The sequence below is a fragment of the Heptranchias perlo genome, chromosome 5 (genome assembly GCF_035084215.1).
Source record: "Heptranchias perlo isolate sHepPer1 chromosome 5, sHepPer1.hap1, whole genome shotgun sequence".
In the NCBI taxonomy this organism is placed as follows: Eukaryota; Metazoa; Chordata; class Chondrichthyes; order Hexanchiformes; family Hexanchidae; genus Heptranchias; species Heptranchias perlo.
The window spans coordinates 62,215,790-62,459,582 of record NC_090329.1 but is presented as its reverse complement, the minus strand read 5'-3'; the positions used below and the strand labels follow the sequence as shown (position 1 = coordinate 62,459,582).

General features: G+C 41.8%; 4 protein-coding genes across 4 annotated transcripts; 1 reads left to right on the top strand and 3 right to left on the bottom strand.

The window, feature by feature from the left end:
• Positions 1-211: 211 nt before the first annotated feature.
• On the bottom strand, positions 212-66,499 carry cdc5l (CDC5 cell division cycle 5-like (S. pombe)). The gene is made up of 16 exons (XM_067984476.1): positions 66,293-66,499; positions 59,368-59,471; positions 56,365-56,526; positions 53,840-53,967; positions 40,191-40,290; positions 38,263-38,481; positions 33,936-34,080; positions 28,261-28,449; positions 25,489-25,637; positions 24,675-24,837; positions 20,344-20,508; positions 19,937-20,017; positions 19,423-19,665; positions 13,282-13,479; positions 5,037-5,249; positions 212-693 (listed from the first exon to the last, which is right to left on the bottom strand). Exons 1-16 carry the CDS (start codon positions 66,335-66,337, stop codon positions 586-588), a joined length of 2,412 nt encoding a protein of 803 aa, XP_067840577.1. The 5' UTR covers positions 66,338-66,499; the 3' UTR covers positions 212-585.
• A 9,767-nt stretch (positions 66,500-76,266) lies between these two features.
• On the top strand, positions 76,267-116,210 carry LOC137321801 (protein downstream neighbor of Son-like). The gene is made up of 9 exons (XM_067984475.1): positions 76,267-76,615; positions 86,663-87,135; positions 92,066-92,257; positions 102,199-102,377; positions 103,329-103,507; positions 106,322-106,427; positions 109,379-109,498; positions 111,934-112,120; positions 115,044-116,210. The coding sequence occupies exons 1-9, from the start codon at positions 76,300-76,302 to the stop codon at positions 115,239-115,241; spliced, it is 1,950 nt and encodes a 649-aa protein (XP_067840576.1). The 5' UTR covers positions 76,267-76,299; the 3' UTR covers positions 115,242-116,210.
• Positions 116,211-124,950: 8,740 nt separating this feature from the next.
• On the bottom strand, positions 124,951-164,913 carry mmut (methylmalonyl CoA mutase). The gene is made up of 12 exons (XM_067984473.1): positions 164,497-164,913; positions 149,824-150,191; positions 148,371-148,528; positions 146,064-146,235; positions 144,016-144,264; positions 139,673-139,784; positions 136,136-136,251; positions 135,127-135,242; positions 132,734-132,865; positions 130,873-131,020; positions 129,262-129,429; positions 124,951-125,471 (listed from the first exon to the last, which is right to left on the bottom strand). The coding sequence occupies exons 1-12, from the start codon at positions 164,858-164,860 to the stop codon at positions 125,343-125,345; spliced, it is 2,232 nt and encodes a 743-aa protein (XP_067840574.1). The 5' UTR covers positions 164,861-164,913; the 3' UTR covers positions 124,951-125,342.
• Positions 164,914-168,498: 3,585 nt separating this feature from the next.
• Positions 168,499-223,288, bottom strand: LOC137321799 (ammonium transporter Rh type A-like). The gene is made up of 10 exons (XM_067984474.1): positions 223,047-223,288; positions 211,375-211,564; positions 209,141-209,291; positions 208,014-208,161; positions 199,897-200,063; positions 191,239-191,376; positions 183,196-183,329; positions 176,481-176,596; positions 175,153-175,226; positions 168,499-171,145 (listed from the first exon to the last, which is right to left on the bottom strand). The coding sequence occupies exons 1-10, from the start codon at positions 223,219-223,221 to the stop codon at positions 171,068-171,070; spliced, it is 1,371 nt and encodes a 456-aa protein (XP_067840575.1). The 5' UTR covers positions 223,222-223,288; the 3' UTR covers positions 168,499-171,067.
• Positions 223,289-243,793: the final 20,505 nt, after the last annotated feature.

Genomic DNA, 243,793 nt, shown 5'->3' with positions numbered 1-243,793 from the left:
CCAGAAGAGGCATGATGGGCCGAATGGCCACCTCCTGTGCTGTACCTACCATATGATACCATTATTGGAGTTTCTGCAGTGCATCCCTTCAAAGCTCAAATCCTAAACCTAAAATTTTAAGAGTGAATACTTCAATAACTTAACACTCAGATCTTATGTGCACAGATTTAATTATTTTCTCAATAAAAAGGAAGTAAAACTATACAAAGAATAAACAAATTTCACATTTTATTAGAATGTTACTCAAATCACAGTACAAATCACCCTTTTTCATAAGTTTAACATAGTTAAGAGGCTCACAAAATATTTATTTGACTGCTGAAGCTTTGACAGTAGATCAGCTTAACATTCTTTACTTGCAGAACTGACAAAACATGAACATTACTCCATATATTACTTATGTTCACCATGTGGAATATACAAAGGATCCATATACACTACAGCAAAATGCTAAGCACAATTTGCATGGGGTGACATTTCTGAAGTTTCCTTTATATCCATTACTGTAACACAAAATACTCTTGAAATGGAGTTCACTGTACAAAGCAATGTGAAATGCATGCAGAGCAGAGGTTGTTCCACTTTTCAATACTTGGCTGCCACAAGCCCTTCTTTTTCCAGAAGCAGGTCTGCATACCTCTGCTGGAGCTCCTTCTCTCTCTCCTGTTGCCGCGCAACATCTTCTCTCAAAGACTAAGTTTGGAGTTAGAAAAGGATATGGCAAATAAAATAAATCAAATGATTGTTTATGAACCGGCAATATTAGAGACTCAATCAATATTTGTTCAGTCTGTGGAACTTGCCTTTTAAAGTCGGACAAAATTTATAGAATAAACTTCACTATATCTTTTTTAATTGTATAGTGAAAGGTCACATACTAAAGATGTGCTCCAGAACCTTCCTATAGACACTTGGCAGCAACATAACATATTACTCACACACCATTAGATAAATTCTTTTATTTATGGAAAAAAATAAATGTATCCTGTCAAAGATAGAGAGAAAGGTACTAATAGAACTACTGGTCTAATTGACTAAAGCTAGTTGACTCAGAAAATACAAGTAGTTGTGAACTTTTATCAATGGTAGTCCCACAATGCGTAATTCTCCAGTAGTACCTAAGTAGTTTCTTTAATTCAGATTTCATTCACCACTGAAGTCTTTCATATGACTAGTGAGGAAGGTGCAACGGGCATTGTTCTTGGGATGAAGGAGTATTCTACTTAATATTGGTAAAGCTACCAACTTCATACTTGTTCAATATAAAAAAGGGCAGGTCAGAGCCGGTAACCTGTTTCCTGCGGTACACAAGACATCCATGCTTCCTTCCCCCCACCCGACCCTTCCAAAGATAGTCTAATCTGCATAGAATTTAGGACTGAATGCTTCAGAGTGAAAGCAGGATGGATGTAAGGTACATAAGGACTGATTTTGCAACTGGGCCAGAATATGTCCATCATTCTGGACACCCTGCAATGATTGTGGGGTTGGCTGATACCCCCTCCAAGCTTCTGCATGATTGGCTAACTTAATGTGCCGACACTCCCTGTACATTTTTTTTATTCGTTCATGGGATGTGGACGTCGCTGGCAAGGCCAGCATTTATTGCCTGTCCTTAAATGCCCTTGAAGGTGGTGGTGAGCCGCCTTCTTGAACCGCTACAGTCCATGCGGTGAAGGTTCTCCCACAGTGCTATTAGGAAGGGAGTTCCAGGATTTTGGCCCAGCGATGATGAAGGAACGGCGATATATTTCCAAGTGTGTGACTTGGATGGGAACGTGACGGTGGTGTTGTTCCCTTGTGCCTGCTGCCCTTGTCCTTCAAGGTGGTAGAGGTCGTGGGTTTGGGAGGGGCTGTCGAAGAAGCCTTGGCGAGTTGCTTCAGTGCATCCAGTGGATGGTACACACTGCAGCCACGGTGTGCCGGTGGTGAAGGGAGTGAATGTTTAGGGTGGTGGATGGGGTGCCAATCAAGCGGAATGATTTGTCCTGGATGGTGTCGAGCTTCTTGAGTGTTGTTGGAGCTGCACTCATCTAGGCAAGTGGAGAGTATTCCATCACGCTCCTGACTTGTGCCTTGCAGATGGTGGAAAGGCTTTGGGGAGTCAGGAGGTGAGTCACTCACCACAGAATACCCAGCCTCTGACCTGCTCTTGTAGCCACAGTATTTATGTGGCTGGTCCAGTTAAGTTTCTGGTCAATGGTGACCCCCAGGATGTTGATGGTGGGGGATTTGGCGATGGTAATGCCATTGAATGTCAAGGGGAGGTGGTTAGACACTCATTTGTTGGAGATGGTCATTGCCTGGCACTTGTCTGGCACAAATGTTACTCTCCACTTATCAGCCCAAGCTTGGATGTTGTCCAGGTCTTGCTGCATGCGGGCACCGACTGCTTCGTTATCTGAGGGGTTGTGAACGTGCAATCATCAGTGAACATCCCCATTTCTGACCTTATGACGGAGGGAAGGTCATTCATGAAGCAGCTGAAGATGGTTGGGCTTAGGACACTGCCTTGAGGAACTACTGCAGCAATGCCCTGGGGCTGAGATGATTAGCCTCTAACAACCACCACCATCTTCCTTTGTGCTAGGTATGACTCCAGTCACTGGAGAGTTTTCCCCGATTCCCACTGACTACAGTTTTACTAGGGCTCCTTGGTGCCACACTCGATCAGATGCTGCCTTCATGTCAAGGGCAGTCCCTCCCACCTCACCTATGGAATTCAGCTCTTTTGTCCATGTTTGGACCAAGGCTGTAATGAGGTCTGGAGCCGAGTGGTCCTGGCAGAACCCAAACTGAGCATCAGTAAGCAGGTTATTGGTGAGTCAGTGCCACTTGATAGCACTGTTGACGACACCTTCCATCACTTTGCTGATGATTGAGAGTAGACTGATGGGACGGTAATTGGCCAGATTGGATTTGTCCTGCTTTTTGTGGACAGGACATACCTGGGCAATTTTCCATATTGTCGGGTAGATGCCAGTGTTGTAGCTGCACTGGAACAGTTTGGCTAGAGGCACAGCTAGTTCTGGAGCACAAATCTTCAGCACTACAGCCGGGATGTTGTCGGGGCCCATAGCCTTTGCTGTATCCAGTGCACTCAGCCATTTCTTGATATCACGTGGAGTGAATCGAATTGGCTGAAGACTGGCTTCTGTGATGGTGGGGATATCGGGAGGAGGCAGAGATGGATCATCCACTCGGCATTTCTGGCTGAAGATGGTTGCTTCAGCCTTGTCTTTTGCACTCACGTGCTGGACTCCGCCATCATTGAGGATGGGGATGTATACAGAGCCTCCTCCTCCCATTAGTTGTTTAATTGTCCACCATCATTCACTACTGGATGTGGCAGGGCTGCACAGCTTTGATCTGATCCGTTGGTTGTGGAATCGCTTAGCTCTGTCTATAGCATGATGCTTCCGCTGTTTAGCATGCATGTAGTCCTGTGTTGTAGCTTCACCAGGTTGGCACCTCATTTTTAGGTATGCCTGGTGCTGCTCCTGGCATGCTCTTCTACACTCCTCGTTGAACCAGGGTTGATCCCCTGGCTTGTTGGTAACGGTAGAGTGAGGAATATGTCGGGCCATGAGGTTACAGATTGTGCTGGAATACAATTCTGCTGCTGCTGATGGCCCACAGCGCCTCACGGATGCCCAGTTTTGAACTGCTAGATCTGTTCTGAATCTATCCCATTTAACACGGTGATAGTGCCACACAACACGTTGGATGGTTTCCTCAGTGCGAAGACGGGACTTCGTCTCCATGAGGACTGTGCGGTGGTCACTCCTACATGCATCTGCGACAGGTAGATTGGTGAGAACAAGGTCAAGTAGGTTTTTCCCTCTTGTTGATTCGCTCACCACCTGCCACAGGCCCAGTCTGGCAGCTATGTCCTTCAGGACTCGGTCAGTAGTGGTGCTATCGAGCCACTCTTGGTGATGGACACTGAAGTCCCCCACCCAGAGTACATTCTGTGCCCTTGTTATCCTCAGTGCTTCCTCCAAGTGGTGCTCAACATGGAGGAGGACTGATTCATCAGCTGAGGGAGGGCGGAAGGTGGTAATCAGCAGGAGGTTTCCTTGCCCATGTTTGACCTGATGCCATGACATTTCATGGGGTCCAGAGTCAACGTTGAGGACTCCCTCCTGACTGTATATCACTGTACCGCCACCTCTGGTGGGTCTGTCTTGCCGGCGGGACAGGACATACCCAGGGATGGTGATGGAAGAGTCTGGGATGTTGGCTGAAAGGTATGATTCTGTGAGTTTGGCTATGTCAGGCTGTTCTTTGACTAGTCTGTGGAACAGCTCTCCCAATTTTGGCACAAGTCCCCAGATGTTAGTGAGGAGGACTTGTACTGCCGTGGCGGGATTTGAACTCATGACTCCAGATCATTAGTCCAGGCCTCTAGATTACTAGTCCAGTAACATAATCCCCATGCTACCGTACCCAGTGTGTGCAAGGGAATGCTGAGTCACCAGGGGCACGGGGAATCCAAATTAAGAGTTGCTGCACGTAAATGGAGAAGGATCCTGCTTCATGGAAGCTAACTGCTGTGTAAAGAAGGTGGCTGCAGGAGCTGCAAAAACTGTTCCCTTTACTGAAGAGAGACTAACATTCCCTCAATAGCTCTCATCGTCCAACTGAGCCACTTGAATAGATTAACTTCAAGTAAAAGCTAAGTTTTCAAAGGTGAAGTTGTATTTTGTTCACTATGATGCTTAAGATTATATTGATGCTTGTACCTTAAAGTGGGACTGCTGTTCTACTGAAAAGAGATGGGCATGTTGAGCCCTAATGGGTTTTTCCTGTTGGTAAAATTCTTAGGCTTTTTCAAAAAATTCTACAGATTATGTTTTGCCCTCAACCCCAGTTTTACAAGCCAATATTTCAACTTACTATATTTAAATAATTTAGCATTATATTAATAATGTATTATAAAATATCCCACTGTGACTTCTACCAGATACTTGCTTAGAAAACAAAAATTAATCTGATTCCATAAAAGTCAAATAAGCAAAGATTGTCAGAATTACCTCTTGCCGCCTTGGAATAGCAATGTCTTCATGTTTCTTTAATTCCTCAAAGGTGCATAATTCCAGGTGTGCCTGCTCAATCTGATCCCACAGATCGCTCAACTGTTTCATAAGCCCTGTAGCACGTGACTGATATCCACCAAGCAGTATCTTGAGCTTTTTCTCCATTTTGGCTGCCTGTTTTGCTTCTGCGGTCATATGATTTCTGTTGGTCTATAACAAGAAAAATTGCTTTGTATAACTTCAAAAAAGTACTTCCAGCATTTTCTTGAATTAAATAAAACTAGTTATCAGAGAATATCAACTATGGCATTACCCTTGAAAATGTGCTAATTTTATTTGTGCGATTCCAGCCCTGTGATATTCCAAACATACCTGTTAAGTTCAAGTTTGGTTTAATAATCACATTTTTAAAGTTAGACTTTTTATCCTTAGTCTTTTTCAGAAGGCATTTGATAAAGTTACAGCACCGAGGATTACAAAGATGGAGTATCTGGTATAAAATTATGAATAAGGGCAGCCCAAATGACAAATTTATTCCGTCTGGCATCTACAACTTGTCTTAAATCAATGTAAAAGCAGGGACAAAATCATGCTCAAGGAGTCAGAATATAAATTGTGGCAAAATTATTTTAGGGAATGCTCTTGAGAAGCTTCAAAATTGCTTAAACTGTCTTTTAGCAGACTACATCCTATATTGAACTTATATACCACATTCAATGTTACAGACGGCACAGTGGCCTAGTGTTTATGATACTGGACTAGCAACACTGAAGTCATGAGTTTAAATCCCACCACGGAAAGTTTTGAAATTGACTTCAATAAACCTGCATAATAAAAAGGCTATCACTAGAAAATGACCATTAAAGCAGCTATACTGTCGTAAAAACTTAGTGAAGGGAACCTGCCACTCCCACTGGTTTGGCCTACGTGATTCCAGTTACACACTATGTGGTTGACTCTTAATGCCCTCAGGGAAACTTGGGACCAGCAGTAAATACCATCTTAGCAGTATCACCAACATTCTACAAATAATTTTTAATAAAATGTCTGAAAGCACTTCATAAAGGTGCGAAAATAACTGGAGACCAAAAATTGAGGAGAGGGGATTAGGGCTGATAACCAAAAGCAAGATTAAATAGGACAACTCTGAAGTTGGGGAGAGGTAAGAGGGCAAAGGTGCTTCGGCAGAATATTTCAGAGAGGCCAAAATAGCTGACAGCTCTGCAATCAAAAGTGGCGCAGAGATGGGGGATATGAAGACGGCTAGAATCAGAAAAGCTGAGGGTGCATATAGGAATGTGCAGCTGAATCTGGTTCCAGAGGTAGGGAAGAATTTCTAGATAAGGACAAGGATTTTAAAATTTATCAGCAGGTGGATAAGGTGACAGTGAAGGTTCACGAACAGAGAAGTAATAGGGGGAATGGGATTTAGTGCAGGATAGATGCAGGTGGCAGAGTTTGGACGAGTTGTAATTTGTAGAGAGGGAGGCTGGCAAGGAGAGCTTTGGAGTAATCGAGTTTGAAGGCGATGAAGCATGGATAAGCATTTCAGTGGCAGTGGGGAGATGGGGGTGAGGCTGGCATGGAGGCTAGCAATATTGTAGAGGTGGATGATGGCAATCTTGGTGGTGACAAGAATATGGGGTTTAAAGTTCAGTTCAGAGTCAAACACGATACCAAGGAATGCGTACCTCTGGGCTTAGTTTGAGATGGAGAGGGAGTCGGATGCTAAAGTTTAAAGGTTTAGGAGAACCAAATGTGATGGCTTCAGTATTGCTGATGTTGGATTGAAGGAAATTCTAACTCATCCAGGACTTGATATCATCTAAACAGTTGGATAGCACAGTGATACTTGAGGAGAATGATGGCAATGAGGTAAAGCTTGGTGTTCTCAGCATATAAGTGAAAGTTCCATACCTATGAATAATGTCATCAAGGGGGCAACACGTGGACAAGGAAAAGAAAGGGACCGAAGATAGCGCCATGGGGCACAGCAGGTGTGATTATAAAAAGCCATCACAGGTGGTGTGATGACCGCATTGGAATAGGCAGCAACGGAACAAGAGCGAACTGGTTAAAATACTATTTAACCCTCAATTATAAAAGTCTTCACATTTATACCTGAAATGATGAACTATATGAAGATTTCTAATGAACTCATTTCACTGGATTCCTGAATAGAACTGATACTGATTACATTAAAATAAACTAATGAAAGGGCCCTATGTTACAGTGTAAATATCTGCCCTGATAGTTCAGCAGCAACAGATGCAGTGAGCTCTGTGAATAAGTAACATTATACTACACATTTGTGCAGGCCAGTGATTTATTATTTGACTAAATTTTAAAAACATGATTTTAATTGGTTTAATTTTAAAAAAATACAGGCATTCCTTTGTATGTCCCCTTTAAATATGCTTATTGTATATATTTTAAAGGAAAATGTTTTATTCAACCCTGATTTTGGGCCATTTCATACGGAATAACAGCAGTGTAGGAGAAAGTCTCTAAGCAACACCAAGTTGTTCCAATCCCTTTTGTGTTTTGAATATTATTTGAGTCATACAATGCTACAATATGTATAGCTGTGCACACACTATGTTTAAGTAGCACTATAGACCATAAGAAAGGCACCAGAAAAGGCCATTCAGCAGATCAATCTCTCCTTGCCATGCAGGTCCCTTTCTGGAATACTGAGGCTTTAAATAAAAATAATTTTCCTACCACTGTGCATAACCAGGAATTGATCCATTTGCCATTTCAAATAGTTCAAAATGTAATTTCTAGTTTTGCTTGGTGAAAAGGAGTATGAGGGTGGTGGTAAAACTGCCTCAAAACCATCATTAATTCTGCTGGTTTTTCAGACCTCATTCCAGTTCATTTCACTGGCTATAATTCTTAATCACTGTTTTGATTCAAAATGGCAGCCAAAGCTTTGAAGTTTCACAGTAATATAGTTAGAGAGACTGGAATGAGAGGGCAGAAAAAAAAACAATTGCTTGAATTAAATTATATATAAAGATGGGCCATTAAACAATATCGACTGGGAACGTGCTCATTCAGTAGTTGTCCTTGCAAAGGGTCACAACTGCCACGACTATTTCAAGACACCAATTCAAAAAAGGATTAAGTAGAGTATGCACACCTTCGAGCTGTAGTGTACTGACAAACTTACAAACATTTACTGCAATATGGTCTGCAGCTGTTTTCAATACCAAAAGAAGCAGCATAAATTCTCTGAATGGAACTGCTACTGCCTGATTCTCAGAACTACCCGTGTGAATGATTTCCAACCTACTTCCCACTTTTCCCTGCCAAGATATTTTAAACAAATCCACCCTTTGTGAATAACTTCCTTGATTAACTGAAACTTATCCATACGGGTATAAATAAAACATGCTATGCTTGCAATCCTGTTGTGCTTATTTTTTCAACCAAAAATGGAGTTTAAAAAAAGAAACATTACTTCTATATGCTTATTCTATATGAAGATTCTTGCTGATCATTTTTTTTTGTAGAAATAATAACTGAGTAAACTATGAAACAGCAAGATTATCCTAAAATAGAAAAGCAGGCTTTTAAAACAGTAGATTATAGAATATAATACTTTTTGCCAGGGATGCAAGGCAAAATGTCTTGATGCACATTAATGCATTCTTATTGTATCTTGGCCTGCACTATCAGTTCAGTGATGGGTTTTAAAATGTAGTTCTTTGCAGGTTCAATACTAAAAGCCAAATCATTTCAAACAACTAATATTTAACCACTGAAGCCAAAAGAACTAACACAATTTCTGAAGTGTGGAGGTAGTTTCACAAATTAAACACTTAAAAGTAGGCCATAGAATTGTGCAGGTTGGTAGGGCAAGAGATTTATCATTTCGATTCACTTTTAGTTTTGTACATTTTTAAAAGTTTTTAATCAAGAAACAAACCACCACTATCAATGAAAAAAAAATTCCACAGACTTGCATCTGCATAGTCAAATCATTATTTGCAACTAACTTATTTATTCTGCACTGACAAAGTTCTGGTTTAAAAATATGGCTTCAACAGAAGTGGACTAATGCTGCACCCTGCTGGATAGCTAAGTGTAATTCTCGCAAATATCCACATCACCTCATATTCCCAAATAGTGAAATTTATTTTAAAGTAATTATATCTAAATGCAACATACTGTTTAAACATTAATAAGTTAGAATGTATACATCCATGGCAAAATCATCAGCACTTTCCTAATTAGGTGAAATGGAAGAAACAAAATTGCTTTTACAAGTTTTAAAATCATATTTAGAAAGAACAAACTTGCATTTACATTGTGCCTGTCATTATCTCAAAACATCCCAAACACTGCACAGCCAATGAACTACTTTCAAAATGCAGTCACCGTTGTTTTGTAGGCAAATACAGAAGACAATTTGTACACAGCAAGATCCCACAAACAGAAATGAAATAAATGACCAGATAATCTGTTCTGGTGATGTTGATGAAGGGATAAATATTGACCAGGACACTGGAAGAACTCCCTTGCTCTTCTTCAAATAGGATCTTTTACAGCAACCTAAGAGGGCAGACATGCTTTAGTTTAATGTCTCACCCAAAAGACATCAATCTCAACAATGCAGAATCCCTCAGTACTGCATTGTTTGGGTCATGTCTCTTGGATAAGACATTAAACTAAAGCCATGTCTGCCCTCTTAGGGTGGGAGGGGGGGGCGTGAAAGGTCCCATAGTATTATTCAAAGATTATCCGATCAAGTTCTGGAACAGGACTTGAACTCGTGATCTTCAAAGTAGAGAATGCTGTCTGAGTCAAGATGACAGTTAGGTCATCTTTATGATCAGGTCTCTGCTGTCTCTAAAATTCGGTAGTTTACAATACCCCTATATTTTAGGTGGAACTGTTTCTCAGAGTCCAAAAATGCTGGCATGTTTTAATGTAGTTAAAGAAAAATGGAGCCAGTATTAAATATTGCCAACATCGCTAGACTAAGAGTGGTTTCCCCTTTTCATTTTGCTTCTATTTTAAATTTAGTCAACAGAAGGTTTTTTGTAGCAAATTGTAGTCTCAAAAGCTGGGTATTACAGAGCTTAGAATTTTTCTAAAAAGCATTACACTGCACCACGTCTGGATGGTGTGGGCTTGATGGACCAGATGGTCTGATCCTGTCTTTTGTTCTGTAGATTGTCAGACATCACAATAGCAGGTTTCTCCTGAAAGGTTCAATTTTTGGTGCTGTTACAGTGGACACTACCATCTAATATTTCAGAATGTGCACCAGAAGGTGAAACAATTAGTAAAGGCATCTCCAGATCTTATAAAATTGCTTTTATATTGGGTTTAGTAGGGTGTTAGGGATGCTAGATGTGATGCATGGGTCCAGATACAGTCTTAGTGATTCTAGTAACTTTACTTTGGATTTGCATATTGGAAGCCAGCAGTCCCACCAAATCCAAGGTAAAAGCAGCTTTAAACTTTATGAATAACACCATTTATATTGCTATACTCTTACCAAATACACTGAGGAGCATCAAGGTTGAAATGGTTGATGTTATGGCATCTGTGCTTCACACAATGCGTATGGTCACATGGACTGCATGCACAATGGGAATACACTAAAGTATTATGAGCAATTATGCAATTTCGCAATCCTTAAATTAATGGTAGTTCAAAAATCAAGTAAAAATGTTGATTAATGAACTGACAAGATGTGAATTTTTACCACACTTAGTACAACACACAGCATAAACTAAGACATAACAAAACATGTTGACGACCTGACCGCATTTTAATTTTGAGTTTCAAACGGTGCTGATCATTTGCATTCCATCCACATTTTATTATTCCAAAGTTGATATGATCAGCAGGTGTTCACTAGAATTTGAGAGCATTCATAAATACTAAAGCTATATTTCACTCTTTGGAGGACTACCCCATCCAAAAATAATACAAGCTTAGACTTTCCATTTTCTTCAGTGTACAGTATATCCAAAAGCTTTTTCTACTCCAATGCCCATAGGATCTCAGGGGGTTAAAATGCAGTTTATATCTGCAGTAAGACTCACAAATCATACTTAACCCTTTAATTTGCAATTTTCAAAATAGGAGATTTTTGTTTTAAAAGAAAACCTAATAGGTCTTTCTGCAACTTTCATAAATAGATTTATAAAGCTGTTCAGCAAATCTAATGAACCATACAACTCTAGAATTATTTTTTTAACAATGAATGCAATGAAGGGTACACCCCCAAAATATTAAACATTTTTTTCCAAACCCTGACTAACCTTCATTTTTCCAGCACTTTTTTTTAAAAATTACTATATTCATAATATTTGCTCGACCAAAATGCAACTTTTTACATTTATCATTGTGATGCAGAGAAGTTACTCCAATCCCTAGTTAAATATTTGCTGCCACAGCACTAACTCTATAATAGCTTAATTTTAAAAGAAAATTTGTAGTTGAGCTGAAAAAGGTTTCTCTAACCAATAGTGAGGCAGTCCCAAAAATGTGAACAGTTAAACACATAGCTACGCCAAGTTTCTGGAGTTTTAGCACAAAAGAACTCCAGCAACCGATATAAATACAATGTTACAGGATCCTACAAGTAACATTGTAGGATCCTGTATTCCAAGTTGAAGTCTTTACATTACCTATATGAAGGCAAATTGTACCATCTTTTTAATCAGAAATTACATAAATGTAAATATTGCAAAGACCCAAGTTAGACAGATTTTGATTTACAAATGTACATGATATTTAATTTAAACTTCGTCCTTGGGAAATAAAGAAATCTGGTGACAGATGGACATAATGGCAGCACTCCACTCTTACAACCAATGGTCATCTCACTGTTTGGAAATTTTACTAAAATAAGAAATACACAAGATTTATACAATGTTCAAAATGACCACGGCTTTAGAAACCTGTGTGTATTTGTGTGTCAAATGAGTTCAGAATAAAACTGAACAGCACCTACTCTATTGACAACATTTCTGGCGTGATTCCTTTGCCAGCAGCACACGTTCCAACTTGCTGACCACCTACATTTCAGCCAGGAGCTATCCCACTGAATAACAGCATTATTTTCAAGACTAACTCCCTCTGATGGATACATATGCAATTACATGATACAACTTTAAACATTACACTGCCATTCCAATTTGAAATGCATGAGGATAAAAGACCTCTTTTGGATTAAGGAGAAAATGGAAGCTTAAGAAACAAAAAACTTATATATTCCCTAATCAAAGATTTATAACAATTTATGGCTTATAGAATAACACTTTAAAAAAATTACATTGTCCTTTCATCTCTGCTATTCAACAGCTCAGTCTGAGGGAAGAAAAATCTCTGCTGGCTTTAAGACTATATTATGAAATGATTCTGAAGTCTTTGGCCCAGTTCCCAGTGGGTATGGGCCCACAGCACAAACTGTCTATAATTTGGCACTCATTCAGAGAGGCCACAAAAATGATGAATCTAGGAAATGGAAAATGTCATACTGCTGTGTTAGGGGTTCTCTTCTGATGTTGGGGTATGCCACACTGGTGAGCCATAACGGAGGAATCTCTGTTCTTTACCTATCCTACGTCATACCTAACCTGGGTAATAAAAATGAAGTATTCCATTCTCTAGCACCGACATCCCACTCATCTTAATATGTACATAAATTTACCACTACAACCCCAAAAAATAAAAATTGTAGGTACTTTTTCTTAGTAGTAAATTTTATTGTTGCTGAATTAAACATTTTTCCACTTTAGGTTTAATGACATCACATACTCCCTAGTTAAGTACAGCATGTCAGCCCCTACTATCTTACCCCGACCTGTCAACTCTCACTAATTTAAATACACATCCTGTTATGGCAATCTCACTTCAAAATAAACGCAGCCCTGTTTGTTTAAATTGGTCTACAATCTGTCTTGCACAAATCTTACTTCTAGCATTTTCATGTCAACAATGTGCCTCATTCCTGCCTCATAACAACTTTGCCTACAACATCCAATTTTGCCAGTTCCCAAACTGCCCTTAAACATCTGCAGGCAATATCACTATATCAGTTAATTGTGCTCAGCTTGAAGGGTTTAATTGTATCTTGTGTCCTCTAAGAAACTGGTTATAGACAAGGCTAACTCATGTTACTTTGGACCATGGCAGAAAAAGTCTTTCCATCTTCTTCGGCTGCAAATAGCTTTCTATTTATAGCATCACCGAGATCCTCGTCAGGTAGACTAACCTCCAGTTTCTTTTCCAGTGATTCTATTCGGTCCTTCTTGCTTGCCAGGTTGGCGCGAGTGTACCTATTCTGTCCTGGCAGATACAGCACCTGACTGTAACATTCTTCCCACACCTGGTTATATGCGTCAAGAGGAAGGTCTCCATGGCCCATACCATGTTTTACAACCTCCATCTCTTGAGTCAGCAAATCACTTGCCTGAAAAAAATATGTATACATTAAATGTGTTGGAAACTCTTATAATTAAAGGTATTATTGGACATTGTAAATATATTATGATTTTTTAAAAATAAAAAACCTTACCAGCTGTTTTAGAAAATTAAAAAGCAACCGTAATTATTTTATGGTCACAAAAGCAGACTATTTTGTGAGCATCTGGTTCTGAGTGTATGGGTCCATTCATTCATCACACTAGTCTTGCCAAACTCTGCAGCACACTATTGCAAACACATTACTGACATCCAGTGGCACAGAGTTTTGTAACAGTACCATGCAACATTTGCAGTGATCTCAAGTTTGCATTTTGTTCCCACTAAGTGGTTCTTGAAACTGATGCCATAAACCATACAAAAGGTGCTTTCCATTATGGGTAGCAATAAAGCGGATTAACAATTTTACTTAGAGCCCAAAATGTACACTCAGTGCATTATGCCTTACACCTCCTTTCACGAACAAAATTCATATTATCTGGAGCCACCTGGGAAAACAATACATGAAATACTTGAATCTGACATTTTACATTTATTTTAAATGCAAAAACTTCATAACAGAGAACTTCAAACATTGTGGCTAAGAAACACAAAATGATACATTTTTGTAATTATAGTTTATTTATTCATTCAGATGACAAGGCCTCTGAAGGATTTTCTAAATATTATTCCTGGCACTTGCTTTACTGGCACATCACTACCAGTTTAAATAATGCAGAGATTAAAGGACCTAATAGCTAAGATTAATGAGTAGCCATAGTTGTCCAAAAGAACAGTATTAATTTTTCAGACACAGGCATGCTTTAAACTGGCTACGTACAACGTCCCCATGCCATTCAACAGTACAAATCCTTTTGATCCAATTTGATACTACCCAATTAAATCAATGACCTACCATTTCTTTGTCCAACCCAAAGTGCTTCACATACAATCATACTAATCCAAACTTTTCATTAATTCTCCATTACTTCTTATAACCTGTCATAGTCTCAAGATAAGGAGTCAGCCATTTATAAGAACATAAGAAATAGGAGCAGGAGTAGGCCATAAGGCCCCTTGAGCCTGCTCCACCATTCAATAAGATCATGGCTGATCTTCTACCTCAACTCCACTTTCCCGCCCTATCCCCATATCCCTGAATTCCTTTAGTGTCCAAAAATCTATCGATCTCAGTCTTGAATATACTCAACGACTGAGCATCCACAGCCCTCTCGGGTAGAGAATTCCAAAGATTCACAACCCTCTGCGTGAAGAAATTTCTCATCCTAAATGGCTGACCTCTTATCTTGAGATTATGACCCCTAGTTCTAGACTCTCCAGCCAGGGGAAACAGCCTCTCAACATCTAACCTGTCAAGCTCTCTAAGAATTTTATACGTTTCGATTAGATCACCTCTCATTCTTCTAAACTCCAGAGAATATAGGCCCATTCTACTCAATCTGTCCTCATAGGACAACCCTCTCATCCCAGGAATCAATCTAGTGAACCTTCGTTACACCCCCTCTAAATGCAAGTATATCCTTCCTTAGGTAAGGAGACCAAAACTGTACACAGTACTCCAGGTGCGGTCTCAGAGCCCTATATAATTGGAGCAAGACCTCCTTACTCTTATACTCCAACCTCCTTGCAATAAAGACTAACATACCATTTGCCTTCCTAATTGCTTGCTGTACCTGCATGTTAACTTTCTGTGATTCGTGTACAAGGACACCCAAATTCCTCTGAATATCAACATTTCTTAGTCTCTCACCTTTTAAAAAATATTGTGCTTTTCTGTTCTTCCTACCAAAGTGGATAACCTCACATTTCCCCACATTATACTCCATCTGCCACCTTCTCGTCTACTCACTTAACCTATTTATATCCCTTTGCAGCCTCTTTGCGTACTCCTCAAAGCTTATTTTCCCACCTAGCTTTGTATAGTCAGCAAACTTGGATACATTACATTCGGTCCCCTCATCTAATCACTGATATATATTGTAAACAGGTGAGGCCCAAGCACTGATCCTCGAGGCACTCCACTAGATACAACCTGCCAACCCGAAAATAACCTGTTTATTCCTACTCTCTGTTTTCTGTCCATTAACCAATCCTCAATCCATGCTAATATATTACCCCTAATCCCACGAGCCCTAATCTTGTGTAACAACCTCTTGTGTGGCACCTTATCGAATGCCTTTTGAAAATCCAAATATACTATATCCACTGGTTCCCCCTTAACTACCCTGCTAATTACATCCTCCCCAAAAAACTCTAATAGATTTATCAAACACGATTTCCCTTTCATAAAACCGTGTTGACTCTGCCTAATCTTATAAAAATTTGTAAGTGCCCTGTTACTATCTCCTTACTAATAGAGTCTAGCATTTTCCCTACTACTGATGTCAGGCTAACTGGCCTATAAGTTCCCTGTTTTCTCTCTCCCTCCTTTCTTGAATAGCGGGGTTACATTTGCCACCTTCCAGTCAACAGGGACCGTTCTTGAATCTAGGGAATTCTGGAAGATCAAAAGCAACGCATCCACTATCTCTGCCGTCAACTCTTTTAGAACCCTAGGATGTAGGCCATCAGGTCAGGGGATTTGTCGGCTTTTAGTTCCATTAATTATATCAGTACTTTTTCTTTACTAATCTGAATTAATTTAAGTTCATCACTCTCATTAGACCCTTGGTCCCCCACTATGTTTTTTGTGTCTTCTACTGTGAAAACAGATATAAAATATTTGTTTAATGTCTCTGCCATTTCCTTATTCCCCATTATAATTTCTCCTGTCTCTGCCTCTAAGGGCTAATTTCGCTAATCTCTTCCTTTTTACACACTTGTAGAAGCTCTTACAATCTGTTTTTATATTTCTTGCTAGTTTACTCTCATATTCAATTTTCTCTATCAATTTATTGGTCATCCTTTGCTGATTTCTAAAACGCCCCAATCCTCAGGCTTACTACTCTTTTTGACAACACTGTAAGCATCTTCTTTTAATCTAATACTATCCTTAACTTCTCTAGTTACCCATGGTTCGATCGCTTTTCCCTTGGACCTTTTATTCCCCAAGGAAATGTATATGCGTTGAGAATTATGAATTATTTCTTTAAATGTTCCGCATTGCTTATCTACCGTTACATCTTTCAATCTAATTTCCCAATCTACCTTAGCCAACTCGTCCCTCATACCTACGTAATTGGCTTTGTTTAAAATTAAGACCCTAGTTTTGGACTTAATTATATCACTCTCAAACTCAATATGCAATTTTATCACATTATGATCACTCTGACCCAGAGGATCCTTAACGATAAGATTACTAATTAACCCTGTCTCATTACACAATACCAGATCCAAAATTGCCTGTACCTTAGTTGGTTCCTCAACATATTGTTCTAGAAAACTGCCTCGAATGCATTCCATGAACTCGTCCTCCAAACTACTTTTGTCAATTTGATTTGCCCAGTCGATATGAAGATTAAAGTCCCCCACGATTATTGCATTACCCTTGTTACATGCTCCTCTACTTTCCTGATTTATACTCTGTCCAACATGATAACTACTGTTCGGGGAGCTATAAACTACTCCCCACCAGTGTTTTCTGCTCCTTGTTATTTCTTAGTTCCACACATACTGATGCTACATCCTGATTTTCTGAGCTAAGATCCTTTCTCACTACTGCCTTTATCTCATCCTTTATTATCAAGGTTATCCCCCACACCTTTTCCATTTTGTCTGTCTTTTCTAAAAGTCAAGTACCCTGGAATATTTAGTTCCCAACCTTGGTCACCCTACAACCACGGCTCAGTAATGGCTACTAGATCAAACCCATTTATCTCTATTTGGGCCATTAAGTCATCTATCTTGTTATGAATGCTTCGTGCATTCAGATACAGCGCTTTTAATTTTAAGATTTTACTATTTTTCCCTGATGTGATCTCAGTCACTAATGCTCTGTTACCTTTGTTAAACACTCTGTCACTTCCTGACACACTCTGCGTGAATCAGAAATTTATGGCACAGAAGGCAGCAATTCAGCCCACCATGTCTGTGCCGGCTGAAAGAGAGCTATCCAGCCTAATCCCACTTTCTAGCTCTTGGTCCGTAGCCTTGTAAGTTATGGCACCTCAAGCGCACATCCAAGTACCCTTTAAATGCAATGAATGTTTCTGCCTCTACCACCCTTTCAAGCAGTGAGTTCCAGACCCCCACGATTTTGTTTTTAACCAAAATCACTAATCTGCTCTACAGCCTTGACTCTTCTCTTTATGCTTATAAATTTACCCTTACCTAAACCCCCCCCCCACCCACCACCTTATTAGTTTAAAGCCCTATCTCCCGCCTGAGTGGACAGAGGTGAGTAAAAATTTCTTCACTCAGAGGGTTGTGAATCTTTGGAACTCTCTACCCCAGAGGGCTGGGGATGCTCAGTCGTTGAGTATATTCAAGACGGAGATCGATAGATTTTTGGACACTAAGGAAATCAAGGGATATGGGGATAAGAAGGGAAAGTGGAGTTGAGGTAGAAGATCAGCTATGATCTTATTGAATGGTGGAGCAAGCTCGAGGGGCCATATCGCCTACTCCTGCTCCTATTTCTTATGATCTTATTATGGAATTTTGTGTTCTGTCTTTCAGCCAGTTAAATTATTCAACTTTTATTGTTCATTTTATACATTTTTAAAATGCATAGCATGCATCTATGTACTAATTTCAAAATTCAAAATTCTACAGTGATGGCAATGCAGGTAATTATTAGTAAAGGGAGAGGTTTATCGATACAAGAGATTTTTAGAGCTTCATTTCAATGTCAGGTTAGAAAACAAGTATAGGAAAGGAAATACATAAGAAAATTCATGAACATGTAAAATTTGCAAGGAATATTTCAGCAAACAGTCCAAGGAATAAAAGACTAGCTTTCATTCAGAAGGTTCATATTTTATCATGGTGCTTGCGGTGCATAACATTCATTTCCATTAACTTCTCTTTTTGCCACAAAATCTTCAGTATCTCTGGCGTTATAATTCAGTATTTCCTTTTGAAGCAATGACTTGGGTGTGGAAATTGCGCATTTGTTCTCTATGCCAAACGCATCAATATGGTGTGAAATAAACAACTCTTACTTCAAAAAGCACCGCAATGCACAGAACCTCCCTCCACCCAAAAAAAACATGAAAAATCAAACTTAGTTACAGAGCTACATTTTTTTATATACTTTTGAGTACTTAAAACAGATTTTAAACTCATAATGATCAGCTTATGAGCACATTTTTATGCTATTTATGAGATTTAAACTTCCTCTCCTACATTATTGTTATAGGTTGCCTGTTGCATTCTGATGGCCAAGAGAGTCACAGAGGAAACAGTGACTGTTGGCTCCACAACTTATGAAATAGGAAATATAAAACTGAACAAGCAAAAAAACATTTGGTTCATCAAACCTAATCCTTCCAAATACCATGTGCAATCTACCCAACCCTGGATTCAACCCCATTCATTTAATCTCCAACCAGATATTCATCCAGTTCCTTTCTAAAGAAGTTTATTGACTGAGCCTTAGCTGCCTTTTCCGGCATATCCACTACTCAATAGAAAAGGTTCTTCTAACCGCGTCTCACCTGAAGAGTGTTAATTTTAAGCCTGTATCTGTTATTCTGAACGCAGTAAGACAAATAATCTACTGACATTTCTACTTCCCAGCATTTTAAAGTCCTGGATCATGTCTCCACTCATTCATTTTTCCAATTTAAAAAAGTGCAAGCTCTAAGTATCTCACTCATAATTAAGAGCCCCAAGTTCTGGAATTATTCCTTCTTAGATGGAAACTTTAGAAAATTAAGTTTTCTTTTGTTCCATATCTCTTCAGATTTTATTCACTCAATAGAATGTTCCATCATCCAAGTTCTATCATTGGTTGCAAGTTCTATTTGAAACATTACAACAGTCAACAAACCTTTTTCATGTCTTCTTTACTGATTTTTTCATATCCATTGTGTTCCAGGAAAGCAATATGCTCAGCATTGTTAGAGCTTAGTCCTACTCCTTTTCCTCTTTTACCAAACTGGTCTACATATGGATGATGAAGTGTATCATAGTGAAGCATAATAATCATTTCTTTCTTCACTATTTCTTCAGCTTTCTGCATCTCAGTCAGAGGTGGTTCAACATTCAGAGGCCGTAAGATGGTTTCATTTACCTAAAATTAAAAGAAAATGTGACTTATACACTACAATTTCATATTTTGAAAGAACACTTCTGTACTTATCTACAGGATGACTAATCTTACAAATTCTAAAAATGTTATTCATAGGTCTTCCACTATGTTACTTTTGCCAGCTTTTAATAATGCAATTCTTCCATTGCTATAGCAGTCCTTTTCACTTTCTGTAGGATGTGATTTACTAGTTTTCAATTCCATGTGTATTTTCTGCCTATACTTAATATAAAATTGCAAGTTTTATACTCACATCTGAAGGCCTTGGAAAATTTCGTTGTACTGATTGGTGTCTCTTTTTTAATTCCCTCTCTCGTTCAGCATCTTTCATTGCCTGAAAAGGAAATAATGAAACTTCTGAAAATTACAAACACTCATTCCGCTTTAAAATACAAATACGTTGCAAATTAATGCTGTTGAACATATACACAGGATCTGCTTGTTCATCTCATGCTAAACATACTGTACTATTCCAATGACCTATCAGCAGGTCATTAGTTAAAGAACAGATCAGTTTCTAGAATTCAAATACTGGCCATGTGATTCAATGAAATCCCTACTAGTAAAATGTGATTCAGTAAATTCAAAGTACTATGCATTAAAGTACACAAGAAAGAATTTCAAAAAGACCACTTTAGTAGAGCTCGTGAAGAAGCTTACTTGTCTACGAGCTTCCACATCAGCAGCATCTTCTATGAAATTATCTTCAGTCTCCTGCTCCTCAAGCTCTCGCTCTGCGTTCTCTGGTAGCACAATTTCAAAGTCATTCTTTGGAGTAGGAAGGTTCAGCAGACCCATTCGCAGCTGCTCACGATGCTCTCTTTCCTACAAGCAAAATTAAGTATAAGTGTTGGGGCAACGTTAGCAAAATCCAGAGTGAAAACACAAGTAGTTGTAGGTTTGATAAAATATGGATGTTGGATTTCAATATTGTATCTTTAATATCAAAGCTGTGTAAAAAAAAATCTTGAAAATTTGACGGTACAATTACAAGGAATTCTGAACCAAATCTTTTTTTCAATTACATAACCCAAATATTATTCATTTTTCAAACATTCCTCTTTTGTGATATTGTTTTTTTTATTTTGGTGGAAAGACTATAGCAGAATGAGGTTGTTATTAGTTTTTGCCAGCTTTTGAGGTTGGCAGGTATAGGGTTACTTAGTTTTCTGCATAATCACCAGAGCAGATCGTTCCAAAGAGAAAATGGAGGAAAACAATTGCACCTTTTAAATCTATCTATCAAAAGCAGACAGATCTCACTTTAAGCTGGTGAGTTTTCAGCATTGGAAGGAAAACTGCAACAGGGTCCTGATGGCTTGGTAAATTTACCCAGTGATTAGCATGAGCCAAGCACACTAGAAGGTCCCAAGTTCATTTCCCGATCTGCACTGTGTTAGCAGATCTCAGCTGTAGTTATGGTACAGGACTCACAACTGGCATCAGCATTCTTGAATTGGGGTTAAGAGGAGAAAGGACAGAAGGAAGAAAGTTAGGCAAGGTCTTCACTCCTAACTGCTATCCAGCAACCTGTGCTACAAGTGTCAGCTTTGGTGTTATACTGCCCACACTCATTTTCAAAGCTCATATACAAGCTGATAAATCTGGGAGTGCCAGGCAGCATTGAATCTATACCCCAGCAAGTAATCAACAAATTCAGGAGAGGAACAGAAAATGTTGGTAAGAGGGGGGGAAAAAAAGTATGAATAGATTGAATGCATTAACACTGCACCTCAGATTAATAGCTGCAGTTAGAGTTCCAGCTGAGTTTACACTGTGTGGTTCCTGCCTGGCTGGAATAGTAACAGTCTTGCTCAGACGAGAGTTGTGTGCATGCCTGGATACAGACATAGGCAGAGTTCTCTTCCCACCATTAAAATTTTAATGTTTAGAAAGAGGTTAGGAGGGAATAGCTCTTTGTCGACCACGTTTGAGAATGTGTTGGATTTACATGCCATGAGGTTGTCAAACTGAACTTGTGTGAAACTGCCCCCCTCCAGTAAGTCACACTCCTTTGCTCTCTGGAGTCAGGTCGGGCCCCAACTAGATTAATACAACCAGTTTAGCATCAATTCAAAGCCAGAATTGCTTTACACTGCTGCTAAACTTGCAGTATAAATGCATCCATTGCCAATCAGAAAAATCAAAGAACTGCATAAAAAAGATCCGATCAATATACTGCACATATGTAATGAAACGAGCATCTCACATTCTGTATTTCTTTATCACTATATTTGAGCTAGAAATAAGCTGTCTGAATATTCACAGCTTCTTCATGCCACCTCTTATAGTCCTGTGTTATCACTAATGATTGGCTGAGTGATGTACTGAAATCGACATTGTAGACACTGAGGTAGTTGTGACCGTGATATCTCCTGTCTTTTCGACATCCAGAACACAACTCTAGAACACCAGCTTCGTTCGTTTGATTCCTTTTGAATCTTAAAATATAGCTTACCCTTACTGGCCACAGTCTTATACAGTTCACTATCTTCTTTTCAAGGTCCCAATTTGAGCAATTTTTTCTTCCAGAATGTATTTCATAATAAATAATGCAGAATTGGATTTCAGCCACTACATTCAAGTTGGTCTAAGATTTTAAAAACCTGAGGAAGGAGCAACTGTTCATTTAAAAGGGCACAATAATAACTAGAATGATAAACTTAAAGAGGTGGCAAACTTTTCTCTGTTGCAACTTTTGATATTTCAACAAGTTTAGAACAGCACATGTGAAAATTAAAAACCATAATGAAGGCCATCTCAGTGATAGCAATGTAACATAAAGCTCAGGATAAGGCTGCCAGATAATTAACTGTCAAAATCAGATAAATAAATTAGTATGTAGAGATTTATTCTATTGGATAGGGCTTGTTGATAATTTCAAAACCATTATGACTGTGACCAACCAAAACACTTAGTTTAATAAAATCTGATCCTTAAGAGAGGCCCAACTCCAACCTGCGGAAGGGTATCAAAAAAGCTAACACACAAAATGGCAACACCCTCCCCACCCCAGATAGCCAGAGGCTAAGTGACAGAAACCAGTAAAACAGAATGATGCATGGAGAGGAACCCCTAGCCATAGAGAAAGGCACATCTCATCTAGAAAGATGAATCAACCTACAAAGATGACTGAGCCAGTGATCTAAAAGTAACTACCCCACTGCAGTATTCCAAGAGGGAGTAGAACTCTTTCAAGAACTTCTCAAAATTCCAATCTCTACTGTATGAAGATTTTCAGATGTATATCAGACTGAGAATTGTCTAGATAGTGGGTGGTCAAATTCTCATGTTCATTCTTTGATTGGGTGTTTTTTACAGTAGAAACGGTGAACCAATCAGGCAGATACTAGGAAATGCATTTTAAGCTCCCCTTTGGCGATCATTTGTTTACTACTTAGCTCTGAACAGCCACACAAAATATTGAAAACTTGAGGCAAGCTGTGACTTTTCTATAATCACTGGAATGTTCCCAATCCCAGAACAGAAGTATCGCCCACTGCTCCCTTCCTGTGCCTCTCACTATACGGCCATCTGTGAAGCACCTTAAGACAATTTTCAACGTTAAAGGAGCAATGTAAATGCAAGTAGTTGCTGTTAAGGAGAGGAAAATCAGTCAGGGTTCCTACTGTTAATTTTTAAAAAAATTAATCACTCTCAGGATATGGGCATTGCTGGCAAGGCTGGCATTTATTGCCCATCCCTAGTTGCCCAGGTTTCCATACAACGGAGTGGCTTGGTAGACCATGTCAGAGGGCAGTTAAGAGTTAACCACGTTGGTGTGGGATTGGAGTCACACATAGGCCAGTCCAGGTAAAGATGGCACTTTTTCTCCCCTAAAAGGACATTAGGTTTTTAAGACAATCTGACAGCATCATGGTCACTTTCACTGATACCAATTTTTTATTTTCACACTCTCTGGATTACTAGTCCAGTTTAACAAGAAGGCTCAACACCACATTCTTAAGAGCAACTAGGGCTGGGCAATTAACACTAACCTTGCCAGCAACACACACATCTCGAGAATGAAAACAAAAACATAACCACTATGCTACCATACACGCCATTACTGGTGACTCCTGCCAGAAAGTAGATCAGGGTGGGCTGTGGTGCCTTCCCTCTGGTCAAAAAGCCTGGCCATGCTCACCATCAAGAGTTACATACAAAGAAAGGACACTTGGGTGAGATATCAAGGGATGAACAATAACCATGGATCCTTACCCAAACAGCAGCAGACATCTTCACAAGAGAAGGGGAGAAAAAGGAGAGAAAATTGACAAAACAAAAAAAAGGCTCTTCAGATGATCTACAATACTGTACCTACACATTGGCTGGATTATCTGCTAGTGACGACAATGAATGACATTTTTTTTAAAAACCTGCTAAATCAACAGACTAAATAACGGTGAAAATAGTTCAGTACAAAATCTCTGCAAAGATTTCTCTTACTGTTTATATGTCCTTTTTGTAACAGTGTAACAGAAGGCAGTGAAATTTTGGACCAATAGATTAAATGTACTTTACATAATATAAATCAAGTCAGGCTTTCTCTTTCATTTTGGATAAGTTAATTACCTCAGGACTAAAAAGGCAAGCAGAAATAACCAAACTATTTAGCAATGCAGGTGATAAAAGTTTCACTGGTTAGAAGTAATTAATTAATTAGACAAATATTCTACATCTCTCCTGCTTTAATACATTTAATACACTGCAAAGCATTAGCATTCAATCTGTACTGAAAGCTTTTAAAGTAAAGGTATTTGACCTCAAATTAAAATCAACTCAAAACTACAAGCCTTATCTAAATAAAAACAAATTGAAGGGAAAAATTGCTTAGAATATTGCTATCTATACAGCATAATGCAAGTGCAGCATATGTGGAGGAATTTTAGTTAGGGCAAGTACTTAAGCTCAGATGAGTCATTGTGTGTACATCAATGTACTAATATAAAAGCATAGGGACGAACTCTAGAAATAAACACTTGTCCTACCAGTTGTTTGGTGTATGAAGGATCATTATAATCCACCATTTCCTCTCCTGGATTGATATTCAATTTGTCTCGTAAAGGAGTCCTTCCTGGGGTCACTGCAACGCCGGGTTTAGGTGTCATTCCACTACGTGGAGTCAAACCATCACTACCATGTGTTGGAGTCCTAAACATTTTAAAATAAAATATTTTTTCTCTTATTAAATGTCATTCACTTTGCAAAAACTCCTCTCTTTCAAATAATCGAATAAAAGCTGAAAAGGTGATGGGTTTCCAATGCAGATGCTACTTAAAAACCCAATTAATGTACTGACTACTGGTTATTATAGTGAGGGTATCATTCCCCTCCAGCTTTCCATTTGAAATGCTGTTTTGCTTTATTCTTACATGGTGTTTCTCTGCCCCCTCCACCATGGCAGGAAGGAGATAAAGGATATGTTTTACTGGAAACAATGCTATCCAGATCTACACTTCTTATGATCTGGTTTATCATTCTCCACTCAATTTTCAAGACCTGAACATAAATAATGATGCAAGGAGATGGATTGTAATTTCTCTTTTCAAGAGTCAACGCAGATGCTCTGTGGTCTGTGTTGCACATAATCTAGAAGTTATTAATATCACTGTGCAATATGAAAATAAAAACGAAGTTCAAAAATAGAGCAAACTTTACACAAGTCAAATTTGGCAAATAAGTCAGATATCAATCTTTTATCAGTTCCTCCCCCAAAAAAAACAAAAATTCTGACTTTTTAATCCAAAGCTGGTTGAAAATATATTAAATTGTTGTATTAAGAAAACACATATAAACATTTACCTGAAAGGTGTAGCAAGCACAGTGTTCGGTGTCTGAACCACCTGTCGTTGTGGGGTTACTCCAGAGAAATCACTTTCATGGAGAGGGGTGTTCAATCCACCTTTTAGAGGTGTATCAACATTCGTCAGTGCCATCAAGTTCTGAGCTTCCTATACAATGAAGTGCAAAATAGAAAAAGGCACTTTAACAACCATCTAATTTTTCTGCTCACGCTCCCCATCTTTCTCCGGAGATCACTCAACTATGGCTGAAGTCAGCCAAGGAACCCATTTTTAGCATTCCACCAATCCTGCTCTGAGCCAGCAGTACACCAGTGGTGTACAAGAATAGACCCCTGTCAAATCCTCTCAAATTCGTACCCTTGAAAGAGCTTAGTACCTCCCTACATTAGTACAACATTGAATTACATCCAAATTACAGCACAGAAACAGGCCATTCAGCCCAACTAGCCTATGCTGGCGTTTATACTCCACACGAGCCTCCTCCCTCCCTACTTCATCTAACCCTATCAGGATACCTTTCTATTCCTTTCTCCCTCATGTGCTTATCTAGCTTCTCCTTAAATGCATCTATGCTATTTGCCTCAACTATTCCTTGTGGTAGTACTTTCCACATCCTTACCACTCTCTGGGTAAAGAAGTTTCTTCTGAATTCCCTACTTGGTTTATTAGCGACTGTTTTATATTTATAACCTCTAGTTTTGGATTCCCCGACAAGTGGGGACATTTTCTCCATATCGACTCTATCAAACCCTATAATTAGCGTAAAGACCTCTATCAGGTCACCCCTCAGCCTTCTCTTTTCTGGAGAAAAGAGCCTGTTCAGCTTTCCTGATGAGGATATCATCTCAGTTTTGGTATCGTCCTTGTGAATCTTTTTCGCATGCTCTTCAATACCTCTATATCCTTTCTATAATATGGAGACCAGAACTGTGTACAATACTACAAGCGTGGTCTAACCAGGATTCTATATAAGTTTAACATAACTTCTTTGCTTTTCAATTCTATCCCTTTAGAAATAAACCCTAGTGCTTGATTCGCCTTTTTTTTATGGCCTTACTAACCTGCATCGCTACTTTTAGTGATTTGTGCATCTGTACCCCTAGATCCCTTTGCTCCTCTATCCCATTTAGATTCTTACTATCCAAGCAGTATATGGCCTCCTTATTCTTCCCACCAAAATGCACCACCTCACATTTATCTATATTGAAATTCATTTGCCAAATACACGCCCATTCTGTAAGTTTATTATTGTCCTCTTGCATTTTGACGCATTCTTGCTTTGTATTAACTATACCCCCCCAATTTGGTGTCATCTGCAAATTTTGAAATTGTACTTCAGATTCCCAAATCGTTAATGAAAATTGTGAACAACAGTGGTCCCAGCACCGATCCCTGTAGAACACCACTTCCCAGCTTTTGCCAGCCTGAGTAGCTATCCTTAACCCCTACTCGCTGTTTTATGTTTTGTAGCCAACTTGCTATCCATTCTGCTACCTATCCCGACTCCACATGCTCTGACCTTAGCCATGAGTCTACAATGCGGTACCTTATCGAAGGCCTTTTGAAAATCCAAATATATTGCATCTACTGCATTACCCTCGTCTACTCTTTCTGTTACTTCTTCAAAGAATTCAATAAGGTTGGTCAAGCATGACAGTCCCTTCCAAAATCCATGCTGACCATTCTTTATTTTATTTTCGTTCTCTAGATGTCTTTTTATTACATCTTTGAGCAAAAATTCTGTTATCTTTCCTACCATCGACATTAAGCTAACTGGTCGATAGTTCCCTAGACTTGTTCTATCTCTCTTTTTAAATATAGGAATAACACTAGCTGACTGCCAGCCCTCTGGCACTATTCCCTTTTCTAGTGAAAAAGAACAAGAGCAAAGCAGAGCTCTAATCTGTGTTTTGCTACCTTGTAGTCTTCCAATAAGCCTCGCTACATTCCAGTCAAAATGCAAAATTTGATTTTTTTTTATTTGGCTCATTGAGCTTATTAGGGAGAAGCTGAACCATGAATACCAGGAAAGTCCGAGATTCGATCCCGGAGATGTGCTGAGTTAGGTCATTTCAGCCAGCACAGCATTAGCGATGCTACCACTGGCCTCATTGCCACTGGGTTAGAGAAAGGAAAATAAGCTACAGTTCCCAGTCCTGAACTGGTTCAATGATCCCTGCTGGAAGTGCTCATGTGTGGACAAAGGATCTGACTCAGCTGTGATGCCTTGTGTAGACCAGTAGCCCGTGACACCTGCCGTCAAGGCTCTCATGTGAATAATGAGTATTTAGGCAAGGTACCAAGGTTGCTGGTGGCCTTGGAACAGCTTCAGAAGACAGAATAAAAGTTGGTGGAAAAAAATCTTAAATACAAAAGGTTTCTTAGCCTCCAGAACTAATCAATTTAAAAGGGCCGGTACTACTCTTCTACAATTACTTGTTTGTATTTTAAAAAAATGAATTATCCACGGAAACTTTAGGCTGCAATAGTGTAACTTCAGGTCAGAAAACACAATATAATGAGTTTTGTGAACGTCATAACGACTCAGATGAGGGAATGAAAGAACTCCACACTTCATCCAAGACAAGGATCTCGCCCAAAAAATAGAAAAAGTTACAGACAGCATTTATCCATCCATAAGAATTCAGGAGCATTACAGTGATAATTGTACTGTGGGTAAAGTATATGCATAAAGACTCCATACAATGACAATGCACAATGTGTTCCAATACAAAATCTGCACCAGTTCAGCTTAATATGGTTTGATTACCTGGAGAATACGATCCTGGGCTGCAGGAGTGCGTGCGGTTCGCAAACTCAAACCAGCATTGGCAATGTTATATTCAGAAAGGAGTGCATTGGAGGCAGAGTTTGGAATTCCAGATTCTTCGACAGTCTGACAGGCCATCTCACTAGCCTGACCAATTTTGACTACTTCTTCCAGCTCAGCATCAGAGATCTTTTAAAAAGAAACACAAATAATTCTTTATTGGATAACAGAGCTTCAATTCCATTAGTATTATGACATTTACAGGTCCTATTAAAAAATATACAACTATTATGTGTACATCTGAAACCTGTTGGATGATATTTATCCAACCTGAAACTTAGCAAAGAATGGTAAAGTGACAAAGTCACAAATGCATTATGATGTCAGGTAATTCATATGCAATAGCTCTCTGACTATTTGCTGCTTATATCAAAGATACAAGACAGATAATTATACTGAAAGTGAGATAGTCCCACTTCAGATTGAGATGATGTGATATGTAGTGCTATATAGTGAGAAGAAAGTAAAAAAGATTACACCTCAAAGCAGTGGGGGGGGGAAATCAGCTATGTAGCTATTATGCACAAAACTGCAGGGACCACTTCAAGTGGGTAGTTCAGAACTTCTGTTGAATGGTAACTATAGTCGCTATGAGATTTATTAAGCACGGGATTTCCTGTATTGAGTGGGATGAAGAAGAAACAGCTGCCGACATTTAAACTCTCAGTACATTCTAATAACATACAAGGAACAAAAAATGGATGGCTATGGGTATCTTATCATAGAATCACAGAAAAGTTACAGCATGGAAGGAGGCCATTTGGCCCATTGAGTCCATGCCTGCTCTATTCAAGAGCAATCCAGCTAGTCTCACTCACCCGTCCTATCCCTGTAGCCCTGCAAATTATTTCCTTTCAAGTACTTATCCAGTTCCTTTTTGAAGGCCATGATTGATTCTGCCTCCACCACCCCTCTGGCAGTGCATTCCAGATCCTAACCACTCGCTGTGGAAAAAAGTTTTTCCTCATGTCTCCTTTGGTTCTTTTGCCAATCAACTTAAATCTATGTCCTCTCGTTCTTGACTCTTCCGCCAATGGGAACAGTTTCTCTCTAACTAATCTGTCTAGACCCTTCATAATTTTGAATATCTCTATCAAATCTCCTCTCAACCTTCTCTGTTCCAAGGAGAACAATCCCAGCTTCTCCAGTCAATCCACGTAACTAAAGTCCCTCATCCCTGGAATCATTCTAGTAAATCTCTTCTGCACCCTTTCTAAGGCCTTCACATCCTTCCTAAAGTGCGGTGCCCAGAACTGGACACAATACTCCAGTTGTGACCGAACCAGTGTTTTATAAAGGTTCATCATGACTCTGTGTGTGTGTGTGTGTGTGTGTGTGTGTGTGTGTGTGTATATAAAAAATACATGCACAATTTTTAGAATTTTATTTAGTGTGTAACGTTACTTTTGCAGACTGTGAAATATCCATTATTCTTACAGAATGATAGATTGAGGTAGAGTTCTTTCAGTGTTGTCATTGTTTCGATGTGAGGCCCTACATAATGTACACATTGTCTGCAGAATTTCTTACATCTTCAATTTGTCTGCTGGAAAAGATGAACCTGTGTGATGCATTGAAAAGAGGAGCACATCCTTGCTATGTCTGTCAGGGCAGGTCTTAGCTGACTGAGTCTACTCCTTATGAGTGATGTATGGGCACCATATTTGTAAGGAACACCACCTTTTGAGTGCATTGTCTGGAAGTTTCTAAAATCTAACATACTATACACGAAAAGTTTAGTTTTTAAAATTAAGTCTATTTTTCCACTTATTTCCATGCCTTATGCTATGGAGGTATTAGTTATCAAGGTTTTCAATTGATTTTCATCAGCACCAGACAAAACATTAGAAACCAAGTAATGATTCTGCCATTTGCTTTTGGGTTTGGTGAAAGATAGAAAGATACGTGTTTTTAGATAACAAGATATACCAAAGTCAAAAATAGTTTTACAAGATTGTCATACGTATAAGTACAAATGAAAAGGGAAGCACCCAATGAAATTAAAAGAGAAGTATAATCAGCATTAAACTTTGGTGGGGGGGGTGCAACAACAAGGAGATTTTGTAGAGGAAGTTGGTGAGATAACTAACTGTTTAAAACTCCATGAGTGCCAACTCAAGGTTTCTTTAGCTGGAAGGAGGAATTTACTTTCTGACTTAACAATATAGAGAACCTTCTAAACATCTTGAGTCACCTTTAGAACAAAGTCTGTAGGTAGGGTGGACGCCACGAAGTGTGTTTGCAGTGGGATCTTTGGACAGGTAAGTAGACAGGGGAAAAGATGCAAATAATGCAAGTAATGCAAATATAACAGCTCAAGTAATAATTATTGCTAATTCTTATTACTAACACAAGCTATGGAGACCAATGAATTGGTGCTTATAAGGAGTTCACCTTCTCAGGCTTGATTTATTTCCTGGTCTTCACAGACCTTAACAGTTTGTTAGAATGAGAAGGTTGAAATTTTTTTTTGTACAAAGACTGTGGCCTCATCTGTTCAGCACATGGTGTTACTTAAGGGGGACAGAGGAAGGAAGAGTAGTCACACAGGACAGATAAAAGTCACCATTACATATCCTTCAAGGTTCGCTATGCAAAAGTTATCAAATTATATCTGCAAGTGTGCAATTCACACAATCAGATGTATGAATTTTGAAGAAGGAAAACTATTTAAGTTGTGCAGCCTCAGGGAAAATGGGAATTTCATGTGAGGGACCGTAAAAGATAGTAATAGCTTCAAAATCTCTAGTTAGGGTGATTGTCTCCAGTCTAATCACAAAGTGAAGACTAGAGAATGCAAACCAGGTTTTAAAAATTATTTTTTGACCTTTTGACAACCAAAGGCCATCCAGACTGTCTAGGGTCAGCATTTTACTTGCCACATACAATTTGAAATGTAGCAACAGATGCAATTAGAAAGGAAATAGCCGAAGTTAATTTTACAAAAGAGCAGCTGCCAAGTCAGGTTGTACACTTGTGCACAACAGTGTTCTTCTGAGTCGGCATTTATCTGTGTGTATATTACTAGGGATAAACACTTGCCCCAACTAAATTCTCTGTTCCAGATGGAACTGAAGTTTAATTAAAAATACAGTTAGAGCAATTTTACAATTGGACAAATTGCTGCCACCTCATATCACATAATCAATGTTATTTTTTTTAAAAAAAGGATATTAGAGACATCCAAGCCTGTTGTGCACATAACAGGTGGCTAATGTCAAATTCACTTCTTTATCCATATCTTCAAATGTTTAAAATACTTGGAAAAGAAATCAGAGTATAATCACAGATTGACATGTTCTTTGGGCTCAATCTCGTTCCGTTCTTATTTTACAAAAGGAGGGTTTCTGATACCATTGGACAATGTCCATTAGATAATTTGAGAGTTATTTGTGAAGAGAAAGTAAAACTGCACAGCAAAAGACCAACGAAATACATTACTCCTCAAAACTGGATATGCCACTTTAATGCAATTTCCAGGTTAAGAAATATCAAACTTTTTAAGAATCAAGATAATAAATGGATTCTTAGGTTCATTCTAACCTATGGATCCCATCAAATGTGTTCTTCTATTTTCAATTGAATTGTTGTTAAACTGATTGTTGTGAAAAGTACTGAAGGGTTTAGTGCCAATGACTCAGGATGCACAGACATACAACAGCAAGCAGTGAAGTCAACATTTAAACCCGAACAGCCACACTGATGCACAGACATTTAATTTAAAGACACAGAGCTGATGATATGTGCAGCTATGGTGTACCAAGCTGTGTCTTTAGATTAAATGTATGTGAATAATCTGGATCATGATGAGCAAATGGCTGTTTTGTACTATTATAGTGTTAACATGAGCAGCTATGGTGCACCAAGCTATCACAGTGCAAAACAGCCATGTGCTCATCATGATCCAGTTTATTCAAATTACTGACAGCTATAGCAGCAGTTCATCATTGGGGTATATATTTCAGCAATATATGTCAAAGTTACTGAATATAGTAACTGCAATAAACCAGTCCCCATGAGCTGAACAATGAGACCACTGATGGTCATTATATGCGCATGGGGAAACAGTTTGCAGTGAACACACACACATACACAGATACAAATACACTGGTCGATCGACCATGATGTTGCACATGGGAAGTCAAGACCAGGTGTAGTATTCAAGTGAAGCAGGGATAGAGGCTGGAGAGAATTGGACCAGAGCACACAGATGTAAGTCAGCCCCTTTATAAAGTCAGACATTCTGTCTTCAATTTTTATATCCATTATAACTTCCTATTTCCATATTGATAATGGAAACTGCCTATGTACACTTGCTCACGCTATAATAACACTCCTATAACTACAGGGCGACAAGTTTATATTAGGCAGTTTCCATTTTAAATGTGAACAGAGGAAGTTAAATTAGAAAAAGTTGACAGGCAGTGTGTACAGACACAAGATTTTTAAAAATATATTCCTAGTCAATCTCCCGTGACATTGCACATAGGAAGTCAAATGGTATGTTGTTTCAGAAGGGTAGAAGTATTAGACGGAGAATGCGTCATTTTAAATAAAAATAGATGTTATATAAAAAAAATTAAATGAATGTAAGCTATTGGGATAAAATAACATATTAGAAGGTTTTCATACAGAGGTATGGGAAAAAAAGTGAAATATGTAAATCGTATAGTGTGTATCCATATGTAAAAATCTTGCATTTTTTTTTAATAATGTGTAAAGTAACATGGAATTTGTATGTAGTATTATGCATTTAAATTGTATACTAGAAGTATTAATACAATTTTACATTTTTGTGTTAGTTTCCCTGTTATTTTGAAGGCAAATGTGAAGTTAGAAATATGATGGCTGGGGAGTAACACTTAAATGATGGAGGGATCGGAAACATTAGGGGAGGAACCAGTTGGACTCTGGACTGGTTGGTGGTACTGAATACCAAAATGGTTGCAGAGGTGAGCGGGTAGTAAAAATCGAATACTGGGTACATTTTGAGGGGCAACAGTCGAAAAGTTTCAGAAAGAAATTTAGATGATGCCACAAAATTTGCTGCTGGTGAGTGCAGTGCGCAGAATATGGTGTTGGAATAAGAGAGTAAGAAAGAGGGAGTTAGGACAATTATGATGAAAAGAACACCAAGTGAAAACATAGTGAGGGAAGGTAAAAATCATATTTTTATATAAAAGTTCAGGATGAGAAACTTGGGAGGTTTTACAGTGTGTGGTACTTAAACAAAAAAGAGTAGGACTAAAAAAGAACAGAAAAAGTAGCCATTTAAAAGAAAAGGCCCAACTGATCTACTGTGAGGTACATTGCAGTAGTGTTCACGGCTGTAAGAAAAATAGTGTTCCTCCCCAGGTAAGTCATTCTAAAAATGACATTTTTAATTCATGTGGTGTCAAAACTTAAGTAACAAGGTCAGATTTTGAGTCCTTTAATTTGCCAGACCAATTTCATGCACATGTTTGTGTGTCTCTACCTGAGTGCACCCTAAGGAACAGTGCAGTGGCAGCTTTCCTCTACTCATATGTTTGGAAGACTGTAGCGTCAAGCAGATGACACCACAGAAAACACAACTAATACCTTTGCGGTGCTTAGAAAGGATGTGCACTATTTACCTGTGGCGCAGGAAGAACTAATTTACTTCTTTTTTTGGTAAACTCAGAGACACCACTGATCTGTAATATAGCAGAAGGCAAATCAGATTCCTTCTTCTTTTTCAGACGCTGCTTATCTTTCTTCTGTTCCGATTCTTCTTTTTCACTAAATAAAAATGAACAGCTTATATTACAATCAATTTGTAAACAGGAAAGGATTTTAGAAAGCTAACCACAGGCTCTAACATCCCATTAAATTTGTGAAATGGCTATGGCATGTTTTTCTCTGACCTACTACAAAGTATTTTAAAAACACAGTATTTTGATATGGCTAAGAAACTGAAAACTAACATAATTGAACTCAAAAATATTTACTGAAGCCTGTTCTCATGAAACAGATGGGCTTGCTTGTAAATCTTAAAACTAAGCAGTAAGAAAAATTTTGGGCAGTCAGGCCTACTTTGAATTCTAAATTGTTTTTATTATCATGGATTACATTGATCAATATTATACAAAAGGGAGTAAAGGCTGCAGCGAAAACTACTGCTTCAATCCACCTGTACATTCAGAATGCTACCAATTATATATTCACAAACATTTAGTGCCACTAATTTTTAAATGGAATATTGTTATCAATAGTTACCCCCTTCTCAGTGAAAAAGTGAAAGCCCACACTCCATCTCACTAATCTTCTTGACGGAGTCAGACAAACATTAGGAGTTGGGAATAATTTTAGGTTTGAGACCTGGCACAAGTGCATGGTCCCTAGTGCTTTTTTAGTGCACTGCATCAATATAGAGCAATAATAATATATTTTGAGTGTAGGCAGACAGATAAGTGTGATTTCAAAGTTGGCTTCAACTAACTGTATGTCTAGGGAAAGCCCATTTGTTCTCTTCAATGGTAACCAATAACTGGCTGCATAATCAGACCATAGTTTTGGGAGAAGTCTATCCTGAACGGATTGTTTTTGTTTACGTCAACACCTCTGTTCAGCAATTAATAGTCTCTCTCACTGTCTTTGATGGGGAGACCTCTCAACTGCTCAGATCAATGCTCCCTGCTTCTATTAGCCCAACTCCCATACTGCTGCTGTTTCTGCTTCTTTGTTGGTGTTGAGGTTTCCCTGCTACCTTGGCCTGCCGGTACACTAACATCTAGGCCAACTCTGTTCTACTCTTTAATCACCACACAGACCTCCTTGCTGACCTTGGTCTACTCTCTGACCGCCTTGATGACTTTGGATTTCAGGGTCTTCATGCAGACTTGGACTCTCTGCATGCAGACCCCAGAAGTTCTGACCTCGTCGATCATGACTCTTCTGGTCTGAAGCATTTCCTGCTTGATCATTGCTCATACTTGAACTCATACCATTCCTGCTTCAATATTGATGTACAACTGAAATCCTAAATTAATTCCTCGTTCCTGATGCTTTTCAGGTCTGATAACTTACCCTGGAGTTTAATCTCTTTTGCCTCCTTTCCATCTCCTTCTCCTCTGGCTCCTTATCCACCTAGGGATATTTCCCTCCTTTGCATCCCTCCTTCAAGATCCTCCTTGTCTACTATCCCCAGCCCCTGCATCTTCCTCGCCAAATTCTCCTTTCTGTCTGCCCTCTGTTGCTGCACCAAGCAGCTCCTTATCCTCAGCAATTTCAACCTCCATCTTAGTTCAACCTTGCTCTCAGCAGACTTCTGTGCCTTTCTTATTTCCCAAGCATTCATCCCCTGGACCCTGACAACATATGTGGACACTAAACCTCAAGTCTTCATCAACAATAGGGCTCTCTCCTATCACTTCATCTTCCTCCTCCTACCTATTTTATTGCCTGCCTCAAACCCTTTCATGATCAACTTCTGACCCTGGAAACAATCACACCCCTAACTCCTCACAAGTGCAGTGTCATATTCAAACATCCCAGGACATCGGCCTTCCAGTCATGATGTAATTAGCATTGCTGTCAACCTTGCTGTTGGGCTGTCTCCTTTCACACTCTTGTCTTCACTAAATCTTAGACAGTCTCCCATTCCCACTATTCCTCCTGGTAAACAGCCACCTCCACTGACAGCAATAGCCAAATACACCTCAAGTCATCTGCATCCAGGCATACTTCAATGTTGCCTCTAAACAGGGTTCCCTGACTGGCAAGCAGGGCCAACCGCCTAGCAACCACTTCATTTTGTAACAACTCCATTTTGTAGTCATCAAACAGAGCTTTCCGCCACTCCATCCCTTGGTCATAAACTTGGTATTGTGTCTCCACTTTTATTGTGCCACTCACTGGGTTTTGCTGGGCATTTATACTACCCAAACCGCATTTGCAAAGGCTGAAATGTACATTATAAATACTAGAAGGCTTCGTAAAAATCACCAACGCTCTAATCCCCCAAATGCTTGTTTAACTTTAAGTGGCCTCATCCCTTTAAAATTATTCAACACCCCTTCTAAGCAGACTTTTATGAGCTGCATCACGATTTTTTTAAACCTATTTTCACCCCTGTCCCAATGCTAAACTCACAATTTCAGGACCAGTGGCTGGAGAGCTTAATCACATTATGTAAATGAAGCTGAGCGTGCAAAATTAGATGGGAGCAGCGCACTAATAATGCATCACATGATTAACGCTAATCCTAAAATTACTTTTGTGTTCAAAACCAAGGGGCAGTTGCCACCGGCTCCTCGGACTATCCCTCAATCCCCCTCTTGTCCTCCACCCAAAGGAGCCTCTCCAGTCCTGTTCTCTGCTGTTTCTTCCCAATCTCCTCCTCAGCACACCCATATTGTCCAAGAAGCCTTCAAGCTGTTCCTTTGATCTCTGATCCCAGATCCTGACCTCCCAACTTTACCTCTTCAGCCCCATACTTGCCAACATCATTCCAATCGGGAAAAATTCATGATAATGAGACTCGGAAAGGGAAATAAACAGTGAGAATATATATTAAATGGTTTTAGACTATAGGACGCAACACAGGAGAGGGATCTTTGAGATCTGGTGAATAGTTCATTGAAGCCTACAGCGCAGTGCATAGCAACAGTAAGGAAAGCTCACCGAATCTTGAAAATTGGGCCGTTTCTAAAACAAGGGGCTGATCAGCATCGCTGGTTTTACATTCAGGCTGCAAGTTCAAAGCCTTTACCGATAAGTCTGTACAGAGCACTGGTACAACCACTCCTGGAGTACTGTGTACTACAGCAAGATACAGGAAAGGGCAATCAAATAGATACTTAGCTGAAGTCATCTGAGCTAAGAGGAGAAGTTAAAGAGAATGGGCTGTTTACCCAAAGAGGAGAAAGCTACGGTAAGATATTATTCAAGTAGTTAAAATCCTTAAGGGAATAGATAAATAATATGTTTATGATCGTCACAAACTCTACGACCAAGGAACATGGGCTCAAACTTAGAAGAGGAACGGTCAGTTTGGACTTAATGACTTTACACAGGGATGGTGAACATATGAAACAGACAGCTCAGGGAGGCAGATAGTGTGGAAAAAATTAAGGGCGAATTAGATAAATATTTGAGGGAGTGCACGGGTTGCAGAGTCTTTAACGATCCTATACTTTCTTATGCAACCTGTATCCACCCTTCTGTACAATCCTCACCCCTCAAAAGTGCCGTTATCACATCCCTCATCCAGAACCCACCCTTGACTCTTCCATCCTTTCCAACTACTTACCGCCCTACATCTAACCATCTGCTTACCCAGCTATAGTTCTGTCCAGAAATCTGAAACTTACATCATCCATGAGCAACTCCACAACGTGACGGTCTATGGAAGACAATTTCTTTCAATGATCCTATTGCTCATCAAGCTGTGTAATATGTTCTGAAAGGGCATATTAACCCCTTGTGGACTGATTCTCTCCACTGTTTTAAGTATTACTTTGAGTAGCTTTCCATGTTTTACTGGTTTGATTTACTGTTCTACCTGTAAATATGTTTATTAGTTTTAACCTGTGCATATTGATCTGAGTGGCTTGTACTTTCTATCTTTCAAAGGAGTAATGAGAATGTCATGGGCAATCTCTAGTGTCCAATATCACAAGTGCAGCGCGAGTCCTGTGCACACTACCTTATTCACGCACATATATGAAAACACCTTTATTCCAACTCAAAAGAGACTGCTTATGGGAACTGCCATTTTACTGTGTGAAGAACTTTAAAGTGTTGGGAGAAGGTCCAAACTGTAACATCTTGATATATACACAAATAAAAAGCACTACGTAGTGAAGAAAGAGATGCACAGTATGTACATTTTCATGCAGTAAGCAATTGGCTTCATAACAGAAATACAGCAAAAGTAGACATTAAGAATAATTATGATTTAGTATTTTTGCCGTGACTTACGATCTTAGCTCTCCATCCAGATGTTGCTGACGAAGTCTTTTGAAGTCTGGTTCAAGCGTTTGATAGTTTTCCTCAGCAGTATCATAAAAACCTGGAGCAGGTTTCTTTTCAAAGGGGATTTCAGCATTATAGTCCACTCCTCTCTTCTTTTTTCTTTTCTTCTGTATCTCAATGCCAGCAGCTCGGAGTTCTCTGCGCTTCTGAAGTGCTGCAAGTCGTCTACATAACAGATGTTAATAGACACGTAGATTATCAATTTACCATTAAGGTTGCCACTCCCAGTCCCATTTGATTAGAAATTACATTTGATATACAGTCCGATGGATGCCAAAGTTAGAAAAATTAAGGCAAATTAGTGTGCAAGTCAGGAAACTGAGGTTGATCAGACTAATCCTGAAGCCTGCCGATACATAAAGGTTAGCAAATGTTTGTTGTTCTTTAAAATTACATAAAAGGAAGCACCAGAATAATGCCAATCTTAACCTACTCTGGAGTGGGTTTGTGATACTTACTTTTTATTTCATTAAATAATATATTTTGTTAAAATGTATTTTTATCCATTTTAAATGTAACCCTGTGATGTAAGTTTGTTTCAGCACAGAAGAAAAAAATGGATGAAAAAAGTACTTTAAAATATCTCTCATGGGTGAATACCCCTCTTACAGGCAATGTTTAGGCTATTGTAGGCAGAAAAATGATTACAAGTTATTTTATATTTATATAGTTTGCATTTTTAAAAAAAATATTTCATTTCTTTTTAAGAAAAATTGTCCATAGATGCGAGGACGTGCATTTGCAACCTGTTTGAAACCATACTTAAAGAGGAAGTATCACAGTAGGTCCAACACAGGAGAAGGCCATTCGGCCCATCGTGCCAGTGCTGCCTCGTTGAAAGAGCTATCCAATTAGCCCCATTCCCTTGCTCTTTCCCAATAGCCCTGTAATTTTTTTCCCTTCAGTATTTATCCAATTCCCTTTTGAAAGTTACTATTGAATCTGCTTCCACCACCTTTTTAGGCAGTGCATTCCAGATCATTACAACTCGCTGCGTTAAAAAATGTTTCCTCATGTCGCCTCTGGCTCTTTTGCCAATCACCTTAAATCTGTGTCCTCTGGTTACCGGTCCTTCTGCCACTGCCATCCTTATTTACTCTTCAAAACCGTTCATGATTTTGAACACCTCTATCAAATCTTCCCTTAACCTTCTCTGTTCTAAGAACAACCCCAGCTTCTCCAGTCTCTCCACATAATTGAAGTCTAAAGGACAGCATATTTTATTCAAACTACAGTACTCCCACTATGATTATTGAAAGAAGGCTGAGTCATGCTTCCATGATCTATGGATTAACTAGTGCATTTGTAATAAGTCATTTAAACGACAATCATTTTCACAGCTGTCAGTTCATGTTGCTTAATACTCCAAGTACAACAGTAGCTGTGGGTGAAGCAAGCTAATTTTTAAAAATGTTTTTCCCCTCGTATTCAGACATCATCCTGCAGCCACAACTATCCTCAGATGCTGCAAGGCAATGAGCACAATGAGAGGAAGTCCAGAATTTGTGAAAATTTATCCATACTACAAAAAAACTATGGTCATCTGCATTAAGAAAATAATGCAATGTGCTCCAGAAAACTGTTTAATTTTCTTCCACAAGTAATACAATGAACTAGTCCTCATAAATAAAGGCAGAAGAATAACCCCAGAAACTAAAATGATATAATATAAGGCACTCATATCAGCCACAGTCCAGCTATATAGCATAAAGTACAAATGAAGTGAACTTTATTCTAAAATAAGTCTAATACTAAGCTTAATAATATCTATGCACATGTCCCTCACAGTGGGATTCTGCCCAAAGAAAGCAGGGACATTTGCTCACAAAACATGCTACGTATTGTGCTGTTCAAATTTGGTCATAAAGACTAACCTGGCTTCTTCAAGCTGCTTCTCTCGTGCTTTTCTCTTAGCTTTCTTGCCTTGAGTATTAGCCAAACGAGCTCTAGCCTCAGAGAGCATCTCAAGCTCATCTAAGAATAAAAAGCAGAAAATTGTTACAAATCCTTTGTTTACAGCAGTAGTCATTTTACTCAACATCTTAAAATTTACAAAAGATTTTCAAGGGGAGAAAAAGAAAAAATGGTTTTCTCAATCACTATATTTTAGGTGCCAAAATTATTCTAGAAGATTAGGTCAAAAACATTCAGGGAGCACGTGAATGAAAGAAACCAGTGTAACTGAAACCAGATCTTTGAAGATCTTCAAAACCAGAATCAAAACAATTGCACGAGGGGAATGCAAGGAGAGATACTGGTTACAATATCTTTGAGTTTTTAAAAGAATGTAATCTGGGACAATCTAAAATCAGTATTTCTGGGATATGCAAGGGGAAGAAGAGTATTCAGTATAAAAAAACTGCAGTTAAAGTCCCAAACACCATATCAAACGAACCAATAATAAACACTGAAAAATAAGTCAGTCCTTATGAATCTGTGTGCTGTGTCAAATCTCAGACCGAGAACATTTAGTAAATCCATTTACACTAACATTAACATCTGGGATTAACAGAATTAAGTATATTACTGTTATAATACCAACTGGAAATGGTAGGAAACTGAGTCTCTCCCTCCCCAATGTAAATACCAATTTTATTACAAAGATTTCATGGACCATGGAATTCATCCGCTCAGTAGAACAGTAATGAAATTTGATATGCAGTTAATATTTTGCTTGACGTTTAGAAAATACAACAAAGGGCATGTCACTCTTCCAGGATTCGGATACAATGCAGACATTTTGGCTTTGCAAACTATGTTCCAGACAAATAAAAGTGGATACAGGACCACATTTATTTTAGCACATAAAATGTATATTCTAATTCTTAGCTGACTAAACATATTTTTAATCATATACTGTCAGTAATAAAAAAAACACTAAGCAACAACCTAAAACAGGTATCTTTAAAATAGTGCCAGCTAATAACACAATCTTGTATTCAGAAGAAAGTTTTGGTACGGGTGGGACAAACAGTAGAGGTACCTTAAACAGTATCTTAAACTAATGACTCTGAGGGGGGAAAAAAATTGATAGGGGCCGTTTTTGGGCGCAGGTAGCATGATGTGCTATTACCCTGCGCCCAATGACCCCATGCGCAGGCAGGACGCAAGTATCAGCCCACCCGAGAACTCACCTGCAATCTGCGTTCCATTCCAGACCCTGCACATGGAATCAATGCAATTCGAACTTTCCACCACCACGGGGAGTTCAATTTCTTAGAATCATAGAAAATTTACAGCATAGGAGGCCATTCAGCCCATCGTGTCCGCGCCATCCGAGAACCCAGCCTAATCCCACTTTCCCGCATTTGATCCGTAGCCCTGCAGGTCATGGCTCTTCAGGTGCACATCCAGGTATTTTTTAAATGAGTTGAGGGTTCCTGCCTCCACCACCCTCTCAGGCATTGAGTTCCGGACCCCCACCACTCTCTGGGCGAAAAATTCTTTCCTCATTTCCACTCTAATCCTTCTACCAATCATTTTAAATTTATGCCCCCTGGTTATTGACTCCTCTGCTAAGGGAAATAGGTCCTTCCTATCCACTCTATCTCGGCCCCTCATAATTTTGTACACCTTAATCAAATCACCCCTCTGCCTCCTCTGTTCCAAGGAAAACAACCCCAGCCTATCCAATCTGTCATCATAGCTAAAATTCTCCAGTCCTGGCAACATCCTCGTAAATCTCCTCTGTACCCTCTCTAGTGCAATTATATCCTTCCTGTAATGTGGTGACCAGAACTGTGTGCAGTACTCAAGCTGTGGCCTAACTAGTGTTTTATACAGTTCCAGCATAACATCTCTGCTTTTATATTCTATGCCTCGGCTAATAAAGGAAAGTATTCCATATGCCTGCTTACCTACCTGTCCTGCTACCTTCAGGGATCTGTGGACATGCACTCCAAGGTCCCTCACTTCCTCCCATTTATTGTGTGTTCCCTTGCCTTGTTTGCTCTCCCCAAATGCATTACCGCACATTTCTTCGGATTGAAATCCATTTGTCACATTTCTGCCCATCTGACCAGTCCATTGATATCTTCCTGCAGTCTACAGCTTTCCTCCTCACTATCAACCACACGGACTATCTTTGTGACATCTGCAAATTTCTTAATCATGCCCCCTACGTTTAAGTCCAAATCATTGGCGTATATCACAAAAAGCAAAGGACCTAGTACTGAGCCCTGCGGCACCCCACTGGAAACAGCCTTCCAGTCGCAAAAACACCCGTCGACCATTACCCTTTGCTTCCTGCCACTGAGCCAATTTTGGACCCAATTTGCCACATTCCTTTGGATTCCGTGGGCCTTTACTTTTTTGACCAATCTGCCATGTGGGACCTTGTCAAAAGCATCTCTCTTAAAGGAAGGATGTTTTTTTAGAAATCTCTTAAAGGTCGCTGGTACCTGTTTTTTGCTGAAAATAACAGTCTACTGTCTGCACGGAGTCTGAACAGAGCTCAGGCATCGCACACGTAAAACACAGATGCCGGTCCCATCCCTATGTTTACAAACTGATGAGTTATGTTAAAATATTGAATAAAAGTTGCACATTACTAAATCCCACGTCCTCCAATCTGCACGCCAGGCCTCCCGAACTGCCGATCTGAGTTGGTGCCAGGCCTGTGAGAGTGCATGCACCAAGGTTCTCTGCTGATGCACGAGAGACCTTGGTGCAAGAGGTGGATAGCAGGGGGGACATCCTATATCCGCGGGGGAAGGGGGGGGCAAGAGGCCTGGTAGACATATATCCAAAAGGCAGTGGGAGGCAACGGGGAACGAAGTCAATGCCAGGCGCACAGCATCATGAACATGGATGCAGTGCAAGAAGAAGTTGAATGCTTTGACATGAATGGTCAAGGTGAGTGAGGCCAACGGTCAAGTGACGTCTCCTACCAACTGCACCATGCACTACACCCTCCATCACCCACATACCAACAAACTCTTTCCATCAGTGCTCAACTCTTCCAACCAGATGCTTCCTCTCACCCTTACACATTACCACTGTTGCAAGCCGCCCACTCACAACTCACAGGCCAAACACACTGGCAGCTATTCAACCATGACAGGTACATCACCCAGACACACGTCCCACTTTCTTGCAGGAGAAGGTGGCGCATATCAGGAGGCAGCAAGTGGCAGTGGCATTTAGCCCCTCGAGCCTGTTCCACCATTCAATGAGATCATGGTGGACCTGTGACCTAAATCCATATACCCGTCTTAGATCCATATCCCTTAATACCCTTGGTTCACAGAAATCTATCAATCTCAGATTTAACATTCACAAGTGAGCTAGCATCAACTGCCGTTTGCAGAAGAGCGTTCCAAACGTCTTTGCGTGTAGAAGCATTTTCTAACACTCCTGCACGTCCTGGCTCTAAATGTTAGGCTATGTCCCCGCGTCCTAGTATTGAAGTCTAGGAGACCTCCAAAAACAGTTACAAATGTCTCGGCAGCTGGAAGCAATAATCCAGCCACTAACCTGTAAATCCTGCACGGTCCCTTTAAATAGCGCTGGTGGGGGGTCCTCCAGGCACACTAAGACACGTTCAGGTGGTTGGGGTTAAGACTGTGCATTGAGTTGAGCGTTAAGTCCCAAAATGGTGTCTATCACTTTTAATCAGCGTTGCACACTGATTGAAGCCATTTTCACCCTACTTTACACGATTCCAGCGTTCGTTATTTGCACCTGCACTAACTCCTATACCAAGATGGCGTCCAGCACATGTCACGCTGGAAACGTCAGTGCGCATCCAAGATGCATTTTGGATGTCGGAGAGGCCGGGTAGCGCCGAAACAACGGGCGCTACACAGCCCAATTTAGCGCCCAGCATAACTTAACCGATAATAAACTTGAGATTATCTTAGTCTAGAAAACTGATATTTAATTCTAAATTAAATTGTGACCATCCACATAATGTTCGACTACTAGGGTCCTCAAACAAGGAATTGTGGGTCATGTTCAATTATGACTATACCCCACTCCTAACCCACATTTTCTTCTCTTACCCATCTTCTGAAAATGGTAAATCATGCCATGTTGTCTGGTACCTTGCAGAAGTGGTCCTTTTTGTGTGTGTTGTCGACAACAACTTGCATTTATATAGTGCCATTAATGTATGAATAGGCACACGGCATTTCACATTAGAAATAGCGAAATGGGCGCTGAGCTATGGAGGGAGAGATTAGTAGATGTGGCCAAAAGCTTGGTTGAAAACATAGGTATTGAGATGGTTTTTAAAAAAAAGAGAAGTGGAGAGGCAAAGGGGTTTAAGGAGGGAGTTCGAGAATAAGGGCCAAGGCAAATGAAGACTTTGCCATTATAAGGGTGGGCCAAAGGAAGGGGGGGTGGGGAACGGGAATGCACAAAAACCGAGGACGGAAGGATGTGGGAGAATATTTACATCTAGAGGATGTTGTACAAACAGGGTGAGACGAGATTGTGGCAAGATTTGAGGGTGAGGGATAGGATTTTAATTTAACGCATCGGGAGACAGAATGATGGGAAGCAGGACAGAATACGGGCAGCCAGGTTTTAGGCAATTTGGAGTTTCTGGATAGTGGACAATGGGATACCAGCAAAGGCAGCATTGGGGTAATTGAATGTAGAGGTGACAAAAGTATTAATAAGGATTTCACTGGTATAGGTAGGGGTAGAAATGGATAACGTTGCAGAGGTGGAAGTATGTGATCTTGGCGATGGATACAATGTGTGGTTTGAAGCTCAGATGTGGGTCAAACAGGATGCCACGGTTTTCCATGGCCTGATTTAGTCTGAGTATCAAGTCAACTGATCCTTTTTTCAACAAACTTCCACAGTCAGAAAATTTCAGTAGGTGACACTGGACAGGGATCAGGAACTAGAACCCTGGGCAAGTTTTTTCCTTCAGCTGGGGATGCTGAGATCAATTGTTACATTACTTTTCTAATTACCATTGATGTCTCCACCCTCAGTTCTTCATCTATTAATATTTTTGATCCGATCTCCTACGACATCAAATGGAACCCCCACGTCACTCCATCGCTAAAGCTGCATCCAAGAAACTTGGTTTCCCTTTTCATGCCAAACACTTCTTTTCCTCAATCAGTTTTACAAAGTTCTAGTCCATCAGGCTCAAACACTGCTCCCACATTTTCAGAGTCTTTCCACACACCATTCCCACACTCCCAGACAGGATACAAGCAAATGCCTGGCAACTGATTGGCAATCTTTCTCTCACATCTAGCCTCTGACTTTTCTCACAATTGTAACCTTTCTTGCCTTTATTTTATTGATACTATTATCACTGTTCTTCTGAACTTTGCTCTTTATTTCTCCTTATTTCTAAATATATTGTTCTATACCCTTTCTCCTCCCTGATGTTCTAATGTCATTGAAGTCAAGACTCATCATTTCCTACTTTAACTCATTCTTTCCCAAGACCACAAAACTGTGCAGCACTACCACCCTGTCTTCCCTTCCTCCTACAATCTATAAGCATTTTATTCTCGCATGAATAATAATCCTCCTGCAACCTAACTTCTAAAATTCAAGAATTATATGACACGTCCATGATTGCTCTTGAATTACATCTTTTTTTTTCTACTCCTTTCACCACTGTTGATGTCCTGCAAACTGGAACCTGGCCCTTCACCTAATTCTCTGAAAGATAAAAACATATCCCAGCTGAAATTGGCTAATCCAGCTCATACTGGGAATCAAACCTGGGACCTTTCCAACTGTATGCTCAGTGTCCCACATCTCCCTGTTCGGTCAGCAGAGCAGTTTATGACATTTTTCTGTGCTATTTTAATGTCAGACACTCAATGCATGTACAAGCCAACATCATAAACTCTGCTGCAAAACACCAAAATGCTCCCTGGGGCGTGTTCGCGTAAAAATAGCAGTTCAATAACCTTCCAGGTGAGAAAGGCTATTCAGATAATTCAACAATTTGGCAAACTACTGGCTTAGTGCACTGGAGTTACAACCATAAAACATTTTTCCACAGCTCCTAGCAGTTTGTTATAGAGATGCTTTAATAGAAACTTGGAAGCAGGTCCTCCACCAACCACAGTCAATCTAACAGGTCTGAGGTACTAAGTCAAAGGACTGTCCACGAAGAATAAATCTTAAGGATATGTATACCCTTTGAAAAAAAATCAAAACTCAAGGGCAAAATGCCTGCTGTTAAATAGTGCTGGAGCTCACAAGATCTTAAATCAGCCAAATAAAAACTGCAAACAGAGGCTTTTAAATAGTATAAGCATAAAAATAAAATGGAGTTACTATGTTTGAGGGTTTTATTATTAGCTAGTTAAACTGGGTCATTCAATGGTTGTGAAGGAGCATCAACGATGTCAGCATGGTTAGACACAAGTATGATCAAATGGCATTTTCCATTTAAACTTTCATTAAACAAGATCCATTAATCATTTTAATCTTAACAGCAAGGTCACAGAAATCTAGTTGCCAAAGTACCATTGGAAAATTTATAAATTGAGTTTGGCATATCTTTCAGAACACCAACAGTGACCGATAAATCAACATGACCCTGATGCATGCATGGAACACTTTTATTGCAACTTTGAACAGCATGATATACTCATGTTATTTTTAACCTACATTCCTAAATATCATTTATGCAATACCACATCCTCAAAGTCCTTTTACAAACACCATCATTTCCAATTATATGCATTAGCATTGACTGCTCCAAGAAACATCCAAGAGTGTGTTTATATTGTAGCTACTGTTCTGAGATACTAAAGTTGCAACATATTAAAGGAACAGTGGCGGTGTGGATACAAAATTGGCTAGGGGATGGAAAGCAGAGAGTAGTTGTGAACGGCTGTTTTTCAGACTGGAGGGAAGTATAGAGTGGTGTTCCCCAGGGGTCAGTATTAGGACCACTGATCTTTTTGATATATATTAATGACCGAGACTTGGGGATAGAGGATATAATTTCAAAGTTTGCAGATGACATGAAACTCGGAAAGGTAGTAACCAGTGTGGAGGATAGTAACAGACTTCAGGAGGACAGGCAGACTAGTGAAATGGGCAGACACATGGCAGATGAAATTTAACGCAGAGAAGTGAGAAGTGATGCATTTTGGTAGGAAGAATGAGGAGAGCCAATATAAACTGAATGGTATAATTTTAATGGGGGTGCAGGAACAGAGAAACCTGGGGGTGCACATACATAAATCTTTGAAGATGGCAGGACAAGTTAAGAAGGCTGTTAAAAAACCATATGGGATTCTGGGCTTTATTAATACAGGCATAGAGTTCAAAAGCAAGGAAGTTATGCTAAACCTTTATAAAACACTGGTTAGGCCTCAGCTGGAGTATTGTGTTCAATTCTGGGCACCACACTTTAGGAAGGATGTCAAGGTCTTAGAGAGGGTGTAGAAGAGATTTACTAGAATGGTGCCAGGGATGAGAGGCTTCAGTTATGTGGAGAGCTGGGCTTGTTCTCCTTCGAATAGAGAAGGTTAAAGGGAGATTTGCTAGAGGTGTTCAAAATCATGAATGGTTTTGATAGAGTAAATAGGGAGAAACTGTTTCCAGTGGCAAAAAGATCAGTAACCAGAGGACACAGATTTAAGGTGATCAACAAAAGAGCCAGAGGCGACATGAGGAAACATTTTTTTACGCAGCGAGTTGTAATGATCTGGAATGCATTGCATGAAAGGGTGGCGGAAGCAGATTCAATAGTAACTTTCAAAAGGGAATTGGATAAATACTTGAAGAGAAAATATTTACAAGGCTATGGGGAAAGAGCAGGGGAATGGGGCTAATTGGATAGCGGAGAGAGAGCAGCCCAGAGAAAGCGGGGGAATCCCCCCCAGTAGCCTGGTAAGTCTGAAACAGACAGAAAAAAAAAATCAAAAAGTGACGTCACAATACAAGGCAGAGTGGCGAAAGTAAGTTACAAAAAAGTATTTCGTTTTTTGGTTAAGTGTTGGTTAGTGTAAGCGGCTGCAAGGGAGTGGTTTAAACTAGGAACCTATAACTTATTAATTAATAATTTAAACTACATAAGAACATAAGAAATAGAAGCAGGAGTAGGCCAATCGGCCCCTCGAGCCTGCTCCGCCATTCAATAAGATCATGGCTGATCTGTGTAGATTAATTAATTCTAAAACTAGATTAATTAATTAATTTTAAAAAATAACTAAAAATAAACCAAGTGAAGTAATTACATAAATACTTTAAGTAAATAAATAAAACAAGGTTAGATAGAGATGACAGTGCAGGTGGTGTGCCATAACTGTAGCATGTGGGAGCTTGTGAAGAGCAGCGTGATCCCAGGCAACCACATCTGCAGTAAGTGTTTGCAACTCAAGGAACTTCGGCTCAGAGCTGTTGAGCTGGAGTCCGAGATGCAGATATTGCGATGCATCAGGGAGGGGAAGAGTTACCTGGACACTTTGACCCAGGAGGCTGTCACACCCCTTAGGTTAGGTAGTGGTTTAGATTTGGTTAGTGGTCAGGGACAAGAGGATGTGACTGAGTCAGGCAGGTAAGGGGACCTCAGATGCAGTGGTAGAGGAGCCTCAGCCTTTGCCCTTGTCCAACAGGTACAAAGTACTTGTTTACCTGTGTGGATGAGAACAAAGACTGCAGGGAGAATGGGCAAATTGACCACAGCACCGTGGTAAAGGAGGCCATTCAAGTGGGGGGAGCGAAAAGGAATGTGGTAGTGTTAGGGGATAGTACAGTCAGAGGGATAGATACTGTTCTCTGCAGCAGTGTCCAGAAATCTCGAAGGCTGTGTTGCCAGCCCGGTGCCATGGTTAAGGACATCGCCTCACAGCTGGAAAAGAACTTGAAGCACGAGGGAGAGGATCAAGTTGTCGTGGTCCACATAGGAACCAACAACACAGGTAGCCGTCGGAATGAGGTTCTGCAGAGGGAGTTTGAGGAGCTAGGGTCCAAATTAAAAAGCAGAACCTCAAAGGTAATAATCTTTGGATTACTACCTGAGCCACGCACAAATTGGCATAGGGACAAACAGATTAGATGGTTAAATGCGTGGCTTTCAATTCATGGGACACTGGCATCAGTAGTGGAGAAAGAGGGAGCTGTTCCATTAGGACGGGCTCCACTTAAACCAGGCTGGAACCAGTGTCCTGGCGAATCGAACAACTAGGGCAGTAGATAGGGCTTTAAACTAATAAGGGGAGGGGAAGGGGGTTTCAGGTAAGGGTAAATTTATAAGTCTAAAGAGAAAAGTCAAGACTGTAGAGTAGAGTAGCGATTTGGGTAAAGACAAGCAGAGTGTGTCAGGAAGGGACAGGGAGTTTAACAAAGGTAACTGGGCATTAGTGATTACGGTCACATCAGGGAAATATAATAAAAAGTTGAATGCACGAAGCATTCGTAACAAGAAAATGAATTAATGGCACAAATAGAGATAAATGGGTTTGATCTAGTAGCCATTACTGAGGTTGCAGGATGACCAAGGTTGGGAACTAAATATCCCAGGGTACTTGACTTTTAGAAAAGATAGGCAAAATGGAAAAAGGAGAGGTGGGGTGGCCGGGGGGGGGTGGCCCTGATAATAAAGGATAGAGAGAAAGGATCTTAGCTCAGAAAATCAGGATGTAGAATCACTTTGGGTGGTGCTAAGAAATAACAAGGTGCAGAAAACATTGGTGGGAGTAGTTTATAGGCCCCCTAACAGTAGTTGTAGTGTTGGGACAGCGTATAAATCAGGAAATTAGAGGAGCATGTAACAAAGGTAATGCAATAATCGTGAGGGTCTTTAATCTTCATATAGACTGGGTAAACCAAATTGGCAAAAGTAGTTGGGAGGACGAGTTCATGGAATGCATTTGAGACACAGTTTTCTAGAATAATATGTCGTGGAACCAACTAAGGAACAGGCTATTTCAGATCTAGTATTGTGTAATGAGACAGGTTTAATTAGTAATCTTACGGTTAAGGATCCTATGGGGAGAGTGATCATAATATGATGGAACTTCATAGAGTTTGAGAGTGATGTAGTTAAGTCCGAAACCAAGGTCTTAAATTTAAACAAAGCCAATTACGTAGGTATGAGGGGCAAGTTGGCTAAGGTAGATTGGGAAATTAGATTAAAAGATATGACAGCAGATAAGCAATAGCGAACATTTAAAGAAATAATTCATAATTCTCAACGAATACACATTCTCTTGAGGAATAAAAGCTCCATGAGAAAAGTGATCCAACCGTGGCTAAGGAGAGAAGTTAAGGATAGTATTAAATTAAAAGATGTTTGCAATGTTACCCAAAAGAATAGTAAGCCTGAGGATTGGGAGGGTTTTAGAAATCAGCAAAGGATGACCAAGAAATTGATAAAGAGGGAGAAAATTGAATATGAGAGTAACGAGCGAGAAATATAAAAAGATTGTAAGAGCTTCTACAAGTATGTAAAAAGGAAGAGATTAGTGAAAGTAAACATAGGTCCCTTAGAGGCAGAGACAGGAGAAATTATAATGGGGAATAAGGAAATGGCAGAGACGTTAAACAAATATTTTATATCTGTCTTAACAGTAGAAGACGCAAAAAACGCAACGGAAATAGTGGGGAACCAAGAGTCTAATGAGAGGGAGGAACTTAAAGTAATTCAGATTAGTAAAGAAAAAGTACTGGAGAAATTACTGGGACTTAAAGCCGACAAATACCCTGGGCCTAATGGCCTACATCCTAGGGTTATAAAAGAGGTGGCTGCAGAGATAGTGGATGCATTAGTTTTGATCTTCCAGAATTCCCTAGATTTTACAACAGTCCCCATGGACTGGAAAGTAGCAAATGTAACCCCGCTATTCAAGAAAGGAAGGTTAGAGAAAACTGGGAACTGTAGACCAGTCAGCCCGACATCAGTAGTAGGGAAAATGCTAGAATCTATTATTAAGGACGCAGTAACAGGGCACTTAGAAAATCATAATATGATTAGGCAGAGTCAACACAGTTTTAAGAAAGAGAAATCGCGTTTGACAAATCTATTAGTTTTTTGAGGATTTAATTAACAGGGTCGATAAGAGGGTACCGGTCGACGTAGTATATTTGGATTTTCAAAAGGCATTTGATAAGGTGCCACCCAAGAGGTTGTTACACAAGATTAGGGCTCAGGGATTGAGGATGATTAACGGACAGAAAACAGAGAGTAGGAATAAACGGGTAATTTTCGGGGGGGCAGGTCGTAACTAGTGGGGGTGTTGCAAGGTTCAGTGCTTGGGCCTCAGCTGTTTACAATATATATCAATGATTTAGATGAGGGGCCCGAGTATAATGCATCCAAGTTTGCTGACGACACAAAGCTAGGTGGGAAAGTAAGCTGTGAGGAGGACGCAGAAGCTGCAAAGGGCTATAGGCAGGTTAAGTGAGTGGGCAAGAAGGTGGCAGATGGAATATAACTTTGGGAAATGTGAAATTATCCACATTGGTAGGAATAGAAAAGCAGAATATTTTTTAAAAGGTGAGAGACTAAGAACTGTTGGTATTGAGGGATTTGGGTGTCCTTGTAAACAAATCACAGAAAGTTAGCATGCAGGTACAGCAAGCAATTAGGAAGGCAAATGGTATGTTAGCCTTTATTGCAAGGGGGTTGGAGCATAAGAGTAAGGAGACCTTGTTGCAATTATATAGAGCTCTGATGAGACCACACCTGGAGTACTGTGTACAGTTTTGGTGTTCTTACCTAAGGAAGGATATAGTTGCCTTAGAGGGGGAGCAAAGAAGGTTTACTAGATTGATTCCTGGGATGAGAAGGTTGTCCTTTGAAGAGAGATTGAATGAATGGGCCTATATTCTCTGGAGTTTAGAAGAATGAGTGGTGATCTCATTGAAACTTATGAAATTCTTATCATTTACCCTGGTCAAGCCCTCTAAGAGGCTGTTTCCCCTAGTTGCAGAGTCCAGAACTAGGGGTCATAGTCTCAAGGTAAGAGGTCGGCCATTTAGGACCGAGATGAGGAAAAATGTCTTCACGCAGAGGGTTGTGAATTTTTGGAATTCTCTACCCCAGAGGGATGTGGATGCTCAGTTGTTGAGTATATTCACGATTGAGATTGTTAGATTTTTGGACGCTAAGGGAATCAAGGAATATGGGGATGGGGCAGGAAAATGGTGCGACTTAGATGATCAGCCATTATCTTATTGAATGGCGGAGCAGGCTCAAGGGGTCACATGGCCTTCTCCTGCTCTTTTTTCTTATGTTCTTTCAAAGAGCCGGCACAGGCACGATGGGCCGAATGACCTCCTCCTGTGCTGTACCTACTATGATACTATGAACTACACTCAAAGACTGTCTAAGAAATGCTGTCCCAATTATGTTGTCTCTCACCTCCCCTCTGAGTCTAAAAAATGTTCCACATCAAGAGCTCAGGTAGACTTCTAGTTGGCCCTGAATCTATACTATTAGGTTTTTCTAAATAATCTGTAACTTCCCTCAGGAGTCCCATAAATCTACTAAGCCCTTTATCCCAAACACATGGTCTATTTTGTTCAGGTGCAAAACTCACTCAGAAATTCTGTGGGTTTTTACACCAATTGTATACATCTATCTATAATTAGGTGGTGTTGCATGTAAGTGTCAATCAGGATGCAAGATATATCCAGCTTCACTGACATGGGATTGAAGCCCAGGATTCTTCTTGCGCTTACCACAGACTCCATGGGCGAAGACTAAGTATTTTCCGAAGTGCAGCAAAGTAATAAGAATGTAAATGTTTAATACTATATTCTTTTTCCTCTCTGTATAGGAAAATTAAAATTAGATTTCTAATCTTTCAATCAAGTGTCTGTGACAGCCAACACGTCCACATGAAGAGGCCTGCCACACCAAAGTCTGCTACTTGCCGATAATAAGTCCCGTCCTTAACCCATTGCCCTCAGACCCTGCTTTGCAATGTTAAATAGCCACCAGACCAACTACCCCCCCCACCCCGCTGCTGAGTAATGGTGGAGAGCTACTTGTTCCCACAACCTCCTTACAACTTTCCAGCTGCAAAGAGCTTAAAACAACATGGGAATGAATTAACCTGCGTCCCTCAGAAACCTTCCCCTCACGTGATGATATTGATACTGGCACAATGAAAAGATTTAAAGGAAGCTGCCCCCTCAGCCAGCCGCTGAAAGCAAAGCCAAAGCTATGAAGGAGTGAAGAGCAGCTCACTGGACTGGGGAGGAAATGGCAGCTCATGCACTACCCCACTTCCCCGATGAGATAATGTACCTGAATTACCCCCGCTGTACTCCTCTTCCCCCTATCCTCCACTCCTCTCCCACTTCCCTTTCCCCCACCTGCATCCAAATATCCCCCATCCTCTAATCTAGTTTGACCTGAATACTGCACTTGCTCATGACTCCCCACATGCAACACCACATAATTATAGATAGGTCTGTACACATTTTTAAAAGTGTGATGCAGTACATTGTCATATATAATTAGGATGTTGAAATATCAGTTACAAGAAATTTTTTTAGAGTGACAATTTTGTACCTCGAAATTAAGCTCTACAGAGCCACCCTTGTAACATTACTAATTTTAGCCGAGATGTACCTTCATCCATATCAACTGGATCAGGCCTGGCTGGTTTAGTTTCTGGATTTGGATCAATTTCACCAGGTTTAAGCTTTCGAGGATCATCAGCAGATTCTTCTTCTTGATCTCTCTGTGCAGCCTTGTCTCTGAAACATGTCCAAGTCCATTAAGTCAGTTGCATAACAGATCTTATAAAGAGAGATTTTCTAAATATTTTTCTAGATCAAAGTTGGTATGTGTAAAATCAAATTACACACTAAAGACATTTTTAAAAATATATTCGTTCATGGGATGTGGGTGTCGCTGGCGAGGCCGGCATTTATTGCCCATCCCTAATTGTCCTTGAGAAGGTGGTGAGCCGCCTTCTTGAATCGCTGCAGTCTGTGTGGTGAAGGTTCTCCCACAGTGCTGTTAGGAAGGGAGTTCCAGGATTTTGACCCAGCGACAATGAAGGAACGGCGATATATTTCCAAGTCGGGATGGTGTGTGACTTGGAGGGGAACGTGCAGGTGGTGTTGTTCCCATGTGCCTGCTGTCTTGTCCTTCTAGGTGGTAGAGGTCGTGGGTTTGGGAGGTGCTGTCGAAGAAGCCTTGGCGAGTTGCTGCAGTGCATCCTGTGGATGGTACACACTGCAGCCACAGTGCGCCGGTGGTGAAGGGAGTGAATGTTTAGGGTGGTGAATGGGGTGCCAATCAAGCGGGCTGCTTTGTCCTGGATGGTGTCGAGCTTCTTAAGTGTTGTTGGAGCTGCACCCATCCAGGCAAGTGGAGAGTATTCCATCACACTCCTGACTTGTGCCTTGTCGATGGTGGAAAGGCTTTGGTGAGTCAGGAGGTGAGTCACTCGCCGCAGAATACCCAGCCTCTGACCTGCCCTTGTAGCCACAGTTTTTATATGGCTGGTCCAGTTAAGTTCCTGATCAATGGTGACCCCCAGGATGTTGATGGTGGGAGAAAAAAGAAATATTTGAGCTACGATTTGTGTACAAATCAAAAAACTTGATTCAGCCAAAGGAATGGATTACTTAGAGTGACAATTTTGTACCTCGAAATTAAGCTCTACAGAGCCACCCTTATAACATTACTAATTTTAACCGAGATGTACCTTCATCCATATCAACTGGATCAGGCCTGGCTGGTTTAGTTTCTGGATGGAGGTTTTAAATGTTACAATGGCAATATGATGGTAACTGGCTCAAGCTTTTGTGCATAGGAAATGTACAAATGATTCAGTTTCCTTCATGATAGCTTCTCGCTAAAACAAAAATGTTTAAAACCAGTTTAAATTGGTGCAAAAACAAATGTAAATGTAAAAACTAATCATCTCTGGCATAAATGCAGAATACAAAGACCTATGATTTACAACGAATGAACCATGCATGCCCACACCCTCATGTCGCTCCTCCAAGCGTATCCTCAATATTTAAATTGTGATTTGAAAATTGAAGCACCTCTCATTTCCAGCAACAAGCGACCATATTAATGCTTTTGGACTCTGTACAATGATTTCTAGCAGACCTGCTGGAATTCAGATTTGTCCAGATCACTTACACCAAGTTTATACCATTTCTGAGTATCAAAGCAACTTAGCTACAAGTCAGATCAGGAAACTATGACTGCAAAATATTAAAACAAGGAGGAAATCCCAACCGAAGGGAGCTGTTAGAGTAGGTTATTGAAAAACGGAGCAGATTTCTTTAATAAAAAGTGCCTTTCTGCCTTGAAGAGCCACTTGTGTGCAAAAAATCCTCTTTCTCCTCTACATCGCAGGAAGAGAATATTTGGTATCTGCAGCTTTTTATACAATTAGATAACGGCAATCGTAAAATTAAAAGAGCAACTGCCTGTCAACTTACACACTAACACGCAGCACTGGATTTGAACAAGCAAGGTGAAGAACGCAGACAGATTAAATGATCCTGTCTACCACTTGTAAGTGGAATTAACTACTGAATTCCTGACATCTACAGGCAACACAACAAAACTAGGCACACCATCCCAAATCATAAGTAAATTGCACACCAGTGTAAAAAAATACACTCTTTTCCCCAAATCTATCATCTAGATTCAGTGTCTAACCAGTTTAAAAAACAGAATTTCTGGTTTAAATAAATGATTTACATCTGTGTCAAATAGGATCTTTCTTCAATAAAGAGAGTTTTTCCACTTAAATAAAAACTTGTAACATATTGCATTATCTACAGTACTGTACTTGGTCAGCTGTTAGGTATTTCTATTCGATTACAAGTCACCCCCAATGGCAATATAAGTTTTCCCCAGGATTGCAGCAGATGTTTTTTTCTCTTCTCACTTCCTCTATAATATTTTTACTCAATGGAAACATGGGGAGATTGTTTTTACATTGAACAATAACTAATTGAAGAATAACTGGGAATAACTAATCAGCAATGTCACAAGTAATTGCAATCTTGTGCATTCTTGATAATGCAACATCTGTCTCTCAATTCCAAACTAAAATTTAACTAAAGAAAACAATCAGGTTGCAGATTTTAAATTTCAAGCCACATTATCTGTCAACTTACAGAAGGTACTCATAATGTTCCAAGCACTGGGCAGCAGTTCTGCCAATAATTGGAGCAATAGTCCTCCACTGGGTTGGCATGAGTTTTGCCAAGTGAAGTAGCTTCTCTTCCTCCTCCCTTGACCATTCTGTCTTTTTGATACTTGGATCCAGCCACTCATACCTTGATTGCAAAAAATAGGGAAAACATGATTTAATTAGATATAACAACGAAAAGAAGCCTGCAGTTCCACTGGCTTATATTTAGATATTTTTACTGTAATTAGCAAGAGAAGCACATACAACTTAAAAAGCTTGACGCAGTATTAAAAAACTATTTTAATCGAATAACACTTTACTACAACAAATTAAAACTATACATGAATACACAATAAGACAATTCATTATAATCCCCATTTTATGAAGCATTGTGACTAAAATCACAACGAAATATAATCTATACTTAATCTATGCTGTGAAGCTGTATGACATTCTGTATCAGATAAATCTAAATCTGATACACCAGTTGCACCTTAAACACAAGTTCTTAACAGTCTATGGGATGTTTACTGGCACAAATACAAGTGATTATATGATTTCCAATGTGCATCTTGTACATCAGTTTTTATGGTATTAATTTAGAGAGTCAGTAAACTGGAAATCTTGATAGAACATAAGAAATAGGAGCAGGAGTAGGCCATACAGCCCCTCGAGCCTGCTCCGTCATTCAATAAAATCATGGCTGATCTTCGACCTCATCTCCACTTTCCCCCCGCCCCCCCCCCCCCCCCCCCCCGATTCCCATATCCCTTGATTCCCCTAGAGTCCAAAAATTTATCCATCTCAGCCTTGAATATACACAATGACTGAGCACCCACAGCCCTCTGGGGTAGAGAATTCCAAAGATTCACAACCCTCTGAGTGAAGAAATCCCTACTCATCTCAGTCTCAAATGGCCAACCCCTTATCCTGAGACTATGCCCCCTAGTTCTAGACTCTCCAGCCCAGGGGAAACATCCTCTCAGCACCTACCCTGTCAAGCCCCCTCAGAATCTTATATATTTCAATAAGATCACCTCTCATTCTTCTAAACTCCAGACAGTATTGTTAATACTGAAAGCTCATTGAAGGGCTATAATTGAAAAAAATAACTGTACAATTTTACTGGCCATGGAATGTCTTGATAAACTCCAAATTAAGCTTGCAGTAGATGACATCAATGCAGTTAATCATACCCAAGATAAATGCAAATGAGGAAGGTCATTTAATTCAACTTTGCTCACCCATCACAGCACCCAGGGGACTCTTAAAGGACTCAAAGATTTTACTAGCACTACTCTGACCAGAAATCCATTCCATGTGTCCATCGTTCTTTATGTGAAAATCTCAACATTAGTACAAGGGAGGAGAGAAAGGCGAGCCAGAGAGAAAGGCGAGCCAGAGATTTTGATGGTAGCTGTTACATCTGCAAAAGACATGAAGAAACTGTGTTTCTGAAGAACTGCAACACTTTTTGTTGCCCCATTGAAGGACATGGGGAGGGGGAATTAGGATATAGTTATTCAGCAACTGCACTGAAAAAAGGATTGGACATTAGGTGCACCGAGGGCGTAGATCTGAAGGAAAGTGACAAATATAGAGTGGAATCATCAGCAAAAGTGGATAGGTGTTGTTTGATGAGTGGAAACTGTTGCTAATATGAAAGAGGAACAAAATGAGAATGAGAGCCCTATACGATTGGCAAAATTAATGGGAAAAAAAACAATGAAGCACATCCCAGTGCAATTCTTTACATTTGTCAGCATTAAATTTCATTTACCCTATTGTACAGCTTGTCCAAGTCCCCTGCAAATCTTAAACTATATCTTCTGCGTCTACTGCTCTCCCTATTTTAGTGTCATCTGTAAATTTAATAAACTTTCAACTAGTTTTAACATTCAGGTTAATTACACTGATTAATAATTACAGCTGTCCAAGCACTGAGTATTGCGGACTCCACACTTCTCCCTTCAGTCTGACACAAGGAAAATTTTCCTGCGCCTGTGACCTGAATTGCCTGGAATGCAGCAAATATTGGAAAATCAGGCAGATTGGAGCACACACCTATAAAGAACCCCGCCCAATTATCCTTCCATTAGTTTAAATGGAAGAAAAATCAGGTGGGTTCCTTTACAGGCATGCTCTCCAATTTTTCCATATTCGCTGTGGCTAGGCAATCCAGTGAACCTGGTACTGATCCAAGAAAATCTCTTCTTACATCTCATTGGTATTCTCTGCTTCCTGTTTTTTAGACCAACTTCTCATCTAGTTCCATGTTCTATCATGGATTCTCATGGAATTTAGTTTAATCAAAAAGTCTTTCATGTGGAACTTCATTAAAAGCTTCCAAAAAGTCCAAATAAACATTAAAGCATGTGGAAAACTCTTTTTAATCCCTCCCAATCTGTGAAAGCCCCCTGGCCTCTGCTCTGTGGTTCCAAAGAAATCAAAGTGGAGATCAGGAACTTAGTGTGGTGAACTGCAAACATACGGTCACATTCCACCACTCAGTGGGAACATACCACCTTCCTGTGAAGGATGTCTATTTTTGCTTCAAATAATAGTGAACAAGAGCAAGAAACTTTTACCAACTTACTAAGATTTCTTTTAGCTGTGATATGCAAATACTTTTCATCTGTTTGGAACATAGGAACAAGAGTAGACCATTTAGTCCCTCAAGCCTGTTCCACCGTTCTAGTAAATCATGGCTGATCTGTTCCTCAGCACCATTTATCCACCTTTTCTCCTTATTCCTTGATACCCTTACCTAAAAAAAAATCTATCTTTCTCAGTCTTGGAAATTTCAATTGACCCAGTATTCACAGCCTTTTTTTGGGGGGCGGGGGGAATGAGAACTCCAGATTCTCATTACCCTTTGCGTGATGTAGTCACACTTTTGGATTCTGTTGCACAACAGCTATTTTGTCCTCACTAGCAGGCTTACACAACAATTTTTGATACAATGGAAAGAAAATGTCAAACTTACCATCTGGCTTTGCATTGTTTGGCTGACTTCCTGTGCAGCAGAGATGCAATACGAGACCACTGGTTTTTGCCATATTTCATAACCGCTGCTTTAAGAATTTCATCCTAAATAAATAGATAAAATGTTCTGAATTACTTATGACAGAATTAATGAGAGACTTTTTAAAGCAAATAAATATGTTTAGCACATGAGGCATTAAGGTTGCAGAACCAGACAAATCCTGACAGGAGTCTTGGTTAGTCTGAATACTTCCATCTATAATTTTATTTTTACATTTACTAAAATATTTTAAAATATTGTTTGTTCTTCTCCGTTGTTAATTGGAAGGCCATGGAAACTTTGTCATGACTCTCCAGTCTAACTAGCTCCCAATCTTGACTGCGCGATCGGGTGGACACAATGAACAGAGGGCAGGAATTTCACACAAACAAATGGACAGTAATCCGAGGTCACTTGTCTCAGGGGAAATAGAATGTGGAACAGAAGATTTTTTTTTAAAAAGTGGGGGACCAGAGGGCGGTAGGGTAAAATAAATGAAACAGAAACAAGTCAGAAACTTTTTTTCTAAAATATGTCTAGCCTTGTGCCACTGATGCATGCTAGATTAAGATAGGGCAATGCATTGAGCTCTTTGTAGTCTCCTAAATGAATGGAGATTAAATTCATTCTGAAAATATGAAAACTTGGATTAAAATGGATTTATTGGAAGATTCATTTAAGACTGGTGGAAAAGACAAATTCACGAGATCAATCAAATTCTCACAATTGCTGCCACCCTGGAATTGATAATCTTGCAATTCTACAAAGACTCATGAATTAAAAACCCCAAACTGTCAGTGTTTTCATCAAGGCAAGAGATGTCAGTGCGAGGAAATGGAACATCTTTTTTGCACCCATTGTCAAGTATCCCCAGGTCACACTTAGGGGAAGAGCAAACTCCACGGAAATTTCTCAACTCAAATCTCTGACCTTCGCCACTATGAATTTGTTTCACGCCAGCTATCTTTACAAACCACAAAATGAGATTGCTAATTTGTACAAATTGTAGAAATGTTGTCAGGTATACATGATCAAATGAAGCAGATTGAGACTGCCCAATCTCGTGTCATTTAGAGCCACGCCAGCGAACAAAGACCTGAGACTTTCAATTCATCAGTTTAGACTGGGTTCAAACCTAGATCCCAAGTGTGCTATCCCCAATCCACTATTTTAAGTGTTTGCTATTAGATGGTTCAGGAGCACACTGACAAGGATCTTTACCAAGGTTAATAACAGTGCGTTGCAAGGCACAACACAGATTCTGGGCACAGCCTCAGAAAAACTGGAAGCCATGTGCCAGCCTGCATCAAGAAAAACTTACACTGCACCTTTAGTCCTCATTAACAGCACAGAGTTGACCACCATGACTCGTGTCCAATTACCTGAGAAATGTCTCAAAGATGCCTCGTTGATTACTAAGAATGGCAGGATAAGATCTCTAACAAAAAGCATTGGAATGTGTTGACGGTACCAGCATTGAAGCTATGATAATCAATACTCAGCTCCACTGGCCTGAACATGTTAGGATAGATGACGTACGGTTGCCGAAGCAGGTGCTTTATGGAGAACTGGTGTATGGCAGATGAAAGCATGGCACACAAAGGCACACCGAAGATTCACTTGAAGCAATGCGACCTGGTCATTGCCTCTTGGGTAACCCTGGCCATGCATAGACGGCAATGGCATGCTGAAGTGACAGAAGGGATGAAGGCTTTGGAGCTACAACACCATGCCAGTGTGGAGATAAGATGCAAGAGACAAATGGATCAGCAACAACAGAGGGATCAGCAGGAGAGCTCGCCAGGAATGAGGTTATGTAAAATTTGTGGTAGACAAAATCTATCACGTATCCGCCAGCAGTCATCAACATACCTATCTACGATGAACTCATTGTTGGCGCTGTCATCCTTAAGTACAATGGACACACTACCACTACGAATACATGATGTAGACAAGTTCATAATACAAGTATCTACATCTATCAAAGGTAGTGGTCTCAGGATTACTACCAGTGCCACATGCTAGTGAGTATAGGAACAGGAGAATAGACCGGATCATTGCGTGGCTGCAGGGATGGTGTCCGAGGGAGGGATTTAGATTTCTGGAACATTGGGACCAGTTCTGGGGAAGGTGGGACCTGTACAAGCGAGACGGGTTACACCCGAGCAGGACCGGGACCACTGTCCTCGCGGGGGTGTTTGCTAGTGCTGTTGGGGAAGGTTTAAACTAGAGTGGCAGGGGGATGGGAACCTGAGCAGGGAGTCAGAAGGGAGTAAAGTTGAGAGCAGCAAGAGAGGGGAAGACACAGGGGAACTTTACAATACAAATACTACAAACAGTTGTTCAAGAACAAGTGAAAGGGAAAAGCATAGAGCAGCAGAAAGAAAGTGTACTTTAGACACTACAGATGAAGTGAAAACTAGAAGGCGTAATGCGATTACCCCAGCATCAAAGCTGAAGGTCAGGCTAGGGTGTGTGGCCCAACTAAGAGTTCTATATATAAATGCACGGAGTATAAGGAATAAATTAAATGAACTACAGGTTCAAATTCAAATTGGAGGGTATGACATGATAGCTATTACTGAGACATGGTTGCAGGATGGTCAGGATTGGGAACTAAATATACTGGGTTATAAGGTCTACAGGAGAGATAGGGAAAATGGAACGGGGGGAGGAGTAGCCTTAGTGATTAGAGATGAGATCATTTCAATGATAAAGGAGGATATAACGAGAGGTAAGCAGCCAACAGAGACCTTATGGGTTGAATTGAGAAATAGGAAAGGATCTAAGACTATAGTGGGAGTTGTGTATAATACCCCTGGCAGCAGCTCTGAAGTGCTAGATTATATAAATGCAGAGATTAGACAAGCGTGTAAGAAAGGCATAGTGGTCTTAATGGGGGACTTTAACCTTCACATAGATCGGGAAAAGCTGACTAGCAACTGTCAGAAAGGTAGTGAATTTCCTGAGTGTGTCCAGGATAGTTTTCTACAGCAGTATGTCCTGGAGGCAACAAGGGGGCAAGCCATACTAGATTTAGTAATAAGTAATGAACCAGATTTAGTTAACAGCTTAACTGTATGCGAACATCTATTCAATAGCAATCATAACATGATAGAGTTCAATGTAGTGTATGAAAGGGAAAAAAGTGAATCAGCTGCTAAGATTCTAGACTTGGGTGAGGCCAACTTCAATGGGATGAGACACTGTCCACAATAAACTGGACAAATCTGTTAATGGGTAAAACGACTGATGATCAGTGGGAAATGTTTAAAGAAACATTGAACGTGATACAGAATCGGTTTATACCCCTGAGGGGCAAGAACTCTACTTGCCAAAAAAAACAGCCATGGACAACTAAAGAGGTAAGGGACAGTATAAGACATAAGGAAAGGGCATACAAAAAGGCAAAAAATGGCACAGATCCTGGCAAATGGGAAAGATACAAAGATCAACAAAGGGTCACAAAACAGATAGTAAGAGCTACAAAAAAAAAGAGTATGAAAAGAAACTTGCAAGGGATATCAAAACCAATACGAAGAACTGTTATAGTTACATTAGGAAAAAGAGGGTGGTCAGGATCAGTGTTGGCCCCTTAAAAACTGAAAGTGGGGATATTGTAATTGACAATGGGGAAATGGCGGACATGTTGAACAATTACTTTGCGTCAGTATTTACAGTAGAAAAAGAGGATAGCATGCTGGAAATCCCAAGAAAACTAATATTGAATCAGGGACAGGGACTCGACAAAATTAACATAAGTAAAGCAACAGTAATGAAGAAAATAATAGCACTAAAGAGTGACAAATCCCCAGGACCAGATGGTTTCCATCCCAGGGTTTTAAAGGAAGTAGGTGAGCACATTGCAGATGCCCTAACTATAATCTTTCAAAGTTCTCTAGATTCAGGAACTGTCCCTCTAGAATGGAAAATTGCACGTCACTCCGCTTTTTAAGAAAGGAGAGAGGGGGAAACCAGGGAATTATAAACCAGTTAGCCTAACATCTGTTGTGGGGAAAATGCTGGAGTCTATAATTAAGGATAGGGTGACTGAACACCTCGAGAATTTTCAGTTAATCAGAGAGAGCCAGCATGGATTTGTGAAATGTTAGTCGTGCCTGACAAACTTGACTGAATTTTTTGAAGAGGTGACTAAAGTAGTGGACAGGGGAATGTCAATGGATGTTATTTACATGGACTTCCAGAAGGCATTTGATAAGGTCCCACATAAGAGACCGTTAGCTAAGATAGAAGCCCATGGAATCAAGGGAAAAGTACGGACTTGGTTAGGAAGTTGGCTGAGCGAAAGGCGACAGAGTAGGGATAATGGGTAGGTACTCACATTGGCAGGATGTGACTAGTGGAGTCTGTCTTGGGGCTTCAATTATTCACAATATTTATTAACGACTTAGATGAAGGCATAGAAAGTCTCATATCTAAGTTTGCCGATGACACAAAGATTGGTGGCATTGTAAGCAGTGTAGATGAAAACATAAAATTACAAAGCGATATTGATAGATTAGGTGAATGGACAAAACTGTGGCAAATGGAATTCAATGTAGACAAATGTGACGTCATCCACTTTGGATCAAAAAAGGATAGAACAGGGTACTTTCTAAATGGTAAAAAGTTAAAAACAGTGGATGTCCAAAGGGACCAAGGGGTACAGGTACATAGATCATTGAAGTGTCATGAACAGGTGCAGAAAATAATAAGGCTAATGGAACACTGGCCTTTATATCTAGAGGACGAGAGTACAAGGGGGCAGAAGTTATGCTGCAGCTATACACAACCCTAGTTAGACCGCACCTGGAGTTATGTGAGCAGTTCTGGGCACCGCACCTTCGGAAGGACATATTGGCCTTGGAGGGAGTGCAGCGTAGGTTTACTAGAATGATACCCGGACTTCAAGGGTTAAGTTACGAGGAGAGATTACTCAAATTGGGGTTGTATTCTCTAGAGTTTAGAAGGTTAAGGGGTGATTTGATCAAAGTTTATAAGATATTAAGGGGAACAGATAGGGTGGATAGAGAGAAACTATTTCCGCTGGTTGGGGATTCTAGGTGTAAGGGGCACAGTCTAAAAATTAGAGCCAGACCTTTCAGGAGTGAGATTAGAAAACATTTCTACACACAAAGGGTGGTAGAAGTTTGGAACTCTCTTCCCCAAACGGCAATTGATACTAGCTCAATTGCTAAATTTAAATCTGAGATAGCTTTTTGGCAACCAAAGGTATTTAGGGATATGGGCCAAAGGCGGGTATATGGAGATCAGCCATGATCTTATCAAATGGCGGAGCAGGCACGAGGGGCTGAATGGCCTACTCCTGGTCCTATATACATGAACACATATGGAGTCAGCATGGCATCATCTTGAAGACCAAACTTAAAGTCTACAACACAGCAATTCTCCCAACTCTCCACTGCTGTGGGGTATGGCTGTGCAACAATGTCAGGTGAAGAAACTGAACAAACTTCACATGCATCAACCATGACGTGGTGCATCGGAAGTCCTTTCTGAAACCAATACAACTGGCATCAAAACAATGCTCAACAGCATTAAGTCAACCACGTCGTTTACATGATGGACAACCGACTCACTTCTAAGGAAGTGAGTTACTTTGAGGTCAAAAACGGCAGGTGTCTCTCTCTAGATAGGAAACAGAGATAAAGACACCTTGAGAAAGCTCGGACTGGGCGGGCATTGGGCTCTGAACAGATTGGAATAGCATCACCTGCATACTGGGGTGGTGCACTTAAAAAGACCAGTCCAAGCTGAGCAGGTAGAGAAACTCAGTGAGCCACACATTAGGTGAAGCAACTGATTCCCAGCAGAACATCTCTCGCGGTTCCCAGACTTGACTCGTCAGTCAGTAGATAGAACTGAAAGAACATCTCATGATCCTGATTTCCACATCGTTCACCTGAGGAAGGAGGTAGCCTCCGAAAGCTTGTGAATTTAAAATAAAATTGCTGGACTATAACTTGGTGTTGTAAAATTGTTTACAAATCTCATGATCCGGTCACCCTCTTCCTTAAAGACAGGAAGCCCTTAAAAATACCACTCGATAGTTAAACACAGCCCCATGGCAGGGACAGCGGCCCGGGTCCCCGGCCCCAGGACAAAGGACAGCGGACAGCGGCCCGGGTCCCCGGCCCCAGGACAAAGGACAGCGGACAGCGGCCCGGGTCCCCGGCCCCAGGACAAAGGACAGCGGACAGCGGCCCGGGTCCCCGGCCCCAGGACAAAGGACAGCGGACAGCGGCCCGGGTCCCCGGCCCCAGGACAAAGGACAGCGGACAGCGGCCCGGGTCCCCGGCCCCAGGACAGGGGACAGCGGACAGCGGCCCGGGTCCCCGGCCCCAGGACAGGGGACAGCGGACAGCGGCCCGGGTCCCCGGCCCCAGGACAGGGGACAGCGGCCCGGGTCCCCGGCCCCAGGACAGCGGACAGCGGCCCGGGTCCCCGGCCCCAGGACAGCGGACAGCGGCCCGGGTCCCCGGCCCCAGGACAGCGGACAGCGGCCCGGGTCCCCGGCCCCAGGACAGCGGACAGCGGCCCGGGTCCCCGGCCCCAGGACAGCGGACAGCGGCCCGGGTCCCCGGCCCCAGGACAGGGGACAGCGGCCCGGGTCCCCGGCCCCAGGACAGGGGACAGCGGCCCGGGTCCCCGGCCCCAGGACAGGGGACAGCGGCCCGGGTCCCCGGCCCCAGGACAGGGGACAGCGGCCCGGGTCCCCGGCCCCAGGACAGCGGACAGCGGCCCGGGTCCCCGGCCCCAGGACAGGGTCAGTGGCCCGGGTCCCCGGCCCGAGGACAGGGTCAGTGGCCCGGGTCCCCGGCCCCGCCCCGGCCCGTGTGGCGCAGGCCCGCCAGCGGCCGCTCACCTCCGTGTTCCTCCAGACTCCTCCCTTGATCATTATCCGCGGCATCCTGGCGCTTGGCGACGGGCCGGAGGAGATCCTCCGACAGCAGAGCGAGAAGAAAAGGGGGAACCCGTTGGGTTTCTCAGCAGCTGGATCCCGGCCCAGGGGGGACGCAGGCTTCGGCCCTGCGCACACACCAACAACCGAGGCCCAACAAAGAGCGACCTCCGCTTCCCCTGCAGCAAGACGGCCACATGCCGCCGCCGCCGCCCTCACTCCCAGGGCGTGTGCTCCCTCTAGGCAGGCTGACTGTCACTGCACCCAGGTACATCCATCACCCCCACCCTAACCTGCACCGGTGGATTTTCCTCTAGGAACAGGAGTAGACCTTTCAGTCTCTCGAGCCTGTTCCGCCATTCAATTAGATCATGGCTGATCTGTATCTTAACTCCATCTATTCCCCCTTAGTTCAGTAACCCGTCATACCCTTGCCTAAAAAAAATCTATCAATCTCAGTTTTGAAATTTTCCATTGGCCGAGCCTCAACAGGTCTTTGGGGCAGGGAGTTCCAGATTTCCACAACTCTTTGTGTGAAGAAGTGCTTCCAGACATCACCCCTTAATGGCCTAGCTCTAATGAATAAAATGAAAAAATGTTTTTCCTGAACTGTATGAAGGAATTACAATTTTATCCTTTAACTTTACACACAGAAGAAAATATGCTTCCAGGAATATTGTTGAATGCCAGATTGAATGATTTGCATTAGCATTAGGATTTCAGCAAAGCCTAATAGTGGGTGTGTGAAATTTTCATTAAAAGTCTAAAAAAAAAATCCCCTTCTCAACTTAAGCCTGGGCAGAGTACTTTGAATTATATAGCCGTAAAATTCTTTGGTTGTGGTAAGGCGCAAGCCAAAATTAGCATCTCTGGGGGATGGGAGTAGAAATTTCTGGTGGGGCCGATTTATTAAGGGATTCCACTAGAAATTCTGTCCAGTTTCAGGGCAGCCTGAAGAAGCGCCTAACCTCACAGTCACAGCCACATGCAACCGACGGACTTAGGACAGGATGACATCATCCTAAATCCCAGGATTCATGTTTTCCCATCTGCCCGTGACAATGTGCACCAGTGTTTAAAAGGCACAGCTTACTAGGACTTCATAAGATGGAAGTACTTCATTAAAGGGACACTGTTCACTGAGATACCTAATGGAGACTTTTGGCCATATCTTGGGACTCACTGCAGGTAGGGTTGCCATCCCTCTCTGATTGTCCAGAAGTCTCTAGGAATGGGGCATGAATCTCCCGGGTACTGCTGCTAGCAGGCCAGTTGAACGTCATCTTTTATATTTCTTGCCGGACCTGCTGTTTCCCCTCCCCCACCCTGATGCACACATAAAGACCAGGTTAAGAATTCAGCAAACCGTTTGGATGCTCAATGGAAGGTTCCAGTATTTGGATAATTCCGGGGTTGCCTTGCAGAATATGTCCAGCACTGTCTAACAAATTGTGGTAGCATGTTGTGTATTTCACAATTTTGCAATCATAGAATCATAGAAAGGTTACAGCAGGAAGGAGGCCATTCTGCCCATCGAGTCCGTGCCGTATTGTGCCGTGCTGTACTGTGCCTCCGCCAATCAGGAATGGACTGATGGTAGATGTCCCGGAGGATGCCAGAGAACCTGATGATGACATTGCTGATGCTGTAGACCCAGCCCATGAAGAACAGGAAACAGATGCAGTGGCATTGGCTGCTGGACAGGTGAGAGACAGACTCATTTTGCACACCATCATAGATGAATAGAGTACTATTATTTGGAAGTCTTAGCACATCAATGGTTGGCCTCCTCTATCCAAACTCCCTATGATCAATATAAAATCCGTGCTTCTCACTGTCAACCATCACATCCTAATCCAGAACTTAAACATCAGCATATTACCTGTTCCCCATTATCATACAAGAGAACCAAACATCAAGCAACGTCAGGTTCCACATGTACACTGACGACACCCAGCTCTACCTCACCACCACCTCTCTTGGACCCCTCCACTGTCTCTCATTTGTCATACTGCAGGTCCGACATCCAGTACTGGATGAGCAAAAATTTCCTCCAACTAAATATTGGGAAGATCAGAGCCAATGTCTTTGGTCCCTGCCGCAAACTCTGTTCCCTAGCCACTGACAGCATCCCACTCCCTGGCCACTCTGTGAGGCTGAACCAGATCATTCACAATCTTGGGGTCCCATTTGAGCATGAGATTAGCTTCTGACCACATATCCGCTCCATCACCAAGACCACCTACTCCCACCTCCATAACATCGTCCGTCTCCGCCCCTGCCTCAGCTCATCTGCTGCTGAAACTCACATCCATGCCTTTGTTACCTCTAGACTTGACTATTCCAAAGCTGTCCTAGCTGGCCTCCCATCTTCCACCATCTATAAACATCCAGATTATTACCTGAGCCATGAACAAATTGGCACAGGGTAAATCAGATCAGAGAGATGAATGCGTGGCTCAAAGATTGGTGTGGGAGAAGTGGGTTTTGATTCATGGGGCACTGGCATCGGTACTGGGGAAAGAGGGAGCTGTTCCGTTGGTACAGGCTTCATCTGAACCAAGCTGGGACCAGAGTTCTGGCAAACTGAATAACTAGGGCGGTAGAGAAGGCTTTAAACTAAATAGAGTGGGGGAGGGCTCAGGTGGGGCAAAGTTTAGATTGATAAAGAGAAAAGGCAAGGAAGTAGTACAGGAAAGTGATGGGGGTAATGATAAACAGAGTGTGTCAGGAAGGGACAGAGTGTACAAACATACGAGTGCGCTAGCAAATGGGGCCGGGGTAGGAAAGAATGGTAAAAAGTCAAAATTAAAGATTCTTTATCTGAATGTGCGCAGCATTCATAATAAGATAGATGAATTGACAGCATAAATAGAAACAAATGGGTATGATCTCGTGGCCATTACAGACGTGGTTGCAAGGTGACCAAGGTTGGGAGCTAAATATTCAAGGTTATTTAACATTTCAGAAGGATAGGAGAAAAGGTAAAGGTGGTGGGGTAGCTCTGTTAATAAAGGATGAAATTGATATAATAGTGAGAAATGATCTTGGCTCAGAAGATCAAGATGTCGAATCAATTTGGGTGGAGGTAAGAAATAGCAAGGGAAAGAAATCACTGGTGGGAGTAGTATATAGGCCCCCTAAAAGTAGCTACACTGTAGGGCAAAATATAAATTAGGAAATTAGGGGGGCTTGTAAAAAAGGTAATGCAATAATCATGGGCGATTTTAACTTTCACATAGATTGGACAAATCAAATTGGCAAAAATAGCCCTGAGGAGGAGTTCATAGAGTGTATTAGGGACTGTTTCTTAGACCAATGCGTCGGGGAACCAACCAGGGAACAGGTCATTTTTGGATCTGGTAATGGTTAACGAAACAGGATTAATTAATGATCTCAAAGTAAAGGATCCCTTGGGAAGCAGTGATCATAACATGATAGAATTTCACATCCAGTTTGAGAGCGAGGATCTTGGGTCTGAAACTACTGTATTAAACTTAAATAAGGGCAATTATAAAGGAATGAGGGTGGAATTGGCTAAAGTGGACTGTGTAAACAGATTAGATGTGTTGGTGGTGCAGGTGACCTCCTGTGCCACCTCGAGCCAGGCCTTCTTGGTGGCAGAGGCAGGCCGCTCCCTCCCGCCCGCCGGGGGCAAGGTCTCTGTCCTACCCCTCCTCCTCACCACATCCAATGATACCTGGAGTGAGGCATCATTAAACCTGGGAGCAGCCTTCCCCCTGGGCTGCTCCATGCTGTAACTTTTCCTATTTCTTGCAGCATCAGTCAGTGGAGGACTGCCCCTTTAAATAGAGCTCCTCCAGCTGACAGACCTTACTGCGCATGTGCAGTTCACCCGGCGCGCAGCTCAGCAGCGGGGAACCCAGAAGATCAGGTAAGTGGATCCAATTAGGCTGTGATCGTGCGCAGGGCAGACTGATTTCACCGGGCGCGTTACCCACGCGCCCAATCGCCCCCCCCTGCCGCGAACCAGCCGCCCTGGTAATATCGAGCCCAACGTGTCTGCAAAGGGATATTGACAGGTTAAGCAAATGGGCAAAAATTTGGCAGATGGAATATAATGTGGGAAAATGTGATGTCATCCACTTTGGGAGGAAAAGTAAAAAAGCAAAATATTATTTGAATGGAGAAATACTACAAAATGCTGCGGTACAGAGGGATCTGGGTGTCCTCGTACATGAAACACAAAAAGTCAACATACAGGTGCAGCAGGTAATCCGGAAGGCAAACGGAATATTGGCCTTTATATCTAGGGGGATGGAGTATAAAAGCAGGGAAGTCATGCTACAACTGTACAGGGTGCTGGTGAGACCACACCTGGAGTACTGCATACAGTTCTGGTGCCCTTATTTAAGGAAGGACATACTTGCATTGGAGGCAGATCAGAGAAGGTTCACTAGGTTGATTCCGGGTATGGAAGGGTTGTCTTATGAGGAAAGACTGAACAGATTGGGTCTGTACTCATTGGAGTTTAGAAGAATCAGAGGTGATCTTATTGAAACATACAAAATTATGAGGGGACTTGATAGGGTAGATGCCGAGAGGATGTTACCCCTCATGGGGGAATCTTAAACTAGGGGGCATAGTCTCAGAATAAGGGGTCACCTGTTTAAGTCGGAAATGAGGAGGAATTTCTTCTCCCAGAGGGTTGTGAATCTTTGGAATTCTTTACCCCAAAAAAGCTGTGGAGGCTGAGTCATTGAATAAATTCAAGGCTGAGTTAGACAAATTTTTGATCAGCAAGGGAGTCAAAGGATATGGGGAAAGGGCAGGAAAGTGGAATTGAGGTAAAAATCAGATCAGCCATTATCTCATTGAATGGCGGAGCAGGCTTGAGGGGCCGAATGGCCTACTCCTGCTCCTATCTTTTATGGTCTTATGATCTTAACTTGGGCTCATCCAAAATTCTGCTGCCTGTATCCTAACTTGCACTGAGTCCCGTTCTCCTATCACCCCTGTGCTCACTGACCTTCATTAGTTCTCGGTCCGGGAACGGCTCGATTTTAAAATTCTCATCCTTGTTTTCAAATCTCTCCATGGCCTCACCTCTCCCTATCTTAAAAACCTCCTCCAGCCCTACAACCGTCCGAGATCTCTGCATTTCTCCAATTCTTGCCTCTTGCGCTTCAGCTGCCTAGGCCCTGAGCTCTGGAATTCCCTCCCTAAATCTATCTGCCTAACTACCTCTCTCTCCTCCTTTAAGATGCTCCTTAACACCTACCTCTCTGATCAAGCTTTTGGTCACCTGCCCTAATATCTCCTTATGTGGCTCGGTATCAAATTTTGGACGTGTTACTACGTTAAAGGTGCTATGTAAATGCAACTTGTTGCTGTTATTGTTGTTGCTTACATCAAATATTCTTGTAATTTATTACGAATATTTACAAACACATCATTTAGTTCTGTCACCATGCACATTCCTTGTGACCACACAAGTTTTTTGGTGCACTGCTCTGAAACTTCTATGTGTCACCAGAGGGCCTGGGGTCTGAAATGTAGATGGCTGCCACAAAATATTATGAACCTCTTGGGATGAAGGTGGACCTTCTGTCAGAGCCCCCAAATCCTGAGATGGCCACAGGCAGTTTGACTCCTTATCATGGGCTCCTTGACAGCCTAATTGTGCAAACTAGTAGGCTTCTGCAGGAAGCTGATGGAGTGCTCCTCTGGGTAGAACATTAGTCATTAACCAACTGGTGGTCCAGCCCCACAGACATACCTATAAGCTGAGAATCCTTCACTGCGGTGTGCGCTGGTGATTTTTTTCTTCCACCAGTTTCTTGGCCTGATTGCAGGGATTGACTGCATCTTTGCAGAAACTGCCTGTCTTCTACTGGGACATACTAAAGGTTTGGAATTTGGTTGCTTCCTGCAGGGCTCGCTCCCAAACAAGGAGGCGGCGATCCTGGTGGAGCCGCTCCTCAGAGCTGCCCGTGTTCGGATTTAGTAACATGAGGCTGGTGGAGTGAATAGCCTTGTTGCAAAAGTAATCAGAGTTAGGGTCCTACTGGATGGTAATGGGGTAGGGTGGATATTGCCAGATGCATTAGCTGCCCAGATGTCTTCGTGTTACATCAACCTTGTGGCCAGAGCTATCCAGGAAACAAAGTCTTCTTTCGGCCCTGACTCAGTGCAGTGTATTGAGGAAGGTTAAAGTTTGTGGAGCGGTTCCGTCCGATCTCACCCCCGTTTGGATGGAGTGCTCATCGACACAAAGCTCCAAAACCTCCCTCAGGAACCTCCGCCTCACAACTTGAGCCTTCTCTTGGAAATTCCCTCCGTGCCATTCCACTCTGCATGGTGGGATTTCCTGTACAATTGGATGCTGCACACTCAGAGTGTTGCACGGCACTGTGGCTTTGAATAAAATATTGAGCCAGTTTACGAACACTCTCTTGTTCTGCAGCCTTGTGAAATCCACCCGTCCCCAACACTTTTTATTCTTAATCATCTGGTGTGCAGAGGTGGCAGGCTGGTTGGAGAAAGCATCTGCACCTGAAACGTTAACTTGACTGTTCTCTCCACCGATGCTGCCTGAGTGTTTCCAGCATTTTCTGTTTTTGTTTCAGGTTTCCAGCAGTTTTTTGTTTCTTGTTCATTAGCTGGGTTAAACTTGAAATTGCATAACAGTTTCAAGGATTACAACACATGTTTGCCAAAGTTTATTATTTTCAGTTTATATATCAAACTAACAGGCAGCACTTCTGTGTTACATTTAAGTCTATAACTTGGATGATATTAATATAAAAAATATTGCCTTTGGTTAGCGAACAGTTCTGTCTTTCTCTGCGGTGCAGTGCTTCTGGCCTTTGAGGTACTTTCTCAGCAAGTTGCATATTGTTTTCTTCCTGATTTTTTGGCAATCATTTTTGTCTCCCTTCTAGCCAATACCATAGATGCATTTACACTGTTTTACTGCACTAAACTTTTTATACTCCTCCTAACTTATATTACTGAATTAACTGTTGGATTACACTGTTCCACATATACGATAAACGTCAGAACTGTTGGACTATGCTCTGGTTCAAAGGGTAGTCCAATAGTTTGACAGTTTTCGGATATCCACTGATTACAGATGTCTTCTTTCTTGGTAAATACACCTTTCAGTGTGAGTTTTAAGTCTTTAATCATAAGATCACAAGATAATTAATTTCAGATGAGAAAAGTCATTTGGCCCATTCGATTCATCCATCCATAGAGATCCTAACATACCTCCATTGTAGCATACAGTTGTTTCATAAATGATTTCAGGGTTTTTCCACATGTTGATCACTCTTTGTCTGAAGAAGAATTTTCTTATATAAGTCCTAAAATGAGCTTTTACTACTTTAAACCTGTATCCCCTAGTGATATTCTGGGTTAAGTTTATCCATACCAAGTTGAGGTACACCACATCATAGGGCTTCCCACCATTCATTGGGTTGTCACTTCCTCAAAGAAGAGGATGGTCAGACAGGATCTGCCCTGTCTAGATCCATACTCACTGCTGTTAACTAGGTTATTGTTGTGCAGATGATTCTCAAGTTTACTTCTAATAATCAATTCCATTATTTTACAAGGAATTAAAGTAAGTTTTTTGAGGGTGTAACTAGCAGGGTAGATAAGGGGGAATCAGTGGATGTAGTATATTTGAATTTTCAAAAGGCATTTGATAAGGTGCCACACAAGAGATTGTTACACAAGATTAGGGCTCATGGGATTGGGGATAATATATTTGCATGGATTGAGGAATGTTTAACGGACAGAAAACAGAGAGTAGGATTAAACGAGTCATTTTCGGGGTGGAAGGCTGTAACTAGTGGGGTGCCGCAAGGATCAGAGCTTGGGCCTCAGATATTTACAATCTATATTAATGATTAATGAAGGACCAAGTGTAATGTATTCAAGTTTGCTGATGATACAAAGCTAGGTGGGAAAGTAAGCTGTGAGGAGGACACAAAGAGGCTGCAAAGGGATATAAACAGGTTAAGTGAGTGGGCGAGAAGGTGGCAGATGGAGTATAATGTGGGGAAATGTGAGGTTATTCACTTTGGTAGGAAGAATAGAAAATAGGAAGATTTTTTAAAAGGTGAGAGACCAAGCAATGTTGGTATTCAGAGGGATTTGGGTGTCTTTGTATGCGAATCACAGAAAGTTAACATGCAGGTACAGTAAGGAAGGCAAATGGTATGTTCGCCTTTATTGCAAGGGGGTTGGAGTATAAGAGTAAGGAGGTCTTGCAATTATATAGGGCTCTGATGAGACCACACCTGGAGAACTGTGTACGGTTTTGGTCTCCTTGCCTAAAGAAGGTTATACTTGCCTTAGAGGGGGTGCAATGAAGGTTCACTAGATTGATTTCTGGGATGAGAAGGTTGTCCTATGAGGACAGATTGAGAAGAATGGGCCTATATTCTCTGGATTTTAGAAGAATGAGAGGTGATCTCATTGAAACCTATAAAATTCTTAGAGGTCTTGATAGCGTCGATGCTGAGAGGCTGTTTCTCCTGGCTGGAGAGTCTAGAACTAGGGGACATAGTCTCAAGATAAGAGGTTGGCCATTTAGGACCGAACTGTTGGAACATTTCTTCACTCAGAGGGTTGTGATTCTTTGGAATTCTCTACTCCAGAGGGCTGTGGATGCTCAGTCATTGAGTATATTCAAGACTGAGTCGATAGATTATTGGACTCAGGGAATCAAGGGATATGGGGATATGGTGAGAAAGTGGAGTTGAGGTAGAAGATCAGCCATGATCTTATTGAATGGCCTACTACTCCTGCTCCTATTTCTTATGTACTTATGTTCTTATGACAATTGGGTTTTCATTTGCCTGTGTTTGTTTTGTCCCACTTTTTGAATGTGGGCACCACATTAGTTTTCAATCTAATGATACCTCCCCAGTGTCCATAATAATGATTGCCAATGCCGTACAAATCTCTCCCCTAGTCTCTCTGGTATAAATACCATCTAAATCTGGGTATTTGTTTTGATCCCATATGGCCTCCCTAGCAATTCCATCTCATATACAATGAAGTCATTGATTATCTTTGTTTGGGGTGGGATGTTGCTTATTTCTTCCCTTGTGAATACTTGGAGGAAATATTCATTCAGAATATTCCCTATTTTGTGCTTATCCTCAGCTTCTAGTCCATTTGCATATTTTATTCTTTCCACCTGTTCAGTATACTGTTGTCTTTGTCCTCAACAATATATAAGCTAATTACAGCAATCTAAAACATCAAGCTTTGTGATCATTTTCATATTATGTTTTATATTTTGATTTCCTAAGTGGAGCAACAGTTTAAAATAGAGGATATTTTATAACCAAACAAAATAAATATGATAAAGATTCACAATTTAAGTTTACCAATGTGTGATAGAATGGTTAATGATAAGCACTGCCTGGGTATATACATTTATGCTTACGCTTGACTCATGGCAGCACATTCTATTCATAAAACTTGAACCAAAAATTGTAAATGAATAGTTTTGTGATCCAGGCAAACATGGAGATTAACAGAAAATGGTGGAAATGCACAGCAGTTGGTCAACATCTGAGAGTTAAATTGTGAAGAAGGGTCTCAGCCATTCCTCTGTCCCTATAAATTCCTGACTGCTTTGCTGTCATTTCCATCATCTTTTGTTTGTAATTTCCAACAGTTTTTCTTTTTATCTGTGGATGTCAGCAGATCACTTAAAGACGATGACCTCATTACCAGATGAAATTATGTATGATTTTTTAAATATTTTTTTTTAAAAAAGGAAACATTTGGACTAATTGAAGTTTCACTTCTGGCCTGTCAGCGAGGAACAAAAAACTACAGCTCCCATGATGCCCGAGCCCGCCCCCCGGCGCTCAGTGCGCATGCCCGGCTGTGTGGGCGCGGTGCAGGCCGGGATGTGAGTTCCCCCCCCCCCCTCCCCCTCCCTCCAGCTCCTCCTCCTCTCCTCCTCCAGCTCCTTGGTGATCATGGTGGGAACCTACTGCTGCGTCCCGGGCTGTTTCAACAACACGCTCAAGAACAAGGAGCTCTCCTTTCACGTCTTCCCCAAAGACGAGAAGCTCCGAGGCGTTTGGATCAGAAACCTGTCGCGTTTGGACGAGAGGAAATTCAGCGTGTGGCGGCCCAAAGCCCATCACAAAGTCTGCGACGCTCACTTCCCCGGTGGGAAGAAGACCTACATGAACAATGTGCCCATCGTCTTCCCCGTGAAGGTCGAGGGATTCCGCAGGAAGGAGCAGCCCAGGCTGCTGCTGCCCGGTGCGAGGGATCCAACACACCCAGGTACAGGCACAGGCACAGGCACTTCACTCCAGCCTTGCAGTAAATGGACGCCAGAGGTCAAGACAAAAGTTTAATCCGTGCTGAATTGAGCAACACAATATCACCAAGTGGAAAGTTCAGTTTTTTTTTAAAAAAGTGATTCATTTTGTCTTGAGGTGCAGTCTCCCACTGTCAGGCATGTTTGTTGCATCTGGTAAATTAATTGCACAGATCTGGAGATTTCAATCATATCAGCTGCAATATTTTTTGTTCACAGTGTAATCTGAACTCTTCAGTTGTGTAACTGTGTTCTATAATTCACTAGTTTTTATTGAGTATTTTGTGATGACGTTGTGGTTTGATAGTCTGTTTTTAAATGAGGTTAGGATACAGCTGATTTAATTTTAGCTTCCTGCATCATGTCATTCCCTCACTGAGAGGACAAGAAAGCAATATGTTCCATTGCCAATTGAATAGGTGACTATAGTTGACCAGCGGCCTGGGATACTTTGCTCTCTGTCTTTTTCCTCTCTGTGTGCACATGTCAGGCAAGAAATCACAAGAACAAGAGGTATTAAGAAAAGATTTAGAAATATCCACCACCACCATCCCCCCCTCACACCACCCTCCCAGCACATCCTTGACAGGAATTCTCCTGAGGCCACTTAAGCTCAGTTGCACATTCTGCCACTAGTGGCACAGCACATTGAATCACACTGCCCTAGTTATTTAATGAAACTTGTGAGGTGGAGTTTAAAATGAACAAAAATTATTACTGCAGTGGCAGCATATACTGTACCGTGTCAGGTCTATTTTTAGTGAGTGCTAATAGTCCTGTGCTTTGTTATACAAAGCTTTCTGAGTACAGCAGAGCTCAAGGATATTGGCATGAGTTGCAAACTGATCAGTTTTATACTACTATTGATGGCAATATTTTATTGACATCTGATTCATTGTGTCTTTTTAGTAAATTCTGCCACCTTAATTCTGGTATCCAGCTTGCCCTGTAAGTTTTTATGTCTCTCTGTCAGATGCCAGCCAGAAATGTTCACACTGGTTTAATTGTTAGATCATTTTCTAGCATTATTCCCCCTGCTTTCATTGCTCCATATTGCTTGACCAGAATTATTTTGTCAGCAATCAGGGATGTCACTTCAGAATTACTGGAAAACCTTGATGAATTGCCTCCAGTTAGGATTTATCAGAAGGTAGAGATTCAATCTAAATGTCTATGAGCCAAATGGAGCAAATTCAACTCCACATATTGACTATACATAGGGTATTAGCATCTGACGCAGTTGAACAGAACATCTCTTAGGCTGTGTACTGAATGCCTGGCAGCTGAGTGGAGTAGCTCCTATTATAAAATTCAGTTAGGATTGAAAATTATAATAGTAAATAAATATCTTGGAATTAGGCTTGAGGGCCCAGGGAAAATGAAATCAGTGTTTTATCTTCTTTGAAACTAAAGTTCAGAGTTCACTTCCCTCCAGATATTTTGTAAATTGGGAAAATTCCACCATTGTCCAGATTGCGCTTGATCTTTTGGAAAAAGACTCTGTGTTCAATTGCATATTTTAGCTTTGTATGCTGAAATACCATATTAATAGATATCCAAGATAATGAAAACTAGGCAGAAATCAATTTTTAAAAATATATTACTGTCAAAAGAATTCCAGCAATCTATTGGTTACATATTGCAGCTGTTCAGGGACAGGTTGTGGGTAAGAGGATCTGACAGATCGAGGTAGAAATCTAGAGATGCCTAAAAATATTTTAATTAGAAGACACACATGAATTGGGGAGAAGAGAGAAAATAGAATCTTATACCACAGAAGAAGGCCATTTGACCCACTGTGGCTGTGCTGGCAATTTTTCCCTTTTCAAGTATATACCCAATTCCCTTTGGAAAGTTCCTATTGAATTGGTGACCGTGGAGGGAACACCAGCGACAGGAGGCCGCAGCCACGGACTCTTGGAGATGGTCCACGGCAATCGGGAGGGGGATGGAGAGAGAGAGGCCGCGATCGGGAGGGGGAGGGAGAGAGAGAGGCCGCGATCGGGAGGGGGAGGGAGAGAGAGAGGCCGCGATCGGGAGGGGGAGGGAGAGAGAGAGGCCGCGATCGGGAGGGGGAGGGAGAGAGAGAGGCCGCGATCGGGAGGGGGAGGAAGAGAGAAGCCGCGATCGGGAGGGGGAGGGAGAGAGGGAGGCCGCGATCGAGATCGGGAGGGAGAGAGGGAGGCCGCGATCGAGATCGGGAGGGAGAGAGGGAGATCGAGATCGGGAGGGAGAGAGGGAGGCCGCGATCGGGAGAGGGAGGGAGGGAGAGAGGCCGCGATCGGGAGAGGGAGGGAGGGAGGGAGAGAGGCCGCGATCGGGAGAGGGAGGCCGCGATCGGGATCGGGAGGGAGAGAGGGAGGCCGCGATCGGGAGGGCTGTGAGTGATAGGTTGGCGACTGGGGCTGGGGAGGCCGAAGGCTTCCTTGAGGGGTCGGGGGGTTCACGCCTGCTCGTCCTAGCCCACAAGGAGTGCTGAAAAAGGCACTTCCTTGCGGAGCCGGCAGCTCCCGCCTCTCTCCCTTCCACTGCCGGGTTTCCCGACCCCTGGGAAACCTGCGCAGCAGCAGTAAATTTTAAATTGGGCTTCCAATTGCACTGTGGGAGCCCGATTTAAATGTTAATTAAGCGTCTTGCCTCTAAACGCGGGATGCCACGAAACCCGCCATCGTAAAAAAGACAGCAGGCGTGTGCATGTGTGTTGGAGACGGGTTCCACGTATTTAACTCTTTAAACGCCCCCCCCCCCCCCGACCCTTGCCCATCTTGGGGGGCTGGGCGGGGGTGGGGGTGCTGGTTAATACCGAGGCCTTCATGTCTAAACCTGAGTTGTGAGCTATTCAACTATGAGGGTCATAGAAACTGAGTCAAATTTGATAGAATACGTTAAAAATCTATAAATGCATTAAAAATCTTACATTTGTATGCATTTCCTATCTGCTTTACTTGATTTCCTGTTATTTTTTGTCACATTTCCTGTGTCAACTTTTATCTATTATTAGTTCCTATGTCCACATTTATAGTCGAAAATAGCAGCTTAAGCTTGTTACGCAGATTGCGGGTATCTCACTTGAACCATCTTAACCGCCTGATAGGGTACATGTAATCTACTGAGTGAATGAGGTGTCAGCCCTGGCTCAGTGGTAGCACTTGCACCTCTGGGTCTGAAGGTTGTGATTTAAAGTCCTACACCAGAGATTGAGCACATAATCTAGGCTGACACTTCAGTGCAGGACTGAGGGAATGCTGCATTGCTGGAGGTGCCGTCTTTTGGATAAGATGTTAAACTGAGACCCTGTTTGCCCTCTCGGGTGGATGTAAAAGATCCCACGGCACTATTCAAAGAGCAGGGGCATTCTGGCAGTGTCCTGGCCAACATTTATCCCTCAACCAACATTACTAAAGCAGATCATCTGGTCATTTATCTTATTGCTGTTTGCAAATTGGCTGGTCGGCTTGCCTACATTATAACAGTAACATCACTTCAAAAATACTTCATTGGCTGTGATGCGTCTTGGAACTTTCTAAGGTCTTGAAAAGCATTATATAAATGTAAGTTCTTTTTTAAGCTAACCTCTCCTTGCCAGCCATCAGATAGGAAGTCAGATCATGAAATCATGAACTAACATTTCTTTATTAACGTACTTATAATACAATTATCAGAATCTTGATCAGTAAGAGTATTTAAGGTACTTAGCTAGACATTATTAACTGATATAATTAACATCTGAGGTTCATTCGTATCACAGTAACTCAGTGCCAGCTGGGCTCGAACTATACAAAACCCTGGTTAGACCGCACCTGGAGTACTGTGAGCAGTTCTGGGCACCGCACCTTCGGAAGGACATATTGGCCTTGGAGGGAGTGCAGAGTAGGTTTGCTAGAATGATACCCAGACTTCAAGGGTTAAGTTACGAGGAGAGATTACACAAATTGAGGTTGTATTCTCTAGAGTTTAGAAGGTTAAAGGGTGATCTGATCGAAGTTTATAGGATGTTAAGGGGAACAGATAGGGTGGATAGAGAGAAACTATTTCCGCTGGTTGGGGATTCTAGGAGTAGGGGGCACAGTCTAAAAGTTAGAGCCAGACCTTTCAGGAGCGAGATTAGAAAACATTTCTACACACAAAGGGTGGTAGAAGTTTGGAACTCTCTTCCCCAAATGGCAATTGATACTAGCTCAATTGCTAAATTTAAATGTGAGATAGATAGCTTTTTGGCAACCAAAGGTATTAAGGGATATGGGCCAAAGGCAGGTATATGGAGTTAGATCACAGATCAGCCATGATCTTATCAAATGGCGGAGCAGGCATGAGGGGCTGAATGGCCTACTCCTGTTCCTATGTTCCTAATTGTACTCAATGTCCAAGATTGATATAAAGTCAATAAGGTTATTTTAGATTAGGCTCTGTATATATCTGAAAGTTAACAGTCTATTAGATACATTAAAAGTCCAGTTAGTTCATCTTATTGGCGATGAGCTTGCAGCTTTAGCAAAGATTCCTAATCTTACACCTCATCCCTTCCAAGTTGGTGTAGTAGGTTTGGTGCTCTCCCCTCCTTCTAGGATACTCAGGTCTGTCTCGGGATGTCAGCGCGATGCATCATCCATCTGATGTCCTAATAGTTTGGCCGCCTTCTGATGTCTGTTCAATCTTGGTACCACAAACCTTGCTTCTGTTCTCAGAAACTTAACTCTTGCATACAAGTGACAGACTGACTTATTCATTAGTGGAGTTCTTAAACTTAAAGTTTCTCTGTACTCTTGCAACCTCTGCATTTTCACTCATCTTTCATCGACTTCTCTGATTACACTATCTTCTCAAAATAAGTGCCTTCGACAGCATTTTAACCAATCTGTGTGACAGCTTGTTGTAAGGATTCTGTTATTTGGTGATTCAATACTTGAGACAGGTACATATCAAACAGTGAATTGACACAGGTTGAGAAAAAGGGCACAGGCTTCAGGCATTGAACCTGTGTATTAAAGTTAGACGAGCCAGTTTGTGGACTGTCATGGATCACTCTCCACTTCGGATAGAGACAGTGAAGGTCAGTTGTCTCATCCCAGGCCCATTAAGCTGGACTGGCCCTTATTCATTTTGAGAATAGCAAATGAGAGAGGAGAGGTAGCTGGTTTTATTGCCAGGTCTACTTGCGAATCATTGAACGGGGAAGAAGTCATATGGACTGCCTTCTCACAGGCTGGGAACAGATGGGCAGTGGGTCAGCCAGCTAGGTCTGGGGAGGAAGCCTGGTCTAGCAAGGGGAAACTTGCTGTTCCCGGAACCGGACAGGATCAGAAGGATGACCAGGGAAAAGTTAAGCAAACTTGCTAATTGGGATGGTGTGGTGTAATTTTATTATTTGTCTTGAAGGTTCTGTAATTAATTGAAACAAGATGAGATTTGATTACATCTGTTACTCTGTACATTCACTTACTGTCTAAAATAAAGCAGCTTAACCATTCATATCTGGTCTTGTCTCACTAAAGTTTCTCAATCCACCTTCAGAAAGATTGGAGAAGTGCATGAGGGTGCATGCAAAAGACAGATCAGATTACTACACTCCAGAGTTACGCTATAGTATAATTAGATATTGGGCCGTATGATTACACTGCTGCTCATATGATGCACAGACTGCCTATGGAGAGAGAATATCTAAGGCAGATCCAAAACTTGTAACAGTATGTTTAATATTAAAGTGTCCCTACCATGTGAATGTAAATTCCTGGTTTGAATTCAGCTTAAAGAGGAGAGGATGGGAAAGTAAAGGATAAACAGCTTGTGATTAGTGAACTAGATGTTTCAGTGGTGAACATTGTCCTTTCACCTCAGATCTTGGTTTGAATGTGATGAGATGACATTATCTCTGTAGTCGTGACGTTGTTAACTAAAGTGAATTTGGGGTGTATCAACCCAGTTTCATAGCATATATTGTGGAACTAAATTCACAGTTATTCGGAAGCTTGAAGGATGGCCAGTATGTGAAATGAAAATGTCACAGTGCAATAGAAGTGTTGCTATGAGCACCTTGGTGCTGAGATACATTATTGGGCATTGTTGGAGGAACTTACCTTGAACCTGGTCCAAATTATGCCTGACCTGGAAAAGCACTCACCTGTACAAATACAAATATTTGTTCTTCCAAACTTAGGTTGTGTTGGAAGAGAACATTTTGAGCCATGTAAGTCTGTTATTTGCCAATAGATATCTTCTAGGGTTTAGTGGCCTCAGTTGCTCCCTTCAGCAGTCATGACTAGAGAGCTAATGTCATCACATGACTATTCAAGTCCACATCTCGGAGGTGAAAGGACAATGTTCACCACTGAAACACCTAGTTCACCCATCACAAGCTGTTTATCCTTTACTTTCCTATCCTTTCCTTCTCTTCAAGCTGAATTCAGACCAGAAATTTCCATTCACATGGTAGGTACACATTAATTGGAGTTGACTTACACTGCCCTATATTTACTTGTTTGATAACATAACCTGGGATGTAATAATAGCATTCTCTGGATTGGATACTCATATATTTCGCATGTGAACTTTTTCAATCTCTCCAAACTGAGCCAATACAATATGAATAATTAATCTGCTTTATTACACAATAAGGTGAACACAGAGAGCAACAATAATGATGGAATTTACTTAGTTCAATCGGTAAAACATATCTTGGTGCTGATGAACACACTATAATCTCCAACTTCAATGGGTCATCTTATTTAACTCAAACAGAGTAACTCGTCTGCATTCCGTACTACAGCTCACAGAAGAATGTCCTCTTCCTGCCATCTCCTTCCTTTTCCTGAGCCTGATTTTTTCAGTCTGATTGCCTCCGCAGCAAGCTGTTTCCAAAAGCCAGGCTGTCTTATGTTAGTGCCAGTCTCTCTCTCTATTTCTGGCAGTTCTCACCCAGAAAGTGATCAGAAAGCTTCTGACACAGTGGGAGTAGGACGTTTATCGATTACTGAGACGAGCTAATAAATTGCTTATTATTTGCAGTCCATGAGGAATCAACATCAAAGCTAGCTCATTAGCATCTTAACTACCTGCCATCTCGGATCCCCTTTTTCCTTTATTTTCACGAAAATAGTGGGCTTTACAACACAACATTTTTTCAAATCTTTTTTAATGGAAAAATAGCCAAAAGATCCTGAAATGTGACAAAGACCATGATGAAGTCTGATGGTTATAAGTCTGTCACTGGTGTTCATGACAGCAAGTAGAGATGATAGATTAAGAGTATTGTACAAGAAGTATATAAACACAGTATCAAAAGTAGAATTCTTCCTCTGGCATATTGGTGCCAATAGCCTAAATGTGTTCAATGACTGCAGTGGGAGTAGTCACTAATAATAATTATACTGTCCTTTTATGGTTAGTGTTTCCATAATTTTAAGTAAGACATCATTTAGAGCTGTCTTATTTCTAGTCATTCTAAAAATACAATATCTTGCGTATTACAGAGTGAAAGCATACCCATCCCGCTGCTACTCTGTTTCGCACGCATGACTGAAGCTGAAGCTAGTCACCTCTGAATGAATGCTTTCAGTCACCAGCCAATCTCAACGCCATCAAGCTATAAATAGGATTAACACTGCATGTGTAAAGATAATTGTAAACAATTTTACAACACCAAGTTATAGTCCAACTTGGTGTTTACAATTGTCAACCCCAGTCCATCACCAGCATCTCCACATCATGTGTAAAGATAGGTTTTATGTGTAAGTTCTTGCCTCATATTAGGCTATTTTTCTGTCTTACCACAAGTGGCACCAAAGACATGTTTGACATGTAGAGGGTAGTAATTTTGTATGATGACCCACTTGTGATCAGCCTATCGTACATGCTCATGTATAAAGAAATTTAGGTCCCTGTATGGGAGTTCAAATGGTGTGGAGGGGGGGGGGGGGAGGGGGTGGAGTGGGAGGGAAGGAGCGGTGAACATCTTACACCTGTACCATTTGAGTGGATGTTTCTGAAACTCACTGTTGGGGAGTGCACCCACTTGCTTCTGACCTAGTCCTGCTTGCCTGTCTGCTTTGGAGTCATCAGTGCCACTCTTTCAGCACCTGTACTGCTCCCTGCTTAACACTTGTGTGCAGAGGCAGTAGTGCATGATGGAACAGTCAGCATACATTAAAATCAAATTTAGTATTCTATGGGAGCTGTGGTGATTGATGAGGTAATTTTGCAGAGAGCAGGAAATTTTAATGCATGCTGACTGCTCCATGTGCTGCTGATTTGTACAAGCACAATTCAGAAGCAGAAAACTGTGGAGGAAAGAGAGATGTGCGAGAATGAGGCAGGAAGACCAGGTACTGGAGAGTGAAGAGAGGAGGACTTGGAGAGAAAGTGAATGCTCTATTTTGTTGGGCCAATTTTGGTTTTAATTTTCATGACCATAATGCTGTTATGCTTGAGCAAAGATGAGCTGAGACCTGCCTAAAATGGATCCCAAATGCACATTCTCTGAATCCTAAATTATAGCACAAGGATGAATTTGGAAGCGTCCAAGTAGATCTGGAAAGGACTTCAGAACTCCTCCATACCCATATTCCACTACTTGACTACTTGTCCTTTTCATTCATATAAAGGTATATGTTTCACCAAATATATATTTATAGACATTGGACCCATTATCTAAAAATTATTATGTGCAGATCAAAAAATTAACCTTGGATCCTCCTGGTCTACATGGCTCAGTATGACACTGGGCAGTGTGTTTACAACTGAGCCTTCAGTGCTGCCTCTCAGTATTTTCAGCTTTTGACATTATTCATAAATTTAACCCAAAAAGCAGTGAAAACATTTTGATGTGTGTCATTACACTGTTAAATAAGCAGATATGCCCGTTACAGTAATCAGAGCTAGGGTGGTGTCATTTGCCCAGTAATGACTTAGATTGTGGAGCAACAGTTGGTCTTCTGTGTGAACAAAAAGTAGTTCTTTATTTAAAAAAATAATTTTTCTGTTGTATTATTTTAAAATATCTTTTTTGATTGCAGTGTTCCATAATCATTTAAATTTAATTTCTGCTGCAAAAATTCAATATATTTATATAGCTACTAATCCACATATGCAATTGTATTCATATAAGTTTCAGGTTCTGTGTGCACATATACTTTCTCAGACAGTTATCACTCTTGAGTGGCCAAGAATAAGTTAACATTTTTTTTTTGCTCTATCCTGCTACTTCACAGAGTCAGGCTTGTGTTATTTCCACTGAGGGAAGGACTCTTGATCTTTGAGGTATCATATTGTAGACAGAGTAATATAAGTAACTGGATTCATTTGAATGTGACTCAAAATATCTGTTACAAATTAATTGTTTTCTCCCAGAACTAATTCAGATTATAGAGAATTATGAGACTTTCAATGTACTTACATTCTTGGAGCAGTTCTACAACCTGCAGTTGAGAGTAGTCACATTAGACCATTTACAGTATATTATCAATAATCTTTAATTATAATTAAATACAATACCATGCATTGTGCCATTAATATAACGATACTTCACATTGTTATCCATTTATCAGACATAAATAACTTTTTCCCTATTAAAATTCTAAAGCCCTGGCGTTTACTGAGACCCAGGTTCGAATTACAGTCTTAATTGCTATTTGAATCTGGGTGTAAAATCCGTGTTGGCTGAGCTCCTGGGAAGAAGGAAAATGTTAATCTGTGGAAATCAATCCTACCTCACAGGAGCATAACTCATGTTGCTCTGTATCAACCAGTGTTGGTGGCAACTGTGAAGAAGTGCTTGGACCATCTGGTTGAAGAGGAAAGTACACTGCCTCAAAATAAGGGTATAAGAAAGAAACGTTAAAATTACTTTCAGATAGATAATGAAAAGACTGTCACTGTATAGTAAGGACGTTAATTGCATCCTGGTTATTTTACCATTTTTTTCTGTTAACTATAGTTTTTCTTCATATTAAATGGTTTCATACCTTTGCTGACAGGTATGAAGTGTAAAATCAGCAAGTTTTCTTATTTCTCTTCAGGCCAGCCTTCACATGGTGGAAACCAGTTTAACTATCCCCAGAATGTCTTGGCATTTCACAAGCGGGCAAAACAAAAGTATGGCCAGAGACAACAGAAGGATCTTCCAAAAAGAACCAAAGTACCTTTTGCTGGTCCTACAATTCAAAAGGAAGGATCAGTTGTAGCATCTTTCTCACTGAATCATCAAGAGGGTGATGATGAAAAAGCACGGTTTGAGGCTGCGCAGACTTTGCTCGATATCTTCAAAGTTAATTCAGGCTGTGAAGGTGTTCAGATGACCGCTGTGTGTGAGGCACTGCAGCAAATCAATGAAAAACTGAAAACAGAGATTTCTGATTTGAAAGATGAACATCGATATCTAAAAGCAGAATATAATAAAATCAGTGGGGAGCTGAAGAGATTTAAAGATTGTGAACCCAAATGTTACAATCAATTTCCAATTTATTCAACGTCTCCATGGCTGCAAACCAAAGTAAGTTCTGAACTTACAAATGCAGTTTTCAATGTCAAGTAAATTTTATTTCTGTTTACTATATGCAGTAAAGCTTTTTCTGTTTCAATCACTTTATTAAGAAATGAATTTACTTTACTGTTCATTAAATGTAGCTTTGGCTGATGCTAATGATTTAATGTAGTCTCTGTATGAAAAGAACTAATGAACAGCTATGGCTATGTTGGAATTATTAATAGCATGTATAAGCTAATATATTGTATTGTGAATACCTATTAAGAAAGCATTCTGGGTATGAGAACTGATTACCAACTGGTAGTTACTGATCCCATTTTTGCCCCACGGTTTCTTGCTAATAGTACCACACTGTTTTCTCTAATGCTTGATTTCTTGTGCATGCTTATTCATTTTTATGTTGGTCCTGAAGGTTTGAGAGGATTGGGTGAGTTACTATTAACAAGAAACCATAAAACAAATAGTCAGGAAGTCACCAAGACAGTGAGAAACTGGAACAAGAGTGATCGGTATAAGACTGCTAACGAGCAAACACGGGACAAGAGTAATGAGCAGATGGGGAGAAATCACAGGACAAGTAATAAAGTAGGACTATTTAGTGAGGAGCAATAGTGAAACTGTTAAGTCAGACCATAGTATGGAGGTGATAAGCATCGGACTTGTGGCACAAAATGAAACGAGGTACAGCTGGCAAACTCCAAAATAAATTACTGAAGAAATGGATGAAATAAAAAGCAATAAAATGATCTGAACTTTATGTACTAGGTTTTACTGTAAAGCTCAGCAGAGGACAAGTTTATAAATAAAGTATAGGTCCTGTTCTACTTTAATAAACCAACGTGCTGTAAGGCTCAGTGCTGTCTAGTTTAAGTACTCCATTGGGATCTCTCTGCCTTATGTGATTGGAGCACAATCACAGTGAAAGTGCTGGTTACAATGAATGACTTGTAGGCTTGAAGAGGAGTGCTTCAATTGTCATGCTGCCTTTGCTGGTACAGTACCATGACCATTTATCTAGTGGTGTAAGTGGAGAACACATTGTTAAACCGCTCTGGCTGCATTATAATACAGGATGAAGCATCTCTGTGCGTACCTGCTCAAACACATACTGGGTGCAGTTTGCTGGAACCTGCAGTGCTTGTGTCTTTTTTTTCTGAATTGAAAAGAGATGTGAGCTGCCAGGACAATTGGCTGTTTACAGTCAATAGAAAACAGAAGGCCTCCTGTATCATCAATCTGAGTTTCTTAAAAAAAAATGGTTTTGTGCTGGCTGGTACAAGACCAAACATGGGCAAAACTTTCTCTTGGAAGTTGTTTTGTTTTTGTCCATACTTTAAAAATTAGGATGGTACTTGATAGTACAGTTTAGAGCCGATAATATGATGGCAGTCACCCGATTAATTGGAGCGTGTCGACGCCAGCATACTAGCCCCATGAGGTTCCTGAATTTAATTTAAATCAAACACCTGCTCCCTAACGTGGCTGGAGTGTGGAACAATACTGGCACTGCATGGGGGCTCATTATCAACCCCTATATATTTTGTAGAATTGATCATTTTATTTTCAAGGTGGTTATCCCTGGACTAGTCATTCTTGTGCCAAGAGAGAAAGTAACCTGCTGACAGACCTCCACTAATGCTGGCTGTTTGGAATTATGAATTGCTACTCGGGTTGCCCTACTTTGCCGTTTTTTTTCTCAGTCTTCCTGTTGGGAGATACTGCAGGCTCTGTTTATTGTTCCCCACCTTGGTGCGGCTCAGATCAGGAGCCAAATGGAACGCTGAACTTGAACCTTTGTCCTCCCACGCTGGATGTTCAGTTTCACAAGCTTTTAACTATTCTTGGATGTTTTCCAAGAATGCAAGTTAGTCCTGAGAGGATTTCTTTTACTTTCCCCTTTGAAACCAAAATAACTCAAGCTGTTCCTATGTGTCACTGTCATAGTTTTATTTTCAGTTTTATCCCATGCTCTGCTGGAGGCGCTGATTCTTCCTGTTTTCATAGTTTTAAACAACTTGGATTTCAAGTAATGATTATGTGGTGTTGCCTAAATAACAACATTGACTGTGCTTCAAAAAAAAATTGGTTGTATAGGATTTTGGGACTTCCTAAGGATGTGATACAAGACTATATAAATGCAAGTTAATTCTTTTTCATAGAATCAAAGAATAATACAGCACAGAAGGAGGCCATTCGGCTATCTATGAAAGAGCTATCCAATTAGTTCCACTCTCCTACTCTTTCCCCATAGCCCTGCAAACTTTTCCTTTTCAAGTATATAACCAATTCTCTTTTGTAAGTTACTATTGAATCTGCTTCCACCATCCTTTTAGGCAGTGCATTCAAGATCATATCAACTTGCTGCATAAAAAAAATTCACCTCTTCTCCCCTCTGGTTCTTTGCCAATTATCTTAAAGCTGTGTCCTCTGGTTACTGACCCTCTTGCCAGTGTAAACAGTTTCTCATTATTTACTCTTTGAAAACCTCTCATAATTTTAAACACCTCTATTAAATCTCCCCATAATTTTCTCTGCTCTAAGGAGAACAACACCAGCTTCTCTGGTTTCTCCACAAAACTGAAGTCCCTCATCACTGGTATTATTCTGGTAAATCTCCTCTGCACCTTCTGCAATGCCTTGACATCCTATCTAAAGTGTGGTGCCCAGAATGGGACACAATACTCCAGCTGAGGCCTAACCAGTGATTCATAAAGGTTTAGCATAATTTCATTGCTTTTATACTCTATGCCTCTATTTATAAAGTCAAGGATCCCATATACATTTTTTTTATTAGGCCTCTGTGAAGCATCTTGGGACTTTTTTCTATGTTAAAGGTGCTATATAAATGCAAGTTATTGTTGATGATAATGGAACTGGAGGTGAGTGAAGCACTTCTTCACTTTGGGCACTCAAGCCTGACACTATTGCATGTGGAGGTGTGAGGGCCACTCACACCTGCCTGCAATCGGGAAGTATGTGGAGCATGTACACAGTGTGTGCATAAGCCTTGTTATTTGACAGTACTTAATACTAATGAGGGGATTTCTGTAATGCAGTTCCAAGGCCTGACCAGTGTCCATCTGAAACGGACTTTGCAAGGTGGGGTGGGGGGGTGGGTATTGTTTCCTTTGGTTGGGTTCTTGTTGTTAAAGTACATTGCTGTTCAGCATCTCATCTGTTCAGGAGAAAAATCCAACCTTGGTTCTCAGTAGCTGAAGGAGCCCTTGAGCAGACCCTCTGGCCAGCAAGTTGCGATTTCTCATTCGCTCTTAGACTTCCACTTTCTCCTTTAAACCCACTAACTGACCTCCCCAGAGTGAGGGCTGATTATTACAACATTTTTCTCCTGGCAGGGACAGAAAATGATTGGAATCGTCCTATGATCTCCCTATATAATCCCTGCTGGTAGCACAATTTTTGTAAAATGGTCTCCAGTGCAGGTGCTTGCCACAGTAAGAGGGTGTTGAAGGATGCTGTGGGGTGCTCATTTTGGTCTTGTTGGTAGCATGTGAGGTCTCCTCATGGTGGCCACCTAGAGGAAAGGAGGATATTTCACATCGTTAGCAGTAATATGCACTTTGAAACATTGCAATACTTTGCAGTGTATAAGAAATTGCAGTGTGTTGGGCAGCTGTGATACACATTTATGATTGCATATGAGGAAGCTTATGGCAGGTTATGCTCCAGAAGCAGCATCAAAATATGTAAATGAGCTGATTCTACATCATCGTTACCCCCCACAGTGGCACCAGGAGTCTGTTATCTGCCCTTATGTTTATAGTCTGTTTGACTTGCCTTCCAAGATGATAACATTTTGAATGTCTAGATATTTTTATGGTAAACTATTGGCACTGAAAATCCACGGGCTTTTGATTCTGGCATATGAACTGCAATTGATTGGCCTGCTGGGAACCACCATTGCTGACTCAGCTGGAGTGACAGAGGGAAGTTCTCTCATCACCATATTTGTAGTGGGTGTCTGCACAATTATGGGGGCATCTTGGGGGAAGGGGTGGGCTGGCTAGTCGCTCTTGCCTTTGCTACCCAGCCCCTGTGGTAGGATTCAAAGCAGCTACTGGCCACCTTATAAAAGAGGCTGAAATGGCCACAGGCTTGACACATTTTCTTTGGGGGTCCAAGTGTAGACCTAAGTCTGGAACTCCTGGTGGACCCCACATCCATCTCCCAGGAGGCCAGAATGCCTCCTTTCTCCTGGCATACTGGCCGACTGGTCGAACCCAGGAAACTCATGGTCTAGGAGTTCCTTTTCTCAGCCTCTGATGCAAGGGACTGAAGTTCCGCCCCAAACTAGGCTCCACATACCCCTACCCCTACATCCCCAGGGAAGTGACAGTAGAGGCCCGGACCTGGCAATACAGGTCCCTGCCAAATTGATGTCTTCTGCCATACTCCTGGTTGACTTGTGCTGGGAGTGTATTGAAAGGCCTGTGGATTTTTGGGACAGACATAAAGCTTTCTCAAGTCCATGAGGCCAAAAAGATAGGAAATGAGGATCTCATGGTAGTTCTCTCTTTAGAATCTTTAAACCTAGATTCTCTGATATTTCTTATTTTAATACTGGTGTTAACCCATTTAAAATGGAGACACTTTCCCACCAGTCTAGCTGAATTCAAATCCAGGTTTCAGAATAAATAGAACTATGTTGGAAACCACTTCACCAACCTAGCCACTCTTTTTAAAATTCTATTTTACTTGTCATTACAAATGTACAGGATATCATTTTCAGAATTATTGAATGGATATGAATAAATAATTTTCATTCAAAATATAAACTGGTTCATGCCTGCATGAAAATAGCTCACACAGGAATGTATTATGAGTGTGGGAAGTGTCTATACACGACCTTTGCTGATTGTAATTTCTATCCTTTAAAGTCTTGCATCACAACTTTTTTTTTTGATTTTGAATTTCTTAGGCATCTGCTGAAAGTAGCCCAGTTCAGCCTAGTGTTTACTCAGACTGCTATACTGACTGGAGCATAAAGACAAGGGTCCTGATTACCTCACCTACTCCATTCTCCTGGGCACAATCAAGTCCCAAATTGTTATCGGGGACAGGATGCATTCATAAAACTACATTAAAATCTGATGAAGTTCACATTAAACAGGTGAGTGTTTTAAAAAAAAATACTCAATTTATTCTTTATGGGTGGCTCCCAGTCACTATTCTCCAAGGTAACCTGCTCATTTGTTTCTGACTATTTTGTTACTAAGAATCACAATATGAACATATTGTGAGAAGGAAGTAAAGAGAACAGCTTCCCCCTCCCCCCCCCCCCCCCCCACTTTTGAATTGGCTTCTACTTCAAGTATAAAGCAATCCTTCCATGTAAGCCTTCTGGAAAATAAAGTCTTCATTACTATTATCGGCATGTTAGTTTCCAGCCAATAGAGACCTATTTCAAACTTTCCTTCTCTCTGTTAGTGTTATTTATGAGGCAGTTGGTGAGCATGTTTCCCTAGAATCTCAAGGATTGTTATCCATGCTAGTGCTGGATACTGATTGGGAGCAGATACTGACTTTGCCAGTTTGGTGGCTTCCAGAACTGGCCTGGATGCTGATTTGGAGGATTCTAATGAAAATAAAGTCTTCATTACTATTATCGGCATGTTAGTTTCCAGCCAATAGAGACCTTCACTGTGCTTTACTTATGAGTTTCATTTAGCTCAAGGTTTCCTTAGCTTATAATCATTTCCCTTATTGTGCCCTCTTGTTTCAGCACAAAGGACTTTCCAATTTTTCTTCACCCGTGAAAGTTTTTTTTCATTGTTCTATCATAGTTTTTATTATATAAGAACATATTTGGTTTATTTAGCATCTCTATATGGTGTACGTCTCGGTATCTCTGTATTGTTGCATGTCTTTGGATCTTTTTTAATGCCTTGGTCTTTTTGTAAGTATGTTGAACAAATTGTATAAATACATGAGTAATATTTTTCCATTATAGAAACCAAACATTGTTAAGATAATTATTAAATATTAAAATATTTGCAATCTATTGGTCTTTTGCACTAATAAAAGAGGAACATGGTTGGTATTCTTGTCCTGTGAGGGCTAATGGGACCGTTGCATTTTTTTAAGTGTACAAATTCCCAGTGCTGTGGTCCCTTTTACTCCCTGTACAGCTTGCTGGGTTGTGGTTTCCCTGTGGTTGAGAAGTCAGGCAGGTAATCTGCTTCAAGGGCTCTGCTACTCTTCAGTCTGCCTTAGAGGAATGCAAGAGCATTTTGATGAGTTTCCTTTTACTCCCCTTCCCCCTTTCCATCCCATGGGAGGTACTGAGGATTTAATCTTTAACCCTTCATGCCATTGCACTGCTTTTAACATACTCATTTCTTTGCAAATGTTTTTTTCATTTTGTGATTGGCTAGGCATTTTAAAATTAGATGCAAAACTACAGTATAATGTTCTTGATTTTATACCTCCCTTGACTATTTCAAGTGTTCTCATGAATTCTTCTTAATTTGCTACAATTGTTTACAACCTGAGTTTTTCAAGATTTTTTTCCTTTTCTGTACATACTGTTTAAGGAATGTACTTAGAATAATATGATTACAATTCAATGCAGCCTTTCTTCTATTTATGTTGGCGTTTTCACTTCTTATGTTGTACTATGGCATTTGTCATTATTCTGAACATTTATACAGTTGTACCCAATAGATTGAAAGAAAAGCTAGAAATCCATAGCTGTAGATAGAAAGAAAGAACTTGCATTTATATAACTCCTTTCTTGTCTTCAAGATGCCCCAAAGCGTTTCACAACCCATAAATTACAAAGGAGAATGATCGTTAAAATATTTCTTGTAGAAAAGGCTTTAAAATCAACATTTTTGTTTGTATGAGTGCTATTTAATAAGCGCAGAGGATTTAATAAAAAAATTTCAACTTTTGTGAAAGCATTAAAATATCTCCAAAAAGAAGTCAGCTATCTTGGATAATCTATCATCTAACCCACAAATTCATATCAACGCGATAAATTAACTACATACATTAAAATACTCCGCTGAACCAAAGATGAAGAAAGAACACTTTGTTTTTGATCTCATGAATAATGTGAAATATTTGATGATACACAAGGCAGCCACTAAACCATTTTAAAATGTCTAGACTACCAGGACCATATTTTTAAAAATGTGACTAAATGGGGAAAAGCTGACTCTGTTTTGGTTTCCGAGCAGTAAATTGAGGAATAACTGTTCTGAAAAATTGTTCTGTTTGATTTAGCATGATTAATATACATTTTACCTTTCATTTTATGAAGAGAAAATACCTGGAGGTGTTATTGAATATTGAAGTGCTGTCTGTCACTAGGCCTGTTTAGCATGTTGGTACAGAACATTTTTAAAAATTGCACTTAAGCCAGTACTCTTTAATGCTCTACCAATTCGCTTCCTCATGATACTTTTAATTTATCACATCAAATTAACTTCCATTGAGTGGCAGACCCTTGACCAGCAGTACTTCACTTAATATTGTATAGCTCAAAATACTTTCCAAATATAGCTCAAGTTCAGAAAAGCAGAATCTATAATTGCACTACTGTATGCTTTTCACAGTTCAAGTGAACACAGTGTGAAAGTTTCTCACATCCGCCATATGCTTTACTGAAATCCTGGTGACAACACTATTGCACTTGCATGTATATCCATGCGTATCATGGGGGCCAAATTAGGCCGTGTAGCACCTGTTTTGTAGGCGATACACGGATACCTAAGCCCCGAAAGTGGCGTCCGAGATGCACGCGCACACTTCCGGCGTGATGTCTGCAGGACGCTATATTGGTAAAGGTGGTTGCGCACCTGCACCTAACAAACGCCGGAAGCATGTGAAGTAGGGAGACTATGACCCTAATCAGTGTGTGACGCTGATTTGAAGCAGCCGGCGGTATTTTCAAACTCCCCGCTCCAGCCAATGCACTGTCCTAATCTTGCACAACTGATCAGGAGTTAAAGGGCATCATGGACTGACCCCCCTCCCCCCCCACCCTCCCGGTTCTATTTAAAGGAGTTACAGGTTAGTTGCTGGATTAGTTGTTCTGGCTGCTGGTACAATTGGGTGTTTGTGGAAGTTTCCCATACTAGGAGAAAGTTGCAATATTGTATAGAGACCTGGGCTAGCTGGTCTTGCAGTACTGTTAGTGGCATTTAAAATAGTGTGTTGACCAAAATTGTTTCCAGACATGGGTGGCCTGCTAGGGCTTTCTCTGGGAATTGAACAAGAGCATGCAGAGAGGCCACGCAGAGCAGGACAGCTGCCGGAGGAGAAAGAGGAGGAAGTGGATGAAGAGGCAGGGAGGCTACAAGGCAGACAGGCCCTGTCTGCCAGGACTCTGTGTGATCAGATTATTAATGAGTGATACCAGTAACCTCAATGACACCTCCCCATTCACCAACAGTCCCACACTCCTTACCTTTCCTCTCCCCCTTGACCATTAAATCATCCCCTTATGATTCTACATTGCTTCCTCCCTCAGCTCATTGCAGAAATAAAAACCACCACCAAATACAAATTCAAAACCACATTTATAGATTTACACATCAAATGATTCGAACAAACTGATTCTATTCACCCTTGTGCATTCCCTTAGTGCCTGTTGTTCGTGTACCTTTACTTTTCCTAGTGCTCCTACGAGGTGCAGCCCTAGTAGTTGGAGCATGAGTGGTGGAAAGCTGCTGACCTTCAAATGTGGAGCGTGCAGATGGCCTTGGAGGATGACCTCGAGCAGCTCTGGGCCAGGAGGGCCTGGCTTCGGACTGCACCATCTTGGCCTGGGCTGCAGCACTCTGACATGGCTACCTGACAGGCAACAGCAAGAGCACTGGCAGAGTGGCAGAGATGAGAACAGGAATGCTGTCATCCTGAGAGAGACAACAGGTTCGTCTTCCATGGCGCCACTGCCACTCTCCCAGGGCGGTGCCTCAGCAATCCTGGTGATCTGCTGGAGAACAGATTGCTGGACTGCTGTGATGCCCGGGAAGCCCCATTCCACAGAGGTACCCAGAGCCATGATAGCAGCAGTCTGAGCTTCCAATGTTTGTGCTGCATTGGAAACTGTGACATCAGTCATCAGATGCTGTATCATGGTGGGTTCCACAGATGTGCTGGTGGAGGTGACCACCCATTCCATGTGGGAAAGGATGGGCTCCAAGCTCTGCGTAAAGCCCTGTGCCAAGTTGGAGCTGGATTCCTCCATGCCCCTTGACATTGTGCGCAGGCTTTCTGGCAGGCCTTCCAATGCACCAACCATTTGGTAGTGTACGCTCATCAGCCTTCTGTAGCCTGGCCCATCAAAATCATCATCTGACTGCTCTGCAGGAGAACTAGTGTGCGACCTCGCCCTCCGGCAAGCTGGCACATGTGGTATCTGTTCCCTCCCCAGCCCTGGCTCATGTGCACTTGTGCCCGGTGTTTCACCACATGCAGATCCCTCCTCTATCCTAGCCTCTAAACTACGCACATTGTCAATATCTGAGCTGGTGGCTGCGAGTGTAAGATCGAGTGACAGTGTGTCTGCATCATCACTGTCATCTGCCTCTGCCTCCTCTGTGCAGGTTCTAGTTCTTGGGTATCTGAATTGACAAAGGGACATGGGTTGAGTTGTGGTGCGGGGAGAGGAGAAAGTAAGACGTGCGTGCTTACACCATCTGCAGCACGTGAGTCATAAAAGATTGTGGGATGAGAGATAAGTGAGAAGCGAGAAGGAGGATTAGGAATGCAGAGACCCTCATCATCGATACCTCCAGCACCGCCAGTGATTACGGCCGCAGCGATGGCCCTTCCAATGATTGACAGCACTGTCTCCTCCATGGGGGTGAGGATGTGTAGGCGAGCCTGTCCTCCATCCGCTCTTTCCTGCTGCCTCCTGTTATGCGCCACCTTCTCCTGCAAGAAAGAGGGAAGTGTGTCAGTGAGTGTCCTGCAGGAAGTATGGGTGATGTGGCTGTCATGGTTGAATAATTGCCAGTGTGTGTGACCTGTGAGTTGTGGGTGTGCGGCCTGCAACAGTTGGAACGTGTGAGGGTGAGATGCAGCATCTGATTTGATGGGTTGAGTACTGATGGAAAGAGTTTGTTGGTAGGTGGGTGATGGGGGGTGTAGTGTGTGGAGCAGTGGATGAGGCTATTGGTGCAGTTGATAGGATATGCCACTTGAAACTTGAACTCACTCACCTTGACCACTCGAGTCAAATTGTTGAAATTCTTCCTGCGTTTCATCCATGTGCGTGGTGCGACGTTCCTGGCATTGACCTCATCCACCATAGCCTCCCACTGCCTCTTCAGCATATGTCTGGAGGGCTTCCTGCCCACTCCCATCCCCCCGCCCCCCCCGGCGGATATAGGATGGCCCTCCGTCTGTCCACCTCTTCCACCAAGGCCTCTAGTGCACCGTCCGAGAACCTTGGTGCACGCTGTCTTCCCAGGCGAAGCCATTCGTCCGTATATTCCACCACAAATTCACTGCCCAAAGCACTTCCTGTAGCCACAGTGCACCTCCGCTTTAAGAGATGCCAGCTAACGCTTCCCGCCAGGTTCAAGCGAGAGACTGACAGGGACTATGCGATGAGGCCTAGGACTTAAAATCTGCCTTTAAGTGGTTCTAGCCACTCCTGATATCGGGGCCCCGCTGCTGGTGTGTGCAGCCAATCAATGGCGCAGGTAGCATTGGCTGCACGCAGCAATCGTGTACATCGTCAGGCAGCACGAACTTTACGTACTGCCTGTATTGCTACCGATGGGTTAATCGCGCACCGGGATCCCAGCGCCCATTTTCAGGGGATAACCAATTTATTCCCCCATGTTTCTAAATTTTTGATCATTTTTCCACAGGAAGGATTTTGGTATGATTTATATTAAAAACTGTTTCCTTTAAGATAAATCCAGCTCTCAAGGAATGTGTATTAAAGCTGGACAGACCAGTTTGCAGAATGTTGCTGCTCACTATTAGAATGAGTCAATAATAGTTAACTGACTCATCCCAAACTCACTGTGTCAAGATGGTCTCATTCACGTTGAGACTAGCAGGAGATAGTTTCTAAGAACTCACATGCAAGGGGAAAGGGCAGTAGCCAACTAAATTGACAGCCCTACTGGCCAATCCCCAGAGAGCAAGAGTCAGCTACTAATTTTCTGTCCAGGAGGAAGGGAAGACAAAAGACCCACGTGAAGTTTAGTCAGTTAGTATGGTCTGCCGAGAGAAAGACAAGAAAGGTCTCGGCAGTTTATCGTAAGGCTAGTGCCGACCAAGCTCCTGTAAGCTGTGGTCTAATTCAGTGCTAAGATAGACTAAAAGAAAAGGGCCGATTTCAACTCCAGGTGGGAGTCGTGCAGGCGGGGTCTTCCATAGTGTGAGACCTGGGAGATTTTAAGTCCTAGGCCTCATCGCATAGGCCCTGTCAGTCTCTCGCTTGAACCTGGCGGGGAGCGTTAGCTGGCTGGCGAGGAGGAGTGGGATTTCAGGTGGCAGGAAGCCGCTGCCACGGACTCAAAGGAATGGTCCCCGGCACTTGGGTAAGAGATAGGGAGGGAGGTTGGGAGGACAGGGGAGGCTCAAGGTTTCCTTGTGGGGCTGGGAGGAGCGCCTCTGCTCCTTTTAGCCTACAAGGAAACAGAAAAAATATAAAATTAACTTACCTCTCTGGAAGTCTTTTGGCTCTGTCTCCTTTTGCCACCAGGTTGGCCTGGTGTAGAAGCCTCAACGGCTTCCTTGCACAGGCCTTGGGTTAAAATTGAAATCGGGCCCCGATGACGTCATTGGCGCCTGATCTACATATTTAAAGTAGGATTGTGCTGCTTTCCCATGGGTGTCCCTCTCGCCTCCACATAGAGCAGGTTAAGATTGCAACTCGCAGGTAGGCAGTGGGACCAATGCGGGTAAGTCGCTGTGGCCATTTTAACAGCCCTTCCGCTGGGTGGGTAGGGTTAAAATCGGCCCTAAATTGTATTTAGCTCACTAACTCAGTTAAGGCTGTGTGGTTTATTGTTTCCCTTATTCACGAGGAGTGGTTTGAAGTTAAGTGAAGTGAGATCTGATTATAACTGTTACTTAGCACATACACTTTGTCTGTAAAATAAAACCGCTTAACAACTCATATTTGGCTTCGTCTCACTAAATTGTTTTCAGTTCGCTGACTGAATTATTAGAAAAATGCATATGCTGACCCAGGTATGAAAGATACAGTATCCAGTTCAGATCACAAGGGGGTCCTATTGTTACAACTTTGAGTTTCATTATTACATGATTAGATATTGAGCAGTATAGGCACACTCCTGAACAAATGATACAAGGGCCACTTATGGGACTGACCAGCATCACTGAACCTGAGAAAATATCTACGGCAGTCCTGAAATCTGTAGCAGTGAGTATTATTTTAATTGAATATTCCTTTATATTAGGCTCACAGGTACCAAGTAATGTTATATTGATATGGAAACAAATCTGGAGTCTAATTCAGTAGTGCCTTTACTGGGGCATTCACTGCATTTGTGACAAAATGTAGACATGGCCCAGATATTTATGTTGCGAAAAGTTTGTGTAGATAATCCTATTTACTGTTCTTCTCGCTGGAGTCTTCTAGTATAGCCTACGGGTTATTTGAGCTCTTGCACGAGCAATTGTAAGGCCCAGTGAAGCTCTTGTTGAAATAAATCAGTTTAGAACAGATTTAGACTAAAATTTGATGGTAAGTTCTGGGTACTGATTGAAAATGGAATATGTTTTTTCATTTTTAAAGCTCGTGACCATGTCGTGCTCTCCTCAGTAAGTTACCAGTTAATTTTTGAGCTAAGTTTCCCTTTTATTAACCTAACCGTGCATCTCAGTGATTCCTCTGAACCATCCTGTAGTAACTGCAAAATTTATTTCATAAACCAATTTCTCTGAGGCGAGGACGACCTGGTAGCTGCAATGCTAGAGTGGAGCTCTAGGATAGCATGCCAAATTAAAACCACAGTTATGAACCTGCATATTCCCACTCCACTTTGTACTAGAGGGTGTTTACTGTTATTAGCTAAATTTCATGGGCTAGAGTTTCTGCTTTGGGTGCAATTAGGCTACAGTTCAAGTTTCCGATAAAAATTATTTGCATAATCACAAACGTAAAATCTTTCATGAACCAGTGCAATTGGGCAGCGCAGTCGAACGTTAATCGTTTATTTTTTTCTTTCCATTAAAAAGTATTCATTGATTTGTTTAAGAGTGGTAACCTGGTCCAGTTTTATCAATACAGTTGACAGTGAGTTTATCACAAAAAATAAGCATTTTTGATCAGAGTGTCCAGTCCTCCACCTGTGAGTAACCTGATTTAAATCACTGAAAATGACTTAAAAAAAATACTGAACCATTTATTACTTTCATTGGTGTACACTGGTCAGTTTCTTAGTAATTTAAATATTTTTTGATAATGAAAAAGCTTTTAAAACGTGAGGTCTAAAAGGCCTCATTTTCTTAGGCCTGTGCAGCTTTAAAAAATGAGCCCAATTTGAAGAGCCTTCCCGAACCAGCGGAAATTTGTAATGTCGACGTGGGCAGTTTTATGGGTGGAGCCTGATCTGGCGAATTGAATCTTAAACCAGCGTAAAAGATCACAGAAAACATGAATGTAAGTGGTTTTGGGCGTAACTCACTTGCGTTTAAAATTTCTCAATGTCTTGCGCTGGTTCGGCCAATTCTGCCCGGATGGCGTTGATATTACTGGCATAAACAAGCGGAATCTCTACCCCCGTGTGTGCAATTTCCACCATCTCCCTAGGGAGCCTGTTCCATAGATTGACCGCTTGATCACTGAAATAATGGGATCAATTTTAACTTAACTGGCCGGGTGGGAAACCCACGGGGCGGGTTAGGTTAAAATTGACCTTAGTGTTTCTGCAGATTAGTTTTAAATTTACTCCTCTTCAAGCGCAGGCCGTGTCCTCTGGTTCTACTGTTCTGGACAAGATGAAACAGCTTATCATGGTCTTCATATTTAGTCCCTTTAGAATCATAAAAGCAGCAACCAAATCATCTCTCAACCTCTCTTTTCCAGTGAGAATATGCCCAATTTACATAATTACTCCTCCTAATCCGATCCCTCCATCCCTATTCAAGTTGCTCTTTTCTGTATCCTTTCAATAGCTACAATATCCTTTTCGTGCTGCGGCAACCAAAACTGTACCCAGTATTTTAAGTGCACGATTACCTCACTGTTTTGTCTCAATATTGACCTTTTAATACATTCCCACACCTGATTTGCTTTACTCACTGCTACTGAACATTGTTGGAATAGTTTAAATTTATTGTCAATCAGTACCCCTAGATCTCTCATTTTCCATGCATGTTATTTTCTTTCCATTTAAGTAATAGTCGATTCCTGGATTTTTTGTCCACGTGTGAAGTACTGCAATTTCTCTACATTGAATTGGATTAAGTATCAGCTGATGATGGCTTGCAGTGGAATAGAAGTAACCCTTGGGAGGGGCTGATTAAAGAGCACAATTGATTTGAGATTTCTATAGGTTGGACCCTTTCCTAACCAAAGAGGATGTGTGGACTGGGGGGAGAAAGTACGGTAGCCTACAACTTGTAACTCGATGGGGAACTTGGCACATCTCCCTGGCAGGGAGACCAGCTTAAAGTTAATCAGTAATGTTTACTCAAAATGAAAATTGCTGCATTAAACTGAATTTTTTTTAAAAAACCTGGACATAATTTTTATTCTATCTTTCTCTCTCTGTTTCTGTAGATACAAATATTAATTACAATTAGATTCACAGAAAAGAGGGAAATACTGGCTTCCTGCATTTGCACAAAATGTTTAAACTGAAAGAATGTAAATTGCCTTGCTTGCTCATTGCATTGCACATGTCACTGCAAAGTTTACACTGCAAATTATGTTTTCTCTTGTTACAAATTTAGCATGATGAATGGAGATTGTCCTGGCATATTTGGCCTAGTCTGGTCTAATTTACTGTTCACTTTTACTAATTACAGAAAACCATTAGTTTCTTTTGAACAGATTAAAAGATGCCTCTTTGTTTTATTTTTGATTTAATTTTATATTTACTTATTCAGGAACCTGATGACAGCCCTACTTTAAAATGTGCCTTTCAGCAGAGTATGGGATACTGGATGTATCCCAGGCTGCCCTGGCTGCAGCTTTTTCCAAGAATTGGAGTTAACAGTGTATCAGCTGATGATGGTTTGCAGTGGTCCCCGGATTACAAGATACAGAATAGTTTAATGAAAGACTGGTAAGTCAGTAATAACCAGCTGAGAAACAAAATGAAGGGAAAAACACATCAAATAAGTCAAGCCCTAATATTTAATTTTAAAAAATGTGTCCAGGACATTAATTATATTTTTCTTCTTACTGCTGTCTTCAGTTTATTATTGTTTCACAAATGTGTGCTCTTCTGTGAATGAAATGCATGTGGAACAGTATCAAATATTTTTTTGAGTGAAGATTAGAATTGCTACTGAGCTTGTGCCATACAGATTATTTACTTAGCACAACATTCACCATATCTTGAGTGCTTCTAGATGCTCATAATATATATTTTAGTAATAATTTTCTGTTCCAAAATTTCCTGAATTCTTTTACTTTTAGAAGAAGACTACTGAAAACATAAGTGTTCAATGCCATCGTTATTCTTTTTATCATTTGTTAGATTATTACTGAACTTAGAACTGATGTCAAGTAATTCTTTGCATGTAATGAATGTGGAATGGACTGCAGGGTAGGGTAGTAGCGGCTAAAACCTTGGAATCATTTAAGAAACAGCTGGATGTTGTGATTTGACTAGCTTTTCTGGATGGATGGAGTAGGATGGGCCCGTGGCCTCCCTCGTCTGTATACAAACAAACAACAGTGGTGGACGGGAAAAGACCCCCTGGTCCATCCAGCCTGTCCCACACTGGGGCATCACAGCATTTACATTCCCCACCCCACCTAGATCATCTATCTAGTGAACTTGGAATAAAAATCATGCTCTTAGTGATTTGCAGAACTTGGGCTGTGAACATGGTAAATTTATAATATTTACAAGGAAATGTTTTCTTCATGGGAAAGAAATAGACATTTCATTCAAAACTGTTAAGAGTGTCAGTGTTTCTGGCCAAAGGAATCCAAAATCTTCTTTTAACCTTTTTTAAACTTGTTTTAGTTTTTCACATCTTGAAATCTGTAATAAATTCTATTCTAGGTTGTCGACCTTAAGCGCACTCTTCGACCTTCTTCAGGCTGGTCACTGCCCTTTCTTTTACATCTGTACATACCAATTCACAGTGCTCTTCAGGGCTGCTTGGGAATCCAGGAGAGAATCAATTACTGTCTTGCTCTACCCAGCAAGTGTGGAAGTCTTGGAAGCAATGAGATTGTCAGGTAAATGATTTTTATTGCATAATCCATTTTGAATTGAGCACGGTACCACTGAAATAAATAACACTCTCGGGAGTCGAGCAGTACTAATAATGAAATTCTAAATGCCAAGTTTTGAAAAAAGTTCTTTGCTCTTGTGAATATTGATAATGCATGTTTACCAACAATTGCACTGATTTTCTCGACAATTTTGATGTTTCACATCACTATCAGCAGTGACTGAAACAATTGCATAAAAATTACAGAAAATTTGCGAAAGCTAATAATCCAGAACTGATGCATAAATAACCCTTGGAACAAGCATCTTTGTAAATGGGGAGTAAATATTTAGTTTCAATGTTACTTTCAAAATTCCGTAAATTTAGGGAAGATGGATGGATCAAAGGACTAGTTAATAGATTTAATTTGTACAAATAATCTTTTCAATACAATTTGCCCATTAATGTAGTTCATATTCTGGCTGTATTCCGGCCCAATGAGGAAGGAGGCATTGCTGGACTTGGTTCTAGGGAATGAGGTGGGCCAAATGGAGCAAGTGTCAGTGGGGAAGCATTTAGGGAGCAGTGATCATAGTATCATTAGGTTTAGAATAGCTATGGAAAAGGACACGAACCACTTTTTAAAGTAAAAATACTCAATTGGAGGAGGGCCAATTTCAATGGGATGAGAACAGATCTGGCCCGAGTAAATTGGAATCAAAGATTGGCAGGCAAAACTGTAATTGAACAGTGGGCGGCCATTAAAGAGGAGATGGTTTGGTTACAGTCGGTACGTTCCCATGAGGGAAAAAGGTAGGGCAACTAAGGCCATAGCTCCCTGGATGACAAAAGAGATAGAGAGTAAGATGAAGTGGAAAAAAGGGGCGTATGACAGATGTCAGGTCAAGTGAGAACCAGGCAGAATGTAGAAAGTTCAGAGGGGAAGTGAAAAATGAAATAAGAGGGGCAAAGACTGAGTGTGAGAATAGACTTGCAGCGAACATAAAAGGGAATCCAAAAGTTTTCTACAGGCATATAAATAGTAAACAGGTAGTAGGAGGAGGGGTTGGGCCAATTAGGGACCATAAAGGAAATCTACTCATGGAGGCAGAGGGGATGGCCGAGGTACTAAATGAGTACTTTGCATCTGTCTTCACCAAGGAAGAAGATACTGCCAGAGTCTCAGTAAAGGAAGATATAATTGAGATACTGGATGGGCTAAAAATTGATAAAGAAAGGTTAGCTGTACTTAAAGTGGATAAGTCATCCAGTCCGAATGGGATGCATCCTAGGTTGTTGAGGGAAGTAAGGGTGGAAATTGCGGAGGTACTGGCCATAATCTTCCAAACATCCGTAGATACGGGGGTGGTCCCAGAGGACTGGAGAGTTGAAGATGTTACACCCTTGTTCAAAAAAAGGTGCAAGGATAAACCCAGCAACTACAGGCCAGTCAGTTTAACCTCAATGGTGGGGAAACTTTTAGAAACGATAATCCGGGACAGAATTAACAGTCACTTGGACGAGTGTGGATTGATTAGGGAAAGCCAGCATGGATTTGTTAAAGGCAAATCGTGTTTAATTAACCTGATAGAGTTTTTTGATGAGGTAACAGAGCAGATGGATGTGGGAAATGCAGTTGATGTGGTGTATATGGACTTTCAAAAGGTGTTTGATAAAGTACCGCATGGTAGGCTCGTCATCAAGATTACGGCCCATGGAATAAAGGGGGCAGTAGCAACATGGATACAGAATTGGCTAAGTGACAGGAAACAGAGAGTAGTGGTGAACAGTTGTTTTTCGGACTGGAGGGAGGTGTACAGTGGTGTTCCCCAGGGGTCGGTGCTGGGGCCACTGCTTTTCTTGATATACATTAATTACTTGGACTTGGGTGTACAGGGCACAATTTCAAAATTTGCAGATGACACAAAACTTGGAAGGGTAGTAAACATTGAGGAGGATAGTGATAGACTTCAAGAGGATATAGACAGGCTGGTGGCATGGGCGGACACATGGCAGATGAAATTTAATGCAGAAAAATGCGAAGTGATACATTTCGGTAGGAAGAAGGAGGAGAGGCAATATAAACTAGACGGCATAATTCTAAAGGGGTACAGGAACAGAGAGATCTGAGGGTATATGTGCACAAATTGTTGAAGGTGGCAGGGCAGGTTAAGAAAGCAGTTAAAAAAGCATATGGGATCCTGGGCTTTATAAATAGAGGCATAGAGTACAAAAGTAAGGAAGTCATGATGAACCTTTATAAAACACTGGTTCGGCCACAACTGGAGTATTGTGTCCAATTCTGGGCACCACACTTCAGGAAAGATGTGAAGGCCTTAGAGAGAGTGCAGAAGAGATTTACTAGATTAATTCCAGGGATGAGGGACTTTAGCTACGTGGATAGACTGGAGAAGCAGTGTTGTTCTTCTTGGAACAGAGAAGGTTAAGAGGAGATTTGATAGAGGTTTTCAAAATCATGAAGGGTCTTGACAGACTAGATGGAGAGAAACTGTTCCCATTGGCAGAAGGGTCAAGAACCAGAGGGCATAGATTTAAGGTGATTGGCAAAAGAACCAAAGGTGACATAAGGAAAACTTTTTTACACAATGAGTGGTTAGGATCTGGAATGGACTGCCCGAGGGGGTGGTGGAAGCAGTTTCAATCATGGCCTTCAAAAAGGAACTGGATAAGTACTTGAAAGTAAAAAAGTTTGCAGGGCTACGGGGATAGGGCGGGGGAGTTGTACTAGCTGGATTGTTCTTGTGCGGAGCTAGCGTGGACTTGATGGGCCGAATGGCCTCCTTCCTATGTAACCTTTCTATAATTCTATATTTTGCAGAAGTTGTGTTTTCAACATATTTAGTGGAACACTCTCAGGAAAATGGTCACATGAGCCTTTCTTCATCAGGGGGACGTGGGTTAGTGCATCTTAAACCAGCTTTCTCGTAAGTAGCACAGTACACAATTAACAGCTTTGTTTTTTGCTGTGTCAGAAATTGCTTTGACATTTTCCTATTGCCATTTAAATTTACTGCGTACATTGTATTTTTGTTCCCCTGGCATAGCTGCCCTATATTGTCAGATAGCAATATGGTGAGGCCACACAAAAAGTATGCCAGTTATCCCCTTTTTCCTGAGGTAGCATGTGAATAGTATCTCTTTTCTCAAAAGCAAAATACTGTGGATGCTGGAAATCTGAAATAAAAACAGAAAATGCTAGAGAAGCTCAGCAATTCAGGCAGCATCTGTGGAGAAAGAAACAGAGTTAACGTTTCAAGTTGAAGACCTTTCCTTTCAGTATCTCTTTTCTCTTCGCCCCTCCATGAAAACAAAACAAGAATAGAGAATCCTATCTAGTGACTAAATCAAGCAATGAAGATGGTAGAACAGTGGTTGCAAACAGGATTCCAAAATGGGCATCTTGTTTACTATTGCTACTGAGCAACATAGTTTTATGATATTTTAATATTTTTATAAGTAGTGGATTCCCTTCATGTTCTTCATGTTAAATTAGAAGATATGCTGTTTTATAATTGGGCCCAATAAGCCCCAACAAGAACCATCACATAATAATGGACAAAATAAATGCATCGCATCTGATTTGAACATTGTGTTGAGTTTTAGTTTGTCATTGGTTACAATAAAGCACAGAAGAAGATGTCAATTTATGGTATTTGAATAACTGTACATGTACAAGAGAGTGATTCATGTATAGCTACTTTATGGATATATTTGCAGCTTTAAGAAATGGTGTAGCTCTGGCACTCGTTGGAAGGCACCTTGCTGTATAGCTTGTTCCGCTTTTAATTCATTGTTATCATTTTCACCCTCTTGCTCTGCTGTGCTGGTCATTGACCTGCATCCCAAGGCCCCTTTGGAGGATAAAGTTATGTGGCAGATGACAGTTGAAACCCTGGGAGATTTGTTTGGTTGAGATACCTGAAGGATGATTCTGTGCTGGTAGTCACAGACCAGGTAGACATTCAGAGAATAAAACAGAATATTTTTTAAATGGTGAGAAACTATTAAATGTTGGTGTTCAGAGAGACTTGGGTGTCCTCGTACAAGAAACACAAAAAGTTAGTATGCAGGTACAGCAAGCAATTAGGAAGGCAAATAACATGTTGGTCTTTATTGCAAGGGGGTTGAATACAAGAGTAAGGAAGTCTTACTACAGTTGTACAGGGCATTGGTGAGACCTCACCTGGAGTACTGCGTACGGATGTGGTCTCCTTTTCTAAGGAAAGGTATACTTGCCTTAGAGGTGGTACAACGAAGGTTCACTGGATTAATTCCTGGGATGAGAGGGTTGTCCTATGAAGAGAGGTTGAGTAGAATGGGCCTATACTCTCTGGAGTTTAGAAGAATGAGAGGTGATCTCATTGAAACATATAAGATTCTGAGGGGGCTTGACAGGGTAGATGCTGAGAGATTGTTTCCCCTGGCTGGAGAGTCTAGAACTAGGGGGCATAATCACAAGATACAGGGTCGGCCATTCAAGACTGAGATGAGGAGGAATTTCTTCACTCAGGGTTGTGAATCTTTGGAATTCTCTACCTCAGAGGGCTGTGGATGCTCAGTCATTGAGTATATTCAAGGCTGAGATGGATAGTTTTTTGGACTGTAGGGGAATCAAGGGATTATGGGGATCGGGCAGGAAAGTGGAGTTGAGGTCGAAGATCAGCCATGATCTGATTGAATGGCGGAGCAGGCTTGAGGGGCCTTATGGCCTACTCCTGTTCCTATTTCTTATGTTCTTATTAAAATCCCTTTCAGTTCATACAGGGGAAAGCATTGTTCTCAGGTGCATTGATGACCCTAGGACTCTGGGTAAGCTAGAAAACTTGTAGAATTGTGTTTCCCTATCATGTCACTGTACTCGTCATAGGTGAAATTGAGGAAGACCATGACCTTGATACATCTGTGGGCAGCAAGCTGACGAACACTACAGATGCTCTCAGTTGCTAAGCTGGAAGGAACTGGAAACTTAGAAATTGAGGACCAAAGTGACTGGGCAACTGTCAGTGCTATGCAGATGTTAGCTGTAGTCTGAAGGTCTTCCAGAAGGAAATAGCATAGCTCTGTTGCAGTCTCCCTGTTAACTTTAGCCTCCTTAGGCACATCTCTTGTGTCAATCCCAAGTAACTGTGCCAGGTATGATAGATCTATTGTATTGTGCGGGTAGCGGGGGAGCCTGAGAGTATACATTGTGTGCCACCTGATGTCTCAAGCAGCCTGTTCCTACTCCTGGTGGCCTTCCTGTACCAAGTCTGGTGCTGGTGGAACACTAAATGCAACCACATGGAGTACCAAAAATTTGAATGGATTAGTTCTCCAATTTAACACTCCCAACCCAGAACTTCATGTGATGAGAGCACATATCAGGACTACGGGCACGGAGGCCAGTGTGCTTAATTCACAGCTTACACAATTTTCGGTCCATTCAAAATTAATATTTGTGAAATGGGCAGTGTAAGAGGGCTAACCAGCAGTCACCAAATTGTTGTTTCGTAATACTACAATACCACTGGTGTTAAGCTTAACACCAACTGCAATTTCCAGGTTATAATCTATTTAATAGCCATGCATGTTTAGGTGTAGCACTGATCCACATTTCCATTGCCAAGCAGCCAGAAGCGGCAAAAGACAGATACTGCAACTGTGGCAAGCACTGTATACAGTCTTGTTTCTATATTTCTATATGGCACTCATTTTATCCAGCTCCAAATGGTGAAAGGCTGAGTTTCACAGTGTTGGAATCTGAATGTGGAACTTCCAGGACCTAAGACCAAAACTCAGCTGACTGGTCTAATTGGCAGCTGTGTAAGTAATTGAACTGGTAATTTTATTTATTGGTATGTTACATGTAATATTTTTATTTTGCTCTTTTTAATAGAAATATTATAAGAAATGTTAACAAAGCAGTGACTGATTCACATTCGCAGAAGTCTTTTCAACCCATAAAGACAGAACCTCAAGAAGGCATTCCTCCGTCAGACTCATCAGAATGCTATCTGTATCCTTTTCAACATATTGCTGGAAGCTTACTTTCCAGCCAGGTGTCAACATGAGGCAAAAGCAATAGGTATCCAGCTCATTAATATTCATCTTCAAGGAGATTCATGCAATGGAGTAATATTGATGTCAGGTTCTGGAAGAGCCCATAATTTAGTTCAGATATTGCTCAATCTCCAGAACATTAGGGAATTGGAGATGAAACAGAATAAAATATTTATTGGAGGCTAAGATAGATGTACAGAACATAAGTTCTATCAATACTCATTGAGCTTATCCAGTAAGTAGCTGAGCTATGTAGGTCATTAAGGTCCTAGGTTTGATTCCTGGGTTGTGCTGAGTTAGTTGATTTAGTTGTGATGGTGGTAGTGGTGTGACAACTGGCCCCAGTGCTCTGAGTTATGGAAGGAAGAATCAACCCATGGGCCTGTACTGTAGCAAGGAGTCAATACAAAAACGTTTTATGTTTTATTCTGCCACATCACTCAAGCAACTTATACAAACATTCATGGATATAATTAGAACATAGGAACCGCCCCTTGAGCCTGTTCCACCATTCTGTAGATCATGGCTGATCTGTATCTTAACTCCATCTACCTGCCTTGGTTCCATAACCCTTAATACCCTTGCCTGACAAAAATCTATCAATTTCCATTGTGAAATTTTCAACTGACCTAGCCTCAACAGCTTTTTGGGGGAGAGTGTTCCAGATTTCCACTACCCTTTGCATGAAGAAGTGCTTCCTGACATCACTCCTGAATGGCCCAGCTCTAATTTTAAGGTTATGCCCCTTTGTACTGGATTCTCCCACCAGAGGAAATAGTTTATCTCTATCTACCCTACTAAATCTAATCATCTTAAACACGTCAATTAGATCACCCCTTAATATTCTATATTCAAGGGAATACAAGCCTAGTCTATGCAACCTGTCCTCATAATTTAATCCTTTTAGCCCCGGTATCATTCTGGTGAATCTGCGCTGCCCCCCCTTGAAGGCCAGTATATCCTTCATGTGGTGGGGTTCCCAGAACTGAATGCAGTACTCCAGATGGGGTCTAACCAGTGTTCTGTTCAGCAGTAACATAACTTCCGCCCCTTTGTATTCCAGCCCTTTTGAGATAAAGGCCAACAGTCCACTAGCTTTTAATGATTTCTGTACTTGGACCCCTAAATCTCTCTGATCATCCACAGTTCCTAGCTTCTCGCCATTTAGAAAATACTCTGATCTATCTTTCTTAGGTCCAAAGTGAATGACTGGTATCATGAGTTATTTTAGGTTCATATTTTAAGACTGAGTGAGGAATACATCCAGTGTTTTTTATGGCATCAAGCTTTGAATAAAAGAAATAAGTGTTAGAAAAATATATTTAGAAGTGCAAAATGTTTTTATTTTTAGTGCTACGATAACTAAAAGCATTTATTGAACAAAGAACCATGGGTTTGTATACCAGAGTTAACAAGCCAGCTAATGAAACAGGAGGTTTTTTTATAAGAAGTGTTGTTGGACTAATTCATTAAAACAGTCTTTAAAACATATGCTTATAATTTAGTTCAGACCACTACACAACTTAGTCCTTTTTAATAGGCTTTATTGGTAAGTCAAAGATTGAACAGTGAAACAGACCATAAAGTAAAGTCCTGTAAACAAGCTAACTTCAATGGACCAAAAAGAACAGATCATACATTACCGAGGTCTGCTAAGCAGCAACAATTCTATCTTGCTTGAATGCTCCTGGGTATGTACACGCAGAGCTACCCAAAATCTCTCCTTTTAAACTCTCAAGTCCGAGGTGCACTTGACCACTGCCACATCTACCCATTATGATTACACCAAAAAGAAGAGTTAAACACAAGTCCATGTAAAGTAAATTAATAAGTAGACATACATCTATCTATAGCTTAGCTAATGAGGATGAATACCATTCTTTGTACCGGTGAGTACCAGTTAACTTACCACACAGCATATTTTTTCTGCATTTGGTTAATGTTCATCCTTGGGAACCTATTGATTCCCAAGTCTGTTTTTAATTCTGCTTCTCTCGAGTTCAAGTCTGTCTCATGTTGTATCTTTCCAGCACATTATTCCCACATTCCAGTGTTAACTTTACTTTAATAGTACAACAGTTTTATGTTCTAGTGCTATTTCTACATTCTAATGCATGTTTCATTAGTACATTAACTCTATATGTTCTACATTCTAATGCATTAACTCTATATTCTTCAGTGTGCGACTAACTATGATAATATGTCCTTTCATTATTTCTTGTCACATACATTGCTTCTTCCCTGTGCTGCAAACAAGAACATTACATAACCAAATGATTTATGAAGCCAAGTATACAAGATAAGCTATTCCAATATTTTCCCAGTAGTAGCACTATAATGAAGATTTCAGTGTGATTGTGTAAAGTATTTTCCTTACATTATTTTGATCAGGCATCAGAAGTATCAGGATAGGCAACTGAAATTCCTGGTTGTAGTTGAAGGACCCCATACAGCATCCTTAATAACCTTTCTAATGAACTCGCCACACATAGTTGCTCAAGAGGGTGTGCAAAGAGGACTGCCACCCACGCTGCTTTGCCCTGTGGCCTTCCCTGGAGCATCTTTACAGTTGCTTCAGGTATGTTTCTATTGTATCAACTGAAAAACAGTTTTAAGAGTCCGAATCAAACAAAGAAAGGTAACTGAAAAGTTATTTGTAGGAGCAATTTTTGAAAAAGATTTTTTTTACTTTTTAATTTAAAAAAAAAACAATTTTAAAAAAAATTGGATTTACTTTGAGAAGAAATCTGAGGTAAACTGTGTGTGAATGCGTGTTTGTGTGTGGGAGACTGGGTATTATCATCTTGCTGATTCAAGATACAAAAATTGGCCGTGTGGTTGATAGTGAGGAGGAAAGCTGTAGACTGCAGGAAGATATCAATGGACTGGTCAGGTGGGCAGAAAAGTGGCAAATGGAATTCAATCCGGAGAAGTGTGAGATAATGCATTTGGGGAGGTCAAACACGGCAAGGGAGTACACAATAAATGGGAGGATACTGAGAGGTGTAGAGGAACAGAGGGACCTTGGAGTGCATGTCCACAGATCCCTGAAGGTAGCAGGACAGGTAGATAAGGTGGTTAAAAAAGTATATGGGATACTTCCCTTTATTAGCCGAGGCATAGAATATAAGAGCAGGGAGGTTATGCTAAAATTGTATAAAACATTGGTTAGGCCACAGCTTGAGTACTGCGCACAGTTCTGGTCACCACATTACAGGAAAGATGTGATTGCACTAGAGAGGTACAGAGGAGATTTACAAGGATGTTGCTAGGGCTGAAGAATTTTAGCTATGATGATAGATTGGATAGACAGGGGTTATTTTGTTTGGAACAAAGGAGGCTGAGGGGAGATTTAATTGAGGTATATAAAATTATGACAGTACTAGATAGATTGGATAGGGAGGATCTATTTCCCTTAGCAGTGTGGTCAGTGACCAGGGGGCATAGATTTAAAGGAATTGGTAGAAGGATTAGAGGGGAGCTGAGGAGAAATTTTTTCACCCAGAGGGTGGTGGGGGTCTGGAACTCACTGCCTGGAAGGGTGCCACAGGCAGAAACCCTCAACTCATTTAAAAAGTACTTGGATGTGCACTTGAAGTGTCGCAACCTACAGGACTACAGACCAAGTGCTGGAAAATTAATGTAACACCCTTATTTAAAAAGGGTAGTTAGCCTAACATCTGTGGTGGGTAAAATTTTGGAGTCTATTATTAAGGAGACAGTAGCAGAACATTTGGATAAACATAATTTAATAGGACAAAGTCAGCATGGCTTTACAAAGGGGAAGTCATGTCTGACAAATTTGCTTGAGTTCTTTGAGGACCTAACGTACAGGGTGGATAAAGTGGAACCAGTGGACGTAGTGTATTTAGACTTCCAGAAGGTATTCGACAAGATGCCACATAAAAGATTATTGCCCAAGATAAAGAATCACTGGATTGGGGGTAATATTCTGGCATGGGTGGAGGATTGGTTATCTAACAGGAAGCAGAGAGTTGGGATAAATGGTTCATTCTCGGACTGGCAACCAGTAGCCAGTGGTGTTCCGCAGGGGTCGGTGCTGGGTCCCCAACTCTTTACGATCTATATTAACGATTTGGAGGAGGGGACCGAGTGTAACATATCAAAGTTTGCAGATGATACAAAGATGGGAGGGAAAGTAGAGAGTGAGGAGGACATAAAAAACCTACAGGGGGATATAGACAGGCTGGGTGAGTGGGCGGAGATTTGACAGATGCAATACAATATTGGAAAATGTGAGGTTATGCACTTTGGCAGGAAAAATCAAAGAGCAAGTTATTATCTTAATGGCGTGAAACTGGAAAGTACTGCAGTACAAAGGGATCTGGGGGTCCTAGTGCAAGAAAATCAAAAAGTTAGTATGCAGGTGCAGCAGGTGATCAAGAAGGCCAACGGAATGTTGGCTTTTATTGCTAGAGGGATAGAATATAAAAACAGGGAGGTATTGCTGCAGTTATATAAGGTATTGGTGAGACCGCACCTGGAATACTGCATACAGTTTTGGTGTCCATACTTAAGAAAAGACATACTTGCTCTCGAAGCAGTACAAAGAAGGTTCACTCGGTTAATCCCGGGGATGAGGGGGCGGACATATGAGGAGAGGTTGAGTAGATTGGGACTCTACTCATTGGAGTTCAGAAGAATGAGAGGCGATCTTATTGAAACATATAAGATTGTGAAGGGGCTTGATCGTGCGGATGCGGTAAGGATGTTCCCAAGGATGGGTGAAACTAGAACTAGGGGGCATAATCTTAGAATAAGGGGCTGCTCTTTCAAAACTGAGATGAGGAGAAACTTCTTCACTCAGAGGGTAGTAGGTCTGTGGAATTTGCTGCCCCAGGAAGCTGTGGAAGCTACATCATTAAATAAATTTAAAACAGAAATAGACAGTTTCCTAGAAGTAAAGGGAATTAGGGGTTACGGGGAGCGGGCAGGAAATTGGACATGAATTTAGATTTGAGGTTAGGATCAGATCAGCCATGATCTTATTGAATGGCGGAGCAGGCTCGAGGGGCCGATTGGCCTACTCCTGCTCCTATTTCTTATGTTCTTATTAAGTGGGATTAAGATGGATAGCTCTTTTTCGGCCGGCACCGTCACGATGGGCTGAATGGCCTCCTTCTGTGCCGTAACTTTCTATGATTCTATGCTTTAATTTCAGTGGGGTATGAACCTGAAAAGTTGTTTTCTGTCAGCTGTTGCCTTGAAACTGGGGTGGGGGGGGGGTGAAATAAAGGATGATTTTGAGCGAACCTATTTAACGTGAGGTCAGAGACTGAGTGGGGAGGACAGCAAGTGCCGAGAAACCGAGTGCTCACAGTTATTTCCTTACTTCCTCCACTGCTATATTCTTGTGATTTAACATCATGTGAACTCCTATGTGTTGATGCTTTTGAATACACTCCAGCATCTGTATATAGTATATAATATATAACATAATTATAAATCATAGATTTTTTTTTTGTTTCATCCTCTTCTAGGTTGCTAATACTTGTGGAAAAGTCCAAGGTTGCCTTGGTCCTATGGACTCTTACAGTTTAGAGATCACAGGTCCCATTCTTCCTCACTCTATGGACAGTATCAATCGTATTCTACAGTGTGATGATTATGGTGGAACAGTGACTGTTGTTAATGTTCATGAGTGCACCTCTGTCTTCAATACACATTTATCTAGTTAGACAAAATCCAGACACTGTATGTTTGTTGTCACTATTAGACCATAGGTAGTTATATTTTAAAAATCTTTTGGCCATGAACTGCTGTAACCCTCCAGCAAACAAAGTTTTACATCTCTTCAGAACTCGTCCTTGCTCCGAGGCCAAGCTGCTCTTGTGAAACCAAGGGAATCGTAATGGAAAAGAAATACATCAAAAAAATTAACAAAATACACATACCTATAATTTAAGGGCAGTTATGATCTTACAGGTGTAGATTTGCCATGAGTTTTAAAGCATTTTTCAAGAACCTATCAGTTTTAGCATTTTCATTTCAGGCCAAAATTGTTCCTTGTGTGCTGACTACCAAGCACACATCTCATTCACTGTTACCTAATTATTTTGTGAGGACTAACTACACTATTATTGTGAAAGTACTTTTTTCAGTATCTGGCACAATATAGATCAATATTGTGAATATATGTATATTCCTTTTATAATCTAGTTTGATTATGTCAATAGAATGCACTAAGTTATATTTATATTGTGTATTAACCACTGACTAATTAACAGGAATAAATAAGTGGTATTAGCAAAGCCTGAGGGAATCTCTTGTTACTGCTATCAATTATTTTGCATCAAATTAACTGTTGAATATTTGGGGTAATAAATGTTACCTATATTTGGTACACGATAATCTATTAAACGATATTCAGCTGTAATAAATATTAATTGTGTATCTTTAATGGTGTAATGCACAATCATTTTGGGTCACTTTGTAATTGGTAATGCTTTCCCACGTAGACTACCTATTTGATCCAAGTCGTACATTGCAACATGCAAGTTATTTAATTGTCTATTTTGCTGTCAATTAAATGTATGTATGTAAGATGCATTATTTAATGGACTAATTATTTCACACTGCCACAATTTGTTGTTATACATTAATGTCACAAAACCTTTTTCAAAAGTTAATAAAACTAATACACAATAGCAATTTGTACTTGTTGTTTTCATGGGTCTTGAAATTATTAATGTGGTCAATGTATTTTTGATATTTTCAGTTATTGTAATTTTTGTATTATTGAGAAACTAAGGTCCTTAGTGCATTACGCGACCAAGGTTCAAAAGGTAGAAGAGAAGGTGTGATAAATCAAATGGAATAGATCGGCTAGCAGGATAGGCAGATAGGTGGCTGCTGCAATTCAACAGAGAAAAATGTGAACTAACATATTTTGGAAGTAAGAATCGGTAAGATTTTAAATTGGAGTTACCAAACCTAGTTAGGGTTCTTAATACTATCACATAATTCATCAAGATCAAACATTCCTCTGCACTTGAACCTCCTCCTGAGTCCTTGAATGAATGCTTGACAGTTGACAGCTTACGTTTGACAAGGCATCTCACGCCCCTACATCTGCCTGCACTGATTTTAGTGCTGATTCACTTCAAAGGTTTCACTTAAAACATGCGATCATCTCACAGAACACATACCTCTTTGGTCTATGGCTTGCTTGAATTTGGTGTTGAACACTTTTTTTTAGTTTTACTAATAGCAACCTTTTTTAACCAATTCTTGGGATGTGGACGACACCTGCAAAGGTAGCATTTATTGCTCATTTCTAGTTGCCGTGAGAGCATTAAGAGTCAACCACACTGTGTGAAACTGGAGCCACATGTTGGCCAGACTGGGTAGGAGCGGCAGACTCCCTTCCCTAAAGGATATTAGTGAACCAGTGAGTTTCTACAACAATCAGCTTTCGTGGTCATTTTTTCTAGCCTACAAATTACCAGATGTATTGAATTTAACCTCATATCTTGCCTCTTTATCAGAGAACTAAGCCTTTGCTTACCATTTTAACCTTTGCACAGCATACTGTATACATGTATATCAAACATTAATTGACATGTATGCCATTAATAGCAACAATTATGCTTTTTAGAGAGTATCATTTTGTGAGACAGGAGTTTTCTGCTGTCAAGTCGCTTTCCTGTCCATTACAATGAATGAGTGGAGGGAATAATGAGCTGGCACACATACAAGCAGAAAACCACGGTCCCATGTCCAACCTCATATGTTTCCTTGATACGGACAACAAGGTGGTAGATAAAGGATGATAAATAGGTACTTTTTCTCGAACTACAGCCTCAATAGAGGAAAAAAAGGATTCTGCTTTGAAGTTTCAGGTGTGTATCCATTAATTACAATTTCTTGTAATCAGCAAACCATGACTAATATTCCACAAGTTGTTAATTACTTGTTTCATCTATTCCTTGCTCATTTTTTCATATTTCCTCCACTTATCTTTCAGGACAGGTGACATTGGATTTTTGGACAGCTGCCTAATGATAGATCTGAATCTCTTAGGATTCTGGTAATGCATTTGATGTATGTAACGTAATGAAAAACTGCACTTGCTCTTGATATAATCTGGGCAGTTCATTATGTATCTTAAACTAATATTATCTCTTTAAATCTTTTCATTAAAATCAACATGTTTGAATGGTAGATTTAATACAAATATTTTGTAGTAACTTTGTAACAAGACATTTATTATTTATAGGCTGTAATGATTTAAATGTCATACTGTGTACATATCAAATTCTTTGAAATAATTCCAGGAAGGGTGGCAAAATCGAGCCTCCCTAGGGCTTTGTGGAGGGTCCTTATACTGATAGCTCCTCTGACGTTAAGAAAGAATGAACTTGCATTTAAATTGTGTCTTTCATGACCTTAGTATGCCTCAAAGTGCTTTATAGCCAAGGAAATAGTTTTAAAGTGTAGTTGCTGATATATTGGCTGCCATGTTTCCCTACATCACGTGTACAACGAGGTTCCACAAAACAGCAAATGAGCAGATAATCTGCTTTTAGTGGTGTTGGTTGAGGGATGAATATTGGGCAGTAGACTAAGCGAACTCCTTTGCTTGTCTTTAAATAATGTCATGGGATCTTTTACATCCACCCGAGAGGGGGAAGACAGGGCCTTGGTTTAACATCTCATCCAAAAAACGAAGGTCACACTTCAAATAGTATCCATGATGTGGAGATGCCGGTGATGGACTGGGGTGGACAAATGTAAGGAATCTTACAACACCAGGTTATAGTCCAACAATTTTATTTTAAAATCACAAGCTTTCGGAGATTATCTCCTTCGTCAGGTGAGTAGTGAATGAGAGGTTCTCAAATCGCATATCTTATATTAGGCTGGGACACCATCACACCAATCAAAGGTGTCGTTGGTGTTCAGACAGGTTAGCCACGGAAAACAGTAGGTCCCAGTATACTGAATACACAATGTGTCAAATTATACAGACAGAGAGAAAGAGACCTGAAAGGCAGAGAGAGAGAGAATTTCCAGTTGTATTAAAAACAGATAACCCATGAGGACGGCCTCAACCGGGATCTTGGATTCATGTCACGCTACACGTAACCCCACCAGCAGGGGAAAAAAAATTATCTGTTTTTAATACAACTGGAAATTCTCTCTCTCTCTGCCTTTCGGGTCTCTTTCTCTCTGTCTGTATAATTTGACACATTGTGTATTCAGTATACTGGGACCTACTGTTTTCCGTGGCTAACCTGTCTGAACACCAACGACACCTTTGATTGGTGTGATGGTGTCCCAGCCTAATATAAGATATGCGATTTGAGAACCTCTCATTCACTACTCAACTGACGAAGGAGATAATCTCCGAAAGCTTGTGATTTTAAAATAAAATTGTTGGACTATAACCTGGTGTTGTAAGATTCCTTACATTCAAATAGTATAGGTGCATAGTGCTTAGGTTAATCTCTCCAGGAGTAATAAATCTAGTAGAATATTAAAAGTTTGCTTTACTTTAGCAGGATTAGGAGATTTTCAATTTAAAAAGATTTTTTTGGCTTAATATAATTTCAATGAATTTCTGGAGGTCCCTGCTATTGAGAGATCATGTCCCAGTTCATATGACTACTGTCCAAATTAGTGAGTAATCCCTACAATAAGAGCTTTCTAGAAGATACCCGTGAGTTCATGAATAGTCCTATTTTGAATCACAAAAGACTACAGGACCAATAACTTGCTGCTCGCAGTGTAGTGCTGGGACTACTGTGTGTTGGGCACTGGCTGCCCCTTTAGGGTAACCACTATAATTTTGGCTTGGTCACACTCTTGCCTCTGAGTTAGCAGGTTGTGATTTCAAGTCTCACAACCGAGCATGAGAGCATAATCTTGGCTGATACTTCAGTGCAGTACCGAGGGAGGGGCTGCCTTGTTAGAAATGAATTGCTGTAATTTAGATGAGATGTTAAATTAAAGCCCTATCTACCTGGTCAGGTGGATGCAAAAGATCAAGGCACTATCTAAAGAAGAGCTCTCTTGGTGTCTTGCCCAACATTTATCCCTCAACTAACACCACCAAAAACAGATCAACTCATTTATCTTATTACTGCTTTGGGACCTTGCTGCATGCAAATTGGCTGCTGTATTCACCTACAGAGTAACAGTAACTACACTTCAAAAGTAATACATTGGCTATGAAATGCGTTGGGTCATCCTAAAGACATGAACAATGCTATATTAATGCAAGTTCTTTATTTCTTTAGAAATACAAGGCCAGCTAATTTAAATACATTCTAGGCCCAATTCCCCGATGCTGTGCTTTGGGGTGTTGTGATCTGGAATGCAATGCCTAAAAGGATGGTGGAAGCAGATTCAATAGTAACTTTAAAAAGAGAATTGGATATATACTTGAAAAGGAAAAATTTGCAGGGCTATGGGAAAAGAGCGGGAGCTAATTGGATAGTTCTTTCAAAAAGCCGGCACAGGCACAATGGCCCGAATGGCCTTCTTCTGTGCTGTAGGATTTTATGATTGAATCTAGCTATTGTAAATGAGTCTTCACATAAAAAACTACATCCTTTCCGGTTTACCTTTTCTATTCCTGTGGAGCAATTTACATCTCTTTAAATGCAACCTTCATACACATTATTTAGCCAAGTATGCATAATACTTATAACATTGTAGTTTCCCTCATTAGTGTAAACCTCCATTTTATTTTTTTAAGATTCCTGGTATTCGTGTACAGAATTTTGAGGCGTCTTTACTATCCCCATTCCTTAGCCAGACCGTTTCATTCTGTCACATCCTTATAATCTGTCCACTTTCTTGCATTACTATCTGCACTCAAACTGCCATTCGTCATCCCTTCCTCAGCTCACTTAGTTTTGCCTCGGAGTGAAGTCGTGGGTTTAAGTTCAACTACAGGACTGGAACATATGAAACTAGGCAGACACTTCAGTGCAATTCTGAGGAAGCGCTGCGTTGTCAGAGGTACTGTCCTTCGGATTAGACGTTAAACTGAGCCTCCTGTGCCACCCTACTGTGGTTCAGCTGGACATTGAAGATTCCTTGACACTATTTAAACAGCAAGATGTTCTCCTATTGTCCTGACCAACTTTCTTCCCTAATCCTACATCACCAAAAACAGACATCATTGCTGTTTGTAGGACAGTGCTGTGCACAAAATGACTGCATATTTGTCGACACAACAGTGACCTCATTTCAAAGCAATTCATTGCTTTTGGAGCACTTTAGGATTTCCTCAAAGTGCACGTTCTTTCTTCGTTTGTAACGTCTGGCCTCTATCTTTTCTAGTTTCAGCACTTATTTCCCTTTTCAGTCTGTTCGTCCTCCCCTTACTAGGTAAAATCTTCCCCATTTCACCAACACAAGTCCAGTGAAGTCCGTCCTATTCGAACAGTTTCCCTTTGCCTCAGAATTTGAGCCAACATTAATCTCCAATTTATGCCATACCATTTTTTATGCTAGGTTGCTGGTGATATATGCCATTGAATCATAGAATGGCTACAGCACAGAAGGAGGCCATTCGGCCCATCGAGCCTCTGCTGGCTCTATGTAAGAGCCATCCAGTTAGTCCCATTCCCCAGCTCTTGTAGCCCTGCAATTTTTTTCTCCAAGTATTTACCCAATTCCTTTTTGAATCTGCTTCCACCACTCTTTTTCAGGCAGCACAATCCAGATCATAATTATATGCTGCCTAAAAAGGTTTTTCCTCATGTCGTCTTTGCTTCTTTTGCCATTCACCTTAAATCTGTCTCCTCTGGTTCTTGACCCTTCCACCAATGGGAACAGTTTCTCTTTATTTACTTTATCTAAACCCTTCATGATTTTGAACACATATCAAATCTCCTCTTGACCTTCTCTGCTCTAAGGAGAACAACCCCAGCTTCTCCAGTCTATCCACATGACTGAAGTCCCTCGTCTCTAGAACCATTCTAGTAAATCTTTTCTGCACCTTCTCTAAGGCCTTCACATCCTTCCTAAAGTGAGGTGCCCAGAATTGAACACAATACTCCAGTTGTGGCCACACTAGTGTTTTATAAAGGTTCAACATAACTTCCTTGTTTTTGTACTCTATGCCTCTATTTATAAAGCCCAGGATCCCGTATGCTTTTTCAACCTGTCCTGCCACCTTCAAAGATTTGTACACATACACCCCCCCTTAGAATTATACCATTTAGTTTGTATTGCCTCTCCTCATTCTTCTTGCCAAAATGTTTCACATCGCACTTCTCTGCATTAAATTTCATCTACCACGTGTCTGCCCATTCCACCAGCCTGTCTATATCCTCTTGAAGTCTATTACTATCCTTCTCAAGTTTTGTGTCATCTGCAAATTTTGAAATTGTGCCCTGTACACCCAAGTCTCAATAATTTATATCAAAAAAAGCAGTAGTCCTGGTACCGACTCCTGGGGAACACCACTGCATATCTTCCTCCAGTTTGAAAAACAACCGTTCACCAGTACTCTGTTTCCTGTCACTTAGCCAATTTCGTATCCATGCTGTCTCTGCCCCTTTTATTCCATGGGCTTCAATTTTGCTGACAAAGCTATTATGTGGCACTTTATCAAACGCCTTTTGAAAGTTCATATACACTACATCAGCTGCATTACCCTCATCAACCCACTCTGTTACCTCATCAAAAAACAATCAAGTTAGCTAAACACAATTTGTTTTTAACAAATCAGTGCTGACTTTCTAAAAGCTTCCCCACCACCGAGGTTAAACTAACTGGCCTGTAGTTGCTGGGTTTATCCTTACACCCTTTTTTGAACAAAGTTGTAACATTTACAGGTCTCCAGTCCCCTGGCACCACCCCCCATATCTAAGGAGGATTGGAAGATTATGGCCAGCGCCTCTGCAATTTCCACCCGTACTTCCCTCAGCAACCTAGGATGCATCCCATCCGGTCCGGGTGACATATCTACTTTAAGTAGAGCCAACCTTTCTAGTACCTCCTCTATCAATTTTTAGCCCATCCAGTATCTCAATTACCTCCTCTTTTACTGTGATTTTGGCAGCATTTAGTATCTCAGCCATGCCCTCTGCCTCCATGCGTAGATCTCATTTTTGGTCCATAATCGGCCCCACTCCTCCTCTTACTACCCGTTTACATGCCTATAGAAGACTTTTGGATTCCCTTTTATGTTAGCTGCCGGTCTATTCTCATACTCACTCTTTGCCCCATTTATTTCCTTTTTCACTTCTCTATACTTTCTATATTCAGCCTGGTTCTCACTTGTATTATCAACCTGACATCGGTCATAAGTTTTTCTGCTTTATCTTACCCGCTATCTCTTTCGTCATCCAGGGTGCACTGGCTTTGGTTGCCTTACCCTTCCCCCTCGTGGGAATGTACCTAGACTGTACCTGAACCATCTCTTTAAAGGCCGCCCACTGTTCAATTACAGTTTTGCCTGTCAATCTTTGATTCCAATTTACCCGGGCCAGATTCGTTCTCAACCCACTGAAATTGGCCCTCCTCCAATTAAGTATTTTTACTCTAGAATGCTTCTTATCCTTTTCCATAACTAATCTAAACCTTATGATACTATGATCACTGTTCCCCCACTGATACTTGCTCCACTTAACCTACCTCATTCCCCCAGAACCAGATCCAGCAATGCCCCTTTTCTTATTGGGTCAGAAACATACTGATCAAGAAAGTTCTGCTGAATTTACTTCAGAAATTCCTCCCCCTCTTTGCCCTTTACACTATTACTATCTCAGTCTCTATTAGGATAGTTGAAGTCCCCCATTCACTACTGTATAGTTCTTGCACCTCTCTGTAATTTCCCTGCAAATTTGCTCCTCTATATCCTTCCCACCAGTTGGCCCATAGAATACACCCAGTAGTGTAATGGCACCTCTATTGTTTCTTAACTCTAACCAAATAGATTCTGTCCTTGACCCAAGGGCATTCTCTCTCTAGCACTGCAATATTCTCCTTAATCAATACTGCCACCCTCCCCCTCTTTTTTCCTTCCCTATCTTTCCTGAATACCTTGTAGCCAGAAATATGCCCTTTTTTGAGCCAGCTCTCCGCTATCGCCACTACATCATATTCCCACGTGGCTATTTGCGCCTGCAGCTCACTAACTTTATTTACCACGCTTCGTGCATTTACACACGTGCACGCTAAACCTCTCAGACCTTCTTGTATTCTCTCAGTCTGATCCCACCTAATACTGTACTATTTCTTACTCTAATGCTCTTTGACTCTCCCAATCCTTCGTGCACCATGTTTCTCCTTTCTAATGCTACGTCCTGGTGCCGACCCCCCCCTGCCAAATTAGTTTAAACCCCACCCCCACCCGTGAGGACATTGGTCCCAGCTCTGTTGAGGTGCAACCAGTCATGTTGAACAGGTCCCTCCTGCCCCAGAACTGGTCCCAATGCCCCAAGAATCTGAAGCCTTCCCTCTTGCACCATGTTTCTAGCCACACATAAACCTGTCTTAGCTTCCTATTTCTGTAGTCACTAGCGTATGGCACTGGGAGTAATCCAGAGCTTACTACCTTTGAAGTCCTGCTTTTTAACTTCCTTCCTAGCTCCTGAAACTTTATCCGCAGGACCTCTTCCCTTTTCTTTCCTATGTCGTTGGTATCCACATGGACCACGACTTCTGGCTGTCTCTTTCCCCCGCAGAACGTTCATAAAGACCAGTTTTTTCTTTCATTTTTTAAATACTTGCCCCGAAAGGATTATGTAGTAATTTCAACTTTCGATCCTGATGCTGAAACCGAAGGTTCTTGGAGAAACTTGAAAATGAAATACAGAAGCCCAGACAGGTTAGACTAATAGTAGATTGTTTAATGCTCTAATCTTCTGTGGAGTAGTTGGAGACTTTATCCCAAACTTTTAGCAATGAGAGATCTGATATAAGAAGCAAAGATACTAACTGGGAAAAAAATAAAGTGGGACAATGATGCAGGTCCCAGGACTTTATACAAACTGACAGGAGATCATGTGCAGTATTACTTGTCTACAACTCAAGATGCCAATGGCATGTGCTTGCTCAGCATGTAGTTTCTCAGACCTATTAAGCTAGTCTATATTCCAGTGGTGTATGGAGGATGCAGAAAAAAATGTTCATAACTTGTGAAGCACTGTTAAAGTTCAGACTATAACAAACCTGTTCGTCTAACACTGGTCTCTTGTGCATGCCCTTACTCCTCACCAATCATGGGCAGCCATGTCTTCTGTCAAGTCCTACCCTGTGGAATTCCCTCTCCTTCTTTAAGATCCTCCTTGAAACCTAATTCTTTGACCAAGCTTTTGGTCACTTCTCTTAATCTCTCCTCATGCCTCTGAAGTACCTTAGAAAGTCATTCCATGTTACAGGTGCTATAAAACACACAAAGTAGAAATAGAAACTTAGCCCAAAAATAATTAAATATTTTCTTTAATTTTATTTATCTGTCTGGACATGAAGCTGCAACTGTTCATAATTGTTAAACATGAACATTTGACTGAATTCCAAAAATGTATCAATATAAAGCATTTAGCTTAAATTACTTGTGTTTAAGTATCAGCATGCCATTTACACAATAGCTGTTATACAATCTTCATAAAAGCTTACAATGCGTGATCATAGTTTACCCCAAAAGGTGAATTATTGAGATACAAATAGTTACAGTATATGGATAAACTTCAAACTTTCTCAGAAAGTACAGAAGGCAAATGTATTTCAAGTCATTTTTGATTGACATCACTGAAAACAAGCTTCATAGCATATCTGTAAAATATATAAGTATTCATTAGCAGCCACAATGACATTCACATCGATTGTTGCCTCTTGACTAAATTTCTCTCAATGTCAGCAAGCACCTGCATAGCTGCAACTGGAATTCTGGTACCTGGGCCAAAGATGCTGCAAACACCAGATTTGTACAAGATATCATAATCCTGGAGGAGTTAAAGAATTAAATGTTAGCATTATCTTTTTCTGTTTGAGACATAATTCAATCACCCAACACCAATTGACTACCCTGATTTTGAGCATTTTCTTACAAGAAGCCTTTTCTTTTGTGGGTGTGCAGCATTGTTCTACTTTTATCTATATACATAGGACTATAACTGGAAACTTTATTAAATATGGAAAAAGTGGAATTTTTAGGTTTTTTTTAAAAACTACATTTGCCGAGCAGGACAACCAATTTCTTTGCATTCCTAACCAAATGTCAGTGTGGGGAAAAATTGGATGATCGCAAGGTCCACCCTCAAAGTTGTACTCGACTTCTATTTTCAGGTATCCAACACAACTCGGAAGAGAAATTCTTCTTTCTCCCTGGTAGGATAAGGCTATACCAAGTATCGAAAGAGCTTATGTCCCTGTCATTGAGTTGACGATCATCAGAGTTCTTTCTCCAAGTTGGTTAAACTTGCTAAGGCTCTAGCCCAGTGGTTTTCAAACTTATGTATGCCCCACAAAGCAGCACTACTCTGATCAGGAGGATTTTGTTTCTTTTTCTAGTTTCTTGCCTGTCTTCCCCCCCTGCCCTCACCATGTTCATCTTGTGCATGTTTCCTTGATCCTCTCCTCATTCAATAACCTGACAAGTTAACTTCTTTTCTTGGCCCCTCATGCTAGCTGACATCATCAATAGTTTCCTTTCCTCAGATGCCATACCTCTCCTCTTCAAAACTTCCATGATCACCTCCCTCAAAAAAAAAACCCACCAGTCCAATCCAACTCCATCCCATCTCTCAAACTGTTCAAATCCCTCCACTCCAGCTTTCGTTGTCCTCAGTATTAAAACAACCCATGTCAAAAATCACAAATTACATCCTTTGTGACCATTATCTATCCTCGAGCTTTCTTCAGCTTTCAATACAGTCTACCATGCCATTATCCCCCAGTGCTTCTCCTCTATCATCCAGCTCCATGGGACTGCTTGTGCATTGTTCTCTTACCTATCTGAACACAACTAGTGCTTCTCCAGTAATGGCTTCTTTCTCCTCCCTCCCCCACATGGGCACTTATAGGATCCCCAAAAGTTTATCCTAAGCCTCCTCCCTCTTCCTTATCTACATGCTGCCCCTTGGTGACATCATTCACAGGCATAGGGTCCACTTTTACATGTACCTGGACTATCCACCGCTCCTTTTGAGCCCTCAACTGCCACTGTGCTGTCAGACTTCTTGCCTAACATCAATAGCTGAAGTGTCACAATTTCCTCCAACTCCACAATAGAACACCTAAGCAAATGTCTTCAAGTCCCATCACAAACTGTGTTCCCTTACCAGTGACTCCATACCCCTTCCTGGGCCACTCTCTCCGGCTGAACCAGACAGTTTGCAATCTTAATGTCCTGTTCAATCCTGAGCTGAGTGTCAAGCCCCACATCTTATCCATCCCAAGACTGCTTAATTCAATGTCTGGAACACTGCCCGCCCTTACCCCAGATCTTCTGCCGCTAAAACCCTTGGACATGTCTCTGCCACTCCAGACTTGACTATTCTAACACTCTCCTGTTGATCTCACTTCCTCCATAAACCTCAAATTGTCCAAAACTCTGCTGCACATATCTGGTCCCACACTAAGTCCTGCTTATTTATCTCCCCATGCTTCCTGACCTCTATTGGCTTCCTGTTCCCAAACATCAGAAATTCAAAATGCTTGTCCTTTTCTAAATATATCCATGGCTTTGCTCCAATTTAGCTCTGTAATCTCCTCCAACTCTATATTCCCTCCTAAACGCTCAGTTCCTCTTATTCCTGTATTTTGTACCCCCCACATCCCCGCAGATGGTGGAGCCTTCAGCTGATTTGGTCATACTCAATGGAACTCTCGCTGAGACTTTCCCTGGGTGCTCTCCCAATCAGCGGGAACCCTGTAAACAGGATTTTCACCAATATTGCGCTGAACCTGAGGTAATGTCTCTCTCCTTAAATCTCTCCTCTATTGCCTCTCCACCTCACGATCTACCTCTTTGACCAAATGTTCAATCACCCCTCCTAACTTTTGCTTCCTGACTCATTGTCCTTAGATCTATTTGTAAAATGCCATGGGAAGTATTTTTAACAACATTAAAGACACTATATAAATCCAAGTTGTTGTTTCAGATTAGTATCCATGCTTTTTCTCCAACTTAAGCAACATGAAAAAGGAATAATAAAACAGCACTGTTCATATTTTCTAACATTGCTACTAGTTTTCTGACTGCTACACTATTCAACATGAAAGCCAATTGAATAAACCTGTCACAGGGCACTAAAACAGGTGATGTTAATCAATCAGCGATAATTGTTAACATCTACTTTGTTTTCTTCAAATACAAAGAAACTCAATCCTTTAATATTGGAGAAAAGTTCCCCCACACAAGGTGATGGCTGAGCTTGCTGGATGGCTCAGGAAATTGATCCAGCAAACAGTTCAACTATGCAAACCAAGAAGGTCCCAGATTCAATCCATGGTCTACAATGAGTTAGCTGATTTTGACAATCAGTCAAAACAGCAATAAGGCTGCTGCAAATGAAATTAGTGGCTCAGGGAGTGGAAAACTGAGTAGGGTTCCCACCTGACCGGAGGACAACTGTGGTGTCTATGAATTTGAACCCCAACAAGTCAACTCCTTGGTGAGGAGAGAAAATTGGGAGGAAAAAAAAGGGAATGGAGTGCTGCTAATGGATACAAAGACACTGACGTTAAACTCCAATCAAATAATTGTTACAGAATCAGGTTGCTGAAATGTCATGATTTCTGACTGTAAAACAAATTATTCTTCATCACTATAACCTTAATTCCTGGTAGCATTCAAATAAAATCATCATTGCATTTTCCATGGCTTTAATATTCTTCCTATAATGGGATGCCCAGAACTGCACACACAAGTCCAACTGTGGCCTAATCAATGTCTTGTACAAGGGTAACGTCAATTACTTGTTTTTATATTCAATATCCCTGTTTAAAACCCAGAAACCTATTTGCATTTTATGGTCCTTTCTTCCCACATCCCCACCTTTATAGACTAACGTATTTGCATCCATAGATCTCTGTTCTTCCACTCTTAATAATCTTACCATTTAGTGTATGTTTTCACCGTTCTTTTTCCCAAAATGTATTACTTCAGGTTTCTTGCATTGAATTGCATCTGCCATCTATCTGCCCACTCCAATAACCTGTCTACGTCCTCCTGCCCATTAATTTGGTTTGATCAAGCTTCACTGACATTCATCTAGTGCACATATGGAAATGGTAAGCAACAGGTTCTAGCACAGGTCCCTGAGCATACACCTATCCACATCCTACCTAACTGAAATATATTTATTAATTCTACTCTGCTTTCTGTCCCTGCATTAAAGCTGTGCATAAGATCTTCTCAGGAAGTGTTGAGGTGCAAATACTAGAAGTTGATGCACATTTATTCTCCTCCCCCCCTACCCCAAGTTAGAACACCTCAAAGCATTTTCGAAGTTGGCCAGATCCTCAATTTCTCTACGCATGTCAGCTAAAGCAGACTAAATCAGGAAAAAATAGTCTTCTATGTAGTGATAACATTAAAAGGGAAAACCAAATGAGAATGAGTAAGACTGTTCTTCCTGTTACAGGACACATTAATTCAGTTGCCACTGTCTAACACAATTCTGATAGAAGAACACAAGTGTGACTAAGGAAGCACTCACTCAACATCAGCACATGTACCATTATTCACAATACAAGAGAGATCCTGCAATGACATCTTAAATGCAGTACCTGAGGAGGAATCACACCACCACAGATGACCAAAATATCAGGGCGCCGAAGATCACAGAGCTCTTTAATCAGTTCTGGCACAAGAGTTTTGTGCCCAGCAGCCAACGAGCTGACACCCACACAGTGAACATCTGCATCTACTGCTTGCTGAGCCACCTCCCGAGGCGTCTAGAAGTAAAATATTGGTAGTTTGATAGAGTTCTTATGAGACAATATAATTATCCTTTGATTAACATTTGAAATGCCTATATTTCACTCTGATAATATTTCATTTTCTATTTTAAAACAGACGCAGATTCTTAGACAACCTTATAAATTAATATCTGTCTGATTACTTTCTGATCTGTAATGTCATAATACTTGTGGCGGAATCCTAGAGAGCCTGTTAGTATGGCATCTGATCTCACTGAAAAGCCAGTCCCTTTTAACATGCCTATTGAGTGGTTAAAATGGACATGCGCATGTATATGAGACAAATAGTCTTGATAAATGGATAATCTGTCTTGTCATACCATTTAGGCAGAGGCCATAAGGAATCATGCTTGGTCCTATTTAGTTTCTTATCTTTATCAACATCTCTGTAGTCTTCTACTTAGTTAATTAATCTTTTTAAAAATGTTGAAGAATAAAATCTCTACAGGAGTACTTTTAGTACAAAGTACTCTTCTATCTGTACAATTTTCTAAAAATATGAATCGCTGAGAATTTTTAGTTGAAAAGGGCTGCCATTTCGATCTCTATCAGCAGTCAGTGTTGCTGTAATATAATAGTTTCTTGTCCCACAGTTACCCTCTGAAAATGAAATAAAGTGCTAATCTATCCCGTTTTTCATTTGACTCAGAAAACTCTTCCACATTGCAACATGCAACCCCAAGTTTTAAAATCAACAGTCAAGGATTGTGATACCCTTATACAGCATTCTCAGCCAATACACGAGGGTGGAATCGGACGCTAATCAAATGCAACCCTCTGCGCTCATTCAGGTTTGGCAATTAATTTCTCTAGGCAATCATGTGGAATTGTGGCTTCAATATTTATCTCCACCTGAAAATAGTAAGAATTGAATCTTCGAGGATAATAAAGAATTAATAGTGAGATTGCAACTTTCCTTTCACAGTGGGACACTATTTAGAACATTCCATTTTTTTTGTTTATACACATTAGGCAGGCAGTCAATGTGGGCAGATCGGGGAAATTACAACAGACCTAAACTCTACTTTAGGATTTTAAGAAAACAAACGGAGATAGGTGCCTGCTGTGCTATCATTTAGTACTAAGAAGGAAATGTCACAGCTTCAGCCAGTTGGAACCACATGACATTTTTTTTTGCATAATCTAAGGAACTTTTTATTAAATGTGATGCACTTTACTAGCTTATCTATCCCAAAACAGTTTATGCCCTTCTCTAAGCATTGTATGAAATGCATGATGTACTTCAAAGTTTAATTTCAAACCTGCATGACAATATGTAATCATCAGATCAAGTCCTCTGCCCTCAAAAGGAAAAGAAAATATATATTTTTTTCTTTATAATCATCAAATCTGAATTTATTTAAATGAATTTCTACCTCAATTTACTTGGTGAGATTAGGATAGTATCCGTCAAACTACCTGAAACAATGGTCCTATATCCACATCAAAGCCAAGATCAGCAAAACCTGTCGCAATAACTTTCGCTCCTCGGTCATGCCCATCTTGACCCATTTTAGCAACAAGCAGACGAGGTCGACGGCCTTCATTTTTAGCAAATTTCTCAATCCTAAGCATAAAAGGATTAAAAGTCAGAATAGTTTATCGGCGAACTTTGCACGGATTTCAGTTGACACTTTAAACTTCTTGTGAACATCTTTAAAACTCTTTAATATGTAATACTTTGCACATTTATGTTAGTCAGCCGACTGGATCATTCTTCTATGGAATATAAAGTAATATTTTCAAGTTGCTTCAAGAACTTCCTTCCTTCCTAAACTTCAGAGAAGCCAAACCATATCAATAATCAGTTGAGCTCCTTAGGAGGAATGCCTATAATTATTTTGGAGTTCAACTTACTCCCCAAATGTAAATTTTCTTTCATAGAGGATCTGTCAGCTTTACTTGGAAGTATCCGATAGCCCTGAAATTCTTAAATCAGATGAGCTTTAGAGCAATGCATTATCCTGTGCTACAAAACATACCCCTCAGTGAGGGAGGTTTGTTGGCAATTGCAGATTGTTGTAAGCTGGGTAGTCTCCATTATTCACATAAATGTATACGATGTCTCTGACTATAGGACTGTGATTGCAACATTAAAGTGGATCACTTGTAGTTGGGTAGACTGCCTAGTGGGCTTAAGCTGCAATTTTCTGGACTCTCGTCCTGGATAGGAGACATGTTGAAACTTATCCGCAAGTGCAAAGGGCTCCCTCTGCTTGTCGCAGGAACTTTGTTGACAATTTATCAGATCTGGGGGCGGAGCAGAAGAAAACAAAGCTAAACTTTCCTACAACATTTTGGCAGAATTCCACAGGGGATAATTGGAGGAAGAGAATAAGTCCTGGGTAAAGCCAAGTCTTGTTGCCAGAAAACAATGAATTCAAAATCTTTATGCCCTGAATCAGACAGGTTAAGAGCTTAAATGTCCTTCAATCTTCTCCTCAAACATCAGTCGGGAATTTCCTCAATCACATTGTGATTAGTATTGCATGCTTGCCTCAACAAAACAGGTCTTGAGGTACATAAAACAACATACCTTGTTACACAAATCACAGTAAAAGCTGCAACTAATATTTTTTTTTGAGAAACTTAAGTGAAAGATTCCTCATAACTACAGGGAGTCAGTCTTCTTTCAAGGCAGCTTTGAAAGAAGCAGACTCTTTTGGAGAGTGGAGATACTTCCAGTACAAAGTATTTTCCCATTCTAATTTTTTTAAAATAAAGATGCTGTCTCCTACTCATTTGGAAGTTAGAAGATGCTTTCAGTTCAATAAGCTATTTGCCCTCTCAAGAAAACCTACAATTTTGAGTCTCTACTTGCATCCTTTGCTGTTCCTATGGCACAACTGACATTTCTATGGGAGTATGTGCTTTGGACTGGCAGACAAACTGATCAGGAAACACCCAAAATGGGAAATGATAGTACCAGCTGAATATTACTGTGGGCTCAGTATGGAGACATCATAAACAAAAAATCTATTTGTTGGAGGGAGTGTGTAAAGAAAATACTCTCATGTAACCCTAATTCTAATCCTTCTCCCCGCACTTCCAAGATGGAGATGAAAAATAAAATGGCAGTCCTAATAAACTTATACAGTTAAACAAATAGTCCAAAATGACTGAAGTACAGATCTTAATTATAGATTTGTTGAGTAACTGTCCATTAAATTACTGATGTTTTAGTGACTTTAATTAAAGCATATCATTCCTTTTAGATATCTCAACAGCAAACTCAAGAAAACTATAAATGTTACTCTAATTAACTTCATTTCTAGCTCACCGGTTTATTGCAATAGAAATTTCTTCATTATCACCAAACTCATGTCGGTATGCACCGCTCACCATGCGGTCACTAGGGCGGTGTTCGCCGAACACTTTTTTCATTGCATCTGTAATTTCTCCAACTGTACATCTAAATAAATAAGTTAATATATTTAGTACATAGTAAGGCCCAAAATATTTAGTCAGCTTACCAGCGCTTTCTATTACATTAAACAGACGAGGAAAGTTGGAGATGGGGTAAAAGCTATGTATAACCAAAGCTAGTGCCTTGAACTCCAAATCCTTGGTTTTACTTTCTAAATGTACCATCAAGATTGATATTTATATTGCCAATCCTTTCCTCTGGTGATGTAATAAAATGGCTCTTTTGATGCCATACCATTGCACTAGTGGCTTGACCTAACTTACTACTACTTGCACAAAGGGAAGACAATGATTTGGTTTGCCCCCTACCCGTACAATAACAAATACTGGTAAAGTCTAACAGCCACCTAACATTTTGCTCTCTTTGTACTTGAATCCAGAATTCCCAATATCTAGGTCACCTTTAATCTTATGAGCAAGCTCCAAACTCTTGATTTTATCTTCTAAAGATTTATTGGAGAGTCCGTGCCTCTGATTTCCTCCCAATGGTATGAGAGATTATTGCCACTTTAATCACTGATTTAGCACTCTCCTAGAGAAAAATCGGAGAGCTGTACAATTGTCCAAAAAACCCTTAAACTTAAGTTGGTATCTCATGTTAAATACGAGTTTCTGTTAACCCAAGAAACACACACTGGGACGCCAAAGACTCAACCTCTATCATTTGGTCAACAGGAGTAAATATAACTGATTCGATAACGTAAAATCATCCTAATACTGCAAATGCAGACTGCAAAAAGAGATTAAATAAAGAAAACCTCCTTAGGCAGAAACTATAAAGGTAAGCATTCAAGATGAAATCCAATGCTGTTGCATTACACTTCCTTCATACATCCATCAGACCAAAATCCCTACAAATGTGGGAATGCCTTAATCCATTCATGAAGGAAGTGCTCTGCTACTTGGTTGCTTATCCATTGTGATTCAGGACAAAAATGGAATTACCATCTACCCCATTAATACACATCTGAACGGCAATAGGAAAACAATGAGCCACAACAGGGTCCATCTAAGGTCTGTGGAGTTTACCATGTTTACACCATCCCAACAAGTTTTTTTTAAAATTCGATCATGGGATGTGGGCATCACTGGCAAGGCCAGCATTTATTGCCCATCCCTAATTGCCCATGAGAAGGTGGTGGTGAGCCGCCTTCTTGAACCGCTGCAGTCCGTGTGGTGAAGGTTCTCCCACGGTGCTGTTAGGTAGGGAGTTCCAGGATTTTGACCCAGCGACGATGAAGGAACGGCGATATATTTCCAAGTCGTGATGGTGTGTGACTTGGAGGGGAACGTGCAGGTGGTGTTGATCCCATATGCCTGCTGCCCTTGTCCTTCTAGGTGGTAGAGGTCATGGGTTTGGGAGATGCTGTTGAAGAAGCCATGGCTTCTAGTCACTCTGTTCCGAATGTGGTCACAAATAATAACCTGTGACCTCATATGACCAAGCTAAAGAGAGATTTTTTAAACAAAATGTACCAGTCAGGTTAGATTATTCCATTACAGTGGAAAATCACCCAAAAAACCAAAAATGTATAACATATTTTGAGCAGGAGATCTTTGGTCTATTATCTCCTTTCTTGGAGTTGTCAGCTTGGCTCAGTTGTTGGCACTCAGAGTCAGAAGGTCGTTGGTTCAAGCCTGGGTTTTTTTTCCAAGGTTGGGGGCGATTATCATTCGCATGAAAAACAGGTGTCTGGCAGTTAAAAATTGGGATTGAGGGGAGGAGGGGCATCTCGGCCACCCCAACGATGCCCAACGTGCACTTGATGCAATTTTCAAGTGAACCTGTAAATGGGCAAGCAGCAAACCCTGTTTCTGGAGGGAGGTTGCTTAAATATGCAAATCAGAATCCAGTTTGCGATTTACAAGTACAAATGAGCAAAACGTGTGCACTCTGGCCATTTGTTAGGTGTTGAGTAGTCTGTGCCAGCGGTCCTTAAAGGGACCATTGGTGGCTGCTCTAAAAATGGGACAAACAATTTCCTGGGAGAATGTGAGTGCTCCTGCTAGCTCCACAAAAATACTGTGGACCACTGCAAGCCCGTACTCTTATACCCACCACCACCATGTAGAATTTTGCACAATGGAAAATTTATAAATAGGTTACAAGGAACAAGGGATACATTTAAATTCTACATATGAGCTGAACTGACCTAACCTGCAAGGCAGATATAGTCAGTTTCATGAGGTGCTTTTACATCAGATCTCATAAATATTCATTTTTGGTATAAGGGAGCCTTGCTTTACCTTTCACGAGCAGCTTCCACTGCAAGAGCCAGCAGATTTTCCTCTCCTGAGCGTGAACATTCTGAGATGGCATTAAGACATTGTTCTACTGCTGCTTGATTTCTGGATGCTTTTATCTGAGTTGAAGAAGGGTGAACTTTCAATCGAACATAGTGCTTACTGAACCATAGCATTAACCCAGTTAACAGCAATTTAAAAAAATTAACATTCTTTACTTCCTTCTGTCAGTTTTCTACTCAGTCTAAGGGTGCATTTACACTACAACTTTAGCATTGTTACAAAGCCAACTACGAAGTAATAGAGGTAAAATTTTCTCAGGAGTTGCCCAATCTCCTGCCATAACTTCCATGGAAACCCCAAAAAAACTGTGCAAACCTCTGTTTACGCTGTTTTGCTCGGGTTTCTGCTGATCTTCAGTCAAGATCATGGTGAGAGATTGGAAGAACCCCCGTGGAAATTCCAGGCACTGGTGTCAATTATGAGTTAGGGCCTAATTTGAGCGGTGCCAAAGCAGGCGCATAAGTTCCTTGGAGGTTTGGACCACTTACACAATTTTTAAACCTACCTGCAATTAATTTAACAGCTTAGACAATGTAGACTTTATTGCCCACATTGCCTAACCATTTAGGCCTAGTAATTTCACTCTTTTCAGAAGGGGAAATCCAGCTTATTGGGTGAAAAATGTGAAGCAGACATACTTGCCATACATGGTGCCCACAATGCTATATTCAATTTAGGGATGGGCAATAAATGCTGGCCTTGCCAGCGACGCCCACATCCCATGAACGAATAAAAAAAATGACAATTAATTCAATAGCAATCAATAATTGTTTGTATGTGGGGCCAGTGAGGGAGCAACAGCTAATGAGATTGGAAGCTTCAACATCTGCAGCCAGTCCGGCTTGTGGCTGCCACCTGCCACCCCGCAACTGCAACACCATAAAGAGTGTCAGTACCGTATTATGTCATAGCTCTACTAGACGTAACAATTTTGGAAATGCCTTCTTACCTTCTTCAGCTTTGCGATCTGTTGGTTGCGCACTGCAGTGTTGTCAATAACTAACACTTCAACAGTTTCCTCTTTCTCCAGACGATATTTGTTTACTCCGACGATTACCTCAGCACCTATGAAATGTTGAAAAAAAGCACTATATTCAAGTTATTGATCAAAAGAACCACTGAATATTTGATGTGAAGCCTACAGTTTGCAATTTGTCCTTACTGTAAATCTCAAAGCCTTAAATTTACTTCCATCACAGCAGGTTTTGAAGCTAAAAGTTCAGGTTCAGAATACTTTCCAAGCAAATTTATTTTCACAGGCCATCATTTTGGCCCTTAGCAGCATTTTAATCTAAAAAGGCAATCAAAGCTTCAAGACTTCAGACTCGAGACCGATGAAGTACCAAACAGAAGTCTTTAAATTCAAAGGCTTTATTGACCTCACTAGCTAAATGAACGAGTATTGTATCAACAGTAACAACCATCCCCACTTCTGTAGGCCTCTTTTGCATTGACTTTAGACTTGTTGGCACATAATTAGTAGGAGTCACAGCACACGTAAACAAAAAAACTTGAGGGATAAAACATTTTACAATAACAGAGAAATGGAGACAAACAAATGCATTAGACTGGGTCCAGAGAAGAGCTCAAGTCTGACCCCAACTGCAAATAGGATGAGTTATAAGGAAAACTAGAGAAGTTTAGGTTCTATAATCTAGAAGGTAGAGAACTTCATTGAGTACAATATATTAAGTGTATAAAGTAAATTTAAAATCTACTTTATCTATCCTTTATCTATTTAAAATTAGTGAAAAGTAAATTTAGAACAAAATTTTAAGAACAACATCTTTGTTTAGGGAATGATAATGTTTGGAATAATCTGCCAAGCAGGGTATTAGAGTAAAAACATTTAGGATACTGAAAAGAGAGCTGGATATTACAGTGGGAGAGTAGTGACTAGGTGGCAGTGACCAGGGGACATAGATTTAAAGTAATTGATAGAAGGATCAGAGGGTAGAGGGAAGTGGAGGAGAAATTTTTTTCACCCAGAGGGTGGTGAGGGTCAGGAACTCACTACCTGAAAGGGTGGTAGAGGCAGACACCCTCAACATATTTAAAAAGTACTTGGATGTGCACTTGAAGTGCTGTAACCTACAGGGCTACGGACCAAGTGCTGGAAGGTGGGATTAAACTGGATAGCTCTTTATCGGCCGGCACGGACGCGATGGGCCGAATGGCTTCCTTCTGTGCCGTAACTTTCTGTAATTCTAGTGTACAAGAGGGATATGTTTTGACAGACAAATAGCCTTTTTGCATCCTTGACTTTTCTTGGAATCTGAGACACACAGAATCCCATTGTACTTCTGCTGGTTCTGAAAGAGCTTTCCATTTAGTCCTATTCTCACTTCATTCCATTCTCTCTTTTAGTCTCATTCTCTCATCTGTGCATACACAGACTTTTAAAAAAAAAATCAATTGGGGAAAGCAAACAAGACAAAAACACTACTGTCCACACTCAAGATACTAAGTGGAATCAAAATGGTAAATCTAGAACACTATTTTAAGATAGGCCACCACTGTTACACCATACAAACTCTAACTTGTCCAAACCTCTGCCGCCCTCATCCTGTCCCGCTTGCCCATCACCCCAGTGCTCAATGACCTATACCAGATCCCTGTCCCCCAACGTAGCAAAATTAAGATCTCAGTCCTCATTTACAAATCTCTCCACGGCCTCAGTGCCACTCTAACCTCTGGAACTTTCTCCATCTATTGTCCCCTTCCATACTGACTTTCGTCTTCTGTGCATCCCCTACTCCCTTAACTCCATCATCGGTCGCAGAGTCTTCAGCTACTTCAGCCCTACTCTTATATTCTTCCCTCAACCCCTCTGCCTTTCAAAGCCTCCTGAAAACCCAGTTCTGACCAAAAGGGGCGAACACACACACTTTAAAAAAGGCCTGGACACCCTCCCAAAAAAACGAATCTATATGTACGCAAAAAACCTATGGAAGATCAAGACTATTGCAACATTTTGGTTACTACACTAATTATTGTTGAACTGGTCAGTAAGCTGCTGTTTTAATTCTACAAAGCTGATACACCCCAATAGACCCAGTAATTATGCCAATAATATTACTGATTAATTTAGAATTACACTAAAAAGTTATAACAGAACTCAGCTGATTGGTGTTAGGTCATCTGAAAGCTTGACAGATTTTGACAATTCACTCTGGTGACTTAGGTTCTGAGGATGATCCTCGTTTCATCATGGTCGGCTAAAATTATTTTAATTGATGCACTTTGCACTGGTCTTGGAGTATTGCTTCATGCTGTCCACTACTGCCTCTTAAGTTGCTAGATGGTAGAATGATTTTTGTTGGTAACTCCAAGGATATCTTGCTCAGGTTATTCAGAATCACAGACAAATCAGTGATCAGAGACCTTAATCTTGCCAACGATGACAGCGTGGTTGCCAGTGAAATGGTCATCCAAATGGGTGAAATCAGCCTTGGTGAGACACCTAACTTCTGACAAACCTGCACAAATAGCTAAATTAAAGCACTCTCCAATATCTGTGTGCTTAGGCACAGTAAGAGTAGAATGTAATCCATGTTTGCTAAACTTAGCACAGATTGCAATCTCCAATAATTAAAAGCTGAAGGAATGAGATTCCACACTTGTAAAAGTTAATTTTCAGTGTCAGGGAGGTTGTTTGGTAGTAATTAAGACTTGTCACACCATTAAAAGGGTGCTTAGACTTTAATGGACAAGCCCTAACTTTTTGTGGCGAGTTTGGTCTGTATCTACGACGTCAGTACAGGAACATCACGCCGTTCAATACATTTGAATGGGGAGCCAGACGGTGAGATACCATTTTTGCACAGCTTATGGAGGAGCGGCGCAACTTGGGCACAACTTCCAGATTTTCATGTTTAACTGCGCAACTCTGCTCGCTGGAAGTTGCTGTACGATTCACGCATAAATAACCATGAGCATGTTCGCCTCACCGTTATTTTCACTGCAAAATTTGGGCCAAAGTAATGATGCTTGATCACTCCTCATGCGAAGTTATACATGGAAGTTCAGTTAACTTTGTTAAAATTTGTATTTAATTAATACAGGGTCTATTAAGGCAGTGGTTTAATGTGTCAGAGTACTGTCCTGTCATCTCTGGGAAATACGTTTGAATATAGCAGAAATTGGTGGGACGAAAAGTAATTCCTATTAAAACACTGGAACTTAATGCTTTCTTCCCCCCCACAGATTCTAATCAAAAATAGCATTTATTGTATTAGATCATTTCCTATTTTTACCATTAATTTCTTTCTATTGAGCCAATTTTATAAAAATTAGGTTGGTATGGTATAATTTAAAAATCAATCCCTTTGAATTTAAGTTCTTAAAAAAATTGCATTTGTTAGTTTTAGAATTTTTATTAACACCACAATATCCGGCCAATTGTAATAAGACTTGTTTTCCTCCTTTCATCCACCATTTCCCTTTCAGCAACAATTAATGGATAAATGGTTTTTGTTTTATTTACCAGAGTCAATCCTTGCTTGGCTTCTGGCTGCACACTCTTCAATGCGAAGTTTTGGAATACCATCTGCTACCGCTTTAGCCATACCACCCATTTCTTCAATCTCATTAATAAGCTAAAATTAAACACAATTATATTCTTAGTCTTGGTGCCTGTAAACAATATTATCATTTGACTGTAGTGCAGCATGGATTGGATTATGGGTAGAAAGTAGGATAAGTAAGCAAGCTGAAGGGAGGAGAACATTTGGAAAATGGTGATGTAATCTAGTTAGGTTTATATTGAAAAATAGATGAAAAAAAGATAAAAGGTGTTAAGACTGGAAATTAGCCATTTTCGGTGGGATGAAAGGGAACCTAATCCAGACTAACTGGATAAGAAAAAAGGGCAGATCACATAGTGGACCAACGAGGAGATATTTAAATCAGAGATGAATAAGGCACAGTTAAATATATTCCAACTAGAAGGCCAGGGTTTCATGAATAAAGAAATTAGAACAAATTTTATTTTTAAAAAAAGAGACACATACATGATAATTGTATGTTGTAAGATTCCTATGATAATTGTAGGGAGACAATACAGAAGGAGGCTGCAGAGGAGATAACAGAGGCATTAACCATAATTTTTCTAAAAAACTTTGGAAGGTAATTGTGCCAAAGGACTAGAGCAAACATTGTACCTATTGTTCAAGGAAGTAATAAGCCAGGAAATTATTGGCCTGTAAGTATAATCTTGTTGTGGGTAAACTTTTAGTCATAATATTGGATGAAATTAGTGAACATTTAGAAAGGTATGGATTAATCAGGGACATTCAGCATACATTTGTATAAAGCAGGTTGAGATTGATTAATATGGGGTCATCTTCAAGTACACTGACAACACCCAGCTCTATCTCTCCAACACTGCTGTCGACCCCTCCGATGTCTCTGTGTTGTCAGACTGCTTGTTTGACATCCAGTCTCGGATGAGCTTTAACTTCCTCCAGATAAACATTGGGAAGATCAAAGTCATCGCATCTTGATTGGGCTGAGCTTCCAACACCATAGCCTCTCCATTACAAAGACCGCCTACTTCCACTTCCATTTCTGTAACGTCACCTTCCTCCGCCTCTACCTCAGCCCATCTGCCACTGAGGTGCTTATTTACACAATAATGACTCCAATGCTCTCCTGGACAGCCTCACATCCTCCGCCCTTCATAAACTTCACTTATCCAAACCTCTGCTGCCTGTATCCTATTCTGCACCAAGTGACGGAACAGGCTTGAGGGGATGAATGGCCTACTCCTGTTCCTAAGTCATGCTCGCCCATCACACCTGTCCTCGCTGACCTACACTGGCTTCTGGTTCCCCCAATGCCTCAAATTTAAAATTCTCAGCTTTGTGTTTAAATTGCTCCATGGCCTTGTCTCTCCCAGTCTCTAACCTCCTCCAGCCTTACAAACCCCATCTCCTACAGAACTCTATTCCTGACTCCAGTTTCTTGTGCATCTTTCCCTTCCAAGTCCTTTTACTGCACCATTTGCTTGTGACTGTGCTTTCAGCTGTTTGGGCTCTGGAATTGCTTCCCGAAACTGTTTGCCTCTCCACCTCACTTTCAACCTTAAAGACCCTCCTTAAAACCCTGTTTCGACAAAGCTTTTGATCACCCCTCATAATCGTTCTTTCTTTGGCTCAGCATCCGTTCTCCTTATGCATTTGACGTGCCTTGGGATGTTTTACTTTGTTAAGAAGATACTATGTAAATGCAAACTGTTGTTGATGCGGGGAGAGGGTAGGAAATTAGTTAGCCTCATAGAACCATAGACGTTTGCAGCACAGAAGCAGGCGTATCGTGTCTGTCCCAGCACTAAGTTAAAGAAACCAAAACTAATCCCACTGCCCCACTCCAGTTGAAGAGTTAGCACTGGCACAGGCCCAATGGTCTCCTTCTGTGCTGTAGTTTCTATGGAAATATTCCAAGCTCCTGGGCATGCCAGCAACACAGGCCATACTTGTGCAGAAAATAGATTCAATTATACTCAGAGTCCAACCATAATGGTCAGCTTTATCATAAGTATTTTAGTTATAGAATTTTTATTTAATAAAATGTACATAGAGCATTAAGCCTAACTGGACTCTCAAATCTTGTGAACCAATAGATGAAGTTTACTGTAACCACAAGTAGGAGTACAAATACTCAAGAAACCAAAACTATGGAGACCGTTAACAATTACACAGTATTGGATATCAGGACAGCTGAGGCAACAATACTGAAATAGATGCCTTCTCCTGTAATTTGAGTCATCAATCTACAGAGTGAATTGCAGGAAGGGTGAAATTATTCAGGAACTGGAAAAATCAGAATATAGCTGACCAAGCCATTGAAATAGGGTTCTTATACTGACATATGTGGACTGTGATTTATGTGAGGGGGGAGGGGGTGATAATGGGGTTGTATACTGTTTTCCAGAGTAGTTGGAAAGGAATATACAAACATAGACTATAGGAAGGGGAAGTTAGAACCAGAGTGATATTATATGTAAAGGCAACTGATAAAATGAGCATGTCCCTGGTGTCCTGGCCAATATTTATCCCTCAACCAACATCACTAAAACAGATTATCTGGTCATTACCACATTACTGTTTGTCGGACCTTGCTGTGTGGAAATTGGCTGCCACGTTTCCTACACTGCGACAGCGACTACACCAAAAAAAATACTTAATTGGCTGTAAAGCACTTTGAGATGTTCTGAGTTCGTGAAAGCCACTATATAAATGCAAGTCTTTCTTAGCATGGAGCTATACGGCTAGTTTAACATCACTCTGGTCAGGTGTAGCAGAAATTTGCATATGTGTGTATACATGCATGTACAAAGCTCCACTCATGGTTACATTTTTAATGTTAGCAATTACAGCTGATACAAAGTGAACTTTAGAAAGTTTCTACCAGAATCAATTAAGGTTTTAAAAGTATAGGTTATAATGGCATCATGTTTTGGGATTTTGGTCTGTTTAACCTAGGAGGCATTTCAGGTAATTTATATCAAGATGCATTAAGTTAAATTTAGCTCACAAGGGATTAAATCCATTCCCAGCCACATGCTGGGAATGCAAATTAGATACAGTTGAAGCATCTATCCTGATTGGTGCTTCCTGCATACCACATCAGCTTGAGACAATGAAGATTTGTTGAAATCTTTCAGTAAACATCCACACCTATTGGAATAGTTTTATTCACGAGCCCAGTAGCAGGAGTTTAAACGGCAGCTTGACTGGGCTATTGGAGGGGGATGGGGGGGGTCAGAGAGAAAAAGAGGGTCAGAGGTCAAGCTTTTGGCTTCCTGCCCAGCTATCAAAGAACACACACAGTCTACAGAGATCTGATTAAGAAGTCAGACACAGAGAGCAAGATTACTCTGCTTAAGTTTAGTGTCGAGTCATTTCAGATACATTTCTAGTCAGAAAAGTGTATTTAGCCTGATAACAGGGATAGTGTGACATAATGTATTATTTTCTGTTAGAAAGAGCATTCCGAAATAGATCAAAATTCATTGTAAATATTCTATTTGTTCACAAATTAAACATAAAATAAATCAATCAATCAGTCGGTTGGTTTATATTTGGCCTTATCTCACTAGTATGTAACAATCTGCCTTCTGGAAGATAGGAGAAATGCATGTGGTGGGGGCGGGGGAAAGTATAAGATTACAGCATCCAGTTAGCATGACAAGGGGTTTCACGGTTACAACCCCGGGACCTGCTACTGCATGACTAGATATTGGGCAGTAAAGGTAAACTCCTGTTCATAAAGGACGCGGGGCTCACTTACAGAAGAAACCAGTGATGTTGAATCAGAGAGGGTATCTTGTGAAGATCTGAAATTTTGTAATGTAAGGGACAAGGGAAAAGGTTGGAGAATTGGGATTAAAAAGTGCTGCTACGGCTAACAAAATGCCTGGGTCCAAAAGGCTTAGTCGTGTTTCTAAATCGAAGAGATGTGGGTCCCAGCTGCAGAATGTAGCAAAGGTCATTGAAGGAACAAAAGAAAGGCAAGTATTTAAAACTGAAACAAGTGTTATGTACTTCAAAAAAACTAAACTATCCCCAAAAGTAACAAAATCCAAAAATCAGTTTATAGTATCAGTACAAACAAAACTAGCTGAAGATTTTCAACTATAAAACTACTGTGACTTTATGAATGTTTCCTTTAAAACACATTCTCACAGTGGTCTGCATCTCTAGTTATCATCCTATAAACCAACATTTATTTCTTCAACAATGTACTGTATTAAGTTTCATAGATATGTACCATTTAAATTATTACTGATACAATGTCTGTTGACATATGGTGCCTGGATATACCAACCTTTAAAGCAGCATCATACACCTCATTAGTTAGAGACTCCATCATAAATGAACCCGCCCAAGGATCTGCCACTTTTGGGATGCCAGATTCCTCCTGGATGATGATCTGAGTATTCCTGGCAATCCGGGAGCTTTGTAATGTGGGTAGACTTAATGCTTCATCAAAGGAATTAGTATGCAGTGACTGAGTTCCTCCAAACACAGCTGCCATTGCCTCAATCACTGTGCGAACGATGTTGTTATGTGGATCCTGAAATTGAAACATTACATTAGCGCATGAACAAAATAAACATTTAAAAGATTGTGTTCATTTTATTTAATATCCTAAAAGTGCAAAAGAATACTTTACACAAATTATTTTGGACAAACATACTCTGGACAAAAGAACTTTTAGGAGATATTTGGGTCCTAGCTTGAGAATATTCATATTCTCGTGTCCCCTAAAAATGAGGAGGTTCCATAATTGGAAATTTCAATTCACTACCTCTATCTGAAGGAGAATGGAATATATCTGGGTGAGATTCTATTTGAACAAGGAACTTAAAAAGTCTGTCCCAGCAATGAGAAATGAGGGCCCTTATGTCATACTCTCTCTTTCCTATTATGCAGATGACGGAGAATAATCATTTCCAATCCCTTCTCAGGTGAAGTTATGATGTCAACTTTTAGACCTTTTGGTTAGAGCCAATGAATTTGATTAGGTCAACTCCATCTGACCACGGTACTGCTCCAACTCCATTTTTCAATAATGTTCCTCTTATCTGAGAATTTAGCAACAAATATTCCAGCACCTGCCAAGACTAAGCTGATTTCAGTTCTAGAAAAGCTAATGCTTTATCCCTGGCCATGAAAGGTTGTGCAACTACTCAACTAATACTTTAACCGTTTTAGCTAAAAGTACATTTGAACTACATTATCAATGTAAAAACTGCACTACAAATACAACTATGGACATTCCCAAGAAACATAATTATCCCCAGATGGATTCACACAGAGCACAATGGTTAAGTTTACAAATGAAACAGAATCTCATGCATGTGTATTAAAAGGGATGAAAAGCATATTTCTCAATATGCTAAGCACAAATTCAGGCATAGAAGATTTCAGCATGTTTGGGAATAGATAGTAGATAGGGTATAAGTTTTTACAAAGCTAGGAAACTAAAATATTTTTAAGAACAGAAAGAGGCCATTTGACTCAACATGCCTGCCTCATTTAAAAAAAAAAGTTGATCTCAACCCTACCTTCTCAATCTATCCCGCAGGAACAACTTGAATCCATTTATACAGTTTCCTTCAACGGTATTCCCTACTAACTTATTCCATATTCATTACCCTTTGTGTGAAACATTTCTGCTTGCATTCCCCATTTACTCCTAATATCTTTACTTAGGAATTATGTTCTTTGGTTTTAAACCTTTTACCAGTGAACAGTTTGCATTAAATGTATCAATCCCCTTCATAATTTTGAAATCTTACATAGAATGTACAGCACAGAGCAAGCCATTTGGCCCAACAGGTTCATGCCATTTATGCTCTACATGAGCCTCCTCCCTCCCTACTTCATCTAACCCTATTAGCATATCCTTCTATTCCTTTCTCCCTCATGTGCTTATCTAGCTTCCCCTTAAATGCATCTATTACTTCATATTTTACTCTTTTCCAACTTCCCTCATCACTCACAACAAATTTCAAAAATGTTCTCATAAATAAACTGTAGCTTCTCGATTTGGAAATCTTTTACTAAATATGCTTACATTTACAGTTGTACATGGGTTATCTGCAACAAATGGTCTTGAATATAAAGATCTTTTACAACCAAATAATAACTGCATGCAAGCTCATAGAAATTCAATACTTTTTTGCAGTTTTTAATTTTCTACATTACATACAAAATGACCAGCTCAAGGATAAAAGAAAAAATCTCCATGCGGAGGAAGGGGAAAAGGGCTGCTTCTACTTTCTATTTATTAGAAGTAATTTTCAAAAGTCTAATCTTAACTTAATGGTTTGTAACTTGCAATACCAGATTTCTATTAAGTACACTAACCTGTTCAGTGAGGGACCAACCAGAGGTCTGACAATGAGCTCGCAGCAGCAAAGATTTCGAATTCTTCGCGTCAAATTTTTCTTTTATTAAATGAGCCCAGAGCCGTCTAGCTGCTCTCAGCTTCGCTATTTCCATGTAAAAGTTCATACCGATTCCCCAAAAGAAAGAAAGTCTGTAATATAAAGGTGACAAAGTTAATCTCTGAAATAATTCCACACCTTCAAATTTCCCCTAATATTACAATTACATCCCAATACTACCAATTAATGTTTCTGTTGGGTATACTGTTGTAAATTGAACGGACTAGTTAATTGTCTAATACTGCTTCAATTATCAGTATAATTTGCTGCGTTGGGGAGAAACATAAAATTAGCTACTAAATGTATGTATATTCAGAATTTAAAATATTTTATTCAAGTAAGGAAATGTAATTTGCCAGAATTTTAAACGGGTGCAGCATGGTGATTTTGCGTGAGGATTCAATTAGAACTAGACTTGCTAACTTGAAAACTCTAGTCACCCGATTTCCTCTGAGTAAACACATTGATTCACTTATGCTTTTATTACGTTGCACTTAGTACAGTATCACTAACAATTGAGCAGTACGTGCTGGGAATGTAGTGCCTGTTCATGCTTGTATACAGTATTGGGTAGTAGAATTCCACTCTTGAAACTGAGTACTGCTTTTCATCTTCTGTCAATGAGTTTTAGATTGATCGTGTCAGCCTTGGTTCAGTAGTAGCACTCTCGCCTCAGTCATAAGGTTATAGGTTCAAGTCCCTCTGCAGAGACATCAGCATAAAAGCTGGGCCGACAATGCAGTGCACTACTGACAACTGCACTGTTGGAGGTGCCATCTTTCAGAGGAGACGTTAAACTAATGCCCCGTATGCCCTCTCAGGTGGATGTAAAAGATCCCACGGCACTATTTCGAAGAAGATCACCTGGTGTCCCAGCCAATATTTATCCCTCAACCACCAGCACTAAAAACAGATTATCTGGTCATTATCTCATTACTGTTTGTGGCACCTCACTGTGCGCAAATTGTACACCTAAAAAATACTTCATTGGCTGTAAAGTGCTTTGTGACGACCTGAGATTGTGAAAGGCATTGTATAAATGCAAGATCTTTCTTTATCAGTAGAAAATAGAAAGAAAGTTTCTTTTACAAAACTTTTTTTTTTAAAGTACAAAAATGGTACAAGGCCATATCTCGTTCATGTTATTGTGGGCAGAGGCTGACAGCACAACAAAAATCTAATTGCAAAGGTACAACTTAACAGCAGCATTAGAGAAGTGGAGGAAGGGCCCAGCTATTTTATACGATGCAAGAGAGGGGGAGAAGAACCACACCGTAAGAAATTCAGTACAAGACAGAATTCTATTGGATCTAAGAAGCCAAGGAGCCCTGCATTTTAGTCGACCTTGATAATTCAGTGATTTAGTTCATCATACAACTACACAGATATGTGTCAATGTGCTAGTCACTACTGAAAGCACATGCATGAAGATTCAATCGCATAAACTAGGTCTATGGAGCAGTCTCATCTCCATTACTATCTGTCTCAACTATATGGCTTGAAATATTTTAATCTGAATGTTATTTTACAAAGGCAGGGATATACTGCATACATTGCATCATTTCAAAGCAGTATTAACACTGCGCTGACACAAAATGTGCAGTATAAATGCAGCCAAACTGGCATTGTCCAGAATATTTCTGTATCAAGTGTAAAACCACTTGAGCTTCACACTGTGCAAAGCAAATTTAAAAAAAAATCAAATTAATAGGTTAGAAACAGCTTGGATAGTTTGCTGGTCCACTTTTCAATATTACAACAGAACCAAGAGGGGAGTCTATTATTCACTAACATTAAAATGCCAACTGTACCATAAGCATGCATTTAATTATATCTATGCATTGCAAAATCAGTAGGTGCACTAAAAATACATCCTAGAATATTAAATATTCTGTAAACAAGGGAGAATTTAATTGTGCACACAATTCTCTACCATCTTCTAAAACAATCTGCACCAATAATAGTGCTCCAAACACTTCTCAGTGGTTGGCATCTTTCTTCCATACGTTATGTAGATTTGCACACATGTAGGCACCTAATTTCCTGATTAAAATATTTCTGAAATCTAAAAGGTAAGTAAAATATCTTAGCAACAAACTCTACATTGCGTCAAGTAAATACATGAATTAAAGATGATCTGATAAGGTCAGGATAGCAAGTGATTTTTGAATAGACAAAGTTGTTTTTTGTTTCACTACAAATGCAACAATGTGTTATTAAATGTTACCGTGGTGCAAATTCATCAATGCTAAGTCCAACTTGGATACCAGTCCTGCAATATTCTAAACCATTCGCTATGGTATAAGCTAATTCCAAAACAGCACCAGCACCAGCTTCTTGGAGATGGTACCCACTGATAGAAATGGAGTTAAATCGGGGCATATGCTGTGGAGGAAGAAAACAGCTTTTTAAAATCAAACCATTTAGCAACAAAGCTGTTTCTATAAAGATGCATCAAAGCAGAACGAGAAAAAAAATTGTTTCTTTACTGACCAATGTATGGAAAATGAACTTGAAGCTAAAATAAGGGAGCTCTCTTATCTTATTCCATTTTGTAGCAGAGAAATGTATTCATCTAACTTGACGATGCAAGAGATTCTTTCCTTCCCCTATTTTAAGCACTTTATTTTCCTGTATCTTTCATGATCAAGCAGACAGCAAGGCTTAGAGGTCCTGTTATTTCTTTTCTTTACTCTGAGAAGTAGTGCTTCCCCACCACAGATTACCCAGTTCAGATAGAGAACAAACTGCATAAGGAATATCAGAATTGTACTAATACACTGCACCATCAGGCCACTCTAATGAATTTTTTAAAAAAGAATTTACTTATTTGCGATTAACTTCTACACCAGTTGCAATTTTGCTACTGAACCTTTCTCTGCTATTCAAAGTGTTACTCAGCACGTCTATCTATTTCAGTCACTTTCAACAGATTAAAAAGCCGGTTAACAAAATATTTCTCTCTAACTTATGTTTAATACTTATCTGCTGAGGGGTGTTCTACCTGAAACGTTCAGTTACCTTTTCTTTATTCAGCTGCTGGCAGACCTGCATCTTCTATTTAAGATTTTTTTAAAAAATGTTTAATACCACTGCTTAGCAATTTCATGAAAATGAAAATTCTCATCTTAGTGACTCTATCACATGTTGAAGAGCACAAAACATACAGGAAACCTGTCCTAAACAGTTATATAAAGCTCTGGTTAGACCCCAATTAGAGTACAGTGTTCAGTCCAGGGCAACACACCCTCAGGAAGGATATATTGGCCTTAGAGGGGGTGCAGCGCAGATTCACCAGAATGAAAGAAATTATTTCCTCTGGTGTGGGAGTCAAGGGGGCATAACCTTAAAATTAGAGCTGGGAAGCACTTCACATAAAGGGTAGTGGTCTCTCCCCCAAAAAGCTGATGAGGCTAGGTCAACTGAAAATTTCAAGACGGAGATTGATAGATTTTTGTTAGGCAAAGGTATCAAGGGTTACGGAACCAAGGCGGGTAAATGAAGTTAAGATACAGATCAGCCATGATTTAATTGATTGAATGGGCTAGAGAGGCTGAATGGCCTACTGTATCTCAAGGGCTTTCTTTACAAATGAATTGCTCTTAGAAAAGATTAACCCCAACCCTATGTAGCGTTAATTGAATAAAACATTTTTGTTATACCAACAAAAACATACTAACTTTAGAGGTATACTGAAATATATCCGCTACAATCTTCATGGAAGGTTCAGGTGGGAAAATGAAAGTGTTCCTGACCATGAATTCTTTGAGTATGTCATTCTGAATGGTGCCTGTTAACCTCTCTTCAGAAACACCTTGCTCTTGCCCCGTCACAATGAACATAGCCAGGATTGGCAGCACAGCACCATTCATTGTCATGGAAACAGACATCTTTTCCAAAGGAATTGCATCAAACAACAACTTCATATCTTCAACACTGTCTATTGCAACCCCTGCCATTCCAACATCTCCACGAACACGGGGGTTGTCTGAATCATATCCCCTGTGAGTGGCAAGATCAAAAGCCACAGAAAGTCCCTGTTGGCCAGCTTTAAAAGAAAGAATAAGTGAATTAGGATTATTGTCAGTTAGGATTGTCTATGTTAAGATACACATTGAAACATAGAAAATTACTTAGTTTAACTTCAAAAAGTATCATAATGTTATTGAGCTGTAATAAAATCTCTAATAAAAAAACAGGACATGTGTAACAAATACAGCTCATAACATAATGGGCCACATCTTGCTGGAGCAGGGCATCTCACGGCTTGTGTTGTTAGTTAAGACTTTTCCTGAACCCTTTAGCTCAAAATTTTTGTGTGCCGTAACTTGCTGGATGTATAAGCTGATAACAGCGTGGCGAGGGCAATGAGGCATCTGGGATCTTAGCGAATGGCAGGACCAACAGTACATGGCAGAACTTGCTCCCGAAATAACGGAGGAGCTCAACAGCACTCTCCGTTTTTGAAATGGCGAGTCGAAGGAGCGAGTTCCCTCGTTTGCACATGTGTACTAAAATGCGGAAATCATGAACTTGCTCCTATTGGTTCGCGAAGCGATTTGACAGCTGCGAATTAAAGGGCCATCGCACGCTATAATCATTGAAATCACTGAAAAAAAAAATCGCAAACTTGCTCATCCGCCCAGCTGGCAAGTAACTAATTATGCAACCAAAAGGTATGCTTAAAAATACCCCGGGCGGGGGTATCGCGATCCGCGATTAACCCGCGCCCGGTGCTTCCTGCGCAGGTAGGACGAGACATTTGTCTAGCCTGAGGACTTACCTGACAGCAGCGTTAATAAGTAGGCCTGACACGACAATTCAAGGAAATGTGCACTTTCCACCAGCAGGGGAAGCCCCAATCTCTTAAAAGGAGGATGTCGCTTAAAATCTCTTCAAGGTAGCCGGTACCTGTTATTTACTAAAAATAACACTCTGCTGTCTGCACGGAATCTGAACAGAGATCAGACGACGCACATGTAAAACACAGATGCAGGTCCGGTCCCTATATTAACAAACTGATGATTTATGTTAAAACATTGAATAAAGGTTGCGGACTACTAAATCCCACATCCTCCAATCTGCATGCCAGACCTTACCAATCTGCCAATCTGAGTTTGTACCAGGCCTATGAGAGTGCGTGCATTAAGGTTCTCTACTGGCACTTCAAGGCACTAAAGTCCTTGGTGCAAGAGGTGTTCAGAAGGAGGGACAGCCCCCATCACCCACATACCAACAAATTCTTTCCATCAGTCCTCAATTCTGCCAATCAAATGCTTCCTCTCACCCTTACACATTACCACTGTTGCAAGCCACCCACCCACAACTCACAAGCCACACACACTGGCAGCTATTCAACCATGACAGGCACATCACCCCACCCTGACACACGTCCCACTTTCTTGCAGGAGAAGGTGGTGCATAACAGGAGGCAGATAGTGGCAGTGGCATGTAGCCCCTTGAGCCTGTTCTGCCATTCAATTAGATCATGGTGGACCTGTGACCTAACTCCATATAACTGCCTTAGCCCCATATCCCTTAATACCCTTGGTTCACAGAAATCTATCAATCTCAGATTTGGAATTCACAATTGAGCTAGCATAAGCTGCGTTTGCAGAAGAGGGTTCCAACCTTCTCCCACTCTTTGCGCGTAGAAGCATTTCCTAACTTCACTCCTGCATGCCTGGCTCTAAATGTTAGGCTATGTCTCCGCATTCTAGTATTCAAGTATAAGAGACCTCCAAAAAGTTACAAATGCATCAGCAACCAGAAACAATAATCCAGCAACTAACCCGTAAATACCGCATGGTCCCTTTAAATAGCGCTGGTGGGGGGGGGTCCGCCAGACACTAATAGATGGTTATGGCTAAGGCTAAGGCTGTGCGTTGAGTTGAGAGTTAGACACCATTTTGGAACTTATCACTTTAAATCAGCGTTGCACACTGATTGTATCCATTTTCTCCTTACTTTACACACTGCCGGCGTTCAGTATTTGTGCATGTGCTACTACCTATACCAAGATGGCGTCTGGCGCACATCACGCTAGAAACGTGCGTGCGCAGCCAAGACAGCATCTTGGCACTTCAAGAAGCCGTGTAGCACCAAAACAATGGGCGTTACACGACCCAATTTTTAGCCCCGGTCTGAACTGAGTGTTAAAGGTGCGGTTAATCTCAATGACTGCGAAACAACTGAAAATTAATTTTTTTTTAAATGTGGCATCTCATATTACTCCCTATTTTATATTCTCCTTATCTCATATTACTCCTTATTTTAAGTTGCCAGAAAAAGTAGCAAGCCTGAAGATTGGGAGCAGTTTAGAATTCAGCAAAAAAGGACCGAGAGATTGATTAAGAGGGGAAAAATAGAGATGAGAGTAAACTTGCAAGGAACATAAAAGTGGACTGTAAAAGCTTCTACAAGTATGTAAAAAGAAAAAGATTAGTGAAGACAATTATAGGTCCCTTACAGTCAGAAACGGGAGAATTTATAATTGGGAACAGGGAAATGGCAGAGCAATTAAACAAATACTTTGGTTCTGTTTTCATGGAAGAGGACACAAATAACTTCCCAGAAATGCTAGGGAACCAAGGGACTAGTGAGAAGGAGGAATTAAAGGAACTTAGTATTAGTAAAAAAATAGTGCTAGAGAAATTAATGGGACTGAAAGCCGATAAATCCCCAGGGCCTGATAATCTGCATCCCAGAGTACTAAATGAGGTAGCCATGGAAATAGTGGATTTATTAGTGGTCATCTTCCAAAATTCTATAGATTATGGAACAGTTCCTGCAGATTGGAGGGTGGCAAATGTAACCCCACTATTTAAAAAAAGAGGGAGAAAAAAATAGGGAACTACAGACCGGTTAGCCTAACATCAGTAGTAGGGAAAATGCAAGAGTCTATCATAAAGGATGTGACAACAGGGCATTTAGAAAATATTAATGGGATTAGACAAAGTCAACATGGATTTATGAAAGGGAAATCATGTTTGACAAACCTACTGGAGTTTTTTGAGGATGTAACTGGTAGAATAGATAAGGGAGAACCAGTGGATGTGGTTTATTTGGATTTTCAGAAGGCCTTTGATAAAGTCCCACATAAGAGGTTAGTGTGCAAAATTAAAGCACATGGGATTGGGGGTAATATACTGGCATGAATTGAAAATTGGTTAACAGACAGGAAACTGAGAGTAGGAATAAACGGGTCTTTTTCGGCGTGGCAGGTGGTGACTAGTGGGGTACCGCAGGGATCAGTGCTTGGGCCCCAGCTATTCACAATATATATCAACGATATGGATGAGGGAACCAAATGGAATATTTCCAAGTTTGCTGACGACACTAAACTAGGTGAGATCGTGAGATGTGAGGAGGATGCAAAGAGGCTTCAAGGCAATTTAGACAAGTTGAGTGAGTGGGCAAATACATGGCAGATGCAGTATAATGTGGATAAATGTGAAGTTATCCACTTCGGAAGGAAAAACAGAAAGGCAGTGTATTATTTAAATGGTGATAGATTGGGGAATGTTGATGTACAGAGGGACCTGGGTGTCCTTGTACACCAGTCACTGAAAGCAAATATGCAGGTGCAGCAAGCAGTTAGGAAGGCAAATGGTATGTTGGCCTTCATTGCAAGAGGATTTGAGTATAGGAGCAAGGATGTCTTACTGCAATTATACAGGGCCTTAGTGAGACCACACCTGGAAAATTGTATGCCGTTTTGGTCTCCTTATCTAAGAAAGGATATACTTGCCATAGGTTCAGCAAAGGTTCACCAGACTGATTCCTGGGATGGCAGGACTGTCGTATGAGGAGAGATTGGGTCGACTCGGCCTGTATTCACTCGAGTTTAGAAGAATGAGAGGGGATCTCATTGAAACATATAAAATTCTGACAGGGCTAGACAGACTGGATGCAGGGAGAATGTTTCCCCTGGCTGGGGGTCCAGAATAAGGGGTCACAGTCTCAGGATACGGGGTAGGACATTTAGGACTGAGATGAGGAGAAATTTCTTCACTTAAGGGTGGTAAACCTGTGGAATTCTCTACCACAGAAGGCTGTGGAGGCCAAGTCACTGAATATATTTAAGATGGAGCTAGATAGATTTCTAGACACAAAAGGCATCAAGGGGTATGGGGAGAGAGCGGGAATATGGTATTGAGATAGAGGATCAGCCATGATCATATTGAATGGCGGAGCAAGCTCGAAGGGCCAAATGGCCTACTCCTGCTCCTATTTTCTATGTTTCTATCATTAAAAAAAATTTAAAAAATAATTTTTTAAAAAACTTTTCCCTTCTGTCTCTTTAAATTAATTCAATTATTTCTTTGGCTTTTTGAATCAAAAAAAAATTAACATTTTTATTTACAATGACTTCCAGGATACTAACTTTAAATGAATGAAATCTGCTTGCCTGCTTGTAGGTGAGACTTTTCTTCCTGACAGATTTTGTGGGCGTGTCTTCTGTCCTCACAGACTGTTCCATACGCATCAACTTACCCTGCTCAGAGGCAGAGTTGATAGCACACAATTTTTTTTTAAAGTTCAAAATTAAGCAAGTCGACGCCACAGAGCCCGCAGTAAGTACATTTGTTAATTTAATTCGCAGGAATTGCAGTGTGCGTTGCCATGCCGCTCTATGCTAGTTCTGGCCCTGTATCTCCTTAACCAATGAGATTTAAAGATTGAAAAAGTAACAGAGAAACGATGGAGAAGGAGGGTGAATTAGAGTGGACGAAATAGAGTCAAATCAGGTACAGAAGGAGAAATAAAGAGAGGAAAGAAAGATTGGATTAAGAGAGAGAAAAAAAAGGGACAGAACGGAAAAGTAAGAAAATAGAATTAAAAATTTGACATTTTTAAAATCTCTAACAACAATTTACTACATGCAGGAATTAGACTGAACAGTTTAAATTGTTCCCTTTCTGGGCCAGCGAGGTTGATTAGCATTGCATTAACAATTATCACGTTAAGGTAATTACACTGTTAAGTTCCAGCCCTAAATTTCTCTGCAAGTTTAATGGGCAGTTAGGATAGTTAATGTGCAAATCCAGCAAGTTCTTAAAAGCAATGGGGAGGCTAAGGGCAAGATGCCTTTTGTGCGAAGCAAAAGGCAGAGCGGCGTAAATCGACCAGCAAGTTCTGAAGATTCGCAACTCGCGGTGTATCTCTTAATTCCCTGAACTTGCTGGCTGATTTGCACATTAATAACTGCGTGCGCCGTTAACACGCCGTTATTTTTCCAGCAAGATCGGGCCCAATATATTCCGTACTTAAATATAGGAAGGTAGTCAAGCAGATAGCTTTCAGTCAAGTGAGAATATAGAAATCAGTACATTGAAAGAGGAACTGAATCTAAGCTTACTTATTCAGCATTGGTTCAGTGCCACTCTGTATACCATAGAGACAGGCTGCATTTACTGAAGGATAATTCAAATCTGTTTATCCCAAATACCCAAGATTGTATCAACTACTTGTTCAGTTAGGTCTTTCCACCATTCATATATGCAAATCTATTGTTCTTTTCACATAAAGCTAATGAACTAAATTACAATAACTGCTTTCAAAAGGTGTACTTTTTAAGGCACTTGCACCCTTTTTAAGAAGTTTATTTTGCCTTACAAAATAATCAGCATGCTAATACACTACAATGAATGGCAATATTGATGCTTATAAATTGTGTAAGCACAGCTGGATGGTAAGATGAATTCAAGCAAATGGTCCTTAAAATCTTCATCATCTGCAGGGACTACTTGGGCAGCATACAGAAGTATTTCCCAAATCCCTTGGTTTTGTTGACCTTTAAACATAATGACTTAGGTTTTAGTATATTCACTGCATTCTCATTTCTTGAACACTTCTATTATATTCCTGCATTTCACTTTGTGTGATAAAGCATCATTGAGAAATATTTACAGCAGATTCTCATTAATCTGCTCTGTTGCAAACATTTATACAGTTGCCACAAGGTCCAAAAATAACCTTTGGTACTTCAAAAAAAGCTGCCTGAAAAGAATGAAAATGTGACAAAGCCAATGAATATCAATTTAGCAATATCGAATCAAAGGTCATACTACTTTAACCAGTCAGTAAGTTATAACAAGCTTCATAATCTCTATGAACAATGCAACACCAAGGGGCACAAATGCTGTCTCCCAAAAGACAGATTTTTGATGTCTCGTTTAAATTTTAAAAATTTTCCTGACAGCCGCTCAGAGCAAAATGTCCATTCGCGGACTCTTGTGTGCAGCAATCTTATACATACTGTGTTGCCACAGGAGATAGATCATATAATAATTTTGAATATTATACCCAAAAAAATAAGTGCAAACTAAATAAGCATTCTCTAAAAATGGATAAAGAGGTCAATTAAAATGGGAATGAAAAAGAAAATCTAAACAAAGTCTTCAGCTAAAAGGGAAGCAGAGAATGCTAGGAAAAGTATGGGAATTTGCTAAAAGAGGATAAAAGGGATATTAGAATCACTGAGAACCCGTGAGATGAGCAAAGTTAAAGATGAATTTATGCACGAAGGTGTGCAGGTTTCAGGCATAGAGTATAGCACGAGTAGGTGTAAGTTGAAGGTGACAGGAAAAGGGAGAGACTTGGGAATGGTCACTGACCACTCCCTGATGGTTCAAGTGCAAAGTTAGGAGGCTGCAGCCAAATCAAACAGGGTACTGGGTTCTATTGCCTGGACTATTCAGTATAAAAAGCTAGGGCCATGATGATAATGTTATGTAAGGATTTGGCAAGACCTAATCTGGAGTATTATGTACCTTTTTGGACCCCACCTCCAAAAGGCATTTTGGCACTAGAAAAGGTAAAGAGAAGCGCAATGAGGATGGTGCCGAGCCTATGTGCACTGAATTGTGGAGATAGACTTCATGCCCTGGGTTTGGATTTGGAGAGGGGTAGGTTTGGTGGGGGTCCGATTGAGGCCTTTGAAGTTATTAAGGGCACCGATAACATACAAAAGAAGGACAAATCCAATCCGGCCAATTACCACCCCATCAGTCTACTCTCAATCATCAGCAAAGTGATGGAAGGTGTCATCGACAGTGCTATCAACCGGCACTTACTCACCAATAACCTGCTCACCGATGCTCAGTTTGAGTTCCACCAGGACCACTCGGTTCCAGACTGCTTTATAGCCTTAGTCCAAACATAGACAGAAGAGCTGTGTTCCAGAGGTGAGGTCGAGAGTGATTGCCCTTGACATCAAGGCAGCATTTGTCCAAGGGTGGCATCAAGGAGCCCTAGTAAAATTGAAGTCAATGGGAATCAGGGGGAAAACTCTCCAGTGGCTGGAGTCATACCGAGCACAAAGGAAGATGGTAGTGGTTGTTGGAGGCTAATCATCTCAGCCCCAGGACATCGATGCAGGAGTTCCTCAGGGCAGTGTCCTAGGCCCAACTATCTTCAGCTGCTTCATCAATGACCTTCCCTCCATCATAAGATCAGAAATGGGGATGTTTGCTGATGATCGCACAGTGTTCAGTTCCATTCGCAACCCCTCAGATAATGAAGCAGTCCGTGCCCGCGTGTAGGAAGACCTGGACAATATCCAGGCTTGGGCTGATAAGTGGCAAGTAACCTTTGTGCCAGACTATGGCCATCTCCAACAAGAGAGAGTCTAACCACCTCCCCTAACATTCAATGGCATGACCATCGCCAAAACCCCCACCATCAACATCCTGGGGGTCACCATTGACCAGAAACTTAACTGGATCAGCCACATAAATACTGTGGCTACAAGAGCAGGTCAGAGGCTGGGTATTCTGCAGTGAGTGACTCACCTCCTGACTCCACAAAGCCTTTCCACCATCTACAAGGCACAAGTCAGGAGTGTGATGGAATACTCCCCACTTGCCTGGATGAATGCAACTGCAACAACACTCAGGAAGCTCGACACCATCCAGGATAAAGCAGCCCGCTTGATTGGCACCCCAGCGATCACCATAAACATTCACTCCTTCCACCACCGGCGCACCATGGGGCTGCAGTGATTACCATCTACAAGATGCAATGCAGCAACTCACCAAGGCTTCTTCGACAGCACCTCCCAAACCCACGACCTCTACCAATTAGAAGGACTAGGGCAGCAAGCGCATGGGAACACCACCACCTGCACGTTCCTCTCCAAGTCACACACCACCCTGACATGGAAATATATCGCCGTTCCTTCATCGTCGCTGGGTCAAAATCCTGGAATGCCCTACCTAACCGCACTGTGGAAGAACCTTCACCACACAGACTGCAGCGATTCAAGGCGGCGGCTCACCACCACCTTCTCAAGAGCAATAATGGATGGGCAATAAATGCTGGCCTTGCCAGCGATGTCCACATCCCATGAATGAATGAATTAAAAAAAAGTAAACAGATTGTTTGAGGTGGTGGCGCTGGGGAAATCTCGGGCCCACCCATTTAAATTTGAGAAACAGGGAGTGAGAAGTTTTATTTGTCTCAGAGGCTGATCAACCTGTGGGACATTATTCTGCAGATGGTAGTGAGGATTGACTCCTAGCAGTCCTTCAAGAAGATATTAGACATGTTTTTTTGAAAACTACAAGAGCATAACAAAAAGGTTCAATTCTGGATAATAACCAACAGGTTTGGGCCGCCTGGGGCTTGCTGTTATAGCCTTTGAGGGATTGGAGAGAAGTTTTTCCACAGGTTTCCTGAATTGTCTATGGGTTTATTTTGCTGCTCTCAGGAAGATGGGGAAGGAAATGGGTGAGGACGAGTCCTTTAAGAAATGGGGCAAGCCTGTATGAGCCTGATGGCCTTATCTATGTCCTAAGTACTTAGTTCTAACTAAAAGTGAGAGTGAAATCAAAAATTCAAAGATAAAACAGTTGAAATACTACCTAAAAGTGGATATTAATTCGTTATCCAACTTCTGTAATACATCCAGTATCCTACAGGATGTTTGCCAGTGTATTTGGACTTAGTATTTAGGGGGATATCAGGCTCTCTCTCGAGCCTATGAGTGTATATTCTAGGGTGCTGAGGGAGATCAGGGAGGAAATTTGTAGGGAAGATTGTAGGGAATTTGTAAGAAATAAGAGGAGCTTGTAACAAAGCTAATGCAATAATCGTGGGGGACTTTAATCTTCATATAGACTGGGCAAATCAAATTGGCAAAAGTAGATTGGAGGACGAGTTCACGGAATGCATTCAAGACTGTTTCCTAGAATAATATGTCAAGGAACCAACCAGGGTACAGGCTATTTTAGATCTTGTCTTGTGTAATGAGACAGGGTTAATTAGTAATCTCATAGTAAAGGATCCTCTGGGGAAGAGTGATCATAATATGATAGAATTTCACATTAAGTTCAAGAGTGACGTACTTAAGTCCGATACACGAGTCTTAAACTTAAACAAAGCCAATTACATAGGTATGAGGGACGAGTTGGCTAAGGTTGATTGGGAAATTAGATTAAAAGATATGATGGTAGATAAGCAATGATGAACATTTAAAGAAATATTTCATAATTCTCAACAAATCTACATTCCATTGAAGAACAAAACTCCACAGGAAAAATGATCTATCCATGGCTAACTAAAGAAGTTAAGGATGGTATTAGATTAAAAGAAAAGGCTTATAATGTTGCCAAGAAGAGTAGCAAGCCTGAGGATTGGGAGAGTTTTACAAACCAGCAAAGGACGACCAAAATATTGATCGAGAGAGAAAATAGCATGAGAGTAAACTAGTAAGAAATATAAAAACAGATTGTAAGAGCTTCTACAAGTATGTAAAAAGAGAGTAGCGAAAGTAAACGTGGGTCCTTAGAGGCTGAGACAGAAGAAATTATAGTGGGGAATAAGGAAATGGCAGAGACGTTAAACAAATATCTTGTATCTGTCTTCACAATAGAAGGCACAAAAAACATGCCAGAAATAGTAGTGAACCAAGGGTCTAATGAGAGTGAGGAACTTAAAATAATTAATATTAGTAAAGAAAAAGTATTGGAGAAATTAATGGGACTAAAAGCCAACAAATCCCCTGGACCTGATGGCCTACATCCTAGAGTTCTAAAAGGGGTGGCAGCAGAGGTAGTGGATGCATTGGGTGTGATCTTCCAAAATTCCCTAGATTCTAGAACAGTCCCAGTGGATTGGAAGGTAGCAAATGTAATCCCGCTATTCAAGAAGAGGAAGAAAGAAAACAGGGAACTACAGGCCAGTTAGCCTGACATCAGTCGTTGGGAAAATGCTGGAATCCATTATTAAGGACATGGTAATGGGGCACTTAGAAAATCATAATATAATTAGGTAGAGTCAACATGGTTTTATGAAAGGGGAATCATGTTTGACAAATCTATTAGAGTGTTTTGAGGATGTAACTAGCAGGGTAGATAAAGAGGAACCGGTGGATGTAGTACATTTGGATTTTCAAAAGGCATTCGATAAGGTCCCACATAAAAGATTGTTACTCAAGATAAAGGCTCATGGGATTGGGGGTAATAATTAGCATGAATAGAGGATTGGTTAATGGACGGAAAACAGAGAGTAGGAATAAACAGGTCATTTTCAGGTTGGCAGGCTTTAACTAGTGGAGTGCTGCAAGGATCAGTGCTTGGGACTCAGCTATTTACAATCTATATTAATGACTTAGATGAAGGGACCGAATGTAACGTACCAAGTTCTGCTGACGATACAAGGCTAGGTGGAAAAGTAGGCTGTGAGGAGGACGCAAAGAGTATGCAAAGGGATAGAGACAGGTTAAGTGAGTGGGCAAGAAGGTGGCAGATGGAGTATAATGTGGGGAAATGTGAGGTTATTCACTTTGGTAGGAAGAATAGAAAAACTGGGTATTTTTTTTAAATTATGAGAAACTTTTCAATGTTGGTGTTCAGAGGGATTTGGATGTCCTTGTTCACGTAACACAGAAAGTTAGCATGCAGGTACAGCAAGCAATTAGGAAGGCAAATGGCATGTTGGCCTTTATTGCAAGGGGGTTGGAGTACAAGAGTAAGGAAGTCTTGCTGCAATTGTATAGGGCTTTGGCGAGACCACACCTGGAGTACTGTGTACAGTTTTGGACTCCTTACCTAAGGAAGGATATACTCGCCTTAGAGGCAGTGCAATGAAGGTTTGATTTCTGGGATGAGAGGGTCGTCCTATGAGAAGAGATTGAGTACAATGGCCCTATACTCTCTAGAGTTTAGAAGAATGAGAGGTGATCTCATTGAAATATATAAAATTCTGAGCGGGCTAGACAGGATAGATGCTAAGAGGCTGTTTCTGCTGGCTGGAGAGTCTAGAACTAGGGGGCACAGTCTCAAGATAAGAGGTCGGCCATTTAGGACTGAGATGAGGAGAAATTTCTTCACTCAGAGGGTTGAGAATCTTTGGAATTCTCTACCCTAGAGGGCTGTAGATGTTGAGTCATTGAATATATTCAAAGTCTGAGATAGATTTTTGGACTCTAGAGGAATCAAGGGATATGGGGATCGGGCGGGAAAGTGGAGTTGAGGTAGAAGATCAGTCATGATCTTATTGAATAGCGGAGCAGACTCGTAGGGCTATAGGGCCTACTCCTGCTCCTAGTTGTTATGTTCTTAGTATTTGGAGCACTATTGTTTCTAATCTAAGGGACATAATGGCTAAAAGCACTGCCACCAATGGTCTAGTGGAGGGAGACGCACAGTAGACAAGAGGGAGAAGAGAAATGCAGCTGCTTCATACTGCTAAAGACAATTACAGAGCTGGGATGGGGTGAGACCAAAGGAATTTCAAACTAAGACAAGGAATCAATACTCTGGGGAGTCAGATAGCCTGTGGAGTTTGTGCGAATGGGATATGGACCATGGAGTTCCAGATGAGTTTGTATTTTTGTATGGTTAAACTTGAAAAGGGAATTTGAAGGGCATGGGAGAAATCAAGCTTTCAGTTGAACAAGGTACGGATGAAGGTTTCACCAGCAACAGAAGGTAGAGACAGATGTGGTTGATATTAGAAGGTAAGGCCAGAGGACATAAATGGAAGTTAGTGAAAAAATAAACTTAGAGTAATAAATACTATTAATCTACCAAGCAAATTAATAGAGGCAAAAAAATCAGGTTATTCAAAAGATTATTGCATTAGAGGAATGAGCTTGATAGAATTACATAGAATGTACAGCACAGGAACAGGCCATTCAGCCCAACAGGTCCATGCTGGTGATTATGTTCCACACGAGCTTCCTCCCTCCCTCCCTACTTCATCTAACTCTATCAGCATATCCTTCTATTCCTTTCTCCCTCTTGTGTTTATCTAACTTCCCCTTAAATGCACCTATGCTAGTCACCTCAACTATTGCTTGGGGTAGCGAGTTCCACATTCTAACCACTCTCTGGGTAAAGAAGTTTCTCTTGAATTCCCTATTGGAATTATTGGTGACTATTTTATATTTATGGCTCCTAGATCTGGTCTCTCCCACAAGTGGAAACATCTTCTCTATGTCTACCCTATCAAACCTTTTCATAATCTTAACATAATAACTAGGAGCAGGAGTAGGCCATAAGGCCCCTCGAGCCTGTTCCGCCATTCAATAAGATCATGGCTGATCTTCTACCTCAAATCCACTTTTCTGCCCTATCCCCAGATTCCCTTAATGTCCAAAAAGCCCTCTATCAGGTCACCTCTCAGTCTTCACTTTTCTAGAAAAAACAGCCCCAGTCTGCTCAATCTTTCCTGATAGGTATAACCTCTCAGTTCTGATATCGTCCTAGTAAATCTTTTTTTACACCTTCTCCAGTGCCTCTACATCCTTTTCATAACACGGTACTCCAAGTGTAGTCTAACCATGATTCTATATAAGCTTAACATAATTTCTCTGATTTTCAGTTCTATCCCTCTAGAAACAAAACCCAGTGCTTGGTTTTCCTTTTTTATGACCTTATTAACCTGCGTCGCTATTTTTAGTGATTTGTGTATCTGTATCCCCAGATCCCTCTTCTCCTCTACCCCATTTAGACTCTTATTTTCCAAGGAGTATGTGGCCTCCTTATTCTTCCTACCAAAATGTACCACCTCACACTTATCTATATTGAAATTCATTTGCCAATTACACACCTATTCTGCAAGTTTATTAATGTCTTCTTGGATTTTGTCACAGTCCTCCTCAGTATTAACTATACCCCCCCCCAATTTGGTGTTGTCTGCAAATTTTGAAATTGTACTTCCAATTCCCAAGTCCAAATCATTTATGTAAATGATGAACAATGATCCCAGCACTGATCTTTGTGGAACACCACTTCCCTCCTTTTGCCAGTCTGAGTAACTACCTTTAGCCCCTACTGTTTTCTGTTTTGTAACCAGCTTGCTATCCATTCTGCTGTATGTCCCCGACTCCACATGCTCTGACCTTAGTTATGAGTCTACTTATCGAAGGCCTTTTGAAAATCCAAATCTATTACATCTGCTGCATTACCCTTGTCTACCCTTTTTGTTACTTCTTCAAAGAATTCAATAAGGTAGGCCAAGCATGACCTTCCCTTTTGAAATCCATGCTCATTATTCTTTATTATATTTACAGTTTCTAGATATTTTTCTATTACATTTTTGAGTAAGGATTCCATTATCTTTCAAACCACCAATGTTAAGCTAATTGGACTATAGTTTGCTGGAGTGGTTCTATCTCCCTTTTTAAATATAGGAATCACATTTTCTGCCCAGCAGTCCTCTGGCACTATTCCCTTTTCCAATGAATTTTCATATATATGTAATAGTGCCTCTGCTCTATCTTCCTTAACTTCTTTTAATATGCGCAGATGCAATTCATCCAGACCAGGGGTTTTATCCTCTCTAAGTTTGATTAGTTTATCAATTATCTCCCCCCTTTCTATCTTAAATGTTGAGATATATTTTTAGATCTCTTTTTCTAATGTCATACCCACCATGTTAGTTTCCCTGGTAAATAATGAGACAAAATAATTTAGTATTTCTGCCATTTCGCTGAGATTACCTGAGAGTTTATCATGTGTGTCCCTTAGTGGCCCTGTCCCTAGCCTGATTTTTCTTTTGTCATATATATGTGATAGGTTTGAGAAAATACATTTGGCCTGACCGTTCTAAATATTTCTCATGCGATGCAACTGTGGGGCGAAGATAAGAGAAATTGCAAGTGTTGGAATTGGAAACAAAAACACCAACAGGTCGGAGTGCACCTGTTGTAAAGGAGAGAAGGTGTTAAGGTTTGGGTCTGATGGATGCTGGAGCTTGCCGTTGTCCCCACCCACCGCGACCAGCTGCTGCCCGCTACCCCGCACATTCCACCTCAAGCCATAAACGTTTAGTTGGCGCATGTTTGCATTTCTCGAGCCCCCCTCCCCCACCCCTCCCCCACTTCTCCTTCCCCCTTCTCTGACCTTTGATATTGTTCCGGTAGAACCGGTTGCTCTCCTCCACCGTGCTGAAGCCCGCGTACTGCCGGATGGTCCAAGGCCTGTAGGTGTACATGGTCGGGTAGGGGCCCCGGGTGTAAGGCCACATGCCCGGCAGCTCCTCGGGCAGCTCTGCCGTGTCCCGCTTGGTATAAACCGGCTTGATGGCGATACCGTCAGGCGTCTCCCAGATCAGATCCTCGGCTTTCTTCCCCTTCAGCTGCTTCTCGGCTAAAGCGACCCACTCCGGGTGCAAGAAACGCCGGCCCGGGGACAGCGCCTTCTCGGCCGCGGCGCCGGAGGGCCGCAGCCTCAAAGAGTTACAAAAGAGTCGCCGTGCCCACAACATGTCGCCCGGCACCGAGTGAGTGAGACCCTCCCCCACCCCCCCGTGGAGAGACGGTTAGAAGGACAGCGGCGCGCTCAGAGCTGGAGTGACAGCGCCACCGACCAATCGGAGCCTCCGCAATCTCACGCACTCACAATGGAACCCGCCATCGACCAATGGGCGTGCAGCGTGGGCGGGAGCTGTGGATGTCACGGTGTCACAGGCGGGGGGGAGGGAGGGTCTCTCTCCCTCAGTCATGTCAGCCCTCATCACAAGGACAGGAGGTCTCGCAAACGTGAGTAACTTTGTACCCCTTTTTCCCTTCAGAGGCACACACACACATATATATATATATATGTATTTCAATCAGCCCGTTTAAATTCCAAGGTCGGGCCATATCTCTCAACTCGTATGACACTTTACACGCCTCTCGTGGGCAGCAGATTATTTTTTTCCCCCAAAAGAAAAATGTGGTACAAAACTAGAATAAAACGGATTGAGCAGCTTTTTTTTTGAAGTACACACACCTCCGGAAAAAAAAAAGATAGCTCCGAAGCAACCCTGATGTCATGCAAAGATAGGGGCCTCGATTTTACCCGCCTCCGCGCCCCGACGGGCAGGAAAGCGGCAGAGGAGGGGCTAAAATGGTGAAAACGGAGATCCCGCCACCGCGATATTAACAGCGGCGAGTATCGGGGGAACGAGTCTCCTGCAATGGAGGGGCAGGAGGTTCATGAATGTTACTGAAGAGCTGGTATGAGAGAAAAAGCCCCTCGGGCTGAATGTCAATTGTATTACATTTATTTGTCAATGTATTGTATCTGTAATGCCATGAATTGTATGTACAATGTATGGTGTGTAACTATTGATTGTATTGGGACCTTTGAATTGTACTGTATACACTGTTGAAAATTGTATGACTAATATTGTATTATTTGAAGTATGTACCTTTTACAAATTTTATGAGTTTTTTGTTTCAAAAATATAATGTAAATCAGGGTCCTATGCCTCAATGGATGTTATGATATTTCAACTGTAGCTGAACGGGAAACACAGAGCTTGGAAACACGGCTAGGGGAAGCCTGGCGCGATTGAATTGGCACTGTTTAGTGTGCTGGATGTAAATGGGCCCAATTTAGAATAAAGCTGCACGATTCTCTGGTGTAATCTGTGTATTTTTTTTGGAATTGAACAACTTTTCCTTAAAAATTTGGAAGAGGAAATTGAACACCAAAATACTATGCACAATGTCCTGGCTACCATACACACCACGCTGGATGAGTGGCTGGGCAAGATGGAGAAAGCATCTCCTTGATGAATACTTCCAATTCAGATGAATAGCTCTATCTCTGGCATAGCTGATGTGCTAGACCAACCATGTTCACCAGAGAGGGACTAGTACCAACATGGCATCTACAATGAAAACCTTGTGATCCAAGCAACATGGGCGAATAGTCCCGATTACTCTGGTGCTATGCCTGTTGACGGGTCCATCATCCAAGGAGCCAATTGCTCAGGGCAGGACAGTCTTGAGAAGAGAATGTGGTCAGTTTTGAAGCAATACCTTTGATTCTATATATTATGACTGATCACTGGCAGCCATGAACAGATGCTCACCAGCAGTGGCCTAAATAGGGGATATCAGGTATAGAATATTGGAACACAAGCCAGAAGCCAATCCTTCATATCAGAACAGTGCATCAGAACATGTCACCAAGTTCCCCTTTCAAAGGCAGTGAGTCCTTCTCAATGACTGTGTAGCAGTAAAGAGAGCTTCAGGCAATCAAGGAATACAACTGATCCACCATGCCATGTGAACTAGCTGATGATCCAAATTTGGACAAGAATGGGAGCACAGTAGGCACAACCACAGGCACATAGAGATTTTCCACCAGTGATTTACAATTCCTCAGATTTGAGTCCTGATTAAATGCAGCCTCCCTTGAAAAGTTGCACTGGCGCTTTAAATACTGGACAGGGCTGCCACTGGAAATTGCACCATGCGGGTGGGTAGGACACCAGTGGACTCGTCAGTTGGCCAGAAAAGCGGAAGCCTTATGTAAATGAGGCATAGCTGTTAAAATCAGCCAGGCTTCCACGTCTCCCAAAGTTACGGGAGCCCACTTCCGTCATCGCATGCTCCGTTCCTGTCTTGCACTTAACAATGGGGCCTAATTGTCAATGTGAAATGCTGATGGTTGGCAATAATGACTTTCAGTCTAATTCCTTAGGCTTGGTTTTTAAATGCAGGTCAGGAATGGAGCGTGCGATGATGGAAGTGGGCGATGAGTCCGCAACTTCGGGAGACGTAGAGGCCTGGCTGATTTTACATAAGGATGATGTGGTGGTCATTCTTACCAATGCAGTTGTAATCAGATGTAGATTGGTGAGTTCAAGGTTAAGTAGGTTGTTTTGAAGTGTTGCTTCACTCACCATCTGATGTCTGGCACCAGTCACCAGTCCGGCACCTATATGTTTCAGGACTTGGCCTGCTCGGTCAGTTGTGGTACTATTGAGCCGTTCTTGGTGATGGACATTGAGTGCCTTCCATGCCCCTGCTTCCCTCAGAGCCTCTAAGTCATGTTCAACATGTACTGATTCATCAGTTAAGAATTACCAGGGTCACTCCCACCTGACTGTATACCAGTGTGCATTGTAATGATTGTTTACGACTGGGTGGCTTGCTAGGCCACTTCAGAAGGTATTAACAGTCAACCACGTAGTATGGGACTGGAGTCACATGTAGGCCAGACCAGGTAGGGGTGGCAGATTTTTAATGACAATCCAGAAGCTTTCATGGTTACTTTTCTCGTGCTAACCCACAAATTACCAGATTTATTGAATTCTGTTTCATGGATTTACATGATGGGATTTTGAACTCATGGACCCCGATTTTCAAAGGAAATTGTGGGTGCGATGGGGGCGAGGGAGCTGTGAAAATCGGGAAAATCCTGAGCAGGTGAGGAAGCCGGCCCCAATCTGCGGACTTCCAGGTATCCCACAGATGTGCCTGTGTGTATGCACATTTCCCGAATGCGGAAGTCCCGCCGGCAATTAAAGCCGGCGGGATGATAGTTAAAGAACCAAATGTACCTCATTGAGGTACTTAAGGTACTTTATTTCTGACACAGTAGATAGTTAAACCAATTTTAAACTTACCTGGGCGGCTTTCCCATGGCTTCCGCCAGGCATGAAGGATCACATCAGGCAAAAATAAACTAATTAAATAAAAAACCATTGCACAAGGTTTAAAAAACAAAATAAACCTTTTCCATCCTGCTCCGATATTCAATGTCCGATGTCTCCCGCCTCCCCCCCCCCCCCCCACCCCGATGTCCCTCTCAGCCCCTGATGTCTCCCTCTCTGATCGCCCCCCTCCCCCGATCTTCAGCGCTCTCCACTCTCTTCCAGCACCAGATGATTTCTCTCTCTTTCTCTTCCCCTCACTCCCCCCTCAGCGTTGCAGCTTCTGTCGGCAGCCAGTCTGTCAATCAGGCTGGCTGCCGGGCATGAAACCCGGAATCAACTTTAATCACCATCGATGACATTGCGATAGCGTCGTAAAAGGTAAGTTTTTTTTAATTCGGGTTTGCCACGCTCACCTTCACCACCCCCCCCCCCCCCCCTCTGCCAACCTGCTTGTCAAATACAATAACCACTAGGCTACCATGCCCTTTTATTACAGAAGTAATTGTGTTATAAAACATCTGTAGAAATGTAAACAAGCAGAAAAAATATAAAAATCAGCAGTTGTTATAAATTCTCCATAAAATCAGAATACACATTTCTCATAAAAAGTATCACTTTGTTACACCAGGGAATCTTAACTTTTAGACAGCGTTAACTAAGTAAACACACAGTATAGATTACATTGTAGTCTTTTCATAAGCTACATTCTACATTCTGTAACTTTTTGTGAATGTGGATTGCTGTTTGCAGACTTTTTATATGTTTACATAACATAATCTGATGTAAGCATTTGTTTAATTTGTATATACCATATAAAAATCCAAATTCTTAAAATGTGAAGAATATTGGATTCACAGTTCTTTATTATGAAGGTAAAACAGAAAATCTTATCAGATATATTTGAGGTTCCATTTATAGAATCTCTACCTGAATTTTAGCCTTTGATGATTGCTATTGGGCACCAACATAAAAAATATTATTTTGCAGTTCTTTTATACAATATTTTGCACCAGCAAGATTACTATTTTATAGCTTTTTATGCAACATTTTGTTTCCTTATGTATTTCTAACTATTCACTGCTGAAAATTTATAGAAAATGAGTGTAAGTGTTTTATAGTACAGGACAGAATAAATATTATTTTGAAAGCTGCAGGGTACATTTATTATTGAACGGTTTAAATAGCTAATAATCTTTTCCATCAGAAATGAGCGATTTGTGTCCAGTAATATCCTTGCCTCGAATTTAAAGTTCCTCTATGGCCTCGCCCCTTCCTATTTCTGGAACCTCCTCCAACCTTACAACCCTCCGAGAACTCTGCATTGCTCCAATTGTGGTCTCTTGCGCATCCCCTACTTCGCCCCACCTTCTCGACCGTGCCTTCAGATGTCTAGGCACTAAGCTGTGGAATTTCCTCCCTAAACCTCTCCACCTCTCTCCTCCTTTAAGACGGTCCTTAAAACCTATCTCTTTGACCAAGCTTTTAATTGACCCATCCTAATGTCTCCTTCTTCGGCTTGGTGTCAGTTTTTGTCTGATTACGCTGCTGTGAAGCGCCTTCGGACGTTCTACTATGTTAAAGATGTTATAAATGCAGGTCGTTCTTGTTGTAGTGAGCTAGTGTAGTAAAGTTTCTGTCAACATATGTTCTATCAACTATATGTCCTATTCTGTGCTGTAAAGCAATTTTTGCACTTTGGTATGAAAATAGCTATTTGATCTTAGTTTGTTCACCAACTTCAGACTTTTATGATTGCCTGACTTTTAACATTTATAATTATATTCTGTTAAAGTTTAGTTTTCTCCAATTTTCTTTCCTCCTCTTCTGAATGCATTGATTCATGCTGGGGAAAGATTTCATGAGCACCAGCAGCCTCTCCAATACCTTATCTAAGTGGCCATTCTTTAGATGTGAATCTAGACAGTGAGTCAGTGAGACTGCAGGCTATTTGACCATGAGAGAATTGTAACCAAGCGCAGTTCTACCCTTATATGTGTACTTCCCAACATGATCTTTGGATACTGATCAGGAATAAGAACCCTAGGTGATTTTTTTTTCCTCCTCCCTATTTGAGGGACACCAAGGTTAACTTTATTATCCACCCCACTACCCTAGTGGAGATTAGGTAACGTAAGAAATAATTTGACATTCATGTAGTGCCTTTCACATCCTCAGGACATCCCAATTGCTTCACAGGCAGTGAATTTCTTTTGAAGTGTAGTCACTGTTGTAAGGTATGGCAGCCAATCTGCACACAGTGAAATCTGAACAGCAATGATATGAATGACCAGATGACCTGTTTCGGTGGAGTTGGTTCAGGCATTAATGTTGGCTAGAAAATTGGGAGAACTCCCCTGGATTTCTTCAAATAGTGCCACAGGATCTTTTACACCCACCTGACCAGCTGGATAGGACCTTGCTTTAACATCTCTTCTGAAAGACAGCACCTTCAACAATGCAGCACTCCCTCAGTATTCCACTGTCAGCCCCATTAAATGGGGCTTGAATCCACAATCATCTGAAGTTCTGCCCCAAATAGGAGAATTCTAGCTATTATGTATAGGCAAAACAAATGGGGCACTCGCAGATTCAATAATAACTTTCAAAAGGGAATTGGATAAATACTTGAAGGGTAAAAAATTACAGGGCTAATGGGAAAGAGCAGGGGAGTGGGATTAATTGGACAGCTCTTTCAAAGAGCTGGCACAGGCAAGATGGGATGAATGGCCTCCTTCTGTGCTGTATGATACTATGATACATGACCAAAAAGGAATATAAAAAGACTTATTACTGTGCAAATTTTCCAGAGAAATATGTTTTGTTTTTATCAGATTATTTTACTTAAAAAGATTTTTTTTGAAAGGACAGAAGGTTAATTTCATTTGAAATTCTGTAGTAACCTGTAGACTTCTTTTGTTATTCATTTGAATTGACAATGCTATGTTAAATATTTTGGATGAAATATTGGATATGACTTAGCAATGTTGACTTCCTTTGTTGGTTCTAAATGTTGATGGCTCCTTAAAAACTCATGCTGAATCATTCTTCAGCATTAGTTTTATGCCTTCCAGGTTCTGAAGAAATCAGCTCATCATGTTCATTCTCACCATCTGGCACCTAAGAATAAGTGGAAGAATCACAACATTGAAAAATTTGAAAAATTGAGTATTGTATATCCTTTGAACCCATTTGTGGTGTCAGTTGACATTTCAATTTTACTCCTGGACTGGAAGGTTATGGCGACATCTATCACAGAGGAATTGGAACTCACATTTAATACTGACTCTGCAGTGGAGTGTTTGATAGAAATCTTGCTTTTGGATAAATCAGTTTTTGCATTAGACCATAAATGTAGGTCCTGTCTACATTGAAATGCATTTTTGGGCCTGACAAATATTCATTAATAAACCTTGTTATATTAAAAGGAATTAGATAACCATGAAGAAGAAAAATATTTGGGGGTACAAGGAAATATCAATGAATTGGGATTACAGTAGCTAGTTCTTACATAGCACACTGGGCCAACTAGCTGCCTTATATATTGCAATTTCTATGATTACCACTATGTCACGATTCTAATCATAAAATATGGTATCTGATATTAGACTGGTTAAGTTTAAAGATGTGCCACAAAACATGAGTTCAAGTATGGGAGAAAGAGAAAATTAGACCAAATATAGGCATTGATTACCATGTATCAGAAAAGTTTATTTGGCTGATCTATTTATTGAATTCTAATTTTCATGAATCAATAATGCAGGAATAACTACTAAAATTTACTTTACTATTTTTAACTAGATTAAAAGTCTGGAATGCTGAGTAAAGATAACAGTAGCATCAAGCAATCTGCTCGAGCATCCAGGAGAGCTTTTTGAGCCAGCATGTAGAAAGTCCTACAAGAGAGGGGGCGGTACTGGACCTAATTCTAGGGAATGTGGCCGGCCAAGTGGAAGAAGTGCTAGTCGGTGAGCACTTTGGTGACAGTGACCATAATTCAGTGAGATTTAAGGTGGTCATGGAAAAGGACAGGGAGGGGTCGGAAATAAAGGTTCTAAATTGGGGGAAGGCCGATTTTAATAGGATAAGGCAGGATCTGGCCAAAATGGACTGGGATCAGCTGCTTGTAGGAAAATCCGCATCGGAGCAATGGGAGTCTTTCAGAAGGGAGATTGACACCATACAATGGCAACATGTTCCCGTAAAGGTCAAGGGTGGTTCCAAGAACTCCAGGGAACCTTGGATGTCAGGGGATATACGAGAATGGATTAGGAAAAAAAGGAGGGCTTTTGGCAGATACAAAAGGCTAAGGACGGAGGAAGCCCTAGAGGAGTACAAAAAGTGCAGGGGGATACTTAAAAAGGAAATTAGGAGATCAAGGAGGGGCCATGAAAAAACACTGGCGAGCAAAATAAAGGAAAATCCTAAGATGTTTTATAAGTATATTAAAGGTAAGAGGATGACTAGGGAAAAAATAGGGCCCATTAGGGACAAAAATGGCAATCTGTGTGTGGAGCCGGCAGATGTAGGAGGGGTTCTAAATGAATTTTTTGCATCTGTTTTCACTATGGAGAAGGACGATGTAGACATAGAAATACGGCAGGGGGACTGTGATATACTCGAACATATTAACATCGAGCGGGAGGAGGTATTGGCGGTTTTAGCAGGCCTAAAAATGGATAAATCCCCAGGCCCGGACGAAATGTATCCCAGGCTACTGTGTGAGGCAAAGGAGGAGATTGCGGGGGCTCTAACACATATATTCAGAACCTCTCTGGCCACAGGGGATGTGCCAGAGGACTGGAGAACCGCTAATGTAGTACCATTATTCAAGAAGGGGAGTAGGGAAAAACCGGGGAACTACAGGCCAGTGAGCCTAACATCAGTGGTAGGAAAATTATTGGAAAAAATTCTGAAGGACAAAATTAGTCTCCACTTGGAGAAGCAAGGATTAATCAGGGATAGTCAACATGGCTTTGTCAAGGGAAGATCATGTCTGACTAATTTGATTGAATTTTTTGAGGGGGTGACGAGGCGTGTGGATGAGGGTAACGCAGTGGATGTGGTATACATGGATTTCAGTAAGGCCTTCGATAAAGTCCCGCACAGGAGACTGGTCAAGAAGGTATGAGCCCATGGAGTCCAGGGTGCCTTGACACTTTGGATACAAAACTGGCTTAGTGGCAGAAGGCAGAGGGTGATGGTCGAAGGTTGTTTTTGTGACTGGAAGCCTGTGGCCAGTGGGGTACCACAGGGATCTGTGCTGGGGCCCTTGCTGTTTGTGGTCTACATTAACGATTTGGATATTAATGTAAAAGGTATGATCAGTAAGTTCGCTGATGATACAAAAATTGGTAGGGTGGTAAATAGCGAGGAGGATAGCCTCAGTCTGCAGGACGATATAGATGGGTTGGTCAGATGGGCGGAACAGTGGCAAATGGAATTTAACCCGGAAAAGTGCGAGGTGATGCACTTTGGAGGGACTAACAAGGCAAGGGAATACACAATGAATGGGAAGACCCTAGGCAAGACAGAGGGTCAGAGGGATCTTGGTGTGCAAGTTCACAGATCCCTGAAGGCGGCGGAACAGGTAGATAAGGTGGTAAAGAAGGCATATGGGATACTTGCCTTTATTAGCCGAGGCATAGAATATAAGAGCAAGGAGGTTATGATGGAGCTGTATAAAACACTGGTTAGGCCACAGCTGGAGTACTGTGTGCAGTTCTGGTCGTCGCACTACAGGAAGGATGTGATCGCTTTGGAGAGGGTGCAGAGGAGATTCACCAGGATGTTACCAGGGCTGGAGCGCTTCAGCTATGAAGAGAGACTGGGAAGATTGGGTTTGTTTTCCTTGGAGCAGAGGAGGCTGAGGGGGGACATGATTGAGGTGTACAAAATTATGAGGGGCACAGATAGGATGGATACTAAGGAGCTTTTTCCCTTCGTTGAGGGTTCTATAACAAGGGGGCATAGATTCAAGGTAAAAGGCGGGAGGTTTAGAGGGGATTTGAGAAAGAACTTTTTCACCCAGAGGGTGGTTGGAATCTGGAACTCACTGCCTGAGAGGGTTGTGGAGGCAGGAACCCTCACAACATTCAAGAAGCATTTGGATGAGCACTTGAAATGCCATAGCATACAAGGCTACGGACCAAATGCTGGAATATGGGATTAGATTAGACTGGGCTTGATGGCCGGCGCGGACACGATGGGCCGAAGGGCCTCTATCCGTGCTGTATAACTCTATGACTCTAACTCTATGACTCTTTATGGTATAAAATATGATTGAATACGAAATTACTATAGAAACCAAATTGCTATAGCATTTATTGCAGCTCATCTCATCACAACTAAATTCAGTTTTCAAATTCCAGTTTAATGAGATTGTACCTGCTTACTGACAGGATTTGGGCAATTCTGTAACCCAGAACATGTTGAAAACATTTCATGGAAGTCATTTTGCTGATTTCCAGGGTAGAGTTCCTTATTACCCCAAAGATGATTTCCCATGTTTTAAACAACAGTTGAACTGAAAGAGTCTCTTTAGAAGCCATGTTATGGCATTGGTCTTCATCTTTATTACTTTAAAACATAATTTTTTTTGTGGTGGGTGGGGGGGAAAGAAGGAATGTTTTATACTTAATATTTGGATGTCAGCCCTGGGGGATAGAACATATTTCCAGTTTTTGCATCCAGTTTCCACAACATGCACGCTTGGGTCAAGTATGGTGTGGTTGAAAGCAAGGCAAAGCTCTTTCTGTACTTAACTCGTTCGGTGGGCTGATTGCCAGTTGCAGTTATGCTGCAGATGTTCCACCTAGGACAGTGGGTATCATCATCTCTTTCAGGTGATCTCACTACCAACATAAAGTTTAACACTGATACACATTTGCCTATTGAATACTCATTTTAGAGATTCAGTACTCAATAGATGTGGCAGATATGCCAACATTGGAGTATAAGAGCAACATTAGATTCATTAAAAACAAAATTTGGCCCAACTGGCAAGTGCCCTTTCAGTGCATGAACAGATAAAATGCAAGATTTGTTTATCTTTAGAAGCTGTGAATACAAACCAAAAAGTGGTACTCTTATGTGAAACTTTACATGAATATATTACAATTTCATACCTCCCAATAAATTTGATCATCAAAACAATTTTGATCTGATGGCTGTCCCCAAAAAGGGATGCGAAGAATGAAACCTGTGAAGAAAGGAAAAACAGGTTCAACAGGGGAAGCAGATCTTTGAATTATAAATAGTTATCTCTTCCATTAGAACATTTATTTATCTACATTGCGAGAGGAGAGAATCTCATCATAGCATAACCCATCTAATACTTGCCTGTCCATACAGACAGTTCCCAGTTCGTTAGCATTTGCCTCCTGAATAATATTTTTGTCAGCTTTATAAGTGTCTTTCTGTTCTCAAGATCCTTTGGATTATAAGTTATTGCCACAACTATTCACCATACTAGTAAGTGACTGATTTTCAAATGAATCTAAATTTTCTTTCGAATATCTGCAGGAAAGATTTTTTTTTGTGAAAACTTGCTACTACAATAACAATATGCTATTATTGACTCCAATCGAGAACTGTAGTAGTCAGCTACTGATCCGTTGATTAAAGAAAAAGAAACTGAGTGCAGGATAATACCCAAAGCTGAATACTTAGGGCAACTTTGCATTGTCATGGTTACGTTTGCACCCTGAGGTCCAATATTTCACCGTATCTCCTGAAAACAAGTTTGTTTATTTTAATGTACCCATACACCAACATTTTCTGTAACACTGAGTATTTTAAGACTACATACTTAAGATAGTCCAATAAAGCTGTACATGTGCCTGTATTTGAGGTGAATAGGGCAATACAGTGATAGCATAACACGATCCCATTGTCGGGGCAGGAAGAATTATGATTATATTAGTTTTGTCCATTTATCACACAAAGTTTAGGTGATAACGTGAGACTCAAGTCAAAACATGAGTCTCAAGTCAAAGTTATTTATAATATTAACCAATTTGATTTTAATCAGATTATGACCATATTATCTTAATATCCCATATTTGTACATACCTAGTTCTGCCACAAAGTGATGCTAAGAGTTGTATAATAACATGTAAGCCTACTATCTTATGTCACCATCTTGACCATCAGATTATCAGGCCTATAGCGCATGGCCAGTTTGAATAATTATCGTATTTAATTTTAACAGGGGAACCCAGGTCTAAGTATTATAAATGGGGGGAATTTTCTTTTAAAAATGGGTAACAAATGGCTCTTTAGCCTACATCAAGATCAGAGCCCAGCTACTGACTGCAATTCAAACAATGTTTTTCCACTTGATTGATTGACGGACTGACTCTCGTGAGCACATCATACTGATGGCTGTATTTGTGACCAAGCTATGCTCAGGAACGATTTAAGAAGTATTATTGGTAGTGTTTTGTATTCTGACCTGTGATAATTCCTCCAATGAGGGCCACAGCAAGAGTTACACCCAATCCAGCAGCTTGGTATCCAGCCTGCTCAATAGCAGTTCTTGTTTTCATTTCTGGGAAAGTTAAATAAAGACTGACAAAAAATAATGTTAAACATTAAAAGTTTTGCTTATTACATTGTAAAAACAACAAAAACAACTTGCATTAACGTAGTAAAACGTCTTGAGGCACTTCACAGCAGCATTATCAAACAAAATTTGACACCAAGCCACATAATGAGATATTAGGACAGGTGACCAAAAGCTCAGACAAAGAGTAGGTTTTAAGGAGTGTCTTAAAGGAGGAGAGAGAGGTGAAGAGGTTTAGGGAGGGAATTCCAGAGCTCAGGGCCTAGGCAGCTGAAGGCACTGCTGCCAATATTGGCTAAGGGGCAGAAAGCAGAGAGCAGTGGTGAATAGTTGTTTTCAGACTGGAGGGAAGTATACGGTGGTGTTCCACAGGGGCCAGTATTAGGATCATTGCTCTTTTTGGTATATATTAATGACTTGGACTTAGGTAGAGAGTGTATAATTTCAAAGTTTGCAGATGACATGAAACTCGGAAATGTAGTAAACAATGTGGAGGATAGTAACAGACTTCCGGAGGACATAGACAGACTGGTGAAATGGGCAGACACATGGCAAATAAAATTTAATGGAGAGAAGTGTGAAGTGATACATTTTGGTAGGAAGAATGAAGAGAGGCAATATAAACTAAATGGTACCAATTTTAAAGGGGGTGCAGGAACAGAGAGACCTGGGGGTGCATATATACAAATCTTTGAAGGTGGCAGGATAAGTTGAGAAGGCTGTTAATAAAGCCCAGGATCCCATATGCTTTTTTGAAGAGGCATAGAATACAAAAGCAAGGAAGTTGTGCTAAGCCTCTTAAGGATCAACAAGGTCATCTATGTGTGGAACCACAAGAGATGGGTGAGATCCTAAATGAATATTTCACATCGGTATTTACGGTTGAGAAAGGCATGGATGTTAGGGAACTTGGGGAAATAAATAGTGATGTCTTGAGGAGTGTACATATTACAGAGAGGGAGGTGCTGGAAGTCTTAATGCGCATCAAGGTAGATAAATCTCCAGGACCTGATGAAATGTATCCCAGGATGTTATGGGAGGTTAGGGAGGAAATTGCAGGTCCCCTAGCAGAGATATTTGAATCATCGACAGCTACAGGTGAGGTGCCTGAAGATTGGAGGGTAGCAAATGTTGTGCCTTTGTTTAAGAAGGGCGGCAGGGAAAAGCCTGGGAACTACAGACCGGTGAGCCTGACATCTGTAGTGGGTAAGTTGTTAGAGGGTATTCTGAGAGACAGGATCTACAGGCATTTGGAGAGGCAGGGAATGATTAGGAACAATCAGCATAGTTTTGTGAGAGGAAAATCATGTCTCACGAATTTGATTGAGTTTTTTGAAGGGGTAACCAAGAAGATAGATGAGGGCTGTGCAGTAGGCGTGGTCTACATGGACTTTAGCAAAGCCTTTGACAAGGTACTGCATGGTAGGTTGTTACATAAGGTTAAATCTCACGGGATCCAAGGTGAGGTAGCCAATTGGATACAAAATTGGATTAACAACAGAAGACAGAGGGTGGTTGTAGAGGGTTGTTTTTCAAACTGGAGGCCTGTGACCAGCGGTGTGCCTCAGGGATCGGTACTGGGTCCGCTGTTATTTGTTATTTATCTTAATGATTTGGATGAGAATTTAGGAGGCATGGTTAGTAAGTTTGCAGATGACACCAAGATTGGTGGCATTGTGGACAGTGAAGAAGGTTATCTAGGATTGCAACGGGATCTTGATAAATTGGGCCAGTGGGCCGATGAATGGCAGATGGAGTTTAATTTAGATAAATGTGAGGTGATGCATTTTGGTAGATCGAATCGGGCCAGGACCTACTCCGTTAATGGTAGGGCGTTGGGGAGAGTTATAGAACAAAGAGATCTCGGAGTACAGGTTCATAGCTCCTTGAAAGTGGAGTCACAGGTGGATAGGGTGGTGAAGAAGGCATTCGGAATGCTTGGTTTCATTGGTCAGAACACTGAATACAGGAGTTGGGATGTCTTGTTGAAGTTGTACAAGACATTAGTAAGGCCACACTTGGAATACTGTGTACAGTTCTGGTCACCCTATTATAGAAAGGATATTATTAAACTAGAAAGAGTGCAGAAAAGATTTACTAGGATGCTACCGGGACTTGATGGTTTGACTTATAGGAAGAGGTTGGATAGACTGAGACTTTTTTCCCTGGAGAGTAGGAGGTTTAGGGGTGATCTTATAGAAGTCTATAAAATAATGAGGGGCATAGATAAGGTAGATAGTCCAAATCTTTTCCCAAAGGTAGGGGAGTCTATAACGAGGGGGCATAGATTTAAGGTGAGAGGGGAGAGATACAAAAGGGTCCAGAGGGGCAATTTTTTCACTCAAAGGGTGGTGAGTGTCTGGAACGAGCTGCCAGAGGCAGTAGTAGAGGCGGGTACAATTTTGTCTTTTAAAAAGCATTTGGACTGTTACATGGGTAAGATGGGTATAGAGGGATATGTGCCAAGTGCAGGCAATTGGGACTAGCTTAGTGGTATAAACTAAGTGACATGGACATGTTGGGCCGAAGGGCCTGTTTCCATGTTGTAAACTTCTATGATTCTATGAACACTGGTTAGGTCACAGCTGGAGTATTGTGTTCAATTTTGGGCAATACACTTTAGGAAGGATGTCAAGGTCTTACAGAGGGTGCAGAAGAGATTTACTAGAATGGTACCAGGGATGAGGGACTTCAGTGATGTGGAGAGACTGGAGAAGCTGGGGTTGCTCTCCTTAGAATAAAGAAGGTTAAAGGGAGATTTGATAGAGGTGTTCAAAATCATAAACAGTTTTGATAGAGTAAATAAGGAGAAACTGTTTCCAGTGGCAGAAGGGTACATTTTGGTCGGAAGAATGAAGAGGGCACAGATTTAAGGTGATCGGCAAAAGAGCCAGAGGCAACATGAGGAAACATTTTTTTACGCAGCGAATTATGATCTGGAATGCTTTGCCTGAAAGGGTGGTGGAAACAGATTCAATAGTAACTTTCAAAAGGGAATTGAATAAATACTTAAAGGTAAAAAAAATTACAGGGCTATGGGAAAAGAGCAGGGGAATGGGCCTAATTGGATAGCTCTTTCAAAAAGTTGGCACAATGGACCGAATGGCCTCCTCCTGAAGCTTCTGAGATACAAAGAATGGTGGAGCGATTAAAATCGAGGATGTGCAAGAGGCCAGAATTGGAGGAGCGCAGAGATCTCGGAGGGTTGTAGGGCTGGAGGAGGTTACAGATTTAGGGAGGGGTGAGGCCATAAAGGGATTTGAAAACAAGGATGAGAATTTTAAAATTGAGGTGTTGCCGGACCAGGAGCCAATGTAGGGTCAGCGAGCGTGTATGATTAGTTATCGTCTTTCAGCAGATTTTAATTTCCATTCTTTTTTCTTCAGCCCCCTCCCCTCAGATAGTTACTAGGTACCAGCATGATTCCTCCTTCAACTGAGAGAATGGAGTCATTTGGGCATTCGTTTCTACAGAAGTTGTCAGTACTAAGATCTTACCAGTTTTTCTCCCCCAACATGGAGTGTTTCATCACAAAATAGTGCAGATGAGGAGGGCCATTCAACTCCTCTTAGTTCATCCATCCACAAAGACCCGTACATCCCCTATTGCCATGTTCAATTGGTTCTTAAATGATGTCATCGCTCAGTCAGGCTGAGAGATAGCAAAACAAACCTATTTGTGACGCTAGAATTCAAACGTCATTTATGTCTAGGATTTAGCTTCATGACTTATGGATACGTGTGTTAGTCGTAGATTGGAAGGTAGCAAATGTAACCCCGCTATTCAAAAAAGGAGGGAAGAGAGAAAATAGGGAACTATAGGCCAGTTAGCCCGACATCAGTAGTAGAGAAAATGCTAGAATCTATTATTAAGGACGTAGTAACAGGACACTTAGAAAAATCATAATATGATTAGGCAGAATCAACACGGTTTTATGAAAGGGAAATTGTGTTTGACAAATCTATTAAGAGTTTTTTGAGGGTGTAACTAGCAGGGGAGAAAAAAAGATTACAAGTGGATGTAGTATATTTGGATTTTCAAAAGGCATTCGATAAGGTGCCACACAAGAGGTTACACAAGATTAGAGCTCATGGGATTGGGGGAAATATATTAGCATGGATTGAGGATTGGTTAACAGACAGAAAAGAGAGAGTTGGAATAAAAGGGTCGTTTTCGGATTGTAACTAGTGGGGTGCCACAAGGATCAGTTCTTGAGCTTCAGCTGTTTACAATATATATCAATGACTTAGATGAAGGGACCGAGTGTAATGTATCCAAGTTTGCTGACGATACAAAGCTAGGTGAGCTGTGAGGAGGACGCAAAGAGGCTGCAAAGGGATATAGACAGGTTAAGTGAGTGGGTGAGAAGGTAGCAGATGAGGTAAAATGTGGGGAAATGTGAAATTATCCATTTTGGTAGGAAGAATAGAAAAGCAGAATATTTTTTAAAAGGTGAGAGACTAAGAAATGTTGATATTCAGAGGGATTTGGGTGTCCTTGTGCATGAATCACAGAAAGTTAACATGCAGGTATGGTAAGCAATTAGGAAGGCAAGTGGTATGTTAGGCTTTATTGCAAGGGGGTTGGAGTATAAGGGTAAGGAGGTCTTGCTGCAATTATATAGGGCTCTGGTGAGACTACATCTGGAGTATTGTGTACAGTTTTGGTCTCCTTACCTAAGGAAGGATATACTTGCCTTAGAGGGGGTGCAACGAAGGTTCACTAGATTGATTCCTGGGATGAGAGGGTTGTCCTATGAGGACAGATTGAATAGAATGGGCCTATACTCTCTGCATTTTAGAAGAAAGACAAGTGATCTCATTGAAACATATACATTTCTTAAGAGGGCTCGACAGGGTAGATGCTGAGAGGCTGTTTCCCCTGGCTAGAGTGTCTAGAACTAGGGGTTATAGCATCATGATAAGAGGTCGGCTATTTAGGACCAAGATGTGGAAAAATTTCTTCGCTCAGATTTGTGAACCTTTGGAATTCTCTACCCCAGAGGGCTGTGGATGCTCAGACGTTGAGTTTATTCAAGATTGAGATCGATAGATATTTGGACACTAAGGGAATCAAGGGATATGGGGATAGTGTAGGAAAGTGGAGTTGAGGTAGATCAGCCATGATCTTATTGAATGGCAAAGCAGGCTCGAGGGGCCGTATGTCCTATGCCTGCTCCTATTTCATATGTTTTATATTATGTTCTTGCTCCCAGTAAAAGCAGCTGAGTAACTCTTTTAAAAAAAACTGGACAAATATCTGAAGGGAAGAATTTCTCTTGCACTTCAGGATAAATGTTGCAGGGACCATTTCTTTCCCCTCCAAAAAAACGCTAATCACTGATCATCTATATACTAAAATGTCATAATTGGGATGAATCTGCATTCCCACATTTCCAGAGGGGAGCTGTATTCACAGGGCGTGCTGGTTGGAGATTTGGAGCTACAGTGTTGTAGCCCTATCTTTGACTTGCACTTCCAGAATGTAAATTCCCTGCTGCAAGTTTGGGATTATAGAATCATAAGAACATAAGAAATAGGAGCAGGAGCAGGAGTAGGCCAATCGGCTCCTCGAGCCTGCTCCGCCATTCAATAAGATCATGGCTGATCTGATCCTAATCTCAAATCTAAATTCATGTCCAATTTCCTGCCCGCTCCCCGTAACCCCTAATTCCCTTTACTTCTAGGAAACTGTCGATTTCTGTTTTAAATCATTCCACTGTCTCTTCAGCTGCCCACCAAGCTGAAGAAAAGTTTAACATCCACATTACATAAGAGAATAGGAACGTACAGGACCAGAAAAGTCAGCAATCCATCTGGATGGTCTGAAAAACTAACTCCTCTCAATTGCCACTCCCTCAGATATCTATCGAATTCCACACTATCTGCCTCCAGTACCTCTCTGGGGAGTCAGTTCCACGTGTTCACCATCCCCTGCATAAAGTACTGAAATTAAACAATTCATGCACTTTCCCTCTGCTATGCTTGAGCCCATTTCCCTGGTTGGAGAGTTTGTAGCATTTTTGAACGTTATCAGAATTCAATTTATTGATTCCCTTAAGAATTTTAAATAATATCAAGTATATTACACCAGTGCCTTGCAGAGACTGTTTATCACCTCCTGGGATTTATGCTCTATCCATCTGGTTGTACGTTCCAAGATCCAGTTTGTTTTCCTTACTGTTGCCCTACGCTACTGCTGGTTCAGGCGAGCTGTCCAACAATGCCCCCGATCCCTCTCCTGTGTTATGACCTGTAGCTGAGAGCCATTTAGTTTATTTTCCTGTTTAGTTTCCTTCCCGAGTCTTATTACTTTGCATTTGTCCATAGTAAGGGAGTAATTTGCTGACTTTAAACTGTAGTCAGAGAGCTTCACCCACCCGCAATGCATATTGGAAAATTACCCCTTGGATGCCATTTACCACTCATTAGCCCACCTTTCAAATCTTTCCAGACACCATAGTATTTAATTTGCCTGTTTCCTATTTGAATCCTCCACCCTAATTTGTTATTTGCAATTTGACATTGTTCACTACTTTTGATTAATATTTCAGTGCTTGAAACTCAGATCCCAACAACAGATTGTATTCCTTAGTAAAACTCACCCATTTCCGTATAAATTTTTGCTGGCCAGTGCTGCTCCAATTATACCAGCCAGCCCTCCAATTATTCCAGGCATGCCGTGAAGATTATGTACACCACAGGTATCATGTATGTTCAACTTAGATGCAAAAATTGGCTGGAAAAAGATAAAGAATGCAATTAGTGGAATAACTGATTTTCTTTAAGAAAAGGAAACATTATTTTTGATTTGTATTGCAACTGGGAATCCAACATTATTTTATGATTTAATACAAAGCTATAAACCAACCCCATTCTACTGTACTGCATCACTGTAAAATGATCAAATGAAGAGAAAGACAGAAATAAAAGAGATTAAAAATGTTAGAAGTGCACAGCAGGTCAGTAAATGGGATTTTTTATCAGAATCATTTTGCTGAACACCTTGGTTTTGTCTGCAAACATAATCTTAAACTCCCTGTTGCTCATTATTTCAGTTGCTTCTCCCATTTTCACTCCAATCTTTTCATTTTTTGTCTTCTGTACTGCTCTGATCAACTCAGTGCAAACCTCAAAAACCATGTGGTCCTGTAGCAGTGGCAGTAGCACTTCGGCACATAGGAAAATGGGAACAGGAGTAGGCCATTTAGCCCCTGGAGCCTATTGCACCATTCATTGAGATCATGGCTGATCTGTGACCTTGATGTACACAATGTAAAAGTAGCGCAGTGACGATTTGAATAAATGAATACCAGGCATAAGGAGTATGCTGGTAGAGGGGACAGTATATCCAATGTGATCTAGCAGCCTTGCAGAATTGCGGGAAAAAATTTAAAGGGATGTGACAATGTACCTTTAGGAGAGGGGAAAAAATTGCTTCAGATATTGAAAAGGCTGTAACTAGTTTTTAAATATTTGTCAGTCTTTCCAAAGGCTGTATGGGGTAAGAAGTGGCTGGCTAAAACCAAGGGAAAGCAAACCCTAAGTAGAGGCATGAAATTGAGTCTGTGGGCTAGTGGCAGAGTGGCACAGCACTAAACCCCCTGCTTGGTAGCTGAAGTGGACGTGTAACCGCATGATGTGGGTGCAAGAAGAATTGCCCAATTTGACATTCCAGAGCTCCATCCCCCAGGATGCCAGTACTCCATGCTTAGCAGGAGGCAGTGGCCAGGCCAAGCCAGGTACTGCAGCTGAGAATGGATGTGGGACAATACTTTGTGCTTTAAGGTCAAACTACCTAAAAGAACCATGTGCCAGGTAGATGGCCCCTTGTAGAACCTGCCCAATTTTCATCCCATTGATTTCAATGCGATAAAAATCGGAAGAATTCTATAAAGGCGGACGATTCACTGTGCCACATGACCGCCCAAGCAGCAAAGTTCAAAATGACCTCCCGTCCCCTTATTTCATCTTCCCTTTGATATCAACATTGAATTTAACAATTTAAGATTTTCCTGCTGAATTCTTCCATCGCAATCTATTGCTTCCCTTTCCATTTTGAAGCCTTGTTTAACTAACCTTTTGCCTTTTTCACATGCCTGATAATCCTTTGTATTCTAAAGTCTTTTAAACCTCTTTCTTACATTTTAAAATCTGTTTACAGGTTATTGAATCTATTAGCTACCTCTTGGTAAAAATAGTTTACATTATTTATATTCTTGACCTCTACCTGTTATTTTCTTTGTCACACTTGGGTCAGTCCTATTGAGAGGCTCTGTCCCTTCTGTGCTACCTTTCAGCCAATGTCCCAGACTCTTCCATCACCGTCCCTGGGTATGTCCTGTCCCACCAGCAGGACAGACCGATCAGAGGTGGCGGTACAGTGATATACAGTCAGGAGGGAGTGGCCCTGGAAGTCTTCAACATTGACTCTGGACCTCATGAAATCTCATGGCATCAGGTCAAACATGGGCAAGGAAACCTCCTGCTGATTACCACCTACCGTCCTCCCTCAGCTGATGAATCAGTCCTCCTCCATGTTGAACACCACTGAGGGTAGCAAGGGTACAGAATTTACTCTGGATGGGGGACTTCAATGTCCATCACCAAGAGTGGCTTGGTAGCACCACTACTGACCAAGCTGGCTGAGTCCTGAAGGACATAGCTGCCAGACTGGGCCTGCGGCAGGTGGTGAGCAAACCAACATGAGGGAAAAACTTACTTGACCTCGTCCTCACCAATCTACCTGTCGCAAATGCATCTGTCCATGACAGTATTGGTAGGAGTGACCACCGCACAGTCCTCGAGGAGACAAAGTCCCGTCTTCGCACTGAGGACATCATCCAACATGTTGTGTGGCACTACCACCGTGCTAAATGAGATAGATTCAGAACGGATCTAGCAGCTCAAAACTGGGCATCCATGAGGCGCTGTGGGCTATCAGCAGCAGCAGAATTGTATTCCAGCACAATCTGTAACCTCATGGCCTGGCATATTCCTCACTCTACCACTACCAACAAGCCAGGGGATCAACCCTGGTTCAATGAGGAGTATAGAAGAGCATGCCAGGAGCAGCACCAGGCATACCTTGCAAGGGATATCAAAACCAATACGAAGAACTTTTATAGTTACATTAGGAAAAAGAGGGTGGTCAGGAGCAGTGTTGGCCCCTTAAAAACTGAAAGTGGGGATATTGTCATTGACAATGGGGAAATGGCGGAAATGTTGAACGATTACTTTGCTTCAGTATTTACAATAGAAAAAGAGGATAGCATGCCGGAAATCCCAAGAAAACAAATATTGATTCGGGGACAGGGACTCAATAAAATTAATATAAGCAAAGCAACAGTAATGAAGACAATAATAGCACTAAAGAATAACATATCCCCAGGAGAAGATGGTTTCCATCCCAGGGTTTCAAAGGAAGTAGGTGTGCAGATTGCAGATGCCCTAACTATAATCTTTCAAAGTTCTCTAGATTCAGGAACTGTCCCTCTCTTGCACATTGCACATGTCACTCCGCTTTTAAAGAAAGCAGAGAGAGGGAAACCAGGGAATTATAGGCCAGTTAGCCTAATATCTGTTGTGGGGGAAATGCTGGAGTCTATAATTAAGGATGAGGGGACTGAACACCTCGAGAATTTTCAGTTAATCAGAGAGAGCCAGCATGGATTTGTGAAAAGTAGGTCGTGCCTGACAAACCTGATTGAATTTTTTGAAGAGGTGACTAAAGTAGTGGACAGGGGAATGTCAATGGATGTTATTTATATGGACTTCCAGAAGGCATTTGATAAGGTCCCACATAAGAGACTGTTAGCTAAGATAGAAGCCCATGGAATTGAGGGAAAAGTACGGACTTGGTTAGGAAGTTGGCTGAGTGAAAGGCGACAGAGAGTAGGGATAATGGGTAGGTACTCACATTGGCAGGATGTGACTAGTGGAGTCCCGCGGGGATCTGTCTTGGGGCCTCAATTATTCACAATATTTATTAACAACTTAGATGAAGGCATAGAAAGTTTCATATCTAAGCTTGCCGATGACACAAAGATTGGTGGCATTGTAAGCAGTGTAGATGAAAACATAAAATTACAAAGCAATATTGATAGATTAGGTGAATGGGCAAAACTGTGGCAAATGGAATTCAGTGTAGACAAATGTGAGGTCATCCACTTCGAATCAAAAAAGGATAGAACAAGGTACTTTCTAAATGGTAAAAAGTTAAAAACAGTGGATGTCCAAAGGGACCTAGGGGTACAGGTACATAGATCATTGAAGTGTCATGATCAGGTGCAGAAAATAATCAATAAGGCTAATGGAATGCTGGTCTTTATATCTAGAGGACTAGAGTACAAGGGGGCAGAAGTTATGCTGCAGCTATACAAAACCCTGGTTAGACCACACCTGGAGCAGTTCTGGGCACCACGCCTTCGGAAGGACATATTGGCCTTGGAGGGAGTGCAGCGTAGGTTTACTAGAATGATACCCGGACTTCAAGGGTTAAGTTACGAGGAGAGATTACACAAATTGGGGTTGTATTCTCTGGAGTTTTGAAAGTTAAGGGGTAATCTGATCGAAGTTTATAAGATATTAAGGGGAACAGATAGGGTGGAGTTTATAAGATATTAAGGGGAACGGATAGGGTGGATAGAGAGAAACTATTTCCGCTGGTTGGGGATTCTAGGAATAGGGGGCACAGTCTAAAAATTAGAGCCAGACCTTTCAGGAGCGAGATTAGAAAACATTTCTACACACAAAGGGTGGTAGAAGTTTGGAACTCTCTTCCGCAAACGGCAATTGATACTAGCTCAATTTCTAAATTTAAATCTGAGATAGTTAGCTTTTTGGCAATCAAAGGTATTAAGGGATATGGGCCAAAGGCAGGTATATGGAGTTAGATCACAGATCAGCCATGATCTTATCAAATGGCGGAGCAGGCACGAGGGGCTGAATGACCTACTCCTGTTCCTATGTTCCTAATTCAAAATGAGGTGCCAACCTGGTGAAGCTTCAACTCAGGACTACATGCATGCTAAACAGTGGAAGCAACATGCTATAGACAGAGCTAAGCGATTCTACAACCAACAGATCAGATCAAAGCTCTGCAGTCCTGCTACATCCAGTCGTGAATGGTGGTGGACAATTAAACAACTAACGGGAGGAGGAGGCTCTGTAAACATCTCCATCCTCAATGATGGTGGAGTCCAGCACATGAGTGCAAAAGACAAGGCTGAAGCGTTTGCAACCATCTTCAGCCAGAAGTGCTGGGTGGATGATCCATCTCGGCCTCCTCCCGATATCCCCACCATCATAGAAGCCAGTCTTTAGCCAATTTGATTCACTCCATGTGATATCAAGAAATGGCTGAGTGCACTGGATACAGCAAAGGCTATGGGCCCAGACAACATCCCGGCTGTGGCGCTGAAGACTTGTGCTCCAGAACTAACTGCACCTCTAGCCAAGCTGTTCCAGTACAGATACAACACTGGCATCCACCCGACAATGTGGAAAATTGCCCAGGTATGTCCTGTCCACAAAAAGCAGGACAAATCCAATCCGGCCAATTACCGCCCCATCACCAGCAAAGTGATGGAAGGTGTCGTCGACAGTGCTATCAAGTGGCACTTACTCACCAATAACCTGCTCACCGATGCTCAATTAGGGTTCCGCCAGGACCATTCGGCTCCAGACCTCATTACAGCCTTGGTCCAAACATAGACAAAATAGCTGAATTCCAGAGGTGAGGTGAGAGTGACTGCCCTTGAGATCAAGGCAGCATTTGACCGAATGTGGCACCAAGGAGCCCTAGTAAAATTGAAGTCAATGGGAATCGGGGGAAAACTCTCCAGTGGCTGGAGCCATACCTCGCACAAAGGAAGATGGTAGTGGTTGTTGGAGGCCAATCATCTCAGCCCCAGGGCATCGCTGCAGGAGTTCCTCAGGGCAGTGTCCTAGGCCCAACCATCTTCAGCTGCTTCATCAATGACCTTCCCTCCATTATAAGGTCAGAAATGGGGATGTCCGCTGATGATTGCACAGTGTTCAGTTCCATTCGCAACCCATCAAATAATGAAGGAGTCCGTGCCCGCATGCAGCAAGACCTGGACAACATCCAGGCTTGGGCTGATAAGTGGCAAGTAACAGGTCCCAGGCAATGACCATCTCCAACAAGAGAGAGTCCAACCACCTCCTCTTGACATTCAACGGCATTACCATTGCCGAATCCCCCCCATCAACATCCTGGCGGTCACCATTGACCAGAAACTTAACTGGACCAGCCACTTAAATACTGTGGCTACAAGAGCAGGTCAGAGGCTGGGTATTCTGCGATGAATTACTCACCTCCTGCCTCCCCAAAGCCTTTCCACCATCTACAAGGCACAAGTCAGGAGTGTGATGGAATACTCTCCACTTGCCTGGATGAGTGCAGCTCCAGCAACACTCAAGAAGCTCAACACCATCCAGGGCAAAGCAGCCCACTTGATTGGCACCCCATCCATCACCATAAACATTCACTCCCTTCACCACCGGCGCACAGTGGCTGCAGTGTGTACCATCCACAGGATGCACTGCAACAACTCGCTAAAGCTTCTTCGCCAGCACCTCCCAAACCCGTGACCTCTACCACCTAGAAGGACAAAAGCAGCAGCTACATGGGAACAACACCACCTGCACGTTCCCCTCCAAGTCACACACCATCCCGACTTGGAAATATATCGCCGTTCCTTCATCGTCGCTGAGTCAAAATCCTGGAACTCCCTTCCTAACAGCACTGTGGGAGAACCTTCACCACATGGACTGCAGCGGTTCAAGAAGGTGGCTTACCACCAACTTCTCAAGGGCAATTAGGGATGGACTATAATGCCGGCCTCGCCAGTGACGCCCACATCCCATGAACGAATAAACAAAAAGGTCCCATCCAAACAGTTAACCTGTCTTTCTCTTTCAGATACTGACTGACATGGTGTACATTTCCAGACATAAATATGTATTTATTTTTGATGCAATGAGACAACGCCTGGGAATTTCCTTGCAGCTGCTCCCGCTCCATAACCGTAACTTTGCCGGATGTGCAGCGAAAACCCCATTTACACATGTAAATGGGCTTTTGCCACACCTCCAGCGAAGTTACAGTGGGAGCAGCACTACGGAATATCCCAACCGAAGTTAAAGGAACTTGCAGACAAGTTTTCACTAACTGCGCTAATCAGATACCTTTAATATCTTTGGAAAGATAATTGGTGTTCCTGGGTTTGTGATTGAAAGCTCTGATATAGAAGTGATGGTGGTAATTTTAACTTATTGTTAAAATCAATGCGAGTCTCAAACGGGTGGTCCATCTGATCCCACCGGGTGGGTTAGGTTAAAATTAACCTCATATATGTCATGACTTATTAGTGACAGAACCAATGGAGGTTACATCTAGTCAATTGGGAATGATTGTACATAACCATGGGTAATTCACTAATCCAGCAATAGAGGATTAAAATAATGGCCCAGAATTTGCTGGAGCAGGGAATCTCGTGGTGAGCACCGTGAATTGGATTTGTTTCCTCACCCTTCGGGTTGTGTTATTTTTGCACCACAAATTGCTGGAAGTGCGAACTGATAAAGGCACAGCGACATCAACGGGGCATTTGGGACCTCGTGAGCGTAGGGTCCAATGATCTATCTCCTTAAACAATGAAACTTAAGGATAGAGAAAGAAACAGAGTGAACAACGGAGAAGGACATAGGGTGAATTAGAAATAGAGAGGGAAAAAAATTCAATTAAGAGAGAAAAAAAGAAATAAAGGAAAAGTAAGAAAAAAAATTTAAAATTAAATTAAAAAATTTAATAAGACCTCTGGGAACAATTTACTACCTGCAGGAGTGAGACTCCACAGTTTCAGTTGTTCCCATTCTGGGACTCCAAGGTTGAGTTTCATGTCAGGACCATAATTTACGTCATCAATTCCTACATGAAATAGCAGCCCTAAATATCTGGGACAAGATTCATGCATATTTATGCTGCAAATCCAGCAATTTCTTGACACTCATGGGAAGGTTGATGGCGAGCTCCCGTTTTTGTGAGGCTAACGGCGTAAATCGTCCAGCAATTTGTGGCAATCCGGAACTCATTGCGTATCTCTTCCTCGCCACAAATTGCTCGGTCTTGTATGCGCTAATAATGGCGTGTACTGTGAACTCGCCGTTATTTTTACAGCAATTTCTGGCTCAAAATTGGAGTTAGAATGTGCAAGAATATATTGTGAAATAGCTGTGGATCTATTCCATTCATTAGTTTATTTAATTGGCTATTTATTGCTATTTTGTGGGTTTGTAGTGATGTTAAATAGATGTTTTTTGCAGCTGTTATAATTGCAATTATATTTTTCTAAAATGATATGTTGCAACAAATATCTGTATATTGTATAGTTGTTTTACACAATTTTAATAGTTTTTTTTAAAGAAAATCAGTTTATAATTTTTGGTGAGATTATATGTTGTGAATTGTATAGTAGACCATTCATGCAGATAAGGTTTTACTCTTTCCTCCCTCGATTTTTTAAATAGAGAGGTCTTCATCTTGATCAATTGGTACCAAGCCAAGGTGAGATTAGATGTTTCCCCACAAGCAGAGGTTCAATAATGCAAAAGACAAAACCTACCGTCAGATATTTAAATCCAACTGTGGAGATTATTCCAGCTATAAAGCCAATCAGCAGACCTCCATAGGGATAGATCATCATGTCAGCAGAGGTTCCAGCAGCTACACCGCCTGCCAAAGTAGCATTCTGTATATGAACCTGCACAATGGAAAGCAAACATAAAACTTCATTGAAAAAATACCACAGGAGAACTTACTTGATAAATATTAAAATCTGCAATTTATAGGAGTTAATCATATGAAAGTGTTGTCTTAAAGAGTATCATTGTGAAAAAGTGCCTGTCAGAATTATTTTTCTTTAAGAAATGCCAAAAAAACAATCTATTAATTAACTCCATAAAAAAAGATGTAGATAAATATCTACAGGCTAAGAACAGGATTGAAGATTATAAGGATAAGTCTGAACATAGATGATCCAAATTCTTTATGCAACACAATGGTGTTGGGACTATGGAGAAGTCATCTGTGCAATGAAGCTGAATAATTTTATAGCGTAGATTGCAAGTTTGAATTAATATCCTGGGGTTCTGTTAATTACCTTTCAGAGAAATTTTTACAGGTATTTATCTTTTGGAGATTTTATCCATGACTGGTTGCATCCCTCAGGATTAAGTTAGTGGGATGAAAGAATTGTATATTTTCCATGCATAGAATAGGCTTGATGGGCTGAATTAACTTTTCTCATTCCAAACTGTCTTGTGTTCGTATGAACCATACAACACTTTTATTATGATGATGTCACATATACATGAAACAGTGACGTGACAAATCTTAACAAAAATGCTTCACTTTTAATATGATATTAGCTTTTTTAATTCTGCAAAGGTACCAATTGGATTAAAAACCAGCTTCAGTCAGTAGAATGTTCTAGCTTATTGCATTACATTTTGTTGCAATAAATAGTCTAACTGAAAAAGGATCTGAGAGATGGGCCAAGCCACTGAGTTCAAATATAAAAATCCTGAGTGATTTGTTCAAATATGTGTTTGAACGACAGCTCTTTTTGAATTTAACGTAAATTACTTAATTTCATATGGCAAGTGTTTTGAAGGTATTTATCTGCTTGTCTTTTTCAAATCTGTCTGGAACCTCCGAAGAAAGTTAATTAGGGCAGATAACTATGGTGAGAAAAACACTTCATCAGAAAGTTAATTATTGCATAGTTTAGCACAGGAGCTGCATATTATTTATTTTACTATATGAGAAGCTAGTAAAGTTTAACAACTACTGTAAAAAAAAAGTTAAGTTACTGCTGCTATTTGCTTGTTCTGTTACTGCTTAATAGATTTGTTTGGCATTTAAATTCTAAAACAAGATCTACTGTATTATTCTTTTGTTGTCTTCTGAAGACAAGGAAAATGCCACGAACCATAGGATAGAACCTGGTGAGATAATCCAAAAAAAGGGTTCTGGGGAACATAATAGGCATGATTTTAAAATGCCGGTGGGATGGCAGCGGAGGGGTCAATGGGTGTGTGGGCAAACCGAATACTAAAACCTTACTGTTCCCCACCCGATCGCGACTTAATTAATGGCCGTTAACCTTGTTTCCGGATTTGCCATCCGAAAGCTGCACAGTGGGTGGATTGCGCACTCGCATGACCTGCTGTCAGCTGGAGCGTCGGGATTTAAAGGGCCACTTGCACCAATGGCTTTTGCTGAAGCAAGGAACAAGGAGACAGAATGGAGCAGCAGAGGGGCAAGCCAACTCCAAGATTCAGAGATGCCTGACTTCAGCTGCTACTGGCTGGGGTGAGGAGGCGGAGGGAACAATTTTACCCGGCCGACAGGAGGAAGCACCCTGCCTCTGCCACCAAGAAGGCCTGGCTCAAGGTGACAGAGGAGGTCACCAGCAGGAGCAAACATATCCTGCACTTGGGTCCAGTGCAGGAAGCGCTTCAATGACCTAACTAGGTCAGCAAAAGTGAGTACACTTACTGATTCTCCTGCATTCCGTGTTGCACATCACCCCCACCCCCCCTCACATTCTGCACTGCTATGACTACTCCATCACATCACTCCTCACACCCACTTAAAGCTCATCCTCAACTTACCTTCACTTCCTGAGCACTTCCTCATCTCCCCATTTGTGACCCCACCACTACCACTCACCCCAATCCTGATCCAATGTGATGTCTCTGCCTCATACTCGCCCTCTGATGCACCTCTTTCACGGTCAGCCGCACCCAAAGCAATGCATTCATTGGTTGGCCACTTCACCCTCACTCACTCACACGTATGTACTTTCTCCCCTTGTAGGAGAAGAGAGTGCAAAATGCTCGTGAGAGGGCGAGGATTGGAGGGGGGCCGCAACAAATAGTGGTCCTCACAGATGCAGAGGAGGAGGCGCTCGAGATCAGCCGCACCCTCAAGTATCAGTCCGTCAGGGACTCCGAGACTGGCACCCCACAAACGTCTGGTGACACAACTTTAACATTCATCACACACAACATGAATTGATGTTAAGAATGATTAGCATGTTGAACACCTCAGTATACTCATTGCAATATTACACATCTGTGATGATGCTTAATGTTGCCTTCTGTTTTCTTCCAGGCCCTTCAACGATCGCAGTGATGGGAGAGGTCGATTCCTCAGAGGAGTTCCCAGCCTCTGAGGGGGCACCGTCACATCTTAGCGAGTCATCCACCAGCGCAGATACATACACCTTGGTGTGTCCTAGAAGTCAGTTAGTTGGGTTGGCACCTGGTGAGTCGCCACACACAAGTGAACACGAGCAGACATTGTGGCAAGGGCAGCTGTGGAAAGTCCGCATCGGTGGGCTCAATCCTCTCCAGGCTCTGCTCAGCTGGACGCAGATGCTGAACTCCGGGGGCCATTCTTTAGAAGGAGAATGATCGAGGGACAGCAGCACATTTGCGAGGTACTGGATAAGATACCACACACACTCCACAATAGCGCAGAGGATGGAGGAGTTCACCTCCTGCATGAGTGGAATGGTGGGACAGGTAAGTGCGGGAATGTCTGTGATGGAGAGAAGGCTAGCCTCCTTGAGTCAAGCACGGCTCACAAATGAGTCCATTCAGGCCCTGACAATGGCCGTTCGGATTCAGGGTGAACAACATTCTGCCGCCTTAAACAGGCTGACAGAAACTTTACAACAAGGCTTCCAAGGCATCATACATGTACTCCAAACTGTTCTCCAGCAGAGTGGTAGGAGTGATGTGGGCCTGGCCCAGGAGAGGCATGATGGCGAAAGGGGACATGGAAGTGGGGACGCCACTCAAAACGCTCCCACGTCTCACCCGTTGCCCTCCTCTCAACTGGTACCCGCAATGCTGCCTCCTCTCTAGTGGCTGAGTCTGCCCCTGCACAGGTGCAGGTGGAGCAGTCTTTGGAGGGACCTTCACGGGTTCCAAAACCCAGAGGGTGTAAGCCAAAAGCATCTAGGCAGTCAGGGCAAGAACATGAGCAACCTGCCACTACCTCTGCTGCAGCCACAGGGGATGCACCTTTTAGAAGTAGTAGAAAGAGAAAGTCTAAGGTTTTGTGATGATGAAGGGTATGCACAAGGGTGTTTGACAGACTGTCATGTTTTTCATTTATATTTGTTTTTTGTTAAGTTCACATGAAATGTTATCATTCTCACCACTACTACCACGTCTTGCCCATTCTTGACTGCCTTTTATGATAGCACCTTTTCATGTGCTGCATCATGAATGGCGAGACTTGATGCCACCCAGTGTGTGCATTCACAGTGGGTGTATGTGTAGTTGTAGGACTGTTTTATGCGGGGGTGGGGGGAGCACGGGGTTGGGGGGTACTGCTGGTGTTGGCACTGCTCTTTCCAGGTGGTTTGAGGACTGGACAATCCTCACTTTTCATATGTCCTTATGAGAATCGTTCAAATATTAGTGACTCCCTGAGCTCACGAGCAGCTGCTCTGAGTTCCTCCCCCTCCTCTTCCTCATCCTCCCCTCGTCCTCTTCCTCGTCCTCCTCAATGTTAATGGCAGATGTGGATGAGGGCATGGGGCCTCATCAACTGGTAACCTTCTCTGTTGCACCATGTTGTACAGGACACAACAGCTAATTCGACCCACTCTCGCTGGTGCGTATTGAAGAGCTCCCCCAGAATGATCGAGGCACTGAAATTGCATCTTCAGCAGCCCTATCGCATGTTCAATGACAGACCTGGTGGCGATGTGACTGTCATTGTATTGACGCTGTTCCTCGCTGATGGGATTCCTCAGCGGTGACATGAGCCACGTGTGCAGGGGGTATCCCTTGTCTCCGAGGAGCCGGCTCGTAAGGCTGTTTGGTGCGTGGAAGAGGGGCGGGATGTTGGATTCCCGCAGAATGAAGGAATCATGGCAGCTGCCAGAGAATCTGGCACACACGTGAAGAAATCTTTTCCTGTGGTCGCAAACGAGCTGCGCGTTGATGGAGTGATACCCCTTTCTGTTGATGAATAGTCCTGGCTTGTGTGGAGGTGCTCTGATTGCTATATGCATGCAGTCGATTGCACCCTGTACCCTTGGGAAGCCAGCCACAGGGTTGAAACGCACTGCCCTCTCTGTCTGGCTGAGGTCGTCCATGGGGAAGTTGACATATTGCGACGCCCTGCAAAACCAACCATCGGTGACCTGCCTTATGCACTTGTGAACAGACAACTGAGAGACCCCGGCGAAGTCCCGGGTTGTGCCCTGGAATGATTTGGAGGTGAAAAAATTGAGGGCAATGGTCACTTTAACTGCGACGAGCAATGCGATGCCACCAGGGCGAGCCAGGAGCAGCTCGGCATGAAGGAGGCTGCAGCAGTCTGCGACCACCTGGCGACTCATTCTCCGCCTCCGTAGGCACTGCTCCTCAGATAGATCCACTAAGCTCAGCCTCGGTCTGTAGACCCTCTCACGAGGGTAGTGCCTCCTGCAATGTCGTCCCTCTGTTGTTCCCCTCTGTGATCTTGTGCAGGTTCCTGTGGCGCAACTCTGTGTGGTGGAACTGCAAGTGGTGGAAGTGTACTCTGCGCTTGGCGAGGATGGTGATGTTCCTCCTCCTCGGATGCACTGGTGAATGCAGCCATTGCGCCCCTCCCCCCCCCCCCCCCCCAGCCTGATGTCGTCAGTTTGAGGGGGTCCAAAAAGTAGGTAAAAATGTGTAAACAGAACAATTCTGTGTGTAAACCAAGAATTTCAAGTCCAAAAGTTTGTCTGAGAGAACTGAGTGACCTTTTATCCCCATCTGTCAAACAGGGATTTAAATGTCCAAATGGCTACCGGCTGCAACCCGCCGAGTTTCCCATGCCATGTTTCACACAGCACGGGAAACACATTGAGGTAGTGTTGAAATCACTTGCCATCGTTGTTAATTATATTTATGGTCATTTTAAGTACTTAAATTGCTGGTTTAAATATCGTCCCACCGGCTTTAATTTCCGGCGTGACTTCTGGGTTCGGGATGGCTCTGGGTTTTTCGGCGGGTTGGAGCTGGGATTTCTACCCAGTCCAGAAAATCCCGATTTTCTTTGCCCCCCCGCCCCCAACGCACCCGCACTTTGCTTTTAAAACCTGCCCAATGAATTTTACCTAGATATCAGGGTAAGTGAAAACACTCTCTCTGGGATAGGGATGTAAGGCAATGTGACCAGTCTGACGTATGAAAGCTAAAGACTGAAAAGGGTAAAAGAAACCCAAAAAATAAAACATGTCAAAGTTTGCAAAACAATCCTTCATGAAGAGGGTAGTCCTTCAACAAAAAGTCTTACGTTTAGAGGCTAACCAATGCTTACTGCAGTGAAAAGTGCACCATTCGATTTAGGATGGGGTCACTGATACTACTACTGCCAATTTCCCATCTGTCAGCTCAGCAGCAACGATGGGGCCGAATGAATTCACTCCATAGTTGTCAGTCCTGAACTAGCCTGGCTGTTTTAGTCACCTGTATCCCTTTCTGTGACAAGTCACTCTTGACATCGTCTATTTAGCACTTCCTTAATTTTGCTCGGCTTCTTGATCCATGTACCTCTGTATGCAGGGCCATGAAAAGTATTCTAGCTGTTTCCATTCTTAAAACCGTGTCCAAACAGGGATCGGTGCAGGCACCACAGTTGTTCACCATTTACGTAAATGATTTGGACTTGGGAATCGGAAGTACAATATCAAAATTTGCAGATGATACCGAATTGTGGGAAATAGTTAATACTGAGGAAGACTGCGACAGAATACAAATAACAAACTTGTAGAATGGGTGTGTAATTGGCAAATGAATTTCAATATAGATGTGTTAGGTGATGCATTTTGGTAGGAGGAATAAGGAGGCCACCTACTCCTTGGAAAATAAGAGTCTAAATGGAGTAGTGTTCAGTCCCATTTGCAACCCCTCAGATAATGAAGCAGTCCGTGCCCGCATGCAGCAAGACCTGGACAACATCCAGGCTTAGGCTGATAAGTGGCAAGTAACATTCGCACCAGACAAGTGCCAGGCAATGACCATCTCCAACAAGAGAGTGTCTAACCACCTCCCCTTGACAATGGCATTACCATCGCCAAATCCCCCACCATCAACAACCTGGGGGTCACCATTGACCAGAAACTTAACTGGATCAGCCACATAAATACTGTGGCTACAAGAGCAGGTCAGAGGCTGGGTATTCTGAGGCGAGTGACTCACCTCCTGACTCCCCAAGCCTTTCTACCATCTACAAGGCACAAGTCAGAAGTGTGATGGAATACTCTCCACTTGCCTGGATGAGTGCAGCTCCAGGATGCACTGCAGCAACTCGCCAAGGCTTCTTCAACAGCATCTCCCAAATCCGCGACCTCTACCACTTAGAAGGACAAGGGCAGCAGGCACATGGGAGCAACACCACCTGCACGCTCCCCTCCAAGTCACACACCATCCCGATTTGGAAATATATCGGCGTTCCTTCATCGTCGCTGGGTCAAAATCCTGGAACTCCCTACCTATTAGCACTGTGGGAGAACCTTCACCACACAGACTGCAGCGGTTCAAGAAGGCAGCTCAGCACCACCTTCTCAAGGGCAATTGGGGCTGGGCAATAAGTGCCGGCCTCGCCAGCGACGCCCACATCCCCATGAATGAATAAAAAAAAAGAATGTTGCACTTTTCACTGCAGTAAGCATTGGTTAGCCTCTAAACGTAAGACTTTTTGTTGAAGGACCATCCTCTTCATGAAGGATTGTTTTGCAAACTTTGACGTTTTATTTTTTGGGTTTCTTTTACCCTTTTCAGTCTTTAGCTTTCATGTGTCAGACTGCTCACATAGATGTTGCCTTACCTGGAGAAGACTGAGAGGTGACCTGATGGAGGCCTTTAAAATTATGAAAAGTTTGAAAAGGTAGATGTTGAGAAGATGTTTCCACTTGTGGGGGAAGTCCAGAACTAGAGGCCATAAATTTAAGGTAGTCACTAATAAATCCAATAAGGAATTCAGGAGAAACTTCATTACTCAGAGTGGTGAGAGTGTGGAACTTATTACCATAAGGAGTAGTTGAGGTGAATAGCATAGATGTATTTAAGGGGAAGCTAGATAAGTACATGAGGGAGAAAGGAATAGAATGATATGCTGATAGGGTGAGACGAAGTAATTTGGAAGGAGGCTCATGCGGAGCATAAACACCGGCATGGACCAGTTGGGCCAAATAGTCTGTTTCTGTGCTGTAAATTCCATGTAAAACTAACGCAGTCGATTTTCTTGGATCTTCGGTATAAGCGTTGTTTCTGGTCCAAGCCATGTTCTTATAATAAGGGGTCACTGATAGGGACAATTAATCATTCTGTTAATTCAGGCTGGATCTGACCTGGGAATTTCTAAAACTGTACTTAGAATCAAGTGCAAAAACTACCCAGTAAAATCCCCATCTCCTCCATTTTAACAAAGGTGTTGATACATTTAAAATAAATGCCTCTGTTAAAATGGCAGTGAAACAAGTTTGATATGACATCACCAGCGGTAATTTCTCCTCGTATAAAGATGTAGTCTCTACAAATTAGGAGGTTGAACATTGATTTCTTTTAAAAAATCAGGCATTGTCGGCACTGCCACATCGAGTACAGTGATTCTCAGTAAAGTTCATGGTTGAAAACTAAAAACTATTATTGCTAAATTTAAAGTCTAACTGAAGTACAACAGAAATAAATTACGCAGGAAACTTCATCCTCAAATGGAATTGCATTATTCTTGTGTTAGAAAGTATCATCTGACAACCCAGGCAGGGCTTAATTCATATTTACCAAATCCTTCCCTCCCCAAACTCCCCACGGTTTAATATTGAATACTGCACTGATGCAAGACTAATACAACAGATTAATGCAACTAATGATATGCCAGAAACTCCCAGAATTCAGCCTATGATGAGTGACAGCAAGCTTTAGGATTTCAGTTTCTGAGCACATGGGGGTGGGGGTAGGAGCTGGGGGTAAATCTTCCTTCCATTACTCTGCTGTTGTAACACTGCAATACTTATGAATGGGATGATTCCTGTTAGTGGTCAATAGCTGAGGCATTCCACTTCAAGCAATAATAGAAATGGAAGCATCATTCCTATGAGTCAATTAACGAAAGAGTCTTGTATCAGAAGTTGTCCTAATCGGAGAAGAGTAATATGTTGTCCTGCTGCAAAATAGAGTAGGTAAATGTGATAAAATTAATAAAAGTAAAAATAATTCAGCCTCACCATGTCCAGCTTTCCTTTCTTATCAACCAAGCTGGAGAAGGCATAAGCAGTGAGCACACATGCAGCCAATGAGTAATAGGTGTTTATGATGGCTCTGTATTGCCCATTAGGGGATTCTACAATGGCAGAGTTGAAGCTTGGCCAAAACATCCATAAGAAGAGAGTACCTGTAAAATATTTAGAGCAATCTCCAGTTATTTTGAAGTTTTAAAAAAAACAATGATCTATGTGGTAAACAGAAATATTAAAATTATTGGTTACATTTATAGACTGAAGAATAACTGATTATATTAGTAAATCTATATTAAAAGATACTACGAATCAGAACTGCCAGAGGCACTTTTAGTATTAAGCATAACATTATGATGTAAAATGTTGTGTCACCATTATCTAGAAACATCCCCTCCCACCAAAAATTCAAGGATTCATTACTTAAGTTCATAAATATTGTTTAAATGATTGGTAGAGACCTGGGTTCAAAACTAGCTCACACAGATGGGATAAAACATCTTCTCTGTCTGCAGACTATATGAGATTAATTTGGCAGTATCAATTCAGTTCCCAGTGAATATGGGCCTATAGCACCCAAATCCCCTTAATTTGGCACAAGTTGGCACTAAATTAGCAATATTGCGGTTTTGGGAAATGAATAAACGTCATACCGATATAATAGATGGTGCTCTTCTGAGGTTTGGGTTGAGACATATTGTTAGGGTGAAGTAGGGAGCCTGTTATTCTGCATCTAAGCTTAGTATACCTGACCTAGAACTGCTGGATGCTGACACAGGGAACCCAAAATGGAAGTGTTCTATTCCTCAGCTCAAGTATTCCTCACCATGATAAACACAACATTTATTTAAAAAATGTAAAACAAAATAAGTGAAAAGGGAGACTAAGGTGTTTGAAATACAATATATATAGACCCCTGAGACAGCAAAGATAAACAACAATAACAACTTGCATTTATATAGCACCATTAACATAGTAAAATGTTCGAAGGCACTTCATAGGAGCGTAATCAGACAAAAATTGACACAGAGTCAAAGAAGGTGACATTAGACAAGTGACCAAATGCTTAGTCAAAGAGGTAGGTTTTAAGCAGCATCTTAAAGGAGGCAAGAGGTGAAGCGGTTTGGGGAGGAAATTCCAGAGCTTAAGGCCTAGACTGCTGAAGGCACGGCCGCCAATGGTGGGGCGAAGGAAGTGGGGATGCACAAGAGGCCTGAGTTGGAGGATTGCAGAATTCTTGGAGGGTTGTAGGGCTGAAGGAGGTTACAGAGATAGGTAAGGGCGAAGTCATAGAGGGATTTGAACACGGGGATGAGAATTTTAAAATCGAGGCATTGGTAGACCGGGAGCCAATGTAAGTCAGCGAGCACAGGGGTGATGGGTGAGCGGGACTTGGTAAAATAATATATAAAGGAAAAGAATTACCTTAAAACTGAATAACGGTAAAAAGAAATTAATGTTCTAGTTTGTAACCTCATCATTCTCTTATAAATTCACTACAACTTATGATCTTGAAAATATGGTTTTAATACAACTGCAACAACAATTTGTATTTATAGACCCTCTTTAAAATAGAACAGCATCCCAAGGCATTTCACAAATAGGCATATGAGAAATGGATGTCGAGCCAGGTAGAGAGAGATTAGTAGGGGTGGCTGAAAGCTAGGTTGACAATATGAATTCTGAGGATTCTTTAAAGACAAAGAGAAAAGAGAAGAAGCAGATGGGTTTAGGGAGGGACTTCCAGAGAGAAGAACCAAGGCAGAATAAAGCGCGGGAGAAGCGGCTGAGAGGAGCATAAAGTGCGGGAGAAGCAGTTGAGAGGAGCGTAAAGTGTGGGGGAAGCGGCCATGAGGAGCATAAAGTGTGAGAGAAACAGCTGAGAGGAGATTTATGTGCAGGAGAAGCGGCTGAGAGGAGCATAAAGCTTGGGGGATGCGGCCGCGTGGAGCATAAAGTGGGAGAAGCGGCAGTGAGGAGCATAACATGTGGGAGAAGCAGCTGAGAGAAGCATGAAGTGTGAGAGAAGTGACTAAGAGAAGCACTGAGTAATAAACGCAGGGAAAAATCTGAAAAAGTGATGTCAGAGCAGAGGGAGGAGCGGCGGAGCTCGAGGAATTACAGCTAAGTTTAATTTATTATTTATATAAGTCAAGTGTTTAATTTACTACATAACTGAGCTAAGTGTTTAATTTATTATATATTTAAGCTAAGTGTTTAATTAATCAGATTTAAAGGGATAAAATTAAAATTAACTAAATAGAAGATACTAACATTAAAGGGTTCCAAATTTCATTAAATTAAAACCTGGTGTATATATAAATAATAAATAGGAGATAAGGAAATAATAAAATAAAGAACTTTTAAACAAAAAACAAGGCTAATTAGCTACAAATTAATCTGAAATCAAGCTAAATCTACCTATTAAATATAATCTAGATCTCAAGCAATTGTATTATATCTGGAACTAAATGAATAAATAAAAACTAGAAATGGCAGTACAGGCAATGTCCTGTGACTAATATTTGGGAGATTGTCAACAGCGAGACTGTCCCGGATTGCCACATGGGCAGTAAATGTCTCTGCTTGAGACACTCCAGCTCAGAGTCTTTGAGCTGGAGTGCGAGTTAGAGACACTCCAACACATAAGGGAGGGGGAGGAATTTTTGGATAGTTTTCACCAGAGTACAGTCACACCTCAGAAGAAAGCACAGGTATAGGAAGGGAAGAGTATGACTGTTAGTCAGCTGGTTAAGGGGAACCAAGGGAAGATAGAGAAGGAGGTCCTGCAGACACTGGTCCTGTCCAACAGGTGCAATGTACTTGCTACCTGGTGAAAATAAGGATGCCGGCTGCGAGGTGGACAGCCAGAATGCTAACCATGGCATCGGGAGGAGGCAGTCCAAGGTGAGGGAAGAGCAGACTAGAAAGGTTGTAGTCATAGGGGATTCAATAATTAGGGGGATAGATAGCGTCCTCTGCAGTCGCAAAGGGTGAGTCCAGAAGGGTGTGTTGCATACATGGTGCAAAGGTAAAGGATATCTCAGAGCAACTGGAGAGGAACTTGGAAAGGGAGGGGGAGGATCCAGTTGTCATGGTCCATGTTGGGACCAATCACAGGGAAGGAAAGGGAGGAGGTCCTGCTAAGGGAATATCAGAAGTAAGGAACTAAATTAAAAAACAGGACCTCATGGGTGGTAATCTCAGGATTACTACCCAAGCCATGTGCTAATTGGCATTGGGATAAACAGATCAGGTAGGTGAATGCGTGACTGAAAGACTGGTGTGGGAAGGAGGGGTTCCATTTCATAGGACACTGGCATCAGTACTGGGACAGGAAGGAGCAGTACCATTGGGAATGGGACCAGTGTCCTAACGGAAAGGATAAAGAGGGCTGTCGATAGGACTTTAAACGAGTAAGATGGGGGGAGGGATTTGGTGAAAATAACATAAGTCTGAAGATAAAAGAAATAGAAGATGAGAGTAAAGGTAAGACCAAGGTAAAGAACAAGGTAACCGAAACAGTCAGGGAACAAATACAGTTATAGAACATGAGTATAAAAGGACAGGGAGGAGGCTCGTGTGCAGCGTAAACGCCGACATATACTTGTTGGGCTGAATGGCCTATTTCTGTGTTGTACACTCAATGGACCCGATATTAGCGGGGAGGCGGGATGGTAGCGGGGGGGTGATTGGGCATGTTGGTAACCCACCCAGTAAAATCCGTCCGTTCCCCACGCGATCGCGGGTAAATTGGAGCCACTTAACGTGGCTTCCGGGTTTGCCGTTGGAAACCTGCGCAGCAGGCAGGCTGTCAGCTGGAAGAGCTCGATTTAAAGGGGCAGTCCTCCAATGGCTATTCCTGGAGGAAACACACAAATAGCACAATGGAGTAGCCCAGGGGAAAGGCTGCTCCTAGATTCAGTGATGCCTCACTCCAGGTGTACTGGATGGTGTGAGGAGGAGGAGGGATGTCTTTTACTCAGCAGACGGGAAGAAGTGGCCTGCCTCTGCCACCAAGAAGGCCTGGCTCGAGGTGGCAGAGGAGGTCACCAGCAGCAGCAACATATCCTGCACCTGCATACAGTGCAGGAAGCTCTTCAATGACGTAACTAGGTCAGCCAAAGTGAGTACACTTACTCATTCACCTACATTCCGTCTTCCACATCACTGCCCCCACCCCCCAACTCATTCTGCACTCATTCTGCACTGCCAACACTCCTCTATCACATCACTTCTCACACCCACTCAAAGCTCATCCTCAATTTACCTGCACTTCCTCACCACTTCATCACCTCCCCAGTACTCACCCCACCACTACCACTCAACCCAATCCTCATATAATGTCATGGCTCTGTCTCATACTCACCCTCTGATGCATCTCTTTCACGGTCAGCCGCACCCAAACCAATGCATTCAGCAGTTGGTCACGTCACCATCACTCACTCATGCGTCTCTACTTTCTCCTCTTGTAGGAGAAGAGAACCCAGAATGCACAGGACAGGCGAGGACCGGAGGGAGGCCGCAACAGGTAGTCATGCTGACAGACACGGAGCAGGAGGCGCTGGAGCTGAGCCGTACCCTCGAGTGCCTGTCCGTCGGGGACGCCGCGACTGGCACCCGACAAACGTCCAGTGACAGAACTTTAACACAATATCAATTGTTGTTAACATGCCTTGCTATCTTCAGCACCTCAACATCTGTCATCATGCTTAATATTGCCTTCTGTTCTCTTACAGGGCCTTCAAGAATTACAGAAGCCAGTCAAGAATGGCCAAGATGTGGTAATAGTGGTGATAGAGGTGTGTGTATCTGCGCTGGTGGATGGCTTGCTCAGATGTGATGGTGCACCCTCAGAGGCTGGCAGAGGGCGATTCCTCAAAGGACCTGCCAGCCTCTGAGGGTGCACCATCACATCTGAGCGAGCCATCCACCAGCGCAGATACACACACCTCGGTGGGTCCCCATCTTCAGTTAGTTGGGGTCGCACATGGTGAGTTACCACACACATGTGAACACAAGCAGATACTGGTGGCAGGGGCAGCTGTGGAGTGTTCGCATTGGTGGGTGCACTCTTCTCCAGGCTCTGCTCAGCTGGACACAGATGCTGAACCCTGGGGGAACAGGTGCCACACGCACTCTCCACAATCAAGCAGAGGATGGAGGAGTCCAACTCCTGCATGAGTGGAATGTTGCCACAGGTAAGAGAGGGCATCTCTGAGATAGTGTCACAGGGATGTGAGGGCATCTCTGAGATAGTGTCGCGGATAAGTGCGGGAATGTCTGCGATGGAGGGAAGGCTAGCCTCCATGGAGCTTCAAGCATGGCTCATAAATGAGTCCATTCAGGCCCTGACAACGACCCTTCGGACTCAGGGTGAACAACATTCTGCCACCTTAAACAGGCAGGCAGATACTCTGGCACTGGCCTTACAAGGCTTTGCACATGTCCTCCAAACTGTCGTCCAGCAGGGTGGTAGGAGTGGTGTGGGCCTGGCCCAGGGGAGAGATGATGGCGAAAGTGGACATGGAAGTGGGGACGCCACTCAAAGTGCCCCCACATCTCACCCTTTGTCCCCCTCTCAACCAGTACTTGCAATATTGCCTCCTCTCCAGGTGGTCGAGTCTGCCCCTGCACAGGTGAGGTGGAGCCGTCTTTGGAGGGGCCCTCACGGGCACCGAAACCCAGATCGGCGTAGGCCCAAAGCACCTAATCGGTTAGGGCATGAACAAGAGCAACCTGCCACTACCTCTGCTGCTGCTATAGGGGATGCACCATGTAGAAGTGGTCGGAAGCGAAAGGCGAAGGTTTTGTAAGCACAAAGGGGATGCACAAGGGTGTTTGACGGTTGTTCATGTTTTTTATTTATATTTGCTTTTTGTTAAACGCACATTAAATATTATTATTATCACCACTACTACCACGTCTTGGCCATTCTTGACTGGCTTCTGTCATAACGCCCACACTTGATGCCATCCATTGGGTCACTCTACAGTGGGTGTATGTGTAGTTGCAGGACTGTTTTGTGCAGGGAGTGGGGGGGTGCTGGTGTGGCCGCTGCTCTGTCCAGGTGGTGAGGACTGGACTCTTCACATTGTCTGATGTTAGGAGAACCATTCACATATCAGTGACTCCCTGGCCTGATGAGCAACCAGGTGAGTCACTGTTCTGCCCATAGGTTGCTCCTCCTCCTCCTACTCTGCCTGCTCCTGTGCCTCCTCCTTCCCCTCAATGTGGGTGGCAGATGTGGATGGGGCCTCCTCAAGCGGCATCCCTCTCTGTTTTGCCATGTTGAAAAGGGCACAACAGACGACTATAATGCATCCCACTCTGTCTGGTGCGTATTGAAGTGCTCCCCCAGAATGATCAAGGCACCTGAAGCGTATCTTGAGCAGCCTATAGCATGCTCAATTGTAGACCTAGTAGCGATGCGGCTGTCATTATATCGACGCTGTTGCTCGGAGGTGTCATGAGCCACGTGTGCAGGGGGTATCCCTTGTCCACGAGAAGCCAGCCCTTGCGGGTGTTGGGTGCGTGGAAGAGGGGTGGGATGTTGGACTCCCGGAGGATGAAGAAATCGTGGCAGCTGTCAAGATATCTGGCGCACACGTGAAGGAATCCCTTGCGGTGGTCGCAGATGAGCTGAGTGTTGATGGAGTGATAGCCCTTCCTGTAGATGAACAGTCCTGGCTCGTGTGGAGGTGCTTGTATTGCAATATGGGTGTAATTGATTGCACCCTGCACCCATGGGAAGCCAGCCACAGTGTGGAATCCCACTGCCCTCTCCGTCTGGTTGAGGTCGTCCATGGGGAAGTTGACATAGTGCGAGGCCCTGCGAAACAAGCCGTCGGTGACCTGCCTTATGCACTTGTGCGCAGACGACTGAGAGACCCTGACGATGTCCCTGGTGGCACCCTGGAAGGATCTGAAGGCAAAGAAGTTGAGGGCAGTTGTGACTTTGACAGCGACAGGTAAGGAGATGCTGCTCGGCCCAGCTGGGAGCAGCTTGGCATGAAGGAGGCTGCAGATGTCTGCGACTACCTGGCGACTGACTTTGAGCCTCCGTATGCACTGCTCCTCAGAGAGGTCCAGGAAGCTGAGCCTCGGTCTGTAGACCCTGTTGTGAGGGTAGTGCCTCCTGCGACGTCTCTCTCTCTGTCGTTGCCCTCTGTGCTCTTGTGCAGGTGCCTGTGGTGTAGCACTGTGTTGTGGAGCTCCACATGGCGGAGGTGGACGTGTGCCTGGTGAGGCTGGTGATGTTGTTCGTCCTCGGATAAAGTGATGAATGCAGCCATGGCGCCCCCCCCCCCCCCCCCCCCCCATCCTGACGGTGTGAGTTTGAGGGGGTCCGCAAAGTAGGTAAATGTGTTTGCACAGCAGAGTTTTGGGTGGAAAGTAAGAATTTTGAGTGAAAACACAAAGGTCTTGCAGCCAAAATTTTGTCTGAAGTGACAGAGTGCCCTGTTGCAATAAATGAGGTTTTCCCCCCACCTGTCAAATAATCCTTTGCATCTCCCACTGGCTGCTGGCTGAAACACGTCTGCTCCAACAGGGAGTGTTTCCCACAGCACGGGAAACACGCTGAGGATCCTTCAAAATTGCACCCCTGCCAAAATGTCTACTCAATGAGGTATCTCAAGCACCTTAACTATCTGTCAAAGTATGTAAATCATCATCCAGCTGGCTTTAATTGCCGGTGGGAGTCCCGCATTCGGGAGGTGAGCGTGCACCTGTACTTGTCACTGGGAAACCCGGAAGTCAGCGGATTCGAGCCGGGCTCTGAATCCGCTCCAGATTTCTACAACTTTAGGAGTCCACCCGCCCCCAACACACCCGCCTCCCCATCTGAAAATCGGCCCCAATGTAACTCAATGTAGCTTAAGGCTTTGCCAACAATTATGGGGCAAAAGGAGGGAGGGGGGAATCTACAGAATGCTCAAGTCAAAGGGACAGAGTTAGGACGGAATGTCATGCTGGAGGAGATTGTAGAGATAGGGTTGAGCAAAGACAGAAATAGAATTTCTGCCAGTTTATGCAAAGTATGCATGTTCTAGGAGTCCTTTACTATTTTATAAAATGGCTGCTGTGATTTGTGCATTTTTACTCACCAATCATAGCAAATAAATCAGAGTGATAGACAGATCCTTCGTTTTCATGGCCACCTTTCAAACCTGGCCTGTAGAGGACACGACTAACAGCCAGCCCAAAATAAGCACCAAAAGCATGAATAGTCATTGATGCACCAACATCTTTGACCTGTAAAAGACCCAAATAATACCTGCTGCTTTATCTAGATTAGTGAATTACCTTAACCAAGTGAAAAGCTGCATTTGTTCATCTAACTCATCCAGTGGTCCTTAAGAATTTTATAATTTTAAAAATGTGGTTTCTTCAGTGCATGCATAAAATATTTGCATGTAATCAAGCACCTTTTCATAATATTTTTAAACCACTAAATTTTAAACGGCAAGAAGGGAAATACTTTTAAGTTTTTAAAAAAGTAACAAAAGGATACTTTTAAATGATGTAAACCCAGGCATATAATTTGTCTATATAAATCACAAGTTCAGTATCCAAATTGCAATGCATTAAACCCAGAAGGGTATCCATAGCTTAATGTGTTCCACTGATATAAAAACAATGCTGTGATCTGAGTAGTTTTCTTGCCTGAATTGAATTATTGATGGATTTTAAAATTTGTCCTGTAAACCTATCCTTCATTCTATTGGAGCGCCCTCTTCTCAACTGCACTGCTTTAAATCAATTGTATTTTATGGTGTAAATTTTACAAGTTAGTGCATCCAAACAAGAGCAAATTGAAGAATCGGGCACAGAGTTCAGACTGCCCAAATTACCTGATCTGTGCACAGTGCTCCAGAGGTGTTCTGACTAGGCTATTGTATGGATTCATTATGAATTCTGGGGATTTTCCTCTCTTGTTCCTTCTAAGCTCCTTTGCACACTTTTTCTCCTTATATCCTCACTGTGATGACATCACGACTCATTGACAATCCCTCACTTTAACTCATTTCTTTTCAGGACCTCAAAACTGTGGAATTCCTTACCTACCTCAATCTTTTCTTCCTTCCAAAATCCAAACTTTAAATTTAAACTTGCATCACATTGAAAGGTCCATTACTTCCCAATCTAATCTCTTTTCTTCAGCCTGAGTCATGTCCTGCACTATGGCCCTTGATATTTTACCTTGGTCTCTCAAAAAGTGAAGAATTCTTACCCGCAAAATACCAGTAACCAGGTGCTCATTCACAGCAAATATCGTAATCTCGAGCAGGGTCATAATCAGAAGCTGGACAGGACTGGTCTTTCCCAAGATTGCTCCAAATGAAATCAGGACTGTTGCTGTGCTGAAGTCTGCATTAATTAAGCTACAAAACAATAATATTTATATTATTTTCCATTGTTTATTTGCTGAATTCAATTCAGTGGTTATTAAATGTCATTGGTGACCAATGGTCATTGTTTAACTCATAATACTCATTGTTTAGCTGCCCGTTGCTGTGTAGCCTATGATCAGTTGAATGCAAATTATTTCAGTTCAGTTCTATTCACAACCCCTCAGATAATGAAGCAGTCCGTGCCCGCATGCAGCAAGACCTGGACAACATCCAGGCCTGGGCTGATAAGTGGCAAGTAAAATTCGCGCCAGACAAGTGCCAGGCAATGACCATCTCCAACAAGAGAGAATCTAACCACCACCCCTTGACATTCAACGGCATTACCATCGCTGAATCCCCCACCATCAACATCCTGGGGGTCACCATTGATCAGAAACTTAACTGGACCAGCCACATAAATACTGTGGCTATAAGAGCAGGTCAGAGGCTGGGTATTCTGAGGCGAGTGACTCACCTCCTGACTCCCCACAGCCTTTCCACCATCTACAAGGCACAAGTCAGGAGTGTGATGGAATACTCTCCATTTGCCTGGATGAGTGCAGCTCGAACAACACTCAAGAAGCTCGACACCATCCAGGACAAAGCAGCCCGCTTGATTGGCACCCCATCCACCACCCTAAACATTCACTCCCTCCTCCACAGGCACACAGTGACTGCAGTGTGTACCATGCTCAGAATGCACTGCAGCAACTTGCCAAGGCTTCTTCGACAGCACCTCCCAAACCCACGATCTCTACCACCTAGAAGGACAAGGGCAGCAGGTACATGGGAACAACACCACCTGCATGTTCCCCTCCAAGTCACACACCATCCCGACTTGGAAATATATCGCCGTTCCTTCATCATCACTGGGTCAAAATCCTGGAACTCCCTTCCTAACAGCACTGTGGGAGAACCTTCACTACACGGACTGCAGCAGTTCAAGAAGGCGGCTCACCACCACCTTCTCGAGGGCAATTAGGGATGGGCAATAAATGCTGGCCTTGCCAACGACGCCCACATCCCATGAACGAATTTTTTAAAACATTTCTATTCAAATCCATGTTTAGTGCTGTATTGTCCAATAGCCACTAGCCACTTATGGCTGATTGGGAATCCAGATGTGGCTTACTGCATTTCTGATTAGTAAATAAAATGAGTAATAGGTACCGTCATTGGCATGTGATCTCAATACTCATTTGCACAGCATATGTATGTAAACTTTAAAATTTTTGTGTGTTTGTTGGTAAGACGAAAGCAGTGTGTGCGAGTGCTTTTTGACTGTCAAGTGCTTTACTTCCTTGGTTACTGAATGGTGGTAGATGTTTGTTATTTAAATATACACGTGAAGTACATTTACCTGTATTGTGCGAGCGTATGAAAGGCGTTTTCTACTAAAACTAGTGCATGCGGCTAAAACGGTGCCTAATCAGAAATTTTTATTGGATAATACTGGTCGAATGCAGGTCAATGCTACTCCATAAACAGCAAAAAACAGCAAATAACTTGGCAACCTTAATTGACACCCATTCAGAAAGCCACAAGAATAGCTGGTGTAGGAAATTGAAATGTAATATTTTTGTGTAGTATTGGGTGTTCTCCTGAGGCTGTGGTTAGGACAATTTGTTAGGAAAGAGTAAAGGGAGCTTCACTTTACTTCTAATCTGCTGTACTTTGGAATACAGTACACTCCTTTTAAGGCAACTTTGTATTAGTTGCACATTTGATTTGGGTTGTTTTTTTAAATCTCTCTGACTGAGGAGTGTGAAAGGAACAAATTAAGCGTATTACAAACTAAAACTTAAATGATAGGGTAGATTTTGTAAGTATTGTGTTTCCACCATGGAGTTCTCCTATTGGGAATTCAGCTGTAGAGGTCAGGAAACTCTGCAGGAATTTTCATCCATTAAATTAAATGTATGATAAGTACCCACCAAAAGCAGAGCACATACCACCTGAGCCACTGGGGAGCCATCCAATGGCCTTTGTAAGTACTTTATCAGTACCAAAAAACATTTAGAGCTTTACTGCATATATTCTGTCAGCAATTAATCAATAAAAAAATTATGTATACCTGAAAATGTTGATTTTGATTTTTCTATCATCATCTAAATGGTGCAGCCAGCCTTGCATCAGTGTGCCCCACTGAAGACCAAAAGCAGCAATGAGTAAATTAAATCCAACACTGCTGAATCCATATCTCTTCAAGAAGGTCATCAGAAAGCCAAATCCAACAAATATCATTACGTGTACATCCTGGAAACCTGAATAAGAAATAAGTATGCCTTATTATTACCACATGCTTATCCTGAACACTTTATTAAGAAATGTAGGGGGCAATTTTCCTGGCAACCTCTGCCTCGGTGCTGGATTGGAGCAACGCACTCAAAGTGCATTGTGCCTGTCCAAGCCCAGGAGGCCTGCAGCTGCTTTCCTGCCTGTTGGCCAGGGCCTTGTGCCAGGGAGCAGCAGCGAGAAGGCATCAAGACCCTGAGATCCAATGGACAATCTGGAAATGTATAACTACTTACCTTTTGAGGTCCTCTTAGGCTTGCTGACATGATCTCTCAGATCCTCCAGTCTGAAGGAGGTTTCCTGTCCAATCCCAATGGTAGCTTTATGGGGCATCCCTGCATCTGGGTGCCCCATGGCCATAAGTCCAGGAGAAAGAGGTGGGTGTTTAACAATGCCCCTCCCACCTCATTAGAATGGGAACACTGGGCCCACACCTATTTTCCTGATCTTTGCACCTAGAAAATGGGCCAAAGTTCAAAATTGGCCTTTTATAGTTAACACCATATGAAAATCTTCAAGTGAAAATAAAATATTTGAAAAGGGGATTGCAATGGATATTAGGGGAAATAAAACAACTATTTGAGCCTGTTCATACTAAGCAAAATATTATAATTGAAGAAATACTTACATTTATATCGTAACTTACCATGTCATTGAAATATCTCAAAGCACTTCACATAATGAATTAGCAGAAAGCATAATGAGAGTGCAGTGACTGTTATGTAGGTAAACGCTGCAGCCATTTTGCACCAACAACATCCCACAAACACTACACTTGTAGTTAATCTGTTTTTGGAGGTATTGACTAGATGCAAGTCTTGTATCTCTGTCTATTATATATTAAAATTCTCCTGCCTGCTATGTAACACCTACTTCCTGTGATGTTTTTTCTGTCACACTATCTACATAATAGTTTTGTCATGTTATTACCGTCACATTAATACTATAATACTATTCTATTGATTTTACTTATTTTTGAATCCTGCGTACTTGGTTTCCAAGGTAGATAGCACTCTTGCCTATGTAACTTTGAGACCTCACAGGTCCTTCTCCAACCCAGCTGGCACTGTAGAGATCTGCTTCAGACCTTTCAAGCCTTCCAGGTAAGTTTCATTTATTTACTTTTTTTTTACTTTAAAGAAATTACATTTTTCAGAAGGCTCCCACTGTTACAATTACTGCGGCCCCAAACACTTCCTGCCAACACCATCATGCCCCATTCCCACCCACTGTCAAAGCCAGCCCCCAATACCATCAACTCTTTCTTACCTTTCTCCACACCATTTTGGGCCTTGGCCATCACTTTTTGCCTGTCTGGCATGCTCCCCTGGGCCTTAAGCTTCAGGCCTTAGGCCTCAGCAGTGCACTTTCTGTCCCCATGCCAAGACTTTGGGTCTTATGGCTTGGCTACTGTGCCTCCACCCCTTATCCACTTAAACTGGGAAAATGAACTGGCAATTATTTTTATAAATTGATTATTGCACTGTAGTCCACATATAGTGCAAAAAGCACTTTAGAAAACAAATTGCAGATTTCCTAGTTGGGTGTTGGGATACAGGCTTTGGGGTCCGGTTGGTTTTGGAATAGAGTTGAAGGGACAGAGTAGGGTGACAGTGGAGTGAGGGGGAGTGGATAATACAGGGTGTGCGCGGTGGTGAGAAAGGGTAGGGTAAGCAATGGGATGAAGGAAGTGGGGAAAGGGATGGGGTAGAGAATGAGAAGGGGTATGAGGATGGAGAGCAGACATTGGGCAAAGTCGGGGGGGGGGGTTAGTGAACAACCACCACCTACACCATACTCCCATCCTGTGCCCCTGCGACCCCACTCCCCTGCCCTCCCATTAATCTAAAAACCAGCCTTTGCCCCTAGCTGGATCCTTCCTCCTCACCTGTGATGCAAAAACTGCCTAGAGCTCTCGCCTAATCCTTCTCTCCACTGCCCGTACCTCTCACCAACCAGCACCCAAAACTCCACTGACAAAAGAAAAAAGAGCATGTAGGCAAAAGACCAAAAGAAGACAAAGAAAGAGAGAAAAAAAAGAGGACACAGACAAGCAGAAAAGAAAAAAAAGGGACAGATAGATGATGACAAACTGGTAAGACAAAATGTGTATCCTGTGACATGGGAAACACGGAAATAATAGATAAAAAATTGTACGTCAGCACTCCAGGTGTCACGCTTTAGGTGTTACATGCACCATCTGCTATAAACTTCTGTATCTCACTAACATGGGAATGTCTACAGCTTCTTGATTGATCTTCCGAAAACAATGCGAGGGTTCTGATCTGACTGTAATGGACCTGAGCATTCATTTCCTGAATATAGGGCAATTATATCTTCTAACCTTAAAGAGACATACACAACAACATTTTAGCAGCAGAATAATACAACGGTCGGCAATTTCACCAGAGCTGCTCCTGCTCTGCCTTTGTAACTTCACCGGAAGTATGGCAGAAACCCCAAAGTCGATTTTACCTGTTCCCACTGGGTGGGAAAATGGAAAGGGAAATCAGACAGGGTGTTAAATGGACAGTCAATCCGCTGCAGCCTGTCTCCACCTGGCGAGTACAGTTAAAGGCAACCTCCCCCCTTTACAACGTAATCAGGGTTTCCGCCACACTTCTGGTGAAGTTATGGCGAAGGAGTGGGAGCAGCTCCGAGGAAATTCTGGGCTTTGACTTAGTGTGACCAGCGCACAGGCAATTTGCTAGTAATATATTAAACAATGGGATAGATTTTTGTCTTCACTGCTCAGGCAGTAATTTGGCGGGGTGGATTGTACATCATTTTTAAAACCCACCTGATTTTCATTCCATTGAAATCAATGGAACAACAATCAGGCAGATTCTATAATGGGCGGGCAATTCGCCCTGCCAGATTACTGCCTAGGTGGTGAAGATGAAAATCTACCCCAGCATTCTGTGTAGACAGATGTCACACTGCAAACATCCCATTTTGTTAAAGATGTAAAACAGTCTTAATTTGCTTTACCCTTCTGGACTGGAGCCTGAAATTGACAAGGACATTCTAATTTGCAAAGTTACTTGATCAACAATTAAAACGACCTGAGGCTTTGCTTGTTTAATGATTAAAGTCCGTGGCCTTAAAGGGACACAGCTGCACCTTGGCACCAGAATAATACATTTTGCATTACATGGTATAACTTCTGTCCTTATGAAACAGCTTATCATCTGTCGTATCAAAGGCAACATCATTGGAAATTGTTTATATGAAAGTAAGGTATGAAAAATGGTTGCTTAACCCATCAACTCTTTCCATTTACACATGAAGTGGGGAGACCAGAACTAGGGGCCATAAATATAAGATCGTCACTAATAAAACCAATAGGGAATTCAGGAGAAACTTCTTTACCTACAGAGTGGTTAGAATGTGGAACTCGCTACCACATGGAGCAGTTGAGGCGACTAGCATCGATGCATTTAAAGGGAAGCTAGATAAACACATGAGGGAGAAAGGAATAGAAGGATCTGCTGATAGGGTTAGATTAAGTAGGGAGGGAGGAGGCTCATGTGGAGCATAAACACCGGCATAGACCTGTTGGGCTGAATGGCCTGTTTCTGAGATGTAATTCTATGTAAGTACAAGGCTCCCTGTCATACCAAGCTATTCAGCCTCTTTAAATAGAAAACCACAGATAAAACATATAAGAATGTAAGAATATAGATAAGTAATTCATTGTCCCAGCAGGTTAGGGACCATAATGTTTCATAGAATATTAATCATAAATGTCTACACTTACAGCCTTCAATCCCATTCTTAGCCAGATAACTATGCAGCTCTCTTTTTTAAAAATGAATAAGTTGACACAATATTAATTGATTTTGCTGCACATGTATTTCACTAATTACCATTCTGCTGGGGGAAAAATTCACATTGGTGGTTTGTTTATTTTGTACTTATGTCCTTTATTTCTCTGCTCACTGTCCAAGTTAAATGACCTGCCATTATTCACATCATTCATGTCTCTGCTTTTAAAGTCCTAGACTATATCCTGACTCAATCTTCTTTTCACCAATTAAAACAAATTCAGTTTTTTGAATCTCACTGGGGCCTTGGTGTACAGTGGATTAGCCACTGGCCTTAAACCTCTGAGAAGTGGATTCAAATTTGGCACAAGTCTGCTAGCTGTTTTCTGTTCCAGTGTGCCTTGAATTTATCCACCGTAAAATCATTCTGCCCTTCCCAAGCCCATCCACATCTCTTGATAACATTAATAAATTTCCTAACATTATTAAAATAATCCACCTCCATCTCACCCAATGGCTCAACAATATTTTCCAATGAATAGCTGAGCCATATGGACTAGGTTGGTGTCAGATTTGATCCCTGACCTCTGCTGTGTTAATTGACCTTAGCTGCAGTGGCAATAGAGGAAAATCAGTCAGGATTCTCACTCTTCACTGCTATCAAGTAATTTCTGATGGAAGTGCCTGTGTATAAATGTCAGGCAAAAACAAGAAAGTGTCAGTGGGCAATGGAGAGTGCCACCCCAGCTGAGAGTCAATGGCTTTGAGAGAAGAGGAGGCAAGAAAATTAGTGAGAAAAAGGACAAAATACTCTCTTCAGTGTCTTTACAGGTCATGTAAGCTACATCAGATGGAGAACTTTATTGCTCACTTTTTAACTCCAGAAATAATTTATTAATGCTCGCAGAAGATTCATGGCCAAAGTGAAGCCTGCTTTAGTGGTAGTACTTTCACCATCTGAGTCAGTGTTGTGAGTTCAAGCTCCACTTTAGGACCTAAGTACATTATGCAGGCTGACACTTCTGTGCACTACTGAAGGAGTGCTGCAGTGTTGGGGGTACAGATGGATGATGCAGTTTGATGCAAAAGATCCCATGGTACCATTCGAGGAAGCACAGGGAGTTCTACTGGTGTCCTGGCCAACATTTATTCCTCAACTAACATCACCAAAACAGATAAACTGATCACGGAGACCTTCCTGTGCACAAATCAGCTGCCATATTTGCCTACATAACAATAATGCCTACACTTCAAAAGTAATTAATTGATTGTGAAGTGCTTTGGGATGTCCTGAGGAGGTGAAAGGCTCTATATAAATGCAAATCCTTTTTTTCCCAACGGATCCAAGATGAAGTTGTAAACCGGATTTTTAAGTAAGTAGATAGTAGAATCAGTGTTAGAAGGCATCAATGCAGCAGTTCTAATTGGGAATCTGGGCTCAGTGGAATCCCCAAAGACTGGTCAGTGAAGTCCCTATGGATTTTACCTCAGGACCACACCTATTTGCAACATTTATTAAGACAGTGAGGAAATTAGTGTAAAGGCAAGGGGCTCGATATTACCAGGCCGGCGGGTTCGCGGCGGGGGGTCTATTGGGCACGTGGGTAACGCGCCCGGTGAAATCAGACTGCCCCGCGCGCAATCGCAGGCTAATTGGATCCACTTACCTGGTCTTCCAGGTTCCCCGCTGCTGAGCTGCGCGTTGGGCAGACTGCGCATGCACAGTAAGGTCTGTCAGCTGGAGGAGCTCCATTTAAAGGGGCAGTCCTCCACTGACTGATGCTGCAAGAAATAGGGAAAATTACAGCATGGAGCAGCCCAGGGGGAAGGCTGCTCCCAGGCTTAATGATGCCTCACTCCAGGTATCATTGGATGGGGTGAGGAGGAGGGGGAGGACAGAGATCTTCCCCCCGGCGGGCGGGAGGAAGCGACCTGCCTCTGCCACCAAGAAGGCCTGGCTCGAGGGGCAGAGGAGGTCACCTGCACCACCAACATATCGCCCACCTGCATACAGTGCAGGAGGCGCTGCAATGACCTAAGTAGGTCAGCCAAAGTGAGTACACTTACTCATTCCCCTACACTCCGTCTGCCACATCACCGCCCCCACCCCACACCTCCTTCTGCACTGCCAATACCACTCTGTCACATCACCCCTCACACCCACTCAAAGCTCATCCTCATCTTACCTGCACTTAATCACCTCGCCAGTACTCATCCCGCCACTACCACTCAACCCAATCCTCATACAATCTCATGGCTCTATCTCATACTCACCCTCTCATGCATCTCTTTCACGGTCAGCCTCACTCAACCTGCCCCTACCTGTGCTGCAGCCACAGGGCATGCATCACATATGTGCAGTAGGCAGCGTAAGGCAAACGTGTCGTGAGCATGAAGGGGATGCACAAGGGTGTTTGAGGGTGTCATGGTTTTTCCTTATATTTAATTTCTGAGCATCTCACATCACATATTATACTGGCACCACTACTGCCACGTCTTTGCGAATCTTGTCTGGTTTGTGTAATAATGCCCTTTCCTGAGGATCACAATGAAGACCCACAACTGATGCCACCCATTGTGTCACTGCAGAGTGGGTGTAGGTGTATTTGCAGGGCTCTTTTGTGCAGACGACTGAGAGACGTCAGCGATGTCCCCGGTGGCACCCTGGAAGGATGCAGAGGAGAAGTTGTTGAGGGCAGTGGTGACTTTGACAGCGACAAGTAAGAAGATGGTGCTCAGGCCAGCCGGGAGCAGCTTGGCATGAAGGAGGCTGCAGATGTTCACGACGACATGTCGAGTGACTGAGCCTCCGTGTGCACTGCTGCTCAGAGAGGTCCAGGAAGCTGAGCCTCAGTCTGTGGACCCTGTGGCGAGAGTAGTGCCCTCTGTGACGCATCTCTCTCTGCGCTTGCCCTCCCTCCTGCTGTGCAGGTGGATGTGTCACAGCACTGTGTTGTGGAGCTCCACGTATCAGAGGTGGACGGCGTGGCCGGCAAGGCTGGTGATGGTGTTCGCCCTCTGAGGAGGTCATGACTGCAGCTACGGCGGCCCCCATCCGGAAGATGTACATCTGAGGGGGTCCGCAAGGTAGGTACATGTGTCTGGACCCCGGGGTAAGTGTGCAAGTTGGTGAATTTTATTTTTAGGAGGAGGGTGGTGGAGGCCAAACTTTGTCCAAAGTGACGGAGTGGCCTCCTGCAATGAGTGAGGGTCTTCCCCCCCCCCCCCCACCTGTCAAATGGACCTTTGCAGCTGCCACAGGCTGATGGCTGCAACACGTCCATTTGAACTGGGAGTGTTTCCCCCAGTACGGGAAGCAGTCCCAGTTGTTTGTAAAATCCCACCCCTCCTGAAATATCTCCTTAATCAGGTCTGTTAACGACCTGAAATGCCTAAATAAATACTTTAATTGCCTGCGGGAGTCCCACATGCGGGAGCTATGCGTGCATGTCAGCGCGTCTGTGGGAAACCCAGAAGTGGGCGGGTTGGAGCCGGGCTCCCGACCCGCCCCGGGAATCCCCGATTTTCGGAGCCCCCCCCCTGCCAGGAACGCACCCGATAGCGGGTGCTAATATCAAGCCTAATGTGTAAGACAATGGATGACACAAAGTTGTGCGGTAAAGAAGTACATTTGAAAGAGATCTGCAAACACGTATCAACTAGGCAGATGAGTGGCATTTGAAATGTAAGGTAATGCCATAAAAATGCTTAAAGCAGCATACCATTATTATACAATGAAGTTCAGTAGTGAAAAGGTTTCGGTGTGATAGTTAAGGAATTTCTTTTTATTGAAAGTAGTCTCCTATTTTATATATATATTTTTTAATGAAATATTTACTTCTCATGGAGACCTCTCATCGGTCTCTTCACTGCTTTGCAGCACCACTAACATCACTGTAGGAGAGCAGCTCCATGCATCCCAGAGCAGGTCCATTGCAAACATTGGAGGTTGTGAGTTCGGACTGGCCTGAGAGCAGTTATGAACTGCCTGACCCTTGTAAACCATATTACTGGTGAAGATGCAGTGCACTATGACACTGACAAAAAGCCCACATTTAGAGTGTCACTGTGCTCATGAAATAACACAGGCCCATTGAAAATAATTCAGCAGGAGAACAGAACAATGGGAAATAAATATTTGCTGGAAACACACAGCTGGTTAGGCAGTATCTGAGAAATACAGGTTAAAATTTCAGATGGAACCTTTCAGCAGAACTGTCATGGTTTGTAGGAGAGCTCTCTTATGGGGCTGATCCCCTAAAAGAGAGAAAAGCAAGTAGAGGTCATGAGTATAGCTGTAATAACTACTTTCACAAATAGGAGTTAATGGATTTTATAGCATAATATTTTAAAGTAAATTAAGAATTATAAACAGTAGAGCAAGCATCATGGATAACCAAATGATTAAAACTTTATAAACCCAACTAAACACATAAATCATTGCTATACTGCTAACTCATATTAGCCAAATATTCCAGGCTCACACTTCTGTCTAGTGTTATCAAAGAAAAACATGTTACTGTAGGTGTTTCTATGTACTGAATACTGGCAGTTGTCAAAAACTAAATGTAAACACTGATACTTTGCGATTGTAGTTCTAACACCAAATATTCTGCTGTCAGCTTGAGTTTGATTGTAAGGCTGTAAATTAGCAATATAGCTTGATGTTTTCTTAATGCTACTGAAATGTAAAACAAATAGCACCAGTATCAGGAGGAGTGTAAAAAGGACAGTAATACTATCTGCAGGCTGTGATTGGTTCTATGTGAAATGGGAGTGGTCAGCCTCAACCCAGTTGATAGTGAGCACCAGCCCCAGCACAAAACACCCTAATACTGCACTAAAGTGACAGGATGGTTAGTCTAAAAATTGAAAATTGTCACAGTGGAGTAACAGAGGGAACTCTTCTGAGAGTTGGCTAATTGGGAAGGAATTTCACTCTCCATTTAAACTGCTGTATGTGATCTCGGAGTTCTTGAAGATCATGTTGACGCTGAAATGGAAATTATTCCATTCCCAGTGCTAACAACATCATCTTGAGTAAAAAAAAATAGAAAAAGAATTGTAATGCACTGCTGATGGTCTCTGAATTCCATGCAACATGGTATCAAAGTAACACTTCAAACAAACAGTTTGCTTGTGCATGCCAGCACAAGAACAGGAGGAAATTGCAAAGTAGTACTGAATGCACACATATACAGAAAACTTTACTATAACACAATGAATTGCTAAGGAAATAGAGTGGTTTCTCTCATGCTATGTATTGTCACAGTTCTTTGAGGCCATTTTTGCCAGCACAAATATGAAAAATTACTAGACAACTAATGCAGCTGCCCAAATGCTGATCATGACCATGTAAAGGACATTAATGCTTAACAGAATTGAACTTTAAGAGTTACAAAACTTTTCAACAGATCTACTGATGAATTTTGTAAAATATGTAACTGACTGCTTCATACTAACTAGTCCACAAGAGGGTGCTGTGACATAATCTCTATTGGTTAATCCAATCCTTTCTATCGAACAAGATGCAATTGCAATAATTTAAATCTGACAGTACAATTTGGTTTGACCTTCATGCCATGAATGCATATTTGTCAAAAAGAATTGTTTTCTAAAATCATTACATTTATTTAACAGCTGCCTTTGGGCCATGGCAAAGTTTAAAAGAATGCCCCTCCCAGATATCAGGGAACCTACATATATCTTTATCCAAGAATAAGATAACAAAGTATGTTACATTAACAGATATAATTGTACATTTCTACATGACTAAAAAATGATTTGGTATTGCAGTTGCACATTAGATATGATTTCATAGTGTGCAAACCTAGAGGTGTAATTTATGTAATCATAATTGCAGCAATCTAGTATAGAGAAGGGATTTGTCTGGAAAATATCAGTCTGAGCTCGATTTTTAACTTGGGTTTTACACAACCCTGTCCATTAATATTTAAAACTCACCTGTCTGAAATTCCAACTGGCTGCTCATTGCAATTAAACACTATCAGTGTTTTTGTTATCTTCAAATTGATTACATCACAAATGGGGAGTGAATTAATATTGATGGGGAATTATTTCTGATCCTGCCACTTTTGTTTGACTCTCAAAATTGCATGATGCAATGTGTGGTATGCTGATTGGCACCAATTTTTTTAAACTGACCTCAATCTTGATAACTGGCTGTTATTAGTTAATATATCTTATAAAACTGATTGTTATTAGTTAATATATCTTATAATTGTCATTTCTTGAACGTTCTTGTTGTGAAAAAGGATAAAATAATTTTATAACTCACTTGTATTATAGATTTGATGGTTTACTTTTTGTTAAATGACCAATTGCCATGGCCTTTATTGCCATCCTTTATAATGTTACCAAAAATTTAAAAAGCAAATGGTAGAAAAGTCTGGATTAATTAGATACTCTTTAGTCCTTAAATGTGGGTGATCTATATGGACATTGCAATGAAACTAAATCATAATTGGGCAATTAGCATTTGCAGGAAATATTCTTTTGCATTAAACGCATACCTTCAGGCTAAGCTCTAGTTTTGTTTTATATGCACTATACAGAAACAGTCCATTTGTGCGCAAAGAAATAGAAACAGAAGGTGCTGGAAATACATAACAGTAACATCAACATCTGAAATGGGAAACGGTACGTTAATGTTTCAGAGAAATGTTTCAGATATACCTTTCTTTTCAGATGCTGACAGATGTTTGGCTGTTTTCAGCATTTTCTGTTTTTATTACAGATTTTCAGCATTTTATGTTTTTTTATTTTTATCTCTAACTTTTATCCCGTGCTTGTAAGTAAAGTATTTCTGCAAATTAACAACAATTTGCAAATGACTTAAAAAGTGAACCTTACAGAATTTAGTTAAGATTTGGATTATTCTTGCAGAAATACACTTTCTCGTATTACATGAGGCTCCACTAGGTATTTTGACTTGTACATTTTTACAACTACCCATTTTACATACAGTTACAGCTGAAACTTAACTCACACTCAATGTTTTACAGCTATTTGCAATGAGTTTTAGGTTAAAATTGTAAGAGAAAAGCTAAGGAGGTAAATTAGTGCCTTTTTAACAACTGGAAACAGAGACACAGTAATAAAATGCAAATATCCAACTCCACAATGCCACAAATACTCCACAAGCCTTTTGCTTCCATTTTATGAAGCACAATGTCTTGACAGAACTTAGAATACAGCCTACATAACAAGATCGGTTCCATTATGAAACAATTTTTTTTCAAATCCTTTTATTCTATTCTCTTTTATAAGTGTTTCCCACAAATACATCGAATGTTAATATGAAGAATTAAAATATATAAATAATGTAGTTTGTGCAGATTAGAGGGGTAAATTTTAAACAATTCCAGAGCAAACAATCTAATTTTATCTTTTTTATAACCTCTTATATCTTGCCATAGAAATTGACTTTTGTTTTTTTGAAAGGACATATTTTTAAAAGCAAGTAATATACAAGCACATACACAAATTATACTTAAAAAAACACACCATAGAAAAGCAAATAAAAGAGCTTCAGGCTTTTAAAGATTTAATTATCATTTTATTGGAAAGCAAATAATGCTATGAATTTTAAGAAATGCATCACACTCTACTAAATAACAAAATAAACTTAGCTATCTATGTGTCCACTTTAGACAATACTCACTTGGGTATATTTTGTAGAAATGGACTACACTGGTAGTGTTTTCAGATGCAAGTTTAGAATCAGCTCCATCATCATATGTAATAAAAATTCCATATAAAACAATGATCACAACTTCCAGTGCTATAGCCAGTAAAGGAAATTTCAAACGCATATTGGTAGAGTAGGACGCAGGCATCTCACAGCTTATCTTTGTCTGAACAAACTTTCTGAGATATATTGCTTGAGTTTAAAAGTGGCTCTTAGTGACTGGAAGCCAATGGCAGGGGAATAAAACTGGTTGGTAGTTCACACCCACCCCAAAAGGGTGGGATCAATTGGCAAATGTTCAAATAGCTGTATCTCCTTTGTTAGATATTTCAATTTTGAAAGACTTTTGCAGAGAAACACTGTTACTCATCTAACTTTCTAAAGAATAAGGTTGAGCTCCCAGGAAATGTTGGGTCTGGATGAATGTGAAAAATTGTCTGCCTCTACTCTTTGCCAAGCATAAGTTTCTAAAAAAAAATCAGGGAAATAATGTTGGCTTCATGTCCCTCGATTATATATTTCTTCTGGTAATGAGTGTAAAATTCCAAAATTAAGTAATTATAAATGCAAAAACAAACGGGAAGTTGTGCTAGCAGACTGAAAACAAAGAAAGAAAGAACCTATACTTATATAGCACCTTTCATGTCCTCTGGATGCCCCAAAAGATTTTACAGCCAGTGAAGTCTTTTTGAACATATGAAAACATTGGACAGGAAAGATGTGTTGGTCCATCTAGCCTGTCCGATATAGTTGTGATGCCTTATGCATCACGTCAAGAGACTCCTTACCCCCTAGGTGCCACAAAACCTTCTAGGAAAGGCAAAAAACAGATTAAAAACCCAATGCCAATTAGGGGGGAAAAACCTGCAAAATTCCTCCCCGATCCCTCTTGGCGATCAAAACTAGTCCAAGAGACCACATTGGCCATGACTTATATTGTTTGGTACTGTTGGAAATATGCTATCATTAATGCTACCAAGGATTGTTAACCCTTCTTAATAACTTCTACAATGATTCGGGCCCAAGTGTGACTGAACATGCAAGCTTTATTATAGACACAAGAACAATGTTCTAATACAGTTATATCAAATAAACAAGGATGGTACAACTAGGATGGTTCAAGCTGATCAGGCCTGGTCTCGTAGCGTGTGTGGACCTCCTTTGCCCCAAAAGCTGCTTCTAACTTTAGTGGGACAGTGCTCAAGTTTATATACCTTTCTGAAGCATATTTATTTCTGGTAGCTTAATGACATTAATCTCATGATGTTGTCTGTCCCGGACATTTCTCCCCACCAGGGTGCCCACTGTTTCTGGCAATTTGGTCTTCAATGTGTCTGTTCACAGTTTTATTGTCTTTGCAATATTCCTGATGTCAGGCATATCATTTTCTGTGGGATTCTGGTTCCCTTTGTATTCTCAGTGCAAGATCTGCCCACAGCCTCGCTTCGCAGGATGGGATACATAACTGTGACTTGGTCTAGAAATTGTATTTCTTACATCTCCCTCCTTTTGACCCTGAATGCAACCACTCTGGGTCATATTTCACCATACCTCCCCCTTTAACGTTTGTCATGGTCTTACCTAAGATCACCTTGGGTTTACATTTTATCAATATTATGTTCACATAAACACAAATAGACACATAAGTATACATTTTGCATCAGCGGGCCCCGTTTGTCAATAAGGGCCTTCCCAATCAATACACACAACATAATTACTAGTCACAATATACAGCATTGAAAAATAACTAATCGTTGTACCACCATTCTTGTCCACGGATGGACAGAGAAATTCATGTCTTCAGCTTTTTATACCTAGAAAATACTACACAAAACATTATAACAATTATAATCAGAACAAACTGAGCAAGGATTAAAACCTGTGAGAGAATTCTGGCCCAAGGATGTTGTCCTACGTTATATACTATTTCCCACCATTTAGGTTCCCCTGGCTGTCCTATATCGCATTCTATGGCTGCATTTTGTTGTTGTAGGTCGATTAGGTAATGCAATGAGGTGGCCATCCAGTTGAGTACAGTTTTAAGATTCAGTGACAGTGGTGGAATCGGATGTCCAAATTGTATAATCGCCTTCTGAGGTTCTTCTCTTAAATTGATTTACAACTGAATTTCCGCAGCATTATGAATGTTCACTGGGATCAGGACTGAACTCGCAACTCTCATGGGTTAATCAGGGGTAAAGCAAAATGATGGAGTTAATACAGGGCACTCCTGCTTCCCATGGCGGTAAGCCAAGTCTGATGTAATCATGGAGTAGCGACCTCTTCCCATGTATCCGTGCTTTGCCTGTCCCGATTTCCATCTTCTAATACTAACAGTACAGTTAGGAGAGTGCTCATCTAGGGTGAAACCACAAGCTGGGACACTGTTATGGGTGACATTGCACCAACATATCCATGTGCACTTGATCTGAGTACAGCAAGATAAATCTGGTGCCACCCAGGTTTCACCATCCTTTGTCAATACCTTTCGATAGTTGACAAATTCTTTATGTATGTCACCACCTTCAAGGATGCCTGTGGAATCCACCTTAAAGATCTCTGAAGGCTTCTGATCGGGTGAAAGGTGTGGAATGGCCATAGTCGCTGCGAAAACGTGTCCGTCTTTTCTGTCTTCACAGGAGTGTTTCACTGGGTATACAGATCCCAGGCGCCTGATATTACAGTGGTTTTCTCCATTCTCCCCAGTCCATTTATCTAGCTGTTCGTCCGTTTTAAAATAAGGGATGTGATTTTCCTCAATGTCTTCCAATCTTTTCTGCACCTGACAGCATAAACCCGCCATACATGCTGCACGTGATTCCTCTGAATCTTAGATGTCTCCATGTATTTAACTTTTTTCTGAGTCTGTCGAAAGTTGTCGACCATTTCCTTCAGATTCACTAAAACTTGTTGCTGTTCAATCAATGACCTTGTCACTACCCTATTCTCCCCTTTCATAATGCCTTTTAATTGCTTTCGCATGGCTTCATCTTGTTCCCACTTGCTTTCTATGTCTATCCTGTTCCAAGCGGCCATTCCTGCTGTAGCCCCTACACCCAACCATCCAATCACTTCCTGTTTTCCTTTCTGTCTACTGGGGGGGGTGGGATTATTCCTTGGGACTTTGTCTATGTCCCGACCTGAGTTTCTCTCCATAAAGGGCTCAATTTTGAAATGGTGGCGGATTGGCGGGGGGGGGGGGGTGGTGAAGGTGCGTGTGGCAAACCCGAATTTAAAAAAAACTTACCTTTTCTGACGCGATCGCGATGTAATTGATGGTGATTAAAGCTCTTTCTGGGTTTCGTACCTGATTGACAGGATGGCTGCCGATAGGAGCTGCAACGCCGGTGGGTAGGGAGGGAAGAGAAAGAGCGAGAAGTCATCCAGCGCTGGAACGGAAGATCGGGGGTGGGGGGGGGGAGGAGGGAAGATTGGGGGGACATCGGTGGGGGGAAAAGGGGGAGATCGGAGAGGGACATCGGGGGCTGAGAGGGACATTGGAGAGGGAGACATTGGACATCGGGGCAGGGTGGAAAGGTAGGTTTGTTTTGTTTTTTAACTTTGTGCAATTGTTTTTTATTTAATTTATGTAGTTTATTTTTGCCTGATCCGGTTGACCATGGCCTGGTCTCATTGGTGGTATAACTTGTGATAATACAGTCCCAGTCGTTCTGAAGGTGTTCGCGTCACCGAGGAACAAGATGCATCCCAACACGACAGTCACCAAAATGTTCATGATCCAACCCTGGTAATGTGTAATATACCTGCAAGATGTAATATATGCTCTTGGTGAATATCTGATACCATTAGTTATTTATTTACATGACAAGCTTGAAACAAATGACTTGCCGTGACCAAATTAATAAAACAGTGCTTTGTACCCATGTAAAGCAAAAGTTTTCCTAATGATTAAATATGAAATGAACATCTTTTATACACTCGTAGCAAGAATGCTTTTAAAATCCTGTCATGAAAGACAAGACCACATAGGGTTAAACTGCTTTTAGCTCTGTGGGAAGAAAAGAGGGTGGAGCCGACACCAAAAAGAGGGTAGAGCTGACACCGAAAACAACATCATACAGACATGTTTTAAAAAGAGGCTTTTAAGCAAAAGAAATGCTGCAACTTTTTAAACATTTGTAGCATTCTTGATGTTAAGCCATCAGCAAATTTACTGTTTACTGAATCGCAGACTAATCGACACCCTCCTAACCTTCCTCCTTAGTCTCCGTTGAGGGGGCATCACATTACAGCCATATTCACCTGAGGCAAGCCACTGTGGCTTCGCGCTAGGTCGAGCTCGAAGCTCCATGTTTGTTACGTTCATAGGATCGGGGTACGGCCACCAGTCTTCCGCACTCGATATTGTTATAAGTCTCACGCTGGCCACACTACCCTTAAGTTTAGGTCCATTGTACCGTTTTAGCTGATTTGAATGAACCCAGTGATTGTGGGATCGGCGGGTAGATCCTTGGCAGTGTATTTTGTATACCTGTGGACTTAATTTGTCGACAATGGGGTACGGGCCTTCAATTTTTGGACCGGGTCATATTGGGCGCAAGTGATACGCTGGTTTACCACTTCCCTAACAACATCGGCCATTGTGGGCACTCACATATTCTGGAGTAGCCTCTGAATTAAGCCATCTCCCTTCTGATGTCCACTGGACGTATGAGTCCACGGGACAATTTCCGTGCTAATAAGTACCAATAATAGTGGGAGGCGGCGGCGGAGCAGAGGAGCGGCCCATAAAAAGGCGGGAGTCAGGAGCACAGGATCAGCTGAGGCGGCAGAGCAGAGGAGCGACCCATAAAAAGGCGGGAGTCAGGAGCACAGGATCAGCTGAGGCGGCGGAGCAGAGGAGCGACCCATAAAAAGGCGGGAGTCAGGAGCACAGGATCAGCTGAGGCGGCGGAGCAGAGGAGCGGCCCATAAAAAGGCAGGAGTCAGGAGCACAGGATCAGCTGAGGCGGCGGAGCAGAGGAGCGGCCCATAAAAAGGCGGGAGTCACGAGCACAGGATCAGCTGAGGCGGCGGAGCAGAGGAGCGGCCCATAAAAAGGCAGGAGTCAGGAGCACAGGATCAGCTGAGGCGGCAGAGCAGAGGAGCGGCCCATAAAAAGGCGGGAGTCAGGAGCACAGGATCAGCTGAGGCGGCGGAGCAGAGGAGCGGCCCATAAAAAGGCGGGAGTCAGGAGCACAGGATCAGCTGAGGCGGCGGAGCAGAGGAGCGGCCCATAAAAAGGCGGGAGTCAGGAGCACAGGATCAGCTGAGGCGGCGGAGCAGAGGAGCGGCCCATAAAAAGGCGGGAGTCAGGAGCACAGGATCAGCTGAGGCGGCGGAGCAGAGGAGCGACCCATAAAAAGGCGGGAGTCAGGAGCACAGGATCAGCTGAGGCGGCAGAGCAGAGGAGCGACCCATAAAAAGGCGGGAGTCAGGAGCACAGGATCAGCTGAGGCGGCGGAGCAGAGGAGCGGCCCATAAAAAGGCGGGAGTCAGGAGCACAGGATCAGCTGAGGCGGCGGAGCAGAGGAGCGACCCATAAAAAGGCGGGAGTCAGGAGCACAGGATCAGCTGAGGCGGCGGAGCAGAGGAGCGACCCATAAAAAGGCGGGAGTCAGGAGCACAGGATCAGCTGAGGCGGCGGAGCAGAGGAGCGACCCATAAAAAGGCGGGAGTCAGGAGCATCGTTCCTCATCGTTCCACATCGTTCACCTGACGAAGGAGGAAGCCTCCGAAAGCTTGTGAATTTAAAATAAAATTGCTGGACTATAACTTGGTGTTGTAAAATTGTTTACAATTGTCAACCCCAGTCCATCACCGGCATCTCCACATCAGGAAAAAGAGTGGCAGAGCTATAGTGATAGGGGACTCGATCGTAAGGGGAATAGACAGGCGTTTCTGCGGACGCAACCGAGACTCCAGGATGGTATGTTGCCTCCCTGGTGCAAGGGTCAGGGATGTCTCGGAGCGGCTGCAGGACATTCTGGAGGGGGAGGGTGAACAGCCAGTTGTCGTGGTACATATAGGTACCAACGATATAGGTAAAAAACGGGATGAGGTCTTACAAGCTGAATTTAGGGAGTTAGGAGTTAAACTAAAAAGTAGGACCTCAAAGGTAGTAATCTCAGGATTGCTACCAGTGCCACGGGCTAGTCAGAGTAGGAATGACAGGATAGCTAGGATGAATACGTGGCTTGAGAGATGGTGCAAGAGGGAGGGATTCAAATTCCTGGGCCATTGGAACCGGTTCTGGGGGAGGTGGGACCAGTACAAATTGGACGGTCTGCATCTGGGCAGGACTGGAACCAATGTCCTAGGGGGAGTGTTTGCTAGTGCTGTTGGGGAGGGTTTAAACTAATGTGGCAGGGGGATGGGAACCGATGCAGGAAGTCAGTGGGAAGTAAAGTGGTGATAGAAACAAAAGGCAGAGGGAGAGTGTACAAAGCATGACCGGACAGATGGTCTGAGAAAGCAGGACAAAGACCAAGGGAAGTCTAGATTAAACTGCATTTATTTCAATGCAAGAAGTCTGATGGGCAAGGTAGATGAACTCAGGGCATGGATGGGTACATGGGACTGGGATGTTATAGCTATTACTGAAACATAGCTAAGGGAGGGGCAGGACTGGCAGCTCAATGTTCCAGGGTACAGATGCTATAGGAAAGATAGAGCAGGAGGTAAGAGAGGAGGGGGAGTTGCGTTCTTGATTAGGGAGAACATCACGGCAGTAGTGAGAGGGGATATATCCGCGGGTTCGCCCACTGAGTCTATATGGGGAGAACTGAAAAATAAGAAGGCAGAGATCACTTTGATAGGATTGTACTACAGACCCCCAAATAGTCAACGGGAAATTGAGGAGCAAATATGTAAGGAGATTACAGACAGCTGCAAGAAAAATAGGGTGGTAATAGTAGGGGACTTTAACTTTCCCAACATTGACTGGGACAGCCATAGCATTAGGAGCTTGGATGGGGAGAAATTTGTTGAGTGTATTCAGGAGGAATTTCTCATTCAGCATGTGGATGGCCCGACTAGAGAGGGGGCAAAACTTGACCTCCTCTTGGGAAATAAGGAAGGGCAGGTGACAGAAGTGTTAGTGAGGGATCACTTTGGGACCAGTGATCATAATTCCATTAGTTTTAAGATAGCTATGGAGAATGATAGGTCTGGCCCAAAAGTTAAAATTCTAAATTGGGGAAAGGCCAATTTTGATGGTATTAGACAGGAACTTTCAGAAGTTGATTGGGAGAGTCTGTTGGCAGGCAAAGGGATGTCTGGTAAGTGGGAGGCTTTCAAAAGTGTGTTAACCAGGGTTCAGGGTAAGCACATTCCTTATAAAGTGAAGGGCAAGGCTGGTAGAAGTAGGGAACCTTGGATGACTCGGGAGATTGAGGCCCTAGTCAAAAAGAAGAAGGAGGCATATGACATGCATAGGCAGCTGGGATCAAGTGGATCCCTTGAAGAGTATAGAGATTGCCGGAGTAGAGTTAAGAGAGAAATCAGGAGGGCAAAAAGGGGACATGAGATTGCTTTGGCAGATAAGGCAAAGGAGAATCCAAAGAGCTTCTACAAATACATAAAGGGCAAAAGAGTAACTAGGGAGAGAGTAGGGCCTCTTAAGGATCAACAAGGTCATCTATGTGCGGAACCACAAGAGATGGGTGAGATCCTGAATGAATATTTCACATCGGTATTTACGGTTGAGAAAGGCATGGATGTTAGGGAACTTGGGGAAATAAATAGTGATGTCTTGAGGAGTGTACATATTACAGAGAGGGAGGCGCTGGAAGTCTTAACGCGCATCAAGGTAGATAAATCTCCGGGACCTGATGAAATGTATCCCAGGACGTTATGGGAGGTTAGGGAGGAAATTGCGGGTCCCCTAGCAGAGATATTTGAATCATCGACAGCTACAGGTGAGGTGCCTGAAGATTGGAGGGTAGCAAATGTTGTGCCTTTGTTTAAGAAGGGCGGCAGGGAAAAGCCTGGGAACTACAGACCGGTGAGCCTGACATCTGTAGTGGGTAAGTTGTTAGAGGGTATTCTGAGAGACAGGATCTACAGGCATTTGGAGAGGCAGGGACTGATTAGGAACAGTCAGCATGGTTTTGTGAGAGGAAAATCATGTCTCACAAATTTGATTGAGTTTTTTGAAGGGGTAACCAAGAAGATAGATGAGGGCTGTGCAGTAGACGTGGTCTACATGGACTTTAGCAAAGCCTTTGACAAGGTACCGCATGGTAGGTTGTTACATAAGGTTAAATCTCACGGGATCCAAGGTGAGGTAGCCAATTGGATACAAAATTGGCTTGACGACAGAAGACAGAGGGTGGTTGTGGAGGGTTGTGTTTCAAACTGGAGGCCTGTGACCAGCAGTGTGCCTCAGGGATCGGTGCAGGGTCCGCTGTTATTTGTTATTTATATTAATGATTTGGATGAGAATTTAGGAGGCATGGTTAGTAAGTTTGCAGATGACACCAAGATTGGTGGCATTGTGGACAGTGAAGAAGGTTATCTAGGATTGCAACGGGATTTTGATAAATTGGGCCAGTGGGCCGATGAATGGCAGATGGAGTTTAATTTAGATAAATGTGAGGTGATGCATTTTGGTAGATCGAATCGGGCCAGGACCTACTCCGTTAATAGTAGGGTGTTGGGGAGAGTTATAGAACAAAGAGATCTAGGAGTACAAGTTCATAGCTCCTTGAAAGTGGAGTCACAGGTGGATAGGGTGGTGAAGAAGGCATTCAGCATGCTTGGTTTCATTGGTCAGAACATTGAATACAGGAGTTGGGATGTCTTATTGAAGTTGTACAAAACATTAGTAAGGCCACACTTGGAATACTGTGTACAGTTCTGGTCACCCTATTATAGAAAGGATATTATTAAACTAGAAAGAGTGCAGAAAAGATTTACTAGGATGCTACCGGGACTTGATGGTTTGACTTATAGGGAGAGGTTGGATAGACTGAGACTTTTTTCCCTGGAGAGTAGGAGGTTAAGGGGTGATCTTATAGAAGTCTATAAAATAATGAGGGGCATAGATAAGGTAGATAGTCAAAATCTTTTCCCAAAGATAGGGGAGTCTATAACGAGGGGGCATAGATTTAAGGTGAGAGGGGAGAGATACAAAAGGGTCCAGAGGGGCAATTTTTTCACTCAAAGGGTGGTGAGTGTCTGGAACGAGCTGCCAGAGGCAGTAGTGGAGGCGGGTACAATTTTGTCTTTTAAAAAGCATTTGGACAGTTACATGGGTAAGATGGGTATAGAGGGATATGGGCCAAGTGCAGGCAATTGGGACTAGCTTAGTGGTATAAACTGGGCGACATGGACATGTTGGGCCGAAGGGCCTGTTTCCATGTTGTAAACTTCTATGATTCTATGGGAGTGGGTCCTCCTGGGAGGAGATACACTGAAAGGATTTGGATGAGGCAGCCTATAAGTATGAGAACAGGCAGGGTAAAGAAAGTGAGAGAGAGCCTCTGAACTAGGGAGAAACTGACCAAGGTCCCAAGGCTGGTATGATGCCGATAAAAGCACTTAAGCTGAGTGGGTCAGGGGAGCCCATAGGGGAAACGTGCGTAATGGGATAGGAACTTCCCTGTAATCTATGGTCAAACGCCATGGACCGTCAGGATTCCTGACTGGCCAGATTGGGGAATTACAAGTACTGGCCGTTTTGCGTAGTATGCCCTGCTCAACTAGGGAGCGCACTATGGTCATCACTTGCCCTTCCGCCTCTCTTGGGAAGCGGTATTGCCTCGCTGGCCGCGGGGGATCAGGTCCTGCTATCTGGATCTCGCGATCCACGCAACCGCACTCATTCTTATGTGTAGTCTAGCAACCTGCATTCCTCAATATAGTCTCAATGTCCACCCACTCATTTTGTAAAAGGCATCCCAGGTCATACATTTGTTTTGTCCCCACAGACCAGATCTTCCCCTCATGTTTGATAACTATTCCCCCTTGTTTTGCCCCTTTTTCCACTTGCCACAGACAGCAGATAACTATATCCACCATAATGTCATGGCTACCTGGCCAGTCCACTCCCAATATACCAAGATCTGACTCTCCCTGCATTCTAGTGTGCACTATATTATGACGTGTCATCATATTTCCTGTTTCCATTTTCCCCTTTCTCTCCACCTCCTCCAAATCCTCCTAATTCTATAAATCCCTTAAAACCAAACTTTTATGGTATGTCTCTCCATAGACACATGAGATGCCCCGGTGTCAACAAGTAATACTATGGGACGGCTTCCTACCCATGCATCTACATGGGGTCTACAGTGGGGGTCCATATGTAATCAACTAATGGATCCCTCTACCGGTGAGGCTGAGGATTGTCAACTTTTATGCTGGCCATGATCATCCATATTGAACGTCTGGGTGCTATCCATCTGGCCACCTTTTCCAGAATTATCCATATGCCTTTCCAGTTATTCCACCTTTTTCCTCAAGTATTCTATCTCTGACTCCCCTTCCTTACTATTTCTGTTTGGGCAAGCTGCGCCCATCACCTTCTTAGGACATCGCTGGGAGAAATTATCTGCCTGACCACAACACCAATACGGTCCTGACCAGTCTCTGGTTGGGGCTGATGGGGCAGGACGGTACTGGGATCTTCCCTCGTTCCTCCAGGGCGGGGCCGTTGGGCCTCGCTGAGGAGGTACTGCATGTATCTTGGCCGCCCTTGCCTTATAGTGTTCCCATTTGCGGTTCATCCACCCCACTACCCATGCCTCATCATGGGTTGCCACCGTGGGATCATAAATGTCATTAATGGTCCCATATTTATCATTTAATGCCCCTAGGAGTTACTGGACCCACTGCCTTGTGCCAGGGCGGTCCAAACCATTATGGTCTTCTGCCGGGAAGGCACTTTTATAATGGTTCCATAACCTGTCTGCAAAAGCCTGTGGGCTTTCATTATTTTCATGCCTACATTCTAGTAACCCTTTCAAGGCTGTCCGGTTTAAATCTGTTCCATGCCCTGTGGCTTTCCATACCATCCCTCTAGCTTCCTCCCAGGCACCTTTCCCATTTTTAAGGTCTCCTGGTAGTGCCTTATATACCTCGGAGTGACATACATGAAGTATTAACTTTATCCTTTCCTTGTTACCACCTTTGTGTAGATCAGAGATTGCTTGATCATAGCCAGGCTGGTACCGGGATCCTCTCTGATCTTTATTATCGGGATGTCATACGCCATCTCTTTAAACTGCCGGCTATCGTATGGGATGGTTGCTTCCCCTATGGGCTCCCCTTCCCCGCTCAGCTTAAGTGCCTTTATCAGCATCATACTAGCCTTGGGACCTTGGTCAGTTTCTCCCTAGTTCAGAGGCTCTCTCTCACTTTCTTTCCCCTGCTTGTTCTCACACTTACAGGCTGCTTCAGCCAAATCCATAGGTTGCCTCAGCCAAATCCTTTTAGTGTATCTCCTCCCAGGGGGACCCACTCCCACTATTATCGGTACTAGTTTGCCTTTTGGTTGCTGCAAACATTATACCCTTATGTTGTTTCATTTGCTTTTTTAATTCAATAATCTCTTTTTGACGTTGCTCTTGATTGCCCTGTTTGTCAGCCTTACGCTGATCTTCTTGATTCTGACAAAGCACCCCTCGCAGCGCAGACCCTAATTCCTCCACTTTTACCTCTAGTTTCTCCACTAGCTCCATTTTCTCCACTAGGACTGCCTGGTATTCTCCCATTTTTCGTGTCTTGTCGCTACTATCTGCAACCAGGATACTGATGCCGTCAGAGTTTCGCAACACAATGTTTCGTCGGCTAGTAATTTCTGATTTTTTTTCACTTCATGTTTACTTAATTTTGACTTTAACTTGATTATCTGTAGAGTTTGCCACAGTAAGAGCACAGCTTTCCAACTACCTTTCTTAAGTTTCCTTTCGTTAGTGAGGGTCCATACCAGGACCTCCAAGTCTTCTATACTATCGATATCTTTTACCAGGGTTCTACATAACCCTGATTTACCGTCGACATATTTCTGAATTGTCAACACCCCAAATCATTTTGCATCTTTGCCATGGTTTCCGTAAAGATATATATATATATCTCCACCAAGGAATCGGTCACCACTTTTCAGTTCCAACCGTACATTCCTCCAGAGGAATTGACTACAACCGTACACTCCTCTCAGACGTCTAATTTACCACGGAGTCGTCTAATAATAAATTTCACGTATTACAATCACTTAAAACTCGTACCCACCCAGGGACGCGAGAAATGTTGGAAATATGCTATTATTAATGCTACCAAGGGTTGTTGATCTTTCCTAATAATAACTTCCACAATGATTCGGGCCCGAGTGTGGCCGAAAATACAAGCTTTATTATAGATACAAGAACAACGTTCTAGTACGGTTATACCAAACAACAAGTATTCATATAACAACGTTCTAATACAGTTATATCAAATAAACAAGGATGGTACAACCTGTCCCTAGGAAGTTTCTTTTTTTTCCCAAAAATATACTTTATTCATAAAATTTGCAGCAATACATACAATACAGTTGTCATATCACATTCCAAATGTACACAATACAGATTATACAATTTGCAGGTTAAATCAAGTACAGTTCAATGAACACATTGTACATAATTACAGTTCATGACACTCTGGGGTGTCTCGTTGCATTATACTCAATACAGATTATTGATTACAGATTCATTACAGGTACATTACAGATTCATCACAGGTACATTACAGCAATTTGAATTTTACATTCTGCCCCGGGGGGGTTTTCCCTGATTGCAGCCCCTCGGTATACAATAGGAAGTTTCAAGCTGATCAGGCCACTGTCGCCCCAGAAGCTGCTTCTAACTTTAGTAGTTGTAAACAATTTTTGTAATCACCAGGTATTGTTCTGTGATTTATAAATGCGAAAGGTTCGAGGATTTCATTTCCACATTCACCTGAGGAAGGAGGAAGCCTCCGAAAGCTTGTGATTTTCAAATAAAATTGTTGGACTATAACTTGGTGTTGTAAAATTGTTTACAATTGTCAACCCCAGTCCATCACCGGCATCTCCACATCATAACTTTAGTAGGACAGTGCCTCAGTTTATATATCTTTCTGAAGCATATTTACTTCAGGTAGCTTAATGTCGTCTGTCCTGGACAAATCCCCCCACCAGGGTGCCCATTGTTCCAGACACCTTTCTGATATCCATTCTATGGTGTTAACTGTTGTCCATTCTATCTATCTTATGGGGGAGGGACATATCCTTATCTTTCTGTGTATTTTGATTGTTCGGATGCAGGCTTTTAAGATGTCTCATCCTGCATGTGCCAATGATGAAAGTTACCTAATTAACTGAACAAAGCTTCTGTAATTAACAGAACAGGATTAGTATGTGTCCAGGTCCTGAGTCTTTGATTATGCCCAGGGACATTTTGTTCTCTCTTTCTGACAATTTGATCTTCAACGTGTCTGTTCACAGTTTTATTGTCTTTGCAATATTCCTGATATCAGGCATATCATTTCCTGTGGGATGCTGGTTCCCTTTCTCACAGACGCAAGGTCTGCCCACAACTTTGCTTTGCAGGATGGGATACATGACTGTAACTTGGTCTAGAAATCGTATTTCTTCCAGGTACCTACCTCTTACCTCTTAAACGATGCAGTCTCTGCCCCAGCCAAGAACCAATTCAGCTCTGTCTTGAGGCTGTGCAGTGAATCAGCACTCACCACACAAGCCTTCAACTTGTGTCATAGGTCTACTATTCTCTGGGAAAAGAAGAACTGCCTAAAATCTAACTCATTTCTTCCCTTGTGTAATTTATACACATGACCCCATAGCTTATCTAATTATCTTAATAATTATCTTAGCTAATCACCAATAAACCCAATAGGGAATTCAGGAGGAACTTCTTTACCCAGAGAGTGGTTAGAATGTGGAACAAGGAGCAGTTGAGGCGACTAGCATAGATGCATTTAAGGGAAAGCTAGACAAACACATGAGGGAGAAAGGAATAGAAGGTTATGCTGATGGAGTTAGATGAAGATGGGTGGGGGAGCCTCGTGAGGAGCATAAACACTGGCATAGTCCAGTTGGGCCAAATGTCCTATTTCTGTGCTGTAAATTCAGTGTAAAAATAATTTGTTAGTGTGCATGCAATCTAGTCTTTTCACTATTTTGTACACTTCAATCAAATCGCCTCTAAGTCTATGCTTCTCTAAAGTATATAGACCCAATGTAGGCAGCCAATTTACACACAGCATGGTCCCACAAACTGAATGAGATATAGGTGAAAGATTTGGCCTGATTATTGAGAGGGGCGGTTTCTCCCATGAGGAAAATAGATGGGCCAAGCACATATTAATACCAGAATGTTTGAGGACTATAATTTCTGAAGCCAACAGTTGTAATCTATAGTTTTAAAGCAAAATGCTGATTTATTGGTGATTGTGTTGCAACTACGTGATTATTATGCCTTCATGACTGTGGCGTAGGGTCTGACAACGAGAACAGCTGAAAGATGGGTTTGGAAGGGGAGACTGTCCCAGTGGCTGGGATTTTAATGATACAGATGTGTCCATGCCTAAATCTATTGATATGCTTTTATTTGCCCCATTTACTTTACTGATGGTGATGATAAATGTAACAAATCAATGATTTAATTTAAAAATACAATTATTTTGTCTCAGCCGAACCCATGCTGCCGATTCACTTGAAAAAAACAATTACTAACAGAGCCTTTGTTACACAAGGAAATCTAGTCTTTTCAAAAGCAAAAATAATTGTTTTTGCTCTCATTTTTGTACTCCTCCTCTTAAACTGTGCAGTTTGTAACCCAGCACACATGTGGTGCAAATTGGGAAAATTACCAGAGCATTCACATGAATTATGAAATTATTTTTGTATTTCCCTGTCGACATGAATGGAAAGCCAACCGACTTGATTTGTAAGCAACAGGTAGCTGTGGTGAAAGAATACAACATTCGAAGACACTATGAAGCAAACCACAGTGAGAAATATGATAAGTACACATGACAGTTATGTGAAGATAAATCTTCTGAATTGGCACAGTCATTGAAAAAGCAGCAATCGATGTTTACTAATGTTTGTCATGTAAGTGATGCTCCTGTTAAGGCGAGCTGTGTAATCAAAACTATTATCTGAGGGAGAATTTTTGAAGAACTGCACGCTAAAAGCTACAGAAATAATGCGGTAGATTTTGACTTTGTGCGATAGTGTAAAACGATTGATTGCGAATCGGTAGCCCATTTTACATCACTCGATTTTTATTTCTGAATGTGGCCTACGCCAAATACTAGGATCAGGCCTACCATCTGAAATGAGTTTGTCACCCCTCTGATTTACACTGCCACACAGGATGGTCATACATCACATAAATGGGTTATGAAGTCAATGGGAATCAGGGGGAAATTTCTCCAGTGGCTGGAATCATACCTAGCACAAAGAAAGATGGTAGTGGTTGTTGGAGGCCAATCATCTCAGCCCCAGGACATTGCTGCAGGAGTTCCTCAGGGCAGTGTCCTAGGCCCTACCATCTTCAGCTGTTTCATCAATGACCTTCCCTCCATCATAAGGTTAGAAATGGGGATGTTCGCTGATGATTGCACAGTGTTCAGTTCCATTCGCAACCCCTCAGATAATGAAGCAGTCCGTTCCCGCATGCAGCAAGACCTGGACAACATCCAGGCTTGGGCTGATAAGTGGCAAGTAACATTTGCGCCAGACAAGTGCCAGGCAATGACCATCTCCAACAAGAGAGAGTCTAACCACCTCCCCTTGACATTCAACGGCATTACCATCGCCGAATCCCCCACCATCAACATCCTGGGGGTCAACATTGACCAGAAACTTAACTGGACCAGCCATATAAATACTATGGCTACAAAAGCAGGTCAGAGACTGGGTATTCTGTGGCGAGTGACTCACCTCCTGACTCCCCAAAACCTTTCCACCATCTACAAGGCACAAGTCAGGAGTGTGATGGAATACTCTCCACTTGCCAGGATGAGTGCAGCTCCAACAACACTCAAGAAGCTCGACACCATCCAGGACAAAGCAGCCTGCTTGATTGGCACCCCATCCACCACCCTAAACATTCACTCCCTTCACCACCGGTGCACTGTGGCTGCAGTGTGTACCATCCACAGGATGCACTGCAGCAACTCGCCAAGGCTTCTTTGACAGCACCTCCCAAGCTCGCGACCTCTACCACCTAGAAGGACAAGGGCAGCAAGCACATGGGAACAACACCACCTGCACGTTCCCCTCCAAGTCACACACCATCCCGACTTGGAAATATATCGCCGTTCCTTCATCGTCGCTGGGTCAAAATCCTGGAACTCCCTTCCTAACAGCACTGTGGGAGAACCTTCACCACATGTACTGCAGCGGTTCAAGAAGGCGGCTCATCACCACCTTCTCATAGGCACTTAGGGATTGGCAATAAATGCTGGCCTCGCCAGCGACGCCCACATCCCATGAACGAATAAAAAAAAAGGCATGCCACAAAGAATCATTTTAACATGGAACAATTACAGTATCACATGGAATAACAAAACGCAGGGCTCAATTAACTAGAATTTTCCTAATTTTAGATAGAAATTTCCAAGCCATTTTTGAAATTTTATCTGAACAGTAGCAGATCTTATATGCTGCTTTATAAAACCATTATACCATGTAAGCCTACAACTCTCCGAGATCTCTGCGGTCCTCCAATTCTTGCCTATTACACATCCCCCATTTTAATCGCGCCATCGTTGGTGGCTGTGCCTTCTGGTGCCTAGGCCCTAAGCTCTGGAATTCCCCTCCTAAACCTTTCCGGCTTACTCTCCTCCTTTATGATGCTACATAAAATCTACCTCTTTGACCAAGCTTTTGGGTCACCAGTCCTAATACCTCCTTATGTGTCAAATTTTGTTTGCTAACGTTCTTGTGAAGCGCCTTGGGGTATTTTACTACGTTAAAAGTGTTACATAAATGTTGTATGACATAATTTATTGTTCTGCTGCTAGGGCGAAGCTGTGATCCTTTAAGATTACAAGGTCTAATTACTGTAAATAGATCCTAAGACCAGTTAGAGCCTGATTCCGATTAGAGATGTCCTGAGCTCCATTGGAAGCTAATGGTTTCTTTATCGATTGGCGGCTGACCATAATTTGTTGCAACTATCAGAAGACTGGCTTGGTTTCTATCTTTTTAAAGATTGTTTTCCATCGATAAGAAAGTGTGATGTTTGAGATCCGACATCTGGCCCCAATCGTCACGGGGAGGTTGGGAGTGATCGGGAAACCCAGAAATACCGGAAAGGCAGAGGTCCTGCCGAATTTAACAGCAAGACTGCATTAGAATTTTTTTAACTCCATTTCCCACCTGACAGCCAGCCAGATTGAAGGCTGCCCGGCGGGAAAGCCTGCTGCAGAAGCCTGCAGCCAGGGACTGCTGGGGATAGCCCTCGGCAATCCAGAAAATCGAGGGTTGGTGGCGGGGTGGGGGGGTGGGTGCTCGGAGCGTGGCAGCGAGGAGGGTGGTTGTGAGCGATCGTGGTGGGGGGGGGGGTAAGAGAAAAAGCTCTCGGGGGCGGGGTTGGCTGATTGTGGGGCAGTAGGGTTCCCAATTCACCCAGATTGACTGGGAGTTTCCGGGAATTGGGGCAACCTCTCCTGAGTGCTGCCTCCAGCAACCAGGGAGATCAACGATTTAAATTTTCCACCGCAGTATGCCCCCGCTTCGTGACATCACCGGCTGCTGTTGGAAAAGCCTCCAGTTCAGTGACATAACCCGCAGAGAGCTGCGACCACGTAGAACGCAGTCAGGAGGGGGCTGGAAAGTTGGGAATTGCGGATATCGGCATTCGGGAGGGGGGGGGTGCTGTGAAATGGGGCGGGCTCTGAAACGGGAGGGGGGCTCTGAAATGGGGAGGGGGGCTCTGAAATGAGGGGTGGTCGAGAGTGGAGTGGAAGAGAGGGAGACGGGAATGGGGAGTGAGGGAGATTGGGGACGGGGATTAGGGGAATAGAGGTCGGGGGAGAGAAGGGATCTGTGGAGAGAATCGTACTCGGGGTGGGAGGAATGGGGCTCAAGCGGAGTGGGGGGAAATAGCTTGGGGGTGGGCGCGGGCGTGGGGACCAGCATTTCCCGCAGAGCCAGGAGCAGCAACCGCAGCGTCAGCAAGGTGGTGAGTGGAAGCAGCGCTGAGAGAGGAGCAGTCAGTAAAGGGATAAGTGAAACCTGGGGACCTTACTGTGGGTAAATAGTGAAAGATTACTTCCACTGGTGGGCGAATGAGGAACAAGGGAACAGAAACCAAGGATTCTTACTGGTAGAAATAAGGGGGTAGGGAGGAAGAAAGTTCTTCAGCTGAGGGTTATTAGACCGTGGGATACTTCACTACATGTGGCTGTTGAGGTAGAGACTAAAACTTAATTTCAAAGGGAATGGGATAAATATTTGAAAAGGAGGAATATAAAAAGATCTTTAGGGGAAGAATGGGGTTACAGGAGAGAGCACCAGTATAGAATCATAGAAAGGCTACAGTACGGAAGGAGGCCATTCGGCCCATCAAGTCCGCGCCGGCTCTATGCAAGAGCAATCCAGCTAGTCCCACTCCCCCACCCTTTCCACGTAGCCCTGCAAATTTTTCCTTTCAAGTACTTATCCAGTTCCCTTTTGAAAGCCGTGATTGAATTTGCCTCCACCACCCCCTCGGGCAGTGCATTCCAGATTCTAACAACTCACTGTGTAAAAAAAAAAATTTCCTCATGTCACCTTTGGTTCTTTTGCTAATCACCTTAAATCTATGTCTTCTGATCCTTGACCCTTCTGCCAATGGCAACAGTTTCTCTCTATCTACTCTGTCTAGACCCTTCATGATTTTGAATACCTCTATCAAATCTCTTTGCAACCGTCTCTGTTCCAAGGAGATCAACCCCAGTTTCTCCAGTCTATCCACGTTACTAAAGTCCCTCATCCCTGGAATCATTCTAGTAAATCTCTTCTGCACCCTTTCTAAGGCCTTTACATCTTTCCTGCAGTGTGGTGCCAAGAACTGGACACAATACTCCAGTTGTGGCTGAACCAGTGTTTTATAAAGTTTCATCATGACTTCCATACATTTGTACTCTGTGTCTCTATTTATAAAGCCCAGGACCCCGTATGCTTTTTTAACCGCTTTCTCAACCTGCTCTGCCACCTTCAACGATTTGTACACATATACCCCCAGATCTCTCTGTTCCTCTACTCCTTTTACAGTTGTACTCTCCAGAACTGCACCAGGGGTCGAATAGCCTCCTCCTGTGCTGAAATTTCTATAATTATGTGAAAATTTTCCTTTATTGATTCCGAGCTTAGGGAGTGGTTTAGAAATGTTGGTGCAGAGCTGAGTTTAGGACAATGTGCTCTGTGAAAATTGCCTCAAACTCGGTTGGGGGATGGGGGGGTTGGGTGGTGGGTGTAGGGGGGATGGGGTGTGGGGGGGATCGGGGGTCGTCGGATCATGGTGGGGGAGAGATTGCGGCAGAAGTTGTGCTTGGGGGGCCGGGGCTAGCACTCCTGCTCCTCCTGGCCCACAAGCAGTGTTGGAAAAGCACATACCTGCTGGATCTGGCAGTTCTCGCCTCCCTTCAGCTGCCGGGTTTCCCGAGCCCTGGGAAACCCGGCCGGCCAGCGTTAAATTTAAACGGCTGCCAAAATATCAGGAACGCAGCCTCATTTCAATATTGTAATCGCTGACCCGCTTCTCTAGTGTGGATTACTCGGCCTCCCCCCAACCTGCCACAGTAAAACTGGAAGTAGGGTGCATTTGTGGCAGTTTGGGGTTGGGTTTCACATTTTTAGCAATTTAATCCCCCTCACCCGTCCATCGGATGTGTTAGAATTCCCCCTCCCCCGAAGTCTCTTGGATGCTTCAAAATCTTTTATATAGAGACAACTGTAACAGTGTAACACAATCCATAATTGAAGTAAACAACTAAATATCTTTCATGAGAACAGCTATTAATATTTCTGCCAAATGGCAGTTGTTTTGAAAGGAAAGCAATGATTTCCTGATTTTCACAATTCTGCTCACTATAGATTAATACAGGATCTATCCTGGGAATACCTTGGAGAGGCATATTAGAGTATAATAACAAATAAAGTTAGACCATAATAATAATTTTAACCCACATACTGAACCTTGACTTATTGGAGTGTTTTGTACAATATTCTTATGAAGAGCATTTGGCAGTATAATTGAAAACTTTTTCATAAGTGTACCTACAATTGTATAAACTTCTTTGTTCATTTGGCTGTGTTCACATTTTTAGTACTTTTCTATTGATATATCATTTTAATTTTGGCTTTATTATAACTGGCATGATTATCAAGGCATGGACACAGCATAAAATATAAGTACAGTGTAATATCTTAAGAATGCTTTTAGGAAAGGAAAGAGGTGGAGGGGGGTATTGGAGATTTATGCTGTTTCTTTATTCCAAAAACCCCTAAAGGACTTCAGGATAGTTTTTCTATCATCTTGATTTACTTTTGTACCGGTGTACTCAGCTTTCTAGCTCAGGCAGACTGAGTCGTTTTACAATTACCAAGTTTGAACGGAACGGTGGATACAACTGAATACTGCAACACAAAAAGCATAGATTATTTTTCAATGCAACGTTAACACGCCATTATTTTTACAACAAAATCCGTCCCAATAATTATGAATAAAGACCCATACAAGGTT

Excerpts from the sequence above, each read along its gene's own strand:
- cdc5l (XM_067984476.1), bottom strand. The coding sequence starts at position 66,337 with ATGCCGCGGATAATGATCAAGGGAGGAGTCTGGAGGAACACGGAG. Across the intron at positions 19,666-19,936 it reads ATTTTCCAAGGCCTTCAGAT|GTAAATGAAACCATCTTACG; the intron begins GTGAGTATAAAA and ends TTTTAATTTTAG. Across the intron at positions 5,250-13,281 it reads CACTGGAAAAGAAACTGGAG|ACCAACAGAAATCATATGAC; the intron begins GTTAGTCTACCT and ends TTCTTGTTATAG.
- LOC137321801 (XM_067984475.1), top strand. The coding sequence starts at position 76,300 with ATGGTGGGAACCTACTGCTGCGTCCCGGGCTGTTTCAACAACACGCTC. Across the intron at positions 103,508-106,321 it reads GGAAGCAATGAGATTGTCAG|AAGTTGTGTTTTCAACATAT; the intron begins GTAAATGATTTT and ends TATATTTTGCAG. Across the intron at positions 106,428-109,378 it reads CATCTTAAACCAGCTTTCTC|AAATATTATAAGAAATGTTA; the intron begins GTAAGTAGCACA and ends TCTTTTTAATAG.
- mmut (XM_067984473.1), bottom strand. The coding sequence starts at position 164,860 with ATGTTGTGGGCACGGCGACTCTTTTGTAACTCTTTGAGGCTGCGGCCC. Across the intron at positions 132,866-135,126 it reads GTGGAAGCTGCTCGTGAAAG|ATGTACAGTTGGAGAAATTA; the intron begins GTAAAGCAAGGC and ends TTATTTATTTAG. Across the intron at positions 131,021-132,733 it reads ATTTCTATTGCAATAAACCG|GATTGAGAAATTTGCTAAAA; the intron begins GTGAGCTAGAAA and ends TTTTATGCTTAG.
- LOC137321799 (XM_067984474.1), bottom strand. The coding sequence starts at position 223,221 with ATGCCTGCGTCCTACTCTACCAATATGCGTTTGAAATTTCCTTTACTG. Across the intron at positions 209,292-211,374 it reads ATCAAAATCAACATTTTCAG|CTTAATTAATGCAGACTTCA; the intron begins GTATACATAATT and ends ATTGTTTTGTAG. Across the intron at positions 200,064-208,013 it reads TGATTTATTTGCTATGATTG|GTACTCTCTTCTTATGGATG; the intron begins GTGAGTAAAAAT and ends AATATTTTACAG.